This window comes from Prunus mume, linkage group LG1, assembly GCF_029339155.1.
Source record: "Prunus mume cultivar Tortuosa linkage group LG1, ASM2933915v1, whole genome shotgun sequence".
NCBI classification, from domain to species: Eukaryota; Viridiplantae; Streptophyta; class Magnoliopsida; order Rosales; family Rosaceae; genus Prunus; species Prunus mume.
The window spans coordinates 23,292,045-23,551,345 of record NC_142698.1 but is presented as its reverse complement, the minus strand read 5'-3'; the positions used below and the strand labels follow the sequence as shown (position 1 = coordinate 23,551,345).

The 259,301-nt window shown below is 36.8% G+C and overlaps 41 protein-coding genes, 3 non-coding genes and 7 pseudogenes across 78 annotated transcripts in view; 23 read left to right on the top strand and 28 right to left on the bottom strand.

Moving 5' to 3' along the window:
* The first annotated feature begins 818 nt into the window (after nucleotides 1-818).
* Nucleotides 819-2,730, top strand: LOC103329064 (cationic peroxidase 1-like). Its single transcript, XM_008231525.2, has 4 exons — nucleotides 819-1,067; nucleotides 1,474-1,665; nucleotides 1,769-1,934; nucleotides 2,076-2,730. Exons 1-4 carry the CDS (start codon nucleotides 855-857, stop codon nucleotides 2,462-2,464), a joined length of 960 nt encoding a protein of 319 aa, XP_008229747.2. The 5' UTR covers nucleotides 819-854; the 3' UTR covers nucleotides 2,465-2,730.
* Nucleotides 2,731-3,876: 1,146 nt separating this feature from the next.
* Nucleotides 3,877-5,636, bottom strand: LOC103334740 (peroxidase RIP1-like). The gene is made up of 3 exons (XM_008237741.3): nucleotides 5,385-5,636; nucleotides 4,797-4,991; nucleotides 3,877-4,575 (listed from the first exon to the last, which is right to left on the bottom strand). The coding sequence occupies exons 1-3, from the start codon at nucleotides 5,619-5,621 to the stop codon at nucleotides 4,015-4,017; spliced, it is 993 nt and encodes a 330-aa protein (XP_008235963.2). The 5' UTR covers nucleotides 5,622-5,636; the 3' UTR covers nucleotides 3,877-4,014.
* Nucleotides 5,637-6,304: 668 nt separating this feature from the next.
* LOC103328966 (peroxidase RIP1-like) lies at nucleotides 6,305-9,404 on the bottom strand (annotated as a pseudogene). The gene is made up of 3 exons (XR_016123318.1): nucleotides 9,121-9,404; nucleotides 8,533-8,727; nucleotides 6,305-6,980 (listed from the first exon to the last, which is right to left on the bottom strand). The product of XR_016123318.1 is annotated as a peroxidase RIP1-like (transcript).
* Nucleotides 9,405-11,404: 2,000 nt separating this feature from the next.
* LOC103342650 (peroxidase RIP1-like) lies at nucleotides 11,405-12,664 on the top strand. The gene is made up of 3 exons (XM_008246317.2): nucleotides 11,405-11,617; nucleotides 11,712-11,906; nucleotides 12,058-12,664. Exons 1-3 carry the CDS (start codon nucleotides 11,405-11,407, stop codon nucleotides 12,610-12,612), a joined length of 963 nt encoding a protein of 320 aa, XP_008244539.2. The 3' UTR covers nucleotides 12,613-12,664.
* A 2,483-nt stretch (nucleotides 12,665-15,147) lies between these two features.
* On the top strand, nucleotides 15,148-16,465 carry LOC103342743 (peroxidase RIP1-like). The gene is made up of 3 exons (XM_008246417.2): nucleotides 15,148-15,401; nucleotides 15,518-15,712; nucleotides 15,910-16,465. Exons 1-3 carry the CDS (start codon nucleotides 15,183-15,185, stop codon nucleotides 16,462-16,464), a joined length of 969 nt encoding a protein of 322 aa, XP_008244639.2. The 5' UTR covers nucleotides 15,148-15,182; the 3' UTR covers nucleotide 16,465.
* Nucleotides 16,466-18,215: 1,750 nt separating this feature from the next.
* LOC103343814 (biogenesis of lysosome-related organelles complex 1 subunit 1 pseudogene) lies at nucleotides 18,216-19,008 on the bottom strand (annotated as a pseudogene).
* Nucleotides 19,009-37,529: 18,521 nt separating this feature from the next.
* Nucleotides 37,530-40,145, top strand: LOC103342555 (peroxidase 4-like). The gene is made up of 4 exons (XM_008246222.3): nucleotides 37,530-37,903; nucleotides 38,857-39,048; nucleotides 39,212-39,377; nucleotides 39,536-40,145. Exons 1-4 carry the CDS (start codon nucleotides 37,682-37,684, stop codon nucleotides 39,922-39,924), a joined length of 969 nt encoding a protein of 322 aa, XP_008244444.2. The 5' UTR covers nucleotides 37,530-37,681; the 3' UTR covers nucleotides 39,925-40,145.
* A 426-nt stretch (nucleotides 40,146-40,571) lies between these two features.
* LOC103343718 (peroxidase RIP1-like) lies at nucleotides 40,572-43,379 on the top strand (annotated as a pseudogene).
* Nucleotides 43,380-44,630: 1,251 nt separating this feature from the next.
* LOC103342336 (biogenesis of lysosome-related organelles complex 1 subunit 1) lies at nucleotides 44,631-45,514 on the bottom strand. Its single transcript, XM_008245990.3, has 3 exons — nucleotides 45,286-45,514; nucleotides 44,941-45,146; nucleotides 44,631-44,834 (listed from the first exon to the last, which is right to left on the bottom strand). The coding sequence occupies exons 1-3, from the start codon at nucleotides 45,443-45,445 to the stop codon at nucleotides 44,745-44,747; spliced, it is 456 nt and encodes a 151-aa protein (XP_008244212.1). The 5' UTR covers nucleotides 45,446-45,514; the 3' UTR covers nucleotides 44,631-44,744.
* A 5,322-nt stretch (nucleotides 45,515-50,836) lies between these two features.
* Nucleotides 50,837-54,420, top strand: LOC103342243 (Peroxidase superfamily protein). The gene is made up of 4 exons (XM_008245886.3): nucleotides 50,837-51,233; nucleotides 53,080-53,271; nucleotides 53,422-53,590; nucleotides 53,748-54,420. Exons 1-4 carry the CDS (start codon nucleotides 51,012-51,014, stop codon nucleotides 54,140-54,142), a joined length of 978 nt encoding a protein of 325 aa, XP_008244108.2. The 5' UTR covers nucleotides 50,837-51,011; the 3' UTR covers nucleotides 54,143-54,420.
* Nucleotides 54,421-58,061: 3,641 nt separating this feature from the next.
* Nucleotides 58,062-59,351, bottom strand: LOC103342148 (LOB domain-containing protein 15). 2 transcript variants are annotated; one of them, XM_008245778.2, is made up of 3 exons: nucleotides 59,218-59,351; nucleotides 58,757-59,060; nucleotides 58,062-58,664 (listed from the first exon to the last, which is right to left on the bottom strand). In XM_008245778.2, exons 1-3 carry the CDS (start codon nucleotides 59,229-59,231, stop codon nucleotides 58,233-58,235), a joined length of 750 nt encoding a protein of 249 aa, XP_008244000.2. In that variant the 5' UTR covers nucleotides 59,232-59,351; the 3' UTR covers nucleotides 58,062-58,232. The 2 variants fall into 2 exon arrangements, with proteins under 2 accessions (XP_008244000.2, XP_088898669.1); XM_089042543.1 differs by having other exon boundaries at nucleotides 59,184-59,322.
* Nucleotides 59,352-66,749: 7,398 nt separating this feature from the next.
* On the top strand, nucleotides 66,750-68,371 carry LOC103342066 (CBL-interacting serine/threonine-protein kinase 10). The gene has a single exon (XM_089052910.1). The coding sequence runs from the start codon at nucleotides 66,750-66,752 to the stop codon at nucleotides 67,608-67,610; it is 861 nt and encodes a 286-aa protein (XP_088909036.1). The 3' UTR covers nucleotides 67,611-68,371.
* Nucleotides 67,823-68,371, top strand: LOC148921364 (CBL-interacting serine/threonine-protein kinase 10-like). Its single transcript, XM_089052904.1, has one exon. The coding sequence runs from the start codon at nucleotides 67,823-67,825 to the stop codon at nucleotides 68,141-68,143; it is 321 nt and encodes a 106-aa protein (XP_088909030.1). The 3' UTR covers nucleotides 68,144-68,371.
* Nucleotides 68,372-69,279: 908 nt separating this feature from the next.
* On the bottom strand, nucleotides 69,280-71,392 carry LOC103341969 (uncharacterized). Its single transcript, XM_008245559.3, has 4 exons — nucleotides 71,202-71,392; nucleotides 70,849-70,987; nucleotides 70,388-70,521; nucleotides 69,280-70,287 (listed from the first exon to the last, which is right to left on the bottom strand). Exons 1-4 carry the CDS (start codon nucleotides 71,339-71,341, stop codon nucleotides 69,468-69,470), a joined length of 1,233 nt encoding a protein of 410 aa, XP_008243781.2. The 5' UTR covers nucleotides 71,342-71,392; the 3' UTR covers nucleotides 69,280-69,467.
* A 3,462-nt stretch (nucleotides 71,393-74,854) lies between these two features.
* On the bottom strand, nucleotides 74,855-75,640 carry LOC103341870 (Methyltransferase-related protein). Its single transcript, XM_008245455.2, has 2 exons — nucleotides 75,268-75,640; nucleotides 74,855-75,167 (listed from the first exon to the last, which is right to left on the bottom strand). Exons 1-2 carry the CDS (start codon nucleotides 75,433-75,435, stop codon nucleotides 75,063-75,065), a joined length of 273 nt encoding a protein of 90 aa, XP_008243677.1. The 5' UTR covers nucleotides 75,436-75,640; the 3' UTR covers nucleotides 74,855-75,062.
* A 2,153-nt stretch (nucleotides 75,641-77,793) lies between these two features.
* LOC103341769 (P-loop containing nucleoside triphosphate hydrolases superfamily protein) lies at nucleotides 77,794-82,112 on the bottom strand. The gene is made up of 12 exons (XM_008245355.2): nucleotides 81,951-82,112; nucleotides 80,471-81,500; nucleotides 80,143-80,255; nucleotides 79,873-79,992; nucleotides 79,614-79,701; nucleotides 79,324-79,415; nucleotides 79,141-79,245; nucleotides 78,885-78,994; nucleotides 78,604-78,691; nucleotides 78,472-78,507; nucleotides 78,271-78,365; nucleotides 77,794-78,133 (listed from the first exon to the last, which is right to left on the bottom strand). Exons 2-11 carry the CDS (start codon nucleotides 81,360-81,362, stop codon nucleotides 78,282-78,284), a joined length of 1,728 nt encoding a protein of 575 aa, XP_008243577.2. The 5' UTR covers nucleotides 81,363-81,500; nucleotides 81,951-82,112; the 3' UTR covers nucleotides 77,794-78,133; nucleotides 78,271-78,281.
* A 1,417-nt stretch (nucleotides 82,113-83,529) lies between these two features.
* Nucleotides 83,530-85,746, bottom strand: SIP4 (SOS3-interacting protein 4). Its single transcript, XM_008245238.3, has one exon. It carries the CDS (start codon nucleotides 85,330-85,332, stop codon nucleotides 83,938-83,940), a length of 1,395 nt encoding a protein of 464 aa, XP_008243460.2. The 5' UTR covers nucleotides 85,333-85,746; the 3' UTR covers nucleotides 83,530-83,937.
* Nucleotides 85,747-89,551: 3,805 nt separating this feature from the next.
* Nucleotides 89,552-91,422, bottom strand: LOC103341567 (FAD/NAD(P)-binding oxidoreductase family protein). The gene has a single exon (XM_008245148.3). It carries the CDS (start codon nucleotides 91,116-91,118, stop codon nucleotides 89,673-89,675), a length of 1,446 nt encoding a protein of 481 aa, XP_008243370.2. The 5' UTR covers nucleotides 91,119-91,422; the 3' UTR covers nucleotides 89,552-89,672.
* Nucleotides 91,423-94,797: 3,375 nt separating this feature from the next.
* CHAL (allergen-like protein) lies at nucleotides 94,798-96,787 on the bottom strand. Its single transcript, XM_008244959.3, has 3 exons — nucleotides 96,164-96,787; nucleotides 95,984-96,027; nucleotides 94,798-95,303 (listed from the first exon to the last, which is right to left on the bottom strand). The coding sequence occupies exons 1-3, from the start codon at nucleotides 96,273-96,275 to the stop codon at nucleotides 95,046-95,048; spliced, it is 414 nt and encodes a 137-aa protein (XP_008243181.1). The 5' UTR covers nucleotides 96,276-96,787; the 3' UTR covers nucleotides 94,798-95,045.
* Nucleotides 96,788-101,102: 4,315 nt separating this feature from the next.
* Nucleotides 101,103-103,604, top strand: LOC103341309 (MYB family transcription factor). Of its 2 annotated transcripts, none has more exons than XM_089044018.1 (2): nucleotides 101,103-101,525; nucleotides 101,980-103,604. In XM_089044018.1, exon 2 carries the CDS (start codon nucleotides 101,989-101,991, stop codon nucleotides 103,315-103,317), a length of 1,329 nt encoding a protein of 442 aa, XP_088900144.1. In that variant the 5' UTR covers nucleotides 101,103-101,525; nucleotides 101,980-101,988; the 3' UTR covers nucleotides 103,318-103,604. The 2 variants fall into 2 exon arrangements, with proteins under 2 accessions (XP_088900144.1, XP_088900143.1); XM_089044017.1 differs by having other exon boundaries at nucleotides 101,103-101,529.
* A 237-nt stretch (nucleotides 103,605-103,841) lies between these two features.
* On the bottom strand, nucleotides 103,842-104,497 carry OFP17 (ovate family protein 17). The gene has a single exon (XM_008244743.2). The coding sequence runs from the start codon at nucleotides 104,495-104,497 to the stop codon at nucleotides 103,946-103,948; it is 552 nt and encodes a 183-aa protein (XP_008242965.2). The 3' UTR covers nucleotides 103,842-103,945.
* Nucleotides 104,498-105,749: 1,252 nt separating this feature from the next.
* LOC148921363 (uncharacterized) lies at nucleotides 105,750-108,309 on the top strand. The gene is made up of 5 exons (XM_089042083.1): nucleotides 105,750-105,955; nucleotides 106,046-106,248; nucleotides 106,538-106,636; nucleotides 107,137-107,230; nucleotides 107,345-108,309. Exons 1-5 carry the CDS (start codon nucleotides 105,763-105,765, stop codon nucleotides 107,353-107,355), a joined length of 600 nt encoding a protein of 199 aa, XP_088898209.1. The 5' UTR covers nucleotides 105,750-105,762; the 3' UTR covers nucleotides 107,356-108,309.
* A 2,922-nt stretch (nucleotides 108,310-111,231) lies between these two features.
* On the top strand, nucleotides 111,232-112,653 carry LOC103341126 (transcription repressor OFP4). Its single transcript, XM_016794140.2, has one exon. The coding sequence runs from the start codon at nucleotides 111,348-111,350 to the stop codon at nucleotides 112,602-112,604; it is 1,257 nt and encodes a 418-aa protein (XP_016649626.2). The 5' UTR covers nucleotides 111,232-111,347; the 3' UTR covers nucleotides 112,605-112,653.
* Nucleotides 112,654-115,780: 3,127 nt separating this feature from the next.
* Nucleotides 115,781-120,868, bottom strand: WNK4 (WNK family serine/threonine-protein kinase 4). 4 transcript variants are annotated; one of them, XM_016795462.2, is made up of 8 exons: nucleotides 120,096-120,868; nucleotides 119,745-119,847; nucleotides 118,679-118,944; nucleotides 118,172-118,395; nucleotides 117,933-118,090; nucleotides 117,545-117,854; nucleotides 117,132-117,452; nucleotides 115,781-116,549 (listed from the first exon to the last, which is right to left on the bottom strand). In XM_016795462.2, exons 3-8 carry the CDS (start codon nucleotides 118,915-118,917, stop codon nucleotides 116,128-116,130), a joined length of 1,674 nt encoding a protein of 557 aa, XP_016650948.2. In that variant the 5' UTR covers nucleotides 118,918-118,944; nucleotides 119,745-119,847; nucleotides 120,096-120,868; the 3' UTR covers nucleotides 115,781-116,127. The 4 variants fall into 4 exon arrangements, with proteins under 4 accessions (XP_016650948.2, XP_008242759.2, XP_016650950.2 ...); XM_008244537.3 differs by lacking the exon at nucleotides 119,745-119,847 and having other exon boundaries at nucleotides 120,096-120,866; XM_016795464.2 differs by lacking the exon at nucleotides 119,745-119,847 and having other exon boundaries at nucleotides 118,801-118,944; nucleotides 120,096-120,864.
* Nucleotides 120,869-123,607: 2,739 nt separating this feature from the next.
* On the bottom strand, nucleotides 123,608-123,678 carry TRNAG-GCC (transfer RNA glycine (anticodon GCC)). The gene has a single exon. It is a non-coding gene; the product is annotated as a tRNA-Gly (tRNA).
* A 392-nt stretch (nucleotides 123,679-124,070) lies between these two features.
* LOC103340921 (uncharacterized) lies at nucleotides 124,071-128,715 on the bottom strand. Of its 2 annotated transcripts, none has more exons than XM_089045668.1 (9): nucleotides 127,868-128,715; nucleotides 127,134-127,319; nucleotides 126,669-126,761; nucleotides 126,353-126,535; nucleotides 126,181-126,283; nucleotides 125,895-126,080; nucleotides 125,212-125,717; nucleotides 124,666-125,039; nucleotides 124,071-124,549 (listed from the first exon to the last, which is right to left on the bottom strand). In XM_089045668.1, exons 1-9 carry the CDS (start codon nucleotides 128,126-128,128, stop codon nucleotides 124,453-124,455), a joined length of 1,989 nt encoding a protein of 662 aa, XP_088901794.1. In that variant the 5' UTR covers nucleotides 128,129-128,715; the 3' UTR covers nucleotides 124,071-124,452. The 2 variants fall into 2 exon arrangements, with proteins under 2 accessions (XP_088901794.1, XP_088901801.1); XM_089045675.1 differs by lacking the exon at nucleotides 127,868-128,715 and adding an exon at nucleotides 126,835-126,877 and having other exon boundaries at nucleotides 127,134-127,294.
* Nucleotides 128,716-130,025: 1,310 nt separating this feature from the next.
* LOC103340825 (small ribosomal subunit protein eS26x-like) lies at nucleotides 130,026-132,340 on the bottom strand. The gene is made up of 5 exons (XM_008244315.3): nucleotides 132,183-132,340; nucleotides 131,987-132,079; nucleotides 131,733-131,817; nucleotides 131,450-131,580; nucleotides 130,026-130,393 (listed from the first exon to the last, which is right to left on the bottom strand). Exons 1-5 carry the CDS (start codon nucleotides 132,183-132,185, stop codon nucleotides 130,313-130,315), a joined length of 393 nt encoding a protein of 130 aa, XP_008242537.1. The 5' UTR covers nucleotides 132,186-132,340; the 3' UTR covers nucleotides 130,026-130,312.
* Nucleotides 132,341-132,929: 589 nt separating this feature from the next.
* On the bottom strand, nucleotides 132,930-134,984 carry LOC103340723 (superoxide dismutase [Mn], mitochondrial-like). Its single transcript, XM_008244201.3, has 6 exons — nucleotides 134,609-134,984; nucleotides 134,464-134,510; nucleotides 134,232-134,357; nucleotides 134,050-134,106; nucleotides 133,656-133,733; nucleotides 132,930-133,303 (listed from the first exon to the last, which is right to left on the bottom strand). The coding sequence occupies exons 1-6, from the start codon at nucleotides 134,916-134,918 to the stop codon at nucleotides 133,211-133,213; spliced, it is 711 nt and encodes a 236-aa protein (XP_008242423.2). The 5' UTR covers nucleotides 134,919-134,984; the 3' UTR covers nucleotides 132,930-133,210.
* Nucleotides 134,985-139,125: 4,141 nt separating this feature from the next.
* LOC103340565 (UDP-xylose transporter 3) lies at nucleotides 139,126-142,994 on the bottom strand. Of its 2 annotated transcripts, none has more exons than XM_008244026.3 (9): nucleotides 142,746-142,994; nucleotides 142,558-142,613; nucleotides 142,262-142,433; nucleotides 141,210-141,394; nucleotides 140,862-140,929; nucleotides 140,523-140,655; nucleotides 140,178-140,339; nucleotides 139,797-140,069; nucleotides 139,126-139,538 (listed from the first exon to the last, which is right to left on the bottom strand). In XM_008244026.3, the coding sequence occupies exons 3-9, from the start codon at nucleotides 142,380-142,382 to the stop codon at nucleotides 139,428-139,430; spliced, it is 1,053 nt and encodes a 350-aa protein (XP_008242248.1). In that variant the 5' UTR covers nucleotides 142,383-142,433; nucleotides 142,558-142,613; nucleotides 142,746-142,994; the 3' UTR covers nucleotides 139,126-139,427. The 2 variants fall into 2 exon arrangements, with proteins under 2 accessions (XP_008242248.1, XP_008242320.1); XM_008244098.3 differs by having other exon boundaries at nucleotides 142,751-142,994.
* A 4,061-nt stretch (nucleotides 142,995-147,055) lies between these two features.
* LOC103340464 (expansin-A8-like) lies at nucleotides 147,056-148,759 on the bottom strand. Its single transcript, XM_008243916.2, has 3 exons — nucleotides 148,511-148,759; nucleotides 148,041-148,353; nucleotides 147,056-147,609 (listed from the first exon to the last, which is right to left on the bottom strand). Exons 1-3 carry the CDS (start codon nucleotides 148,656-148,658, stop codon nucleotides 147,306-147,308), a joined length of 765 nt encoding a protein of 254 aa, XP_008242138.2. The 5' UTR covers nucleotides 148,659-148,759; the 3' UTR covers nucleotides 147,056-147,305.
* Nucleotides 148,760-152,782: 4,023 nt separating this feature from the next.
* On the bottom strand, nucleotides 152,783-161,277 carry LOC103340368 (nardilysin-like; annotated as a pseudogene). Its single transcript, XR_016123310.1, has 19 exons — nucleotides 160,231-161,277; nucleotides 159,673-159,748; nucleotides 159,538-159,584; nucleotides 159,197-159,271; nucleotides 158,845-158,957; nucleotides 158,219-158,291; nucleotides 157,994-158,089; nucleotides 157,734-157,853; nucleotides 156,927-157,160; nucleotides 156,388-156,535; nucleotides 155,965-156,121; nucleotides 155,645-155,797; nucleotides 155,075-155,456; nucleotides 154,328-154,477; nucleotides 154,081-154,263; nucleotides 153,566-153,769; nucleotides 153,361-153,458; nucleotides 153,085-153,238; nucleotides 152,783-152,940 (listed from the first exon to the last, which is right to left on the bottom strand). The product of XR_016123310.1 is annotated as a nardilysin-like (transcript).
* A 1,059-nt stretch (nucleotides 161,278-162,336) lies between these two features.
* LOC103343538 (nardilysin-like) lies at nucleotides 162,337-170,603 on the bottom strand (annotated as a pseudogene). Its single transcript, XR_016123312.1, has 19 exons — nucleotides 169,673-170,603; nucleotides 169,091-169,166; nucleotides 168,952-168,998; nucleotides 168,332-168,444; nucleotides 167,652-167,725; nucleotides 167,418-167,513; nucleotides 167,178-167,297; nucleotides 166,389-166,622; nucleotides 165,967-166,114; nucleotides 165,553-165,709; nucleotides 165,247-165,399; nucleotides 164,632-165,011; nucleotides 164,111-164,285; nucleotides 163,828-164,008; nucleotides 163,504-163,699; nucleotides 163,293-163,398; nucleotides 163,041-163,194; nucleotides 162,760-162,881; nucleotides 162,337-162,602 (listed from the first exon to the last, which is right to left on the bottom strand). The product of XR_016123312.1 is annotated as a nardilysin-like (transcript).
* Nucleotides 170,604-170,732: 129 nt separating this feature from the next.
* LOC103340273 (nardilysin-like) lies at nucleotides 170,733-179,335 on the bottom strand. The gene is made up of 19 exons (XM_089044156.1): nucleotides 178,934-179,335; nucleotides 178,354-178,429; nucleotides 178,215-178,261; nucleotides 177,498-177,610; nucleotides 176,849-176,922; nucleotides 176,628-176,723; nucleotides 176,413-176,532; nucleotides 175,629-175,861; nucleotides 175,115-175,264; nucleotides 174,677-174,833; nucleotides 174,413-174,565; nucleotides 173,778-174,157; nucleotides 173,068-173,217; nucleotides 172,764-172,946; nucleotides 172,239-172,442; nucleotides 172,036-172,142; nucleotides 171,751-171,904; nucleotides 171,362-171,483; nucleotides 170,733-171,195 (listed from the first exon to the last, which is right to left on the bottom strand). Exons 1-19 carry the CDS (start codon nucleotides 179,282-179,284, stop codon nucleotides 170,952-170,954), a joined length of 3,114 nt encoding a protein of 1,037 aa, XP_088900282.1. The 5' UTR covers nucleotides 179,285-179,335; the 3' UTR covers nucleotides 170,733-170,951.
* Nucleotides 179,336-181,485: 2,150 nt separating this feature from the next.
* LOC103340169 (uncharacterized) lies at nucleotides 181,486-185,228 on the top strand. Its single transcript, XM_008243593.2, has 5 exons — nucleotides 181,486-182,957; nucleotides 183,288-184,099; nucleotides 184,228-184,412; nucleotides 184,738-184,804; nucleotides 184,920-185,228. The coding sequence occupies exons 1-5, from the start codon at nucleotides 181,643-181,645 to the stop codon at nucleotides 184,956-184,958; spliced, it is 2,418 nt and encodes an 805-aa protein (XP_008241815.2). The 5' UTR covers nucleotides 181,486-181,642; the 3' UTR covers nucleotides 184,959-185,228.
* Nucleotides 184,962-188,352, top strand: LOC148921362 (non-specific lipid-transfer protein 1 pseudogene; annotated as a pseudogene). The gene is made up of 2 exons (XR_016123311.1): nucleotides 184,962-185,020; nucleotides 186,250-188,352. The product of XR_016123311.1 is annotated as a non-specific lipid-transfer protein 1 pseudogene (transcript).
* Nucleotides 188,353-189,097: 745 nt separating this feature from the next.
* On the top strand, nucleotides 189,098-189,853 carry LOC103340073 (non-specific lipid-transfer protein 1-like). The gene is made up of 2 exons (XM_008243477.3): nucleotides 189,098-189,514; nucleotides 189,615-189,853. The coding sequence occupies exons 1-2, from the start codon at nucleotides 189,162-189,164 to the stop codon at nucleotides 189,622-189,624; spliced, it is 363 nt and encodes a 120-aa protein (XP_008241699.1). The 5' UTR covers nucleotides 189,098-189,161; the 3' UTR covers nucleotides 189,625-189,853.
* A 1,332-nt stretch (nucleotides 189,854-191,185) lies between these two features.
* Nucleotides 191,186-194,329, bottom strand: LOC103339968 (transcription factor RF2b). The gene is made up of 4 exons (XM_008243366.3): nucleotides 193,267-194,329; nucleotides 192,532-192,664; nucleotides 192,094-192,178; nucleotides 191,186-191,958 (listed from the first exon to the last, which is right to left on the bottom strand). Exons 1-4 carry the CDS (start codon nucleotides 193,998-194,000, stop codon nucleotides 191,588-191,590), a joined length of 1,323 nt encoding a protein of 440 aa, XP_008241588.2. The 5' UTR covers nucleotides 194,001-194,329; the 3' UTR covers nucleotides 191,186-191,587.
* Nucleotides 194,330-196,515: 2,186 nt separating this feature from the next.
* LOC103339706 (taxane 9-alpha-hydroxylase 1-like) lies at nucleotides 196,516-198,740 on the top strand. Its single transcript, XM_008243079.2, has 4 exons — nucleotides 196,516-197,018; nucleotides 197,181-197,749; nucleotides 197,852-198,045; nucleotides 198,186-198,740. Exons 1-4 carry the CDS (start codon nucleotides 196,648-196,650, stop codon nucleotides 198,489-198,491), a joined length of 1,440 nt encoding a protein of 479 aa, XP_008241301.2. The 5' UTR covers nucleotides 196,516-196,647; the 3' UTR covers nucleotides 198,492-198,740.
* A 1,631-nt stretch (nucleotides 198,741-200,371) lies between these two features.
* On the top strand, nucleotides 200,372-202,768 carry LOC103339873 (taxane 9-alpha-hydroxylase 1-like). The gene is made up of 4 exons (XM_008243257.2): nucleotides 200,372-200,740; nucleotides 201,207-201,775; nucleotides 201,859-202,052; nucleotides 202,323-202,768. Exons 1-4 carry the CDS (start codon nucleotides 200,373-200,375, stop codon nucleotides 202,626-202,628), a joined length of 1,437 nt encoding a protein of 478 aa, XP_008241479.2. The 5' UTR covers nucleotide 200,372; the 3' UTR covers nucleotides 202,629-202,768.
* Nucleotides 202,769-203,247: 479 nt separating this feature from the next.
* On the bottom strand, nucleotides 203,248-205,343 carry LOC148921361 (uncharacterized). Its single transcript, XM_089043840.1, has 3 exons — nucleotides 204,604-205,343; nucleotides 204,303-204,406; nucleotides 203,248-203,611 (listed from the first exon to the last, which is right to left on the bottom strand). The coding sequence occupies exons 1-3, from the start codon at nucleotides 205,294-205,296 to the stop codon at nucleotides 203,335-203,337; spliced, it is 1,074 nt and encodes a 357-aa protein (XP_088899966.1). The 5' UTR covers nucleotides 205,297-205,343; the 3' UTR covers nucleotides 203,248-203,334.
* Nucleotides 205,344-207,403: 2,060 nt separating this feature from the next.
* LOC103339610 (B3 domain-containing transcription repressor VAL1) lies at nucleotides 207,404-214,361 on the bottom strand. 6 transcript variants are annotated; one of them, XM_016797083.2, is made up of 14 exons: nucleotides 214,216-214,288; nucleotides 213,895-213,970; nucleotides 213,579-213,717; nucleotides 212,379-212,460; nucleotides 212,147-212,248; nucleotides 210,800-211,656; nucleotides 210,567-210,663; nucleotides 210,238-210,412; nucleotides 209,996-210,072; nucleotides 209,455-209,880; nucleotides 209,262-209,311; nucleotides 208,890-209,003; nucleotides 208,751-208,818; nucleotides 207,404-208,269 (listed from the first exon to the last, which is right to left on the bottom strand). In XM_016797083.2, the coding sequence occupies exons 3-14, from the start codon at nucleotides 213,689-213,691 to the stop codon at nucleotides 207,545-207,547; spliced, it is 2,886 nt and encodes a 961-aa protein (XP_016652569.2). In that variant the 5' UTR covers nucleotides 213,692-213,717; nucleotides 213,895-213,970; nucleotides 214,216-214,288; the 3' UTR covers nucleotides 207,404-207,544. The 6 variants fall into 6 exon arrangements, with proteins under 6 accessions (XP_016652569.2, XP_088908476.1, XP_008241197.2 ...); XM_089052350.1 differs by having other exon boundaries at nucleotides 213,579-213,708; nucleotides 214,216-214,234; XM_008242975.2 differs by having other exon boundaries at nucleotides 213,895-214,361.
* Nucleotides 214,362-217,900: 3,539 nt separating this feature from the next.
* Nucleotides 217,901-219,075, top strand: LOC103343356 (two-component response regulator ARR17-like). Its single transcript, XM_008247047.3, has 5 exons — nucleotides 217,901-218,114; nucleotides 218,380-218,456; nucleotides 218,584-218,661; nucleotides 218,781-218,851; nucleotides 218,946-219,075. Exons 1-5 carry the CDS (start codon nucleotides 217,952-217,954, stop codon nucleotides 219,073-219,075), a joined length of 519 nt encoding a protein of 172 aa, XP_008245269.2. The 5' UTR covers nucleotides 217,901-217,951.
* Nucleotides 219,059-226,566, bottom strand: LOC103339364 (uncharacterized). 14 transcript variants are annotated; one of them, XM_089043881.1, is made up of 19 exons: nucleotides 226,348-226,566; nucleotides 226,031-226,139; nucleotides 225,836-225,858; nucleotides 225,531-225,718; nucleotides 225,168-225,284; nucleotides 224,972-225,032; nucleotides 224,606-224,682; nucleotides 224,295-224,390; nucleotides 223,762-223,816; nucleotides 223,436-223,532; nucleotides 222,325-222,520; nucleotides 221,685-221,841; nucleotides 221,561-221,598; nucleotides 221,246-221,315; nucleotides 221,062-221,163; nucleotides 220,934-220,959; nucleotides 219,914-220,820; nucleotides 219,774-219,823; nucleotides 219,059-219,638 (listed from the first exon to the last, which is right to left on the bottom strand). In XM_089043881.1, the coding sequence occupies exons 2-19, from the start codon at nucleotides 226,070-226,072 to the stop codon at nucleotides 219,475-219,477; spliced, it is 2,466 nt and encodes an 821-aa protein (XP_088900007.1). In that variant the 5' UTR covers nucleotides 226,073-226,139; nucleotides 226,348-226,566; the 3' UTR covers nucleotides 219,059-219,474. The 14 variants fall into 14 exon arrangements, with proteins under 14 accessions (XP_088900007.1, XP_088900006.1, XP_088900010.1 ...); XM_089043880.1 differs by having other exon boundaries at nucleotides 226,031-226,086; XM_089043884.1 differs by having other exon boundaries at nucleotides 219,935-220,820; nucleotides 226,031-226,086.
* Nucleotides 226,567-226,976: 410 nt separating this feature from the next.
* LOC107881175 (cellulose synthase-like protein E1) lies at nucleotides 226,977-229,976 on the top strand (annotated as a pseudogene). The gene is made up of 7 exons (XR_016125317.1): nucleotides 226,977-227,001; nucleotides 227,980-228,102; nucleotides 228,278-228,407; nucleotides 228,452-228,455; nucleotides 228,552-228,797; nucleotides 228,879-229,196; nucleotides 229,299-229,976. The product of XR_016125317.1 is annotated as a cellulose synthase-like protein E1 (transcript).
* Nucleotides 229,977-231,046: 1,070 nt separating this feature from the next.
* LOC103339277 (putative glutathione S-transferase parA) lies at nucleotides 231,047-232,171 on the top strand. The gene is made up of 2 exons (XM_008242570.3): nucleotides 231,047-231,449; nucleotides 231,698-232,171. Exons 1-2 carry the CDS (start codon nucleotides 231,135-231,137, stop codon nucleotides 232,034-232,036), a joined length of 654 nt encoding a protein of 217 aa, XP_008240792.2. The 5' UTR covers nucleotides 231,047-231,134; the 3' UTR covers nucleotides 232,037-232,171.
* A 743-nt stretch (nucleotides 232,172-232,914) lies between these two features.
* LOC148921360 (small nucleolar RNA snoR100) lies at nucleotides 232,915-233,021 on the top strand. The gene has a single exon (XR_016123446.1). It is a non-coding gene; the product is annotated as a small nucleolar RNA snoR100 (small nucleolar RNA).
* A 1,271-nt stretch (nucleotides 233,022-234,292) lies between these two features.
* On the bottom strand, nucleotides 234,293-237,317 carry C4H (cinnamate-4-hydroxylase). The gene is made up of 3 exons (XM_008242491.2): nucleotides 236,428-237,317; nucleotides 235,946-236,079; nucleotides 234,293-235,029 (listed from the first exon to the last, which is right to left on the bottom strand). Exons 1-3 carry the CDS (start codon nucleotides 237,210-237,212, stop codon nucleotides 234,434-234,436), a joined length of 1,515 nt encoding a protein of 504 aa, XP_008240713.2. The 5' UTR covers nucleotides 237,213-237,317; the 3' UTR covers nucleotides 234,293-234,433.
* A 6,407-nt stretch (nucleotides 237,318-243,724) lies between these two features.
* On the top strand, nucleotides 243,725-250,049 carry LOC103339003 (DEAD-box ATP-dependent RNA helicase 20-like). Of its 3 annotated transcripts, none has more exons than XM_008242309.3 (14): nucleotides 243,725-244,170; nucleotides 244,341-244,433; nucleotides 244,547-244,711; nucleotides 244,814-244,909; nucleotides 245,036-245,110; nucleotides 245,502-245,663; nucleotides 246,324-246,404; nucleotides 247,186-247,284; nucleotides 247,695-247,790; nucleotides 248,317-248,448; nucleotides 248,605-248,679; nucleotides 248,996-249,085; nucleotides 249,187-249,261; nucleotides 249,418-250,049. In XM_008242309.3, exons 1-14 carry the CDS (start codon nucleotides 243,868-243,870, stop codon nucleotides 249,592-249,594), a joined length of 1,719 nt encoding a protein of 572 aa, XP_008240531.1. In that variant the 5' UTR covers nucleotides 243,725-243,867; the 3' UTR covers nucleotides 249,595-250,049. The 3 variants fall into 3 exon arrangements, 1 of the variants encoding a protein (XP_008240531.1); XR_016123308.1 differs by having other exon boundaries at nucleotides 243,728-244,170; nucleotides 248,933-249,085; XR_016123309.1 differs by lacking the exon at nucleotides 249,418-250,049 and having other exon boundaries at nucleotides 243,728-244,170; nucleotides 248,959-249,085; nucleotides 249,187-249,260.
* Nucleotides 250,050-252,479: 2,430 nt separating this feature from the next.
* TRNAR-CCU (transfer RNA arginine (anticodon CCU)) lies at nucleotides 252,480-252,552 on the top strand. The gene has a single exon. It is a non-coding gene; the product is annotated as a tRNA-Arg (tRNA).
* Nucleotides 252,553-252,613: 61 nt separating this feature from the next.
* NET4A (Kinase interacting (KIP1-like) family protein) lies at nucleotides 252,614-257,917 on the bottom strand. Of its 3 annotated transcripts, none has more exons than XM_008242072.3 (4): nucleotides 257,540-257,917; nucleotides 256,075-256,135; nucleotides 255,444-255,555; nucleotides 252,614-254,715 (listed from the first exon to the last, which is right to left on the bottom strand). In XM_008242072.3, the coding sequence occupies exons 2-4, from the start codon at nucleotides 256,087-256,089 to the stop codon at nucleotides 252,950-252,952; spliced, it is 1,893 nt and encodes a 630-aa protein (XP_008240294.2). In that variant the 5' UTR covers nucleotides 256,090-256,135; nucleotides 257,540-257,917; the 3' UTR covers nucleotides 252,614-252,949. The 3 variants fall into 3 exon arrangements, with proteins under 3 accessions (XP_008240294.2, XP_008240364.2, XP_016651314.2); XM_008242142.3 differs by having other exon boundaries at nucleotides 255,444-255,549; nucleotides 257,540-257,797; XM_016795828.2 differs by lacking the exons at nucleotides 256,075-256,135; nucleotides 257,540-257,917 and having other exon boundaries at nucleotides 255,412-255,534.
* A 1,137-nt stretch (nucleotides 257,918-259,054) lies between these two features.
* The window catches only part of LOC103343267 (methylesterase 17), a 2,145-nt gene continuing 1,898 nt past the window's right edge, over nucleotides 259,055-259,301 (top strand). Inside the window, 1 exon segment of the mRNA XM_089044154.1 lies at nucleotides 259,055-259,301. This exon segment is cut by the window's right edge and continues 133 nt beyond it. Within this exon segment, the coding sequence (XP_088900280.1) occupies nucleotides 259,135-259,301 (167 nt within the window). The 5' untranslated portion in view covers nucleotides 259,055-259,134.

Genomic DNA, 259,301 nt, shown 5'->3' with positions numbered 1-259,301 from the left:
CTTGGCGGATTTTGAGGAAAATCATGGCCAAAAACAAAATGGGTACTAGAAGGTGGCAATTATATTAGATGTGGTATTAGGTCCACTGAGTCCATATTATCTCGTTTCCTTTCATGATTTCACTTTAGCTTATATGGAATTGTCAAACATGAAATAGCCATATTCAAAGGAAAAATGAAAGCTTTGAATTTAATCCTCCAGATACCCACTGAATTCGTATAACAAGTTTGGGGCATTTAGACTTTGCTTACCCTTCTGAAGCGCTTTATGGAATTTATGTTCTACAGATGTCGGAAGTTTCTAAAGTTTGGGGCAATTGCAAAAACATTTTTTTCCAATTTCAACCAGGTTCATGCAAAGGTGGTAGTAAAATAACATATGCAAGTTGCAATTTACCTTTTGTTGGTTTGACCAAATTTGATTCCTCCATGAAAAACATGTTCACACATGTAACATAACATCTAACGTAGTCTGATGGTCAAATCACTATTGTGTTTAGTTCTCCCTCTTTCTCCCCTTAACGCTGTAACACAGTAAAATTCAGCGAGACATCCTCTGCATTACAATGATAGGTCAGCCACTTTTTTTTTTATGAAGTGGAGTTTGGGTTGAAAAGTACTTTAGATACTAAAGAATAATAAAACTATTGAAATTTCAATGTTTGATTTTTAATAGTTAGACAATTTTGGTAGGTTTGGATAAAGTTTTAGTATTGACTTAGAACCATTAATAGTAAATTGGCAAACAGTTAAAAATCCACTAAAGCAATCCTCTATTTATACATGTTTTAAGCTCCATTCCGCTGGAGAAAGAAAAAAGTGAAACAAGTTTCTTGCCCTCTATTTTTTGGCATTATGGCTTCTATCTCACACTATAACAGATTCTGCTTCTTTGTGCTTTTGATGCTGCTTAGGATAGCATCCGCACAATTGTCCTCAGATTATTATGCAACAACGTGCCCCCGAGCCCTTTCTGTCGTTAAGAGTGCAGTTATTAATGCGGTGGTGAAGGAGCATCGGATGGGGGCGTCCTTGCTCCGTCTCCATTTCCATGATTGCTTTGTTAATGCATGTCCTTTCCCACCCTCCCTCCTTTCCCACCAAGTTTATATTTGATTGAGCTAGTACTTGTCACTGTGTTTTAATTTCATATATGTTAGGAATTGTGTGAAATGTTGTCCAGAACTAGCTGAAATGACCAGAGAGAGCACTCTTCTTGGTGCCTTCATGGCAGTATGACTCAACAACAGAAAGCAGCATACACAACTTTGTTCTTTGTAGTTATAATTTATACATATTTGGCTGCAACTTCATGTAATAAATATGCTTGTTGTAGAAAGAAACTAGGAAGCTTTGCCTGCATGCATATGAACAATTACAAAAGGATTAATTTATTGTGTATAACAAAAATCACAAACAAAATCCTTCTTGGTCATTATTAGTATTGATGAATTTTTCGTATGGTTTTCAACAGGGATGTGATGCATCTGTATTATTAGACGACACTTCAAATTTCACTGGGGAAAAGACAGCTTTACCAAATGTAGGATCATTGAGGGGATTCGAAGTGATAGATACTATAAAATCTCAGCTAGAAAGTATCTGCCCCGGTGTTGTTTCGTGTGCAGATATCCTTGCCATTGCAGCCCGCGATTCAGTTCTTTCAGTAAGTCACATTTTATGCCTAAAAGAAAGAGTAGAAGTCATGAAAGTTGAAAGGAATAAGTAATTGCTATATAGTTAGATGATGTTAATTTATGTTTATGCAGTTTGGTGGCCCTTCATGGACAGTTCAGTTGGGCAGAAGAGACTCAACCACAGCAAGTTTAAGTGATGCAAATACTGAACTCCCATCTCCAAGTCTAGATCTTAAAGACCTCATCTCTTCTTTCTCAACTAAAGGATTTAGTGCCGAAGAATTGGTGGCTCTCTCTGGTAAGTACATAATGTAAAAAGCAACAAAGTATTTGGGTACTTCTTGAAATTTCAATTACTTGACTTCCAAGAAATTATATTTGATTCACTTACTTGCATAATCTGTCTCCTCTAATGAAAACCATTCATGTGTACGACTAGGATCTCACACAATGGGTCAAGCCAGGTGTCGAATGTTCCGAAACAGAATATATAATGAGACTAACATCAATTCAGAATTTGCTACCTTCTTGAAATCAAACTGTACTCAGAGCTCTGGGACTGATGACAACCTTTCTCCACTGGATATTACAAGCCCGGTTTTCTTTGATAACGCTTATTTCAAGAACTTGGTGGATAGCAAGGGTCTCTTGCATTCTGATCAGCAACTTTTCAGTGGTGGTTCAACAGACTCTCTGGTTACCACTTATAGCACCAGCTCTGGAACTTTTTATACAGATTTTGCCAATGCCATGGTGAAAATGGGGAACCTTAGCCCGCTTACAGGAACCAGCGGTCAAATTCGTACCAACTGTCGCAAAACAAATTGATCCGAGGCGTTGAAATTGATCTAGTTCAGTACAAATCAAGTTATATATGAGATGAAGTAACTCTTTATTTTAATTTTTCCTAGTTCTTGCCTTGATTAGAATCGGTGTGAAATATAATTATGTTGTATGCCAATCTCAAAACAGAAATGTAGAATTACAACTACTATTTAATAAGATAGCTGATCTGAACTACAAATTCATATCTGTAAGTCAGAAGACAGCATAAACTATTGACCTCTGCTATTCATACAAGTATTTTGCACAAAGACATTGCTACTTTGTTCAGAATTATGTGGCCTTGTGCACAAATAAATTTTTTGTTTAAAATCAGAGAACAACTGAGTTGCAAAAAAGGTTGAAACAAAATCATACGACAGCCTTTTTTTTTAATGGTCACCAAACACAGCCTTACTATCCTGCAATTGAGTCTTGTATCCCCAAAATCTCGATCAGAAAAGGGCCAAAATCTGATAAAAGTGTATTATGTTAGCTTAAATCTATACCAAAATGGCAGATGTTCACTGTCACTGTTGAAAAATCTTTGCTTGGATAAGTGCCTAAGATTGCGAAAAATGGATACAAACCACATTGCATTTGTTGCTTTCTTTGATGTTTTTTGCTTCCACCAGTAATTTGATTATTGTGCCTGCACAATACATCTCTGCAGTTCTATTTATTATTTATGCAGAAAACAATTCAAGGAAAAAAAAAAACCTAAATAATATAGTAGACTGACTTTATGAGAATTTAAGAGTAGAGAATTCTGTGTTTAGAATGACAAAATAACTGGATCTATAATCTTTATGCCCATAAGTTGGTGTTGGATCCATATTACATATGTCACAAGAAAAAACACTTATCAAGTAATGATTTATTTTTTATTTTTTTATTTTATGTAGGTCAAAGCCTCTGTTCTAATTGTTCTAATAACCAAATGACAAATAATAATAATAATAATAAATAAATAAATAAAAGGGCCGAATTTTTTTTTTTTTAAGTAAAGATTTAAATTTAAAACGTCAAACTCAAATCCTTGTTATGTAATGTAGCAGTTGAATATTTTCCAAAAAGCATTTAGAAATATCCAATTCTGATATGTAATTAATGGCTTTGAAAATAATCTATAATATGTAATTAATGGTTGAACATCTATAATATGGAATTAATTGTTGAATCAGATTGATTGGTATGGCTAGAACAGTTCATTTGAAAATTTCAAAGGCTGTCTAGCCTTCAAGTTTATCGTCCTTTCTTTTCTGGGTTCTGTTATCAGCCTTCAAGACCAAAACTAGAACTGCATAGCTTGTTCAGATTTTGAGCAACTATTTTGGCCAGTCTTTGTCTGTTTGTTCAAATGTAGGCTGACAAACAGTGCCATTTGCTAATTAAATACACACCAAAATTAGGATCAATAACTAAATACCATAGACATATATTAATAAAAGGGTTCAGCAATTATTCAAACTAGATTTTTGGAATGTTTAACACAGTGGACATAACAACTCTCCAATGTTGCTTCACTCTGTTTTCAAGTAGACACATATTAAGTCTTAGTTGATTTTCCTGCAATTGAGCCTTATCTCACCATCAGATCCAGTGAGAGGCTTTATGTTACCCATCTTGACCATGGAAGCCCCAAAATCTTCTTTGAAATCCTGGGGGCTATTAGCGTAATGCTGCACCAGATTATCGCTATCACTGCCATCACTTTTAAAGAGCTCCTGATCAGAATGGAAGAGACCTTTTTTCTGCAGCAAAGACTTGAAGTACACAGTATCAAAATGCGTTGTAGTTGAGTCTATTGGCGCAGTGTTGTCGTCTCCACCATTTGCCGGACAACCTTTTTGCAAGGAGGCTGCAAACTCTGAGTCTATATTGGTGTCATTGTAAATCCTGGCTCTGAAAGTGGTGCACCTAGCTAGTCCAATGGTGTGGCCCCCTGAGAGGAGGATCAGATCTTGCAGGCCTAGACCATGAGATTGAAAGATGGAGAGAAGCTGAGAGAAGTCGAAAGTTGGAGCAGGAAGATTTCTGTTTGCATCATCCAAGACTGCAGTTGTTGCATCTCTTCTACCCAATTGTACTTCATAGGAATAGGAAGGGCCTCCCAGCTAAACACAAGCAGCACAAGAGTTGGAATAATTTATCCATTTTTAACTAGGCTAATTTGTTATTATGGGGCCAGGCTATGAAATTCTATGATTGATCAAGTGTATTATTAGTTAAATGCACGGTTCAAATTGAGAGTCCAGCAACATAACATGTCAAATATAAAATGGCTAAAAAGCCTTTTAGACAGTTTTGACATTGAAGACTTTTTTTTAGCACTTACAATCTCAACCGAGTCACGAGCTGCAACTGCTAAGATGTCTGCACATGATACCACATTGCCATGGCAATCTCTATTGAGGGCTGCTTTAATGTCATCAACCACATCAAAACCTCTAACCGAGTTCAGATTTGGACCAGCCGTCTTCTCACCAGTGAAGCTATCCGTATCGTCGAGCAAAATTGATCCATCACACCCCTGTCACCAAGATGGAAAAATTCAAACTAATCAATATATCTTAGTATTAAAAATCTTCACGATTTTTTAAACATAAGTATTAATACAAATAATCCAAGATGATTAATGTCAAACAACTATCTCCTTTTTTGTTAGGTAAAAACTGTACAGTTTCCAAATCTCAAGTGATCTTTTTTCCTTGTCCATACAGAGGTGAAACTTGACCACACACACTCTAAAAGTGTTTGGTTTTGTAACACTCATTCAAATAAGTATTCATATGATCAATGCTTTAGATTCACAGTCTGACAACAGACAGTATTTCGCTACCTTGTGGAAAAGTATGGCTCTGTTTGTATACAAGAAATAACAAAAAAAAGAAGATATTGAACACAGCCACAAAATGAAACCTACATTGACAAAGCAGTCATGGAAGTGCAAGCGTAGAAGCGACGCTCCCATGCGTGCCTCCCGGTTAATAGCTCTCTGGACTACTGATCTGATGATCTGCAATGCCTGAGGGCAGGACTGCTTATAGAAATCAGAAGTGAGTTGCGCAGTGCATGTAGTTGGGACCAACACAATAGCAGCTGCAACAAAAAAAGTAGTGACAAAAACATAGACAGATTGATGACAATTAATTGCTGCCATGGTATATACGTTAGTTGAGCTAACTACTCAGGCTAATTTGCATGCAACAAGTTGAAGAGGCTGAGTGTTCATATATAGAGGTGATAGAACACTGTTGGCTTCCTATGTTTCCATCATTAATTATAATATCCTATTATATTAGTGTAGCTGATGTCATAGATGATTAATTCAGAACATGTTAGTTGTCAAGAGATTACTAAGTCCATTAATTCTCTATCCCGGAAATAATATAATTGATTTTGTACCATGTTACACTCCATCGAATGTGGACTCGTTCCGACCTCCTTTGTTTTTGTATAAAAATGTTTGGGGCTTTGACTTCTTGTGTATGATCAAATTTGTTTTTGTTTACCACTATTTCTAAAAGCCTAAGTTATTGGATGTGAGCAAACAACTATCCTAGTATTCCATTTACTGCTTCATCCATTTGTTTTATGTCCATTTTTTTTCTTGCCTTGTGTGGAGTGTGCAATATAAACACAACCCAGTTCTCCTCCCCTTCTCTTCCACCTCACCGCCGGCCGCCAGCCATAACTAGAACTGCATAACCTGTACATATTTGACTTTTGAGCATCTATTTTGGCCAGTCTTCGTTTAAATGCAGGCTGACATTATATCTTGTATGCCATTGGCTAACTCAATACACTCCAAAATTAGATTAATAACTAAATACCATAGGCATATATTAATAAAAGAGTTCAGCAATTATTCAAACTAGATTTTAAATGTTTTACACAATGGACATAACAACTCTCCAATGTTGCTTTACTCTGTTACTTTGAGTGGACATATTTTAGTCCTAGTTGATTTTCCTGCAATTGAGCCTTATCTCACCAGCATATCCAGTGAGGGGTTTATGTTACCCATCTTGATCATGGAAGCCCCAAAATCTACTTTGAAATCCTCGGGGCTGTTAGCGTAATGCTGCACCAGATTATCGCTATCACTGCCATCACTTTTAAAGAGCTCCTGATCAGAATGGAAGAGACCTTTTTTCTGCAGCAAAGACTTGAAGTACACGGTATCAAACTGCGTTGTGGTTGAGTCTATTGGCGTCGTGTTGTCGTCTCCACCATTTACAGGACAACCCTCTTTCAAGGAGGCTGCAAACTCAGGGTCTATATTGGTGTCATTGTAAATCCTGTCCCTGAAGGTGGTGCATCTAGCTAGTCCAATGGTGTGGCCCCCTGAGAGGAGGATCAGATCTTGCAGGCCTAGACCATGAGATTGAAAGATGGAGAGAAGCTGAGAGAAGTCGAAAGTTGGAGCAGGAAGATTTCTGTTTGCATCATTCAAGACTGCAGTTGTTGCATCTCTTCTACCCAATTGTACTTCATAGGAATAGGAAGGGCCTCCCAGCTAAACACAAGCAGCACAAGAGTTGGACTAATTTATCCATTTTTAATTAGGCTAATTTGTTAGAGTGCTGTTAAACGAATCCTAAAATTAACTTAGTACACCCTATAATCTAAGTACACCATAATATTTAAATCAAAATGTAAAATTAACTAAGTACACCCTAAGAGCATGTCCACCCCAAAAGGCTAAGGCTAAGGCTAAGGCTAAGGCAAAGGCAAGGCAAGAGCTGCTACTATTCACGTGAATAGTGACAGCCTTGCCTTTTTTGGTTCCACTCCAAAAGGCTAGGGCAAGGGCAAGAAAAAAAAAAGATTTTATGCAACAAAATATAAACAATTTAGAAATGCAAGAAATAAAATGATTATGCAAGAAAAAAATAAATATGAAAGAAAATATAAACAATTTACAAATGCAAGAAAAAAAAATTACAATTTACAAATATTGGAAGGAGAAGAGTTTGTATGAGGATTTGGTGTGGAAAGTGAATAAAATTGTTATGTATTTATAGGGAAAACATCCATAATTTTTTGGTTTTTTTTTTTAAATTGAATTTTTTTCAAATTTTTTGAAATTTTTTTGCTTGATGACGTCTGCGCCTGGCTTGAGCCAGGCAGATCTTGCCCAGGTGCTTAGCGCTTGCTGGAGGTCCAAACCCCTGCAAAGGGGCCCCGCAAAAGGGTCTGCGTTGGAGGTGGCCTAATTAACTACCAAAATACCCCAGCTACACCCTAATACTTTTTGACCATTTTATATTAGGGTAAATTAGTATCACTGAAATAATAGCGTCACTCTCTCTGCCTTTGAAAATCTGCAACGGCCAACAGTAAGTACCCAGAACCCAAAAAATTTCCTTTGATAGTTCTCCTTTGAAATTTAAAGAAACAAATTCAAATCGGCCAATATTTTGTGCGAAAAATCTCAAATTTCTTTTAGCTAAGGCAATAACAATGTAAATATTGGGTTGTTTTTGGTCCAAGATGGAAACTCGTACTCCAAAACGCATTTTGTATTCAGTTGTTGACAGTAGGGCCTCACCATTGATGGACTCACGTAGCGAATTGATGTATGAATTTACGGTACTACGTAGATCAAGCAGAGGAGACAATAAATATATGTAGATCAAGCAGAGGAGACAATAAAAAAATCTACTTTTGACGTGTCAAAAACCAACCATTTTAAAATTTCCACAATTAATTATTTGAGGTTTGGTTGAGGATGGAGATAATCCTATTAATTTTGAACAACAATCATCTTTTCTTTCTAATTATATCTTGAATTTGCAAGAAATCATTAGGCAGAGGACATCAAGGGAAAAAAAGCTAAAAGAATATTAAAATTAACTGAGTACACCTTAATTTTATTTATCATTTTATATTATGATAAATTAGTAATTCAATAAATAGTTTGGTAGTATGGTGTACTCAGTTAATTTTAGAATTCGTTTAGCAACACTCATTTGTTATTAGTTAACAATATAACATGCAAAATATAAAATGGCTAGGAAAATCCTTTTTAGACAATTTAAACATCGAAGGCTTTTTTTAGCACTTACAATCTCAACCGAGTCACGAGCTGCAACTGCTAAGATATCAGCACATGAGACCACATTGCCATTGCAATATGTATTGAGGGTTGCTTTAATTTCATCAATTACATCAAAACCTCTAACAGAGTTCAGATTCGCACCCGCCGTCTTCTCACCTGTGAAGTTCACTGTGTCGTCCAGCAAAATCGATCCATCACACCCCTGTGCCACCAAGATGGAAAAATTGAAACTATAGTCAATGTTTTCAGTATTAAAATCTTCATTAAAGTTTTTTGAACGTATGTAATAATTCAAAAAACGCTCTATGTTAAACAACTATCTCCTTTCTTGTCAGGTAAAAAGTGTACAGTTTCTAAAGTGAGATTTATTCCTCAACCTTTCACGCTCTAAAGTTACTCAACCTTTGGTTTGGTTTTGTAACACTCATGCAAATAAGTATTCATATGATTAACGGTTCATATTCACAGTCTGTCAACATAATCAACAACAATATTGTGCTACCTCACGGAAAAGTATGATTTTGTCTGTACACAAGAAATAACAAAAAATTAAAATAAAATAAAATGTTGAACAAAGCCAAAAAACGAAACCTACATTGACAAAGCAGTCATGAAAGTGCAAGCGTAGGAGCGATGCTCCCATGCGCCTCTCCCGATTAATAGCTTCGTTGACAACTGATCTGATGGTTTGCAATGCCTGAGGGCAGGACTGCTGATAGAAATCACAAGTGAGTTGAGCAGTGCACGTAGTTGGGGCCAACACAATAGCAGCTGCAACAACAAAAGTAGTGAACAAAACCAAGACAGGTTGATGAGAATTAGCTGCTGCCATGGATATGTACTAGTTGAGATAGCTGCTTCTGATTAATTTGCACGCAACAAGTTGAAGAGGTTAAATGTTCATATATAGAGGGGATAAAACACTGTTATTAGCTTCCTACGCTTCCATCATTATAACTAACTCCTATATTAAATTAGTGTATCCTCCATTCAATAAGATGATCTCATAGAAGATTAATTCAAAACAAATTCAATAATCATCTTCTGCATAGACTAATTACGAGATTACTAAGTCCATTAATTCAATAATATGATTTCATACACTCTCCATTGGTAGTGGACTCGTTCCAGCTTCCATTGATTTTGTATAAAATGTTTGGGGCTGTGACTCCTATTTCTGAACGGGTAAGTTATTAGATGTGAACTAACAATTATCCTAATATTCTATTTACTTCTTCATGCATTTGTTTTATGTCCATTTTAATATTTCTTATTCTACAAAGACCTAGCCTTATCTTTTTTTTTTCCTAAAAAAGTATTATTCTATAAGCACACCTTTTCTACCACTCTATTGAAAATATAAAAGAAATTCTTGGCTGCAAACAAGAAAAAAATAATTATAATTATAATTATTACACACATGCATGCACTTTGTTTCAATTTTTGATTCAATGTGTTGTAGTTAGAGCTTTTCAGTTTGTGAATTTGTTTCTTTTTTTTTTTGTTTTTTTTTTGTTTTGCCAGAAGTTTATTCGTTTTAATATCGTCCCTAACATTTGAATCTATTTTCATGATTAATCTAATCTTAATTTTCTTTTTCTTATTACATAGAACAACTACTTAATTAGAGCATCTCCGAAGGAATAGTTAAAAGGAGCTGATTAGCTAAAATATAGAGAAATATGTCAACAATGTGCTTCAACCATACTATTACTTAAAGGAAAATGTTAAGCTTATTGCATTTTTATACCACATTGTGTATCACTTCTCTAATAGAGAGATGGGCCCCATTGAATCGATGGGCTCCACCTCTATTAGAGAGGTGGTAAGCCTAACATTACCCTTACTTAAAATAAGGAGCGTCATGGGAGTAACATGTATAAAATGTTTTTGTGCAATTTTAGCAAAATGAGGGGGGCCTTGGAGATCCTGTTAGCATGTGAAAGTTTGATTCTTAAGGAGTAGGAGGCCTAATAACTTTAGCTCAAGTGTCATTAGAAGAAATGATAGACCTTAATTAAATGCTTTAATATGCAAAAATAATGAAATTAAAAGAACTCTAGTCTTAGAAGAAATATTATTAGATTGAAATTTCATGAAATTTAAGGTTGAACAGCTAATTTTGTTTTCGGAGAGCTATATCCCGAGTTATATGCAAAGGTTTGACATTTGTGAAAAACAAGAAATATATACGACTTTCGGTGGTCAAACATATCCTCAACATCCCTTATTATTATTATTAACTGACCAACTCTTTTTTTAAAATCAATATTAAATGACCAACATGAGTTGGCAAGCCTTTATCATATACATTAAGCCACACGTCTTTGGATCATTTCGCGAATGACATACGTTCGAGGTTTTTTTTAGACAAGCGATACTGGGGAAGGGGAATTCAAACATAAGACTTGGGAAATTCAAACACAGATCTCGGATATAGGAGACTACTCTTAAATACTTAAGTTACAAGTCCCTTACTAGAGTAATGCAAGGTTAAAACTCATTATAGGTGTTAATGGTTTGAAATAGCTATAGGCACATATAATATTGTGTGGGAAATTTTAGCCATCTTTGCATGGGGATATGTTGTATGAAACAAATTAAAAACCCTTTGGGTCAAAGGATTTTAGGCACCCCACCAGAAATTACTCATATTGCGGAATTGGTCCATACATTAAAATAAATAAAAAATTAAACAAAAGCTTCATTATTCCATGAGGTCACATTAGCCGTATGTATTATTAATTTACATGGCAATTATTGGTTGATGAAAATAACCAGTGGGGAAATTCAAATTTCCTCTATATAAGCCCTCAAGCTCCTTGATCGTCATCACCCCTACTCAGCAATTTGAGAAGAAAAAGAACCTAACCTTTGTCATGGCTGGTCTTCGATCTTTGCTAGTGTGTATTGTAGTGGTAGCTGCCACTATTGTAATTCCAACCTCTGCACAACTAAGTGCTAGTTTCTACAACAGAGTGTGCCCTCAGGCTTTACCAGCCATCAGAAGAGTCGTCAAGCAGGCCATCTTTCGTGAGCCGAGAATCGGAGCCTCTCTGCTGCGCTTGCACTTCCATGACTGCTTTGTTAATGTAATAAAGCTATTAGTTGATTGTGTGCATGCATTGCACTTGCAATACATGTACATTAAAATGTAGATGATTTATTTGGCTGATTTGAATACAGGGCTGTGATGGATCGATTTTGCTTGATGACACTTCTAGCTTCACCGGTGAGAAGACTGCCTTCCCAAATGCGAATTCAGTCAGGGGATTCGATGTGATCGATGACATCAAAAATGCCGTCGACAAAGCTTGCAAAGGCAGCGTGGTCTCATGTGCGGACATATTGGCAGTTGCAGCTCGTGATTCTGTATTTCTTGTAAGTACAATGTTCACCAAATAATGTGTCAGTATGCGCATTTTTGTATCTTACTTAAAAATAAAGTACCCTACGATCACTTTTATCGTTGAACACATATGTCCAGATCAAAACCTAATGAAATTCTTGTTTTTGCTTATTTGTGTTTTAGCTGGAAGGGCCTCTTTATCAAGTACAGTTAGGTAGAAGGGATGCAAGAACTGCAAGCTTGAATGATGCAAACAGAAACCTTCCACCTCCAGTTTTCAGCTTCTCACAGCTACTCTCTAACTTCCAAGCTCATGGGCTGGACCTAACAGACCTAGTTGTGCTCTCAGCTGCCCACACCATTGGACTTGCTCGATGCGGCACCTTCCGAGCCAGGATCTACAATGACACCAACATAGACCCCAACTTTGCAGCCTCTGCCCGACAAAACTGCCCATCAAGTGGAGGCGATGACAACACAGAGCCACTGGATGCAACTACGAGGAGATTCGATACCATCTACTTTAAGTCCTTGCTGCAACAAAAGGGTCTCCTCCATTCCGATCAAGAGCTCTATAAAAATAATGGCACTGATAGTGATAAGCTGGTGCTGAAATACAGCAGGAACCCATTTGCTTTTGCAAGAGACTTTTCGGCATCCATGATCAAGATGGGTAGCATCAAGCCTCTTACTGGGAATGATGGAGAAGTGAGATTGAACTGCAGGAAAATCAATTAGTGTGTGGTCTCATGATCATTTAATGTTCATTATCTCGTTATGTACCCAAAAAAAAGGGACTATTTTAAAAGAATAAATATACAGATTCTCTTTGTCCAAGTTCTTTTCCACAATTGATACAGAACATGCAGGTGCATGGGAATTTAAAGTTTCAGATTCAACTGTTGATTATAAATATGCTTCGTGGTTACAGTGCTTCCGCATTTATATTAACCCTAAATGGGTATTTGTATTTTTTCTTGTACTAATCTTTATGGCTAATAGCCTTTGTACTTGATTTATAAATGTAATATATCGTTTCCTCTCAAAAAATTCCAAGAACAAGCTGATTAACATAAATGGAAAAGTTCATTAAGTAATTATTAATTAGTAGCTGTTTGAGATTACAATTAATACAACACGCATGGCATACTTTTCCGTCAAAAGTTCTTTTCCACATGAAATGCGTCCTTAATTCAAATTATTAGAGCCCTTAGCTAGTTATCTCAGAAAGGATCAGCAAACTGTTTGTCAATTCATTTCTACAACACTAGCTACTGATTTAAGTATCGGAGGGCAGTTTGCCAATGCCACACCATTGTTCTTCCCATTAGTTCTTGTGCTTTTGCAGGCAGTCCAATATTCTAACTAAACAAGTTTGCTTCCTGATGGAGTAGTGTTACACTTAAAAAAATTTGTTCACGAAATGATGTAAAAAGTGCCTCATTTGTTTAAATTTGAGTCAATTATGAATCTTATTTGTCACTAACAAATATCGAATCGTTATTTAACAAGCAAATGTGATGTCTCTAGCATTATTATTGATCGACCTAGTATAGGGATGGTTTAATGTTCACAATGCACACTCTCATATTGAATAATAAGTTTATTATATTTTTATGGAGGGGGTACTTGTTTGAAATAATGAAACGCGGGAATATCATGCTAACTTGTATGACACTTCTATTCATGTTGTGAATATTGAAGACAAAGATCATGGAGGAGAGGCAGAAAAGGCCAAGTCTCTCGATCGTCTTTTGACGTATGGCAATTAAACGGCAAAGCAAAACGTATATTATAATAAGCCAAAAGTAATTGACTTCTAGTATAAATCATGTACAAGAAATCATGGTTACCCATCATTTATATATAAAATTATAAAACTGTTTTTTTTTATATCCACCGTCGGCATACTTGCAAGGCTTTGATTCTGAAATTGGGAAAACCCTTCTGTTTTTGTTTGATTTAAAAAAGAATAGACGTTGCTTAGCTTGCACCAACTTTTGATGTCTAATAATTCTGGGGAAGAAGACAAAACGACAACATTGATCCACATCCACACACAATCTGAAAATGGCGATGGTTTCTCTCTCCCACGACCGTATCCAAGTTGCAGACTAAATAAGAAAACAAGTAAATGGTTAGGTGACCAATTAACTATATACTATAAGATTAAAGTTTTAATGGAATCTTAGGTTAGTTAATAGACCAAGTCTTAAGTCAAATGGTGAAGATAAAGAATGACTGGATTTTAACGGATATTTGAGAAACTTGTTTGATTGGTTAATCCATCGTAATTAGTAATTACCTACTACTAATTCATATGGAGTTGACATTCAATTTGGAAGCAGCCTTGGCAATTTCCAAATCCTGAGTTTCTGGTACAAGCAATGATTTACATTGACATTATTCTATTGTATCTTTTCATGTGGCCTCTTTTAAACTAAGCTACACTGAATTTCTTGTTGAATCTTAGATAGGTTACTCCATCCAATGTCAACTTTGAATGAAATGAAGCAGGTGATCCTAATACACTTGTTACGTATTCGTATCTGGATTGGGGCATGTCATCGTCAACAACAATTAAGTAACCTATATATGTACACATGCAAGCGTCGAACTCCAAGAACAATCGCTTCTACTTATTTTTCGTTCCACAACTGGATGATCTTCATCCAGTTCTCAATGCCTCCAATTTCCTGCCACTGCCACACATAAAACACACCCTTAAAAACCAGCATTTATAACTTGCAAGGAAATGAAAAACTACTTCAAAAATACATAATTAAAAAGAAAAGTGGCATGAAACCTTAATGGCACTTCCTATACTGTTCATAAAATAAGTGACAGAAAGCCATTAATCATTCTACTTAATCACGTCCTCTAATTAAATTAATTGCCCTTAATCTTCTGATCATCAGCTTGATGTACTCTCTATCAGCAAGTGCTGACTACTCTTTTTTGGTCAAATATTTGTTAATCAATCTTAATTATTCACTAATTAGTTCAGTATTAAAAGAGGTGTGGTATGTTTGCCTTAGCTTCTACATCTCTTGGCTCAGACGAAAAGACAGAGAAGAGGATTTAACGCTCCAAATTACGTGGAACAGGTCTATGCAATCATCAAATCATACTAGGCACCAAAAATTACTCGTATTAGAATTGGTCTATACATCCAATTTAACAAGCTTTCTATTATAATTGGAAATAACAAGTGGGCAACGCAAATTTTATATATATATATAAGCACTCAAACTCCTTGATCTTCACCATCACTATTCACCAATTCGACAAGATCAAAACCTTCTGCCATGGCTGCTCTTCGATCTTTTCTTGTGATCATCTGTTTTGTAGTGGTAGCTGCCACTAGTATGATGCCAACATCTGCAAAACTAAGTTCTGGTTTCTACAACAAAGTGTGCCCTGAGGCACTGCCAGCTATCAGAAAAGTCGTCAAACAGGCCATCAGCCATGAGCCACGCATCGGAGCCTCTCTACTTCGCCTTCATTTCCATGACTGCTTTGTTAATGTAATTAAGCTTGTATTGATTGTGCATGCATATAGTGCACTTGAAATAGTTGTTCATGTAAATGATCAGTTCTAAATTTTTTTTCCTGATATGTGTTCATGGTTGAATTGATACAGGGTTGCGATGGATCAGTTCTGCTTGATGATACTGCCAACTTCATCGGTGAGAAGACCGCCTTCCCAAATCTGAATTCGATCCGGGGATTCAACGTGATCGATGATATCAAAAAAGCTGTCGACAAAGCTTGCTACAAGAGTGTGGTCTCATGTGCAGATATATTAGCTGTTGCAGCTCGTGATTCTGTATCCATTGTGAGTATATACATGTTTGCTAATATTGCTAGGTTCATCAGATGTGTTCACCAAATATTGTCCCAGTATACGTTCCAATTTCATACTAAACCCTAATATTCATCTGGCGGACAAATTTGGTGATGCTGACAGTACTCATTTTCTTTAGACATGGAATGAAATGTTTTTATTAATGAAATTTTGTGTTTGTGTTTTAGTTGGGAGGACCTGATTACGAAGTACAATTAGGAAGAAGGGATGCAAGAAATGCAAGCGTGAACGATGCAAACAGAAATCTTCCACCCCCATTATTCAGCTTCTCACAGCTTCTCTCCAACTTCCAAGCTCATGGACTTAACCTGAAAGACTTGGTTGTGCTCTCAGCTGCCCACACCATTGGACTTGCTCGGTGCACCACCTTCCGTGCCAGGATTTACAATGATACCAACATAGACCCCAAGTTCGCAGCCTCTGCAAAATACAATTGTCCAACCACTGGAGGAGATAACAACACAAGGCCACTAGATTCAACTACAAGGCGATTCGATAACGTCTACTTTAAGGCTTTGTTACAACAAAAGGGTCTCCTCCATTCTGATCAAGAGCTCTATAAAAATAATGGTACAGATAGTGATAAGCTGGTGCTGAAGTACAGCAGGAACTCGGAATCTTTTGCAAAAGACTTTGCAAATTCTATGATCAACATGGGCAACATCAAGCCTCTCACTGGGAATAATGGAGAAGTAAGAGTCAACTGCCGGAAAATCAATTAGAATCGAATTTTTGATTCTATATGCTTGATAGACATTGTGACCATTTCCTAAAAGTTTAAGCTTTTAGGATTTAGTGATTATCCAACTTGTGCCGGAGCTTGGTTTGGAGGAGTTTAGGGTACGAATCCCCCAGTTTTCTTTCCTCACTTTTTGGTTGGTGTGCGAGGTGCACGGGTTTGGTTTGCATCTATATGTTTCTCTCTAGTTTGTATTTTTTTTTTTTTGGTCATTCCAAGCGTAGAAAGAAACTGCGTGTGAGAAACGGTGTTAACTTGATATACATTTGTTGGCCTATTCTGTAACAATTAAAGTTTTTGAAGTCCATTGACATGATTTGATGTTCATGATCATGGCTAAGTGTAATCTGTTATGTTGTTATGTACCCAAAAAATGAACTATCTTATTTAATAATAAAGATTTTCTTTGACATTATATTGCAAGACATGGCATACTTCTTGTCGTCCAAGTTTTTTTTCCCCAAATGTTTGATATCTTTGTTGAGGTGGTACCTGGTACTTGTTTGATATTGTCAAATTCGCATTGTCTTATGTAACGCTATGTATTTTTCATTTGACATATGGCAAGTTCCTTTCTAAAGTTTGCCGACTCAATTAATTAATTAATTAGCAGAGTATGTTATATATAAGCCAACTGTATTGACTTTAATTTTCCTTTTCAAAATGCTAAAGCAGCTTTGCTTACCACCCTAATCCGTGTCATCTCTTTAATTATGAAACCATTTTAATATCCACCGTTCATGTCTTGCGTTGCAAGGCATTGCGATCGGGAAACCCCCTGCTTAATTTTAAACACAGATGCTTAAACCCACATTGGTGTTTGTTTTTATCTCTATTTGATTATAGTTTTCTGTTCTTACATTAACAAAACACAGCTGCTTACAAAGACTTTGGTGTCTGTTTTGGGGGAAGTAAGATAAATGCAGAACCCAAAGTCGTTCCTCCAGCACACAATCTGCAAAAAAAATGATAGTTCTCTCCACGACCATAACCAAGTTGCAGCACTGAAGTAGAAAACAAGTAAATGGTTAGGTGGCCGACTCTATTCTTAAGATTAATTTTTAATGAAATCCAGGTTAACAATCACCGTTCAGACCAAGTCTTACTGGGAAGTCAACGGTGAAACAGAGGATTAGTACTAGATTAGAATACAAATCCCATCTAATTAAACCCTTTTCAGAATTAGCTGATGTAATGTGCTATTGGTTAGTCCACCCTAACCCTAATCCCTAAGATGTTGACACTCAACTCAGAGTCAGCCAAAAGCCAACCTGAGTTTTCTGTTTTCTGATACAAGTTGCTGCGTTTTGCATTTGACATTTTCCTTCTTCATCTCTTCATGTGACCTCTTCAAAATACAATTGTCATTTGATTTCTAGTTAAATTTTGGAAAGGCCATTACAATGTCAATTGTGACCAAAGTAAAGCAAGGGAGATATATACTTGCCTCCCTCTCATTCATAAAGAGGGATGCTAGGGACAGTTCACCCAGCACCTACCTGAGTGACTATCAATCGTTGATACATTATAACAGCCGTGTTGGCAGCCTTGTCCTAATTTCCCTAATAAATCCTACTAAATTCAGTTAGTTTTCAAGCAGATTTGCACATTGTGAAAAGTGAAATACCATATGGGACAAAAAGAAGCAAGGTTTATTATTCTATATTTGAGATGCTTCACAAATTATAGAGAAGATAATCAGAAATTACATGGAAATTGGTGAAGATTAACACCTTGCTGCTTGATCATGCTTGGTGAATGTTGTGAATAGCTGCAGTGATACTCTTACAATCAAACTCCATGATCTTCATCCAATTCTCAAAATCTCTAATTTCCTGCCGCACAAAGAAGAAAAACCCCATCTTTAAAAACCAACATTAATTAAATTTACAAAAGAAAAACTGAAAATCACCGAAAATGCATAATTGAAATTCTATCCACCTTAATGGCGGAGTTCATAGAATGAGTGACAGAGAGCCATTGATCGGTCTGTTTGGTGAAGCGAGTGATGGTGGTGGTCAAGGCCCTAATTTCATACTCAATTAGCTTCTCGCTCACAAACGACTCTTGAATGCTGCCGCTTCACTGCGTCCACCATCAGCTCCGCCAAGCCTCCGCCTTCTTAATCTCATCCTTCTTCGCCTTCTCTCGATACAACCAATCGCCTCTCATTACTCTTAATCACTCAATTAATTTCTCACTAATCCAATTTCAACAATCGCCTGCTTCACTTTAAAGTTAAGCAGTTTAAGGTGTTTGGTAAAATAAAATATCCTCGATTATTTTAAAAGCAAGGCCTTTTGACAAAGAGCTTTTAAAAGCAGGCTCAAGGTTACTTTTCAAAGCTACTTTCAAAAGAAGCAAAGATAAACCTTTAATGAATTTTTTTAATTTCCAAAATACCCGCATTCATTTTAAGAAATGACACCACCTCCACTTCCACATCTAACTCCACCATTTGCACCACCACATTCACTACCTCCACAACCACCGTCATTGCCACCACTACCACCACCATCATTGCCATCACTACCACCACTACCACCTCCTCCACCTCCACCTCCACCACCTCCATAACCACCTCCACAACCACCGCCACTGCCACCACTACCACCACCACCACCACCACATCCTTCTCCTCATCCTCCGCCACCACCACCACAACCACCACCTCCTCCACCACCACCATCACCACCACCAGCAGCACTACCACCACAACCACCTCGTCCTCCAAAACCTCCACACATCCACCACCATCTCCACAACCAACACCACCACCACCACCATGCTGCCATTACCACCACCATGTTGTCACTACTACCACCACCACCACCTCCACAACCATCATCCTCACCTCCACCACTACCACAACCACCAACTCCACCTTCATCACCACCACCATCTCCACTCCATCACTACCACTACCACCACATGATTAGTACATAACATTTTTAACATCATGTCTATTTTAGTTATTATTCACAGTTACAACAATTTTATATTAAACTTTACCAAACGGTTTTGACACTGCTTTTTATACTAACAACACTTTAAAAATATTGTTTACCAAACATGGAGTTGCTTTATTTTACAGCTAATTATTTTCAAAGCACAACAAAAACAACTTTTTAAAAAGTGACAGCAATCCCAAATTGGGCCTTTAACCACTAATTTGTTTGTTAAGGGTTAGTTGCATGACGTACTTTTGCTCAAAAATGATTTTGTTAGAAGCGCTTTTGTAAAAAGAACCTTGAAATTTTTGGTAGGGTTTAGGCCAGCCCAACATTATCATGGGCTAAGAAAATAGAAAGTACTAATTGCAGCCCATTGTTTTGGGTTGGGTTGAGGCGCAAATTGCACTTGCCTTTGTTGTTTGTTATTAGTTGAAGGTCAATAAGGTATGATAAATACGATTAGGAAAGGGCAGCATTAAATTTAAGTATATATATATATATATATATATTTGCTTTACTTTTATTTTTTTTATTTTTTTTATCAATATAGTGCTTGGTAGCTAATTCATTGGGTAGCTACAACATCAAAACAAGCTCTAGTCTATATTGACCCGAAAAAGAAAATGACGCAAAGAATTGCCATGTTTGCTTGTAAAATCTCAATTCATTTTTTTAAACACGTTTGATACACGTTTACTAGGGGCGGGCATATGACCCGAAAAATCGGAAAATCGAACCGCACTAGAAGGAAAAAAGGGGGAAACTGAGTTGACTAAAAATCAACACAATTGGATCAACCGGACCGGACCAAAACCGATTCTCGTTTCGGTTTTACATAAGACAAAACCGGACCGGTCCAGATTTAATATATATTATATAATATAAAATATAAAATATTATTTTATTAGGCGAGTTCTATTTTGTTAGAATAGAATCTGCCATATCTGATTAAATGTAAACAAACCCTTTTAGTTTAAGCGAATTAGGTTTTCCCTCACCCTGCTCTCTCTCTCTCTCTCTCTCCTTCTATTCTCTCAGATGCAGATCTCACCACTATCGCATGCAGCTCAAGTAACTCCCAAGATATCGCCAAGTCTGTCTCAGTATATATGTATTTATATTGCCCAAGAGCTCAAAGAGCCTCAAATTTCAGTTCTGTAGCAGAAGCAGTTGTAACTCTCTCTCTCTCTCTCTCTCTCTCTCTCTCTATGAAGATATGATCATGAATGAATATGTATATGCTTAGTTTAACTGTAAATGTTGATGAAAAGATGAAGTTTTGAACTTGAGGTGGTTGATTAAAAATCAAAAGTCTGTTGTACATGGATCACTCCGTTTCGGCTTTTTTTTTCTTCTCTCTATCGGATTTTTGATTGGGTAGATCCGGTAAAGGTCCACACCTTCACTTTCAGTTCTATTAGTCTTGCCTACTTGAACAATCTTTATAGACATTCATTGATCAAAGCTATTAAATTTGTGTTGTAATTTGTAAATCAAAGAACTCAGCTGCCTAGTTACAAGTATAGTCTGAAATATCGATAATATCGATGATATTTTGATTTTTTCGAATCACGGATATTTCGGAACATATCCATGTGCATATCGTATAAATATCGACAATATCGACGATAATATTGAAAAATATTGATATCGATAATTTCGCCCACCACTTCAGCAATATTTTATCAAAATATCGGTGTAATATCGCTAAAATATCAAAAATATCGATGTAAAGGAAAAAAAAAAAGGAAAAAGAAGAAGAAAAAAAGGGAACAAAGGGAGGAAAAAAAACACAAAGGGGGATTTGAACCCCTCCCATTTTACTCCTCCAACACCTTAACCACTATATATCACTTATGTTTTAGTGATAATATGCTAAAATATTTATATTTATATGAGTGACATGTTAACAATTATATGCAAAACTATTTTGGGGATTTATCATTTGATAAATACTCTTCACAATACACTTACTCTACACATAGAGATGATGAATATATTGAAAAATTTGAACCTCATAGGAATTCAATGTGGTACTAAGTCACTCATGTATCTTATCATGCAATGTATAAAGTGTAAAATATTGTAGTAAATCATTATATATAAATGATTATGGTGTGTTTAATCTTTTTTTCATTAATTACTACATATTTTCTACACTCACAGTGTTTGCCAACTCGCTGTATAATCAACTTAAATCAGTTAAATCCATCATGTAATGCATTTCCTTCTAATTTTTTTATAAACTAATAGATAATTGACTAAATAAACATTCTCCAAAGTTTCAATAAAAATTTCCAAGTTTTTCTTACAATTTCTGTGGTTTTTATTCAATTTTTATCGATATCGATAATATCCCGATATTTCCATAGAAATTTCCATGTTTTTGGACTACCGATATTTTCGATATCATCGATATTTTAGACCATGGTTACAAGTCACTGGTATCTTTCATCTGGATCATGCTTGTTTATGGGTTCTTCTAAAGGTTTTTTATCCAACTTGTCATCAGCCTACACCACAACAAAGAAGCGCTTCAAGGCGCTCATCTTATTCCTGAGTTTTAATGTTAAAGCCTGACTTATGCATCCATTTAAACGCCTGGGATCTCAATGTGTATTCTTTACTACATATGTTTTGATAATTCTCTATCATGTACTATTTTTTGTCCCTTTTTAGATGAGGTAATGTTTTTCATTTATGCCAAAATACCTTTAAAAGTTCTTAGTCTGTCATGTTATTTTGAAGGAATAGAATATGCTTGATATCTTGTTTAGTTTTTTAAATTACTGACTTTCCCTCATTAATTTCCTGTTATATGTTTGTTATTACTTGTTGGATAGACAATTATCAATGACTGATTAAAACAATTATATAAACAGAATTTATAACAAACTGAACACGAATACAAGTATATGAACAATAAATAAAACTGACTTGAATTTGAGATAGAGGCTTGCATGATTTGATGCAATGTCCTAAAGACAGTAATTTCACCCCTTCTCGGTGCTTGAAGTTCTACAGGTGACTGCCTCCCGTGATTCAACTATCGTATTCTAAGCCCTAGCACTCGGACTTAGAATCTGGCGAACGTTGTTTGTTTTCCTCTCAGACAATATGAAATGCTTGTAGAATGCTTTTTCTTTTTTTGAACGTATGAGGCCTTATTTGATTTAAATAAACTTCTGAAACCTTATCAGAAGAGTCACAACTGTTAGAAAACAGTTAATAAAACTAATCCGAATTAATAAAAAATTATTAATTCGAAACCAAAAAATAATTTTAAATCTGAAAGTGCCCCAAGGCCCAAGGCCCATCTTTTTGACTATTAAATATTATATATTTTTATATAATATTCAAAGCCCAAATCGATTTTGAAGCCCAAATTGCTTCCACTTGGCCTACTTCCATTTACTAAGTGTGGCACTTCCACACTTATAAGGACCTCACTCTTTCTACTTTCTATCAATGTGGGACAAAGGTTCTTGAATTTAATTCAAACTTCCAACAATACCCCACATTTGAATCGAAATTCTAGACCCCACATTTGAAATGTGATACTTTTACTGCTAAATGTATGTAATGCATTTGAGAGGAAACAGATGTTATATACATCAGGAAAAGTGTCTTTTGGACTTGAACTTACCCTAGTGAAAACATATCGGATTTACTTGATGACGCAGTGGATATAGTTGATCTTGAACTGTTCACCGTTATTGTAAACCTAGACAATATGTCTCACACATATAACATCTTAACAAACGTTAGTTCATACGTTTTTGTTCATTTTGGTCCTGAACATATCCCAGGTTTCATGAGAGCTTTAGAGAACTTAGCCTTTTAATTTTCCGTTCTCATAAATGCGACCCCACATTTACTCCCATATAGGTGACACCAATTAAGAGTTTTCTGCCTAAACTCCTCTTAATAAGATATTAGTGTCATTAAATGCAAAGCATAACCTTCACATCAACAGACAACACACTAATCATCATAGGAATGAGTTAAATTGTGTGTTCAACTTTTGAATCTTACCCAACCAGTTTGCCTATTGAACCTAGACCATGGGATCTCCAATCAACTAGGTTAGGTTTCCGTCAGGTTTGATTCATTGGATTGGCTTCAATCCCATTCCCCTCGATGTAAATTTTATTTGCTCTCTTGGTAGGCCTTTTGTCAAAGGATCTGCAATATTTTCCTTTGACTTCACATAGTCAATGGACATAATTCCATTTGAGAGCAATTGTCTAATTGTATTATGCCTACGCCTGATATGTCTTGACTTTCCATTGTATACACCACTCTTGGCTCTTGCTTGTGCTGCCATACTATCACAATGTATACAAATTGCTGTCACAGGCTTAGGCCACATTGGAATGTCCTCTAGGAAGTTTCTCAGCCATTCTGCTTCTTCAGCAGCTTTATCTAAGGCTACAAACTCTGATTCCATTGTAGAGCGTGCTATACACGTCTGTTTAGAGGATTTCCAAGATACTGCAGCTCCACCTAATGTAAATACATATCCACTAGTTGATTTGGTTTCTGTACTGTCAGAAATCCAATTTGCATCACTATAGCCTTCTAGAACTGGTGGATATCTAGTGTAGTGCAATCCATAGTCTTGGGTGTATTTCAAATATCTTAGCACCTTGATTAGTGCCTCCCAATGATCATGTCCAGGATTGCTTGTGTATCTACTAAGCCTGCTTACTGAATAAGCTAAGTCTGGCCTAGTAGAATTCATTAAATACATTAGGCTCCCAATTACTTGGGAATACTCCAATTGGGAAATTGCATCTCCACTATTCTTTTTTAACTTGCAGTTTACATCAAAAGGAGTCACAGCAGGTTTGCAGTCAAATTGACCAAACTTTCTTAAAAATTTTTCTGCATAATGGGATTGAGTAAGAATATACCCATCATTATTTCTTTTGATTTGAATTCCCAATATGACATCAGCTTGACCTAAGTCTTTCATGTCAAAACTTGAATTCAACATCTTCTTTGTAGAATTTATCGCATCCTTACTTGTTCCCATTATGAGCATGTCATCAACATATAAACATACAAGAACACAAGAATTCTTATTGTTTTTTATGTAAACACACTTGTCACATTCATTGATCTTAAATCCGTGTGACATCATTGTATGATCAAACTTTTGATGCCATTGTTTTGGTGCTTGTTTAAGTCCATATAAAGACTTAACAAGTTTACAGACTTTAGTTTCTTGACCTTTTACCACAAAACCTTCTGGTTGTTCCATGTATATTTCTTCATCTAATTCCCCATTCAAGAAAGCTGTTTTTACATCCATTTGATGTATATCCATATTGTGTATTGCAGCTATAGCAATTAACATCCTTATAGATGTAATTCTTGATACTGGAGAATAAGTGTCGAAATAATCCAACCCTTCTTTTGCCGATACCCTTTAGCAACTAAACGTGCCTTGTATTTATCAATAGTACCATCGGCTTTTAGCTTTCTTTTAAAAATCCATTTATATCCAATTGGTTTGTTACCAGGTGGCAAATCAACCAATTCCCACGTATGGTTCTGCATAATGGATTCTACTTCGCTATTAACAGCTTCCTTCCATAAATGGAGCCTCAGGTGAAGCCATAGCTTCCTTATAAGTTTGTGGTTCTTCTTCAATCAGGAAACTTACAAAATCTGGTCCAAAACTTTTTGGTGTTTTAGTCCTTTTCCTCTTCTAGGTTCCACTTCCTTTTCTTGGACACCTGAAGAGGATGGTTCATCAGGATTTCCATCATGTACTTTCCTTTTGTTTGAACTGACCTCTTTTCTTTATAAGGAAAAATTTCCTCAAAGAAATCAGCATCAACAGATTCTATAATTGTGTTAACATGTATATCAGAAATATCAGATTTAATAACTAAAAATCTATATGCAGCACTTGTGTTAGCAAAACCTATGAAAACACAATCAATAGTTTTAGGTCCAAGTTTTACCCTTTTTGGTAAGGGTACTTGTACTTTAGCTAGGCAACCCCACACTTTCAGTGTCTTGTATGTAGGAATCCGTTCTTTCCACATTTCATAAGGAGATTGTTTACTCTTCTTATGTGGAATTCTGTTCAAGATGTGATTTGCAGTAAGTAAGGCTTCACCCCACAGATTGTGTGGAAGCCCAGAACTATTCAACATGGAATTTATCATATCCTTGAAAGTTCTATTTTTCCTTTCTGCTACACCGTTTTGTTGCGGTGTATATGGTGCAGTGGTTTGATGTATAATTCCATGAGTTGCACAAAAATCAGAAAATGCAGTGGACTCATATTCTCCACCTCTATCTGATCTAAGTACTTTCACTTTCCTATCAAGTTGATTCTCAACTTCGCCTTGTATGTCTTAAACATCTGTAAGGCTTCATCCTTGCTATGTATTAAGTATACATAACAATACTTACTGCAATCATCTATAAAGGTTATATAATAATTTTTCCCACCACGAGTTGGTGTAGATTTAAAGTCACAAAGGTCACTATGAATTAATCCAAGTAATTCATTTGATCTTCCTTGAACAGATTTAAAGGTTTGCCTAGAAAACTTGGATTCTGTACAAGTTTCACACTTATTATCAAAGTCAATATCAATTTTAGGCAATAAACCTAGATGCATCATTCTATGCATAGATCGATAATTTACATGACCTAATCTAGCATGCCAAATATTAGAAGACTCAGCAAAGTAAACGGAAACCTTATTTATATTATTATTAAAAGCATCATTGCCAGTTACATTGAGTTTGAACAAACCATCAGCAAGGTAACCCTTTCCTACAAACAGCCCTCCTTTGGTTAGGATGAACTTGTCAGATTCAAATACAAGTTTGAAACCCTTCTTACTAAGAATAGGCCCAGACACTAAGTTCTTCCTAATTTCAGGAACATGCAGCACATCCAAAAGGGTTAAAACCTTCCCAGTGAACTTCAAGAAGACACTGCGCTTTGCCTTCAACTGCAGATGCAGAGGCATTTCCATGTCTGATTTCTCACCACTGAATTCTGTTCGTAATCGGTGAACAGATTTCACCACAAATGTGCCTAGTAGCACTGTATCAACCCACAGGTCCTTAGTGTCGAAACCAGATTGGTTTCGACACTACACCTAAAATGTTCATTGACTTCATCACATTGGCTTGAGGATTGGTTGGATTTTGATCTCTTCGGTGGCGGCAATCTTGTGCTTTATGCCCTGGTTTTCCACATACCCAGCAAGCACCTTTGATTTTCTTGAAATCCTTGCCTTTTGGTGCATGAGTTTTGCCATAGTTCTTTGCAACTTTCTTGCCCTTGTTATTCTGGAATTTTGGCTTTGATGTCTCAACGACATTGGCTTTGGCTTCCATGACAGGCACTTCACCCTTGTCACCTTTCCTGTGATCCTCCTCAACTCGAAGCCTCAAAATCAGATCCTCCATAGACATCTCTCTGCGCTTGTGCTTCAAATAAATTTTGAAGTCTTTCCATGATGGAGGCAGTTTCTCTATGATTGCTCCAACCTGGAAGTGTTCATTAATAGAGCACCCCTCTGCAAGCAAATCATGGATCAGAATTTGAAGTTCTTCAACCTGTTTAATAACAGTCTTCGAATCAACCATGGCATACTTGAGAAATTTGCCAATCACGAACTTTTTGGCACCAGCATCTTCTGTTTTGTATTTTTTCTCAAGTAATTCCCAAACTTCCTTTGCAGAATTGTATGACGAATAAATGTCATACAGAGTATCATCAAGCTTTATTAAGGATGTAGTTTCTGCACAGAAATCGATGTTTCAAGCCTCAATGGTCATCATCGCTTTCCTTAGACATTGGATTTTCTCCTGATTTGGGAGCCTCCTCTCGACAACATGTGCGATTCATGGTTGTGAGATAAAACAAGCATCTTCACCATCTCTTGAAGTCAATTCCTTGAACTTCTCAGGCTTCTCGTCATGAGGATTCTTAGTCACCCCGTGCTCACAGTCACTGATGATTGTGAATCCATATTACTGTCTTTAGATTGTTGGATAGACAATTATCAATGACTGATTAAAACAATTATATAAACAGAATTTATAACAAATCTGTAATACGAATACAGTATATGAACAATAAATAAAACTGACTTGAATTTGAGATAGAGGCTTGCAGATTTGATGCAATGTCCTAAAGACAGTAATTTCACCCCTTCTCGGTGCTTGAAGTTCTACAGGTGACTGCCTCCCAGGATTCAACTATCTGTATTCTAAGCCCTAGCACTCGGACTTAGAATCTGGCGAACGTTGTTTGTTTTCCTCTCAGACAATATGAAATGCTTGTAGAATGCTTTTTCTTTTTTTTTTTGAACGTATGAGGCCTTATTTGATTTAAATAAACTTCTGAAACCTTATCAGAAGAGTCACAACTGTTAGAAATCAGTTAATAAAACTAATCCGAATTAATAAAAAATTATTAATTCGAAACCAAAAAATAATTTTAAATCTGAAAGTGCCCCAAGGCCCAAGGCCCATCTTTTTGACTATTAAATATTATATATTTTTATATAATATTCAAAGCCCAAATCGATTTTGAAGCCCAAATTGCTTCCACTTGGCCTACTTCCATTTACTAAGTGTGGCACTTCCACACTTATAAGGACCTCACTCTTTCTACTTTCTATCAATGTGGGACAAAGGTTCTTGAATTTAATTCAAACTTCCAACATTACTTTGGAGGCTTAATGCTTGCAATCTTACAGGTACCCCGAAAGATATCTCGTAGTCCAAGAAGGTAATGATTTTTAGCAATTTTTTTTTAAAGTTTTGATCTGAATGAGTTTCACTCCATGTTCGTTCGAATCTATTTTAGGATCTCACCGCCATATAAATTTGCTTGTATTTGCCTACGTCCTTTCATCTTTATTGTATTTTATTTGTCGTGAATGCCTATAAATGTCTTATTCGTAATATGTTTACGTCTGAGCATTTTTCTATAGTTTCATTGGATACATGTTTATCTACGAAATTTGTGCTTACTACTTGTTTTTTAACTTAAAAAAATTCTCATGTTTCTATGGGACTGGTGGGTTGTTTGGTTTTAAAAGATCTGGTACTTGGCTTTAGCTTGTTCTGATGGCGGAGGGTGTTTTATGCAGATCTTTGAGGAGAAGAAGCAGTAGCAACAGCAAGAGCAGCAGCAGCAGTTCACCTCCTCATAAGCCATAGGTAAGCAGTTTAATAGTAGTATTGATAAATAATTAATTGCATTAATTGGATGGGTTTATCAGTTTATTAAAGCTGCTATGTTGAATCCATTGAGTCATGTATTTGTTTTTAGTTTGATGTGATTTAATGATGTATACTATCAATATATATATATATACACATATATATAGTTGCATGTTTGCCTAATGTTTTAATGTGTGTGTTTTTATTTGTAGATCTTACAATTTTACCGGCACCTACCAACTCAAGTCCTTCGTTCCAGTGATACTTTAATATGTGAAGCCTTCATTGGTGTTATGTTTTAATTTTTGGCTTATGTTTCAAATTTCAAATTTGGTTTGTAATTTAGTTATCAATTTTTCTATTGAGATATAATTCTTAAGATTGTATGTTTGGATTGGATGACCATGTTTTGTATTTGGAAGTTAAGATGGCATGTAGAAATTATTTTAGGCCAAATTTTTATAGGAATGTGAATAGGGTCTTATATGCTATACTAAAGCCCACAAAGAAACAAAGTAAACTGGCCCAAACCGGTTCAAATAAGAAAATCGGATCAGATTAGACAGTTCGGCTTGTTCTAGTTTTTCTTCTATTTTTTTTTAAAAAGGGACCGGATCGAATCGGATGAACAGTACCGGTTCTAGTTTGTTGCCTATTGCGAATCTCACGGCCTGGTGGTCTGGGCCGAGGGGATGTGCGTCAACACGTGATGTCCTTCTTTTGGTGGGGTGCAGTTGTGCGCGGGCGTGCCAACACGGTCTACCGTGCGTCGAGATGGTGATGAGGTTCGGGTAGAATATGGTTAAATGATGCCCCTGTTTCGCATTCGACTCTCAATCAAACGATTGTGGCCAAGAGAGGAACCGATCTTGGCCGTCAGGTTCACGGCCTGAGCTACAAGGCCGTTTTAGTGGTGGTGTTGGTGGCGGGTTTTAAGTAGTGCTCCGGCGCGTTACTCAGAGAGCGACGGTCGTATGATATATGGGGTGAGTGAGATGATAACAGAGATGGTGCTCCGGCGCCTTGAAAAATCAAGGGTCGTATGATATATTGATGAATGAATTTTCCTTACAATCTATCACTACTCCTAGAAAAGCAAGTAAATGTATTGAAAGTGCATTACAGGAAAATATAATTTGCTCCGTGGGAGGCTTTTGGTTTGGTGTTTGAACCCTTTGAATGTAGTCATGAGCTTAGTATTTATAGAAGGAGTCCTGGAGGGACAATCGAGGCTGAAAAGACCTGCGTGGTGGAGCCTGATCGGGGCAAGTGGGTAGTCAAATCGGCATTTGGGATCGTGAAGCATGGTGGTGTGACTCCCATAAATTCCGATAAATCTCGGCCACCGCCCTGATCGTAGGTTCTGCCCCATTGGTCGTGGGAACGCATTTAATGCCATGGTCTGGTGGTTGGTTATCTGACCTCAAGTCGTAAGATTACTTGTGAGAATGTCTGCGCCTAACCACCCTGATTTCCATTACCAAATCCTAACTTCAGGCACTTCCCTTCTTCCTTGTGCATTAAATGCTTCTTGGGACTAGTGGGTTTGCTGCGAAAGTCAGAGGCATTACTTCATTAAATGGGGTGTGGGACCTGAGGCTACGTGGCAATTTAACCACAGTTTCTTCGGCCGTGTCTTTACGGCACTCGCTTCGCCTTCAATATCGCAGATTGCAAGGCCGAGATGATTCTGCCTTTGTAGCTTTTCTTTTGTTTTCAGGAAGGTGAAATACTTAACGAAACGATAGGCGACAGGACCGAGAGGAAGTCCTTTCAATCAGTTTATGACCGTGATTTATTAGGCACAAACATAGTTTCAAGTTAAGTTCTGAACCGGACCAAACCGGACCGCGCCTAGCCCTAACGTTTACTTTTAATGATATCGTTTAATGACGGAAAGAAGTCATATCGATCCAGTGCACCCAACCAGCTCTATATAGTCAGTGATTCTCATGGCGGAAATGACAAACAGTCAATCATAGCAACTAATTAATAATAACCATCTCTAAAAAACTTTCAACGTACTGCATGTTTTGCATCACACGTTTCAAATGAGATAGAACTATTCTCTTTCCTTTTTGCTACTTATTTCAGCAGCCTATCACTATCTAACCTTCCAAACAAATCTTTTGATGAAATTACAACCAATGTGATTTTGACGTGTACATTTTTTTTAGTTTTCTTTTTTCTTTTTTGATGAAACTTTGTCAATTTTGTTAGAATACAACAAGTGATTTTAAGGAGAAGTTGTTGACGTGAGTCTCCTAATTAATCAAGGAGATTTACTTCCTTGATTAATTAAGGGATTTACTTTCCTATTTTTATAAAGTTGATAAATCATTGTTTAATTAGGAGATATTTTCCTAATTCTTTACTGTATCTAATTCCTTGTATAGCACCCTATAAACTCTTATATATACCTCCTTATGGAGAAGAATAAAGTGAACCCAAAGTATTCAAACCATATTCATATTTTAGCATAGTATCAGAGCAATCGATCCTCGGTTGTCTCTAAATTCTCATATCAAATTTTTTCTTCAAACACAAACCCTAAATCCTAATATCAAATTTCTCCAAACACAAACCCTACATCCTCATATCACATTTCTTCACACCCGAACCCTATATCAAATTCCTCATATTTACAACTTCATATTCAGATCTTCATACCCGAAACCTCATATCCTCTTATCACGAAACCCTAAACACAAATTTTTTCTCTTATCACAAAACCCTAAACACATCATTTTCCTCCTATTCTTAAATCCTTCAGCTGCCATGAATATCATCTCATCTTTCCAAACCACTGCCTCCACTTCCCCATCCTCCAAAATTGCCACAACAGGTTCCCACACTTATGTTTTGCATAGTTCTTCAAAGAAACACATCTGAGTCATTGACACCGGAGCCACTAATCACATGACCTTTGATCCTGGACAAATTACCTCTCATACACCGTCTTCTCAATCAGTGGTGTCTAATGTCAATGGTACCCCTCTCTAGTAATTTGGGGTTCCCTCTCTCTCTCTGACTCCCTCATTTTGGATTCTATATTGATTGTTCCATCCTTACATCATAATCTCTTGTCTGTTGCCCAAATTACTACGGCTTTGAATTGCATTGTAACCTTTTGCCTACTCATTGTGTTTTTCAAGACATTCTCAGCAGCAAGACGATTGGTTGTGGTACTAGGAGGGGCAAATTCTATTATCTGGACTGGGCATCTGACAGTGAAGCTAGACTCAGTCACACTTACAAAATTAGGGGTACGAGTGTTGAGAAGCAAACTTTCAAAGTATGGTTATGGCATTGCAGTCTTGGACATGCTTCGTTTGGATATTTACAGAAGTTATTTCCTTCCTTATGTTCCCAGTTAGATCTCTCCAGTTTTACGTGTGACATCTGTAAACTAGCCAAGAGCCATCGTGTTCTTTTTCCCTTAAGTTCCCATAAAAGTTTGGTTCCCTTTTCTCTTGTTCATTCTGATGTTTGGGGCCTGGCTAAAATTATCATTCCAAGGGGAGCTAGATGGTTTGTCACGTTTATCGATGATTGCACACGTATGACATGGGTTTCCCTTATCAAAAAAAAAGGAGAAGTTAGTTCCAAGTTTCAACAGTTCTATCAAATGGTGGAGACACAATTTCATACCCGAATTCAGGTTCTTCGGTCTGACAATGGCAGAGAATTTCTCAACCATGATCTTAATCAGTTCTTACAAGATCATGACATCATACATCAATGTTCATGCCCTTACACTCCCCAACAGAATGGTATGGCTGAACAAAAGAATAGACACTTATTGGAAGTGGTTCGTGCCTCTCTCTTTGGTGCCAATATGCCTCGGTCTTTTTGGGGAGAAGGTATCCTCTTTACAACATACCTTATCAATCGGATTCCCTCCAGTATCCTCAATTTCCAAACCCCCCTTCAAACACTCTACCACCATATCCAAATACCTCCTCCCAAAAACCTAGAACCACGGATTTTTGGCTGCGTGGGTTTTTCCACTTACATGATCACTAACGGAGCAAATTGGATCCCCACGCCGAAAAATGTGTTTTTATTGGTTACGCACCTCATCAGAAAGGTTACCGGTGTTATCATCCTCCTAGTCAGAAGGTGTATACTTCTATGGATGTTGTGTTCCGAGAACACGATATATATTTTTCAGCCGTACAAGAGGAGCATCGCGATGCCAACACTTCTCAAATTTCAAGACTTTTTCCTCTAGAATTGTCTTAGACTGAAAACGAACGGTCGCATACTGCAAGTGACCGGTCGCTAGAGCCTCCGCTTGAAAACGATCGGTTGTAGGAAGCAAGTGACCGGTCACCCGAGGCTCTACCTGAAAGCGACCGGTCGCTGGTTGAAAACGACCGGTGGCCCCCAAAAATCACAATTTGATTCAAAACGACTGGTCGCCAGAGGACCGTGACTAGTCGTCTCCCTGCTCTCAAACTCGAAAGAGAACATTGAAGAGTTTTTGCTGCTCAGAGAATTCTTCATCTTGATACCACACCAATCACTGCCGAGGACGTCATTCGGTAACATCTTTTCTTGAAACTGATAACAATAATGAAATATCCCTTGATGATTTAATTTCATAAGGCACAGAGCCTACATATCATATTCCAAAATGGAAGAACCGTGGAAAACCTCCAGTTCACTATGAAGCAGATCTTAATGCAAAAGGGAAATATCCCATCAACAATTATGTATCCATCAGCAGACTATCAGAGTCACGGGTACACTTTGTAAAGCAGTTGGCAGACATACCGATTCCCAACAGTGTCATTGAAGCATTAGAAGACTCAAAATGGAAAGAAGCCATGAATGAAGAAATGTGAGCTTTCTAGAAGAATGGCAAATGGGAACTCGTGCCATTACCTCATGGAAATAAGACAGTGGGATGTAGGTGGATTTATACTGTGAAACTCAAAGCAAATAGATCCATTAAAAGATATAAAGCTAGATTCGTGGCGAAGGGGTACACACAAAGATATGGGATAGACTACCAAGAGACCTTTGCTCCAGTAGCCAAGATTAAAACTATCAGAGTCCTTCTGTCTCTAGCAACAAATCTAGATTGGCCATTACATCAGTTTGGTGTCAAAAATGCTTTCTTACATGGAGACTTGGAAGAAGAAGTATATATGGATTTGCCACCAAGATGTAACTTAGCTCGTGACAAGGAAAATCAAGTTTGCAAGCTCAGAAAGTCATTGTATGGGTTAAAGCAATCCCCCAGGGCATGGTTTGGCACATTCACTAAATCCATGATGAATTTTGGATATATACAAAGTAATGCAGATCACACTTTGTTCTTAAAGCGTGATGGAAGAAGTCTTACTGCATTGATTGTTTATGTGGATGACATAGTCGTAACTGAAAATGACACAAGAGAGCAACTAAAACTACAGAAGTATTTGTCTTAAGAATTTGAGATGAAGGATTTAGGTGATCTGAAGTACTTTCTAGGAATTGAAGTAGCCAGGTCCACAAGTGATATATTTCTGTCTCAAAGGAAGTATGTATTAGATCTACTCACTGAAACAGGAATGCTTGGATGCAAACCTGCTGATACACCCATCGAGATGAATCATAAGTTATGTGAAGGCATGGATCAAGAACCAACCAACAAGGAACAGTACGAACGCTTTGTTGGAAGGTTGATATATCTAGCTCACACATGGTCAGACATTGCATATGCTGTGAGTGTGGTTAGTCAGTTTATGCATTCACCCAGTGTGTCCCACAGGAATGCAGTTGATCGAATCTAAAGATACTTAAAATTAGCACCTGAAAAAGGATTAATGTTCTCAAAAAATAAAGATCTCAAAATTGTTGGATATATAGATGCTGATTGGGCTGGCTCCATTCTGTGACGCTCTACTTCAGGTTATTTTACTTTTGTGGGAGGTAATCTAGTCACTTGGCGGAGTAAGAAACAAAATGTGGTTTCTCGATCGAGTGCTGAAGCAGAGTATCGAGGAATTGCTCACGGAGTTTGTAAATTACTATGGATCAGAAGACTATTGATAGATTGGGGTTCAAGCAAGAAAAGCCAATAGAGTTACATTGTGATAACGAGTCAGCCATCGATATTGCCCATAATCCAGTTCAACATGATCGAACTAAACATGTTGAGATGGATAGACATTTTATCAAAGAAAAACTTGAGAAGAAGATCATCCGCCTACCATTCGTAAAATCAGAAGATCAGTTGGCAGATATATTAACCAAAGCTGTTTGTGGAAGAGTATTTTAGACTCACTTACCAAGTTAGGCATTGGTGACATATATGCACCAACTTAAGGAGGAGTGTTGACGTAAGTCTCCTAATTAATCAATGAGATTTACTTCCTTGATTAATTAAGGAATTTACTTTCTTATTTTTATAAAGTTGATAAATCATTGTTTAATTATGAGATATTTTCTTAATTCTTTACTGTATTTAATTCCTTGTATAGCACCCTGTAAACTCTTATATATACCTCCTTATGGAGAAGAATAAAGTGAACCCAAAGTATTCAAACCATATTCATATTTTAGCATAAGCTCCTCCTTAATTTTAAGAAGTCAAGTCTTGCTCTTTGGCAAAATCTGAATCACTAACTCATTCAACTTGAATTCCTCTTAAATAAATAATTGAAAAAGACAGAGAATAGAAAGTCGGTCAACTTTGAACGAATAGAGAGAGATTAAGATGGTTTAACTTATCAAAATTTTAAGGTTTAAGGTTTGATTAATTACTGTATAAGAATGCATTATTGGACATATATATCATTGTATTAAAATAGATGCGTAGAAACAAGATATTATAAAATATTTACTATTAAAAAAAAAGTTTTAAAAAAATTAAGAATATTGTAGGATTAATTCTCGAATAATATTCCAAATGTTTGCAAATCAATTTACACCCCAATTAAATTTTATATTTATTTCCATTCACCAACAATTGGCATCCACAAAAGTTGTATTCAGACTTTCTTGTCAGAAAATAAATAAATAAAATGCTACGGAAAATAGATATATTAAAATAGGGGACGGATATGTGGCATTACGTTTTTGACATAATTTTTGGGCCATTAGATTACTCAACTTTCAATGGTTGAGATTAAATATTACTTGGCAAGTAGTTTTAATTTTTCAAATAGACAATCATTAATTTTATTTTCTCTCTCATAAAAATAAAAGAAATTTTTTTTTTATATCCAACCTTTTTGTTGGAAGACGTAATCCCTCTTGCCTCTTTAATCTCAAAAACGGGTGTCTAGTATCTCTAATATAGTAGTACATAAGAAAATCACATTACTTGAACTAGTATTATATACTTTCAGTATGGATATATATAAACACATTTCTCTATGTATTTGTAGAGCCATGACCATTTCAAGCCGAAATGTGACACCGTTAGTGTATTTATGGGTGGAGTCACATCCCGAAATATGACACCGCTACTAGCCTGAAATGGTCCACTACTAGTGTATTAATTGATGGAGTCACATACAAGCCTGAAACGGGTATGTATCCCTCCAAACTGATAACGAAAGTGATATTTGTAGAGAAAGATAAGGAGGAAGAAAGCTAGAGAGAGGACACAGAGATTTCTAAGAGATCTTTACTGTTTGTATTTTCTTAATGGACAATTACCGTACACACAAGATCTCTTAGAAATCTCTGTGTTCTCGTGATCAGTTAGGAATTGTTAAGCAATTGTATAAAGCTTTTGTGTGTACGGTAATTGTTTATTAAGAAAATACAAACAATAAAAATCTCTTAGAAATCTTTGTGTTCTCTCTTTAACTTTCTTCCTCCTTAACTTTCTCTGCAAATACTACTTTCGTTATCACAAACTTTCAATTGATAAATTCTAAAAATACATATACGAATACTAAATGATGTTATACTTGACGAATTCCTCGCTATAAAAAGTGGTCCAACAACTCTACATTACATTTATGGCAATGAAAGAAATCCCAATAATGAAACTGCATTCATAGGATTTTCCAGCTAAAGTCTAACCACACGCATATGGGTCCACTAAGTATAAAACTCACAATCTAATTATTCACGGTTTTACAAATCACTACGTACTCTGTAAAGAAAAAAAGGTTGAGATACGATTATCCATCCCTAACTAATTCATCAATAATCAAATCAACATCATTACTAAAATGACCCTATCTTTGCTTGGCTACAAATGTCATCTCGTCACGCTCAAAACTTAAAATTTATTGTCTAAAAGCCCTTGTCCATCTGTATACGATAGCTACAGACAACCTGCCAAAAATACTCCGTCACAGACTTTTTTTTATAATATACAGAAATGTTGATTTTGTCTGATAATATTTAAGTCCTTTTTCTATATTTTCTCGAAGAGCACTGTTTTTCTTTATTTATTTTGGTTTTACGTGCCTACATTTCTCAAGTTTGACCCTATCATCTCTTTGTATTATAATTGATGACCTAATATGAATATGAAGAATCCTAGTTACTTTCTCACTCTACTAGCTCTATTTATCTTTTAAACATGAAAATCACCCTCACTCAAGAATTTATAATGATTTGAAAAGAAAAATTAGGGTCTTCCCACACTCCTAGGCTCGATAAATTTAACATTATTAACCTTCGATCTAAGCTTACGAACACCAAGCCCTCCAATTATTTTCTGTGTGGTTGGAATTGTTCAATTATTTGCATGGTTCATTTCACTTAACGTGTTTTGGTGTTTACTTGGTCTATCATTTTCAATCCTTACAGTTGGCTAATTAATTATTATTAATGCATTTAATTAAATTCTAGACGTAGATATCCCATGCCATGCACTGCTTATACTTGGTCTTAGTCTTTCAGATTAGGTAACCATGCCAGCGCTAAACTCCCCCTCCCCTCATTTCTTCCTCTATAAATATAAACCCTTTTAATCTCCATGCATACACCAAAGGCTCTCTCAAGCTGCCAAAGCTAAACCACACTCCTAAACCCTTGTTAAACCCTTTGTTAATTTAATCAGCTTTTGAAATTACCAATGGCTTCTGGTAGGAGTTCTTCTCTGTGTTCCATATGGGTGATTGTCCTTCTTGTGGGTTTCACAGGGAGCTCTTCTGCTCAGCTCTCTACAAATTTCTATTCGAAGAGTTGCCCTAAGGTTTTTCATGCAGTCAAATCTGTTGTGCGGTCTGCTGTGAAAAAAGAAAAGCGCATTGGAGCTTCCCTCCTTCGCCTTCACTTTCATGACTGCTTTGTTAAGGTAATTATTTCTTATTCATTTTTTTTATATAAGCAATAGTTTAAACTATTTTACATTAATTCAATCTATAGGAAGGGGGGACTCGAATCTGGGTGCAAGAGGGCGACTCACTGTCTTGGCCAACTGACTTAACCCACGTTTAATTTGCCTATGTTACATATTAATTAAGTACAAGAATATGTGTGGTGCTATGCACAGGGCAGGCTGGGTGCCTGCCCAGCCCAATTTTTTTTTAAAAATTACCTACATGTGTTATAAGCCCATCCAAAAATTTAAAAAAATTAAAAACAAACCCTACACATATGTTGCCCATCCAGGTTGTCTCATATCTTCTCTCTCCTTCTCTTTCGACCTATTAGACTTCTTGTTTCCCTCTCTCTTTACTACCCGAAAGCAACAAGTTTCTCCCTTTTTTTGGGGGAGGGAGTGTGTCAAATTCTCCCTCTATTGTCAAAGTTCAATCATTGTGTCACATCTACAATAATGTATAGGGATGATGAAAAACAAATGAACTTCTGTTCGCATGAAAAAGAAAAACATGGTGCTCCTCACTTTTCTATGTTCTCCCTACGAAAATTCAAATATGCTGCACGCAGGTTGAAGACATGCATATATAGCAAAAGTCCAAGTCTTCGATGATGAAATCCCAAAGGCGCCCTTTACGGCAGTAAAATACTTTCAACATCATGAGGGCATGCACGCAGTGTTTCTTTATTCAAATTATGTTTATGTTTAATTAGTAAACATCGTAAACATGTTGACTTTACAGCTTCATGATTAGCAACGTTATATTTCTTGAATTTTGGTGTTTAATAGTAACTTAAAAACTATTAATAGTTGTGGGTTAAGTCACTTCACTAAGGTAGTCTGTTTACCTCTTTGTGTCCGAGCTCGATCTCTCTCTCAGTATCTAATCCTATAGTGTTTAATAATGTTTAATTGATCATAACCAGGGTTGTGATGGGTCTGTACTGCTGGACGACACTTCTTCCTTCACAGGAGAGAAGACTGCAGCTCCCAATAATAACTCTCTTAGGGGATTTAAGGTTGTGGATAAGATTAAGTCCAAAGTGGAAAAAAGATGTCCCGGCGTCGTTTCATGTGCTGATATCTTAGCCATTGCTGCTCGAGACTCCGTTAAAATTGTGAGTAACCAATACAAATCTTATACTTAATTTTACACATCACAACAAAAACACATGATACTAATTATGCTACATTAAACAAAACAGTTAATATCCAATATTTTTTAGGGATATTAATTTATCCTATTAACACTTTGAAACTTTGCTTTTTATTTTGTTGCAGCTTGGAGGACCAAGTTGGAAAGTTAAACTTGGAAGAAGGGATTCCAAGACAGCTAGCCTTGCTGCTGCCAACAGATCCCTCCCTGCTCCCACTTCTACCCTCAGCCAGCTCAAAACTGGATTCCGAGCTGTAGGTCTCAATGAAAGGGACTTGGTAGCCCTATCTGGTAACAATGACAGCACCCCCTTAATTGATTTGCCAGTATTTCATTTGGTTACATTCGATGACCTATGATTCTCATTTATATATAATAATAAAAACATCTGTATACAAAAAGCATTAATCTTGTCAGATAGTCTGACATGCTATGTTACGTGATGGCAGGAGCGCACACGATCGGGAAAGCAAAGTGCACATCTTTCAGAGTTCGCATATATAACGAGACCAACATTGATGCATCATTTGCCAAGGCCAGGCAAAGAAAATGCCCAAGGACCGCAGGAGACAACAACCTTGCACCTTTAGACGTCCAAACTCCCCACACTTTTGACACTGCTTACTTCAAGAACCTCATCAACCAAAAGGGCCTCCTCCACTCTGACCAAATTCTCTACAACAATGGTGGATCCACAAATTCATTGGTTAAAAAGTACAGCGGCAGTGCCCATACCTTCAATTCCGACTTTGCCAAGGCAATGATCAAGATGGGAGATAATAAGCCACTCACTGGATCCAACGGTGAGATTAGATTGAACTGTAGGAGGCCTAACTAGCTAGCTAAGCTAAGGAGGTACTTTCTCTGTCACAAGAATAAACCAGAATTGGAGGTTTCACCCAGATGTTGGGAGAATTATTGTTTTGTGTGAGATATAAGGTTATTGTTTGTTGAGTTGAGTGAGAATTTAATTAGCTGGTGTTTTTTATTCTTCCAACGCATAAAAGCATGTTTTTTATTTCAAGAAATTCATATTAGCTAAAGTTGTTTACCTATTAATTGTTGATGGAATCGAACAAAGTAAATTTGGCCCGTTGGTTTTGAACTCAATTCTATTGATTTGTTAAAACCCAATAGACTGGGTCAGGTCCAAATCCTGATAAAAGAATCAGGTCAGCCTGATTTGGACAGCCATTAATTCACTAATATGAATTCATACACTCTCCATTGATAGTGGACTCGTTCCAGCCTCCATTGATTTTGTATAAAATATTTGGCGCTGTGACTACTATTTCTGAACGGTAAGTTATTAGATGTGAACTAACAATTATCCTAATATTCAATTTATATAAAATTATAAAACTGTTTTTTTAATATCCACCGTCAACTTTGAATGAAATGAAGTAGGTGATCCTAATACACTTGTCACGTATTCGTATCTGGATTGGGGCATGTCATCGTCAACAACAATTAAGTAACCTATATATGTACACATCTGCAAAACTAAGTTCTGGTTTCTACAACAAAGTGTGCCCTCAGGCATAGCTACCAGAAAAGTGTTAAATATTTCATGAAAAGAAATCAATAGAACAACAACACCATGAATCACATTAGAATAAACCAATAAACCAATAACAAACTTAATAATAAATCAAGAACACTAACCTGGATTAGAAGAAGAAGACATGAAGGTCTGTTGGAACCGTCTTCTATTCTTTGCAATACCAAATGCTAATATCTCAATAGGGCAGATAATATCTTAGCGTGTAATTGTAAGAATAGGGACTAGTCCTTTTATATTGATAACAAAACTCTAACCTTCCTATTATATTTTAGGGATTGCTAATTTATGTCATAAATTCATGGATATCTTACAATATAAGAAGGCCCATATAGCTTTATATATATTGGACTCTAATACATTATGGTCCAACAAGCTATGTGAAATATATGTATTATAATTAATACTCAATTTTCTTCCAACAAAAAGTCGTCAAACGGGCCATCAGCCAGGAGCCACACATCGGAGCCTCTCTACTTCACCATCATTTCCAGGATTGTTTTGTTAATGTAATTAAGCTTATATTGATTGTGCATCTATGTTGCACCGATACGCCGGATTTTTGGGGTATGCTCGTATCCGATACGGCGCCGATACGATATGGCATCGATACATATCCGATATGCCATGTGGCGTATCGTAGACTTTTCTAGGATGTTGACTTTATGATACGGCTCCGATATTCCATTGATATGATCACGATACGCTAGCGATATTGTCCCGATATGTAAATGGGTAACTTTGACAGCAACTAAAAGAGAAGAAGAAGAAGAAGAAGAAGAAGAAGAAGAAGAAGAAGAAGAAGAAGAAGAAGAAGAAGAAGAAGAAGAAGAAGAAGAAGAAGAAGAAGAAGAAGAAGGAAGAAGGAAGAATGAAGAAGAAAAGAACTTACTTGCACTTGCAGCTGCTGCTAATCTGCAGTTGCAAACAATTGATGTGCAAAGAAGAGGCGGCTAACTAGTGAGGAAGATGATGTTGGGTGCCCCAATTACAATACGCACCGTTTTAGTTGCATATTTGGTGGCCTTTGTTAAAAAAATTGTTTTATACTTTTTAATTCTGATGCATTCATTTGGGCCAAACCCAAGAACTGAAACAAGTCATATATGGCCTAGAAAAACATAAGGAACTAGAAAAAAAAAGCCCAAATGCTAATTTTACACATATATATATATATATAATTTTACATATATATGTTTATATTTTTATATTATTTATATTTATATTATTTTAATCTCCGTATCGGTGCCGTACCCGTATCCTATTTTTAGAGATTTTCCGTATCGACGTATCGTATCGTATCGTATCGATCGTATCGCCGTATCCGTATTCGTATCGGTGCAACATAGTTGTGCATGCATGTAGTGCACTTGAAATAGTTGTTAATGTAAATGATCAGTTCTAAATTTTTTTTTCCTGATGTGTTCATGTTTGAATTGATACAGGGTTGCGATGGATCAATGCTGCTTGATGATACTGCCAACTTCATCGGTGAGATGACCGCCTTCCCAAATCTGAATTCGATCCGGGGATTCAACGTTGCAGCTCGTGATTCTGTATCCATTGTGAGTATATACATGTTTGCTAATATTGCTAGGTTCATCAAATGTATTCACCAAATATTGTCCCAGTATACGTTCCATTTTCATACTTAAACCCTAATGTTCATTTGGCGGACAAATTTGGTGACTCTAACAGTACTCATTTTCTTAAGACGTATGAAATGTTTTTATTAATGAAATTTTGTGTTTGTGTTTTAGTTGGGAGGCCCTGATTACAAAGTACAATTAGGAAGAAGGGATGCAAGAAATGCAAGCGTGAATGATGCAAACAGAAATCTTCCACCCCCATTATTCAGCTTCTCTCTAACTTCCAAGCTCATGGACTTAACCCGAAAGACTTGGTTGTGCTCTCAGCTGCCCACACCATTGGACTTGCTCGGTGTACAACCTTCCGTGCCAGGATTTACAATGATACCAACATAGACCCCAAGTTTGCAGCCTCTGCAAAATACAATTGTCCAACAACTGGAGGAGATAACAACACAAGGCCACTAGATTCAACTACAAGGCGATTCGATAACGTCTACTTTAAGGCTTTGTTACAACAAAAGGGTCTCCTCCATTCTGATCAAGAGCTCTATAAAAATAATGGTACAGATAGTGATAAGCTGGTGCTGAAGTACAGCAGGAACTCGGAATCTTTTGCAAAAGACTTTGCAAATTCTATGATCAACATGGGCAACATCAAGCCTCTCACTGGGAATAATGGAGAAGTAAGAGTCAACTGCCGGAAAATCAATTAGAATCGAATTTTCGATTCTATATGCTTGATAGACATTGTGACCATTTCCTAAAAGTTTAAGCTTTTAGGATTTAGTGATTGTCCAACATGTGCCGGAGCTTGGTTTGGAGGAGGTTTAGGGTACGAATCCTCCAGTTTTCTTTCCTCACTTTTTGGTTGGTGTGCGAGGTGCACGGGTTTGGTTTGCATCTATATGTTTCTCTCTAGTTTGTATATTTTTTTTTTGGTCATTCCATGCATAGAAAGAAACTGCGTGTGAGAAAAGGTGTTAACTTGATATACATTTGTTGGCCTATTCTGTAACAATTAAAGTTTTTGAAGTCCATTGACATGATTTGATGTTCATGATCATGGCTAAGTGTAATCTGTTATGTTGTTATGTACCCAAAAAATGAACTATCTTATTTAATAATAAAGATTTTCTTTGACATTATATTGCAAGACATGGCATACTTCTTGTCGTCCAAGTTTTTTTTCCCCAAATGTTTGATATCTTTGTTGAGGTGGTACCTGGTACTTGTTTGATATTGTCAAATTCGCATTGTCTGATGTAACGCTATGTATTTTTCATTTGACATATGGCAAGTTCCTTTCTAAAGTTTGCCGAACCCTCAATTAATTAATTAGCAGAGTATGTTATATATAAGCCAACTGTATTGACTTTAATTTTTCTTTTCAAAATGCTAAAGCAGCTTTGCTTACCACCCTAATCCGTGTCATCTCTTTAATTATGAAACCATTTTAATATCCACCGTTCATGTCTTGCGTTGCAAGGCATTGCGATCGGGAAACCCCCTGCTTAATTTTAAACACAGATGCTTAAACCCACATTGGTGTTTGTTTTTATCTCTATTTGATTATAGTTTTCTGTTTTTACATTAACAAAACACAGCTGCTTACAAAGACTTTGGTGTCTGTTTTGGGGGAAGTAAGATAAATGCAGAACCCAAAGTCGTTCCTCCAGCACACAATCTGCAAAAAAAAATGATAGTTCTCTCCACGACCAAAACCAAGTTGCAGCACTGAAGCAGAAAACAAGTAAATGGTTAGGTGGCCGACTCTATTCTTAAGATTAATTTTTAATGAAATCCAGGTTAACAATCACCGTTCAGACCAAGTCTTACTGGGAAGTCAATGGTGAAACAGAGGATTAGTACTAGATTAGAATACAAATCCCATCTAATTAAACCCTTTTCAGAATTAGCTGATGTAAGAAACTTGTGCTATTGGTTAATCCACCCTAACCCTAATCCCTAAGATGTTGACACTCAACTCAGAGTCAGCCAAAAGCCAACCTGAGTTTTCTGTTTTCTGATACAAGTTGCTGCGTTTTACATTTGACATTTTCCTTCTTCATCTCTTCATGTGACCTCTTCAAAATACAATTGTCATTTGATTTCTAGTTAAATTTTGGAAAGGCCATTACAATGTCAATTGTGACCAAAAATAAACAACGTAGATATATACTTGCCTCCCTCTCATTCATAAAGAGGGATGCTAGGGACAGTTCACGCGGCACCTGCCTGAGTGACTATCAGTTGTATCATGCCTGAGTGACTATCAGTCGTTGATACATTATAACGGCCGTGTTGGTGGCTTGTCATAATTTCCCTCATAAATCCTACTAAATTCAGCTACTTTCAAGCAGATTTGCACATTGTGAAAAGTGAAATACCATATGGGGCAAAAAGAACCAAGGTTTATTATTTTATAATTGAGATGCTTTAAAAATTATAGAGAAGATAATCAGAAATTACATGGAAATTGGTAAAGACAAACACCTTGCTGCTTGATCATGCTTGGTGAATGTTGTGAATAGCTGCAGTGATACTCTTACAATCAAACTCCATGATCTTCATCCAGTTCTCAAAATCTCCAAATTCCTGTCGCACAAAGAAGAAAAACCCCATCTTTAAAAACCAACATTAATTAAATTTACAAAAGAAAAACTGAAAATCGCCGAAAATGCATAATTGAAATTCTATCAACCTTAATGGCGGAGTTCATAGAATGAGTGACAGAGAGCCATTGATCGGTCTGTTTGGTGAAGCGAGTGATGGTGGCGGTCAAAGCCCTAATTTCATACTCAATTCGCTTCTCGTTCACAAACGACTCTTGAACGCCGCCGTTCACTGCGTCCACCATCAGCTCCGCCGCGCGCGCCGCCTTCTTAATCGCGTCCTTCTTCGCCTTCTCTGATACAACCAATCGCCTCTCATTACTCTTAATCACTCAATTAATTTCTCACTAATCCAATTTCAACAATCGAGCTTCATTTTTTCAAACCCTAGGTCGAATTCAAAATTCGATTTGGGGGGAACTGAGTCAACTCACCAGTGACTTCGCGGAGTCTGAGGGAGGTTTGGTGGTGGTCCTGAACCAGTTGGAGCAGAGCTTCTTCTACACCTCCTGGCTCTGGCTCCGACGAGAAGGAGAAGGAGGACGACGAGGCCACGCCGCCATGGGCGAGTGGAAGGGACGATTGCGAGTACATTCTTCAGTCGTTTAAGGTGTTCGAAACCAAACGGTAAGTCGTATTGAATAGACTTTAACCCCCATTTTGTTTGTTAAGGGCCAGTTGCATGAAGTACGTTTGCAAAACAACGATTTTGTTGGAATCGCTTTTGTAAAAAGAACCTTGAAATTTTTTGTAGGGTTTAGGCCAGCCCAACATTATCATGGGCAAAGAAAATAGAAAGTACTTATTGAGGCCCATTTTTTCGGGTTGGGTTGAGGCCCAACTGGCACCAGCCTTGTTATTTGTTATTAGTCAAAGGTCAATAAAGAAGAAGTTATCTTTGACTTGTGTTTAATTAAGGTACTAGTCTCTTCGCACGTGCTCCCGCGCTTTAAGAAAGGTCTTTTTAAAGTAAATTTAAATTTATTTTAGAATTAAAAAAAGATAATAGGTAATTGTGTTTCATAAATATATGATCCATTATCTTATTTTTCTTTTAATTTTAATTTTTTAAATATGAAAAAGTATGAATTTACCATATTATCCTCATTTAATTAATAATTTTAATTTTTAATGTTTGCATTAACCAATGATATTTTTTAGCATTTTGAATATTTTATCATTTTCTACCTCTTACTCTATATATAAAATAAATACGATTAGGAAAGGGCATCATTAAATTTAAGAAATTGAAGGGGCTTTGTCTGCTATGATTAGGAAAGGTGGCTGCAGATAAAAGTCAAGCTCACTATTTTATGCTTTTTAAGTAGGTCGATCAGTTAGGGTTTAGCCGTACCCAACCAATCTAATATTTCAAACATGTTGAATTCACTCAACAAATTATGTGTTCAAATTCTTATTCTATCATATATCTTGTTCATTTTCTCTAACTACTCAGGAATGAAACTTGAAAGGGTAAAAGTTGAATTTTAATACAACAATTATAGTGGATGATAATCGTCCCTCTATTATTAATCTTTTCAACTTCATGAGTTGATGAAGTTAATTCGATTTGTAGCAAATCACGGTGAAATGTAATTAAAATTTGAAGTATATATATTTGCTTTTCTTTTTATTATTATATATATAATCAATGTAGTGCTTGGTAGCTAATTCATTGGGTAGCTACAACATCAAAACAAGCTCTTGTCTACATTGACCCGGAAAAGAAAATGACATAAAGAACTTCGACTGCCTTCTGTCTGCTGCTATGTTTGTTTGTAAATTCTCAAACACGTTTGATATACGTTTACTTTTAATGATAACGTTCATTGATGCCAGCTCACTGAAAGGAGTCATATCGATCTAGTGCACCCAGCCATCACTATCTAGTCCTTGATTCTCATGGCGGAAATGACAAATAATCAGCAACTAATTAACAATAACCATCTCTGAAATACTTTCAATGTACTGCGTGTTTTGCATCACATGTTTCAAATGAGATAGAACTACTCTCTCTCCTTCTTGCTACTTATATCAGCAGCCTATCACTATTTAACCTTCCAAACAAATCTTTTGATGAAATTACAACCAATGTGATTTTGACGCGTACATTTTTTATAGTTTTCTTTTTTCTCTTTTGTTGAAACTTTGTCAATCTTGCTAAAATACAACAAGTGGTTTTAAGGAGAAGCTCTTCTTTAATTTTAAGAAACCAAGCCTTGCTCTTCAGCAAAATCTGAACTAACTCATTCAACTTGAATTCCTCTTAAATAAATAATTGAAAAAGATAGAGAATAGAAAGTTGGTCGACTTTGAACGAGTAGAGAAAGATTAAGATGGTTTAACTTATCAAAATTTTAAGGTTTAAGGTTTGATTAATGAGTTTTTCTATTTAAACCCCACATTTTCTTTGTTCACCCCAATAATTAAATCATTAAGATCTTAAGTTTTATTATTGTGTAAAAAGACAAAAAAATGTCATCAAACTTAGTACTTAACCCTAGTACATCTTTACACACACTACACACTTAGAATAAACATCTATGAGAGCACTGCCATCAATTACGTCCAAACAGTACCCATATTTGGTGACTAGGCCATGGATTTACTTGCTCAATTCCAAAGTAAATAAATCAGCTGAAACACCAAGAAGGTTGACAAATGTCAAGAGACTCGGGTGGAGCAATCTAAGCCTCATCTCATTGAAAAGATCCAGCTCTTCAGACATCTTAATTATCCTGTCTTCAGTAACCTTCAATCATTGCATTGTAAGATACCACATTATAATGCCTGCCTTTTGGTTTGGAGGTTTTGGTTTGGAAGACATGGGCCTTGCTCTGACTGAAGAACAGGGCACGCAAAGGTGGAGAAGTTGAGGGCCTGTGTCTTTGTAATGGTCTTCTTGCAATGTGTTAGGTGTAGTGCAAAGTTTCTCTCATACCAAGGGAGAGGATGATCTATTGAAATTGTGTGTGTCTTCTTTCTTTTATAATGCTGGTACATGACAGAGGGATGGCTGATTGTAGTTTGCACCCAAGTTATACTTTCATCTATATTATTCGCTGACAACATTGTGATTACTAGTTAGCTTGGTTTTGAACTCAACAACAAAAAAAATTATTTTTTTACTTTTTGTATATTTTTTTACAAGCAATATTGAGGAAGGGGAGATTCGAATATAGGACCTTGAGGGATAACTGCTTCTAACCATTTGAGCTATGCTGAAGGGCAAGATAGCGGGGTGTGGGGTGTGAGATTGATGAGTTTTTTATTTTTTTATTTTTTATGCTGGGTGTGTATTTAGAGGTAGTTTGGGAAGATAATGGGGTTTTCTTAGAAATTGTGAAAATTTGAATTAGAAGTTGGGGTGAACTTAGAATATGGGATAAACAAAGAAAAATGCGGAGTTTAAATAGAAAAACTCTTGATTAATTACTGGATAAGAATGCATTATTCGACATGTATATCATTGTATTAAAATAGATGTGCAAGAACAAGATATTATAAAATATTTACTATTAAAAAAATTAAAGAATATTGTAGGATTAATTCTCGAATAATTTTTCAAATGTTGCAAATCAATTTACACCTTAATTGAATTTTATATTTTCCATAGTCCTGATCTCTTGGATCATAGGAGTTCAAGAGATTGTGGTCACCCACTGTTGGATATTAATTCAATTGTTCAAATAAGTTTTTTGAAAATGAGTGCAAGAGTGAATGAACTGTTGAATTTACATCCAACGATAAATGACCACAAATCTCTTTGACCCCTGTAGTCTAAGAGATCATGACTGCTTATTTCCATTCACTAACAATTGGCATCCACAAAAGTTGTATTCAGACTTTCTTGTCAGAAAATAAATAAATAAAGAGCTACGGAAAATAGATATGTTAAAAGATGCACGCAAGCAATATTATACACTACAAATAATTGATACTTGTTTTCTGCAGACACGTGGAAAATTGTTGTTCCATGAAACGTGATCCAAAGCAGCCCCAGATAATTAATCTCTTTAATTTGAGAAAGCTACATTTGTAGTGGGTGGCGGTGGTGGCCATTGCCATCACTGAAGAGACGGGCATCTGGAATCTCTATATAGTAGTGCATAAGACAATCACATTGCTTCAACTAGTATTATATACCGTCAGTGTGGATATAAACACATTTCTCTATGTATCTGTATAGAGCCATGACCTCTTCATGCCAATGTGACATGACACCGCTAGTGTATTTTTTTGATGGAGTCACATACAAGCACGAAACGGGCATGTATCCTTCCAAACTGATAACGAAAGTGAGATTTGCAGAGAATGATAAAGAGGAAAAAAGGATATACGAATGCTATTATTCTCTGGCTTTCTTCCTCCTTATCTTTCTCTGCAAGTATCGCTTTCGTTATCACAAACTTCCAATTGATAAATTCCCAAAATATATATACGAATACTAAATGATGTCATACTTGACGAATTCCGTGGCTATAAAAAGTGGTCTAACAGCTCTACATTATATTCATGGCAATGAAAATAATCAAACTGCATTTATAGGATTTTCATGATTTGCATGGTGCCTAACTTTGAATTTTAGTCCCTTAATTTTGCTTTCGAACAGAAATTGGAAGTCAATAGAAATAAATGCGAGTCACATCATGAATCTTCCAGCTAAGGTCTAACCACACGCATATGGGTCCACTAAGTATAAAACTCACAATCTAATTATTAACGGTTTTACAAATCACTACATACTCTGTTAAGGAAAAAAAAGGTTGAGATATGATTATCCATACTTAACTAAATTCATCAATAATCAAATCGACATCATTACTAAAATGACCCTTATCTATGTTGGGTACAAATGTCACTCGTCAACTCAACTTAAAATTTCTTGTCTAAAAGCCCTTGTCCATATGTATACGATATCTACAGACGACCTGCCAAAAATACTCAGTCACAAGTCATTTGTAACCAAACATTTCAATCAATTTTCACTCAATTTTTCATGGCATATTTAATGCTTTTTTTTATTTCTAGAAGAGCACTGTTTTTCTTTATGTATTTTGGTTTTACGAAGATACGTTTCTCTGAGGAAGAAAGGATGGAAATTACATGAAGTTAGACAAGTCTTTGCAATTACTTTAATCTTATCTTTTGATTATTCAAGTTTCTTTTTTTAGTCAGAGATGATACAAAGTTAGTTGCTACTTGTCTTTTGATGTGTTCCTCTTTTTTGGCCGTTTCTAGTCTCTAGTGTTTGTATCTCGTTCAAAAAAGAACCACAGGGAATCTTGAAAATATGGAGAGTGAGATAAAAAGTGTTATTATTTTACAATTTCAATATATAGAGAGAGATAAGCAATTGAAAAAACGTTTAAATGTCTAGTCCAGTAAAAAATAATCTTGATTTTGTAGCCAGAAGTCTCAGATTTGAATCCATATTGACATCTCTTTGTATTATAATTGATGGCCTAAGATGAATATGAGGAATCCTAGTTACTTTCTCACTCTACTAGCTCTTCGTTCAACCCTTCTCTCTCTTTATCTTTTAAACATGAAAATCACCCTCACTTAGAACTAATCAAGATTATATAATGATTTGAAAAGAAAAATTAGGGTCCTCCCACACTCTTTACGCTCGATAAATTTAACATAATTAACCTTCGATTCGATCTAAGCTTACGAACACCAAGCCCTCCAATTATTTTCTGTGTGGTTGGAGTTGCTCAATTCTTTGCATGATATCTTCACGAAATCTCAAAAACGTTTTAAAGACAAAGTTAGTGGAGCCTCCAAAAGTACGATTTTGATCCATTCCCCGATTGACTGTTGCCTTTGGTTCATTTCACTAAACGTGTTTTGGTGTTTACTTGGTCTGTCATTTTCAATCCTTACAGTTGGCTAATCAATAATTATTAATAATGCATTTAATTAAGTTCTAGACGTAGAAATCCCATGCCATGCACTGCTTAGTCTTAGTCTTAGTCTTTCAGATTAGGTAACCTGCCAGTGCCAAACTCTCCCTCCTCTCATTTCTTCCTCTATAAATATAAACCCTTTAATCTCCATGCATACACCACAGGCTCTCTTAAGCTGCCAAAGCTAAACCACACTCCTAAACCCTTGTTAAACCCATTGTTAATTTAATCAGCTTTTGAAATTGCCAATGGCTTCTGGTAGGAGTTCTTCTCTGTGTTCCATATGGGTGATTGTCCTTCTTGTGGGTTTCACCGGGAGCTCTTCTGCTCAGCTCTCTACAAATTTCTATTCGAAGAGTTGCCCTAAGGTTTTTGATGCAGTCAAATCTGTTGTGCAGTCTGCTGTGAACAGAGAAAAGCGCATGGGAGCTTCCCTCCTTCGCCTTCACTTTCATGACTGCTTTGTTAATGTAATTATTTCTTATTCAAAATTTTTTTTTTTTATATAAGCGACAGTTTAAACTATTTTACGTTGATTCTATCCATAGGAAGGGGGGACTCAAATTTGGGTGCAAGAGGGTGGGCTCATTGTCTTGGCCAACTGACTTAACCTACATTTAATTTGTCTCTGTTACATATTCATTAAGTACATCTCATGGGTGGTGCTATGCACAGGGCATGCTGGGTGCCAGCCTACCCCAAATTTTTAAATTAAAAAAAATTACCTACATGTGTTATAAGCCCATCCAAAAATTTTAAAAAAATAAAAAACAAACCATACACATATGTTACCCATCCATGTGGTTCCATATCTTCTCTCTCCTTCTCTTTCAGCCTATTAGACTTCTTGTTTCTCTCTCTCTCTTTGCTACCCGACAGTAACAAGTTTCTCCTCCTCCTTTTTTTGGAGGTCAAATTCTTCCTCTATATTGGCTACATCTTCTATTATTTTGGGTGAATTATAAATTTTGGTTTGGTATTATTGATATGCTATTATGAAAATTTGTTTGATTAAAAAATTTCTACATATTATTCATATGCTATCTTTTAAGAGTTTCAAGCCTCGCAAGGTTAAATTTTAGATTAAATAGTGTTGTTTTGTATTGCATTGCATTTACTTTTGGTTTTAGTTTTAGCTTTGTTGAACTTTTATTTATGGATAGAAATGCATTTGAGGGTATGACTCATTATGTTTTCCTGACTAGATATATATTTTTATGTTTATTAATGAAATTAACTCGCATTATCTAGTTTAGTATGTAAGTTTTGTCCAACTGGCTTTTGAATTCGGAAACCACCATTGTAACGGGAGACTTTGGAAAAGACCAAAAGAGAGAGAAATTTTTTAAAAGAAGTCAAAATGAACAAAATTGCCCTTATTTATTTTTGGATTTCTTAAGGAATCTTTTACATTTGTATGTCTTTAGTTTAAAAGTTAAGAGGTTTTTTTATTTTTTTTGAAATAGTTTTGATTTTTTTTTAAAGTGATTTATTTATTTTTTTTACTAAACCCTAAATTTACTACATCAATAGTTGTGGTACGGTTTTGTTAAAATCAGTTTTCAAGTTGTCAGGACTTGTCGGCAGAAATAATCTCTACTTTAAACATGAACAGTCCTAATTTGTTTTTTTATGCTAAAAGTTTATGCTGAACTTTAACACATATCTCACATGCTGTCACGTCATACTACCTCTTAATAATGAAATGATAGCATGCATTATGTTTCTTGTTTTTATTTATATATCATGAAGAAAAACAGGTGATATTGTTTTTAATTACAAATTCTGTCTCCCCTGTTGTTGTCAAAGCTCAATCATTGTGTCATCTACAATAATGTGTAGGGATGATGAAAACAAATGAACTTGTATTTGCATGAAAAAGAAAAACATGGTGCTCCTCACTTTTATTTGTTCTCCCCTACGAAAATTCAAATATGCTGCACGCAGGTTGAAGACATGCATGTACGGCAAAAGTCCAAGTCTTCGATGATGAAATCCCAAAGGCGCCCTTTACGGCAGTAAAATATTTTCAACATCATGAGGGCATGAACATTACCTAATACCAATAATTAATCTTCTCAGTGTTTCTTTATCCAAATTATGTTGGTGTTTAATTAGTAAACATCGTATACATGTTGACTTTACAGCTTCATGTTTAAATAATTATATGTCTTAGTGTTTAATAGTAATTTAAAAATTATTAATAGTTGTGGGTTAGACCAGTAAACTAAAGTAGTGTGTCTATCTTCTCTTTGTACGCAAGTTTGATATTCCTTCCCGTACCTAATCATGTGGTGTTTAATTGATCATAACCAGGGTTGTGATGGGTCTATACTGCTGGACGACACTTCTTCCTTCAAAGGAGAGAAGACTGCAGGTCCCAATAATAACTCTGTAAGGGGATTTGAGGTTGTGGATAAGATTAAGTCCCAAGTGGAAAAAACATGTCCCGGCATCGTTTCATGTGCTGATATTTTAGCCATTGCTGCTCGAGACTCCGTTAAGATTGTGAGTAACTAATACAAATTTTACACTTAATTTTACACAACAAAAACACATGATACTAATATTAAACAAAACAGTTAATATCCAATATTTTTTAGGGATATTAATTTATTCTATTGACACTTAGAAACTTTGCTTTTTATTTTGTTGCAGCTTGGAGGATCAAGTTGGAATGTTAAACTTGGAAGAAGGGATTCCAAGACAGCTAGCTTCACTGCTGCCAACAGTGGAGTCCTCCCTCCTCCCACTTCTACCCTCAGCAACCTCAAAACTAGATTCCAAGCTGTAGGTCTCAATGAAAGGGACTTGGTAGCCCTATCTGGTAATAATCACATCACCCCCTTAATTGATGTACAGTATTTCATTTGTTTACATTCAATGATGTAAGATTCTCATTTATGTATAATAATAAAAACATTTGTATACAAAAAGCATTAAGCTTATCAGATAGTCTGACATGTTATGTTACGTGATGGCAGGAGCGCACACGATCGGGAAAGCAAGGTGCACATCTTTCAGAGTTCGCATATACAACGAGACCAACATTGATGCATCATTTGCCAAGGTCAGGCAAAGCAAATGCCCAAGTACCGCTGGCTCAGGAGACAACAACCTTGCACCTTTGGACGTCCAAACTCCCGACACTTTTGACACTGCTTACTTCAAGAACCTCATCAACCAAAAGGGCCTCCTCCACTCTGACCAAATTCTCTTCAACAATGGTGGATCCACAGATTCATTGGTTAAAACGTACAGCGGCAGTGCCAATACCTTCAATTCTGACTTTGCCAAGGCAATGATCAAGATGGGAGATAATAAGCCACTCACTGGATCCAACGGTGAGATTAGATTGAACTGTAGGAGGCCTAACTAGCTAGCTAAGCTAAGGAGGCACTTTCTCTGTCACAAGAATAAACCAGAATTGGAGGTTTCACCCTGAAGTTGGGAGAATTATTATTTTGTGTGTGATATAAGGTTATTGTTTGTTGACTTGAGTGAGAATTTAATTAGCTGGTGTTTTTTTATTCTTCCAACGAATAAAAGCAGTTTTTTATTTCAAGAAATTCATATTAGCTAAAGTTGTTTACCAATTAATTGTTGATGGAATGTTGTATTATTTTGTTTCAAATCGAACAAAGTAAATTTGGCCCATTGGTTTTGAACTCAATTCTATTGATTTGTTAAATCCCAATAGACTGGGTCAGGTCCAAATCCTGATAAAAGAATCAGGTCAGCCTGATTTGGTCAGCCTTGTTTTTTCCAACCCATTACCATATATAAGATAAGTCGTTCTCATATGACAATAGATGTGGATCTTCATATTAGTCACATGATTCATCTAAATCGTAATTTCACTTAAGTTTAATGAAATGATCATGTGACAAATATGAAGGTTCACATGAGAAGTCCATATATGACAACCTCACTGTAAAATCTCGTAGATAAACTGATTAAATGTTTTGGAATTTGGGTTTACTAAAGTGGTTTAATTTATTTTAATCTCCTCAGGATGAAATTGTGAATGCATGTGGACTGAGTAAAACTTGTGCAGCATGGTTTTTCTCAATTGTCACAAGCAATTAGTAGCTCCTCTCATTTTCAAATAAATCCCAATTAATGCAATGTTTGATTGACAATTTGACATGTTTCTTTGTCGAACCACCAAACTGATTGTTGAGACCCAAAAAATCTATGGTTCGGCCCAAATAAATTCTCGGCCCAATGCGATACCTTATCAAGAAGAAACCCGATTTGGGCACACGAAAGTTCATCATATATGCTTTGCACATATGCCATGCCAAGCAACACGCCACGCCAAGCAAGGAATTATTATCCTGCACCTAATCACGCAACAAGCTTAAGTAGGCCCAAGCCACGCAAGATACCTGGGACTTGCTTGAGTGGGTTATGGTATGGATGGTAATAAGTTGTCATGAGGCCCATTGATGAGCCGAGAAATGGAGGTTCCGGGTTGCTTGGGAGCCTCGAAACCCAAGCCCATTTCTTAAGCCCAAACATGTGGGTAAGCACAAGAGAGAAAAGAATATCTTATCACTCCAAATAAAAATAGCCCAACCAAAATAGCCTATTGAATCAACCAAAAAGCCCAACACCTCAAGCGAAACATTGGTGAAGTTGGCCCATTTATTTGATAAGTCAATCCATTGTTCCAGAATGCCCACATAAATAAAATAAAGACCTACAAAACCATCAGCACTTTGTTGGAAAACAGAAGCCATGAAGGAAAGTCTGAAAAGCTGTTGCAAAGCTCTAGCACATGGGAAGAAAAAGTTTCAAGCAAAAACTTCCAAATGACCAAGGGATATTGGAGCGTAGATCACCCTTTGAACCAACATGCACACCCATTCTCTTTCCCTCATCAGACCTATCCGTAAAAAAAAAAAAGAAATGGAAGGAAGGAAATAGCTGAAAATGGGAATTCTGACGCAGCTTCGGGAAATGGCTTTGAGCACCCAAAATCCCTGATTTTATGCAAATGGGCAGAGGAAATTTCATCAAAATAGGATGATTGAAAGGATGATGGGAGAAAGGAAGGGAAAGACTTGGCCAAATTGGATAGAAACCATTAGGGTTTCTTGGAAAATGTCAACTTCCATCGGCTATAAAAGGGGCCTCTTCCACCCAACAAGCATCAACTACATCAGAGAGCAAGCTTCCTCTCTTACTCTCAAAACCCAGCAATTTCATGCTCAGCTCATCATTTTCCCTTAGTTTTCCCTATTGGCAAGCTGTTCTGACACTTGACAGAGTCTCTCAAGCTGCCAAAAAAACACTCAAGCTACCTTTTTCTCCCTTTTTCCTCATGCTCAACCAAACCTCTCTGCAAAATCCTCTCTCCAACCTTAATACCCCATCTTTCCCTTAGGAACACTTAGTTTTCTCTTCAGTGCTAAACTCATGACAATTTTGCTTCCATGCCACAAGCTTCTCATGCTAAGCTAAGAATTTATCTGTAAGTTGCTGTTGCTTTGATTGGTGAAGAAAACCAAAATGTTTCCTATGGCTCTACTGCCTTTTCGAAGCATTTTAGGGCTTGATTTTCGAACTCAAATAAAGGGGACAATTTCATCAATCTGCCCTTTACGGCAGCCCATTTACTGACTTTGGAAGAAAAAGCCTCTACACTGATCATGTTGAATTATAATTATAATATCTAGGAAGCCTCGCACAGGATTGGTGTTCACATCCAACTAATTAGAAAGACTCAATGTGCAACATGTCAGTCAAAACAATTATTTATTCAATCACTGTTGAAGAAAATGTGAATCTGATTATATTATTTATTATTATTATTAAATCTGTGATAATTTAGTTGCTTAATTAGCTGTATACATAACTGTATATACACAGATGTTCTCTTCTTGGGGAGAAGGTAGTCTTTTATTTTATTTTTAAATATAAGAGATAGTTTAAGTAATTTAATCAATGAGAATGAGGATTCCAACTTTGATGTAACTAAGTTTTTGGCAATCTATCTGATGTGTCTTCACCCAATTTTTTGGTGCATATATAATATAACCAATTTTATGCCTCTCACCATATCAGTTTAAGTTCCACACGCAAAGGAAACTTAAGTCCAAATAAAATTAGAACGTGTAGGCATTGTCATGTATGTGCCTGGGATTATGTATTGTTATACATCACCCTAATCTTATACATCACCCTAATCTTACTAAGGGAAAGAGACACATACACATATACATATTATATACCTCTCTCTCTCTCTCTCTCTCTCTCTCTCTCTCTCTCTCTCTCTCTTATATGTCTCTTTGATTTTGTGGATGACCAGAAAAATCCAAATAACACAAGGTATTTGTTTGGCAGAATAATTAAAAAAACTCCAAGGCATGTCAAATCTACAGAGATTGTGTCACCAAATTGGTCTGCACCATGCCACCAATGGGTCAAAAAGCACACAGATTGATCACTATATTTGCCTCCCAGCATCAAGCATATATAATTATCTCTTGAAGAGAAATGTGCAAAGCAGAGCCCCCATAAAAATTAAAAAAAATCAAAGCTAGACCAGTAAAGAAGAAAATTTCAAACTACATTTTGGTCGAATAAAATTTCAAACTTTACAGGGGATTATACCTTTTGTCTCCCGGCCTGAAAGTAGTTTAATGGGGTTTCAGGTTCATCTTCACCGGCACAGATTAACATGACGCATGTGTACCATGTAGACCTAAATTAAAGCTAAAGTCAAATCCCCTCACACGCGCCAACCGTACTTCAAGATTGTCAGCACCTGCCAACCCTATTGGAAAATACATCTTCCTGGCATAACTCAAGCTAAATAGGTGTACAATATATATCGGGCGATGTGAGAGCATGTGGGTCATTGCGTTTAATATATGAATAGTTTGCTTTTATACTACATTAAAACATAAATATTTAACTCAAAACCAATTGAAAATAAATGAAGAGACTCAAGAATATCTTTTAAATTATTAGGCAAGAACTAATTTCCCGATATGTATTCACAGTCTCAACATTTTTGTCTAGCTTCAACCTACTGCATTTCAGATTTCACAATCTATTATCAATCTATTATTGTACCTTTAAGTTCTTTCAAAGTTTATTTTGTATTTAAAGAATAGTGTGTCAGTTAATGCCCTATAAGATGGAGAAAATTACAGTACAGGATATGAGCGTGAAATTAATGAGATCAAATATTCATAGCAAATGAACCCATTTGAAGAAGAAAAAACCCTTGTTAATTAAGGCATTAAAAAGAGATAACTTACAAAACTTGGAATAAATTGTTGAAATTAGACTCCGAGTTTATGTTTCTTTATAATATATATTCATGTGAATTCTCAATCATAAGGAAAAGGAAACTGTAACAAGCCCATATGTAGAGATAAGTTAAATTACTTTTCTACTCTATCAAACATGAAAGTTCCTAAATCAACAGAAATTAAACAAAGAAATATGGCATTTTAATCAAAATATGGAATATTGTCGCTTGACATGGAGCTATAGCCTGTGGTGTTTGTAGACGGATTGTATAAAGAAGAAGTCGAAGACGAAGAAGACGAAGAAAACACAACTGAAGAAGGCGGTGGTGGTGGTGGCGGCGGCGTTGGAATTGCTTGTGGTGGTCCAGCAATGGACACCATCCCAGAAGTAGAAACCAAAGAAGGATGGTGGTGCATAATATTCGTAGAAGAAACCATGTGATTAGTGGCCTCTTTATATTGGTATCTCAAGATTTCCGTTCTTACTGCATTAAGTTCTTGGTGGAGAGATTGAATCTGTTGCTGCAAGTTTGAAATTACACCCATGCAACCATACACTGGGTCTCTAAGCCTCAGGTTTGCCTCATAAACAAGGCTATTGGCTGCATCAGCTCTTTGGTTCTCAGCCACCTCCTACATAATTAAAACAAAAACATGATGAAATTAATTGTGGTGTATGGTAAAATCAAAGTAATTAATAAAAAATTAGTGGAGATAAATAGTACAATTAGCATCTTGGAAACATTGCTTGCACCGAAGACTTTGTGGACAGCTGAAAACTTTTGGGGCTCATGAGGGGAGAAGTAGGGAGAGAAAGGGCATTCTTCAGCACATCTTCTTCTCAAGAGCTTACATGCAGCACAAGGTGTGATTGTGTTCAAGGTTGTGTTGTTCATCATCATCATCCCTTGAGGAAGACCAAAGGAATTATTATGTCGAGCAGTGCTCATGGTTCCCATTTGATCATCACCAGATGGATCACTTTCCCTCCTGATCTTCTTTCCTATCTCAACCAATGTTATGATGTCCCTAGAAAATAACAAGAAATTAAAATTAGTCAGGAGAGCAAAAAAAATCATCTATATACAAAGATTTGAACAACACAAAATTTATAAATAAAAAAAAAGAAGAGAAATTATATCTTTTTCCCACCATCTTTAACAATCCTCTTGAGAAAAATAGGTACCTGTCTCTGGACATATATTCTGCTATTGTACTCTGGATGAGGTTGGGAAGCAAAGAGAGGAGAGAAGGAGAAAGAAGAAAGTTTGAGAATGGGGGAAGATAGTGCTTATAAGGCAAGGCAATTTGGGAAGTAGGTGAATGTTTATTATAAGAAAGAAACAAAAGGGTATGAGAAAATGGTTCAAGAATCTGATATTATATTCTCAAAGTCGGTGATATGGTTTTTATTTTTACTAATTTGTCAAGGGTGTAATGTCTCACTTTACACGAGCATTTTCATATCATCCTATCAATAAAATTATATTATATTTGAAATTGTTGTAAGAAATTTTGTAGTGCCCTCCAAAATAGTCACTGTGCCATTCTAATCAACCCAAATTATCATAAATAGGAAAACTTCTGATGAGGTCCATTACAGATATAACTTCCTTCCTTTTCTTGTGTTTGGGATTTTGGACCATTTACTTGGGCTCCAAAGTATAATTTTATCATCTGACTCTTTGTTAACACCACATAGCATTATTACAATGCCATAGAATAATTTGGGCCTTTTGAGGATATATTTGTTTTTGCAATTCAAATTGTATATCGTGTTAAGTTATTAGTCATTCTTTTGTGCCAATTTTTGTAATGTAAATTCATAATCTCAACTATTCAATTTTTAGGTTTTCATCGAAGGATCATAACTGTAAGTATGTTATAACAAATTCAAAATCGTCTAACCATTTAATTATTATATTAAATAACTTTATTATCTATCGTATCATTGCACTCGTCTTTTTTGTTTCAACATTGTTACATAAGTTCAATTTTAATGAACGTTTGCAATGATAATTTTTCAATGAGGACCTGAAAGATGAAAGGTTCTCGTCATGATATACATTGAAAAATGGGCTCAAATAAATGGTTAGGGTGTCGTATTAATTTTATAATCAATTAGCACTTGAGTACATGTATAGAATAACAGTGGTTAAATTATTTGAGGGATACTGTCAGGGTGATTAATTTCTATAATATTAATATGTTTCGAAGAGCATTGACTGTTTATCTATAATATTATAAGGCATTTGGTGTTGTTCTGGATAAATAGTATGATTAATTTTAGTACTTTCTTGAAGCACTGTGTTCATTGATTTTATATGACACAATTAAATGTCGAAACGGTTTCCGATTTGTCTAATGTTTTGCAAGGATGACTTATGAATGTATACTTAAAAATATATAATTTGGATCGTTGAAAAAATATTCATAAGGGATCCTAAAGAGTATCAAACAAAATTATTTGAGGAATCAATAAAAGGGGAAGCCGATCCCCTATCTAAAGCACAGTTCATATTTAGTAGGCACCAAAAGGACAAGCTGAAGTTGTATTTAGATCCTATCCCCCATGAACGCTCTAGCTCAAGTGATAATTCATATCTCTGTGGTGCAGGCCGACTCACCGTTAGTGTAAGCATCATGCATGGTGGTAGGTAAAGAAAAAGGGAAAACCCAAGAAAATGGAGAATTATACATTTTCATTCTGACATAAGAAAACAAGCTATATCTTTTCTTGTTTGACCCGTAGTTCAAGGCTATCAATTCGCACCCATGTTTACCCCAATCTTTAACAATCTTCTCTAATTGAATTTATTTTGTACAAAGAAAAGTACAGATTTTTCATAGGACAAATGATAGTATAAACTAAACGGGAGGGGGATTTCTCACACATACACAATTAAGATGTTATGAGAGTTTGAACTTGAGATCTCTTATTTGTAAATTAATGTCATTTTTTACTGAACTAAATCCCGTTGACAACAAAAACACAAATTTAATCTCACTTTTCATTCAAAAACCTCAATATATGAATAATAACCATAATATTAAAAAGTTTTTATAGGGCCGGCAACTCCTGTATTTTTTTTTTCTTTGTTAGCTATGAGAAAAACATGAATTTAGGCCGACATTGGTGGCCAATTTTAGGGCAGGAAATGGGCCTAAAAAATAAACCTAACAAGACATGCGGCAAGAAGCTGGGAGGTTGGCATTTTTTTTTTTTTACAAAACAAAGTTTAGGGGAGATTGACTGTTCTCACCACCAGTGCCAGGGCAAATCTGTAACCTCGAGCCAGAAGGACTTGCGTGTGGCATCCAACTTCCAGCTGCCACAAGTATGGATTTATGTAGGAAATTACAAATCGCACACCAATAAGGATTGTTAATAGCGGGAACTCAAATACTAATGGGTCTACACACAATGCAAGGACCTTACCAATTGGACCAACCCTCACACTATGCTATGCATGTCCAAATGTTTGAGCTGATTTAAATATGTCACGCATGCCTCTGAATTAGTTTATGAGGTAAAGCTCTCACTCACTCACACGCAGTTGAGTAATCAACGCATTTAAAGTATATGAAATAAAGCATACGCATTCTCTCTGCATTGAGAAGTTATATATGTTCATTCACGAATGGCATGCACAAGAGAAAAAAAAATTTGTTAACAGCTCAATAACGTGCATTAATTTCATTAATCCAAGTACCAATCTGATATAATTAAGCTAATTGGTGATCTTTTACGACTTGTTTACAAAGCATGTTTAATGCTAAAGCAAAACTACTATTATAAAAGCTTAATGAAATTCCCTAAGGAACACCTTAATTAAATTTAAATAGCAACCTGTTCTACTTGAAACTCTTGAGCCATAGTCTTCGTACCGATCATGGCAATGGATGTTCCTTGAATCAACCAGCACCTTTGGGCTTGACATCGACCTGCCTCGATTCCGGAATTTCGAAGGTGTTATAGGGGAAGATGGGACTGAATAATATGTTGTTGAGGATGCTGACGAAGACGAAGAAGAAGAAAGAGATGGTGAAGAAGAGACTGGGGATGATGATAGGGTTGATGTTTTTCTTGAAGTACTAGTACTACTACGCATCTTGGGGAAAATATTGTGAAAAAGAAGAGAGTTGGAGTGCTTTTTCCTCAAGGGTGTTTTGGTCTTTGTGTAAAAGTAGGAAGGTGGAGGTGTGAGAGGGGGGAGAGTAGGGTTTTGGAGGTACTTGGATTTTGGTGTGCCTGGTTGAGATTCCCAATCGAATGGAATTGAAACAGAAGCAGAGGCTCCTCCATGGTAGTGATCTTCAAGTGTGGAGGAGAAGCTAGCCATGGACAATTTTTTTTTTTCTCTTGTTGGGTTGCTTAGAGAAGTTGCTGTGGTGCTTGTGATTTGGAAGCGTTGAATTGAAGCATTGTTTTGCTTCAATAAATAAAAAGGGTCTGGCTAATTAACCGAAATATATATACACACACAGGTGGCAAGCCTCATGCATCTTTGCCACTTTGAAGGATCGGCTTGTGATTATTTAATTTTTTAGTAGAAAATAAAAATATATAATATCCTGATAACCGAGTGTTATAATTTAGTATATTAATTAATTTTCCAAAGTTTAGCTTTCTTTCATCACTGATTGTGAAGTTTCAAGGCAATTTGGATCAAAACCCAGTAAACCCAACCTTTGGGTTCAGCTAAGGTCCTTGGGTGTGAAACGCAGCCTTTCTTAAATTTAGACCTAATGTTTTGAGCCAACATGAAGACAAAGCACATTTTTTGCTGCATTTTTTATAATAGTTCATGTTGATCCTATTTGGATTATTCTTATTATAACTGTAAAAGTCAGCTACACTTACATACATATTCTATTCATTTTGCTGCATTCTCAATAGCTCTGCCTTTTGTTGAAGTTGTATTTTACTATTGTTGTTTTTGCCGTTTTACGATGGATTTGTATTGTAAATCTAAGTACAGGTGCTTTTGTATGCCGAACTGGAGTTTTGAGCCTTTTATGTTTTTGCGTAATTCTCTCTAGATCAAACCAAATTGTTTTTGCGTTTTCTCACTAAAAAATTTGTACTCATATTTGACATTATAATTGCTCTGTACTTTACTCTGTTTTATCAATAAATTACTATCGCTCTTTCTAAACAAACTCTGCATATTTGAGTTTACATCTAATTAAAATTTATAATTATATGTTGATAATATATGTGCATGTCCATTAAAAAATGGATTTGCAGTTATATCACTTCCACCAGCACACTAGTGCAAAATTAAAGCAGATGCAGCATGGCTTTGAGCCTGGAGGCAGGTGCCATGTGCCTCACTGAATTGCTTGAATTCTGAGTCTGTTATTATATAATTAGTTAAAGACCCCTGAAAATAATTGTTGTTTATATAAGCTGGGGGTGGCCTTTAACGAACCTTTGAGACAATTTTTCCTGTAATTGTTGCCTTAAGAGCGGCGATTAAGGGGATGTGAATCAAAATCTCAGTCTCAAGAATACCATTATTATTGAAAATGGATTAAAGAATAAACGTGTATTCATGTTACTAAGTCAACCTATTCTAAAACAACCTAATTCGAATTGACATGCATTTATAAAATGTCAAGTCATTGTTCATTTTATATCCTGGAACCTGGAAGGTGCTTGCAAATTGTTAAGAACATGATGTATGTGCTGGTTTTTTATTTTTTTTTAGGTCGAAGTTGTAATTCATTGCAAACCCCCAAAGGGGTAGAGAACAGTACAATCGTCATGTTTCTTTTGAGATGGTGGAAAAGACGGCCGAAATAAAAAGAGGCACTACTATAATTTTATTTTTTTTAAAAAAAATTAAAAAAGGGGCAAAAACACTCGAAAATTACTAAAATTTTAGTTAGGTTTGGACTGCTTTTTGAAAGGACCAAAGTGTTTTCTACTTGTTTGGTGAAAAAACTTAAAACAATCAATTCTAAGTGCCTTTTTTAGGAAGCACTTCACATTTAAATAAATTTTTTGACATTTAAGTACTTACTTCTAGAAAAAAATAAATACAAATTAACATAGTGTTCCGTTCAAGAAGCTTATTAGAGCATCTACAATGGGTTCCTTAAACCACCTCCTTAGACAAATTTTAGGGAGAAATCGTAAAAATACAACTCCAACCACATTCCCTATCCACCTCCTAAAATAGGGAGTCCTCTAGGAACTCCTAAATCTAAGGAGAGAGAAAGGACTCCTAGTGGCTCCCTATAATTTAATGCTGCTTTATTTAATGAGTATTTCAAATTTTTATTTAATGCTAACTATTTTTTATTTTATTTTTTAATAGAGATGGACCAATTAAAAAAGAGTTATAGCATTTATGACTCTCCAAATTATGGAGTATGGTTGGAGTTGAAATTTTTTAGAGAGCTCATAAAATAGTTTTTTTATATTCTTAGCCAAATTTTAGCTAAGAAATAGAGAACATCACTGTGGATGCTCTTAACTCGTATTGATGTCAATAGAGTCTAACTAGTGGAAATAAGTCTTTATTTACATACCAGTAGTCTCAGGTTTCATGATACTTAAACTGTGTGTGAGAAAAGTATCTTTCTTTTCCTGTCGCAAAAAATAAAAACCAACCAAGTTAGAATTGCAATTAAGGAGCCCTTGTCACATGGATTCTCTTATGCAGATTCAATATGTAATTGTAGATAAACGAGTCAATGATTTCAATTTTGCATTGTGGTATTGGGCTATTTTTGTTGATGCAACAGTGTTGGGCTTTGTGGTTCTATTAAACAATCAAAAAACTATGTCGACTGGACTTTTTTCTTGCTTGTAGTTGAGTTTGGTTGGTGAAGGAGCTAAAGCAAATCAAATGCCAAACCTAACAGTCACCAGGCTCATGAGGCAGCAGGTGGCCACGTTCTCTTTTTGCAGATGATATGAGCTTCAAGTGTCCAAATTGGAATTTGGCACTTTTTTTCTTTCCACCGCAAACCAATTTCTCTCCATGCTTTCTTTATATAGATGTTGTCAACCATTACAAGATATATCCTTAAAGTCCTTTCTTTTTCTCCATCAAATTATATAATAATAAGAAGCCGATCAACAAAACCAAATTGCATTATGATAATCTCCCAAGATAATGTGGACAAATGAGTAACTTTGAGTCATGGATTAGTATGAGATTAACTTTATGTCCATTTCAATAAACTGTAACTTGTAATATTCTTGGATCCGCCACTGACTGGTGAATTCATAAACTTTTTATATAAGAGTAAAATGAACAAACTCCCAAAAGTAAATGATATTTAAAATAATATCGAGCTATTTGTCATTTACATTTAAGAAAATATATTAATTTAGCGATAATATTTATTGATTTCTATATGAACAGATCAATCTCGTCTATTAGATAATTATATTAGCTGACTAGATTATATAGCCAGCTAATACAACCTAAAAATATGATATCTTTAGGCATTTCTCAAGAGTAGCTATGCTTGTTCTAAATTTAGATCCTAAACAAAAAAGCTTCCCAAAAAAACAAAAAACAAAGAACTATTATAGGAATGTTAACGTGAGCAGGCACACACTCGAACTTGTTTTTCTCGCATCGCATGGGTTCACACGTCAACGCTAGGCGCACAGATTCTGTTCCTGGTTTGTGGCCGTCCAGGTAATATACTTTTTATTTTTATGGTCAAACCGGGTAAATATATTATATAATGACCCAAAACTTTTAATTATAATAAAGTTAATTTTAACGTAAATTTTTAAATTTGAGCACCAACTTCAACTTTGCTCTCTCTCTCTCTCTCTCTCTCTCTCTCTCTCTCTGTTCGGCCTCCGGTTTTGGGTGTCCATACTCACAAGAGCTTCTTCGTCTACCAAAAGGTATGGTTTCCGACTTTTATTTTATTTTATTTTCGTTCCCTTTTAGATTTGTTGATGCTATTTATGAGTTGATTGAAACATCAAGGAATTGTAATTTTCAGTTAACAACCTTAACATTTGATACTGATTTTCGCAAATAGAAGAGTTAGCTAGTTTTTTCCATTAAGATCTGTTCCCTTGCACTTTTTTCTGGCTCCTCTGCTTAATCGGATGGGTTTTTTAATTTCTTGAAAACAAAAAATGGAATTAACTTTGAAGCTTTATGTGTTTTCAATTTTTTCCCCCTTAAATTAGAGCTTAATATGAGTCGCTACGTATAATTGTTCCAAAGGGTTGGTTTTAATTTAGGGAGAAGTGAGAAAGGTTTTTGCTTTTTTGTGTTTTGATGGCGGTGCTGTTTGTGCTTTTTCAGGGTTCGAAGGCTTTAAGCCGCAAATTTGTGCTAAATTTTCAGTATTTTGTTGATAGAGCATCGAGTTAGTGTTTTTGTGCATAATTTGAACATTCTTTTGGAAGTAAAAATCCTGGGAATGCTGAAAGATGTGCCTGAGCGCTCACGACTCTGCCTTCCGTGAAGTTGTGTCTATAATAGAACTGTCCTTGATTCTTGCTGGTGCTGGACCTCTAAATCACAATTGGTTTTCTCTTTGTTCCCAAAAGCGAGTTGGGCCAGCTAGTATGCATGCAGTGCCGGTTGTGTTAATGCATGACCATTGCGAGGACGGTTGAACTTCTTGTTTTATTATAAACTCCTGCTCTCTAGATTGTGGATCATTAGATCATATTAGCAGGGGGGAAGTTGTGTGTTTGTTGTTTATTAGCTTTTTTAGGTTGGAATGGAGAATAAATCGAATGTGCTGATGCAAAGATACGAGATAGGGAGAGTACTAGGTCAAGGCACTTTTGCCAAGGTTTACTATGCAAGGAGCTTGATAACTAATCAGGGTGTGGCCATTAAGGTTATTGACAAAGATAAGATTATGAAGGTTGGGCTGACTGATCAGATCAAGAGAGAAATATCTGTTATGAGATTGGTTAGGCACCCTAACATTATACACCTTTATGAGGTCATGGCCACCAAAACTAAGATATACTTTGTCATTGAATGTGCTAAAGGCGGTGAGCTGTTTAACAAGGTTGCTAAGGGAAAACTGAAGGAGGACGTTGCAAGGAAATATTTTCAGCAGCTAATCAATGCTCTTGATTTCTGTCACAGTAGGGGTGTCTATCATCGGGATATAAAGCCAGAGAACTTATTGCTAGATGAGAATGATAACTTAAAAATCTCTGATTTCGGGTTAAGTGCCCTCGCTGAAAGCAAGCGCCAAGATGGTCTGCTTCATACCACCTGTGGTACTCCTGCCTATGTTGCTCCTGAAGTTATTAACAGGAGAGGCTATGATGGTGTGAAAGCTGATATTTGGTCTTGTGGGGTGGTCTTGTATGTCTTATTGGCAGGTTATCTCCCGTTTCATGATCCAAATTTGATGGAGATGTACAGGAAGATTGGCAAAGCAGAATTCAGATGCCCTAATTGGTTCTCACCAGAAGCACGTAGGCTACTGTATAAGATGTTGGATCCAAATCCCAATACTAGGGTTTCCTTAGCCAAAGTTAAGGAGAGTTCTTGGTTCAGAAAGGGAACAAACTCCAAAAATATGAAATCTGAAATAGAAAACAAGGATGTGGCTCAATAAGTGCAGAAGCTTCTGGTCCCTCTGAGAATAGTAGTTTGGCTGCTGAGGCAAAGCAAGAACCAGTGAGACCTCCAAACTTGAATGCTTTTGATATTATCTCCCTTTCTGCTGGTTTTGATCTGTCTGGCTTGTTCGAAAAAGATTCTCTCAACAGGGAAGCAAGATTCACTTCCAGACAACCTGGCCCAGTCATCATCTCAAAGTTGGAAGAAATGGCTAAGCATCTGAAGCTCAAAGTGAAGAAAAAGGATGATGGATTGTTGAAAATGGATGCACTGAAGGAAGGTAGAATGGGGATTTTGTCCATAGATGCAGAGATATTTCAGATTACTCCAACTTTTCATCTGGTTGAGTTGAAGAAATCAAATGGAGATACATTGGAATACCAGAAGATGCTGGAGGACATAAGGCCTGCTCTGCAAGATATAGTCTGGGTTTGGCAAGGTGAGGAAGAGCAACAGCTGCAGGAGCAGCAGCAACAACTGCAACTGCAGCCACAAGAAGAACAACTACAACAGCATCAGCCACAATAGTAACAAATTGCCAGCTTTCCCATGGTATCTCACGTTTATTTGTACATTTCAGTCTGCAAAAGTTTCAACTTTGTGTTTGTCCTTGGGAGTGTCTTGACAATCTTAATAAATTTGTTGCTGTTCTTGTATGCACATGATCACAAAGATTCAAATTCCGAATGTCTTTTTCGATGTTATTATAGTCGTGTATTTTCTTGTCTATTTTTATTAAGGGAGCTTCTGCATTTATTTTTCGTATCTATTTTACATATATATTAAACTAGCTAATTATGAATATCTTGATACTGATCTTGATAAACGCAGCATTCTTTTTCTTTCTTTTTTTTCTTTCTGAGATTATACAATGATTTGGATCCTTTAAAAAAGATTAAAGAATTTGTAAGCGTTGTGGTAGATGAATGCTAACTATGAGAGGGACCCCTTTTCTGTCCTGCTCTCCAAGTGCTTATCATATCATATAGTTGAACTCAAAACACAAGTTGAAAACACATGCCCTCATGTCAAGGTTTAAGCTACATGCAATAAAAATAAGTGATTACCCTGTTCTTTTTTTACCAAAAAAAGGAAAAAAGGCGTGCAAGAACTTGAGAGATTCTTGTGAAATTATCAACTCAATCCAGAAACATGGGACTTCTGCACTGGTTAAACTTTTTTTTTTTTCCCCGATCTGACAAAAAAAGATTGACAAATCTTTTTTCCAAAGCTTTATTTTATTTTTTTCCAGACTCTTCTTATAGATTCCAAAATTTATTAGCAAAGGCTATTTGCTTTTCACAATTTCCATAGTTACTTCAAATTTGAAGTTAATGCCTACATTTTACCAATCAAAATATTTTGAGTTAAAATGAAAAAACATAGCAAAATAAAGGTGGGGGATATGCCTAGGCTTTTGATGTGCTCCCAAGTGGTCCTAAGTTTGCCTCCTTGGTACGTGTGTGTGACTTTCCCCCCCTACCCCTTCCAAACTTTGGCAAAAAAAAAAGAAGAGGTAAGTCATAACACTAAATAAGATAATAAGATAACCTTGCGGTTATAAGTGTAATTTAAGGCTTCGAAGTTCTTAAATTTTATTATGTCGTCCAGTCTCATAATTCATAGACCAGATGAAATGTGATATACAATAACAGAATGAAATGTAGCGAGTAAAAAAGATCTTTTATTTCATTCAAACTGTAAGACTTGAACCGGAAGGCTACTATTGTGATTACAATGTGCCATCAGGCAAAAAAGATGACAATAAATTCCTCTAAATTATTCTACCAAACCATAAAATCATCAAACATATATAAACTTGTTTGATTGTTGTAGTATACATGTCCAAGTCCTATAGTTGGATGACATTGGGAGACTTAGTCAAATCAATAATCTCAGGACAAACAGGAGCAACTCCACTCTTCTTGCCACATAAATGGCTTCTGCATAGGGGAGCTGGGGTTGTCAAATCTATTACCTCAGCTCCACAAGGCCGGAGATAGCTTCTGCTGGGCGACTGATGGTCTGCAACTATAGTTGTCAATTGTTCCATTGCAGGTCGGCCAAATTTAACACTAATGGCATCAGCAGATCCTATATCTTTAGTTACTTCTGTGCCAAATGAGGTGGTGACATTTGAAGATGTCGTTCTCACTGGCGATGCGATAAAACCAAATTGCTCTGTACAATCCTCTCCTACTTCTTGACTGCCTCGATGTGCTTTGTTAATTCTCTTGCAGGTAATATCCTGCTGATCATCTGCTGAACTTTGAACTATAAGATCAGATAATGTTTCTTCCTGTAATGTACCATCATTCATAGCTTCATCACATTCTCTTCCATTATACCACTCATCTTCTCCTACTTCTTTACTGCATCCATATACTTCATTCATTCTATTGCCACTATCACTCTGCTGATCATCTGCTGAATTATGACCCATGAAGTCCGATATTGTTTCATCGTGTAGTGTACTGGTATTCATATCTTCATCAAATTCCCTTTCATTACACCACTCATCTTCATTTATCAAAAGGTCATCAGATAGTTTAGTACATGAAGGAAGCTCATCCATGGAGCAGACTTTGACCTTCATCTGTTCTGGAAGGCGTGGACAACCAGCAGAATGTTTGGTGTACTGGGTTGAAAAGAAGTTTACAGTGATGTTCAAGCTGATGATACATACAAACAATATCACTTTCCATCAATAAGAGCAAAAGCATATGTATATTCACCCATTCACAACTCACAAGGAAGATAATAAGATGATACCTCTGCCAAGGAGGGAGGGTAAGCATGGTGTATGCAAGTTTGATCTTACTGACAAGCCCCCCCAGGGATTTAAAGCTTGCAGCAGCCTGCCTAACTGCCTTTGATACAGTTGGGTTCTGCCATGCCCATTCAAACTGCAAAGTTCCAAAGGGAATATTAGAAAGAAGGTCCCAAATTTCCAATTAATATCAATCCTAAAATAATAATAAAAACCTTCAATCCCAATTAATCAAATTTTAACCAGTTCCAAATTGATCCTAGAATTGGTGCCAACTCAAGATGGGTCCCAACCCAACCAAGCTGGAAATATCCTCAAATGACATAATTATCAGAATATAATTCTCAAGAAATTTGTATCTAATTTGGTCCCAATCAATCAAATTAAAAACATAGACAGATCATACAGAGCAATGCATAGACAAGTAATTGTAAAGAGACAAAAAGGAAAGAAATGAAGAGACCTGGAGAGCAGAAACGTTAGTTGGGAAACCATAGATGCACAAGACCATCTCCCATGGACGCTTCCGCTTCGTTCTCCAAGCACCTTGCCCTATTTCACCATTGTGCTGTCTTATACGACGCCGTGGGTTCACTGTGAATCTGTATCAGCATCACCCAAAGAAACACACACAAAGACACGGAGTTAAAGTGGGCTCTCTTATTAATCCAAGCTCTAAAAGAAAGTCTCAAACTTTAAAGAAGTTCAGATCGAAAATGATCAAATCAAGATTGATCTTATTATTCTGAACAGATTGAGAATTTATATATATAATAAAATAATAAATAAATAAAAATGGGGGAAGATGGAAGGTACCCAATATAGGTGTGGCCTTTGTAGCGGGGGCTGCGAGAGGTCAACAGATAGCATGCGAAGAATCGTCCTTCTTCTGCTTCTTTCTCCTCCGCGATTAGGTTTTCGGGGATTTCTGATACAATCTTTCTTCTCTGCCTCATTTCTCTCTTTCTCTCTCGCACACAGACAGACAGGCGTTTCCTATTAAAAAGGAGTGAATCCAATTCGACCGTTGGAATATATTTTAGGGAAAAAGTTACTTTTGATCTATGTGGTTTACTACTTTTACCATTAAGATCCTTGTGGTTTCAATTTCATCACTTTTGTCACTGTGGTTTCAATTTGATGCAATTTAAGGACAATTCTCAATTTGTGATACTTATTGAGGGGCATTTCAGTCAAAACTTGCAGCCCCTCCCAACCACCTCCACAGCCACTAGCCTCTCCAAAAACTCCTCCATGTTGTAAACATTGACAATCCCACTATCTAAACCAGCAACAAACAATGCTCCTTGGAGATGTACAAAGAGATGTACTATTTATACAACCTTCATCAACAATTTTTTTAGAGATTTTGTTGAGTTACATAATAAGAAATTATCAAAACTAGTGACACTGGCACAAGGTGCAGTAAGAGCTGCAATTGATGACGTTGTTGTAATCCTAGGCTACTTTTATGAAGCTTACAAAAGATCGAAGTAGACTTGCTCTGGCTACCTTGTTTTTCTTTTTTGGCTGGAGATTACCATCATCCCTTATGAAGAAATGAGATGGATTATGATTATAATTGTGAGTTTTTCTTTGGGTTCAGAAGAAAAAAATAAAGAAATGTATCTCCCTTGTATAATCCTAAGACCCGCTCGATTATGATTTTGTTAGTTGATGTTTATGTATGGATGGTTATAATTTTTATCAACAAAAACTCAAATGGAGTATTATTTGTCGTTAGTTTACAACAAAGATAAGTTTTTGGAGGGGTTGCTGGGTGGCTGTAGGGTGGTTGGGGAGAGGCTGCAAGTTTGGACCGAAATGCCCCTCAATAAGTATCAGAAATTAGGAATTATCCTTATATTGCTTCTAATTGAAATCACAGGGGCAAAAGTGACGAAATTGAAATCACATAGACCTTAGTGGTAAAAGTGATAAACCACAGGATCCAAAATCACTTTTTGCCTATATTTTATTTACCATTTTCACTGTTTGAACTCTGAGCCTCAGATTCGGTTTTCTACGGTCAGGATCTTGTGGTGGTACTAAAAGAGTACCCATGTTTTTGCCACGTGGCCAGTTGTTTCTTTATCCACCAAAAGATCGTGTCAAGTAAAATAATATTTTATTTTCGTTTTCTTATTTATCCCATATTTCTTGATCTGGGTTTGGAGGAGGTTTGAATTTCTTTCTATCAGATGATAGATTCTACAGGAACCCCCATATTTCTTGATCTTATTTACCTGACTTCTATTTTAAATCATGCATTACAAATAAGCATCATTTTGAATTTGTGAAGGGAGTTAATGGATGTCGATCAAACTGTGGATGGATCATTTGAATATGGAATGGTCCATAATTGATAACGGGTATAAATGCGTGTGAGTGATTTTTAACTGGAGATGCATACGGGTCCCATTGTCGATTCCTCGACATCCAACCAATCAAAGAATATCAGGTGAGTGATTCCATGTTGGTTGTAGCAGCCCAACATGCATTAAAGCTTCAATTACATTGCCAAATTATGGTGTTTGGAGCTTGAGTATTGAAGATCAGGTGAGTTACTACAGTCAGATGAGAATTATAAGGAAAGAAAAATAAGAAAGCACTTGAGTACCATATACATAGGCACTCAGCTACTCTTGGAATGTAAATACAAACATCAATATCAAGTCCATCGTGAGTTTGCTACGATGCCAGGATACAACTTTCAATTTGTTCATATGCTTTAGATTTACAGAAACTGAAATCCAGTTCATCCAAATCCAAAGACACCATATAGTAATTTCCAAGCTAACGTCATATTTAGTGGCTAGACTTCAAGAAGCAAAACACGACCCCATGTTAGTGGTTACGAATTCAAAGTTCATTCTCTATCGGTAAGCTTAAAGTAGGTTGAAAATTATCCTGAAGTTTGTTGTGTACACTTAGTTGTTCATGTTCTAAAACTTGTCAAAACAAATAAAAAGAATCGGAACTTTCACATGAAAGATGTCCAGTTTTGTAATGAAAATGAAGAAACATCAGATAACTACAACATTATATGATTGTAATGATGATGAAACAGAGATTACAAAAGAAGGAGCCGACTCTATTGATATGTGTGATAACTTATTGGCAAAACTCTATGAGAATATGAAACTCTTCAACTTTCAAATGATCTCAAATCAAATGCTCCTACCTCATGGAAACTTGAAGATTGAAAGAGCTCACTGGAAAAAGACATGAATTTTTCCTATTTTCAACAAAATAAATAAAACTCAACTGAGGGAACAACAGCTACAAATTTTGAGGTAAAGCAACATAGACACATAGGAGAGAAGCATTAATCCGGAGCAATTAACATGGAATAAAAGAGTCAATGCAATTCATATGATGGAACAAGATAACACATACAAGGACAGACTACAATCAGAAAACCAGAAATGTACAATCTTGGCCTAAATTTTCAAGCAAGGATGCACAAGAAACTACCATTACTAGAGACTAAGAATCCACACATGAATTACATCTCAAACAGAAGTAACATGAATGGCATCACAACAGTCCCTTGCAAATGTCCTAACACATGTCAACAACCAAGATGAAGTTTATAAAGTCCAGCACAACTAAGCAATACAATCACTTTGGTTCGCAGGATACGCAAGTGGCATTAGGCCATATAGGCTGCACATGCATGTGTGCGTGTATGAGAGAGATTCTCTATATTGGGTTTCAAATCCCAAACTTAACTAGCCAGAAACAAAGCACTAACATGAATGGCATCACAACACTCCCTTGTAGATGCCCTAACACATGTCAACAACCAAGAAGAAGTTTACGAAGTCCAGCACAAATAAGCAACACAATCACTTTGGTTCACAGGATACGACAGCAGCACTAGGCCGTATATGAGAGAGAGATTCTCTGGGTTTCAAATCCCAAACTCAATTAACCAGAAACGAAGCGGAGAAACAAAGCAGCCATGGCAAACAACAATACCATTACGCTTAACCAAGAAACAGATACAAAATCCCTCGCCACAGTCATAGAAACAATACTTACGTTTGTGCGTGCAACCATAGGTGTGAATACTGGTGGATCCCAACCTTTGGCATTGTAAATGTGCATTTCATAATATACCTTCCTTGGCCTTTTCATTAACATCAAGTGAAGTATCTGTTCTTACCGATTAATGTACATTCAAATGGTTTACACTGACAGCATTGTTGAAAGACAAAGGAGAATTTCTTATAGCATGGTCTTGTTATAAATAACATTAACAAGGAAACGTATAATGTATAAAAGCAGCCTAAGGTTGTGAGCCTTAGTTTATATAGCACATAAATACAGTGAGATGGGGAGGTGGATATTGACCTTGTGAAATATTTCCACAGTAAGATAACCACACCACACTTCAATACTTGATAGTTAATACAAAAACCAGATAACGGAAATAGCAATATTACAATACAATGGGATGGATATTGTTGCTGAATGGTAATTACAGCTACAGCGCCATTTTCAGAGAGCATACAACATTTGGGTCTAAAATTACAACATCTTGGATTCTTTTCTTACCAAAATGAACCTTCGTTACTAACAAGTAACAACATGATATGATACGCCACCATAGTCAATCTCAAACCTGGACGTGTGTGTTATTATAAGCGACAGCAAGTGCCCCAAAGAAGATCAATTTGATGGTTTTGGGGACGCTGAGACAAAATGCCTCCAGAGATAGCGTCCACTGCCCATGTCCACAATGGTCCAGAACCCTGATTCCATGGCTGACCGAACCTGCAAGCACATAAAACAGCCAAATTGTTCAAACAGAGAAAAACCCAGAAGACAAAAACGAAACTTGAATGAGAATTAAAGGTGAAAATGGATTGGGAACCTTGGAAAATCGGTTAGGAGAGTTGTTGGGGTTTTGGTGGTGGTGGTCGGTCTCATGTTCTTCATGGTGCGGAGTATCCAATTTGGCGTCGGATTTGAGGTTTCTGAGGACGAAGAAGCCAGCCAGAGTGGCTGAGAGGAAGATCAAAATCAGTCTCAGGGGACACATTTCTCTTTCTCAATCTCAGACATACACGGAGAAGAAAGAGAGAGAGAGAGAGAGAGAGAGAGAGAGAGAGAGAGAGAGATGATTGAGAAATGTGTAGTTTTTGTGGGAGAGATGAAAGAAGAGGGAGTGGGAAGGGTGCAGTTGAAGATTGGTCAATTTTGGTTATGGAAATGAGGTAATGTTCAAGTTTGATTGGGAATTTTGGATCCATGCCATGAGATAATTGCATTCGACCTAACTCTTCCACACACACATACACATGTCTCAATTTCATTTTTCAATTATTTTTTTAGCTCCACCAGTTTGCGTGGAGATGACTTTAAGGATAAAGATTCAAATTTAGAAATAAGGAGTATATACATTTGAGGGGACTTTTTTTTTTACATACTCTATAGTTAAGTTCATCATAAATGGTGATATTGTATCATTGTTTGATTGTATGGGATAAGTTTTCTTTATAAAAAATATATCTTTTATCACCGACAGACAATATTTTTTTAATCTTCTTTTAACATACCTTAAATATATTGAGTTATATAATTCAATCCAATTATAGGCACCAATCGAGCGTAAGACTTTCATGCCCTACACTACTTACCTACCCCACAACTCAGAATCCATCAACACAAGCCAACCACGCTTTCAAAAATTCTTTGTTTATGCATTTTGTTGTTAGTATAGTGCTTTGCCATATAATTGGATAAACTAGTTGAATTTATGTATATAAAGTTGCTTCTTAGAGCATTTCCAGCAAGGGGCCCAAGGGGAGGGCTGGGGTTTGGGGTAAAAACTCGTTTCCAGCAGTGGAGGCAGGCCGGCGCAATGGTGGGACCAATAAAACTGGTGGCGAGCTCCAGGGGTTGGCCCTTCTCGACGTCGTGACGCCTACAGTGTTCGCCAACAATTATGTGCCATGTGTCGTGTCATGGGCTCTCCGATCATAATTTTTGCTCCAATCCAACGGCAACCAATATTTTTGTAATAACAAATTGAAAAAAATCTGAAAAAATTACAAAAAATACCAAAAAATTACTTCTTTTTTTTTTTTTCTCTCTATACCTTATTTCCATTTTCAACATTTAAGTAAATGTCTTTGTCATTTTACTTTTATTTATTTTTATACTACTCCATTTACTTAAGTTTACAATGTAAATAAGGAAGTACCCCCCATTTGGATTCAAATAAAAATACTAGAAAATCAAATTCCCACCAAATCAAAATATGAAAAATTAGTTTTAGTGCAAAATACGATTTAGGCTAAAAATGATGGCTCATTAAGTCAATATATACTTCATATTAAAATCTCATAAAATCAAGTTTTCTTATTTGATGTGTAAGGAATAAAAGCCGCCAAAAATTATCTTGAGAAAATTATTATTCCGAAAAACCATTTTTCATACTTAGTCAATATTGCACCTCCGCTTTTAACACTTTTAACACCAAATCCTCATACTTTTTTTTTCTTCTATAAATACCAACCAATACAACTAATAAAATAAAATCTTATCCGAAAATCTTATCCAATAAAATAAAATCTTACCTTTCATTTCTTAGTTTGCTAGCCTTTTATTTCATTGTATTTTTTTGTTTTGTTTTAATAATTAGTGGTCATTCATGTATTTTATTTTATTAGTTGTATTGATTTATCTGAATTTTGAATTTTGAAATTTATATGAAATTTGAAACCAAAAATCTTATCCGATATGAATAGTATTGACACGTAGGAACCCAAAAATCTTATCCGAAAATATTATCCAAATCAAATGTTTAAGTAAACAAAGTTGTGAAAAAAAAAAAAATAAATAGTATTTATCACAAGTTCTAAAACTGCTGAAACACACTTTGTTGGGGAGTAGGCATTCTATTCACGTAAATAGTAGCCGCCCTAGGACTCCCCTTGCTCTTAGGCTGCGATTGTTAAACAAATGGTGTTAAGGCTTTTTATTTTTATTTATTTATTTATTCAGTATACATTGATTATCCCACGGATAGAAAGTCCACCATGGTGGATGTGTATTGGTACCCCACCATCATTCAGATTCTCTGGACCGAAGATAGTCTTTTTCTTTCAATTTTATGAACGAATGAATTTTCATCAATGTGAGACCAAGATGTCAGCAGATCAATTTCATGGTTAATCCTAATTGGGTTTACTCCAATCAACCTAAAACTCTTTTATCAGTCTCATGAATCTTATTTAACAAAAAAATTAATTTTTAAAAAAAAATAAATAAATAAATAAAGATAGCCATCGCAGAAAACGTACTCAAATTAGTGGTCCCTGCAATAGCCATTGAAATATTCTTCAGAATATCTCCATGCAGTTAGTTTGGTTTCTACTCAGAATGAACAGGTCAATTTCTATTTAAAAAAAAGGCCTTTATCACTATCATAAAAAAAAAGTTTGTGATGAAATGGTCCTATAATCCACAGGACCTTCAATTTAAATTTTTAAAAAAGAAATAAACTAGAATTTACAAAATCAATTACATTTCACTTGTCAACTTTCAACCATTATCATCCTGCCAACCGAGACAGGCAGGCTAAATTGCCAAATGATATTAGCACTGAGTCCTGGTCAATCTGTGCAGGCGAACAAATCTGCACCAAAGGCATCTCTAAGAATTTGAGACTTTCAGCTTGCAGATGAGCAGGCCATTTGCCAAGCAAAAACAATCTACTAGAAGTATGCCACAGCCTGCAAATACATAACCACCTATTACAGATTGATTCACATAGAAAAAGGAAAAAGAATTTAAATGCACCTTGCATTAAGAGTTATGGGTATGACAAAACAAAAGGTTCTGGAAACAAATTCCAAGAAGAAAAATTCACCCGACTACATATTAGACTTTGGCCACTCGAGCAATCTTTGCTAGCACTGTTCTTAAACTTCGTATGCCAGCTCCAGATTTCGAGCTCACCATCACCTGAAATAAGAACCACATTTGAAGTGATTGCGTCATTTTCAACAATGATGCAGATAAAGTGTGTGCTTTGGCCTATCAACTGATCAAATAAAAGTATATTCCATACCGCAGGTTGGACCAACGACTTATTTGCTTTCAGGCTCTGCAAAATCAAATATGTTGTATTAAAATGGTTAGTCTCGCTAAAGAAAATGCTACTTTTATATATCTATTAGCAGTATAAATAAGCCACATTCACCTCTTCTATTTGCATTGCACGACGTGCCACATCAATCGGGAAAACCGTATCTGTCTTCGTTAATAAAATCTGATATTTAGTCTGAGCTCTGTAAATCAAGCAATGAACATCATAAAACGTAGGCACAAGCCATATGGTTCCAGTATGCACATTTACAAAAGTGCGTGTGTGTGTGTGCGCGCTCAAATATACAACATGAAGATAATAAAGAGGTCTGTATTATCTTCTACCACATAAACTGTGCAACCAAATAGTAGTTTTACAAAAGTGTCTACTGGTACCTTTCCATCAAGTCAATGAGTTCATGATCCCTTGGCTTCATTCCCCATTTTGTATCAATAAGTAAACACACTCGTTTTAGACCAACTCTTGTGGAAACATACTCCTTTACCTATTAGAAGTGCCAAAGAAAGCAGTTATATCGGCATATTTAACAAAACTTACAGGAAAAGAAACACCAGTGATTTGCTAAAAATCTGATAAATTAACTAATTTCCACTCCAGAAAACAGAGGAGAACTTAAAGTTGTATACTCACAAGCTCCACCCAAGCATCCTTAACTTCTTCTTTAGCATAAGCAAAACCATATCCAGGCAAATCAACCAAGGAGAGCTTTGATCCTAGATTGAAGAAATTAATAGTCTGCAAAGAAGCAAAGTTGTCATCAGCAAACTGAACAGCTACTGAAATCAAAGAAAGGAACAAAGGCTATTTTATAACCTGAGTGAGACCAGGCTTGTCTGATGTTCGTACAACACCCCATTGTCTGGTAAGTGCATTAAGTAGTGATGATTTCCCAACATTTGACCTTCCTGAAAAGGCAATAGAAGTCAACAACATTACTTATTGTCTCATGTAAGAAGATTCCATCTGCAAATTTAAACAGTAAACTTTCTGAACACACTTAATATTATGAACTCATAAATCACATCAGAAGTAAAGTACTCAAAAAGGGAATTAAAAAAAAATCAATTGGATTGCATCAATGAAATAAAAGAAACTAAACACACCTGCAAATGCAATCTCTGGAAGGTCAGGAGGTGGAAATGATGATGAAACTTTTGCAGCAGCAAAAAATGTCAATTTATTCTTAAATATCTGTAAAAGGTAGTTAATGTCAATACTAATGTGATTTCGTATAAAACAGTAAGAGAGGTCCGCCCTCACACTAGATTAAATTAAGCTTATTCTGAAAATATAATTGACATCGAAAAAAAAAATTAATTATTAGAAACACAAAGATACTTATCTCGACATGTATACACATACATTTTCCTCAATACTCTCTCTTTCTGAGCTGGTAGAGGAAGGAATATTATCCAATGGGGCAGAAAGCTCAGTGTTGTATCCTGCCCTCCTCAGCTCTATCATGCGTCTACGACCCAACAACTGCAAATAAATGATAAACAAGAGTCATATTCCAAGAATTGAACAACTAGAAAATAGATATACCCAAAACATTTGAAGATCTGCATATATAGAAACCTACAATTGACAATCATATATCCCAAAATCAAAAGACCAGTGCATACAAATTACATTATCTTCCACATATTTGAGGATTGAGGGGCTTGGTTGTATTGCACGAAATTGTGCATTTTTTGAGATTTCAGCCTTTTCCTCCTCATCTTTTTCCTTCTCCTTTGTGCTTTCTGGGAAAAATGAAAAACACAAGGTGTAAGAAAAATGCAAAACTTCTACATTTGGTTGAAAAATTGCATTGCAAATTCCAACTATCTCAAAGAGAGATTTATATCACAAAAGACAGCATCTACATCCTTATTAAAGATGGAGAATACAAACTCATGGGACCAACAAAAGACAACACGTACATTTGACTAAACAGAAGTAATTGATAAAAACTGACCGTTAATAACAATGGTATCATCAAATCGTTTATTTGAGATATCATGTGGATCTAGTCGAATTCGCTTCCTCTTCTTTGGCTGACCATCTATCACCTGTGATTCTTCATCCAAGATTTTCTTGTCCCGCAGTTTCCTCTTGGCAGAATTTGAAAAAGAAATATGCAGGGAACTTTCACGACTTGGATCCAAACGATTGCTCAAGTCAGGCTTGAATTTGTTATGTTTCTTCAGTGCACTAGCCTGATTATCAACCTGTTTTGCACGTCTATCCTTGGAAGAAAAACGTTTAGTTTCAGAAGCAGCATTCTCTAATCCATTAGAACCCCAGATAGACCGATGATGCAAGGGAGATCTACTGTTGTTCTTTTCATTTACAAAATCATCCTTGATTTTGGTTTTGTTGGAAATTTTTGGACTTGTAGGAGAAAAACGTTTAGTTCCAAAAGCAGTTCTCTGCAATCCATTAGAACCCCACGTAGGCCGAGGACGCAACTTAGATCTACTGACATTGTTTTCATTGTCAAAAGAACCATCCTTTACTTGGTTCTTTCCTTTCCTAGATAAAGCCTTCCTATAAGGTGCCTCTGAATTACTAAAACGCATGGCCTCCCCAGCTGTATCCTGGTCACCATAGATTCTCTTCCTTCTCCTATCAGAATTCACAGAATTAAACTTTTCCCTTTTATCAAGAACTCCCCGACTCCCTTCTTCAGTAGCATGAAACTTTTTACCAGTTACACGTGGTTTAAGGTTCCCCTTCTTACCCTTCTCACTCTCATAGATAGTAGTACTGTCAGCCTTCTTTCTTCCATTATTGGAAAACTTAGAATTTCCAACAGGTATTTTGATTTTCTTATTGAGCTTATACCTTAGTTTTGCCTCTGCAGACATGCTTTAATCACTAAAACCCGGAATTCTGAAAAATAGCAACCCACCTGGCTATCACAAGGCAAATCTCCTTTTGGCATACACTTCAGACCAGACCACCACCTGGAGATATTGAAATTCAAGCTGATATTTGAAACCCACCTATAAAAACATATGGGAGAACAAACAATACATTGTATTTCCATTAGCATTTCAAACCAGAGGTATTTGATTGATATGATGAAAAATAAAAAACCGAAATACTAATTCTTCATATGCATATTTTAGAGTACACTGAAACCTCTTTTCAACTGAGCCTTATAAAACTACTGGGCACAGCAGAAATTGAAACTTAAGGATCAAAATGGATAAATTTCAGCATAAATTTTGACAAATTATCATCTTCAGAAAAGAAAAGCCCTTTGCAATAAAAACAGAGGCTCTGTTTGTTTCCAAGGATTTGGGACTGCATAGGGTCCTAACAATGCCAAATTCACAGTTCGGATATCCTTCAAGGAATTATATTCCAATACCAAATGTGCCCAGAAGCTCATTTGGCTAAGATGAAAGGAAATTCCAAATTCCAAACTCCAAATTTCATTTGGGACTCACCAGACTTCCTTCTTTCAACCCCACGTCGACGGCAAGCCTGAAGGCTCTGAAAATGGCACTGTTCTCACTGCAAGACCTAATTGTGAACTTGGGATTGGACCGCTACTTCAGAAATCAGCACCATCAACCCTTAAACCCTAAACCCTCTAGTAAGAAGTGAGTGACTATGTCTTCATTTATTCGAATTTTATTATGATAAAAATAATTACTGTATTTTTTATTTATTTTTACATATGATATCATAGACCCCAAAAAATAATATTACAACTTCTTCTTTTTTTCTTTTTCTTTTTTTGTTGGGAATATTACAACTTCAAGATGTTATAAATGTTAAGAATAAAGAAAATCAAAAGGAAAAAAAGATCCCTAGTTCACAAATTAAATTGTATGGATTTTATTTGTGATCATTAATAAACTTTGAAAATATAATATATCATAAATGTTGGTTAAGCTAGTTAGCCAAAATAGTGTGTCCTTCCTTTTGCACACGAGTTCGATTCCTCTCTCTATATATTAGAGCAGTTAGAATATTGCTCTGTTAAAAAACAAAAAACAAACAAACATTAGAAAGTAAATTCAAATTTAGCCTACTTTATATTTTTGTGTCTGAATTTCAATTTTAAATAAAATTTCCACATGTTTCTAATAAAAGTGATTATCAGCTTAAGTGTATCCTTCAACAACAGTTTCAAACGAATCCTTAATCTTTTAGACGAGCATTTGGACTGGACATCCTCCGGGTTTAATAGTATTAGATTAATGGACTGGATATCCTCTTTAGATAACTCGGCTTTAACCAAGGCCCAATTAGGTTGGAATTGGCTGGTCCTCAAACTGGACTAGTTGTTCTTTTCTGGGTTGGTGTGACTAGCAATTTGCTTCACAGGCCTCTAGCTTCCTCCCAACTCCACTGCCCCAAATGAACGAATCTTTTGATTGATTGATGCCTTTCGTTTTGCTTTGGCCTTGCTTGTATGATTACCTATAATTACTGCTTTCTGGCTTAATAATTAAAGTAATGGGCACAAAACAATGCATTGAAAACTGTACTGCAATACAATAATGCAGCAGATTAGTCTGTCGCAAAGCAATCTACAACATGTTTGCCGTTGGCAAATATTCCAACCACTCTAGTCTGGAACCAAATAATTGAATCAAATCATTGACTAGTATTACCTTTACCCTCACCTACTGGTGATTGGCTTGGCCTACGAATTTCCATTCCATGTGTATTTTAATCATTTTGCCTCTAAGAACACAGGTAAGCTAACCATTAAACCTATTTTTCTTTTTTTATTATTTATTATATGATTATGGTGCCTGCTGCTCAGACCAATTCAATGAAATTCTAGGTAGAAATCTGGCTGCTGGTCCATAATTGATATTACTCCATCATATCATCTCAATCCCTCTCATCCCTAATTCAGCTCAAACCGAAGATTCCTACTTGGAAATCTCCTGAGATTCGAACTTGAAATCTTTTCTTCATTGAAAAACGAAAATGCTACTAGACTAAGAACTAGTTACTAAACTCGTTTTGAGAAGAAAAAATAAATCAATATGAACAAAGACATGAATATTTTGAAAATATAAACAATGAATTAATACAATTATACAAGATGCATTGCAAAAAAGAGTCAGAGTAAGATTAGAGTTAAATCTAACCCTTCATTCTCTGTTGGTGTTGCCCTCCTCATCACTCACACACAGTCTTCTTCTGTACAACAACTTGTACAATTGTCTATTAACTGACTATTATAATCTTTTGATCTAATCCCATATATATCCCAGATTACAAAATCGTCTAGTAATCTCTTTTATTAATCCCTCCCCGTACAAAAAAACGCAAGCACGACAACACATCACCACCATAATTCCTTTTTCTTTTTCTTTTTTGTCTGTAAGTTGTAACCAACCCATTTCCATGGAATTAATTATTTATTTATTTACATCCAAAAAACGACCTGTCGTTTGGGATCACCGATGTTCAGTCAATCAACTGGGCAAGCGACGAGGACGAAGAAGCGGCAGACGAAGAAGAAGGAGTTGGTAATGGTGGTGATATCTCGTGATCATCTGGGCACATCAGATGAGGCCTGAGCTTGTTCTTCCACATCTCCCTGTAAGGTCCAGCGTCGCCACCTGTCCTCCTAGCCTCCACCACCACGAGATTCTCAGTCAATCTGTAAACCTCGACCCCGATTGCCAAATTACCATTCTGCCCCTCCATCTCCAAACCCCACTCCTTCTTCCTCCTCACCCTCAATTTCTCAGCCTTCGCGAACGCCTCCGCTCTCTCCACCACCTTCTCCACCGTCTCCTCCAACACGAAACGCTCACCGTCCTCCGCCGAGCCGTACGAATGGTCGTCGAACAGCCCGGACAGGTCCAGTCCGGCCGAGAACGATATCAAATCGAACGCGTTCAGGCTCGTGACGACCTTCTGGTCCTCCTCGCCTCCTCCAATTTTGCTGTCGTCCATGGAGCAATCTTCGTCGTAGAACTTGATCTCCTTGTACCCGCCTTTTCTGAACCATGGGTCCTTTAAGATCTCGTCGACCGTGATCCGGGTCGCCGGGTTCGTATCCATGAGGCGGCCCAAGAACCGCTTCAGATCAGACGACATCCATTTCGGGCACCGGAACTCGCCTTTGTAAATCTTCTTGTACATCGCCATCAGATTCGGGTCGTTGAACGGCAGATACCCAGCGTTCAGCACGTAGAGTATGACGCCGCATGACCACACATCCACCTTCGCTCCATCGTAGCCTTTCTTCGTCAAAATCTCCGGCGCCACATAAGCGGGAGTCCCGCAAAGCGTGTGGAGGAGCCCGTCGGGTCGGATCTGGTCCGTCACGGCGCTGAGCCCGAAATCCGAAACCTTCAAATTCCCGTTCTCGTCGACGAGCAAATTCTCGGGCTTCAAATCGCGGTGGTAGATCCCGCGGGAGTGACAGTAACCGACGGCGGAGATGAGCTGCTGGAAGTATTTACGGCTGAGATTCTCTGAGAATCGGCCTTTTGAGACCTTAGCGAAGAGCTCGCCGCCCTTGACGAACTCCATGACGAAGTAGATCTTGGTCTTGGAGGCGAGGACCTCGTAGAGCTTGACGATGTTGGGGTGGCGGAGGCGGCTCATGATAGTGATCTCGCGTTTGATGTTGGACATGAGGCTGGTGCCGGTAAGCTTCTTCTTGTTGATGACCTTGACGGCGACGCTCTGGCCGGTGCGGACATTGCGCGCGTGGTAGACTTTGGCGAAGGCGCCGCAGCCGAGGAGCTTGCCCAGCTCGTATTTCCCGAACAGGGCATTGTCAGGGACGCGCGGCGCTGGCGGAGGCCCCTGGGGAGGCTGCTGCTGCTGCTGTTCGATCTCTGGCATCGTGGGATGCCGGGGAGAGACCGAACCGGGTGTCGGGTCGGTCAGGGTTATGGGTTTTGATTGGTTGAAAGAGAGAGACAGAGACAGAGATATAGAGAGAAAGGGGGTTCGGAATTTAGGGATTTTCGTCGGAGGAGGATGGGAGTTTAAATTTAGAGGAAAAGGTGGAGGTTTTGAGAGGTTTCAAGAAATGGAGAGTTTTTCGGTAGAAGCTTCGGTAGAGGTTGAGTTTGTTGGCGTTTGGCTTTTAAAATGGGGAGGATATTATCATACGCGGGAGAGAATTAACTATGTGATTATTGCAAGCCCAAAAATAAATAAATAAATAAATAAGCAAAACACCCTTTTTTGTTTGAATTATTTTTATTTTTTTAAAACTAAAATATAAATACTGGTTTTTTAATTCTGTGGAGGGGCATGGAAGAGATTGGCTTCCACATGCTGCGGCTTTTGTCGTAGTTTGAAAGACGAAAGAGACGGGGTTGGTACGAGAGTTACCAACACGGCGGTGCCTAGAATATTGACACGTCGGTGCCGCCCGCGGTTATACGTTAACTACAGCGTGCACGTGAGTGTTTTCAGTAAAACTATACAAGCCTGTTTAATAATACTAGTAATGATGCAGGAGCATAGGGTGGATCAAGATAGATATTTATTATTTAATTAGTTATTTCATGATATATTGTTATTTTCTTATTCAGGTAATTTTAAGATATCTTTTATTATTTATGTGTGATTTTATAATTAATTAGTTTACTTTTGGATCAAGCAATCTTGGTGCCCAAGTCTTGTAAAGCCTATAAATAAGGCTATTGTAATAGTTGTAAAAGATGGGAATATTGATGATTAATGAAATAGTTTATTTGTGGCATGGATTTGCTACGATATATGTGAGTTTGCACTAGCCCTAGATTTTGGTGCTCGTGTATGTGGTTGGTGACCTGTGTCCTGACCTCGATTCCCATCAATTGGTATCGGAGCTATGACTCAAGATCTGCTTTATCGAGGAGGTTTTTGGATGGAGGGTCGTATTGACAACTACAACGACATGGAGAAAATTAGGAGGATGCTACAGCAACTTACGGAACACGTCGCTCGCATCGAAGCTCGAACCCAAATAGGTAAGAGTTACGGGGAGAGATCGTGAACCATTATCTGAACCGAGTAGCTCGCATCGACACTCTAAGCCGTAGGAGTCTCGGCAGAGTCTGAGGATAACCCTTTTCATTATTGCGCCGCTGTGTGAGTCAAGTGAAGAGGGCACGGTTATTCTCATTGTGTCTTTGAAGGTATAAATAGATTTGGTAATTTTGGTGCATCTTGTTATTCATCAAAGTTATTAAATTTGGATTTGCCTCCAATATTTGATCCTTGCAACTGTGAAAATTGCAATGAAAATTGTTTGGGTGTTCAAAGCAATTTTTATAAGCAATTTATTGATCAGAACAGTGAAGAGATGAGAATTGAGAAAACTTTCGAAGATATTATTGATTTTTTGGGTATTAATGTTTTCACTTGGAAGGTTGCCAAAACTCTAGTTGATTTTGTCAATCGGTTGAAAAGATTCTAGAGAGAAACATTTGCATTGTTAGAGGTTGTAAGAAGAAGCCAAGAATAACGAAATATTCTAAATATCTTTTTATTTGGAAAGGAAGGTTTCAATTGGATGCTAAAATATCCAGAATTAATATGAAGCAATTGAATATTCTACTCAAATTTTCCTTAATCAAATGCTTGAATTCGAGGAGGAATTCTTTCCAACTAGGGGAGTCTTATGTAGGAGCATAAGAGTGTATCAAGATAAATATTTACCATTTAATTAGTTATTTCTTGATCTATTGTTATTTTCTTATTTATGTAGTTTTATGATATCTTTTATTATTTATGTGTGATTTTATAATTAATTAGTTTACTTTTGGACCAAGCAGTTTTGGTGCCCAAGTCTTGTAAAGCCTATAAATAAGGCTATTGTAATAGTTGTAGAGATGGGAATATTGATGATTAATGAAATAGTTTATTTGTGGCATGGATTTGCTACGATATATGTGAGTTTGCACTAGCCCTAGATTTCGGTGCTCGTGTATGTGGTTGGTGACTGTATGTGGTCGGGATCAGGATACAGGTCACCAACCACATACACGAGCACCAAATCTAGGGTGCAAACTCACATATATCGTAGCAAATTCATGCCACAAATAAACTATTTCATTAATCATCAATATTCTCATCTCTACAACTATTACAATAGCCTTATTTATAGGCTTTACAAGACTTGGGCACCAAGACTGCTTGGTCAAAAGTAAACTAATTAATTATAAAATCACACATAAATAATAAAAGATATCCTAAAATTACCTAAATAAGAAAATAACAATATATCATGAAATAACTAATTAAATGGTAAATATTTATCTTGATCACTCTATGCTCATCCATCGAACTCCGGTTGAAAGAATTCATCCTCGAATTCAAGCCTTTGATTGAGGAAAATCGAGTAGAATCTTCAATTGCTTCATATTAATTCGGATCTTTAGCATCCAATTGAAACCTTCCTTTCAAATAAAAAGATATTTGGAATATTTCGTTATTCTTGGCTTCTTCTTACTCCATCTAACACTGCAAATGTTTCTCTCTAGAATCTTCAACCGATTGACAAAATCAACAAAGTTTTGGCGGCATTCCAAGTGAAAACATTAATGCCCAAAAAATCAATAATATCTTCGAAAGTTTTCTCAATTCTCATCTCTTCACTGTTTTGATCAATAAATTGCTTATCAAAATTGCTTTGGACACCCAAACAATTTTCATTGCAATTTTCACGTTGCACAGGATCAAATATTGGAGGCAAATCAAATTTAATAACATAACAAGATGCACCGAAATTACCAAATCTATTTATACCTTCAAAGACACAATGAGAATAACGTGCCCTCTTCACTCGACTCACACAGTGCAATAATGAAAGGGCTATCCTCAGATTCTCGAGACTCCCGGCTTAGAGTGTCGATGTGAGCTACTTTCAAATAAAGGTTCGCGATCTCTCCGTCGAACTCTTACCTATCGAGTTCGAGCCGATCGGCGGCGGCGCTTCGTAAGTTGTCAGAGCATCCTCCAATTTCCTCCATGTCGTTGTAGTTGTCAATCGACCCTCCATCCAAACCTCCCGATAAAGCAGATCTTGAGCCATAGCTCTGATACCAATTGATGGAGATCGAAGGTCAGGACACAGGTCACCAACCACATACACGAGCATCGAAATCTAGGACTAGTGCAAACTCACATATATCGTAGCAAATCCATGCCACAAATAAACTATTTCATTAATCATCAATATTCTCATCTCTACAACTATTACAATAGCCTTATTTATAAGCTTTACAAGACTTGGGCACCAAGACTGATTGGTCCAAAAGTAAACTAATTAATTATAAAATCACACATAAATAATAAAAGATATCCTAAAACTACATAAATAAGAAAATAACAATATATCAAGAAATAACTAATTAAATGGTAAATATTTATCTTGATCCACTCTTATGCTCCTGCATCAAGTAAGTAAAAACAGTAAAAGTAAAACTATTCATTTCTCTCTAAGGATTGTACTAGTATTAGTTGTTCACGATGTCGTGAGTTGTTGTGAGTCGTTGATATTCGTGTGGCTTGTAATGTATCAAAACAGGTGACAGGTCACCCATGACCATAACATAGATAACATTGAAATCTAGATTTTGAATGGGGTAAAGATTGGTAACCTACCTTGGTTTGTAAAGCAGCGACGCTGTTAAAATGAGGTAAGAGGTTGCCTAAACAAGAATAGCACCGCTATAATTATTGTATGTACCGTTTATGTAACCATATAGGCAGGCATAAGGACAAATCGTATCTGATAGTTGCAAGAAGGTATAATAAAATATCTATGATGAAGGCTTATTTTGTGTTCCCCATTTGCGATGAGAATTTTGAATGTTCACCACAATAATGGTTTCTGTAAAGGACTCCATTTTTGTTTTGTTTTGAAATCATGGAAGCGCGTAACAATATCAAACAACTTGTGAGCACAGTAATGCCATGATGTATTGATTTGCTCATGAAGTAATCACAACAGAAATGTTCACCAATATATATATATATAGCACGACTTAGGGGTGTGAGCGCAATCCCTTCTAACATTGATTTCTCCGCAAAAATAATAGGTATTTTGAGAATTTGAGCGTTACAATAGGTTTAGGGAGTGTAAATTAATAAAAGAGAAATTGGAATATACAATTTTCAACAAATGAAGTGTAATTGGAAAGAAAAAAAAAAGAAAAAAAGAAAAAAAGGAAGAAGTAATAAGCCTAATCAACCCGACTCAAGGCATTATCTCTAAGTAAAGTTTCCGCCGCTCTCCTTCCCGAAACCAAAGCGCCATCAAATGTGGCAGTGGTCCAATGGTCACCACACACATACACACCCAACCCGACTCGAGGGTCTCTCGTTGAATTGAGCGGCGGACATTGATTTGGTTGTGCAAATTTAATCCGATACGTTCTCAAGTGCCTCCATGATCTCACCATTGAATTCCCAAACCAATCTGAGAGCTCCCGAACAACTTGTGTCGTCAGATCATCATCATCCACGCCCTCAAAATCTCCGACAAGCGAAACCGATACCAAAGCCTTATCTGCTGGGCCATAAGAAGGAGCCACATTGGTTGCGAAAAACATATTATTCACAATACCCTTGCCCGATCCATTGAGAAACAGAACCGGGTCGCTGACTGGAATGTTGGCTCGGTCTGCAGTGAAATACAAACAAACAGTACTTCGAGCCGGTTTGATTCGAGCCGGTTCGTATACCTTTCCCGCTAAAAGCTTATTCGCCTCAGGTTGTTCAACTGCTACTATCACTCCGAGCTCGCTTTTCAAAACCTCTCCACTCTCCAGTCTCACGCTGGGCGACGACAAAGACTCGTCGTCGTCGTCGAAATCAATTGAAACGACGCGGGAATTGAAAACGAGGGAATCGGACGGCAATTTTGCCGCCAATTGTTGGGGGATCGCACCAATGCCGTTGGATGGGAGCGTGTTGTCGCCGAGGGCTAGACACTTGAAGATGAAATCGAACAACCTGGACGTCGTCCCAAGCTCTTTATCGAAGAAAATGCCGCCGAAAAACGGCTGAAAGAATCGGCCGATAACCGAATCGGAAAACCCGATTTTACTCAGCAGCTCCATCGTGGATACTTCTTCCCCGGAAGAGAAAATCTCCTCGTCCGATTTCGTCAAGACCCGAAATCTCGTCAATCCGATGAGCAATTTATCTGGAATTGATCCGATTGGGTTGGCGAGGGACTTGACGGAGGCCCAGAAATCGCGAAGCGGGTCGGCTACGGTGTGGAACCGACCATCGTAGTAAATGCGGGCGCCTGAGTAGAATTTGCGGAGATTCAGGGCATTGTAGTCGAGAAGGTTCTGGGCTTCCGGGTAGGCAGTGATGAATATTTGGAAGCCGCGGTCAAGGAGGAAGCCTTCGACGACGTCTGTTCGAACGCGGCCGCCGACGGCGTCGGAGGCTTCGAGGAGGAGGAAAGGAGTGTTTTGAGAGTTTAGGTGGGTGGCCGCGGCCAGTCCGGCGAGGCCGCCGCCTATGATTATAGCAGGGGATTTGGCGGGGTTTTGTGGGGATTGGGATTTGGGGAAATCGAGAGTTGGGTTTAGAGATGATTGGGGTTTGAATTTGAAGCGGAGGAGGGTGGGATTTGAGGAGCATGATAGCGGAAAAGGGAGAGTGATCAGTTTCATTTGGGAAAGATGAAGAAGTTTGTTTGGCTGATGGAAAAGTGGCTTATCTTCTCATACAATTGAAAAGATAATCTTGCGAGCACTTGCAGCCAGCCATTATTTTGATTTTCCATTTTGTTCTTTTCTTTTCCCCATTCTGTTTTTTTTTTTTTTTTTGGGAAAAATTTTGAAACATTATTTTGCGCCACCTTAACTCTGCTTTTTTAGGTCTTGAAAAATACTGCTTTCTAGGTGTTCAATTAAAGCCTTGTTCAAAGAAGTTTGAACATTACTCGAATATTAAAAAAATACTTACTAAAGTCATAAGCCAATGCAAATTAATTCACTATTTTCGTTCTTCGTTCATTATCAATTGATTCTCGGTTGAATGCTCACATTCTAATATGATATCAAGAATTAAGTTATTCACACAGTAAATCCAATAACCTCATATACTATCACATTATCCAATAAGATGAAAAAACACGTCACACGTAATGCTAGTCTACTCGAAAAATATTCGTCTTACTTGAGAATTTCTCCTCTTAGGGGTTGCTATAAATTGCGACTTCAACTATATAGTGAGGACCAGGAGCAACTGATGTGAGAATATATTTAATTAGATTAAATTAATCGAGTACCAAAATGGACTGCAAAGTCGGTACCAAAATGTCTGAAAATTAGTCATAGATTATTTGGGGGCGGTGTTTAAAGGTCAACAAGTTTTTAATTGTAATTTGTATGGACCAACATGTTAGGAATTTTGAATTTAAGCCTGACGACTTAAAAATACAGAGTATAAAGGAAATAAACAAGGGAGACGTATTGCATACGTATTTATGTGTACTTGATGCTTATACATGGCATGGGGGACGATTTAGTCGTAGCAATAACACACGGTAGTTAAATTGATTGGCGTGTTAGGTTTGGAACTATAGCTTTCTCATTAAGTTATTATTGAGACTTTTTCGAAAGTTTACTAGTCGATCTCGACACGCCACGCAGTTGGTTACTTTGAATATAGTCTGAATATTAAGATCGAATACTAGTTGATCTTGACATGCAACACCTGTTGGTGACTAGTAACAAGTTCAGTTTTGCGGATGAAAATTAGTCGAGACGCAGGCAAGTTAGCTCAAACACCTCTTGATTACAAAAAATATATATATATATATATTAATATAGAAAGTTGGAACTAGAAACACGACGAATTGGACATTTTACATAAACGTATCCTACTCATAAACTTTTTGGACCCAAATTTTGAAAGTTGAACATCTCCAATTCAAATGTTGCATTAAATAAATAATTAATTAAACACAGGAGCCACAAGCTTATTGTTCTTGTACTGTAACATCAACCATATATGTATATGAAGGCGTCAATGAATCGGGCCCCCAACAGTACAGTAATGAATGGCCAAGGGCCAAGCTTGAGTTTTGAAACGCAATCGCGATTCAATTGGAGAATAAAATATAAAGTCATGGATATACATGTGGTTTTGAAAAGGAACAAGGAACCACAGTGACTGATGTCAGAAAGGGATTATTTAAGCTACAAGAGCCAGGTGCTCGGTTGACATTGACATCTCACAAGTATAGTACAATTTAATTCAATCCCTTTCTTTTAGGTGGTGAGTGGTTAGCTTTTATCCTTTTCCTAGGAAACAAAACTCACATGCAATTTCTATCTCCTCATCCCTCAAACTTACAAGCAATTTTAGATTTTCTCAAGGAGATAGGGGAAGAAATCTTGTCTTATGTGCAATTTTTCAAGTGAATTATATGAAAACTGAAGAAAGTTTAGATTATCGTGTTTAAAATAACTTTTTATTTATTTATAAACTATTATTAATTTTGGTGTTAGATTAGATTTTGATTTTCAAGTGTTTCTTCAAAAAGCGTTTTTATAACCTAAAGTACTTGTATATTTTTCTGATAGTCAAAAAACGCTATTAGCTTTTTCAAAAACACTACTAAGCAGACTCAATTTATTAGTATTTCTTTTTCAATATTAAAATATGTTTTAAGTTGGAATTGTGCTTTTAATAACAAGTAAAAAACACGAGGCTTCACTACACGACATGGCGTCCTACGCAACAAATTTTCTTGTCCACGAGCTCTCTCATGGTAAAGAAAAGAATCCTCAAAAGTAAAAGGCGAGTGACTCTGAGTGTACCAAACCAACAAAGCTGGTGGTCGTCGTGGTTGATAGTCCATACGCGTGCCGCGTGCCCTCATTTCCAGACGAGTCACGTCACGTGAGCAAAATAGGGACTGCATGAACAGTGAAAACATTGCTTGAAACTTCGTGGTTCTTTCTTACTTCAACTTCACCATCAATCCAAGGGGTCCCTATGTATCCCGTCTATTGTCGTCTTCTTCGATCTCTTATTGCCCTAGTTTTGTCCATATCCCTTTTGTTTGGTCTTCTAACAACGCCACAAATTAAATATTGAGTCGCGCTACCGTTACACCAGAATAGTTGTATTCAAAATGTACTGTGAAACTCAATTGCATTAACAGTTTAAATGTTTGTATCAACAATCGTGCTAGCACAGTTCTAACTTTATATTATATTGAAGTAACAAATTTTGGGTAGACGGTAATTTCTCTTTAAAACATGGAAAATATGGGGTTTGTTTATCAATTATTGTATACCAAACATCTTGGTCTCCCTGTCAATGAAACCATTTTTGACCCAAATAAATAAACAAATAAAACCGCCACGTCAAGTAATGTGTATAGGTAGACTTTTTGACAACTACTATTTCTTATTATTATATATGATTACCCACCGCCCACATGTATATTTGGGATATTTACAAGTGGCAACTATGCTCTACATTTTTGTGCCGCTATAACACGCAATTGGCCCCTTTGAAATTTGAAAATCAAGTGGTGAGTAAAAGGATTATTATATACATATAAACAAGCACTTCCTTTTCAAACCCATGTCCAATTTCAGAGGAAAGGTGAGGTCCATACTCAAAAGTTAACGCTAATGATACGGTAAGCAACTGACTATTAGTCTAATGATATTTTTCTTTCAAATATTTAAAAGACGTTAAGCCTTTGTAACGTTTAGTAAAAAGAAAACATGTTAGATATAAAGAGCAAGGCCCATTAAAAACATTCAAATAAGAGCTTGTTCCTTCTTAACGGGGCCCATTTTGGCAAAGGAAAAGAAAACAAGGCCCACACCTTTCATTTTTCTTGACAATTAGATGGTTAAATGTTGGATTTGTGCTCAAAGCCAATTTCATGTTTCCATCAAAATTTAAAGCAGCAAAGCCTTTAAAAAGAAAAAGGTCTAGAAATTGATCTAGTTTGGCCTCAACAAGGAGAAAATATTACGGTAGTATGATGAGATTCCTAGCTGGGTTGAGGCTACCTTTGATGATGATTTGTTAAGAGTTTCTAGAACTCGTACTCTTTATCGTTTAATTTTTGTGTGTCTGGAGATTAATCCCCCTTATTTTACCAAAAAAAAGAAAAGAAAATATTACGGCATTATAACCACGTGAGGCATGAGTTGATATTAGGACTTGGAGGTCCATGTTCAAAGTGTTGTACAATAAAATTAACTTCTATTTGTTTGAAATATCAATTAACCCATTAACACAATTTGAGGCACTATCGCTTTAGGAGGTTTCAACCTGCAGAAAGAAGCAACAACCATTTCCTTCTCAAGCATCATGTAAATGAACTCAAAACACAGCCACAATAATGCTTGGCACAATATTTTCCATACCGATCATAATACAATATACTCGGTCAAATTGTTAACGTATATATATTTTTCTACACAAATTGAAGTCCTATAAATATTCCTTTTTTGATTAACAATAAGCATGATCAGGCTAGAAAGTAGAGACTTTAGTTGTAACACAAACAAAATAATATCATTAAGCATGAATCATGATATATGATCATTATTCATACATTTTCATGGCATGTACAGCCTGTTGCCACATTTGCACCTCCAAGCCTCCGGGTAATACTCTGTCGTCACCGGCGTCCCAGGTGGCACTGGCACGTGAACCGGCTTGCACGGGGTGCACCTGCCGCACTTGGATGTGCACCGAGGCGGCGACGATCCAGGTCCACTCAAGTACCTCCTTGCTATGCTCAGCGGAATGTTCAGCCTCTGCTCCCTCATATTGATCCTCCCCTCCATGTAATTGCCACTTTGCTTCCCAAATTCCTGTACCAAATTAGAATTAATCTCCCAATAATTAGCAATTATGGCACAATTAACACCAACCCTTTTGCGCACACAGTTTTTTAATTATGTGCACTGACCGCTGAGTGTGGTCACAATATCTCACATGTCATTGCAGCTTCATGAATGCTAACGTGCGCCCGGCCCCAAGAACAATTTGTTCACGGGAAGTCAGGCTATAGAGCATGGTTTGCAGGTTAGGCGCTGAGCACAGCAGGCGCAAGTTACCGAGATGCATTAGAATTTTCAGAAGAGGACAATAAACCAGAAGGAAAAAAACCTAAGTATTTTCTTCTAAGCTGTGTGCTAATTTGCGCCAGTGTGCAGTGTGCTTCTTATTAGCTGACTGAGCCTACTACTACTTGACCATTTTTCTGAGGATGGACCACAGCAAGAGGACCACTGCCCTCAGTGTGTGCTACTTATCACCCATCATGGTGGCTTGATCAAATATAAAAAGATATATAGTCTCTATTTTGTTGTATTTGTCTTTTGAATCTCATATGCAGTCTATATCAAACACAGATTGAGTCAAACTTGGTCAATGTTAGAGACTTGTTATTAATGTGATTCATATGGGAAAAAGAAATGACATAAAGAAGCAAAAATGCTCATTCATTTTGAAAGTAAAAGATAAGATTATAAATAATGGACCAACCCACCTGAAAATATGTACCAGCTCTAGCTTTCAAGGCACACCTGCTATCTGCATTTTAACACAAGGTAGATAAATGTGTTAAATTTCAGAGAGACAGACGAGCGACTTATTAAATGAGATTAGCTAGACAGAATAGTGGTAGCTGAAAGTAGGAGAAATTGAATTGGGAAATTTGATTGTTTACCTGGACATGTATTTGAGCTGATGGTGGTGAATAGGGCAGAAATTGAGAGTAAGAAGAAAAGACAGGGCTTGCTGATCATAAACCTTAGTCTGTGCAGTCTCTTCAACTCCATGAACAACAAGAGGGAAGCTCAGAAAACCCACCAATGGCACAAGAACACAACTTTTTCTGATATTAACTGAGCTCTAGCAAGCTCTCTTTTTTCGCTCTGAACCCTTTTTTGAGACTAACTAGGTTCCCATGTTGCCACTGTCATCTCAGCTCCTAAAGCCTCCCCTTTTCAACTCTCTCTCTCCCTCCCTCTCTGTTCTGTGAGTGGGATGGTTGTATAGGTGGAAAAAGTAGGGATGGTATATTTAACCAGATGGAATTGTGTGACAGAGAAAAGTGTTACTTGAGAGAGAGAGAGAGAGAGAGAGAAACTGAAAAAGAAAGGTGAATCTATGAGGATTGTCTCTTCCTAAGCTTTGCCATGTTTGGTTCTTTGATTCTCTTGCAGGCTTTCTCTACTGTCTTTCTACAATTACAAAACCCAGAAATGCAAAAACAACTGCTGCTCTGCACTCACTTTTCCACAGTCTACACTCTTCCCCCCCCCTGTTTTTTTTCCCCGACCTCTTCTCACAACCCCCACCTTTGTTTAATAACTGTATCTTCCTTTATTTTTTTATTTTTTTTATTTATATAAAAAAAATACTTCTGCCTCATCCTTTTTCATTTCTTTAATCTTTAATGTCTTGTATTAAAAACTCATTTTTCTTATAATTAATATTACCAAAATATCTTACTGCATTAACAAATAACATGTCTCTCCTAATTAAGTCATCTCAATCATCATTTTGGGTCTCACTCATGGGTGCAACGATGTTTAAACAATGAGGAAGGTACATAAATCTTCCTTTCGAATTCACATATATTAGATTGTGATTAATCAACACTCTAAAAGAGAAAGGTAAACCCGTTAATCTTACAGTACAACCGCGTTCCCATAACAAATTCGTAGTTTAGAAAAATCCCAATGGGGCATGCATCATATTTAGAAGCGGTTAACATAAAGAACTTGGTAATTAGGCACCTCTTTTTTCTTTTTGTTGTATATTTGTAAGTTGGCAACTTATAGAAATTGTTGCAGCATTATCATGCACACCAACCATCTTTCAGGACTTAGATGCCTCTGTTTAAAAACCCCAATTCCCTTTTTACCCTGTTTGCTTTGGACTTTTGGGAAAAACAAAAAGTACATACTGTCCTGTAATATGTAGCAGTGGACTTGAAAGACTTCCATGAAACAGTATGCTATCCCCGATTAATAACGTTATGATACGCGTGATAACACTTTCACGTGATATGACATTATTAGTGCTATCCTGTTGTAACCAAGTATTTTCTCCTGGGGATGAGAGAGGAAGGCATTTGCCATTTGGTCTATGATGAGATTAATGAGAGATTGCCTGGTTACTGTTTAGCATCTAATCAAAGCTGCTGTGATGAAACATCCCAAGCCGTTAACCTGTGACTCTTCTGGCAACAAAAGGATGGGATGGGATGGGATTGTCTTGGCTTACTGAATCTGATCAAAATTGGCTGGCCACTGGACCCTCCCCTATAATCAACGAAACCTGTAGATTCCAAAGGCAAATCAGGTGTGGACAAATCGTCCAAACAAACAAGCATGAAAATGGTGAATGTTTGGTGATGGGTTTTGGTAAGTGCCACCATGTAGGACAGTATATAATTCACAGTTTGCTTGTTCTTCTTTCACATGGTTTTCTAACTTTCTACACGTCTCTGATTCAACTCATGGTTTCAGAATGCCTTTTCTGATGTCCCCTCCTCTCCCTGGCTAAATTTCCAAGAATGAATAAATTAACCTAAAAAATTTATTGGCTTTGAATGCATAAGATCATTTAGAAGACAGAATTAATGGCAAACTTTCCCATCAAGTACAATACTTGAAAAAGAAAGAGCATGAATTTCAAACACAATAAGATAAAAGATATCTGAGGAAAAGTTACTTTTGCTTATCCATGATCCCATGAGACATTACAAAGTGATCATCACTGCAGCATTACAAAGTTAAGCTTATAAGGGAAAAAAGAAGAAGTTAAATTTGCTATTTGGAAGCTAAATCTCTTATCTTTCTCATGGAATTAATGATGGAATAAGCATATGTACTCTTTGGGGAGATAGTGAGATGACAGACCCCTGTGTTTTCCTTTTTCCTAACATGAATTGCCGAAAGACAACGACATAGACCTTGGACAAATTATTCAATATATATACAACCTTATCTGCAGCCACTCTTACCGAACTAACCTTCCATTCTGCAAACATTAACATTTCAAATAGATGGCTTGACCACTTGGCTCTTTGCTTTGGAAGTAGCCATTTCCACTTACCTGCCCATCACAGTTTGACATACATATAGAATTTCCTTTTGTTTATAATGAGTTATTTTTGCATACATATCAATCCGTGACTTACAGGAATGAGAAATCGAATTTCAAAGGGATTCTTGTGCCATGAAGTAAAGACACTCAAAAACCATATAGAACAACACATGTTTTAACTTTATTACTCTTATTGTCCCTAGCAATGAATAAGCTGTTTGGTGCAATCGTGGGCGTTGGTCAATGCAGATGTGGAGAGAAAAGGGAAATTAACTTATTAAGCCTCTCTGCAAAATTGCAAACCTGCTCTTGTTTCCATGCTTTTGTTTCTGCTCTATAGGCCTCTGATGCTCTTTGCTTTCTTAGGCTTCCTCTTTGCTAGTAGAAACCAAGTCCAACAGTCATTGTCTCACATATATACATGTGTATGAATATAATCCCACTTAGTCAAATGTGAATATAAATTTCAAACTTGAATTAAATTGGCCTTTGTCCCACCACAGCTTTGGCGTTTGATTGATAGAGAGATATGGGAAATGTATGGGTTAAATGCGTGGGCAAACAATCCTCTCCTGTCTGACAGGCCCTCTGCATTTCACATTTCTTTGAACAAAGCTGACAGCACTATTGTGTGATTTTGACATATGGGACTCACTATGAGCTTATTAATATCATACAATTTTTTTTTTCTTCAGGGCTTTCTTCTTGAAAAAGGACACTTTAGCGGGTATTAAATCTTTGGTCAGGATTCAATCCCTCTTGCGTGGTATACATCATACACATAGAATTTTGCTAGATTTCCTCAAATCTGAATGGTGTCATACTCATACATACTTTAATAAATGGTTGGTGCCCATGGTAGGGTATTGAATTCTTAGAAAGAGCTAAACTTGTGAACACTCTTTCGCATACGAGTGAGCTACTCTTAGTTGTGAATACATATATAAGACTTATTACTATATTGAACATCTAAAAAATCATGAGCGACTGCCTTTAGTATTTCTCTTTTGAAGAGTACTGAACAACAAATCGGACCTTCAAATTAATGGACGATATTCTCACTCCCTCAATGCGATGACTCCAATACATGTAGTGTAGAAGTGCAAATAATATCTGCATTTTCATATTTTATTTGTAGTTCTCCATCCAACATTACAAGGTTTTCATATATCTTTTTCTTGAAGGTGTTGTGTCTCCATTTGTCCAACCCCGTTCATGATCTTAGATTTAAAGAGGCCTACCATATCTTGTTCATTAGAAAATAGGACCACAAAAGAGGTCTACCAAAGCATAACTCACCGTCTTATCACAGACAAGAACCCCACCAAGCTAAATTGAGTATATTTCAAACTTGTTATTTGACCATGCAGTTGATACTTGTACTATTCCGGAAGAGTGCAAATAACACTCCCATAGTAACAAATATTATTTTTACTTCTTCGGTTCAGTGCAAGAATACAAGCGAAAAGAGCGTGTAACACTTTATTTTTCATAAGAAATTAAGAATCAAAATTGAAATCGCAAATTAATGGAATGTTATTCACACTATCTACCATCTATCTTATGATTTTGTATTGGTAATAATGTACCAAGACTAAGAACTATTAACTAATTAAGAGTTCCATATGTGAAAACAGGAAGAAGAAAAAAAAGAGAAGTGAAGGAGATGACTAGGATATAGAGGAATGCAGGTGGGAGAGAATAAAGACGGCCCCTCCACCCCTCTTCCTCATTTTTATATCGTTTTCATGAGCTTGGCTTCATGCAAACTCTCTCAATATTTAATGCTTTGAAGTTTTGGAGTTTGCTTGCATCTCTCTCCCACTTTCTAACATTGTACTCACTTCTTGTCCCTTTTAGGCATACATTTACCAACACATCCATTCAGCTCAGATTCTTCACGTGATCATGCATTTTAAGTTTAACCCATCTCGACAACAAGGCAAACTTCTCTTCTAAGTTCTAGTTACACTTTCCACTTTACAGTTTCTAAAACTAGGCCTTCATCCTATCCAAATTTGGTTTTCCTACTAAGAGGCCTTGCCCCTAAAAGCCTTTCGAAAAATCATATGCGTTACGGGTGTAAAAATAACTCATAAGCTCGAACTTTGATCCTAAATTAGGGGTATGAATCCAAACTTATCAAACTCAAACAAATTTGAATTTGAAATATTGTAGATAATATTAAATTTGACAATGTAATTTAGAAACGGATAACCATCTAGTTTAGTGACATTCTTAACATTGTTGGAAAAAAATGGTAATGAGCTAAACGGGAAATCCGACTATAAGCCCAAAACCGGACTATGAACCCAATATCACTCAATCCAGATCACCTTGCTGGTGATCAGCACTGAGCAGTTAGCTTTCCACACAGGTCCAGCTGAAACGACGTCGTCTCCTATTCAATTTCGATAAACGGCTGCGATTGAATCTGGAAATCCAAAGCAGCAGAAAATTGTCACAGCGGCATTGGGTTGCGTAACGCTCAGAGCCTCTGACACAGAAATTAAAAGAAACTCGCGTGCGGTCCCTAATTCTTATAACTTTTTGGTAACTACGTGCGCCTCTTTCTCTAAAAATCTAAAATTAAAAAAAGCAGGAAAAAAAAAATTTGAGAGAGAGAGAGAGCAAGAATTTCAAAATGGTGGCAGGCAGAGCAGGAGGGTTCTTCAGAAACACAAACAGTAAAGATTCCAAGTTGGGTTTAGCTCCCTTTCCCATAAAATAAATAAATATTATTTTAAAAAAAATCACCAAACTTTGAACCTCGCATCACATTTTTCCAAACACCGCGTATATGTGATTTGCAGTATGAATGCTTTGCTTAAAATATGATTTTATGGCATCTACTGCTGCTGCACTAAACCAAACCCCCTTCAAGCCTCAACCCATTTGTTCAGACTGGACAGTGGAGACCAACAACACGATATAGCTCTTGAAACGCCGTCGTTTAGCTCCTTCACTTGCTGGTTTGTAAGTTTTCGTTTTGTGAATCCCAAATGCTGTTGTTGTTGTGCATGTACTCTACTCTGCTACTGCTGCTGCTCTAGAATCGCTTCTCTTGCTGTCTGGCTTTTGGGTTTTGTAAAAGTCTGCTCCTTTTTGAGTTTTGTCCTCTGCCCTTTTTTGTATTTTTTGTGCTTTGCTGTTACTCAAGTTCTACATGGTTGGCTTTGTCCTTGTTGAAATTTTGGTCTCTGTTTCTAGTTTGATTTTGGGTCTTTGATCCTCAAAAGGGCTTTGCATTATTTTGGGGTTTTTGGTGTATATAATACTCGTGCAACTGTGCAAGTGTTATATTAGTGGGCTGTTTCTTAGCCGGGTTTCATGGATATGCTACGCCCATTTTGAGACAAAAGTGCTGTTAGTGCCATTGGTATTCAGATCTGCAGTATCAGTTCTCAGTGTTTTGACCTTTTATAGGAAGAAGGAATGGAGTTTGCTACTACCAAACCCCTTAAACCCTCCTCAAACATATCTGATATTGTCTCCAAGTTTGCCAAAGTTTGCAAGTTGAGATCCATTGGTGTGTTTACCTCTGAAAACCAAGATCACCATCACCAGCATCCCAACAACCCCAACAACGTTAGAGTCCCTTTTGGTGAAGATGGAAGTGATGTGACCGAGGATACAGAGCGTGATGGCGTAAAAATCCATCCCCAGCCCATGGAAGTTACGAGAACAAGCAGTATGTGTGGGGATGCCGAGTTATCCAAGTTGTTTGACATTGTGTCAGCTCTGAAATTAGCTTATATCCAGCTTCAGGAAGCTCATGTACCCTATAACCCGAAAAAGATTGTAGCTGCAGATGAACATTTTATGGCTGAGCTTGAATCTCTCTGCAAGATTAAGCGTGTGTATAAGGAGACGCAATGTGTGAAGCCCAAGTCTGATTCATCTCATTCCGCTATCCTGAGGAAGAAGGTTGAACTGAATGAGAAGCTGCTGGAAGAGTTGAAGTTTCAAACGGAAGTTAAGAACTCTGATATAATCTGCCTGCAACAAGAGCTCAGAGATTTGGACTTGGTGAATGTGACACTGGCTGAGAATGTAAGGCAGATAAGTTTGCAAAGGAAGAATGCTCGGGTTTTGAACATTACTACATTTCAGGATGCTTACAGAGCTGCGTCAAAATCCATTCATGATTTTGCAAAGCCTTTAATTAGCTTGATGAAAGCTTCAGGCTGGGATTTGGATCTTGCGGCAAAGGCAGTGGAAGTGGAAGCTGCATATTCAAAAAGGTCCCACAAGAAGTACGCATTTGAAGCCTACATTGCAAGGAGAATGTTTTATGGGATGTCATTGAAAGCTTATAATGTGGATGGTATTATGAGATATGATGACCCAATGGATGCCCTGATAGAGAACCCAGATTCAGATTTTGCCAGATTCTGCGGAGAAAAGTATCTACTAGTTGTTCATCCAATGATGGAATCATGGTTTTTTGGGCATCTGGATCACAGGACACTTGTATTGAGTGGCAAGCATCCAAGGACTTCATTCTATCAAATATTTGTGAGAATGGCAATGTTGGTTTGGGTTTTACGTGGCATTGCACCTTCGATAGATTCTGAAGCAAAAATATTTGCTGTCAAAAGAGGAAGCAAATTCTCAGATGCTTATATGGAATCTGTGGAGGAAGATGGCAAAGGTGCAGCTGTCTTGGATGAAGGACAAGTCGAGTTTATGGTCATGCCTGGATTTAGAATTGGAGAGACAATTGTGAGGTCTCGCGTGTATGTTTCAAAACCAAAAATGTAATCGTCCCTTGGTAATGTTTACAGTTCACTGACCAACTGGTAATTCAGCTGAACCTAACTTTTGTTATGAAATGTTAATATAGTTAGTTCAACTTAGCCGAGAGCAATTGTCGGAGTTTTCCAAACTACAGCTGGTAGAGTTAAATCGATTTAACTCTCAAATCTGAGTTTGTAATGTCCAGTTTTCAAGTTTTGACATATCTATATGGATGTGGTAGACTGCAAGAATCTGGTTAATCACTTTCTAAACTGTAAATAGACATCTATATGGATATTGTTCTTGATTTCCATGTGTCTTTTTATTTCTTTCCGGAATTTAGTCATAGCCACTTTCTTCAACTTTGGGAATGCATTGCTTGTTTCTTGATTCATTTGCAGAACTTCTAATGATGATTGCTTTGGAGTACAATACAATTTAATCAGATTGTGCGTTGAATTCTTTTGGATTTTGTTTGTATCACCTGCAAACGAAATCAATATTTTGCTTTTCTGAAATGGTATCCTTGAGAGGATTTGGTGCCTTGGTGAAGAATGAAGCAGCATGATAAAATATATCATTTCCGCATTTACATGCCATATTACAAAAAAATTATGCCTTTAAAAGAAAGAATTTGAATATTGAAGAATCACTATGAACTTTCATCACTGCTAGTGGAAAACAAGTCCTTGCACAGCTCTCCATAGAATCTACCAACCAAATCAATGAAAACAGGGCTTTTCAGGTTCTTCCAGCAGTAGAGAAGCTCTTCCACATCCATTAAGTCCCTCACTTTCCCTTCATCAATAATCATCTCCACCAAATAGTTCTCAAAACTCCTGCATGCATCTTGCACCTCTTCATGACCCGAAGCCACTGGTTCTCCAGCCATAGCCTTCAAATAAGCCGGTGTAATGGGTGATGGATAATGCCTTCCATCACCTCCTTTTTCAGAGAAGCTCTTGAGTGCTGCTAGTCTGTCCATCCCTTTTGGCTTCCGGGTTGAACAGAAAGCTGACAGGAACCCCGTTATCCGATTCTTCTTCGGAACCTTTTGAGCCTTTTCAACTTTGGTGTAATGAGGACGAGAGTGAAGGGCTCTTATAAAGAATGGTTTTTTGAGTTTGAATCTGAAAATTTGTAACAAGTTTCTGCATGGTTTGAGTAACTTGGATCTTAAGGCAATTGGTGCCTTCAACCTCATCTCTAATGATTGGAAGCAGAGTGAGATTGAAGGGATGGTGATTCTGTTGCCTTTTTGTTGCTTGTTTTGGGAGCACTGCACAAGTGGTGTGTGCTTTTGCTTTTGAGAAAATCTCTGTTGTAACAACAGTTGGTGTAACAAAAGGAGAGAGGGTTTGTGTTTTTGTTTTTGCTTGGTGGATTTACATAAAGATGGAGGGAGACTTTGTGCTTTGTTCATTGGGTGCTAATATTAATATTAATACTAAAAATTAATATTAATGGGGTTCACGTATTGGAAGTCAAGTAAGTGGCAAACCATGAAATGAAGTAAACCTCTCTCTCCTCTTGATTTTTTTTTTTGGGTTGAGAAAAGTCCTAATTTTCAGACTGGGTGTCATTAGCTGCGTTAACGCGGCTTTTGGACCTCTCTCCTCCAAAAAAGGTGTTGAGAATTTTAAAAAACATCTCCACCAATGTGCTCTAATGTCATGCTTCCTATATTTTAGGAAATCGTATTTGATTGTATAGCCTATATCCAATATAAAATGCATCTCCCACAATGTTTTCTATTGTAGTTAACCAGCAATGTTTTTATCATAATTCATAAAATAGAACAAAACACATCCTTAAGGTGTTCTTGCAATCATGCCTTTAAATTCCCGTCTAACGTTGCTTATTTGGGATCATAAGTTATTATATTGAAATAAGGACCAAGATATTAACTTTATATTTCTCTTAAGTTTGAATACTAGTGTTATTAGAAATTTAACTCATCTAACATATAATGTAGTTAAAATAAAAAGAATAGAGCTTAACCTTTAAAACATCTTTTCAAACCCACAAAAAATAATAATAATAATAATTTGCCTTAAAAAGAGAAAAGAGCTAATTTTAAAGTAATTTCCTTGTCGTGTTTATTATCAGAATACAAACATGAATGTATAATAGTTTGAAAGAAATACACGGACAGAACAGCCTAAATGAATATTTAAACCGTATTCCCGCACGGCTATACTGTTTATATATATTCGAATATTTATAGAGTATAGCCGCGCGGCTATAATCATATTGTATTGTCGTTGTCGTTGGTAAGGTAAACATGTCGTATTTTTAAAACGTATAGCCGGTCGGCTATACTGTTTAAATATATTCCAATATTTAAATAGTATAGCCGCTCGGCTATACTATTTAAACACACTTCCTCCCTCTGCCAACTCCGCCAATTCCAGCTCAAGATCGCTCACTTTGGTCTTGAAGCTTTATTTTTTCTTCAATTTTTTACCCATGATTCTCATTCTTAGCTTTCAGCTGAAATCAGTAGTCTTTTATAACAAGTTGTTTCTATGTCCATGTTTTCACCATGTTCAGTGCTTTAATAGTTGCAGTTCAGAAGAAGAAGCCGTTTCTAAAAGAAGGGAGCTTTCCAAAGAGAATGCAGATGGCGAGGAGGCTACTGTGAACTCTTGGGACGCTAATGGTATCGCTTTTAGTTTTACTTCGTATTCAATTAGATGCCGAGCTTCTGTTTTGTGACATCACTTGTTTGTAATCATAATGGCAATGACAGACGATCATCAAAATGGTCCTCCTTTGTCTCCTGCGAAGGTGGATGGGGAAGGAGACACAAGTCCTCTTCTTTCGCTGGTTAAGCTGACAAAGAGTGGTTTGCTTCTATTTACCTTCCCCAAAAGCACTTCTCCTGACGTTGTTGATAGATACTGTATCCAAAATTATTCATTCTGCGGAATCCGGGAGTTGTGTTTCACCCCTGTGAGTAGATAATTTGCCTGTTTCTCACACATCATATTTTCTTTTAGAAACAGTTTATACAAAGTTGTGATTAATTTGTTTGAAATTTTTTTTCTGTGTCTTTGACTAACATTAAACATTATGCATTTCAAGAAATGCATTTTTAATCAATATCCCACGGAAATCCCAAATGAAAGAGTAGCTACAGTATTCTCTCATCCAATTGTTCATGTTTCAATAGAATCCATCTCGTGCCTCCTACAAATTTTAGGTGAGACTAATTTTTCTATGCAATGATCCGCGCATGCAGGAAGCTTATAATACTGGAGATTACATCAATGCTGTTGTTTGTAGACAGAAAGCAGAAAATATAAGTAGTGTATTGTACCCCGATAACCGTTTGTTTCAGGTTTGCTTGTTTCTTCTTAATGCAGTTATTTATTGCTTATTTATAATATATTTTGAATATGCGTTGTATTGTATCAAAAGATGATATGTTCATGCAGAAACTGGCTACTTCAATGAGATTGAGGTTTTTATAGATGCTGGGACAGTTAGCATTCCTTGTTAAGAATTGTACAGATAGCTTGAACTCTCAAAACTTTAGGATTTTGGAGTATAATAATCATGCTGTGATTTCCCTGTCCAACCATGTAAACATTAAACATCTTTGAGGTCTTGGGTGCATGATAGTTTCTTTCTTTTCCACCATTATGTTGGAAATCATGTTCACTTATTTGAAGAAAGAAACATGGTTTTATCATTATTGTTCTTTTTTTCTTTATCTGCATGTTTCTGAAGCAAATGTACTCTCTTAGAAGTTTGGAGAAAAGTCATCAACTCGGTTACCTGGTTTCCATGTCTTTGTCTCAGCAATTTGACCATTAATTACCATTTGATTTGACACAGTATCCGATTGGCAAACCTGGCGATTGTATGCTCCCATACTGTGAATGGTGTTTCCGAAGTACATTCAGAATTGCTAAAAGCAAAATTATTCAAGGTACTATATGTTCCTTGCATAGTCATCTTTTCCCTCGGCTTATGACAAAGCTGAAGATCTCAAATTCTTATGATACCTTATATTAGGTCATCTGACACCTCTTCTCTTTCACAGGACCTCTATGAGCTGTGGCCTCAGAAACTTCAATGCAAGACAACTGGTGTTCCCCAGGTATAAAGTTCATAGCATCTTTTATAAAGTACTTGCTAGTTTCATTGACTATTCATTCTGTTCATAGCATCTTCCATATTTGTTCTTCTTTTTTTGTTGTTGTTGGATCAATTGAAGTGAAGCCACAAGACTCAGGTAAGATACACATTAGGTTTGTTTATTCTAAATTTCATTATTCCCTTTCGATTTAATTTCTAGGGTTTTAATTGATGCTTTGTGATGAATTTTATGCTTGTATCGGGTTAAGTAAGGTCAACATTCATCACAAATACAAAAGTACGAGTACTCTTAAATACGTATATAGATCCAATAGGCAAAAGTACAAGCTTTTCCATATGCCTTTCCCTTCCTAGCTCATCAGCTGTCACGCTCTGTCTTTTACTTTTATGATGAGGTTAGCTTGCCAATCTTTGACAGCTATTATGATTCCATTATACCCTCCATAAACATATCGTAAATACCTTACTCTAATTAACAAATTAATTAATAATTTGTCTAACCGTGGGATTCTTTTCTTATTCTCTTTGTTTTGTTATATATCCCAGTGTTCTGTCAAGGACTCACATCACAGCTAGAAGAATTAATCACCATTCACCATGTCTTTGTTTTATATAACAGTTTCTTGTTTTATACAGTGGCGTACATATCAAATGAAAATGCTTTGTGTGATTCTAGTGAGTGAAAATAGGAGGATGACGGTGTGCATGTCAAATGAAAATATTTTGTGTGATTTCAGTGAGTGAACATAGGAGGATGGTAGCTTGATTTTTTGCTATATTAGAGGTTGATGCACACCAAGAAGATGGTCTGGTAGCACAAAAAATGGAGGCATTGATAAATCATATAGCCGCCAATTTAATGAGCTCATTTACTAAGAAATTGTATATGATTCCTTGTTTATTGTTGTTAATACCATATTATTGACACTATATTTTTGCTATGATATTTTATTTATTTTATGATTAAAATAATGTTTAGGGTGTGATGGAAACATATTTAACACAAAAAATATGTAAAAGAAAGTGAAAGTACTTTTCTTTTTAAAAACACTTGAATAGAAAAAGTTATTTCAACATAGTGCCATTTTTAATCATTATACACAACTCACAATACTTTCACACAAAAATTTATCAAAAACTCATAAACTAATTATTGTATCAACATCACTTTTAACAAAAAGTTTATCAAACACCAAACTATTTTCGTTCACAGTTGATTTCTCTCACAAAAAATTTGACAACGATTATTTTCACAACACAACAATGACAAATTGACTCTAAACTTTGGTCGAATTAAAAAAGGAAGTTTGAAAGACTGAAGTTTTGAGAGAGAGAGAGAGAGAGAGAGAGAGAGAGAGAGAGAGGAGGAGGAGGATTGAGCTTTAATCTTCAAGGAAAATGGTGAGAAAAGGGAGAGAGTAAGGAGCCGAATCAATTTTAGAAGGTCTTGTAAGAGTATTACCACTTTGGTTTGCTAAAAAAAGGAAGAAGGAACTTTCTCTTATTTTTAATGAAATCTGAGTTCAAGATATCATTATGAGATTCTCTGAGTGACACTAGTGCAAATGACAAAGAGAAAGTGACTTATTTTAGACCAAGCTTTTTTAACCATAACCTCAGACCCACACGCAAGTCGAAGATTGATTAATATGTAATTCATCAAACATTACTTTCAAAACGTCTCGTCTCCTCATACATGAAATGTTCCAAATATTCCAGATTCATTGCTCCCACTAGATCCCAATGCATGAATCTCTCGTTTGGAGAAACACTTATATGAGACGGGAATAGCATTATTAGCCAATTATAATATGCCACGTCTAATAACTTTTTCACATAACAGATCATAATTGATCGAAAATAATAAAATAATACTATAATAATTACGGGCTAGCAATAATAGGGTACATTAATAGTAACATTTCATACAAGTTTTTCAGCTCGGTTTGAGATATAAAGATAAGAGGATTGATTGATTGAACGTTTCTCCTAAATTATCGAAAGTCTTTAAAATAATAATAATAATTACGGGCTAGCAATAATAGGGTGCTAGTGGTACCATCGTCCCAGTCTAGTCCAACTTGTTGAATGGGCTGAAATGACCTAAAGTCAGTTAAAATTTGGACCATGGACACTGAGAACTGAGATGGGTTATTCTGACCTATTTCACAGGCCTATACTAACCCTCAAAAGAAAAACAAATAAAAACAAAGGAAAATAATTGGAATGTATTGTTCAAGGAGTCTTAATCTTCAAGTTGGCTGGGACCAATTGTTGTGAAGGGATATTTTAGCAGTTGATGTTATTTCATATTTTAAGATGTTGTTAACAAGCAGTATGTTTATTTTTTCTCTGTGGGGACAACTCTTCTCTCCTTCCTTTCATTTTCTGATATTTACTTGGTTCTTAATGATGTTAAGATTTCTTTTGATGCCATCGCAATGCATTTAAACTCTTCACACAGGAGTCAATATCAACTCGGCTTGATGTCCCCTAGTTTCGAGCATTAGACAAGGGGACTTTTAGTCTAAAGAGAGGAGAAGAAAATTAAACATGCACATGATTTATAAGAGCATCTCCATCCACAATGGTTAAGTCTAGGATAAGAAGTAATGTCACTATTCACGTGAATAGTGACCTTGCCATTAATGGTCCAAATGGCAGTTTGTTAGCGTGTGTAATTCACGCGTCAGCGGTAAAAAATTTGAATTACCGTGTTGTGGCGTTAGCGTAACGTCGGTCTTGGCGTCCGACCCTCGAAGCCGGCAAAACTTGCCCTTGGGCTGCTCGGGCTGGTGGGACCCAACTCTTGCTCGGGCCTCTTCTCTCGCAGGAGCTGCTCTAAGTTATAATGTATCAAACTAGTTCCGTTACTGACGAATTTGTGCGATTTCTAATCAGTAGTTGATGCAATGTGAGTCTCATATAATAATAAAAAATTACCCATCCGTGAGTGAGGAACTGACCATAGTTGCGGTTTACTCTCCAAATTCCAATAAAATCCCTTAGCAGGGAAAATAGAATAACAAGAGCAACAACTTACAATACATGATAATGCCTAATAACAGTGGTGAAAATTGGTCAGCCATAGCTTTTCCAGCCATGGCTTTAGGAGCAGGTGGGCCTTGTGGAAATTAAGCACTTGGAAAAGATATGGAATATCATCATTTGTGAAGCATGAAATTATGGGAAGATATACAGCACTTAGTAGACAAATATCATCATTAGTGTTGGCTCCTTTAGGTAAACAAAAGGAGGAGGAGCCAGATAGGTTTTTTTTAAAAAAAAAAATTAGAAAAAAAAAAAAAAGGTTGCCAATCCTTCAAGAGACAACAACTCATTTGTGGTATGAAAGAGCCAGCACAATGCCTATAAAGCACCAATAAATCCAAGCTCTAATTTGCTTCTTTGTTTATATTATATATTATTTTATATTGTTAAATATAAAATAAAAAACAGAACCCTTCAAGCTTAAGTTGTACTAAATAAACACAAATATTTATTCCCTTAAAACAACTTGTACTATGTAGCTTTGGTTCTTTTCAACACTCATTTTACATTTATCATTTAAAAGGTCACTTGCAACCATTACAAATATTCTTCTTTTTGAAACAATAGAAAAGAAACAACTTAAAATAATAAGAAAATAAAAGAAAGGAGACAAGAGATATATTTACAATCTCTTTTATGCTTGTTTGGATAAGTAGAAAGGAAATGGTGAGAAAAATATTTAGTTGAGGGCAACTTTGGCATATTCAATTGAGCTTAATCCTTCTATTTAACCATATATTTTACTTGCTACCTGTTGCTTTCTCGCTAAACATTTGAGCTGTTTTAACTGTTTGCTATCTTCACTACTCCTGCAACCATAAGAGAGAGAGAGAGAGAGAGAGAGATACAAGTGAGTCAGTGAGACACAGAAAAGGAAGGGAGTCGTTTCATTCTTGATGGGTAATCACAGGTTCAAATTGTCAGATATGATACCAAATGCCTGGTTTTACAAGCTCAAAGACATGAGCAAAACCAAAAACCACAACCAAACCTCTCATCAGCATCATCATCACTCTACCAAGAAAAAACCAACCTCAACTTCTACACCACCCCAACAAAAACCCCACCTTTCTCAAACCAGAAGATACTCCTACTACTTCACAACAGAACCCAACAGAGCTGACAAGTTCTATAATTCACCTGTGAACCCCAAAGCCTCAGACACACATTTTCCTGAACACCCCAGAAGATTATCAACCAGAAGAGCCAAAAGAAAAGCTGTTTACAAGCCTTCTCCTAACAAGCATGTCTCAACAACATCCTCTGTCTCATCACCAGCCTATTGTAATTGTCATGCCACAATTGATTCAGTTTGGACTGATCTTGAGACCAACACAATTCAATCTCCAGATTACTTTGGCTCTTCTAGTGAAAGTTCCAGTGAGCCTGAATTTCATGAATTGATCCCATCTGAATATGAATGTCGCCAATTTGGTGGTCCTGACCCATTGGATGGGCTAGCCACATGGTCCAGCTCTTATAATTGCAGAGTTAGTTCTTCAACTTCTGATACCATCATTGACATGAAAGATGGAGCCTCTACGAAGAAAATTCACGATGAGAAGCTTGATGGCTTTGACATGATCTCAGAGCTAGAGCTTCCTCCAATTTTGACAAAGCCAATGAAATTTGATGATCATCATAAGTCCACTGAGGCAACCAAGTTCAAAAGAAGTTCATCTAAATTGAAGGAGATAAAAGGGCAGAGGTCTCTCACTGTCAAGATTGTCAAGGAGGAAAGCATAAGAACACAAAAGGGTAGCCAAAGAAAAGCCAACCGGAATTCAGTTCGAAAGTCCTCTGCCAACTCAACAACAGGTATAAGACTTAGAGGCAATTCTCCAAGACTTAAAAGTAAGAAAAATCAGCCATATGCTAGAAAGAGTGTGTCATCACCATCACCATCCTCATGCTTGAAGTCGAAGAATAGACGCCTTTCGGAGAGCTTTGCAGTTGTTAAGTCCTCAGTTGATCCGCAGAAAGACTTCAGAGACTCGATGGTGGAGATGATTGTGGAGAACAACATCAGGGAATCTAAAGATTTGGAAGACCTTCTTGCTTGTTATCTCTCACTCAACTCAAACGAATATCATGATCTCATTGTCAAGGCCTTTGAGCAAATCTGGTTTGATATGGCTGACATCAAAATGTAACATTCTTAGATTGTTAAATGTCAATGCAGATATAAATATTTTTAAGTTATGATGACCACTTTATTTTCAGTTCTGAATTCTGGGTTTCCAAGAAACTATCCATCTCTAAAAATGGCTGCACGTCTCATTTTTTATTGATTTTCAGTCAGGAAGAATAATCAACTTGCATGTTTTATCTAATTTTCTTTAACACAACATTACAAATTTTAGACTATTAATTTAATTGTTTCATTGAATTCTGTGTTTTTCACATTGAAAATGTTGAATGTGGCCTTCATGGAAAATGGCATGGGGTAACAAACACAATGTGCTTTACCATGTCAGAAAAGCATACATGCATATGTTCCTGTTTGAGGCTTCTGGCTTGGTTCTTGTCTGGATCATTTTGAGAAAATATTAGTGTTCTTCTCCCAGGTTTTGTTTCTGGAAACAAGCCCAACTAGTTAGTTCCAGAGATGAATTCTAGTACTGTTACACTGTACACCAAAAGAGAATCTGTTCCTGCAGAAGGATACAGAAGCCAAATCCATAAGCTTCGAAGTTAATTTGGAAAATTTTAATATTCTCTGCCATGGTAATTTGTGTTCAAAACGAGTACGCACAGAAAACATATACTATATTAGAATAAATTTGACCAGTCACCAGAGAATTGTTTCATTGTTACAAATAATAGTTGAGAAGAAGAGAATTTGAACTAAAGACGTCTTCTTTATTACTAATTTGGGACTCTTTCCCAACCACAACTCGACAATTGTTGACCATAATAGAAGTGAATGTTGCGTCTGGTCAATAACTTCTGGTTAGGTCCATCAAGTTAAGGGCATCACCTCTAACTACCACGTGACATGATTTTAGGTTGAAATTGAATAACCCATGAGAATGTACTTACCTCAAAAAATAATTGTAACATTTATATGTATAGCTGGAGCCTGGAGTGAGATAAAAGGTACATATAAGCCAAAGACCTTTTTGGGTTTACTAGCCAGCATCTCTCCTTCCCCTTATGAACAAAGGTGAAGGGTGACTTCAAAAACTCAATTAATGTGTTAGCTTGCCACTAGCTCCAAAAGTTTACGCTTGGTTTTACGTGCATGCGCCCATCCCTGCACTCAGTGAGCAGAAAAATGGAGGGAGAGAGGCAAGTGTATAGGTGCAAGATAGGAGGACACCTTGAAAATAAAGAAGATATGTAGATAATAGGGGTGCAAAAAAGGGATCCGATACTATATTAGACAACCACTAATTTAGCTGTTAAGGAATATACCAATAATGTATGTCAAGGTTGCTACATTTATATAAACGGTTTCGATTAATAGTTTAGATTAACGGTATAGCATGCATAATAATGTACTTACTATGTGATGCTTTAAGGAGCTTTTATCACATGGCTCCATCCATCGATATGGAGATACCAGTAGTTACGGCTCATTAAGTTGCAATTGTGTTGCCGGCTCTCTACGGTCTATGGAGGCTTTGATAAAAATGGCTAAAGGATTCATTTTTAAGCCAACTAGACTGGCTAAGGTTTAGAGTCTTGTACCAAAATTGTGCACACACTAAGTTGATATAAATCCTAGCTACCTAACTTTACTAGTTTTGGGCTCTACTGTACTGCTTTCTTGATGGCAGGCAGAGGACCATAGAACTTTGCCCTAAAATCTTACAAATCTCATTCCTTCATGATAGAGATAATACGGCTTTTGATTTTGAGGTGTACGACCAACTTTTGGTAATTACAGGACCACCAATGTTTCACGCTTGAAATAAATAGCTTCCTGGCCTGCAATAATATCGTAGTAGCTTGCAAACCAAATGGCAAAAGATTAAGGTGAACTTCTAGGATGGTCCCTGGTTACCTTTCAAGTTTACTTTTACTGCTTGCAAAACCTCTTACCATGAGAGAGAGAGAGAGAGAGAGAGAGAGATTAAAGGAGGACCACATTTGGAAATTGATGAAAGAAATCCAATCAGGACGACATCGAAAATTGAGGAAAGAAATCTAATTAGAGGACTGTCATAATCTTTTCTGGGAATGTATCCCATGATTACCCTTCAGCACTTGTTACTTTCAATCCTCAAACATTTAGTAGTAACTAATTGTTTGAAAGAAAACAGCCCGGCTTACAAATAGTGAAAATATCATAAGAGAGAGTAGTTATACCGAATCGAACCCTAAATCTAACCTAATAATTATATTGTAGTGCTTTAATATATAAGCCTATCTCCTATTACCCATCGGTTTTTCATTCAGTGGTTTAAAACATGCATTGTTTTTACCAACTAGCTCATTGTTTAGTGACACTTCTCTTTCAACCGATGAAAAATATCACAAGTTTTCCCTTCCTCTAATGATTAAAAAGAACATGGTATGTTTTAAGAAAACTCTCACCGGTAAGTTTACATACTTGATTAAAGAATCTTACAATTACAGCATGCTGCTTCATATTATGCAACATCAGTGATTTTGCTTCCAATCCTTTCATCATAACGACTCATTACCAACTCCAGATTTGTGTCCATAATTACAGTGTAATCAACACTTAAACATGTAGATGAAGGCTAATTTAATTTATCACTGCTTTAAAAATGCAAGGCCTTATTTTCCATGTGATCATCATCAAAATACATGAAACGTGGTGACGATTTGGTGAAGTCATGGAGTTGAACTAACATGGTCAACTCTCACTCACCAAACCCACAAGAAAGTGCGCATCCCAGGATTCCCGGCTGAGGGACTATTTGGATCTTGCATGCATTAACAAGACAATAGCTTTCCCATATCCAAAATTGGCAATACACATACATCAATGAATTTTGCCTCAAGCAGCAACCTTTCTAAACCCATCCTCAATAATTCAACATTATAGAAACAAGTCTTTTGTGTAAGATTCCATCAAAAAACAACCCCATACTTGAACACATCAGCGTCTGTGTTTCCTATGAAACATTGCAGTCAGGGACTGCTCATGCCTACAAGTGAAGACAAATGCATCTATCTTGTCTCAAAATGCTCATATATAATTACAAAGCTCATTCATATGTCATTGGATTCTCACTTTTTGATCATCTCATAATGCAAACGGCAGATATATTGACACTGCAGGGCCTGCTAGCTGTAAAAGGTCGCAGTGAGTCCTTTTGTTTTATGGCAAGCACTGAAAGAGGACATCAACACATTGATAAACTAGCCATTTATTCTGACAGAGAAATATTATTTAGACATAATTACAACCATTTGCACAGAAATTTTTACAATATAGAAGTCACCAGATTCTTGTAGTGGTCGACATGGATCCCCCTCATTCGGCCCCATTAGTACAAGCAGTCCTTGCTTTTGAGCTTCAAAACTGCCCCTGCCATTTCAGGAGGCAATCAAGCCAGTAAGTCGTCATTTCTTGCATCTCCAGATTGGGACTGAAACTCCCATTCCTCTCACCGACCTTACAATTGTTGAGAAATGTAAATTTTCTGAGGTCTCTCACTTCTTTTCATTCTTGTACAACAGAAAGTACCTAATGGCTTTTTACAATTTTTTTGAAACCTCACAAGGTGCTTGAAACCCGATATTTTCCACGGCTCCCACGGTCTTAAACAAGCGCCTCCTATTCACCTCTTCTACCAAAGATCGGTGTAGTAGGTGACTTCTTACGTCTACTAGCGACTTATTCCTCATCAATCTACGGCTATCCATGATCCTTTTATCTTTTGAACCAGATGCTAGAAAAGCTTTGCATCTCTCGTAGTATTTTTTAGCCATAGACTGCCCAGTATTACGGTTTTCTTCAGGACAAAACCTTGTGGACTTGTGACATTTTGATATGGGATGTTTGTCTCCTCCTGTGGGAATCGTATTAGTCCCATGCTCATTCCCACAAATGAAATTTAAGTTGGAATATGTTCCCGAGTGTGAAGAGCTTTGAGAGCTGGTCTCATCAAGAAAATCATCTGCACCAGCAATCATTTGCAATTGAAATTTATGCATGCTGAACAATGTTAGAAATGCATCATATATGCATGCAGATCATCAGGAACAGTGGTTAACTGGGCCGCATGCTACACACCCATCCCAATGTTCAAGTAACTTGGTCCACTGGCCACTTTCGAGGCCTAAAGTTGACTTTACTCAGGGTTTGGACATATGTACCCAAAACCAGCCTCAGCTGGAAAGGCATACATGCATGCTTGCTATATGTTATTACAAACGAACTGTCTTGATACTATTTTAAAATTTATAAAAAATAAAAATAAAAATAAAAATAAAAAAATTAGCAAAGGTGGGTCAGGGCATTGGGTATGAGCTCATAGTTAACAATTCTCATGTGATTCAAGGTTCTAGTTAGATTAAAGTTTCTTGACATATTTCTAGAGACTTGGGTTTAAACTCTTTCTTAACCAAGGATGAGTAATAAGCAATGGAACAAGGTTACAACTTACAACTAGCCCAATTGATCTCTAATGGATTTCAAAAAATAATAGGGGATAGTTACAGACATTGCAAATTAACTTAGTGAATTATATGAGCCATACCTTGGAGCCAATCACAGCCATTTGTCATTCCGTTAATCCCATGAGAGCTGATCAAGCCTGATAATGATGTGTGGGATGATGAACAGGAGGAGTGAGAGTGAGAAGGACGTTGAGGTCCATCATCATCATCTTGATAATTAATTGTGTGGTAGGCTTCAGTTTTCCAATTTGGTACCAAGGCAGATATCTCCCCTTCAATCATATTCGCAATTTCAAATGGCTCCCAATCAGTGATCTCCAATTCCTTCACCATTTCCGTAGCAACATCAAATGGTGTATCATTTAATATGTCAAAAGGAAAATATATGTTCCTAAAAGAACCTGCATGAGAAAACAGTAGAAGAAACTTTCACCGTTTGAATCTATTGAATTCACTTTAACTAGAACAACAGCCAGAGAAAGTTAAATAGTACCATCTTTATCAGCAATCTGAACTTTGAGAAAGATGGTGTCATCTTCAGGATTTAACTTCCCCGTGATTGTCATGTCAGTCCTGGTTTGATCATCACTCAATTGCAGTTTCTCCATTTCCTTGTCATTTAAAAATGGCTTTGGACGTCCAAGCTTTCCCAAAGGCAATGGTTCATCTTTACCACACTCAAGAAATGGATCAAGCAAAAGTTCTTTTGCCGGTAATCTCTTTGAAGCATTTACTAAGCATTTTCCAACAAATCGTTGTGCTTCCAAGTCTTGAATCCGGTAGAATGCTCCTGGAAGCTTCCCCTGAAGAATTATAATGGCAGGGGGTAAGGTTCTTGTTCACTGATATCTATTAATCTTGACATCGAAACTTCACCTTACCGAGGTAACTTTCTTGTATATTTGTGCAGGGTTGACACACTCACTATATGGATATTCAGATGTAAGCATCTCCAAGACACACATGCCGAATGAGTAGACATCAACTAGTTCATTGTAATTTTCGTCATATAGTTCTGGTGCCATGAACTCTGGGGTGCCTAAAAGTATAAGGACAAAAATACTTTTAGTGGAGGAAGTAAGTGCCAGCATTTATGTGCTAATAATGGATAAACAAGTACCTATAACACTGTGAGCAGATTGGGAACCACGGAGGATTGCTGCAAGCCCTAAATCACCAATTTTGACTTGCCCAAGATGCCCATTGACAAAGATGTTGTCACACTTAAGATCTCTATGAATTACTGGAGGATCATTGCCATGCAGATATACAAGACCGCGAAGGATCTGACGGGCCCAGTTCTTGATGGCTCGGATGTCTACATGCTTATATTTCTTCCTATACCTGCAATATGAAAGATATTGCAGTTTATCAATACATTTACCAAAAGTGAATTGAATGTATCATGCTTAAGAATTGATATCCATGATAACAGTTCCCACTTAATGCATGTGCAAGGTTCTGCTGATCACATTGACCTCATTAACCAAAATTGTAATTAAGATTACTTTTGAGGGGCAGAGGCTACAATTACGGTCTATTGCTACACTTTCTCCATTTGTCTATGATTTACCTAGTTCAAAAGATATGCAAGTTAAGGGGCTAGAGGAGTTGGAAAGGAAATTACTCTCTTAGCGTCCCCGAAGTGAACATTTCAGTAATGAAGTTAAAAGTTTTGTGATCAACATCGATCCAGGAGGTATAGAACCGAATTATGGAATCGTGATTGAGGGTGCTGAGGAGGTGAACCTCTGAGTAGAGCCGTTGCAAATCCTCTGGTGAGCGAAGGACTTCATTGAGTTTCACCTGATTCCATGCCACTTCCATCCCAAGAAGCTCATCAATTGCCTTGTACACTGTTTTCATTGCTCCTTTGCCAAGAACTTCTTCAAACTGTTCAAGACATGGAAAATGCACTTCAATAAATAACCAAATCTTTTATTTCTTTTTATTTGTTTGATTACATAAAGCAGAACAAATTAATTGACTCTCAACAATCAACTAAGGTGGTAACAAGATTCTTGATCATTCAGCATTAAAGTTCTCTGTAATAGTATTATTAGGGTGTCCCTTCAGAAATTATATAGCTATCCTCAACCATAACTTTACGATCATAGAAAACAACTGAATAAAATTGCGGTAGTGAAAATTAACTTTACAATCATACAGCACAATTAGAAATAGTTTATAGCTAGGTGCTTACATAAGCCAAGAAAGCCTTTTGCTTTTACTACTAACCTATTGAGGCATCACATTAAACAATCAACTCTATTCCCCAATTTTCTCAACTCCCAACAGGCACCATCAATCGAAGTCCAAAGGAGAGGGCTCAAAGCAAATGGAACAAATATTATAAGAGAAGAAATGGCATATTGTATCAAATTAACAATCTTTTTATACACCATTTGTCACCAAAACTAATGGCCAATGGTTAAATATAAAGGCCACAGGGATCTCCCAGATGACACCTACTGATGCATAAATTAGATACTTAATGGTGGATTAGACAGTGACTTACCTAATACACACGATTGACCAAATAAACTATGTGGATTAGACAGTGACTTACCCAATACACAAGATTGACCAAATAAACTATTTCATCCTTTAGAACTGTCTATAAATTAACCACATACTTAATTGTTAATTATACTAATATATACATACATAAATACACACACACACATACATACATGAACAGAATTTTGATCAGCTACTCATGGTGTGAACAAGAAATCCATTGGATTAAACTCCAACATCTGATACTCAAATCCTACCCAGGACAGAGTCTAATACCTGCTTCCAAAGTGTAAGATCATATCCATGGTTTCAGCTAGTATTCAAAACCCATTTATTTAAACAACTCAACTTAAAGAAACAAACAAAATCATCAACTTTGGTCAATAAAGAACTATAGCATCATCATTAATTTATGAAAAAAGCATAAGCAACTTGTGCACATTAAGAAACAACAGCACAGAGAAAACAAATTAATGGTAAAGACTGAATGAATGGATGAATGGTAGTAACATGCATGCACATACCCGGCCATAGCGAGCAGTAGGATCGGTTTCAACATAACCAGCCCTGTCAGTCTTGGACATGTTTGAGTGAGGCTTTCAAGCTTCAAGTAATGAAGGCCCAAAAGACTTCAAGATCAACCCCTTTTTTTTTTCTTTTTCTTTTTTTCTTTTTTTGCTTCGTGTTGCTTAAGAACTATGATGAGCAAAGCAGAAAGTGATGGTGCAAAGAAGAAGATTGTTGGGCAGAAAACTAAAGGGTAGCTAGAAATATAATCAAAGGTGGGAAAAATAAGTGAAAGTTGGAAACTTGAAAATCAAATCCGAGGCTTTCCCTCGTGGTTTTCGTAGAAGAAGACACCAAACAAGAGCCAGAAGAGCCTTGAGTAGTCAATCCTCAGCATAATCCAACCCATTCCCACAACCACAGCGCATGACACCCCCTCGTACTTGTTAGCAACCATTTGGTTTGGCTTCTTTTAAAATATATGTTGAAATTTCAGAGGCAAAGAATTGAAAGAGAGAAAATATTTTGGAAGGAATAATAAATTGGTGGGGTGGAGGCAGGGACAATTTGGGAAATTCAAAGTTGAGAGTAATTTGATCGGGTACGAAACTTGAAGAATCTGTGGCTACACTTTGTTGGTACCATTTGTTTGTGGGAAAGGAGGAGGAAATCCAAATCCCAAAAGGAAGTTTGCTTGCTGCTCTGTGGCTCTTGTGGTTGTGGGAAAACAAAATTGAGCTTTCAAGTGGAAGAAAGATGATGGTGAGAAGAACTAAACTCCACAATAAATAGAGAGTGACAGAGAGAGAAGCAACACAACTACACCAGTTAGTACTAGACTGAACAACAACAACAGATGTAACAGTGGTCCCTACTCGACATAGCTTAGGCCGTGTCTGGGTGGGTTGCTATTGCGTCAAATACTTTGGCTTTTTGCCCTTTGGGGGCTTAATATAGGTTTCCAATTTGGCTTACCATCATTAAACAGTTGACTAGGCTTATCCAACAACAACAACAGAGAGGAAGGGAAATTTGAATTTGAAACCTCTTCTGAGGTTGAAAGTTCTTCTATACACTCGGAAGGTAAATACCTTTTACACATACTCAAAAATATTTTCATGTATTTCATTTTAATTAACAATGAACATACTTTGATTAGCTAATAATCAAGTGTTTTAGTGACATATACTGAACAACAATAAAGATTTTTAGAAGAAAAAAAAATTGGTCAATTTTGATACATAAAATTTTGTTGATGCTTATTGAATAATGGGCTTGACTTTGGATGGATTGTGGATCTCTCCCAAGTGTTTAGTAGTAGTGGGTTGACAAATCAATCATCCTTTCAAATGATCTTTTCATGCACCTGTACATGGGGTCCCTCCACTCCACTTATTTTATTCTTATCCTCTCTGCTATTGATTTCTTCTTCTTCTTTATCTTAATATTTGGCTACCTTTATATAAAAGGCTTTTATTCAGCACATCTAAGAATGAAATGACCTCTAAACAAATCATTGCCTCTGTCCGTCTCAGATGAATCCATTAAGCTATTTCAAAGCCTTTTGAAGATTTATCACCAAATATTTTTATACCATAAAGAAAATAAAAGTTTATTTGGTTGACCAAACCAGGCATGCATTTATGCATACGCGCCACCCTCGCTCTGTTTGATTTGCTTTGGATTACAACAGAAAATACTTGTATTGATAGAACTATAATTAACAAGATAAAATCTGAAAACCCTAGCTAGTAAGTATGCATTAAGGTCAGCATTAAAACAAATAATTCATAATTAGGTGGTTTATAATGCAAGGTCAGCACACCTAATGGATAAATTTTGAAATGAAATTTAAATATAAAAAAACATGTGAAAATCATTTTGGAGCTATTTGCTTTTCTTTGTGCCGAATCTAATCATTAGAGTAAAATAATTACCATAAAATAAGTTACTGTTCATAGTCATCCAACTCAACAAGTTGCAATGTACATGCACTACGAATAACAAAATAGTCAACTCAGTGATTGTTTCAAATATGCAACTAGTGCAGATACATAGTTAGCTTATAGCTTACAAGATTAATTAGGCAACTTTGCCGATTAATTTTACAGACGTGCAAACAACACAAAGAAAAATTAGGATAACAAAAATACCGAAGATCTTGTTTTGATTACTTGACAAATACTTTTGTGATTTATCATACGTGATCAATGACGGTAGATCGACACGGATAAATTCTTGATAGTTTTATTTAAAGTAATTTATAACTTTAGAGTGATGTAAAGGCGGAAGGCAATTGAAATGAAATAGGCAAATAAAAGGAATTTAGACATTTTACTGAATTTGAAGTTTAACTGCGAGCAAAAATGTTTCTTTGAAATCCAAACCAATAATTAGGTATTCTTCTTAGAGCACTTCCACCCATTTGTCATGGCAAGGGGTAAGGCAAGGGTTATTACTATTCGCATAAATAGTGGCAGCCATTGCAAAAGGTTTGTTGTGTTTCTACTCATTGTCATGGCAAACTATTCACTTAAATTTTTTTTTAACAGAAAAAATTCAAGTTTTAAAATTTTGGTAGGTATTTATAGAAAAAAAATTTCAAAATTTGTTGTTTTTTTTTCCCACAAAAATTAGCAGCCGTTAGATTAAAGGAAAAAATTTTATCGAAGAAACCAGGACGTGACATGTGGCTTGTAGCCTTTGGCAAAAAGTAGGGATGACACCAGGTTGGCATTAGCGCACGCGAGTTTCAAACACGCGCAAACGATTAAGAAAATTTAAATCCCATGCGATGATGCCAGCTTGGTGTCAGCGCTGATGGCATCACCCTCGAGCAGGAGCTCAAGCTAGTTTTGTCTTTGGGCTTGCTCGGGTTGGTGGTCCCCATCATTTGCCCTTACCGTAGAAGCCCACTGAAACTGCTCTTGGGGGCTCAGGGCCTCTCTGCTCGGCCCAGCCTTCATTGCTGGAAATGCCCTTAGTGCCTCCCCAATTAAGACTAATTTTGTTTCTTTTCAATTTTCACCATTTTGTCATAATCTAGCAAGGGGTAGAGATAAATGGAGGCTCGCCAAATTGAAGAGAAAGAGAAAGAGAGAGAAAAAGAGGAAGAGAGATAAAGACATTTGAGAGGTTGGTGGGGTTGGATTTCTACTTTTATATTTGATTTGCATGAGAAAGAAAATAATAATAAAATATTTCAGAGTAACCAAATAGAGAACATTACTAAAGAAACATCCTTTTAAATGGTTTGCTATAATAGAATTTAGCTACTTTAGTTAGAATTTTGCTAAAATTTGAAAACTCTCATGGATATGCTCTTAGGTCACGGTCAGTACCGGCATTTATATGATGATGCATGTATTTCTTTTTTGTCTTATATTAAGCTTCAATCTCCACGTGGTATGGTTGGCGGCAGACGTGTGGTTGGAGTATGGAGTGGACAAACTATTATAAAACGTACTTACTTATTTAATTTATTAAAAAAAAAAAAATCAGATGTAATGAAGAAAAAAAAAAAATCAGATGCACCAGCCGGGAATCGAACCCGGGTCTGTACCGTGGCAGGGTACTATTCTACCACTAGACCACTGGTGCTTGTTAATGATTTGCCATGTCAAGTTCCATCTTATCTCTCTAACAAACCAACTGCCAGGGACCTAAGTCATCGGTGTTGCACTCTCTGTGGTCGGAACCAGCGTATTCACGTTCTTCAATCAGGTGCCTAAACCAGGAGACTCTCTCTCTCTCTCTCTCTCCTCACTCAGGAGACTTGCGGATTTACATCAATCTTGTTCATCGGGTGTCAATACGGGATAGAAACTCGCCTGTCGCGGGATCTATACCGGTTTATGATAGCCTAGGTAGGTTATTTCCCAAGCAGAGTTTCCTATATGGTTCACAGCCTGTGCCGCTGCTCAAGTTCAATAGACAGTACTCTATACCAAACGAAATTTTATGATATCCAACATAACCTTCGACCCAAAAAAGGAAAGAACAAAACAATCTAACATAAACAAAATTTTCATTGTTACATTTATAGATTTCATCATGTGTATACTAACCAGTATCTAACCGAAAATATACCTAACAGAGGCTTGTCAGTACTGTGTTTATAACTCTCCAAACTTTGGGAGGGAATGCGAAATGAGGGGCAAACTTCACCCCATATATACATCATCCACCCAACCCAATCAAAGCACACAAATGTGCGTGTCTATTCGGAAATGAAAAGCGAACCAGAATGTACAACATATGTATACTACATCGAACCAACAAACAACGCAGGACCCCAACAAGAGTTGAAGTCAGGGGAAGATGTCTCATCAGAAGCTCAGTCTAGTGTGTTAGCATCTACAATTATAAGTGTCTTCATTCTCCAACGCATAATCCTTCCTTCAAAGGCACTTGAGGGGTGAGGGGGGGAAAATCGTCATCATTTTTCAGATGATATGACTGCTCTTCAATCCTAAAGACACAAAAAAGCAAGCGAGATTTAGCTTTACAATAAGAGCTATTCCTTAACCATGTCCATTTTCAGTTGCCATTGTGCAGGAAAAATTTTAAATTACTAAATCCAAGTACCTCTCCTCATTGGCTCTGAATAACTCTGATTGACCGTCCACTTCTGGAATGTGTGATTCCCATGATGGAGGGGACAAGGATCTACACTCAGGTTTCTCTGGCAAGTTGGACAAACCAACGTCATGGAAAGACTCCCAGATTGAAAGGTGAGGTGGATGGTAATCTGATTTTGCAGAGTTTCCACGACCTAGAACTGGGTACTCTGCTTCTGAGAGCTGGCGGTTGTATTCTCTCGGTGAGATTGACTCTTGAGGGGCTGCAGCAAAGCCATAACTAAAAGCGTGTCTCTGCAATGGAAAACACGTTCCTGGTGCCTGCTTCCTTCCCCTTCCAGGCAAGAACCTATCCTTATAGGGACGATAACTCTGAAAAGACTGTAAGAAGATAACCATGAGATTATGAAAACCATAATAACTGGGACTGTAGTCCTCTACTGTGAATGACTCAGTATAAAAACAAACCCCAAAAATAAAAAGCCCATGAATATAAAGATTACAGGATTGCAGCCCAAAAAATTGATTCTATAGGAACCAGAAAAGCCACTACCGCATTGGGGATGTACGTCCCTGTCCCTCGTGGTTTCTTCTTCTCTCCTCTGAAAGCAGCAACAGATAAAGTGGAATCATTTGCATGGTACGCGTGTGCTCCCCAAGCAATGCCATTTATGTTAGTTTGGGAATTAATATTCTGGTGGAACTGAACAGCTTCAGAGGTAACTCCCCATTGATTCTCTTTCCATGGCTGAGGCGACAAAGGAGGACTTGGCAATAAAGGAGGTGATGTAGCAGACCCAGGGAAATAGGGACCATATTGCAGGTTCAAGCAGTGATTGTCAAAATCTCCACCAAGCTCCAACAAAATGTTCAGAGCTTCAAGACCTCCAGATAAGGCATCATTTTTATCATTAGTCTGACAGTTGCTTCCATGCCTATCTAAAGTGTTTGCAAAAAACTTGTTCAGCTCATTTGCTATTCTTTCTCCTGGTAACGAAAGAATCCAACCAAGCTTGCGAGCTCCATATTTAAAAGCACTGCATATCCGATAGAAGCTACCTGTAGAAAACCCATCAATCATTATCCAGTGACAACACATACACACTAGAAAGTAGAGAGCATATCTAGCTATTTGTTATGGTATTCCCCTAAAACTCCACAACAGCAAGAGAGAGAGAGAGAGAGATATATATATATATATATAGAGAGAGAGAGAGAGAGAGGGAAGATGCATACCTCTATTGACACTACGTCCAAGGTTGTTATTCTCTTTTAGTGGATCAATTATATTAAGATGCTTCAGGGGAAAAGATCGCAAGTTTGTCTCACTCAACTTTGATGGAACAGAGAACATTTCCACACAATTTCTAATAAATTCTTCGCTCAGCAGTAGATCATCTCCCCCATTTTCGGGAACCTCAGCTGCAGTGTAAGTGAGTGAGTATGTGAGAGAGTGAGAGAGAGAGAACACAAAAACAAATAGAGCCATTTAACATTACAAGGACACAAGTTTATCTCATACCCACTATATCAGGCAGGGACGATTTGCATACTGGTCCATTTAAACTTATACAGTAGTTCTCCCAATCAAATTTGCTGAAGTAATCCAAAAATCTATAAAGGACCTATAAAAATGAAACATAATTAAATGCTTGAACTTCTAGAACTCAAAGTTGATTTGTGCGAGGACTCACCGTTAAAGGGCCATCTAGAGAAGAATGAAAAATATGGAAAATATATAGGATTAATGTTTCCAAAGCATATGTTGAAATCAACCCATGATGAGCACCAAGAATACGACTCTCATAGTAGCACCAGGCTTTTATCAGAATAATGCTGCGTTTGAAAAGATGATGTTTGCCAATATAGTGATCGACCTGTGTAACAAGAAACATGAGAAATATGACCAAATGATCAAACTTGAGTGAACTTTCATACCAGTAATAGCGTACATAAATTATTAGAACAAGAATGGAGTCATCTGACTCAGTTATACAGTACCAATCATACCTGTTCAAGAAAGCGCAGTGTACAAAGTCCTCCTAACTGGTTGAAGGATATATCTACTACTATATTTTGTACAATGCATTTCACAAGCTTAACCTGCAATCAAAACCGCAAACTTCAAATAATTGAAAACATTTAGCAACACAACTACATTTGCGAACCGGCTTACAATATCTATTTTATTCTGCACTACAGGAAAGGTCACAGTAAGTCTGCAAAAAATTGGTCAGAACAAAAAACATCAATCTCAAAATTCTGCCAAATACACATTACCACTGACATTCTAGGAAACAAGAAATCACGAATAACAAAGAACAGAAACAAATAATAGTAGCATTGTATGGTGATGCAAACAAAAACAAAAAAAAAATTGCCACATAATACCTACATGCAAGACTCCAACTCTAGCCCTACATGGAATTGAACATGTTTCCAAAAACAAAATTAAGGCATCGAGGTGGGAAGAACCTCGGCATCAATGCAATGGACATCCTTCACAAGATACTGAGCAGCTTCATTATTCTCCTCTCCCTTCAGGATAGCATGAACATCAGTTACAAAGCTTTCCTCAATGTTTGCACTGCTGAATGCCGTCAAATCAATATCTCCATCAGGAAGATATGTTTTTAATGGAACTGACCCATACGGAAAAACCTGTGAGATTAACAATACAAAATTGCAAACTTAACTTATAAGAAAGTCAATGAAATGGAGAAGCTCAGAAACAACATTGGTAATGTCACTGGCTCCTCGAATAAAATGAACTAGAAAACAATATTGCATCATAGTTTTCCACAAGTACCAACATTACATCACTAAATGGCAATCAATATGGGGAATACAACTTTTAAGTTAATATCTTAAAAAACCCACCAGTAATGCTGAAGACAATATGGTTCATTTTAGCCATCAACAATGCAGACCTCTAAAACAATTATGATCCAAATAGAAACCCAATTATTTGTGCAAAGTATTAATACTTTGAGCTCCTAAGAAAAAGTCAATTTCCACTTCTTGAAATCATTATGTTAGAAAACTAAGGCCAATCACATCACAAGTAACAGCTCGGTTACCATACATGAAATGGGGCATTACCAGCTACACCCAAACAGCCATTAGAGCAAAAATGATACAAAAACCAACACTACCCAAGATTGAAAACTGCAAATGAAAGAAATGTAATTGGATACAATTGTAATTACCTGACATCCAACGTTAGATGTGATGAGGCTCTGTACATATTGAATAACCTCCTTCCTCGCCTGGTGGGTCACCAGAGTGGGCTGAATCTTTGAGACTATGTCGCGGGTTGCGTCCTCGCCTCTGGCCCAAGACTCGGGGCTGACGGAGGAGGGATCGGGATTGGAGGTCGGCAATGACGGGGATGGCGGCGAAGGGCAGGGTCGATCTTCACGAAAAACGTCACCGTTTGGCCGCGGCGAACAGACTTTAAGATGAGCCATGAAATTGAACAATGAAGACAAAATTGCAGGGGAGAGAGAAGAAAGAGAACAAGAAACGAAATTGAAGAGAAAGAACGAGGCAGGGCAGGAGAGGGAAAACGACGTCGTAAACGGAGTGATTAACGGAGGAAGAGAGAGAGAGAGAGAGAGAGAGAGAGAGAGTGTTTGGAAGGGAAGAACAGTTTCGTTTGTGTCTTGAGGAAAAACCTTTTAAAAACCCCCCAAACCCATAACGCAAAAGCGGCAAAAAGCCTCTCTCTTCTCTTGTTCTGTTTCGTTTTTTCTTTTTTTCTTCTTAATTTTTTTTTAATTCTGCCGCAAAGCGACGCGACGCAATGCAAGCGCAAGGCCGCGAGGGAAAACGCATTATTTCGCCGCGGCAACTCTACGCCAGACCGACACCGCAACACGCTGACGCAAAGAAACGTTCCTTCTCCTCTGTCCTCTACTTAAACGTCGTCGTTTTTGGCTGGCTTTCTAAACCTTGGGGATCCTTATCCCCTAGGGATTTATGAGTTATCCATTTCCTATTGTTTTTATTTTTTCACTGCTGATTTTGGTAATATTTCCATTCTTCCTAACTATGATTCGATAAGATTATATTCCTTTCACAACACCCACGATGCTTGCGGTAAGTGTTTACTATAACTATTTATGTGCGGCAAATGACCCACTAGTGTAGCGGTTTAGAGCAATTGCTCCTCTAAAGAAGGTCATAAGTTCGAGTTATAACATCTATATAGTGTGTGTGAATTTAGTTTATTATCGATCATTTCAATAGAAAATGTCATACAAAAAAAACTATTTATGTCCGTGACAACCACCTAAAATGATATGACAATAATAAAAAGGACTCCCAAATGGGCAAAAATGTAGATACATGGCAACAACTAACAAGTCTTATTTACCAAAAGAAAATAAGACACCAAGGCAAGGCACAAACATTAGGCAAGCAAGCAGTTTAAATAGACCACTTCTCCTATCCTAGCACAAAGAAAATAATGACATTATGTGTGGATTTGGAAGCAGTGCATACACTCCACATGGTTTCTTTGAATATTTAGCAGCTTTCGTTATCATTACTTTTGACCCTCTTTTTTAAAGTTTCATCATCCGATTACAGACGCAACAACAACACATGCATGTTTGCTCTGGCTCTTTGTAGACCTGGCATCCAATTCCTACACCCACGGTCCACCTATTCAAAAAAAAACATTGCATCCTTCTCTCCTTCAACTATCAATTGCCAGTCATCCTTATCCCATTTGACGTGCGTAGAATTAATTGGAATTAATTCATAAAATTCAAGGTCTCATTTGACCACGTTTGGTGCTTATAATTAAATTGGATAACTCCTGAAATTCAAGTAAGAAATCAATGCAGAGTTAAAGGATGTATCATTTTGTGAGATTAGAAAAATAAGTTATAAGATGTTGACATCCTGCACATATTAAGGTGAGTTTCAAGCCAAATATGGCGTTAGAAAAAAGGAAGTAGGATATTTGGCTTGCCTTCTTAACGGAATTTGAAGGACAAAGCAAAACCAGCTGAATTCAACAGCGCCCACCGAAAAATCTGCTGAAAAGCATGTTAACGCATCACATCTTCATTAGCATTAGCGTGCGGTAAACAATGCCAAAGCCACCTAAATTATGAAGTTAAAATAGGTAAGAACTGGGAAAATGAGATCATCTGCTTTACATCTAGTGCCAAACATTGTCCAATTACTTCCCACCCAGCATAACAGAAAATTGAAGCAAGTGAAATAATATGCGTTTCATTTATTTTCAAATCTTTTTTTAGCATTTCATGCATCAACCTTTTCAGGTAATCAAACCAGGCAGTCGCAGCGGATCAAGGATCATCCCAACCAGGTCAAGTTCTTTGCTAAAAGTCATAGCTCAAACGAATAAAATTGATGGAAACTTGTAAGAATATCACTTCATACTACAGCCATTGGAAAAAAAAAACTCAGGTTTTGAATCACCTGCTACCTTTTCCAATTACCTTAGCACATGATGATACTATGACATATAAGATTAAACTCAACATGATACTACACACTAGTCATAATCATCAAACACGCGTTCAACAATAAAATGGAAATAAGGCAAAGGGGGCAGCCAAAAGTAATAGCCTCAATGCACATCCTCAAAGCAATAGAGCAGCAGATGTGGTGTCTTTTCATGGACGAGCAGCTGGCGCTCCAGCTGGGCGTGGAGCCTGACCAGGTGCACCAGGAGCAGCAGGCCTAGGTGTATCCTCCTGATATGCACAAAGAGAAATAGAAACGTTAACTAAAAGAACATGAAAGAGATGAATCATATATGCAAATAAAAACCTAGACTTGCAAACAGCTGAATACAAAAATCAAAAGCAAATATTAGAAATTTATCAGGAGAAAATACTCTGCCAGTGAATATAGAGATAATACTATGATGGTAAATATAATCATGTACTAAGACGACAAATTCAAACCAAAATCATTTGCCATCTCAGCTCCTCAATGTCATTAACAAAGAAAGGACAACGATCACACAACCAAATAATGTGAAGCGCATATCATGCCAAGTTTGAACATTTACCCAACTTCTTCATGATAAAAATAAGAACCAGGAAGAAAACAGGCAAACTAAGTTTCACTCTAAGTGCTTAAAGCGTGCACCTAGACACTGGCGGACCAATAGCACAAGGGTCAACTTTCTAATGCATTGACAGATTTGATAACTCTCCTCTATCTCTCTCTCTCTCTCTCTCTCTCTCTCTCTCTCTCTCTCTTTATAACTTAAGAATTATTAACAAATGCTTTATTTCAGTCTAAAAATTAACTAACCAACTTTGTGTTATTAGATAAGTTTATTTTGTTTTGTGATGATTTTATTATTTGAGGTTGACCCTTTGATGAATTTTCTCTCCGCTATTTCACATAATGCTTGCAGAATAACCTCAATGCAAATAAGTCTAAAAATTAACAACCAACCTGCAAGTCCTGACTGTATCCTAAGAAAAAAGGCCTATAGAACAGAGTCTTTGACATTGGGCACATTTGAACCTCTTATTAAGAAATTCATCGTGGTATCAAGTATTTAGCTCCTACATTTATGAAGTTTGTACATATAGAGACTCATCCACTGAAATATAATGTACAATGTTCCAATTTAGACACCAAATTATGAAAAGATACAAGTATTGAACAAACAGAAATCATCGGATTTAAAGAAAGTGAACTTCACACTGAACCATAGACTAAAATACATAGAGGCAGAAACTAAAAGCAAATAACAGATATAAAATAAATGGCTGAAGAAAATTAGAACATACCCGACGCCTGAAACGCTGTGGGGGTTCACGGTTCCTTCTGTTTTCCCGCGATCGAACCCTCACAACATGAGAGTGGATGGCGCAAGAAACACAGTATTGCATCTTTGCATACAACTTAGGAAGAGTGTAAGCTTCAAATAGCATTCCCAGTAAAACATTATCAGCACAATAATCAATATCAAAATGCAAAAATTAAAACAAAAAACAAAATCAAATACGCAGATTACCCATTATGAAGAAGAAAAAAAAAAAACATCAAACAGAAAAGGAGCAAAAAAATTACCATCATAAACACAAGCCTCCTGGACATCCCTAACTGCAGCTTGCTCAACAATGTTCCTCACCAGAAACCTCTTGATAGCTTTGTCCTTTTTCACACAAACCCAATACCAAAGTCAGCCTAAAACTAATTAGAAAACCAAAACCCACCTGAAATTCCTAATAAACCTAGAAAATTCATATTGAACTTGGTTATTAAAGCTTATACTTTCTAAATATTTAAACTCCAATGACAAACGAAAGGGTGAGTGAAAACACCTTAGGGCAGCATTTGCCACAGTTAGAGCAACGGATGAACTTCACATGGCCACGGCCATGCTTGTTTCTCCCGCCGTTTCTTCTCTTGAAAGTCTGCAAACAGAGACATATACAGGGAAAGAGAGATGAGGATGAAGATGATGCAATGTGAAATTAACATTGAGTTAAACTGAAATTTGGGGGAGCTAAGCTTTACCATAGTGACTGACTTCCGAGAACTGAACCCTAAGCCGTCTCGATCTGAGCTTTCTGCTGCTAATGCTTCGGCGGCCTTTTAGAGTGAAAAATATACAAGAGGACGATATATATGCGCTTTGTGCACTAGGGTTTTGCGGGGTATTACAATCCAGTCGGGCCGGGTCCGCTAAAGTCCTTTTGTTGTCATTTTCTTTTTTTCCTATGGAGGTTTTTGTTGACTTTGGGATTTTGGGTGTGTTTCAAAATAGTTTTTTTTTTATTACATTCTAGGATTGAATTTATAAATTTGTATTTTCTTTTTTCATTTTTTGGGGGATCAATTTTTATTATTATTAAATATATTTATAATGATTTTTAATTACTATCTTCGTATCTTCAAGGTTAAAAAGATTTTGTTTTCTTTTGGTCAAAAGTTTCATTTTGGGTCTTCGTCTGTAATTCTTATTGACTGTTATTGACATTTTTCACTTTGTTCAATTCTTGGTTGCTAATATTTTGTCTATCATATTAGTATTGTTTCAAGAAATTTCGTTTCGCCATAATTTTATTTCAAGTATGATTTTGCTAAGGCAGATGTAATAATTTCTCCTTCCGAAATTGGGATTGCTTGAATGTCCCTCTTTCTTTTCAACTCGAAATTGCTCAAATCCAAACCCTAAACAGTTTTGTGCACATCCATCCACAAACCAAAATCATCAAACTGTTTCACAAGTGATCCATGGGCAAAGATAATTACAAACCAAAATAAGAAAAGTGATCTACAATATGGAACTCCATGCTTCACCATTGTCAACTTAAGTAAACACATAATTCATTTGTTATACAGGGTTTATTACACAGAAGAGGAAAATAGATTCTCAGAAAAAAGAAGAAAAAAAGAAACGAGTTTGCGAAAGCTGATACCCCACGCATCACCAAAAATGACGGGAAGTCTCATTACAAGTTTTGGACTCCCATCAACAGATGCCTATTATTCCTGTACAAACTGGACAGATAATTGCAACTTACCAGGGCTGTGGCTTTGCCTCAAGGACATTCTTTCTCATACACGTCACTTGCATATTTCCAGTTAATAACCTTCCATATGTTCTTAAGATAATCTGGCCTCACGTTTTTGTACTGCACAGATTTCAATAGTTGAAGTTGCTAAGGTATATTTCATAATGAAGAATCAAGACAGACAGTTCAAGGCCTAAATAGCTCAAAAGCATGAACTTGATAAAATCCCATCAAGGGTATATCAAAAATTCAGTTTCAGACATCACAGCAAAGTATAGATGAATTTCAGGTGTCATTCCACCATATATTTTACCTTTTTATCAAACTACTAGCACACCTTCAGTATCTCAAGTATTGGAACAAAGCAGAAAGTCTAAAAGACCTTATTGAATCAAGCACTTTTGTTCAGTGTCAACTAGTTATGAAACAGCCATATTCTGGTAGCAAAAGTAACAAAAAACAGCAAATTTACCTGCAAGTAGTAAGCATGTTCCCATACATCTATCCCCAGGAGAGGAACATAACTTGATCCTTTGGCAACAAGCGGATCCTACATAAAGTTTAAGTTAGGCAACACAATACGCCACATATCCTGAAAATTGTAATACTAATTTACCATCAAGAGAAGTAAATTCAATGGAACTAAAAGTGTGTGGCATCTGTGTATCAATTAGCTTCAGCACAATAACGCATTAAAAGTGCCCTTTAAATTATCGGCGGGAACCAATGAGTATGTAAAAAGCAATAGATATAAAACTTAAAAGCAGCACATAGCATCTCCACATCTAAAAAACTAAATGGTGTATATACCAAATGACTTCAATTGAATCAATTGAATTGCAACGCACAAGTGAAGTACACTATACCTGATTGAATGTTGTTTCAATAGAAAGCCTCTTCTGATCTTTGTCAAGAGCAAGCCACTATCAACAATTTAAATACACATAAAATCTTAATACTTGGGTTGGGTCTACTCACTTTCCCAAAATCCATTTAAAAACTTTGAATATAAGAAACAGCAAAGCAAAGTAGCAGCAAAAGGACCTACCACCCAACCAGAACCTTGCAAAGCAGCACCTTCAACATTCACTTTCTGAACCAGGGAATCTAAGGAACCAAACTGATTCTCAACTGCCCATGCTAAGGAACCCTTTGGAGGCTCACCACCTCCTTCCTGCCCATTACAATTTATTACACAATTTCAAAATAGGAAAAAGAAAGCCAAAATATTAAACCCAAATCAAATGAATACAAAATTGGGACTTGGAATATGAACGTACTCGAACAGGGGTCAGATTTTTCCAGAAAACAGAGTGGTTTATATGACCTTCCACATCAAAATACCCATAATTAATCAATTAATTAATTAATAAGTAAAAAATAAAAGAGATATCAAATACAAGGTTGAGTGAAATAAGAACGAACCTCCGCCGTTGAATTTGATGGCACTCTGTAATTTGACGATGGTGGGGGAGTGGCCTTTGTCCATGGCCTGGTCAAGGTGCTCGAGGGCTTTGTTGAAGTTGGTGACGTAGGTCTGGTGGTGCTTCTGGTGGTGGAGCTGCATGATCTCTCCGCTAATGTAGGGCTCCAGTGCCCCATAGTCGTAGGGCAGGTCGGGCAGCGTGAAGGTCTTCAATCCACGGACTGTCACAAGCCCTAACCCTAAGCCTAAGCCCCCGCCATTTCTGCTTAGACCTGCTAGACCTCTCCTGCTTACAGTTCTCAGCGCCATTTCAAAGATGAGCGTCGCAAGCTCTCAGTGGAAAAGTTGCACTGGTCACAGCCTCTAATCGGAAAAACTTGTGCACGACACGTAAGCCCGATAACGTGGCACATCTACATTTTATGATGGAAAATATATTTTCTTTAATCTTTTTGCTTACATGAAAATTAGAATTCTAATCATACCATACAAGATACGTTTTTAAATCTCTTTACATACAACACAAGATCCTTTAGCATAGAATTCATATCTTTTTGCTTAAAGGATCAAGTTAGCGGGGTCCTTTTTATTTATTTATAAAACATACATAGATATTGTGATATTTTTTTAAATTGTTTTTGCTCTATTTTTGTTTATCGATAGCTTAGAGGATTATCCTTTACTATTATGCTATTACCCGAGTCTCTATTGTCCCCTTTTAAGTTTTTACTTTTTCAAAGTTATTACACGTATAAAGAATTTAGCATTTTCAAGTTTAATACTCGTATTGTACTATTTTTCATGTTTAATACATTTAATTTTTTACAAAATTTTCAATAATATGCAAACAAAAAAAAAATATCAATTATTATACACATAATTCTGGCATAATAATATATATTAAAAAATTTACATCAATAAAGTATATATATCCAAACAAGCAAATTAGTATCCATAAAGTATAAATTAACGCAAATAGAAGGGTCCTTGTTGTATGACTTTTTTAAATAAATAGTATAGCCGTGCGGCTCTACTCGTTTTTATTATAAAAAATAGTATAGCCGAACGGCTGTACTATATTGCCACTTGTCGCCGAATCGGACAATAGGCGCTAGCCGGGTCCTCTGTTGTTTTTTTTGGGATCAAAAATAGTATAGCCGGCCTATACTGGATTTTATTTTTTTCAAATGAGTTCAATGATCGGCGCATTATGGGTTGTTTTTATTTATTTATGAAAATCGTATAGCCGGGCTCTTGTCTTGCCACTTGTCGCCAATCGCTATTTGGACAATGGGCGCTAGGAGGTCCTCTGTTTTTAAAAAATTAGTATCGCTGAGCGGCTAGACTTTGGAATTTTTTTAAAATTGAGTACACCATTCTTGGGGTTTTGTTTTTTAAAACAGTATAGCCGAACAGCTATACTCTTTACATAGATACTTTTAAAAAAAAAAAAAGTATTATCCATGACTATTAGGCCATTACCCAAGTTTCTATTGTCTCCTTTTTAGTTTTTACTTTTCAGAGTTATTACTCATATAAAGAATTTAGCATTTTCAAGTTTAATCTCGTATTGTACATATATGTATGTATTTTTCATGTTTAATATACTTGGTTTTTTACAAAATTTTCAATAATAGAGACAAAATTCATGTATTATACATATAATTTTTGCATAATATTGAATAAATATAATATATATATTAAAAAAATTAAAACTATACAATATATATATATCGGAACTAGTAAATTAATATCTATAAAGTATAAACTAATGCAAATATAATGATCCTTTTTTTATAATTTTTTTAAATAAATAGTATATCCGCTCAGCTATAATCTTTTTAAATATAATATACTAAAGCATATAGCCGCGCGGCTATACTACCCTTTTTTTTAATTAAAATACTATAGCCGGCTACACTGGTCACCGAATCGATAGTTGGGCGCTAGGCACTAGGCAGGTCCTTTTATTTATTTACAAATAGTATAGTCTTGCGGCTATACTCTCAATTTTTTTAAAAAAAAAAAGTACTATTTAAACATATAAACACACCCAAAACCTATCATTACACACACTCAAAACTCATTTATAAACACACCAAAAAAGTTGACTTTGGGGTTGATTTTGGGTGTGTTTCTATGTTTAAATAGTGCTTGGATTTTTTTATAAATACATGTCTAGGATTGGGTTTATTTATAAATTTGTATTTTTTTAATTAAAAAAATAGTATAGCCGAGGGGCTATACTCTTCACATAGATAGTTTAGAGCATTATCCATTACTAGTAAGCCATTACCCGAGTCTCTATTGTCATTTTTTGAGTTTTTACTTTTCCAAAGTTATTACCTGAATAAAGAATTTAGTATTTTCACGTTTAATACTCATATTGTCAACGTATGTACATATTTTTCAAGTTTAATACACTTGGTTTTTTACAAAATTTTCAATAATACACAAAAATTCACGTATTATACACATAATTTTCTCATAATATTGAATAAAAAGAATATATATTAAAAAATTAAATCTATAAAGTATATATATTGAAATTAGCAAATTAGTATCTATAAAGTATAAACTAATGCAAATAGAAGGGTCCTTTTTTTTTCTTCTTAATAAATAGTATAGCCGCCCGGCTATACTATATATATATATATATATATATATATAGTAGTCCTCAAATAGCCACTAATCCAAACATTTTGTAGATACATATTCAAAAATCATCTCTACAAAAATCACTTGAATTATCTTTGACCATGCAATTGAGTTATTGAAATTTTAGTATTTTCTTGAAGCACCGTGTTCATTGATTTTGTAGGACATAATTGGATGTCAAACGGTTTCCGATTTGTCTAATTTTTTGTAAGGATGATCTATGAATGAAGACCTAAAAAATAGATGGTTTTGATCATTGGAAAAAAATTGTAGGGTATCCTCTCCTCAAATAAAATTATTTGAGGATCATATATATATATATATATATATATATTTTAAATAGTATAGTTGATTTTTTTTGAAAAACAAAAGTGTACGCTTTATCGGTCTTTTGTTTTTAAATATAGTATAGCCGCCTGCTTTACTGTGATCTTTTTTTTATAAATTGTTTTTCCCATTTTTGCTTATCAATTGTTTAGAGTATTATTCATTACTACTAGGCCATTACCCAAGTCTCTATTGTCCCCTTTTGAGTTTTTACTTTTTCAGTTATTATCCGTATAAATTATTTAGCATTTTTATGTTTAATACTTGTATTGTACATGTACATACGTATTTGGCATATTTGCATAACCTTCTTCTAGTTAATCCCCTGAATAGATTATCCTTTTTCTTTCCTAAAAGAAAATATCAACATACGAGTATACGTTCTTAACCATTTAGATATCACATTACTTTTGTAGATTTGAATTCAAACATTTGCATTACTTTTGCAGATGTGAATTCAAACAGTGCAAAGAGTTTTTTGTAGTTCAAGTGATTAAGCATTCGCCCATGCACCGAGATTATGAGTTTGATTTCCACCTCTCCAATATCGAAGAATAAAATTATACTTTCATATAATTTAGAACGTCAAGGCTAGTTGACTGTCTTCACTAATGAAACTAGGGGTGGCATTGAAAAACCGTAATTTACCGCAATAAAATCGAGATCGCGTAAACCGAAGCAAACATTTACAATTATGATACTACATTTTATTGTCTGTATCCTTATGTCTGTTCTATAAAAAAAATTAAAAAAATTTAAAAAAAAAAATTTTAAAAAGAACTCTGGGAACTTCAGCCACTGTCTCGGTTGGCTTCTCTTCTTCTTCCACTTTGGCTTGTCTTCTTCTTCTTTGGGCTTCTCTTCTTCTTTAGCTTCCTCTTTGTTCTCTTCATCTTTGGCTTTTTCTGCTGCTTTTGGTTCTTCAGCAGCAGCAACTTCAGCTTTGGGTTCTTCTTCGGCCTTACCGCAAATTTTCAGAGAAACCGCAACATTTTTCTCAAAAAATCCCTGTACCGTACGCGCAATCAATGGCTCCGAATCATTGGTTGAGGCCTGAGGTAGGCTCAGATCCGCCCGTACCTTGTAATTTCCCTTTAATTTTGCACCAGATCGGCCTTGATTTTGTTTGTTAGGTCAGGCTGTAAATCTGATGTATGTCGTATTTGTACGTGTAGGTTTATCCACTGTTCGCGGCCGCAGGGGTTGCCATAGCGATGAGTGGGCGGAGCAGTGAACTCGTGCTTGTTGAGGGCATCCTGGATGAGTTGCTTGAGCTCCTCAAGAGCCTTCTTCTGCGGCTCGGGAATCTCACCAACAACATAGCTCTCTCCCCACCCCCGTTTGGTTTTTGCGGTTTTGCCGACACCGACCGCATTTCTCGGTCAACCGCATTGCGGTTAACCGCATTTTCTCGGACGGATGCGGTATCAAATATGTCAATACCGCAAAATCACGGTCGGTTTGCGGTTTCTCTGAAAATTTGCAGTATGGTAACCGCAACCACCCCTAAATGAAACTAATTGGTAGAAACTAACCAGAAACAACAATTATGAATACTTTTCAGTGTTTGTGTACAATAGTGTACATCTGGCTTACCAAATTCTGGTATGAATCCAATTGGCGAAGCCTGATTCCGACAAAATTAATAACCAAAACTGCTATATAGCAAAAGTCATTTCTTTGACTCTGAAGGATACTTCTACAATAGAAATTATAAAACCCATACAATGCCACATATAGAAACCCTTTGCCAGCAACATCTTCATCGCTGGAATAGCTCTTCCCTGCTAAATTCGATCTGGCACAAATGAACCACAACAAACTGAACAGGCTTTAAGCATGCAGGTCCTTGTTCGAATTCCATACAGGGACTTTTGAATCCTCCCCTAGCATCCCACTTCCGTTTTCGACACCTAATAGAGGATCAGCTTCGCTTTCTTTTGTCTGCAACCAATTTGTGGATAAGTAGTGTTAGCAGAGCATTTCCACATGATATATTCAAAAGTATTCCTGGATTAAAGGGATAAATTGAAGTAAAATATGAAAGACCAATTAAAGGATGAGTGGGAGTTAGAGAGGGAGAGAGAGAGAGAGAGAGAGATCTCCTACCATATTAATTTTGTGCAGACTAATATCTCAGATAACAATATGGAAATTATAAAAAAGAAACATGTGAACGAGACATGAAAAAACTAGAACCACCTGGGGCAACTGTTGGGATCCTTCATTAGCCTTCCGCTGGCTCTCGAGAGTGCAATAATAAGAATAGAATACCATCCCAACTACAGCAATCAATATCCCTAAAATGTTGCGCCAGCTAAATGGGTCGCGGAGTAGAATGTAGCCAAATGCCAAAACAAGGCACGTTTTCAAATGTCCAAGGACCTGATAAGTTACTGCAGATGTCTTTCCAATAACCAAAAATGTACTGAAGTTTACAGAGACAGATATCAGGCAGGACAGAACAATGAAGAACTGCAACATAGACAACGTTATGGTCACTATCAGAAGGATACCAGATAAAGAAATGTTTGGATAGGGGGGATCAGGGGAGGCAGCCCTGTGGAAATGTCGAATACTCACCAGCACTTGAGGGGTATACGCGAAAGCAAAAACATTTTGATTAGTCAAAAGTCCATCTAGAAATGGACCAACGATGAACAAGGTTATTGCTTGATAGGGACAAGACTGATACAGAAGTTGGGTTGAGGACACTTTGAACTTCTTCTGGATGGTATTGGTCATCTGAACAACTGTTAAGGTCTAAAACAATACATGCTATCTTAATGCCATACAGTAAGCAGCAAATTATGCAGATGTCTTCTTTGTCTATTTTGCTTGTTTTTCTTATTAAATGTGCTTTATTTAAACATGAAACATGTGATAATGCAACTGATGAAATAGAAAATTCAGTCCAGCTTAGGATACAATCTGAGCAACACAGGTTGTGAGAACTGCAAGCAGGGACAAAAAGGAGCCCAGGGCATTGAGCTGAAGATCAGTAACTGTTGCAACTCCAACTCCCAAAATAAGGATGGTGAGTGAAAACTGAACACTTCGACTGTTAAAGTGGTAAGGAGTGTCAGACCCAGTACACAGTTGTATTACATGAAAAAACATTTACAAAGTACATCAAACATAATATAGCCACAAAGGTAAAAAGTGAAATAGCATATAACATGCTTGCAGGATAGAAAAATTGCAGTTCAAACTGACCTATTATAATAATTTTATCAGATTACATATTGAACTATGACAAAGACTGACCTGAACTTCTTCCTAAAGAAAAGGGTCTCCAAAAGAACAGTACAAGGGATGATTGCCAGTTTTGTCATCTGAAGTAGATAATTAAGATAAAATTTATTCAGAAATGTTCATATAAAAAATTTAAACTGCTGAGACAGTAGTTTGATGGATTTAAGAATGAATATGTGATATCATTAGGTAAAGAAGTAAACAGTCAAAGCGCGAATGGGATCACGTTTATAAAATATGAAATTACAGATGCATGATAGCTAAAAACATTAATAGTTAAGCAAGTCATTCTGCATGATTGGGAAAGGTGGGGGAAAACCATAAGTTGAGGGAGGCAGGAAAAAACAAGAAGAAATTTACCTGGTAAAAACCAACGGAATTGAAACCCAAGCTCAGATTCAGAAGTCCAATAGAGATTCCATTTAGAATTCCAAATCCCATTACAGAACTAGCATCAAAAGGCTTGTGTTCAAAGAATTTCATCCATAACGCAATGTGAAGAGAACAAAATGTAACCAGAAGATGCCAGCTTGTCAAAGTTGTGGCTGTGTATCCCATAATGTGAATCAGTAAGTACATTAATATTTGAAAAAGTGTGTCATATATGATGATGATGATCAAGATATTAACGTAAAGAAACGTTACGATAAACAAATAACTTTAAAAACTTGAACCTTTCCAGATAAAGTTAATACAAGCAGATTGAGATTTCACCATTCTTTGAATTGCAATTTGTTGATAACATATGGTGGTTTTCACTGCTATATAATTTTTTTAACCGCAATGTATTTCCACTGATGACATTACCACAATGTGCGCATTATGGGGGGCACTTAAACGATTCAAAGAAAAGAAAAATCAAGCAAAAAGGGAAAGGGAGAAATAATTTCTAACCCACATACTATAGACATTTGGTGTCACATAATCCAAATAACAAGAATGAGATTTAATGATTTTAAAAGGTTTTAGAATTTCAGCTAGCAAGAAACAACAACAAGAAGCAAGCCCGTTCAATTTGGTAGACAATGTATCCATATGAACCTTGTATGCCCATCAATTGGACCTGTTTTCCATTGACATGGCTGTACTTGTCTATAGGTCCTTGGTCAAATACCGTCAACCCATTTCTGCATTCATCACCAACCATCCCTTCGGTCTCGCATCAAGGAAACCACATTCATACTTTTTAAGTTCACCAGCCAAACTTACTAGAATAGTTTCTTTTCTAAAACTGCATGAATTTAAAAAATAACATACTACTATTATTTAAGGTTATCTTGAAACCTACAATGTGCATAGAAAGAATTCCAACTACTCAAACAAAGCAGAGCACCAACATATACTGCAACACCTGAAAGAAAATTAAACCAACAACTTATGCCAAATTTCAATCAAACAGACGCCTTACTCACCAAAAGTGAAACCAAGTGTGCTAATAAGCGCCTTGTTGCAAATCACAATCGACACGGATGACACGACTGACAAACTCAAAGCCCCAATGGTCCCCAGGTGGAACTTCTGGCTGTCTCCCATTTTCACACTCTTGCAGTCTTGCTCTATTCACAGCGCAAGCTTTATATGGATCTAGCAAACCCAGACAGCAGAATTCAAACAATGTCCAGCCATTTCCAGCAACAACAGAAACAAAACATACCATATATGACCATATACAGAGGTGCACATACAAAATTATGCATTGAATTCTTACCTCATTGTAACATACTAATCCAAAATTTGAGGTAATTCGGGCGCAAAGCAGCTCAACTGCAACAATGGCAGACAAACACATAAAAAAAATCAAACCGAGATTCGCTCCAATCTACGATTACGAAACCCTAGATCTGCTACTTCGTAAAGAAACAGCAAATCAAAGAGAAAAAAGAAAGAGAGAGTTACCGTACAGAAACGAGAAGGTGAAAGCTGAAATCAACGAAAAACGATAGCTGAAACGATCAAACAATCGACTGCGGTTGAAGAAAGCGAGTGTTTGATTTTAAACCAACTGTAGCATTGATGGCGCGTATTATGAGCTTGTTCTTGGTTTAATTCTCGTGGCAATAATCAAATGCAAATTGCGATTTAATTTTTGTTTTTGTTTTTCCGGGTTTTGTTGACTTTTTTATTCGGATTCAGGGACGGCCTCTTGTTACGCCGCATCAGCACGTGTGTTTTGTAGTGGTGGAAATGTAGGCCCCATTTAATGCGATTTCTCTCTCTCTCTCTCTCTCTATTATGTTCTATGGCTCTCTCATTTTCAGTTGCTAAGTTGCCAAATTAAACGTAGCCCTCAAGTGATTTCCTACCAAATTTTAATATTATTTTGCTCCCTTGTCACGCTTCAACGGTGGTTGGTACAGATGAACTACCACCGACACTGTCTATATTTATTTACAAACATTTTTTATATAATAAAAATAATGTTATATTTCCGATTCTAGAATACTAGGTTCTATATTTGGTCCATCTTTTTATTTTTTTGGTAAAATATTTGGTCCACCTTTTTAAGTATAAAAAATAAATGTCATATTGATGATTTTTTAAAAAAATAGGATTTTAGAAAATTATTTTATGAGTGTGACATTTTTGTTTTCAATTCTAACTATTTTTGTGTTTGAGCATATGCTCTATAAAATAGAAACACCCTAAAAGAATACAAAAGATAGCAAGCAAATCATTCGAAACTCAAATGTGAGAGGCATGGACAATAGTGTAATCTTAAAAAGGATTCACAGCCTAAACCAAACACAAGGAACAAAAGAAGAGGAATCTTGGACACCTCTTCAATCAATGCACCAAAATAGCAGTCTAACAATCAAAATCAGTAGCCTACAAGAAAAGAAAATTAGAAAATCAAACAAAGAATAAGCCAACTAAATTAGAGAAATAAATTACTTTTGAAAAAACTCAAAATAACAATGAAAAAGAATAAAAAAAACTAGGTGATAACCAATTAGATATCTAAACAAGAAGAGTAAAATCTATATATATATATATATATATAAAGCAAAAGACAGAGAATGGTGAAACATTCAAAATACCAAAAAATGTCATTTGTTAATTCAAACATTAAGAATTAAAGTTATTAATTAAATTAGGATAATATGGTAAATTCATATTTTTTTCATATTATAAAAAATTAAAATTAAAAACAAAATCAAATAATAAATCCTACTTTTATGGAACATAACTACCTATATTATCTTTTCTTAATTCTTAAAAAAAAAAAAAGAAAACCAATTGAGACATACGTGAGCATGTGCCAAGAGGCTAGTAAAAAATAAATGTAAAGCAAAAGTTAAAAAAATAAATGAAACAACATAACATTGGCTAAACCGAAAGCATGGTTGATGTGGCTATGAAGCAGTTAATGGCAACAATTAAAAGTTATCTGGTGTTGTTGTAAGCACCAAACCACGGCTAAATGTAGACATCGGGAAACCATTAAAATTTCAACGGAGACTGATTGGAAATGTAAGGCTTGGCTGCCCAAAAAAAGACATTAAAAAATATTCACGTGATGTGTCTGAAAACATCGATAAAGCTCATGGATTCCAACCACAGTAGAGGTGGATTCCCCGCCCTCCATGGCAGAATCAAACTCAAGTGGAATTTCTTTCCTCCAATATATAAAATAGATTTAAAAAATCAATAAAAGACACCATCGAAAATGGAACTCATGAGACTGCCTTGTATGCGTACACCCAACAAGAGAGGGAGAAAAGAACCAAGAAAACAAGAGACTAAAAGAACAACAATGCAACCCCCGAACCTACAACATAGGTAATGTGAGGGACAAGCCAAGGCAAACACTAGGCCTTACTCTGCCCACAAAAACATGGTAGAGACGAACAATAATGGAAACAAAGAACAATACAAGCACATAAAATCAATGATTGAATCAATCCAAATGCAAAATAATGAAATTTCTTGACTAACAAACCTATTTTAATTCACATAAACGATTAAGGTAATATATGTACTCAAAAAAAGAAAATTACAAATTTGTCATCGACTCTTTGTACAACATCTTTTTTTCCTTAAATATCATGGGATTTTTAATGTACATTTCTGTGTTTTCATACAATTTATACTTTTGAAAAATATTTAATGATGAAACAATACAAAAAAATTGATGTTTACATGTACATTATTCTAGACCTCTAAAATTGATGTTTACGTGTACATTTACTATTTGCCCCAGCTGTGGATACTTTAGTACTTGTGTGACCTTGGCACACTGTGTCGGCAATTATTAGGAGAGTACAAAAGTTTTATTCACTATTCCAAGTGATATTTTGATCCAAGGACACTTTCTCCTCCTCGGTTTGAGTAATGTTACGTATATCATATTTAATTTTATTGATGATTTTGTAATGATGAAGAAACTTCCGAATATTTTTATCAAAGATAAATGTTAGCAACCTTCTCTCTAACCTTCTTCTTTGGACCTTCTCTCTTTTTTACTTGATATGTGTCATTTTTTTGCTTTCCAAGTTTACCCTTATTAAATGTATTCAATTTATCCAAAAACATTTCACAACCATCTTATTAATTTTTTTCTAACGTCAATTATTTTTTTTAAAGAACATATATGCTTTTTTTTCAAAAAGAGGAAATGTCCCTTTTTTAAAAAACACAAAGGACTTTTTTTTTTCCTCTATCTAAACCCTTTGTTTAAAAAAAAAAAAATTAAAAAGGGACATTTCCTCTTAAAAGCAAATATATTTTAAAAAAATAATTGACGTTTAAAAAAATATTAATAAGATGGTAAGAAAGTTGTGAAATGTTTTTGATAAATTGAATACATTTAATAAGGGTAAACTTGGAAAACAAAAGTTAATTTGAATAATATATTAAGGTTAGAGAGAAGGTTGCTAGCATTTTCCTTTATCAAATAAGGCAGTCATATTGCCCAACTCAGGCGCGGATTCAAGATTCAAAAATGATTAGGGCTAATTTTTAGGTAAAATTTTCCAATCGGAACATTTTTATTGAAATTTTGACAAAATCTACTTTATTTTTATGACATTTTCCAAACGGTATATAACAAGCATATTAACCACTAAATTATAGATACTAACAACTTAACAATAACACAAGTTCTATTAAAACAAAGAACTTACTAGATAGTATTAACCATTGATCTCTAGATTACATATCAATTTAAAAAAACATATAATATTTAAATCCCTGCATTAAAATCTAGAAACAATCACAAGAAAAACAAGAGTACAATAAGAAGAGAGAAGAGAAAGAAAAAGAAAAGAAGAGAGTTGAGCTGGAGAGTCACGAACATGCAAAGAGGGAGGAGGAGAGAATCTTCTTTTTGGGTTTTTATCTTTCGTCTTGGGTAATAAAACTGGACTGTGCAGCTTTTTTATTTCAGAAGTGCTGGGCTCCCCTAGGGTAGGCTACTTAGGTATCAGAAAATATTCTAACATTTGGGTCCATGCCTGGAGAAGCCCAACTACCAGCCAGTCTCTACGAGGCATTTTAAGAAGGCTAATTACATTTTTGGTCCCCGTAAATTGACTAATTTTCCATTTTGGTCCTTGTTATTTTGTTTTGGAAATAACCATGTTCCCCCATTTACATAGATGGATGCTATGTAGATTATATCTTTGTAAGAAATGCTTTTGTAAAGAATAGGATCAATGTGCATAAATCAACAAGTGTTTGCATATTAGATATTAATCTAGAGGTTATCTGAGTCACTTCCTTTCTTTTAGTCTAAGTTTCTTCCCTTTTGTCTACTATCCTTGGCAGCAGTTAGTTGCCACATAGCTTAATAGACTAGCCTTTGCTACAGCACATACCCATGTGCCCCATGTTCTGCTGCTGAAAAAGATACAACAACTTTCTAACTCCCTCCTGAATCTAATAAAAAAAAGTTACATCTTACTACCAAAAGCCAAAGAACTTGATGGAAGTGATTGTGTGGATAGGGTTGGTGCTTTCTTATATCATTTTGGACTCTGCAAGAAACCTATAAAAATTGGACTAAATTGGGTCATTTGGATAGAGGAATCATTTTTACGATTGGTTTAAATTCAAATGCATATGTGGATTAGGCCAGTTGGTCAAGGCAGTGTGTCATTCATCATATTGCACTCGAGTTCAATTCTCCTTCCCGTACATTAGAATAATTTAGAATACCATTTTGTCAAAAAAATAAAAAATAAAAAATTTGCAGCAAATAGTGCACATCTTATAAAGCTCCTTGATTTTATAAATATATATTATTAATGTTACAACTTAGAAATGGGTTGTAACCTAAAAGAGGTAAATTTCATTTCTCCTCCAGAAATCTCAAATGTGAAAGGCCCAGCGGGTGCTTTTAGCTCACCTCAGCAAACCCTCACTTCACAACTACTCTTGGCTTTTACACTCGGTAAAAAAGGAAAAAGGACAGCAGATAGATATACAAACTTTTACTAATAATCTAGTGGAATAACTCTAATATTGACCCCCTGAGAACGTCTGACCAAACTGCCAATTACCAGGGGCCACGTTGTAGCTTGTAACACTTCTTCCGTCACTGGTGGTCACTTGGAAGGAGAGGCTCTGGCCATTGAGGTAATTGTTGCTCTGCCAGTTTTGCCCCCAGTTTCTTGACATGGGTTGCCACCCTGTTCTGGACCCCTTGATTGAAACTGAATGGACGTCTCCTGCACCACCCACGTTGGTGATCAAAACCAGGTTGAAGTAGGAGTGGCCATTGATGGTGAATCTTATTCCTCCTTTCTTCATACAGGGCACTCTGCGCAACACCAACAGAAAAACACATCCCATTAGTTTTTGTAACACATAATTATAACCGGCTAATGTTCTCTTATCTGATATCTGATATGTTATTTCATTACTAACTCAGAACCGTTTATTATCATTCGAATTATTAATCCGAGTACATAACATGAATGCCGGACATAAACTCTCAGACAAAACAATATTTACGGATTATAACCTATGACAATTTTAATTTCACTATGGTTATTTACCCCATTTTATATAATCTAGAAAACAAGTGATAAGCAATGTTGTTACTAACTCTGAACCGTTCATTATCATTGATATTCTCGGTTTGACAATATTCACGGATTATAACCTGTGGCAATTGTAATTTCACCATGGTTTTTTACCCCATTCTGTATGACCTAGAAAACTATAAGCAAAGAAATGTTTTGTTTTTACCTTCTGAAGGTAACAGGCACAATCCCAGCGCGGTATTGGGCAATTTGCAAGAAAGCAGGCTCAGCCAAATCAAAGTGCTGGAGAGGAGGATTGCACCAGCCGCCATTGTCGTTGGACTGAGCAAAGTTAGGTGGGCAAAAGTTTGTAGCAGTAACAATGATGCTTCCAGGACGACACCATCTAGGGTCATTGTTGCATCTCATTTCATAACAAGAGCCACAGCTCAAGCCATTGTTAAACAAGGCTGTGCTTAAAGCTGCAGTGTTGGTTCCATACCCTTGGCTGTACAAGTTCCCATACCCACATGCTCCCCCTGCAAAAAAAACCCAAATCAAATATCAAACCCAACTCTTAATTTAGAAGAAACTTTTTTGAATTTTCAAGAAATGTTATTCGCACTTTCAGTTTGTCATTCTGCCAGTGTGTATAGCAACTGCCGATTTTTTTACCGTGGTAAAATTTAGACTTACCCATTGTTCCCGAGGCATCACCGCCACCATAAAAAGTGGCATGAGCGCCTTCCCAGCCACCATAATCAGCAAAAGCACCATGAAGATGAAGATTGAAGAGAACAAGAGAGAGGGCTAGGGGAGCAAAAGACAATGCCTGAGGTGCCATGTTTTGATATGATTTTTCAATAGGAGAAAGGAAGAGAGAGGAGGAGCTTCGGTTTTTATGCAGGGGAGGTGTTTGTTTTGGTTTGTGCTAAGAGTGCACGAGGGGGCCTCTATTTATAAGGAAACTTGAGATTACTTATGATTGAGTTTTGCACACATTTCATTGAATAGAAAGGCCACAGCAGCAAGTGATTGAGAAAATCAAGTGCACATGCGCTGGTTCTGGTTGGGGTTACCAACCGCTACGCCAGTGGGCCAAACTTCTCCACATGCAATTTCCCAGCCATCAACTTCATACAATTTTTATTTTGAATTTTATATTCAGATTTTCTTTGTTCACACTGATTGGTGCCAATTAGTTGTTATTCACACTCGCAGTTTGTCATTCTACACTCGTAATCATAACATGTGTCCGATCTCCGTTTTCAGTTGCTTAATTAAATTTAAGTACAGGGCATAATCTTTAGTTTGGGGCCCAAGAAAGTTGAAAATGCCCTTCTATTTGTTGAATCATTGGTAGGGTCTTAACAGATAATGGTATCCTTGCACATGGCTGAAAATTTTGTTAATGAAAGCATTGAATTCTGAAGTATTTTACTTTCTGATGCTTTCTTTTCTTCTGTTATACATCGTTCTCATCAAGTAATGAAGAACAAAAGGGCATCCTTGACAACGCACCAAAACCTTTAAGCATATTAGGTTTTTTTTTGGGTAAAACTAAAACACCCTTTGTGAGTTTGCATACAGAATTTTCCAAATCCCTGCACAATGTGATCTGCTTATAAGCAACTTTGCTCATGGTAGGAAGTGGCAACCAACCCATCATTTCATTTGCGTGTGTCAATTTGGGTACTGCATGTGTTATGTTTTATCATTGCCCCACACATCTCTTTCTCCCTTGAATGGTAATATAGCATTAACTAATTAAGACAATAAAAGTCTTCCTTCCAAGCTGGCTTTGCCTCCATTTTGTCTCTTTTGTTGACTGAATGATACTTTAAAACTCTTGAATTAATAAGTTTCGAGTTAAATTTTTCCTTTATAAAAATATAAACGGGCGAGAAATTGCACATTAAGGAGTGCATGATGACTTCCTCTAGCTATTACGATCAATTACCCCAAAAAGGGTTCATGTAGGGTAAGATCCATTGTACAATGTTTATGTATTATTTACAATACAAATTTGTATGTATGTGTATAATGGTATAAATTTCACAACCAAAAAAGGTATAAATTAATAATGATTCTGGTGTGTTACGTGGGCATAGGGTACATCAGAAATTATGTCTCCATTTTGTTGGGCGTTTGGTCACATGGGTGGCCGACCTACATTGAATAGCACAGAGGGCTCGTGCCTGAATTTTGGACCGCGAAATTAAGGCATGTAGCTGGGAACTTGAGGTTAAAGGGTTTAACGCCAAAACGATGACATACTCGACACAAATTTCAGTCATGAGCATGCGTTTTCTGTAACAAATATTTGGATAATGCTATTATCAATAAATTTTTATTATTTATTTATGAGTTCACATCTTGAGAGTCTGTTATCCTCATGATATAATTATCAGTCCAATTACGTGGAAATACCATACTTGTTAGGTCATTATAAGTCATTGAGTGACATATTTAACACATAATCATACATACATATTATTCAACAAACGATTATCGTATTTTGATGCGTTCGTCGAAAGTAGCATAAAAAAATCTCACTTCTTGTCATTTTGTTTTCAAGTTTTTATCTTGATGTAGGGAAAACAAGTCACTACCATACAAAAACCAATTACAGGTGACATGACAATCTTATCACTCTCTTTATTTTTGGTCGGTTATTATCATATTACTCTGTCAGTTGAGACATGATTTTATTTTCTAATTTGGTGTTAATTTAAACACTTAATTAAGAGATGGAACAAAAACAAGCCTGCTAACGAGCTTAATTGTGCATGAACCAAAATTAACAACATATGTACAAGTCGAATTAAACATCAATAAAGTAATGCATCTTGTCTTATATGCATGCACAAATTATTAACAATTTTCTGAATATTTTATAACAAAGTACAAAGAAATATCACTAAACCAATAACTATAATTACGTGATTTAATTGTGTCGGCCACGACAAATTAATCTTTGCTGTTTTCTTATTAACTGGTTTGCTAATCACTTTAATTCCAGAGGTAACATATGGACGAAATATATAATTCAGCAATTAGCAAATGTAACACGAACAGTCTTGTACAAATATTCTCATTGATTTTGCTCTTGTCCGGATCTGTTTTCTGCAGGCTTTTTCACTGTGGTTGGTTCATCTGGACTTGCACGATAAAGCTACTATTTCTGTTGGCCGGATGATTTGTTTATTTACGACAAATTTCTGAAAGGTTTGAGATATATCATATATAGATATATATATTTTTATATATACATGTCGGTCCTGCCATCTTAGGAGCACATGCAGAGTTCCATCTTTGCGGCCTTCACTGTTCATGCATCACTTTCATCATTCTTGAAAGTATTCATAAATTAATTAACAGTCTTTATTATTTTTTTAATAAAAAATTGTATTTCTTTTTTGTTTTGGGGTTACAAAAAATATTGTAATTCATGCAACAGTTACAACAACAATAATGTTTTTGTAATCTCCGAGAAATGAAGTTGAGGAAGCATCTTAAACCACCGTTTTTGTCCCATGTCAAAGCCCTGCTCCCTTTGGCTTTCGATATTGCAATTCTTGTCTTGTCCACCACACCTGAAAGAGAATATTTGAGTTGGGATTAAATTTTCTAGCAATCTTTACCGCAGATTGCATATATTTTTTGCAGGATTGTCTTAGGGATCTTGATTCTCAAGGCTTTAAGTCCATATTTTTCCTCTATGCCAATCAAATCATTTTGAAAAAAACAAAAGAGAGAAAATTTTTAAAAGAAGAAAAACTTTATTTATTTTTAGATTTGGGGTTAAAAACTTTTTCCAAAAGTGAAAATGTCTAAAACCTTTTATTTTTGCCATAGAACATTCCAGTTACGAGATGATACGTGATCTCAAAGATTTGAGATTTCTCAAATTTCCACCCCCCAAAATACATGGGTTGAGATGGTATTTGGAGGCTAAACTCAAAATTTGAGTTTCCACCCCCAGGGTTGGAGATGATCTAATGCTGACTGACAAAACATTCTAATTACAAGATGATACAGGTTCAAAATTGTGGTTAAATCTATTAGATTTATACCGTGTCTTCAATTGTAGAACAATTGATACACCAACACAACACGTGGCTGGGCCTCATTAGCCTAGTAACACCCCCACATAAGGAATCTGGCAGCAGAAATTTGAAGAATTTGAGCCATACAAAACATATTTTTCATTATTTCCTTTTTGTCACTTTTGTCATTTTCAAATATAATTTCTTAAGCAAATGTTGGGTTGTGACCAGAGCTCCAAGAGGTCCATGTCCACGACATTGGATAAACCAAATATCGACGAGGGGGGACGAGGATTGAATTATCTATTATGGTTAGGAGCCTTTGAAAGTGCCCTTCACAAGGACTTGTCTTTGAGTTTCTTGGTAAGAGGATATATAGGCTTCCATATCAGATTTTGGTAGGGCAAAATAAGAAAATTTGGACCCTCCTTGATGCATCTCAATCATATAACCTAAAACCCTACCATGTGCATTTCAAACCAAAACTTCAGAAAATTTTGATCAAATATACCCTCTTTAACTTTATTTTGCTTCATCCCATTTTTTGATATTGACCCTCATGCTGGGATGCTTTGAGGATTTACCAGAGAATAAAAAATTTTCACTAATCAAAGCTGGTCTATATTTTCAAAAGAGGCTGGGGTAGAACGTAGATGACATCTTGAAGGTTGCAGGGTCTTCGATGACTTTCATCGACTCAGATTGCGCTTCAGCCTCTTTCGGGTCAGTGTTGCAACCCCAAACCTGAGTCGCAAGTCTACGACACTTGGGCGATGATTGTTGTAGATATGTTCTGTACCATTTGATAACATCCTCCTTGTGAATGGTTTTGAGCTCTTCTGCTTCCTCTGCTGCAAAGTCAAACATATACCTGAAGGCCAGCAATTGTAGTTGGAAGATTGAGCTTTAACTCACGAGGATTAGAAATCCCAAAGAAGCAATTTATGATCTTTCTAAATGTAGTCTTTGGAATTACAAGGACGACGTCACCTTTTTCCAACAATCTCACACCAATATCTGTCGGTTTCACAAGTGAGGGATAGATCTTTCTCCAATAGGCCAGCCATTAGCCCACTTCTATAATTTTCAAACAAATCATCATCAATCCCTTGTTGCAAATGCCAACAGTTTCTCAATAACTAACTCCGACTCTCCAACGCAGAAACAACAATGATGTAACTTAAAGCATGAACTAGCGGCATCTAGAAGCTGACTGCTTACCAACAATTCTTCCAGACCATTTATAAAGTTGTCAATTCTCTCTTGTAAGTAGACTGGGCTGTACTCAGACGACTGAACATTGAAAATAAAGCCGAAAACACGGTATGTTATCCGTGGGCCACACTCAACAATATATCCAAGCTGCTCCTTCGTCCTATTTCAATAAATAGACAGCCGTCACAATTATATGAATGTGTATATACATGTATATTTTGAATGTATCATCTTGACCCAAATAATAGTTAGAAAGTTTAAGCAAGCATCAAATAGAATCACCTTAGCTGATTGAAAAGTGGTTCCCATATAATTGCAATCAAAAGATCTATCACTCCGTTCATTCTTGTCAACACATCCTGCTCAATTTGAAAATGCAGCTGCAAGATGAAACCAAAACCATGGGAAGAATATCAACATATATAAGATGAACAAAGTACATCTTTATACATGAAAAACCAAACAAAATTAGCCCATTTTGAGTTACCTCAGTTACAGAGTTTGTTTCCAACTTGTTCTTCACACTGGCATCTCTGACCAGGTTAGCACCAGGAGGAAGACAAAGAACACGTTATCTATGCCACAATTCGGTAGGAAGTGGTTGTATGGAAAAATTCATTTTGAATATATTAGAAAGGCTAATTGCTTCTTCTTCTAACATATTGCCATGGCAAAGGCCCTCAATGAATACCTGTACATATTAAGAAGGTAAGCTGTAAGCAAATGCCTGAATCAAACTAATTCTAAAAGCAATATAGAAAATATTGTTAAAGAACATTGCAAGATTAATTATTTGATTCACACTTGGAAGCCACCTCTCCGAGTCTTTCACAATGTCATACGACTCTCCACTTATCAAATTACATGTGAAGGCAGAAGAATAGGAGGTCAAGAAGCCTGAACGGCATGATTTTCTAATGGCTGGAGGACGATATTGAGTTTGATGAATGGACTGAAGTAAGCTATAACAAATATTCATCATAACATGTGTCCAGTGTGTACCTGGCACCAAAGCTCCGGAATAAATGAATTCAAATCAGAAATAGACAATTTGTCTAAAACATGCAACTTGTCATCTGGATCATAGAAAGTCTGCCACAGAACTTGCAGTCTCAAGTATGGTGTGTGCACCAGAGGATTCATATTCGTGTTCTTTATCCTTCGCTTCATATTTTCTTTAATAACCTGTTAAAGTGTACTTAGGGATGGACAAGCCGGAACTAGGAAGGCATAGAGTGGAGTGACATACCTTCAAGCGATCATCGGTTGGCAAAATTTTTTTGACTGTGGCCAAGATTTTTGATAAGAGAGCTGGAAGCTTATCATTGAAAGCACTGACCTTGATCTCCAGTTTTTCACCAACCGGACCTACATAAGCTTCCAGATTGGCAAGCAGTGCCTGCATCCACAGACCAAAGGTTCCGCTCATGTATGCTTTCCAAAAACATCTTTGCTATGAAGAACTAGGTCGCTAAGCCACTGAGAGAAAAATGATCTACATGGATGAATACAGCAGCATCAATTGAATAGGTCACTCTTAAAAGAAAGGCCTTGGTCAAATGGCTCCTTAGTGCTCAAAACTGAGCTAAGCAAGACAAGGGGTGCTTCTAGCATAACTTATAATCTTACAACTGAATTACTAAATATTGAGAAGATTAAAATGAAGGAAGTTTGTTAAGAAATTTAAAACTTTTGAGCAGAAAGACCGCCCACTCTTAAGAAGATTTGGATCAGAAAACACAATGTAGTTTCTGATTTACATAATGAGAAGTTAATAGAAGATATTTTGTTTGGACCATTACGTACATCCAATTGCTAGGCTGTACTATTGTAAGCCACTATAAAATCCAAGTCCTTACTAATGAACAAACTTGGACACAGACTGCAGAGAGATTCAGAACTGAACTAAATGCAAGTGGTGTTCCCCTAAAACGTATTTAAGTACAAAAGAGCCATCTAGCACAAACTAATTAGTTATGAAGGACATGACATGCACCTGATATATAATCTCATTCAGCTCATCTCTAAGAAGGCGACCATATAGTTCCATCAAAATAGAATTCCTCAGATTAGCACATCCACCCTTCAGACTGATGCGGAAGTATGTATTTACCCGCGGAAGCTTAAAAGTAGTATCAAGCTTGTCCAGAGCTTCATTAATGGTTCATCAATTATACATCTTGGGGAAGGCATATTTGCAGGATCATCATGACATGAGTTATCGGAACGGATGGAAAAATCACAAGGAATGAACTCGTTTTTAGAAGGGAGGTGCAATGAGACATCAATTTCTAGAGGATCCTTCCACAAATCCATCAAAGAAGGAGATATATCCTCCTCAGTATATTTTGACCCAAACCAAGGCTCGCACTGGAAATCTGAAACATTTAGAGACAACAAAACCTCCTCCGTATATTAGGGATGTCACCAGAAAACCTACTAGAGACACTTCCTATAATATTCCCTAAATAATAAGATGCAGTTAGATGGACAACAAGCATCCTTCCTCTCTTTTTTTCTTTTTTTCTTCCTCTCTTTTGGGCATAAAAGGGCATAGAAGATTTACCTTCTGACTTAATTGAGGACTTTGATACCAAATCAACCCTCATGTTATCTGGTGTGAAGAAACCAAGAACATGTTTTATCAATTCCTCATCCCAACTCTCGTATGCATAGCCACCATAAATTATATATTTTGCTGGATAAAATAGTAAACTTCCTGCAACATAGAAATTTTACAATAGTAAACAGGAGATGAATATGGTGATATCCTTTGGCCAAAAAAGAAATAGACATTCTAAAAAAGAAAACTCATGGAGCAAGATACTTTAAGTCAGGAAAAACACGACCAAGGAAAGATGTGCACTTTCGCTAACAAAAGAAAACCTGCAAGTCCTGAAGCATAAGAATCCTGGGCCGGTTCCTCTGAGAATTTAAATTCCATATTTCCAATATCCTGGAGTTCCCTAAATATCCATTCTTGTGGAGACACTTGACGCAGTAACTTAATGTATTGATACACAATGCCAATTACGTCAAACATCTACAAGATAAGAAGTTGTATGGGAAATGTGAAGTAATAAAGATAAAAGCAAACTTTGCTCCAAAGTTACTGATGCTTTCCAGTTTATACATGTGAAAAATATAGAGGTAAGAATCTATGAAATCGTCAAGTTCTCCCAAACTCTCTAGGAAAGGAAATCCAAAACTAAGGTAGGTTCCCAAGATGATAAAAAAAACTCATCAGTGGGACAATCAAAGTTATCTTATACCAAAATATTCTCTAGGAGGATAAAATAGAGATGACACCTTTTCCAATCCAGAATCAGTGAGGCGTATGGTCATGTTGAAGACATAAGCCACAGAAGTTTGGTAAATACATCCACCGCCAGCACCAGCAGCCAAATATGTTGCCCACCCTCTAGCTTTGAGGTAAAATGCAAACTTCCCCGGCCCTCTGGAAAACACATAACTTAATTAGTGCTCAAAATTAAGGTAAGTTTCTCACTGTGTAGCTGGAAAACAATCTAGGCAACTAAACCCGGTGTGAAATGTAATAATGTTTATGCAATGTGCATGACATACAAAAGCAACCAAATATGATGCATGAAAAGTAAGAACAGAGACCATTCCAAAGGAAAAAATAATCATTTAGAATGAAAGTGACAGAAGAACTGAAGCATTCAAGCTCTTTTCTTAAAATAAAACAAAACCGAATTGTAAAATCAAAGTCTCCAGATACCTCTACTTTAAGGAGTTATAACTGCTGCTTTTGCCTGTACTAACGATGCTTTGTGGTCTGCAGAGGAATAATAATTAACATAAATTAGCTAGTAATGAATTATTACCATGTCCAAGGAGATGAGCTAAATAATCTTCAGGTTTCTTCAAATACTCTTGATGAAGACATGGAAGTGTCCATGTCAAGTAGAGCATATGAAAATCTCTAACAGGCTCTAGCCTGTAAAGTTTTCCAGCTTTCCAGATAGGGCCTTCTGCCTTGAACTGCAGCTTTTCTTGGGGACCTTTTTCGACATTACTAAATAACTCCACAACCCAATCCTCGAGTATATCAAGAGATTCTGCAGGATCAATTACAACTATTACAATGAACATAGATTTGATAAATCAGCAGAATAAAAGATTCTTCTTGGTTTGTAGATTGTATGCATAAATGATTAAACATGAATGAATTTTTTTATTTGATACAGCAATCAAAACTACAAGATATCAACAATGGCACCACCAGACCACTTAATAGTTGATAGCAACAGTAATTCCTTCTCCATTGCCACTAGTCATTCTCACCAACAAATATTGCCAGAATATAACATCACAAATGACAAAATTCAAATGTGTAATTGTGTACACCAATATCAACCTCTACCAATTCAAAGAATCCGATATAATCATCCATAAAACAGAAACCCCGAAGGCCGAGTAGATAAGTAAATCCTTCTAAAACCAGCAATTGGATAGAAATCAAGTCAAACTGGAACTACTTCATTACTTCCATTCCAGCACGCTATGTGGTACAAGACATGTCCAATAATATTTATCAACATTCAACCCCTCAAAAACAACGCTTAAACAAAAAAGAAAGCAAAACCCAATAGAGAGCAAAACTGAAATGAAAGGAAAGAATAAAATTTCACCTCCACCAATGACAACTAGCTTCATCAGTCCACCATGGTAATAATCTCTGTACAATTTTAGTATTTGTTCACGCAAGTTGATCCCATTTTCCATTGCATCAACCAATCTCTTCTTATTTCCTTTCATGCATGCGTAAAACAAAATGTAGTTTCATATGAATAGAATCTTTTTTGTAACTGAGAGAGAGAGAGAGAGAGAGAGAGAGAGAGGAGGGAGGGAGGGAGAAGGACAAAAATACAACAATGGATTCAAGTTTTACCCCAAAAGAACTTATTAAATGGGTGACCAGGTGCAGCCGTATGGCAGTGAAATTGTTCAAGGCGGCAAGACTCATTCTGCAAAACCTGGTTAAATTCTGCATTCCAAAATTAGTTTTTTCAACAATAAAGAATACCGTTCAGTAATAAGAACTTGTAAGCAAAACTGGGAAAACTTTTAAAAGGAAAAACAGAAACTAATAAACTTGGTTAAGACTTGCAAGCACCTGAATCTACAGCCTGTACCTCTCGCTCCATGGCTTCAATTTTCACTAGGGGGGAAAAAAGAACTGAGAAAATCTGATAAGATAAAGAGCCGAAATGAATACAATTACAGAAATTTCATACAAAGGGAAACATACATGCTATTAGCTAAATATATTGCTCTAGAAATATATGGAGCACAGAGTGAATTCTAATTTCAAGCGATTTATATACCTTTGATCATAACTCAATGAAAAGTTTATGGCAAGCCAGATATTGAGGAACACAAAAGAAACACTTTGTTGGATCTTAAGGATCAAAAGAGGAAACCTAATTTCCATTCCAAGATACGGTTAGTGCACCAATAAGTATTATCCTTATCAAGTATTCAGCACGTAAATATAAGAAAAAATGTAAATGCAAAGTAACTTAATTTTTTAATCTGCAATATAGTCATATCACATTTGTTTCGGAACATAAGTAGGACGATCATAGATATTTTTTAACTACAAATGCCGAGACAATACAAAATTCAAAGCCAACGCAGGAAGAACCAATAAAACTACAGCCTTCCTTTATTAACCATAAAATATTCAATACCAAGGACTTCAGTTATTGATATTCAAAACATGTGGAGCTCAGACTTTACCTTCTCAACGCACCCTTAAGAAACTCCCGTTTCACTTCAAAATGGTAGCAGGTATGCACTGCTTCTGTGTATGCATTTGATGACCCTCCATGCTTGGACAAGTAACTATCGTACTAGCAAAGAAAAGAGTAAAAAACAAGTGGCCACATACACAGCATACCAAGGAAAACAAATTAATACTAGATATCATTTGACTATTAACCAATGAGCCGAAAACAAGATAACAGCTACCAGACACAATTACAAAGATAAAAGGTTGACATTTGATTTATCCAAAAGGGTTTCTGTTCCCATCAGGTATAGATCGAAGAAAAATGTAAATTAAAATCATTCACCAGTGACACTACCGTACAGTGTACACTGAGTTGTTCCACACAGCCCGACACATTTGCAAGCAGGTTGGCAGTAAAAGAACAAGCAAGTCCTCCTGGTCATATATAAATAGAAGACATGAGATGCAACGTAGTAAACGATGGGGACGCCATGTATAAGTCATCAGATGCCATGTAGTAATCTCTAGAGACGAAAAGTTCATTCGGGTTAAGTATTTCCATGTACGTACTCTCAGTAAACCTAATTTCTGATAAATGATGTAAAGGATCAATTGCATCTCCTAACGACTTACACATCAAACCCAAGTTAACTGGCACCAAAAAAAGAGGAAAAATGAAGATGCTTGATTGACAAACAGACCTCATTTTCATCTGGAAACTCTGTACTCCCCATGAAAAGCATGTGTTCTGCAAAACTTTCAATTTGTTAGTAATGTCTGCACATCAACATTCAGTACATTGTTTGATGAAGAATGTGTGCAGGCATAACACACACCAAGAAAATGCGCAAGTCCCTGTGCCTCAATCGGGTCAGAGAAGCTGCCTATTCTTATGGACATTGCTGCAGCAGCCTACAAAGATGATCAAGCATCTTTAGTTATCCAATTAAATCAACTTCTTGTAACTGAGCTGAGTAGACATGACTGTGATCATTAAGTAGACTGAAGATCAATGTCATTCTCAGTAAGTATGCTTGGAAATAGAATGACCAAAAACAACGCAAAAAGTTTATAAAAATACAACCAGCATACAGGAGAAGCTCCACTTGGAAATTGGAATCATGAGCCAATGAAACATTGTATGAAAGTAGAAATTATTCAATTGTAAGAAAAAGGATGATGCTGGAATCTTAAAGCAGTAATCTTGAAGCTCCTCTAATTGGGAATTAGTGATGCAAACACAAAGTAATATTATTTTCCCACCTAAAAGCAATTTTCATAAAATAAATGCATATTTTATCAAGTTTCTCCAACTGGGTTTTCAATAAATAAATACATAAACTTCAATGCGAATAATGAGCATTGCAGAATTTCAATGTAAATCATAGACCAACCTTCTTGGTTTGGGAAGCATCCCCCTTTCCCTTTCTCTTGGTCTGGGAAGCACCTCCCTTTCCCTTTCTCTTCCTTCTCAGTTTACCGTCTCCACCTTCCGGTTGTTCATCATCTTCATCTCCTACACCGTTCTCTTCAACCTTTCCTTCCCTGTGTTCCTCTGCCTCTCCATCCTCGCCGCCCTCATCTTCCTCTAATTCTTCTTCAGCTTGTTCAGGTGGCCCTTCTGGGTAAATTTCAGGATCGTGAACGAGCAATGCAGTGAGGCCATTCTCGAGCTCAATTAGTCTGTATGATCGTATATCATTCGGAGGAGTTATTACGATATTGTCCGACGAGAAAGTGCAACGGCCCATCAGGCTAATTCAATGCAATGCAATGCAATGTAACTCTAAGAGAAAATTTGAGTTGGTTTTTTTCAGGACGTTGAATATTGCATCCAGAAAAAGCACTTTCATGCGGATTGCAAATATTTTTTTCACGACGTCGATTCTCCAAGCTTTGGTGTGATTGGTGCACATTTGCCCGTCATCTTCTCAAACATACTATTTTTAGGTCTTATTTCAACCCAGCAAAGTTTGAAGTTTCCATTTCATCCGTTCAGACAAAAACTAGAGGGAAATAGGCCTCTGCTTTTAAAATTGGCAGCGCGTTCCAAAACCACCGCTAGCTTCAGCTCTTGCGAGCGGCCATCTCTCTCTTGCCCTTTTCGTTTCTCTCTCAGTCCCATCAGAACGGTGTGCCGAAGAGAGAGAAATAGAATTCCCGAGGCGGGAAGGTGCGGGCGTCAGAGGAGCCGCCCGCATGGAAAGCTCTGGCGGCGTTGTGATGTGGAGTCTTTGCTCTTGGTTTTTGTATTAAGGAGCAAAATGGGAACTTTATTTCCTTTTTGTTTCGAGTCCTTTACATTTCAGTTATAATTCTTGAGCTTCTAATGTTAGTAGGGATGGCAACCAGCCGATTCGGAGTCGGTACCTGTTTCCGTTCCCGGTTCCTGCCCCTATTTCCGGTAAGCACTTTTGAAGAATTCCTTTCCCGTCCTGGTCGGTGGCTATTTCCGGTTAGTATATATATGCACACAGTACACTTCAGTTATAATATATTGCAAAGGTGTCGCCGAGCGGCTATACTATTAAACTATTAGAATATAGTCAATAGCCGAGCGGCTATACTATAAAATATTAGAATCTATTCCAAGCGTTTAGCCGAGCGGCTATACTATTATGAGAATCTATTACAAGGGCATAGCCGCACGGCTGTACTATTATAATATTAGAATATATTGCCAGAGTTTAGCCGACCGGCTATACTATTAAATATTAAAATATATTACAAGAGCATAGCCGGGCAGCCATACTATTGTAATATTAGAATCTATTGCAAGCGTATAGCCGCGCGGCTATACAATTATACTATTAGAATCGTGTAGCCGCGCGGCTATACCATTAAAATATTAGAATATAATGCAAGTGTACAGCCGGGCGGCGATACTATTAAAATATAAGAATATACTACAAGAGTATGGCCGTCCGGCCATAATATTAAAATATTAGAATATATTATAGGAGTATAGCCGCGCGGTAATACTATTAAAATATTAAAATATATTGCAAGAGTATAGCCGCGCGGCTATTTCAAGGTAACTTAATATGGTTTTGTTCAGATTCAGATTATGAGTGTGTTGTGGTTTATGTTACTTAACTTTCGAGGTAAAAATTGTAACTAAAGCGCCTCAAGTAACTTTGATTGTTAGTTACATGTTCCTGGTACAGAGATTTCTGAATAATGTTAGTTACATGTTGTGAGTGATTCAAGCACATCATGCTGAGAGTGACTGGTTGGCATGCTTTGAAGGGTCAAGGATTTTACCTGAGGCCAGACGAACAAGGGTAACTAATCATTGTTACCACAAATTTCAATTTATTAATAATTTATGAAATATTCAGATGAATCTAATTTTACATGAATGCATGCATAATCCCTAATATATTGGTAAATGTATTTTTTTGGGTTTTATATATATTTTCACTTCCCTCTTTTCCCGCGTACAACCTGGTCAAAACTGAGGCCTTCAGTTCAGTGTTCTAACGGTTCAATTTTTATCTAGTAACCAAAGCTGGTTCGTGTTTTCAACAAATGCTAGGATAGAACCTCAATGACATCTTAAGGGTTGCAGGGTCTTCGATGATTTGCGTACTCTGATTGTGCTTCAGCCTCTTTCCGTTCAGTGTTGCAACCCCAAACGCGAATCGCCAGCCTACGACACTTAGGAGATGATTGTTGAAAGTACATTTTGTACCAGTTGATAACATCCTCCTTGTCAATGCTTCTGAGTTCTTTGACTTCCTTTTTTCGCAAGTCAAATATATACCTGTAGTCAACAATGAGCATCGAAACACAAGTATTAAAAATCCCAAAGAAGCAAATATTTATGGCAGAAAGAAGAAATCCATTCAATTGACAGAATCGTCTTGAAATGCACTATTTAGAATTGTCATCTTCTGGACCAACCACAGAGGACACAGCACCTTTTGTCAATAATGTGATTCCAATATCTATTGGTTTCATATGTGAGGGATGGAACTTTCTTTAATAGCTTAGCCATTAGCCTACTTTTATATCTCTCAAATGACTCACCATCAAGCCCTTCCTGCAAATGCCCAATATATTCTCAATAACTGAAATTCCCGAGCAGAAACAATAATCATGTAACTTAAATCACAGAAGTAGACATAACTAAAAGATATCAGATCCAAGAGAAGACCATAAACTAGCAGCATTTTACAAGGAACCTTGAGTGCTTGCTTACCAACAATTCTTCCAGACCATTGATAAAGTTGTCAACTCTCTCTTGTAAGTACATTGGGTTGTACTTAGATGACTGAACACAGAAACAAAAGCCAAAAACACAGTGTGTTATCCGGGGGCCACACTCAACAGCATACCCAAGCTGCTCCTTCGTCCTTTTTCCAGAAATAGACAGACACTTATATGAATATACCTTCTTGTCCCAAATAATATTTAGATAATCAGTATGTAAGTAAGCATCAAACAGAATCACCTTAGCTGATTGTGAAGTGGTTCCCATATAATTTCAACGAAAAGATCTGTCCCTGCATTCAATCTGATTCCCACTTCCTGCTCAATTTGAAAATGCAGCTGCAAGATGAAACCAAAAACAAGGCAAGAATATCACCATATAAGACGAAGAAAGTACATTTTTATATATGGAAAACCAAATAAAATGAGCTCGTTTGGAGTTATCTCAGTTACAGAGTTTGTTTCTGACTTATTTTTCACACTGGCATCTCTGATCAGGTTAGCACCAGGAGGAAAACAAACAACACATTCTTTATGCCTCAATTCGATAGGAAGTGGTTGTACTGAAAAGTTCATTTTAAATATATTTGAAAGACTAATTGCTTCTTCTTCCAACATATTGCCATGGCAAAGGCCCTCAATGTATACCTGTACGTATTGAACAGAATGGTTTTCTCATGGAAAAAGACCTGGCTGGAGGATGATGTTGAGTTTGAGGAATGGACTGAAGTAACCTATAATAAATATTCATGATGACATATATGTGTGCAGTGTACCTGGGAACAAAGCTCGGGAATAAATGATTTCAAATCAGAAATAGACAATTCGTCTAAAATATGCAACTTGCATCTGCATCATAGAAAGTCTGACACAGAACTTGCAGTCTCAAGTATGATGTGTGAGCCAGAGGATTGATATTCATGTTCTTTAACTTTGCTTCATATTTTCTTTAATAACCTGTTCAAGTGTCGCTTAGCAATGGACAAGCTGGAACGGGGAAGGTATTGTCAACTATATGCAAAAACAAACGTAAACCAGACATAGAGTGGACTGACAGACCTTAAAACGAACATCAGTTGGCAAAAAAAATTTGACTGTTGCCAAATTTTTTGATAAGAGAGCTGGAAGCTTATCATTGAAACCACAGACCTTGATCTCCAGTTTTTCATCAACCGGAGTTACAGAAGTTTCCAGCTTGGCAACAAGGGCCTGCATCCACAGAACAAAGGCTCCTCTCATATATACATTCCAAAAACATCTCTGCTATGAAGAACTAGGTCACTAAGTCACTGAGAGAAAAATGATCTACATGGATGAATACAGGATCAACTGAATAAGTCACTCTTAAGAGACAGCTCGTCATCAAATGGTTCTTCAGTGCTCAAAACTGACCTAAGAAAGACAAGGGGCAGTTCCAGCATAACTTATAATTTTACAACGGAATTACTAAATATTGACTTAGTGACCTTAATGAAACGTTAACAAAGATATTTTGTTTGGACAATTATTATGACAGTACACCTAATTTCTAGGCTGTACTGAAGCATAAACTAATTAGTTATGAAGGACATGATATGCACCTGATATATATCTCATTCAGCTCATCTCTAAGAAGGTGACCATATAGTTCCATCAAAACGGAATTCCTCAGATTAGCATATCCACCCTTCAGACTGATGTGGAAGTATGTATTTACCCGCGGAAGCTTAAAAGTAGTATCAAGCTTGTACCAGAGCTTCATAAATGGTTCATCAATTATACATCTTGTAGAAGATATATATTGCAGGATCATGACACGAGTTATCAGAACGGGTGGAAAAATCACAAGGAATGAACTCGTTTTTAGAAGGGAGATGCAATGAGACATCAATTTCTGAAGGATCCTTCCACAAATCCATCAAAGAAGGAGATATATAGTCCTCAGTATATTTTGACCCAAACCAAGGCTCGCACTTGAAATCTGAAACAGTTCAAGAGAATAGAGCTCAAGTCAGAATCATGGCTACATTATTGGAAATAATGAGAATATAAGGGATGTCACATGAAAACCTACTCGAGACAATTTCAATACTAAAAGAAGATTAAAACAAAAAAGACAATAAGATGAAGTCAAATGGAGAACAAGTATTCTTCCTCTCACTTTTTCTATCTTTCTTTTTCTTTTTTTAATGCATAAAAAAATATAGAAGATTTACCTTCCGACTTAATTGAGGACTTTGATACCACATCAACTCTTATGTTTTCTGGTGTGAAGAAACCAAGAACATATTCTATCAATTCCTCATCTCAAATCTCGTACGCAAAGCTGCCATAATTTATATATTCTGCTGGATAAAGTAGTAAATTTTCTGCAATAGTAAACACAAGATGAATATGGAGATAACCTTTTGGCCAAAAAAAATATAGATATTCTAAAAAAGAAAACTTATGGAGCAGGGATACTTTAGGTCAGGCAAAACATGACAATGGAAAGATGTGCAGTTACAATAACAAAAGATAACCTGAAAGTCGTGAAGCATAAACATTCTGGTGCTCTTCCTCTGTGAATTTAAATTCCATGTTTCCAATATCCTGGAGTTCCCTAAATATCCATTCTTGTGGAGATACTTGACGCAGTAACTTAATGTATTGGTAGACAATGCCAATTATGTCGAACATCTGCAAGATAAGCATTGCATATAGAAAATGAAATGTAATAAAGGTACTTTGCTCCAAAGTTACTGATGCTTTCCAGTAACTATGCCAGTAGAAAATATTAAGGTAAGAATCTATGAAATCATCAAGTTCTCCCAAACTCTCTAGGAAAGGAAATCCAAAAGTAAGGTAGGTTCTCAAGATATAAAAACTCATCAATGGGATAATAAAATTTATCTTATATCAAAATATTCTCTAAGAGGATAAAATACAGATGATACCTTTTCCAATCCAGAATCAGTGAGGCGTATGGACACCTCGAAGACATAAGCCACAGAAGTTCGGTAAATACATCCACTGCCAACACCAGCAGCCAAATATGTTGCCACCCTCTAGCTTTGAAGTAAAAATGCAAACTTCCCCAGCCCTACTTAGTGCTCAAAATTTAAGGAAAATTTCTCACCGTGTAGCTGGAAAACAATCTATATAATAATCATTCAGAAGGAAAGTGACAGAAGAACTGAAGCATTCAACCTCCCTTCTTAAAATCAAATAAACTAGATCTTACAATCAAAGTCTCCACTCAAAAAAGGGAAACTAGCAATTTAAGACTTAAAAATCATTTTCTCCCTGTAAAGGACACTTTCTGTTTTGTAGAGGATTAATAATTAACATAAAATTAGTTAGTGATGAATCATCTTACCATGCCCAAGGAGATGAGCTAAATACTCTGCTGGTTTCTTCAAATAGTGTTGATGAAGACATGGAAGTGTCCATGTTAAGTAGAGCATATGAAAATCTCCTACAGGCTCTAGCCTGTAAAGTTTTCCAGCTTTCCAGATAGGGCGTTCTGCCTTGAACTGCAGATTTTCTGGGGGGCCTTTTTTGACATTACTAAACAACTCCACAACCAAATCTTCTAGTATATTAAGAGATTCTGTAGCAATGACAACTACTACAATCAACATAACATAGATTTGATATATCAGCAGCAAAAAAGATTCTACTTGGTTTGTTGATTGTATGCATAAATGATAGAACATGAATGAATTTTTTATTTGATGCAGCAATCAATACTACAAGCTATCAACAATGGGACCACCACAGCACTCTAGCACCAGTAATTCAATCTCCATTGTTACTAGAGTCATTCTTACCAAAAAATATTGCGAAAACATCACTATCACCAACAGAACATCACAAATAGCAAAATTCAAATGTGTAATTGTGTACACCAATATCAACCTCTACCAATTCAAAGAATCCAATATAATCATCCATAAAACAGAAGGCCGAGTAGATAAGTAAATCCTTCTAAAACCTTCAATTTGACAGAAATCAAGTCAAACTGGAACTCTTTCATTACTTCCATTCAAGCACGCCCTATGTGATACAATACATAACCAAAAGTATTTATCAACATTTAGCCCTGAAAAACAATGCTTAACAAAAAAGAAAGCACAAATTAAAGGAAAGGATAGGATAAATTCACCTCCACCATTGACAACTAGCTTCATCAGCCCACCATGGTAATAATCTCTGTACCATTTTTGTATTTGTTCATGCAAGTTGATCCCATTTTCCATTGCATCAACCAAGCTCTTCTTATTTCCTTTCAAGCATACATAAAATGTAGTTTAATACAAATAGAACATATTTTTTTAACACACAGAGAGAGAGAGAGAGAGAGAGAGAGAGAGAGGGAAAAGTACACAATGGATTCAAGTTTTACCCCAAAAGAACTTATTAAATTGGTGACCAGGTGTGGCTGTATGGCATTGAAGTTGTTCAAGGCGACAGGAATCATTCTGCAAAACCAGGTTAAATTCTGCATTCCATTTTTTTATCCACAATAAAGAATACCATTCAGCAATAAGAACTTGTATGCTACTGTAAGCAAAAAGCTGGGACATCTTTTTTAAAGGAAAAACAGAAATTAATAAACTCGGTTAAGACTTGCAAGCACCTGAATCTATAGCCAGCACCTCTCGCTCCATGGCTTCAATTTTCAATAAGAGGGAAACAAAGAACTGCGAAAATCTAATAAATAAAGGGCCGAAATGAATATAAATCAAGTTGCTGAAATAGAGACTTAAAATGAGGAAAATACAACTACAGAATTTCATACAAAGAACCATAAACATGCTATTAGTTAAATATATTCCACTAAGAAGATATGGAGCACATAGCATTTTACCATGTATATTAATTTGAAGCGACTTATATACCTTTGATTATAATTTATAACTCAATGAAAAGATTATGGCAAGCTAGATGTTGAGGAACCCAAAAAGAACACTCTTATAGATCCGAAATGGAAACCTCATTTCTATTCCAAGAAACATTTAGTGTATCAATAAGTAATATCCTTATCAAGTATGCAGCATGTAAATATACGAAATAATGGAAATGACAAGTAATTTAATTTTTTAACTGTGCAATATAATCATATCACATTTATTTTGGAACATAAGTATGACAATCATAGATATTTTTCAACTACAAATGCTGAAGCAAATAAAAGATTCAAAGCCAATGCAGAAAGAACCAATAATACCTACAGCCTTACTTTATTGATAAAAAATATACATTCAATACCAATGACTTCAGTTATTAATATCCTAGCATGAAGGGCTCAGGGTTCACCTTCTCAAGGCACCCTTAAGAAACTCCCGTTTCACTTCAAAATGGTAGCAGGTATATTCTGTTTCTGTTATTGCATTTGATGACCCTCCCTGTTTGGACAAGTAACTATCAAACTAGCAAAGAGAAGAGTCAAAACAAGTGGCCACAAACAAAGCATACGGTGTTCTCCCATTTAATAACTTGCGTGGAAGTTCACAAAAATGTTTTACCAAGCAAATTAATTTTAAATCTCATTTTACTGTTAACCAATGAGCTGAGTTCACGATAAAACCTACGAGACACAAGTGACACTGCCATACACTGAGTTGTTCCATACAGCCCGACACATCTGCAAGCAGGTAGGCAGCAAAAGAACAAGCAAGTCTTCCCGCTCATATATATGTAGAACAAGAATGCTGGTGATGTTTAGCAACAACGGGTAAGTATAAGACACGAGATGTCATGTAGTAATATCTAGCTACGAAAAATTCAGGCGGTTTAATTAACATACTCTCAGTAACCCTCATTTCTGATAAATGACTTAAAGAATCAATTGCATCTCCTAATTACTTACGCATCAAACCCAATTTAACCGGCATAAAAAACAGAAGGTAAAAAAAAGCCTTGATGGATAAACAGACCTCATTTTCATCTGGAAACTCTGTACTCCCCATGAAGAGCATGTGTTCTGCAAAACATTCAATTTGTTAGTAATGCCCGCACATCAACATTCAATACATCCTTTGACGCAGAATGTGTGCATGTGTAACTAACACACACCAAGAAAATGTGCAAGCCCCTGTGCCTCAATCGGGTCAGAGAAGCTGCCTATTCCTACACACATTGCTGCTGCTACCTGCAAAGATGATCAAACATGTTTAGTTATCCAATTAAATCAAATTCTTGTGAGTGAGCTTAGTCAACGTCATTCTGATCACTAAGTAGATTAGCGATCAATGTCATTGTCAATAAGTATGCTTGGAGAAGAACAACAACGCAAAATACATTATAAGAAGACAAGTAGCATACATGAGAAGCTCCACTTGGAAATTGGAATCATGAATCTGTGAATGCTTGACAAACTTATAATTTTGTTTGAAAAGTTGTATGAAAGTACAAACTGTCTAATTGTAGGAAAAAGAATGATGCGGGAATCTTAAAGCAGTGATCTTGAAGTTCCTCTAATTGGGAATTAGTGATACAAACACAAAGTAATATTATTTTCCTCCCTAAAAGCCATTTTCATCAAATAAATGCTGATTTTATCAAGAGTGTTCAACTGGGTTTTCAATAAATAAATAAATAAAAGTTCAATGCAAGATGATGGGCATTGCAGATTTTCAATGTAAATCATAGGCTAACCATCTTGGTTTGGGAAGCACCTCCCTTTCCCTTTCTCTCCTTCTCAGTTCACTATCTCCACTTTCCACTTCTTCATCCTCTTCATCTCCTACACCGTTCTCTTCAATCTCCTCTTCTTCAGCTTCGCTGTGTTCAGGTGGCCCTTCTGGGTAAATCTCAGGATCGTGGGGATGAGCAATGCAGTGAGGCCATTCTCGAGCTCAATTAGTCTGTATAATCGTGTATCATTCAGTGGCATTATTACGATATCGTCCAACGAAGAGAAAGTACAACGGGCCATCTGGTTAAATCTCTCTCTCTCTCTCTCTCTCTCTCTCTCGCATTGGAGTAATTCAACGCAATCCCATGCAATGTATTTCACTGCAATCCCATGCAATGCAATGTAATTGGAAGAGAATATTGCAGGCAGGACTAGCAATCTTTCATGCAGATTGCACATAGTTTTTCAGGACGTTGATTCTCCAAACTTTGGTTTGATGAACTTTTTCCTGTCATCTTCTCAAACAAAATATTTTTAGGTGCTTCTATTCAATTCAGCCCAACAAAATCTGAAGTTACCATTTACCCATTCAGACAAAAACTCTTTTCAAATTGCCAGGAGCTTCCCAATACCATCACTGGCAAAGGCTCTCGAGCCGCTTTCCCGACACCTCCACCTCCTTCCCGGCCCCCTACCCTAGAAGTAACTCCATCTCTCTCACTCTTGCCCTTTTTGTTTCTCTCTTTCCCATCAGAATGGCGTGCTGAAGAGAGATAGAGAGAGAGAGAGAGTTCCAGAGGAGGGAAGGTGGGGGGTGGCTGTCGGAGGAGGCGCCAGCAGAGTGGCGCTGTTGTAAATTGGTGTCTTTTTTTCTTTGTTTTTGTAATAAGGGGCAAAATGGAACTTCTGTTCCTTTTTATTTTGAGTTCTTTTTTCAGTTATAACGCTTGAGCTTCTTATGTTAGTTACACGTTTTGAGGGGGAAAGGCAATGATTCAAACCCAACATTCTGGGAGTGACTTGTTGGTATGCTTTGAGGGCTCCAGGATTTACCAGAGGCCAGAAGAACCAGAGTAATGATTCTTACCACAAATTTCACTTTATTAATAATTAATTAATATTGAAATGAATGTAATTGTACATGAATGCATGTATAATCCCAGTATAATGGTAAATATTCTTGATTTTCATTTTCCTCTTCCAGGTGGTCATATTGACCTGCATACAGCCCGGTCAAAACTGAGGCCTCCGTTTCTAATGGTTCAATTTTTATCAAGTAATCAAAGCTGGTCCATATTTTCAACAAATGCTAGGATAGAACCTCGATGACATCTTAAAGGTAGCAGGGTCTTCAATGACTTGCACAGACTCCAATCGTGCTTCTGCCTCTTTCCGGTCAGTGTTGCAACCCCAAACACGAATCGCAAGCCTACGACACTTTGGAGATGATTGTTGCAAGTACATTTTGTACCAGTTGATAACATCCTCCTTGTCAACACTTCTGAGTTCTTCGGCTTCCCTTTTTGACAAGTCAAATATATACCTGTAGATCAAACAATTAGTAGAGTTAAAATGAGCACCAAGTCAAAAGTATTAGAAATCCCAAAGAACCAATATACAGAAAGAAGAAACCCATTCAAATAACAGAATTGTCTTTAAATGTAGTATTTGGAATTGTAATCTGGACCAACCACAGAGGACAACAGCACCTTTTATCAATAATCTGATTCCAATATCTATTTGTTTCATATGTGAGGGATGGATCTTTCTCCAATAGCTTAGCCATTAGCCCACTTCTATAATTCTCAAATGAATCACCATCAAGCCCTTCCTGCAAATGCCAATATATTCTCAATAATTATGTAACTTAAATCAATAACAGAAGTAGAAATAATGCAATGATATCAGATCCGAACCAAAGTTTTCCACAAACTAGAATTGCTTTATACATCTAACAATAAGGAACCTCAAATTGCAAGATCCCATATGCAAGTCATCTTGGTCACAAAAATTATAAAGCTTATGTAATTTTTATAAAATAAAAATTGTGGGGAAGACCATAAACTAGCAGCATTTAGAAAGAACCTTGACTGCTTACCAACAATTCTTCCAGACCATTTATAAAGTTGTCAACTCTCCCTTGTAAGTAGATTGGATTGTACTCAGACGACTGAACACAGAAACAAAAGCCAAAAACACGGTATGTTACCCGTGGGCTACACTCAACAACATATCCAAGCTGCTCCTTCGTCCTATTTCCAGAAATAGACAGAAAATTATATGAATATCTGTTCAAATATATATAATCTCGCCCCAAATAAAATTTATTATCAGTTTCATATTCTTTAGTGTAAGTAATAGTTTAAGCCACAAATAAAATCACCTTAGCTGATTGAAAAGTGGTTCCTCTACAATTTCATCAAAAAGATCTATCAATGCTTTCAATCTGGTGGACTCAATGCCCGCTTCCTGCTCAATTTGAAAATACAGCTGCAATAACCAAGGGAAGAATATCAACATATAAGACTGAAGAAATTACATCTTCATTTATGGAAAACCAAACAAAATTAATCCATTTTGAGTTACCTCAATCACAGAGTTCGTATCCGACTTATTCTTCACACTGGCATCTCTAGTCAGGTTAGCACCAGGAGGAAGACAAATAACATGTTCTTTATGCCTCAATTCAATCGGAAGTGGTTGGATGGAAAAATTCATTTTAAATATATTTGACAGGCTAATTGCTTCTTCTGCGAACAAATTGCCATGGCAAAGGCCCTCAATGTATAGCTGTACATAATGAGGAGAAGGTAAGCTGTAAGTGAATGGCTGAAGTAAACTAATTCTAAAAGTGACACAGAAAAACATTTTTGAAGGAAAGTCCAAAATTAACTATTTGATTCACATTTGCCAGGCAGACTCCAATTCTTTCACCATATCATACCACTCTCCACTTATCAAGTTATACACGAAAGTGGAAGAATAGGAGGTGAAGCCTGAACAGCATGGTTTTTTCTGGAAAAAAGACCTGGCCGGAGGATGATGTTGAGTTTGACAAATTGACTACAGTAACCTATAACAAATATCCATCATGACACGAGTGTAGTGTACCTGGGAACAAAGCTCGGGAATAAATGACTTCAAATCAGATATAGACAATTCCTTTAAAACATGCAACTTCTCCTCTACATCATAGAAACTCTGACACAGCACTTGTAGCCTCAAGTATGATGAGTGACTCAGAGGCTTCATATTGGTGTTCTTCAACGTTCGTTTCATATCTTCTTTAACAACCTGTTAAAGTATCACTTAGCAATAGACAAGCCAGAAACCAGCAAGGTATTCCATCTATACACAAATCAAACTTAAACCATACATAGAATGGAGTGATGAGAATTAAAGGCAACACAAATACCTTAAAACGATCATCAGTTGGCAAGAAACTTTTGGCTGTTGCCAAAACTTTGGACAAGAGAGCTGGAAGCTTATTATTGAAACCATAGACCTTAAGCTCCAGTTTGTCACTCAACAAAGATACAGAAGTTTCCAGCTTGGCAACACTGGCCTGCACACACAGAAAAAAAGTTCCTCAAGTGTATACATTAAAAAGCATCTTTGCTAGGAAAGGCAAGGTGATTAGTCACTGTGAACAAGATGACCTATTTTAATGAAAACAGCATCAACTAAATAAACACACCCTTAGAAAACAGGCCTTGGTCTCTTTAGTGCTAAAACTGAGGTAAGCAAGATGGGGACATTGGCAAGCATAAAATGGGGAAAATTTGTTAAGAAAATTAAAACTTTTGAAGAGTGAAGATTGAAAGGAAGCAGCCCTGTCCTAAAAGATTTGGATAAGAAAACACATTTGTGGCTTCTGATTAAGTAATGGAAAGTTATCAGAAAAATATTTTGTTTGGACAATTACGTACAACAATTTTCTATTCTGTACTCTAAGCCACTGTAACAACCAAGTCCCTCTACTGAACAAACTTGGACAGACTCCAGAGAGATTCAAAACTGAACTAAATGCAAGTACTGTTCTCCTAAAACGTATTTAAGTACAAAAGAGTCTCAGACATACAAACTGAAGCACAAATAATTAGTTATAAGGGACAAGACAGGAACCTGATATACAATCTCATTCAGCTCATCTTTAAGAAGGAGAACATATAATTCAGTCAAAACACAACTCTTCAAATTGGCATATCCACTCTTCAGATTGATGCGGAAGTATGTATTTGCCCGCGGAAGTTTAAAGGTGTTATCAAGCTTGTACCAGAACTTAATTAATGGTTCATCAATTATACACCTCGGAGAAGATATATTGGCAGGATCAAGACACGAGTTATCAGAACGGATAGAAAAATCACAAGGAATAAACTCGTTCTTTGAGGGGAGATGCAATGAGACATCAATTTCTGGAGGATCCTTCCACAAATCCATTAAAGATGGGGATATATCTTCCTCAGTATAATGTGAGCCAAACCAAGGCTCGCACTGGAAATCTGAAACAGTTAAAGAAAGTAGAGCTTAAGTCAAAATTCTCACATATAAAATGGACAAAGATGAATCATGGTTACATTACATTCTTACTCATAAATAATGAGTATATGATGGATAGCACTAAAAAAAACCTGCTAGATACTTCCTATAATTTTTCAATATTAAAATGAGATTAAGAACAACAATATAATAAGATGCAGTAGATACTTCCTCTTTTTTCTGCTTTTTCTTTGCATAAAAGCGCATATAAGATTTACCTTCTGACTTAATTGAGGACTTTGATACCACATCAACCCTCATGTTTTGTGGTGTGAAGAAACCAAGAACATATTTTATCAGTTCATCATCCCAAATCTTGTACACATAATCCCCATAAATAACATTTTCTGCTGGATAAAGTAGTAAATTTTCTGCAACAGAGAACATTTCACAATAGTAAACAAGACATGGATATGGGGATAATTTCAGTCAGGTAAAACGTGACCAAGGAAAGATGTGCATTTTTGCTAACAAAAGAAAACCTGCAAGTTCTGCAGCATAATCATCCTGGGGCTGCTCCTCCGCAAATCTGAATTCCATGTTCCCTATATCCTGGAGTTCCCTAAATATCCATTCTTGTGGAGACACTCTACGCAGTAACTTAATGTATTGATAGACAAAGCCAATTATTTCGAAAATCTGCAAGAGAAGGATCACATACAGAAAATGAGAAGTAATAAAGATAAAACAAACTTTGCTCCACAGTTACTGATGCTTTCCAGTAACTACACAAGTAGAAATATAAAATATTAAGGTGAGCATCTATGAAATCATACGTTTTCCCAAATTCCTTAGGATAGCAAACCAAAACTAGGCTAGGTTTGCAAGATGATAAAATATATATACTCAGATATGGGATGGGATAGTTAAAGTTATCTTATACCAAAATGTTCTCTAAAAATATGAAAGAGAGATGCTACCTTTTCCAATCCAGAGTCAGTGAGGTGTATGGACATGCGGAAGACATAGGCCACAGAAGATCGGTGCATCCCTTCATCCCCAACACCAGCAGACAGAGATGTTGCCCACCCTCTAGATTTGAGGTAAAAATGCAAACTTCCCCGGCCCCTCTAGAAAAACCATGACTTAGTGCTCAGAATTTAAGGTCAAGTTATCACTGTGCAGCCGGCTAAACCCATAGTGAAATGTAATAAATAATGTGCAATGTAGACATGGAAAATCAACAAAATCTAATGCAAGAAAATTAAGGACAGAGACCATTCAAAGGGTAAAAATAATAAGCATTCAGAAGAAATAAAACTGGATCTTACTATAAAAGTTTCCAGAGACCTCTACTTTAAGGAGTTATAACTGCTGTTTTCCCCCAAAAAAAGTAAACTAACAATTCAAGACCTAACTTCTGTATAATACATTTTGTACTCTGCAAAGGAACAATAATTAAAATAAATTTAGCAAATAATGAATCATTTTACCGTGCCCAAGAAGATGAGCTAAATAATCTTCTGGTTTCTTCAAATAGTCTTGATGAAGACAAGGAAATGTCCATGTTAAGTTGAGTATATGAACATCTTTAACAGCCTCTAGCCTATAAAGTTTTCCAGCTTTCCAGATAGGACCTTCCGTCTTGAACTCCAGATTTACTTGGGGACCTTTTTTGACATTACCATACAATTCCACAACCCAATCCTCAAGTACATCAAGAGATTCTGCAGCAAATAGAACTATTACAATTAATATCACTTAGATTTCATAAATCAGCAGCATAACTGATTCTACTTGGTTTGTTAATTGTATGCATAATTTTTGGGTACATCAATCAAACAAAAAGCTATCAACAATGGCACCACCGCACCACTGTATAGCTAACAGCACCAATAATTCCATCTTCATTGCTACAATAGTTCTTCTTCCAATAGAAATTGCCAAAACATTGCTAACACCAATAGAACATCACAAATGACAAAACTCTAACATGTAATTGTGCACGCTGATATCAACCTCTACCAATTCAAAGAATCCAACATAACCATCCACAAAACAGAAATCCCGTATAGATAAGTAATTACTTCAAAAAGCTACAATTTGATTGATATCAACTAAGTAAAATTGAACCTCTGTCATTACTTCCATTCAAACACCCTATGTGGCAATACAAAGAATGATATTTGTCAATCAAAACTCAACCCTCGACAAACGGTGGTATAAACAAAACAAAATGAAAATCAATAAGGGATGAAAAGGAAAGGGAAAATTTCACCTCCACCAATGACAACTAGCTTCATTAGTCCACCATGGTAATAATCTTTGTACAATTTTAGTATTTGTTCACGCAAGTTGATCCCTTTTTCCATTGCATCAACCAAGCTCTTCTTATTTCCTTTCATGCATACATAAAATAAAATGTAATTTCATACAAATTAATCATTCTTTTTCTAAAGAAGGAGAGTGAGAGAAGATTGGTTCAAGTTTTACCCCAAAAGAACCTATTAAATGGGTGACCAGGTGTGGATGTATGGCATTGGAGTTGTTCAAGGCGGCAAGAATCATTCTGCAAGGCCTGGTTAAACTCTGCATTCCATTTATTTCAGCAATACAAAGTACCATTCAGCAATAAGAACTTGTAAGCAAAAAGCTGGGAAAGCTTTTAAAAGGAGAAACAGAAACTAATAAACTCGGTTAAGACTTGAAAGCACCTGAATCTACAGCCTGTACCTCTCGCTCCATGGCTTCAATTTTCACTAACGGTGAAACAAAGAACTGAGAAAATCTGATAAAATAAAGGGCCGAAATGAATATAAACCAAGTTACCGAAACAGAAATTTAAAATGAATTTAGAACTAGAGAATTTCAGACAAAGCGCCACATACATGCTACTAGCTAAATATATTGCAATAGGAATATATGGAGCACAGAACATATTACCATGTATATTAATTTGAAAGGATTTGTATACATTTGATTATAATTCAATGAAAAGATTATGGCGAACCAGATGCCAAGGAACCAAAAGGAACACATTGTTGGATCTTAAAGATCCAAAAGGGAAACCTCAATCCCATTCCAACATTTTTTTGATATGGTTAGTGTACCAATAAGTAATCATTCTTATCATATATGCACAACATACATATAAAAATAACTAAACGAAAAGGTAATTTAATGTTTCAAACTACAGTTCCTACAGCGATACCACATTTTGAAACATTCATATGACAACCATAGATCTTTTCAACTGCAGGCAGCATCAATAACAACTACAGGCTCACTTCATAGACCAAAGAAGTATTCAATACCAAGGACTTCAACTATTGATATTCAAAACATGTAGAGCTCAGACTTTACCTTCTCAAAGCACCCTTAAGAAACTCCCGTTTCACTTCAAAATGGTAGCAGGTATGCTCTGCTTCTGTGTATGCATTTGATGACCCTCCATGCTTGGACAAATAACTATCATACTAGCAAAGAGAAGAGTCAAAGACAAGTGGCCACAAAGATAGCATACATTCTTCCCACTTAAGTGGAAGTTTACAAAAATGTCTAAACAAGTAAAAGAAATTAATTTTAAATGTCATTTTACTATGAGCCCCAAAAAAAAAAAAAAAAAGATGAGAACTACTACACACAATTACTATGATAAAGCTGACATTTGCTTTATCCAAAATGCCATCCATTCCCATCAGGTTTATGTTGAAGAAAAATGTAGACAAAGATAATTCACAAGTGACACGACCATACACTCGGTTGTCCCACACAGCCTGACAGATATGCAAGCAGGTGGGAAGCAAAAGAACTAACAAGTCCTCCCACTCATACATACGTAGAACAAGCAGGCTGATGATGCTGCAAAAGGATGGGTAAATATAATTCTTGAGATGCCATGTCGTAATCTATAGTATGGAAAAATTCATGCGGCTTTACTATTGCCATGTACATACTCTCAGTCTCTTAGTAAACCTCGTTTATCATAAATAATACAAAGGATCATGTGCATCTCCGGATGATAAAAACCAATTGAACTAGCACCAAAAATTGGAAAAGAACACTCATGTACAAACAGACCTCATTTTCATCTGGAAACTCTGTACTCCCCATGAAGAGCATATGTTCTGCAAAACATTCAGTATGTTACTTAGTAATTCCTGGACATCAACATTCAGTACATCTTTTGATGACCCATTTGTGCATGTGTAACACAAACCTAGAAAATGAGCAAGTCCCTGTGCCTCGAACGGGTCAGAGAAGCTGCCTATGCCTACGCACATTGCTGCTGCTGCCTGTAAAGACGATCAAATGTCGTTATTTATCCAATTAAATCAAATTTCTTGTAACTGAGCTGAGTAAACATTATATCATTAAGTAGATTAGAGATCAGTGTCATTCTCAGAAATTATACTTGGAAATAGAATTACCAAAAGCAACTCAAAGGTTCCACTTGGAATTAGGACTATGGAAGCTCGGCAAACTCATCCTTTTGTGTGAAAAAATTGTTTGAAAATGTGAACTATTTGATAACTATTATATTGCAGAAAAAGAAGGATGGTGGAATCTTAAAGCAGTAACCAAGTAAAAGTTCAAATCTTGGACAACCATGCAGTGATCTTGAAGTTCCAGTTATTTGGTATCAGTCATGCAGACAAAAAAGTCATATTGCTTTCCTATCTATAAGCAATTTTCATCAATGTATTGCGGATTATATCAACTGGGTTTTGAACATAAATATATTTATAAATCGATGCGAGATGGGCATTGCATATTTTCAATGTAAATCATAGACCAACCTTCTTAGTCTGAGAAGCACCACCCTTTCCCTTCTTTTTCAGTTCACCATCTCCGCCCTCTCCTTCTTCATCTTCTTCATCTTCTTCATCGTCCTCTTCATCATCATCCTCTCCTTCACTATCTTCCCCTTCCGCTCCATCCTCGTCATCATCCTCATCCTCATCGTCCTCTTCTTCAGCTTCGCTGTGTTCAAGGGACTTGGAGTGTTCAGGCGGCCCTTCTGGGTAAATCTCAGGATCGTGAACAAGCAATGCAGAGAGGCCATTCTCGAGCTTGATTAATCTGTATAATCGTCTATCATTCGGAGACTTGATTACGATATCGTCCGACGAAAAAGTGCAACGAGCCATGAGATATACAGAGAAGGAAGAGAGAGACAGAGTACAGAGTCGGCTATGTAGCTAAAGGAGCTGTCTCAGTTCTACTTCTATGGCTCTTTCTCTCTACTCAGAGGGGTCTTCCAACTCGAAGAACTTGTTGGAGCACAATATATATGCAGGACATTCTGGGAATTTAATCCTTTCTTGTGGGTGCTTTAAGGGATTTTAAATTGTTCGTTTGGCCCGCTTTAACCTAGGGATGTATTTTCCCCCAATCCCTTCTATTCCCGCGGGTGCCCTTTTCAGAGAGCCGCATCGCATCCTAGTTTAAAGTTTATTCGGATTCCGAAGGGTTTGTTGGTTACGCACATAAGAGCATCTCCAGCGCTCTTCGGGCTAGGGGGGAAAGGCTGCCCGACGCAGCCCGAGTGCACTCAGCGCAGGCCCGTAGCTTTGGTGGCGGTCCCACGAGCCCAGGGCAATCTTGAAGTCAAATTTTTACTAAAAATTTGAATTATCAGTCATGGAATTTTTCTCCTCGTTTTTAAAAAATTGCAAAAAATCTGAATTTTTTTTTAAAAAATACCCAAAAATTCTGTATTTTTCTCTATAAATACCTAACCATTTTATTTACTTTCCACACTAAAATCTTCATACAATTTCTTCTCCATCCCATATTTTTTACTCTTTACTCACATTATTTACTTTCCACACCAATTCTTCATACAAACTTTTCTCCTTCCAATTTTTTTGTTCATCTCCACTCACATTTTTCACTTCCACACCAATTCTCCATACAAACTCTTCTCCTTCAAATATTTTTTACTCTCTTTCTACTACTTTCCATTTGTATAAAATCTGAGATTAAATTTTTTTTTAAATATCTGAAAATGTTATCTAACATTTGACACGTGGCACAATTTTAAAAGGAATTTTCTTTGAATAATTTTTATTAAAATCTAAAATACTAAAAATTAACTACGAAACTTTAAATGCCGTTTTGGAAGGCCAAACGACCTCAAAATGCCAAAATCCATCATACATCACAGCAAAGCGGTGAGTTTGACTCGTGGCGTCGTTCCCTTTCCGAATGGTATTTTGCGTCCTAATCGGAGCTCGGACGACAAATCTGCAAATTCCCACTACGTCCTTTTTCTAACTCAAGCGATAAAATCTGACATTTGTTCTACATCGACGTGGCACAATTTTAGAGGTGAAAATCTTATCCAAAATTTAATTACAAAAGATTATCAAAATTAATGGTTTAAACTATAAAAAAATTGAAAATAAAGTACAATGAATAGTAATTGCCTTAGACTTGCCCTAGACTTTGCCCTTGTGGGTGGAACACAAATGCATGACACTATTCACGTGAATATTGCCCTTGCCCTAGACTTTGCCCTTGTGGGTGGAGATGCTCTAAAGAAATGTGATTAGATGAAAATAATAAAACAGTCTGTGACATGCAAGTTCTTCTTATTAGTCAAATGATCCAACTCGCATCTATAAAAATATGTATATTTTTTTAATTAATTAACATTTTTAATTTTTAATTTGTGTTTATAGGATTATATAATTGTATGAGCTATAGCATTTTTCCTGCACTATATTATGATATTTAATTGAGGAAAACAAAATTTAATCAAAAAGGTTGTAGAGGCCACAAATTATCCACGAAATTCACGTTAGGGCATCCTCATCCTCGCTCTGTTACTGTGCCATGACCGCATACTTATTATTGCAATTGCAATTTTAGTAGGTTTAACTTTCAAGCTAAACTTGTTGCAACCAAGCCATTAATTAATCTATATCGAAAATGTGAATCATGACATCCACAATAATAAGTTAAAACAAGAACAAGTGAAGATTGCGTTAACTTCCATCATTTTTAAAAAAATTGCTTTAACAATACAAGAAACTCTCGTTTATTTATCAATTGAATCTCAACCTAACAACTTAAAGTTCAATTTCTTCGAAAAATAAATCATGTTTGAATAGGTTTACTAACTCTGAATTTATAATACAAATTGATAACCTAGTTTGATAAACATAAACGATAGTTTCATCCTTTGTTCGACTATCAATTAGAATAATTTTTTACGTCAAATTAAGATTGAATGCATGGTCAAGAAAATATTCATTAAAGAAGCCCCAAATACGTTTAAAGGCCCAAAATTGAAGCCCAAATTCAGAGACTATAGACAGTAGTATTCGTCTACCATCCTCACAACTAGCCCCAAATTCAAAGAGTGGACTGTCGTTTGATGATCATCATCGGTCCATTAAACCCTAACGTCTTTCTGTTGCTCCCAATTCCGCTTAGAAAACCTAATATCCCAAACAAGCTAAATCAGCGCGCTTCAGATTAGGGTTTCAGTTGCCTCGTTCATGGACTCAGACGTCGACGTTTCCCGGTGGGTCCTCGAGCTCCTTATCCGAGACCGCGAGAAGGAGTGCATTGCCAAGAGAGTCCTCGCAGTTGCGCCATTCTCGGACCAAGACTATCGCTTGAAGAAGACCGTGCTCCTCCGAACCATCGAGTGCGATGTCTACGACGCTTTGGTCACTGAAACGATGCTAGAAACGCTTGAAATGATCGAGGATTTGGATATTAGCCAAGGCATTGCGACCACGGACTCCATGAAAGCCGCGTACTTGGCCGTCGCCACTGAGTGTACGGTCAAGTTCTTGGTGGGCCTCATGGGAAAGCCGAGCGGGAAGTACTTGGAGGCTGTTGATCGGATTTGGAGAGGAAGGGTTGGGGCTTTGGAGCGGTCAGAGACGAGCCAGCTGATATCTGCCGAGTTGAGGCAGAGAATGGACGAGGTCGAGGCGGGGGTTTGGGATTTGAGAGTGTCGAAGAAGTTGTCAAGGATGAACACGAGGAACGATGCGCTGAGATTGGTTGCGGTATATGTGAAGGAAGCATTGGCGTTAATGGGACCTCCGTTTATTACTTGGGCTGTAAGATTGAATGTGCCCAAGGAAGTTGCCGACTTGGAGGGTGATCAGATTGCAGTGGCGAAAGAGGCTAATGTGGGTGGTGGGCCTGAAGCGGAGGCGCAAACAAAGAATGGGGCTAATGTGGGTGATAGGTCTGAATTGGAGGCACAAACGGAGAATGGGGCTAATGCCGGTGATGGGTCTGAACTGGAGGCTCAAATGGCGAATGCGGCTGATGTTGGGGGTGAGTCTGAATTGGAGGCTCAAATGGAGACTGGGGCTAATGTTGGCGGTGAGTCTGAATTGGAAGCTCAAATGGAGAATGGGGGTAATGTGCAAATGGCTAGTGGAACTAATGCGGTTGATGGGTCTGAATTGGAGAAGGAAGTGGTTAATGAGACTAATGCAGGGGATGGGTCTCAGTTGGAGGTGCAAACTACAAATGGGACTAATGCGGCTGGTGAATCTGTACTGGAGGCACAACTAGTGAATGGGACTAATTTGGGTGATGGGTGTGAATTGCAGGCGCAAAGGGTGAATGAGGCTAATGGGAGTTGTGGGTTTGAATCGGGTCCACAACCGATGACTGGGGTCCAATTGCGGGAAGTCGGGGCAAGGCGCATGCCACCTACTATGAGCCGGGATTTAGTTTTGAATGAAAGGGATTCTGGATTCACGAACAGAGAAGTGCTCAGGTTCGGTGATGATCAGGTTCATGAGATAGGCGTGGGTTCATTAGATCCAACCACGAAAGATAAAGGTACATTGTTTTGCTAGCAGAGATAGAGGTAAAGTGACATTACTTTATGTGCATGGAGGCTGAGAGGTTGCTCTGTATTGTTTTATCTAAGCACCTTGATCATCTTAAGTATTGCTGAGTTTTTGTCCTTATTTCCAAGCTGGCTGCTATCTGTTGTTCTTTACCTGTTTCGGGGTTGTTTTACCAAATATACGGCCTTTTCTCTCTCATGCCAAGCTCTCAACCCCCTGTAACTGAAGATTTAAATGTATTATCCTGCTTAATATAGTTATTGCAGGGTTTGTGTTTCAAATGATTACATTTCGCTTTCTTCCTCTTTATTTCTTGTAGAAATTCAGAGGAGTGCGGGACTTAGATACAAGCACCTTGCTCATAGGCGCACTAGAGGACCGGTTAGGATTCGGGACGCTGAAGATTTGGGCACAGACTTATCAAATAGTAAATATGATTCCCTGTCTACCCCTGAGGTTAGCAATGCACAAGAAGCACTTAGATCCAGTATTTTGGAGCTACAAGCAGTAGTGACAGATCCACTTCCAGATGCTTTACGAGTGGCTGAAACCATAAGATTGGATTTGGCAATGAAATCTGTGAATGTAGGGGCAGAAAATCTCTCTGTTGAGAAGGGTGCTGGACCCGTTCAATCTCATAACGATAATCTTGGAAATATGTCTGTTCCCCAATCTAGTGGAAAAGAAAAGGATGTACCAACTCCTCCTGTCAACCAGGGAAAAGGAACTGAGTCTGTTCAAGCAGATGATGCCAATGTTGGAAATCCGTCTTCCAGCAATAAGAATAATGCTCCTCGACCAATGACAGATCCACTTCTGGATGCTTTACAAGTGGCTGAAACCATAAGATTGGATTTGGCAATGAAATCTGTGAATGTAGGGGCAGAAAATCTCTCTGTCGAGATAGGTGCTGGACCTGTTCAATCTCATAACGATAATCTTGGAAAGGTGTCCTTTCCCCAATCTAGTGGAAAAGAAAAGGATGTACCAAATCCTCCAGTCAACCAGGGAAAAGGAACTGAGTCTGTTCAAACTGATGATGTCAATCTTGGAAATCCGTCTTCCAGCAATAAGAATAATGCTCCTCGACCTAGCTTGATGGAACGTAATATTACTGCTCATACTTACGAGGTAGTTATGTTCATGTCCTTTTTGTGCTATTATAATAGCCTAAATTTGTGTGCACACTATTGTCCATAGGCCTGCAATTTTGTGGTTCTGGTTACTTATAATTTGTATTTCATGTTGAGTTTTTGCAGTGGGATGACTCAATAGATACTTCACAAGGAGCAATGAAAGATCCAGGCAGGCTTCACTTACCTAGCCCAAAGAGGAATGCTGTTTCTCCATTGAAGAAGTATGAGAATAAGAGATTTACTAAGAGAAGAAAAGCTAAGAGATGGAGCTTATTGGAAGAAGACACCTTAAGGACTGGTGTGCAGAAGTATGTTGCACCCTTTCTCTAGCTTTTGCCTCTAAAATGGGTCTTTTATTTCCCTTTTTTTCTAAAATAATAAGAATAATTTATTGGGTTGGGTTTAGATGGTCATTGGGTAGGTATTATTGGTAATAGGTTTGTTTGTATTTCCAATCTCTTTCAAACTTATTACTATGGTTACCTATTATGACTAATAATATGAAGATAATTATATGACCCTATAACTTACTTACTAGCTGTCCTGCTTCTATTGACTGAATACATCGTATCTAATATTAGCGAGTAGTATGTATTATTTCGAGTCTCATTATTGTGATCCTTTTCAATGAAGGTATGGCGCGGGAAACTGGAAATTTATCTTGAATAGCTACCGCGAGATATTTGAAGAGAGAACTGAGGTACGTGAGTTTTGTAATTTTCCAATGGCTCTGAACTTTGCACATAAATTTATTCTACAAACAATACACCATCAATGTGTATTATGTCTAAGACTTTTGAGGTTACTATGTCCAGGTTGATTTGAAGGACAAGTGGAGAAATATGACACGGTAGAGGCACATGTGAATAGTTTGCTACTCACGTGTATTTTGGTCATCTGGTACCTCATTAGCGCTGTATGTATTTTGTATGCTTTGTACAACTATAGGGATGTTGATGAGAGATGTTTTTTTGGTGTTGCGCCCTTATCAGCGTACAGTAGTTGGATGTTTCAGTATATACCTGTATAAATTTTCCCATGAATAATGGATGTACGCATGGCCAACTTAGACAAAATGGCCTAAATTGAAGCATGATGAAATGGTACTAACTGTTTATACCCTATACAATATTTTACAATGAACAGACGGCTTAGGCTAATATTTTGCAAGTGTATATTACTTTGGTGGAATTTTTATATCGTTAGTTATAAATCTGTTCAAACACTCACCACTCACCTGCCATTCTCCCATCCATCTCAACCCTGCCTCATAAATTTCTTTAGCCTTAGTCTTTCCTTCCATCACATCTTTTCTTCTTCACAAAAATGACGGAACCCAAAGGCAAAGGAAGCAAGGACAGCTCCAATCCTTTGAGATGAGGAAAAGTGAGTGAAATTTATTATTCATAATAATATTCATTATTATTGTTTGGGCTATATGGTGGGAAAGAAATCAACGGATTTTTGAAGATGCGAAGTGGGCGGACGTGGGAAAAGGAAAAGTACTGGGCAGCGATATGGGCTTTGTTTATCCTATTTTTAGGAATACATCCTTTTCAAACATTTTGCTTGAGTGGAAGGCTGCAGTGTTAGGATTGGTTTCCTCTCATAGTTGTAGATCTCTGTAGTAGTTTTCCTGTTTCTTTCTGTTATTGGTGGATTACCTGTCCACTTTTCTGTACGGTTTTTTTATGAAATAATATTTCTCTTTTTAAAAAAAACAGAGAAAAAGATTTGCAATCCTTAAATTGCTTTCTTATCTATGCATGTATACATATGCCTTCCTTGTTTATGCGAACAACTTGCTATAGGTAGCCCTGATTGTTACTTCATTAAAACTGGGATGATCTCTCAGTGTGGTAAGACTTAAGCTGCTTAGCATCTTGGTGTTCTGTGACTTAGATGGTGAGGAATAACTTACATCTAGTTTCTATGTGTAGAGTTGCTTCTGATTTCAATATATGCAAGTGGCGGTTGAAGATATTTTTTTCAACCATGTTGCCAGGAAAACATAATATTTGAGTTCTAGGTCTTTTTAATTGATATACTGTTGCGCAAGAGCCTCGTTATTCAATTATTTAGAAGTTCTGTAACTGTCTTCCCCAATACGTTTAACTTTTTTGCTTAATAAATTTCTTGCTACAGATGAACTTTATAAGTCGATGTACTTCTTGCTGATGCTGGTCCAAGCCATTCTATGAGGTTTGGTTCCCACAGCCACTGGTGGTATTCCTGAGGTAATAGTAGGTTGAGTTCTGGCTGCCCTGTGTTTCATTTAGAACTTGCTTTGTGAGAGGAGGCTTAGCATCTAGTTTACATCTTTTTTATTGGCGATGTCGATGTGGTGAGATGGGCATAATACCTCTAAAGAGAAAAATGCATTAGAACTCAATGAAATCGTAATCAGGCTGACATGGTCGATTTTTCTGCCCAGAATATACCAGTCTTTTTCCATCAGAAAAGTCAGAAGAGTCAGAAGGAAAGAACAAGGAAAATAAGTAACTTAAGGGGTAGAGCCAGCTCAGCTTATTTGCCAAATCCATAGAACAAAGCAGTCAAAGAAGTTCAGAAAAGTTGACAATACTGTTCTGCAATTGGAGCCTTGCATTGTTGAAGCCAGGAATCTGGAATTTTCTTTGGAACTGGAGACGTATGTAATTAGCGAAATGCCAACAAAACCAAGCTTGAATGTGTATAATTCACAATGGGCTCGGGACAAGTGGAGGTTGAAAGAGTACTTCAGTAGCAATAATGATTAGCTGCATATGCTGATATGAAAAGGCCTTGCATCTGGTTCTATAGTGATTATCAACTAATCTTTTCACTGCAGTTAAGAGAGAACCAAGAGGAAGAGATATGGAATCTTCATTGTGTGAAAAAGATTCTTCTGTCTTGTCCTTGGCTTGCATGTCTATAACAATGTTCACATCCCCAAGAAGGCTCGCTCAGGCCCCTTTGAATTTTTCTGCCCAGATTTTTCCGTGGGCCGTATAACAATGGTTCATTGTGTGGAAAAAATGCTTCTCTCTTGTCCTTTGGCTTGCATGTCTACAACAATGTTTACATCCACAAGAAGGCTCACTTGCTCAGGCCCCTTTGAATTTTTCTGCCCAGATTTTTCCGTAGGCCATATAACAATGGTTCATTGTCTGTAGAAAATTCCTTTCTTGTCCCTAGGGAGCTTCTACAATGAGAAGTTAAAGTGAGGAGGTTATTTGAGGAGACCGATCCGACCGTCAAAACATTTAAAATATTTAAGTCCCATGATTTCTTTACATTTGTTGATGGTGAGATTTGACCTCAAATAACCTCCTCACTTTAAGCCCTCGTTATAGACTTTTCGCTATAACAATGTCACATCCATGTTCCCAACTCAAGTTACTCACGGAACCCTCATCACAAGAAGGCCCAATTGCTCAGGCCCCTTTGAATATTTCTGCTCAGATTTTTCCGCGGGTCATTGTTGTATGGAAAGTTGAATTTTCTTCCAGCCTACTATGACCACTGGTAACACACAATTAGACTCTTTTTTATTGTATGGCCTTTGTCACATACTTGATGGTTAATTTGCAAAGAGGGAAGACCAACCAAGACCCGCTGCTGGCTCACAAATCACAATCTTCCTTGCCAGGTGCCACTTTATATAAAGGCAATAAACAAGTGTGCTTCTTACCAGATTACCTAAAGCAAAAGAGGAAAAGACTCACGGAAGGATAGCAGCTATGGCCGGGTCTGCAGTCTGTGGGGCGGCATTCATCGTGGTGCTATTATGCATGCTCATGACTACTCCTTACGTCATTAATGCAAAGGTAACTTGCGGTCAGGTTGTCACCTTACTCACTCCATGCATCCCCTTTGGAGTATTTGGAGGGACTGTGCCACCAGAATGTTGTGCAGGCATTAAAGGGCTCCATGATGCACAAAACACCGCAGAGGATCGCAGAACTGCATGCAGTTGCATTCAACAGGGGGCTGCAATGATCCCTGGGATTGACTATGACCGCATTAACACGCTGGGAGATCGATTCTCCTTGTCCGTACAAAGTTTATCCCTCTACTAATTGCTCCGAGTAAGCCTTCGATATACACACATACCAATTTTATTTATTTTTTCTGGTTGAAATCTGAGTGTGAAATTTGAGTGTTAGTGAGTTCTATCTAAGAGACTTGATATTCAGTGGTACTTGTCATACTATGATTATTTTATTTTTATGACATATTTGCCTCTTTCCCTCTTGGGCTATATAATAGACAGGTTCCCTTAGTTCATACAAAGTAATCTTTAACCCAAGTGATAATTTATCTTTCCGTTTTATTTTGATGAACTTTCATCAAATATAAAGATGAGTTGGATGAAAAAAAAAATTCCCTTCTTACTTGATTTGTTGAAAGTTAAATCTCAGAAAGCCATATGTTTCGAATCTAAATCGAGCTGACATGGAAGTGGATAAATAATTTAGACAAAGAAAAATGCTCATCACTCAATCCAAATCCAAATCGAGCTGACATGGTCGAATTTGCTGGATGTAACTATCAATCTACTAGCAAAGTTTGACGGTAGTGTACCCGTAAATTGGAACCTTGCATTGGTGACAGCGAGAATGTTGGATTTAACTAGCAAATGTCAACAAAACCAAGTTTGAATATGGATAATTCTCTTCAACTGGGCCCCAGCCAAGTACTAAGATTGATTAGACCTCATGAAAGTTAAGCCCTTGGTTCTGGTGTTTATGGTGATCATCATTCATCAACTGATCTTCCTCTCTTTTGGCAGCATTTCTGCAAACAAAAATGTGTCCCTTACGGAAATCTTTTCCTCAAGAAGGCTCAAAACCCTTTGAATTTTCCTTGTGACATTGATACACGAATAAAATTTGAATTTTCTAGCAGCAGCCCCATGACCTAACGCCCCTGTTCTGTTCTCTTATCTCTAGCCACCCTTGTCGCATATACTTGATATGCTTAAAATTACTCTATATAAACCCCATAAATAAACAATGTTTTTCTGCACAAGACCAAAAGAAAAAAAATAATAGCTCACTGAGAAAATAGCAGCTATGGCAAAGTTACTGTGCGGAGTTGCATTGCTGCCACTACTTATATGCATATTGGTGGCTGCTCCTTGTGTCATAAATGCAACCATAAATTGTGGTGAGGTTACAATTTTGCTCACTCCATGCATACCCTTTGGAATTTTTGGAGGCACAGTGCCACCAGATTGCTGCAAAGGGATCAAAGGGCTCAATGCTGCACAGAACGCCAGTGTGGCGGATCGAAGAACTGCATGCAGTTGCATTCAAGAAGGGGCTGCTAGGATCCCTGGGATTAATTATGACCGAATTAACACTCTTGGTGATCTTTGTGGCTCTCCCTGTCCTTACAAAGTTTACCCTTCTACTAATTGCTCTGAGTAAGCCTTCTACAATAAGTTTCATTGCTTATATTATGTATTGAAAATTAGATTAATTACGTGCTAATTAAATGCATGGATGTTTTTAATTTGTTTTCAGGGTAAGCTGAATCCGTTGAAGCCTTGAGCTTGAAGGCACTGTATTTTAGTGTTTAAGTAGGAGAGTAAGAATAAAAGCTTCTGGGAAAGCTGTCAAGAATAAAAGCTGTCAGCTGTTGTTTAAGCACACAATGTTTTTGTGGTACTTGTGGGGGTCATATATAGTTTGTATTGTATGGATCACGGGTAATCCAAATTATGATCTACTTAGCGATTAATAAAACGCTCCCCTTTTATATATACCACACTGATATTGAAGTCCGCATAATTACGAATTATGTTCAGATCACGAATTGCGATTAAAGAATGAGTTTAGCATTTCTAACCAATTAGTTCTTGATCTTTTGAAAGAGATTCAAGTTTGAATTCTCTTGCCTAATTGATTAAAGAAAAATGCATTTCTATACGTGTACATTAGTTTGAGTTAGGATTTCCCATGAATATCCATAATAAGGTGAAGAGGTGGTTAATAACAGTATTAGGTATAAGTTAATGGTAGATATTTTGATTTATCGGAATTCAGTACGGTTAACGAATTAGGCTCTCTCCCGTATCTTTTTTTTTTTTTTGGTCTGAATAATACTTCATTAAAAGCCAGAGAAGGCTCCAGCAGCACCAAACAGGAAGTTGCAAGAAGAAGCATACAAGGACAGGGGAGAACCCCAGAGCAATACAAACAAATCACAGGGAGGCCAAAGATACCTCCCAGGAGATAGAAACTGGAAATACAACAAGTAAACATATCCAATAACCAAAACTAATTACTAGGGGGGCACGGCAAACCGTCCTTAGCCAATACCCGAACCATAGAGGGAGGAGGCTGTGAGGCCCAACGCAAAGTTCGCACCCTCATATTTGACAGAGCTGCAGCAGCATGCGCAGCTTGATTTGCTTGGCGAGATACCCATTCCCATTTGACCGAGGTGAACCATGAAGAGAGTCTCCTGATCTCCAAGATAATAGGGATGATTCTCCAATTGCCGCGCAGATTTTCGTTCCTCATACAAGAGACAACATCCATTGAATCACTTTCAAGAATGATTTCCTGACAATTTCTCTCTCCCGTATCTAGAACAAACTAAAATGGGACAATTTCTCTCTCCCGTATCTAGAACAAACTAAAATGGATCAAATTGCCCAACGTACTAACATAACCAAACTACTATTAAAGATGGCCCAACTGATATTGGGTATCAGTTATAGATTCCACTGATTCGGATCCGGCCTTTCCCAACTGACACGGGAAAATAAAGTGCTTGCTAAACAACAGACTTCCCACATGAGTGGTTTATGCTTTAGAAATCGTAAGTCTGTATGTGTAAGGAACTGACTGTAGGACAATTCACAGATGAAAGGAAATTTTGAGAAATCATCAGATAATCACCTGATTAAAGGCGTGATTAATGCACTTCCTTTTCCTATATTCATACATACACCTCACGTGGTCAAAAGCAAAAGACAAAACTAGTCTCATGCGTTTAGGCCTAACATTATACCACATTGCCCAATCCGAAGAGGCTCTTGGAAAATAAAAACTAGATTCAACCTAAAGAGTTAATTGAGAACTGAAAAGGACAAAAAGGGCATTTGTATTTCATGAGATAGAACAATCACAGTAGTGCACAAAGTTTACAAGGTATTAAACAAAACAAGATACAAAGGAAAGAGAATGCTGCTGTCCTGATAGCATTCCCCATATGCCCATGGGAATCACATTCCATTCCCAGATTTTCTAGCACCCACCCATAAAACCAAAAATTCAAATATTGAACAGACTGATGAAAAGGGTGCTTCCCCTTTTTGGGGAACACAGCCCTAAGAATAAACAATTAAGAATGAATCCTCGACACAAATTTAATAAATAATAAAATAAATATAGGGTAGCCTCTCTAAATGATCGGATGTCAATCTATGAACAATCTACCAGATACCGTGCCATGGACAGGTCAGAAGGTCAGCAGCCAGCTTGTTGTGTCAAAAAGTGGTACTACTTTCACTTGCAGAAAGCGAGGGGCCTTCCGACTTCACGAGAGGTGCTCCTTTGGTACCGATGTCAAGCCCCTGTAACTGACCAACAGGTCCGTTCTGCATAATATCTGAAAAAGTATGAGAATTTGATTGATGCAGATGATGGGTTGGCATATTAGACTGGGAATGATTGAATTGTGGCATCTGCATGTTCTGGTGACCAGCAGGTCCGGGTTGTTGTTGAAGTGGAAAATAAGCTGATGGATGGTTGTATGGCATCTGGTGCATTCCCAAATTGAATGAGTCAGAAGGACTCATCATCTCCCCTGTGGCAATCTTGAGCCTCTCGACCTCCTTCTTCAGTGCTTCATTTAGTGCTGCATGACAAATTTCAAACAAAATCAGTATCTATTGGATAAAATGGAACATGGACCATTCTCTTTAGATGTAATTAAGATACAATATATTATGCAAGTATCAAGCATGATACAAGTTGGCATTTTGTTGCTTACCATCACGCAACTGAGCTTGTTGCTCCATAGCTTGTAACCGAAGCTTAAGCTCTGTGTTTTCAGTACTCAGACCTGTTGTATCCCTCTATACAAGACAGCAAATTAAAAAAAAAGTCATAATCCTTCAACAAATTAACAGACATTTGTGTGTATATATGCGTGCACTTCACACATGTGCAGAAAAACACTCTTAACAACCCGACGAAGGCTAAATAATAACAAAACACTGCAGCAGAGGGTGACTTAATGAAGTGACATTAGAATACTTGCTCCAGGCGATTGACAATGTTGTTACATATGGGATACTGGTAAGATTGGATGACCATAAATGGCCCAAGTGAGATCTATCATGTTCTAATTTAGTGCAGTGATGTCAAAACAGGTTGTGCATATGTTAAGTACAGTTAAAGAAAGCTGCTAAAATACACCAACACAAACCTGGAATAATGTGAGTTGGGCAGAGAGAGTGGTGGCTTCTGTTTGAAGGGTCTGAACTTTGCGTTCAAGTTCTTGTATATAGCGAGCCTTCCTTTCTTTTGAGCGAGCAGCAGACTGCCTATTCGCCAGTATCCTATATGTGACAATTAAAAAGTGAGACGGAGCTCCCGAAAATCACTAAAGAGGAAAGAACTAAAAGAACTTCATAGGCATACAAATCTTGCCATCATACATGCAAAACATATAACATGATTGAAGAGGACAACTAAGATGCACAAGAACGAATCTCACAGTAGGAAAATGGTGGAATTTCAGTTCAACAGATCCATATATTTCCAAATCGATCCAATTATTATTCTCCAAAAGTCCAAACACAACCTTAATGCAGTTGGATTCTACTCAACACTCGATCTCAATTCATCTACCCAAAGCAATTAGTTGAAAACCCAGAAACAACCAGATTCTACAAGTGAATACTAGCGAAGGTAACGCCTTTTATCAGAAAAATAGCGGGTTTGTGTTGTGGTAGCATCAATCACTCCTAGTGTTTTAGTGTTTATTAATAACAGCATAAATGCTTTCTAAATTCAATTTCATGCCAAATTCAGCATTATACGTTTGTGAGTTCCTTAGACCCAAAATCCAAATAAGATTCATTTTCACGTCCCGCATTTTCTCGGCAACCAGACACAGGAAAATGAAGCAACCCAGGAAAAAAGACAAAATTTTGCACACCTTTTGGCGCGTTTGGGATCAAGGTTCCAGAGCTCAGCGAGCTTATCAGGAGGCATGGCCTTCTTGGCCTCCATGACCTCCCCAAACACACCGGTTGACGTGGACGACCCATCCACCGAGCAGCTATGCCTGTGCCGGGACGATCTCTTCTCTTCTCCCTCACCACCACCATCATTTACATTGGGCCCACCAGACCCATCATCAGGCCCACCACTGGGCCCATTATTACCACCACCGCTCTGATCCGAGCAATTGCACCCACCGAGTTTGTCGAGGTCAATGTATGTGGAGAAGAGGTCCTCCTCCGATCCCATCTCCTCGAGACTCGCCGTAGACGATCCGCCCTTGGACTGATCCGGCGCGGACAGATCCATCATGTCCTCCGGCAACCGGAAGCTCACCTCCGAGTGGGCCCTCCTGTGGCTATTGTGATGGTGGGGTCCACCTTCCGCTGCTGCTGCTGCTGCGGCAGCTTCTTCTCGGATGAAAGGTCGAGGGGCGTTGGAATTGCCCAGCATTGTCAAACTCAAAGATGTGAGCGAGGAAGAAGACGATGACGTGGCAACTACTCCAGAAGCATTGGCATTGTTGGAAATGCCAATGCTTCTGGGGAGAGGGATTGGATTGGATTTGGGGTTGGGATTGTTGGAGCTGGCGTTGTTGATGGAGATGAATTTAGGGTTAGGGTTGGATTGATGTTGTGGATCTTGCATTGGTGTGGTTTCTGTGGACATTGTGGGTTTGTGTGTCCCTCCCTCCCATGTGTTTCGCTCCCTTTCTGTCACGAGGAATTATTCACTCTCTTTCTCTCTGTTTATTTTGTTTTCTTCCAATTTTACCTCGCTTGCAAGAAACATATAGTAAGATTACAAATATGTCTTCTCAATCTCAATCATTTTGTTTTACTTTAATTGAACATCATAGAAATCTTGCATATCATCATAATCTTATTTCCAATTTTAGATGGCATAACATTTGCCCGAGAGACAAATGAAAAACAAAACTCACCTTATTCTTCTTCTCCTAATCACCACTCAATCTTAACGTCAAAACAATATTACTTCATTCCTTACATGCCTCTTTTCTTTTCTCTTATGATAATAAATTATCTACTTAACTCAATGGTCGGATTATTTATTTTCATTTATCACTATAATTTCATGCGCTTAAAATACCACACATAATCTTAAATCCTCCCACCCCTTCGCATTAGTCAAAAATTGCATAGTTTCTTTACCTCTTGACTTTTGAGAAAAGGTGAAAATGTCCAACCATGGTGAGGTGACTAGTAGGTGAGTAATTGAAACCTACTTTAAATAGATTGACAATGTTGTTTGAGGAGGACACCTGCAAGTGTTAGTAAAGATTACATCTATTATTACATATGTGGGTTGGCAATGGTGAATTCACTCTGCCCCCACACTTACATTATCAAACGTAGATACCATATGCATTTCAAAATAACTTTTAGCATCCCACTCACATATAAGAAGTTATTCTTAGAAGCGCCAAGTTTGGGACAATTGCGAACACACATGTGGAGGACTGCTTAGTGAATTTGAATTTCACGATCTATACGATCAACAGTAACCCGCACGCTCATGTATAACTTATTTTAAGGCCATCTCCAATCATGAATTATGGCCAATATATAGTCTTAAAATAATACAAAACTCATAATGGGTTAAAAAAAATAGGACACATTTGGCCCTTTAGCCCTCCAATCAAGTTATTTGTAGTCCAATTTTGGCCTAGCCAAATTTTTTTGTGGGCTCAACGCATGTGCTTTTTAATAAGAGAAAACATCACTCGTAAGTAAGAGCACGAAACATCTCGTACAACTGCATATCTAAGCTAGCCGTTAGGTTTATTTATTAATTTTATATAGTAACTTTTTTAAATGTTTTCAAATACGTTTTGTTTAATATATATATATATATATATCATACATGTGTTATATATGGAATATTGTCTTTAAATAGTAGTTTAATTAAATTAAATAATACATAATTGTGCAATATATGAATGTTATACCATAGTTTTTCTCAAAATAATAAAATATGAAGGACTTTAAAATATATCACTTCATAGCTAGAGATGGAAACCCTACATTATTCTTTAAAAAATTAATATTTTGGAGAGCTAAATATATAGCCTTGAACTACATTACTACATTTAACCCTATTACTAAAGATCGCATAACTTTTTTAATTCTTAGATTCCAAGTAACAATTTCCTCAACGCGTTTAGAAACTAGACTCTCATCAACTTGGGTGACAAGGGAACCATGAACGAGAAGCCCATCAAATCAAATCAGACCGATCAAGAAGCCTTAATTTGAGGAAGGTGTTAATCCAAGCCTCTGCTACTGATCGTATATCATATGACCTAAAATTACAGTGGGGTCCAGTAATGGCGGGACCCACTTACCCAATAAACTTGTCCTTGTTCTAGGCAAGTCAGTAACCCATGGTTAGCGGAGCTGACTAGACAAGGACATGATTGGAATCTGGAAAAGCAAGCCAATGTGGCCATGGACATGGAGGGAGGGAGATGGGAGCTTTGACTGGACAACTGTCCATGGACATGGACCATGTGTATGGGTGGGCCACAGAGGGGTGACAGGCTCAAATTCCTGCTTAATGGCTCCCTTGGCAAACAGGGTGGAGTGATATTCAGTGGAACATAATTTCTTTTTCTTTTTATCATTTGGAGAGAAATTTATAGTTTTTATTTATATTTATATTTCAAAGTTGGTTTGGAGAGCTTATCTTAAGTTATATACTACCTACCTAGAAATCCAATGAACATTTCTGTACACACTTTTAATACAATAAATATCACTTTATGTTTGTGATGTTTACACCAAACTGTGATACCGCATTGATAAATTATAGACCACATTGTGTAATAGAGTTGATATGCAAATGTGGTATGTCTAACATTACTCTATTTACACATCTGTAATACGAAGAAAACAATTATTTTGGCCTCCTTTCTAACATGACACTACTCATGAGATATAACAAATTTGTTCAGAACATGCATAATCAATTAGATATTATTAATACTATCTTGTTGCTTGATGATGATCGATGTTTAAAATGGAACCCTCTTGTGTTTATCGATCATGCCATCATCCATGATTCGAAAAAAGAAAGAAGAAAGACACCGAGTCTTTTAAAATACATACAAGTTGTTGAGAAACTATAAGAAGGTTCCCAAATGAAGGAAGAATGAAGACAACTTTTGTGCTATCGTTTACTTTTTGTTGCTAGATTATAATATTTCCCATCGCTTTCAATCAAGTTTTCTGCCGGCCCTTGTTGAGCATACATATGTATTGACTTCAGCTTGACACTCTGCATCTTCTGTACAAACATGGCTTTCAATTTCATTCTAGTAATTGCAATCACTTTGATCGTAGCTTTCTTCCTTTCAAAATTTGTGTTCAAGGGTCAGACCAAAAATCTGCCAAAAGGGTCCCTCGGATATCCCCTAATAGGAGAGACATTTAGCTTTCTGCGAGCACAGAAACAAGATCGAGGCCCCGAATGGCTGGAAGAGAGAACATCAAAGCATGGACCAGTGTTCAAAACCTCCTTGATGGGTTCCCCAACTGTGGTTGCTGTAGGTCAAGCAGGCAACAAGTTTGTATTGGGCACTGAAGAAGATGTTCTTTCTGCCAAGAAACCAGTCGCCCTAGTAGCCATTGCTGGAAAACAAAATATATTTGAGCTCACTGGGTCAAGGTAATAATCCCCTCTTCAATTTGTACAGAAATGTTCTCCTGTCAAACAGTTTAGCACGATATATTGCAAGATGTTTGAATGTGCGGTCTAGATTGACAGTCTAATAGTCTAACATGCTAGATATCTGGTACGTACCCTCAATTCCGTATGTATGTAGTGCAGGTACAGATTGGTAAAGGGAGCAATGATGAGCTTCTTAAAGCCTGAAAGTCTTCAGAACTATATCAAACAGATGGATGAATTGACCAAGACCATGTTACTAAGAGAAACAGAAAACAAAGACACCATAAAAGCTGTGGTCACCATGAAGAAACTTACATTCAACATAGCATCCAGCATCCTTTTTGGCATCAAGGATGAGCACACTAGGGAGGTTTTGTTTGATGATTTTTCTTTAGCCTTCAAAGCAGGTTGGTCTGTTCCCATTAACTTCCCTGGCACTGTTTACTGGAGAGGCCTAAGAGCCAGATCAAGGATTGTCAGTAGGATTTTGCCAATACTCAAGGAAAGAAGGGAGGAGATTTTACAGGGGAAACTGAGCCCTACAAGCAATGTGTTCTCTTGCTTGCTAGCATTAAGAGATGAAAATGAACAGCCAATTTCTGATGATCTGATCTTGGACAATTATGTCACATTGATGATAGCTAGTCATGACACTTCTGCCACTCTTATGAGCCTTATGATATGGAAGCTGTCTACAGACTCTCAGATCTACAAGAAAGTTTTAGATGGTATAGTACTAATTGATTATAATATATTGCACTACATAAATATATATCCTTTTTGCTAATGCCACTTAAATTTCTCTCCCACTTAATTTCATTGCTTTGTAGAACAAATGGACATTTTAAGGAAGAGGGAGGAGGGAGCAGAAGATAGGCTAACATGGGCTGAGATACAAAAGATGAAATACACATGGAGAGTTGCACAAGAGTTGATGAGGATCATCCCTCCTGTGTTTGGCAGCTTCAGAAGAGCACTTAAAGACATTGAATATGGTGGCTATGACATTCCCAAAGGATGGCAGGTAACAATCAACATTTCTGATCATCATCCCAAGCACAACATAATTTGCTTCTAAATTTTCTGATGACAATTTGGTTTAAGGTAAGTCGTGAATTCAAATCTCATGGACGAGAATGTTAACATTTTGAGTCGGTTTCGCAGGTGTATTGTGTGTCTCATGGAACACACATGAACAAAGAGATATTTGAGAAGCCCACAGAGTTTGATCCATCAAGATTTGAGAACCCATCAAAGCCAATCCCTCCCTATGCTTATATTCCATTTGGAGGAGGCCTGCACACTTGCATAGGCAATGAGTTTGCAAGAGTCGAAGTACTCACCACCATCCACAACTTGGTGACAATGTTTGAGTGGTCTCAGGTGTTCCCTGATGAAATAATCACCAGGCAACCAATGCCTTATCCATCCATGGGCCTTCCAATCAAGATCAGACCAAGAAAGCTTTAATTAGTCAAAGGCTTGTTATGCTAATGCCATATGTGTTGGATGCTTCCTTTTTTAAATTAATGGGGAGGGAGGTTTCGAACTTGAAACCTCTTCCGACATTAAGAATAGAAGTATTTTAAACTAAGTACTAGTTGGTACATGTGTTGGTTGTTAATACCTTTTTTTTTTTTTTTTTTTTCCGCTTGAGTCATCGTTTTCTGTAATCATCATTAACTATAAGTCAAGCAGTCTATATATCTCATGAACTTATATTAAAGCTTTTGCTTTTTTTTTATTATTATTTTTTTGGATGGGTTTGTAGCTCAAATAGTTAAGAGTAGTTATTTTTGCACCCGATGTCTTGTGTCTAGTGGCGGATCCATGATTCTCGGGCCAAGGGGTCACAGTGTAAAAGTTTCGAAATTTGTTTGAAAGAAATAACACTAAAAAACAGAAAAATAGTACTTTCATCCAAACTTCAATCGACGAGTTTTCTTTTGAAAACATTGCATTATAGCTTCATAAATCATTTATTGTTCAATAATTTTAGACATTTTTGTTAATGTTTGATCTAAAAGAGAATATCTTTTTTTATATATAGAATAAAATTATAATGTATAGAGACGACAATTATCTTTATAAAAAATTCAAATGAAACAAGCCCAACCCCCACTTTGAAAAGGAAAAGAAAAAAAACAAAAACAATACCTCCCCATCTTCTTCTTCACAGTTTCATTCTCTGCAACATCCACCCCAATCCTCTCTCCCAAGGCCTTCTCAACTTTATTTATTTATTTATTTTTTAAACTATATATAAAATAACATGTTTGCTGTTGTTGGCGTGCCTACATTCCTTTTCCCATTCCCTGCCACTTAAACTTTTGCAACTGCTCGCCTGAGATCGCCACAGCCAAATGCCAGCATCCCAAGGGCTCAATTGACCCCTCTTGTCCGTCCCTCGGTGTGTCCGCCCTTACCTGTGTTTGAATCACCCTCCCCCTAACTTTGAGTGTATCAAAAAAACAAAGTTTTTAAATTTTTTTTTTAATTGAAGACCATATATTTTCTTTTGTATTGGGTTAAGAACTTAGAATCAAGCATTTACAAACCTTTCCTAATAAATACCAAAATTGCTAAGCAATTTTATATAAAGAAAAAGACATCTGTTATTTTAAAAAAATAAATAGTAAAATAAAAGAATTATTGTACTACCACATATTGGAGGGTCTTCTTGTATTTGGCTGCTAACAGTTTGTTAATAGAACCCATGTATGCCTAGGACCACAAACAAAATGCATTTTTAAATTTACATGTCACTATTGGTCCATAATTATTGGTGTGTACTACAACCTAATTATTGTCCTTTAATAATTTTTAACAAAGTTTTCTTTCATTTGTGTGGCTAATCTGAGCACTACTAGTGATTAAGAACGAGTATTATAACATCATATGATATGATAATTAATGTATTAATTAACAGTTAATCACAGTATAATAGATATAAAATGTAAGTGCATATCAGCTGCCACATTACGTAATTAATCAATCAACAATTGTGCGATCACAAAATTTGTTCGATTTAGCATTTATCATTGTCTTCTTGGTGACTACCTAATGAAGCCATTAGGCAATCTATCTTTTGAAAAATAAATTAAAAATAAAATTTTAATGTGTTTAAGCACTGAAGGGCTTGTGATACATCTAAGGATCATGGAATGAGCTCAGCATTTTGTAGTGTTTTGTTACCATTGTTGTAGATTATTATTCCCATCACCTTCAAATTCGTCATCCTCATCTCCCAAGTTTTGATTTCTTAACATTTTTAAGTTTGTGCTTGCCATGGTTGAGCATATGTATATATATTCATTCAGTTGGCTTTGCTTTGTCACTCTGTATACAAAAATGACCTTGATTTTGTTAATTGCAATCACTTTGATCATAGCCTTCTTCCTTTCAAAATTTCTGTTCAAGGGTCATCAGGCCAAAAATCTCCCAGGAGGGTCTTTAGGGTACCCCTTACTAGGAGAGTCCTTGAGCTTTCGCCAAGCACAGAAGCAAAATCGAGGGCCTCAGTGGTTCGAAGAAAGAGTATCAAAACATGGGCCAGTTTTCAAAACCTCCTTGATGGGTTCCCCAACTGTTGTTGTTACTGGTCAAGCTGGTAACAAGTTTGTGCTTGGTGCTCGAGATGATGTTCTTGCTACCAAGCAACCACCCACCCTTGCAACCATTGCCGGAAGGGAAAACATATTTGAACTTACTGGGTCGAGGTAATAGTCCCTCTTCAATTTGTTCGAAAATGTTCACTTGTCAAACAATTGGCACGATATATTACAGGATTATTAATTTAAATCATTAATTAAGGTATACGTTTTTATTTGAATGTTTGGAATGTTCTTTTGTCAAACAATTGTCACTTTATATTACAAGGTTTTTAATCTAGACCGTTAATTAAGGTAGGATTTTGTTTGAATGTTTGGCCGCCAAGGTAATAAGCACTTTTCAAGTTGTAGGACAATGTTCTCGTCATAAAGTATGGCACGTTAATTAAGTTACAAGATTGTCAATCTAGACCAAATTAATTAAGTTTTGTTTCAATATATAGTTGAGACAGTTTAAATTTACAGTGTAATAACATAATACATGTCCGGTATTGGAACACAACCCTTAAATTGTACATGACCCTTTCTAAATTTTTGGTTCAATATAGTGAGACTGTATATTTATGTAATGCAGGTACAAATTGGTAAAGGGAGCAATGATGAGCTTCTTGAAGCCTGAAAATCTTCAAAACATTGTCAAACATATGGATGAATTGATCAAGACCATATTGCTAAGAGAAACAGAGAACAAAGACACCATAAAAGGTGTGGCCACCATGAAGAAACTCACATTTGAAATAGCATCCAGCATCCTTTTTGGCATCAAGAATGAGCACACAACAGAGGCTTTGTCTGATGATTTTTCTTTAGCCTTCAAAGCAATTCCCACTCTTCCTTTCAATATCCCTGGCACAGTGTACTGGAGAGGCCTAAGAGCCAGGTCAAGAATTGTTAATAGGATTCTGCCAATTCTCAAGGAAAGAAGGGAGGAGCTCTCAAAGGGGAAGCTAAGCCCTACAAGTGATGTATTCACTTGCTTGCTAACATTGAGAGATGAAAATCAACACCCAATTTCTGACGATATGATCATAGATAATTATTTCACCTTGATTATTGCTAGTCATGACACCTCAGCCATTCTTCTCAGCCTAATGATATGGAAGCTGTCCAGAGACTCTGAGATCTACAACAAAGTTCTGGAAGGTATAATAGTAATTTCATTTTTTTTTTGCTTAGCAGCTTAATTATGCCAAATTATATATTTTCTTTACTTTCATTGGTTGTAGAACAAATGGACATTTTGAGAAAGAGGGAGGAGGGAATAGATGATAGGCTAACATGGGCTGAGATACACAAGATGAAATACACATGGAGAGTTGCACAAGAGCTGATGAGGATCATCCCTCCTGTGTTTGGCAGCTTCAGAACAGCAGTTAAAGACACTCAATATGAAGGCTATGACATTCCCAAAGGATGGCAGGTAACATTTTCTTTTATAATGTTTGTGACTATATATAATACCGTCACATTGTTATGTTATTAATCAACTTGTTATAATATAAATGAGCGATAATTTTGCACTTTGAATTCAGATTTCTCTCCTAAACGTTTAAATAAATTCACATGTGTTATAACACAAGCTGATTAATAACATCATTAATTAACAGCCTTACGATCACCCCGAAAGTTTTCTCATGAATATCTAATTAACACTTGATGAACTGGGTTTTGCTTATATGAGCATGAGCAGGTGTTTTGGATGGCACATGGAACTCACATGGACAAAGATATATTTGACAAGCCTACAGAGTTTGATCCATCACGTTTTGAGAACCCATCAAAACCAATCCCTCCCTACACTTATCTTCCATTTGGAGGAGGCCTTCACACTTGCATTGGGAATGAGTTTGCCAAGATAGAATTACTCATCACCATCCACAACTTGGTGACAAGGTTTGAATGGTCACAAGTTCACCCGGAGGAAGCAATAACCCGTAAACCAATGCCATATCCCTCCATGGGTCTTCCAATCAAGATCAAACCAAGAAAGCTTTAATTAGTACAAGGCTTGTTACGCCACATGCTTTGGTTGTTCATATTGTTCGTTTTGTGCTTGAATTTCTTGTCCTTCAAATGAAAATCATGGATGGAAACTTTTAATGCATTATAAATAAAGCTTCTCAGCGAGTATGCTATGATTTATTTTGTTGTGATGTTGTAATAAAATTTGCTATATATTGTTCGTATCAATTCGTAAATAAGGTTTTATAATACGTAAACGACGTATATAAATAAGCATGTAAAACTCGAATGTATATTATGAGTATGTTATGAAAATAATCAGTCTTCTACAGTCAAAAGATCTTTATAAGTCTTTTTATCTGCAAAGAATTTTTCATTTTGTATTGCCTAGATGCCATGAGAAGAAGATGTTTTGTAAGAGCATATGGCCTCACATTATTAGGCTTTGATTTCTCAAAGCTGGTTCTGTGGATTTTAACCTTAACATTGTATTGGGCTACAAGTTACAACCAAATCTGGCATTAGTTGGGTCTACAAATCCCAGCCTGCTGGGTGTAGAGCTTTTCGGCAATACCATAATACCATCATCATCCATGAAATATATATCATTTCCATAAGTTGTTATACAAAACTAAGATCCACAATAAATTAATTAAGCAAAATCCAAGATAAAACATCGGAAAAATTGTTTGGGAAATAAGTTGAGTAACATAAGAAACCCAGAGAGAGAGAGAGAGAGTCTAAAAGGGGAGGTGGTGACGGTGAGTTGGTGAATAAGGAGAATAGGATGAACTATTCATGACAAAAGAATTTGGGCTACTGCTAGTATTATGCGCTGTGTTTGGGGTCCGTGGAGTCACCGGGGTCATGGGACTTCGTGATCTCAGTGACATCATCGTGCTCCCATTGTTGCCGCCGCTCCTTCTTGGCCCTTTCTCAGCCCATTTCAGCTCAGCTTGCTTCACAATGAAGGGATACCTTGAAAAACATCCAACCTTTCCTGCTCTTTGTATGTACCTATGGGACAATAACATACACAAAATTAATATTATTTTTATAAAATAAACAATGAAATGAAAGCTTGGGGGCTCCAAAACCAAAACATCTTTGTTGTTTGTTGTGTTGTGGAGGTTGTTCTTGTATTTGGCCGCTATACCAACCAAAGGGACGGCAAAGCAAATGCTATTTTTTTTAATTTATGTTACAATATTTGGTCGGCCCCTTAGATATTTATTAGGGTATTTGCCGGCCTATTTATTTATTTTATCATTTCCTTGTTCTGTTTTTGTTTTTTGTTTTTGTTTTTGGGGGCTGGGTAGCTGGTTTGTGATTAGTATAGTTTATCAATAACCATTGCTACTAGTATGTAACAAGTAAATGTTAGAAGGATTGCAAATTTGTTTTCTTCTCATTATAATTGATCAACTAATGCGAAAGTTGATATGTTCAACATTCCTTGAACATAATAATTGTTATCGGTGTTCTTGAGTAACAGAGTAATATTCACCACACTGAATGATTAGATTAGCCGACAAATAATCCGTCTATTGACAACTAACCATAATTATTTACGTAATTAGCATAATCAGAAAATATAATCATTCAACATTTAGTCATATGATGGGTATATTATTGTTGACTTGAGTCAAAAAGTCTAACAATGGTATGATAGAATAAAATTAATCGGAGTTTGACTTGATCAGCATACCTTTGACTGAATCGCCTCCCTAAACATTCAACGCATTTTCTACCTTCTGTCATTTCTCCCATCCCGAACATCACACATTGTCTACAATACACTCTTCCACAGACCTGCACACAAAATTAATTACTATCATCTCTCATCCATCTTTTCCACGCATAATAATATTAAATGAAAAATATCAAAATGATCTATTTAGTATTCCCTACCAATTTCATATTTGATGCATAAATATTGTTCGGATGGTATGTATTTGATCACTTATTAACAATGATAGATATCGTAGATTTGTTCAAATAATACGTACCAAGCAACGGTGGCGGAAAATATAGATGTAGGTGCTGCAAAGAGTGCAGATATTCGAGTGGGGAATTCCAGGCCTCCTTCGTCCTCCTCTGTCTTTCTGCTGGTTATACACGCCGGAAGCCATGCTTATACCACTCACATCATGATCATAAGCCCCCAAGCTAGTCTCCAACCCATGCCTCAATCCGCCGCCGGCATGACATGTCGGGCCAGCTGGACTATTCATATGATGATTATTCATGGCATGGCCATCATTACCATGACCTTGATTATGGCTATGGCCATGACTCCCTCGCGATGCATGGCCATGGTGCGTGCCATGATCATGTCCGAGGTCATGATGGCTGTTCATCTGGTGATGATCAAGATGATGATTGACATGACCTCTATACGGACCTGCATGGTCAACATGGTGGTGGCTGAGGTTAATGCTGGATGCCTGCAGGGCTCTGTTGAAATCAAGGCTTGGGAGTTTGGTCAAAGGAGAGGGGGAGGAGGGTTGTGTGGTATATTTGAGCTCAGAAATGGATTCCGATAATATTGGGTTTGGTTTTTTCTTTTCGGATGATGCGATTCGGTTTAGTTTGAGCTCTGCAAAGTCTTGGAAAGTGAGGTTGACTGACTCATCTGGTATCCCTTGATACATGTCTTCAAGCTCCATTCTTGCCTTTGCCAATGTTGCCTTGTCCCCCATCGCTAGCTACGTACAACTTTTGAGAAAGATGTTGAAAGAGGGGCAGAAAATAGATGTGTTTTAAGAGGGAATTAATATTGAAATTAAGGAGGAAGAAAGAGGGTTTATTAATAGGTTGTATTGAGAACAAAAGACGGTAATAAAAAGACAAGTTAAAGGGCCGGTCGTAGACATTGAACATCATTCTTTTCTCCCATATTGAAACAAGGCAGGTCTTAAGGATTGTGATATTCATTAAACAAATGCATTTGCTTATGTACCCCTCAACTCTATCTATCTGACAGATATGTAATTGAGCTAATTAATAAACCTTGAAAGATGGATGGGAAAAGCCAATTGGTTTTTTTAGTGCACGGGAAAATTTTCAATCGTGATATAGTCACGTAGTATTATCAATTCATTCATGTTATAATACGTGTATTTATTGTATACCTTCGTACTAAAATTCTTTTTGTAGTACATGAATTGAAATTTATAAAACAACCAAGTAGAGGAGACATGACTAGCTAATTGGGTACATTACAACATACAATCATACATTGACCCTTGTCGTGTGGTATTCCTTAATTATAAACAGGAATTAAGTTTGATACTTAATGATCTGGCTTCTGTCCTAATTCATCTTTAAAATCCAATTTAACAAGTGCAACCTATAAGTTTGCCAATATTGATGAAAAATTGGAAAAGAATGCCATGTATATTTACGTGGATATGATCAACCCGGCCAAGGATAAAACAAACCTTCGGCCGGACAAATTCTTTTATATACTGCCAGACTGCGGGTAATAAAATTGTCTGCTGGTCTCAAAACATGGATCTAGACTCTTGACTCTTGCTTGGTGATTAGGACCCATAATTGGATGTTATCATAAACCCCGTCACATTAAGGTTTATGGATGAAACAAGGATGGCCGATTATTAACTGGATATCCTGGTTTTGTTAGGGTTCAAGGATGGAGCAGCATAAACAAGATGCCATATTTTATTTTTGGCTTATTTACTGTTTCACCTCCTGAAACGGACGCTCAATCTCACTTTACCTCCTTAAACTGAAATTTTCTCACTTAACCCGCTGAATATCTAAAAATTGCTAAAATTTTCTCAATTTACCACTTCCGTCCATTTTCATCCATAAAACCGATAAGTGTGCTAACGTGACATGGGCATTATAGTATTTTTAGCTCCTTATCTTTTCTCTCTCTTCTCTCTCTCCCTCTGTTCTCTCTTATCTCCACTCCCAGACCCAACCTCCATTTCACCCCACTCCCCTCCTCCCTCTTCTCTCTTCTCTCTGCCTCTCTCTTCTCTCCCCTCTCCTTGCCAGACCCAACCCCCACCCCAAACTAACCCTCCATGGATTACTCAATACACCCAAACCACCACCACTCAAAATTTAAATAATAATAAATAAATAAAACTCCTCAACAGCCACTCCCCATCTTCTTTCTTGGCAAAGATATTGAGAGTGAGAGTGAGAGAGAGACATATAGAAGAAAGAATAGGAGGGAGGGGGTGGGGTACGATGGAGGTTGGGTTCGAGATGGGAGAGAATAGAGGGGCAGAGGGACAAAGGGAGAGAGAAGAGAGAAGATAAGGAGCTAAAATTACTAGAATGCCCATGCCACATCAGCATACTTAACGGTTTTGTGGATGGAAATGGACGGAAGTGGTAAAGTGACAAAATTTCATCAATTTTTAAAGATTCAGGTGGTTAAGTGAGAACTTTTCAATTTAGGAGGGTAAAGTGAGACTGAACATCCGTTTCAAAGAGTGAAACAGTAAATAAACCTATATTTTATCATGTGGTATTTGGATTAAGTTGGATTTGAGATTCTTCAATCTTCCCGGATGCAAGTTGAGTTAATCAAAAATTTATTAGTGTTGCATACATGGGTTAAGCCAGCAACATTAACATGATATTGACAGGGTGCCTCCTAACGTCGGAGTTTGATTCCCCTCTTTTGTAAATTAGAGTAGTTTAAAATACTTTAGACTATCGTTTGTATTAAAAAGTTTTTAAATAAAAATTAGGCGTTCCAATTGCAAGACTAGGAAGGCGATCATGCACCGAGCAGACGGTAGTTTATAAACACCATGGACTCGTCTGTTTTGACTTAGAAGTAAAGGCATTCATTGACTCTATGGAACTGGTAGAGATGTATAACACTGCCCATTAAAAGTAAAAACAAAAAAAAGTTATCCTTTGACAACCAAAAAAACAAAGAACCAGGGCAACAGCCGGATTGTTTCAGTCTGCAGCACCTCTACCCTCACAGTCCCACGCCGCAACAGCTGAAAGGCAGCCTTCATTTGACAGGCGTCTTTCACTCTCATCAGTAGCTTGTGTAAGTAAAGAGGAACCAATACCTGCCTGTGGCTCACACATCATGTTTGCGAGGCAACTTTCCTTCATGTAGTTGTTTAATGGTTGGGAGACAGCGTCAGCAAGCCTCAACAAGGTCAATCCTGAAGACTGCACATACGGGTTGGGTTCACAATTCAGATCAATTTGTCCAGCGGTGGAACTTTCAGCCACATCAGCTTCAATTCTGCTCTGGCAGCCTCCATTCTCCGATGAGTGATTCATATGCAACCCAACCTCTGTTGATGTGCCATTTATTTCTGACTCATCCTTGTGGTTGTTATTATCCTTCTGAGCATTCTCTGCTTCACGTTCTGATTGGCGTTTCTTCTTGCGCATCATGAGGGTTTTGAAGCGCCGTCTAACTGTCAAGCACACATTGCATGTGCATGTTGGCTTGTGCTTGCCCTTCCCACTTGGTGGTTGAATGCATACTATGCAAGTGCAGCCTGGGCGGTGACGTGGATGCCTGGTGGTGGCTCCAACTGATTGCTCACCCGAGTCAACCACATTATCTCCCAGAATGGCAGCACTAGCCAGGGCATCCAAGCCAGAAGGTTCGTGTTCTTGGGTTTCCGAACAGTTCTCTATGATTCTTCGCTTCTTTAAATCTGGGAAAATTTTAAAGACAGCCAAAAAATCAGAGTAATAAATTTATTGATGTTACAGACAATATGTTTTTTTTTACAACTTAGTGAACAGAGACACCAAACAATCCAGTCGGTTATTGAGGTTTCTATCGCAGGCAACAAACTTCTTCTGTTCAGAGAAACTTCATCCCCTGAGCAGATAACAATGCAAGCAACCCAAAAATATGCACAACACTAAGTGAGCATGTAAAAACATGAGATGTCCATTTCAACAATTCTTATAGCAACGAACTCGGGCCTTCTACAACTCCAAGTAAAATATAGATCTGTATCAATGCTTGCTCTGACGGATGTTTTAGGACACAACATATGCATATGTTCGATAAATGTATTTCAAATATAATAAGAAAAAGATTTCAAAATAATAAAATGCTACTTTGTTATTCAAGGAACACCTCTTTAACATAGAGCTGTAGTAAAAAGACGAAGGTTTGAATTATACCTTTGCTTGCTCTTAGAAGACTATCGAAATCCTTCTGGCTCATCTCCTCTGGTGCAGAACATAAGCGCCTGTCAGGATACAAAAGAAACACAATCAATCTTACATCTCATGTACATAAGATAAAAGAAAAAAGTTGCACCTGCTTGTATCCCAAGAATTTTCTGAACACGTCCACTTTGGAGGGAGAAGAACATCGGCAGGCAACCTCCGCCACTTGGAGCAATCATCGCATTGAGCCCATTGTTCCTGTCTCCTGAAATATAGTGCCAGATATTCAGCAACAGAGGTGTTTTTCACATTGCACGCAAAACAATTAGTCCTCAATGTACAGCATACTGCCTACCCTATAAGGCATGTGTTCATGTGCCAACAAGTTCGATGGCTACATTACAAGGTTTAATAATGGATTCAAGAGGTTCGAATATGCTCTTTCAGGTGGCTGGGCAGAAATACAGTCCTCTTTCTCAATATGATAAAGTAACAGAACATAGTATATCTCACAAATACTTACTCAGATGATGAGGCAGTGAATAGAGATCTCTTCCCAAAAACTGGGGGCTCCTAGAAGAAATAAACAACATTGATCAAATAACTAACCAAAGAACCTAATGGAATTTGAACTTTTAAAAGATTGAATCTGTCTAAGCATCATTAGCATTCATGACTTCAGATAACAAGAGGGGCACTCACTGTAACATACTTACATCATACTCCTCAAATTCATGATCTTCAATAGTGACAATGCTTGGTTTGACACTCGGGGGTGGACGAAGCAAGTCCTGTGCTTCTTCCCATGTCAGCCTCAGCTCCAGAACATCTTCACTATGCATGAGCAACCTCTTGCTTTTTGGCCCAATATTTCGGGCCCTCTTCTTGTCAGAATTCGACACTGGCTGCTGCAGCAAATCCTCACTTGTTCTGTGACCATGATAATCATTTCTATGCAAGCTCATATCCCCATCAGTCAAATGCAAATGTTCCGATAGAGCATGTAGGTGAGGATCCTTGCTTCCTGTATTTGTTTGGAAAAGGCCCAGGTGACCACTTCCAGTTGCTGGATTCTCAACAACACTAGGACAGGAAGTTTCCCCAGGAGTGCTGCCGTTGGGAAGGATAGAAGTTTGGGGGTCCTAAGTATTTAACATTTGTATATAAATGTCAGGTTCCATCAGAACAATAAAACAAAAAACAAAAATGCAGTAAGATGATGCAGATTAGATGGAATATGCAACTATGAAACTTGACCTGCATATCTAGCGATTTGGATGCCTTCCGAAATCCCATTACAAGTCTGCCTCCAGGATCTATCCGACTGAATGTCACTGCAATAAATGAAATCAGATCAAAATTCAGATTTGTGCTGGGAGTTTTTTTTTTTTTTTCTTCTTTTCTTTTTCTTTGTGGGGAATGAGAAAGCTGGAGATTATCTGGAACAGTGGAAAATGTTCGGACTTTTTTATCTCTCTACCCAGAATATAGAAGCATACCAGTATCACCCGCTTGCAATTGCATAGACTGTATGCAAGGTGTTACACCTTCTAAAACATACATCCTGCTATTATTATTTGGCCAAAATCTGAACTGAAACATCCATTCATTCCCCTTCACATCTTGAATCTTTATAGGAAGGCCTTCTGATTGAGAAATAGGAGGAAAATACGCCTGCATTCAACTCCAGTTCATACAGATGTGCCAAGGGGGAAAGGATACATAAAGGACAGATGAGGAGAAAAGGAAAGGAATGAAAAATAATTTTCCCCACCCGTCCTTCCCAAAGTTGTAAATAACATAATATCGTTAACTTGTTAATTTTTACCTCAGCACATGCTTTTGGAAGAACCAGACGACCAATTCGACCTGCATCACTGGCACTCAACACTTTCTCAAACAGTGGCACAATAGTAGAATTCAAACTTAAAAACATAATTAAGGCAAACACTGCATTCAAATTGACATATAATCAAAAGCTTTAACCATACATTTACCAAGTAAGAAGTGTTTAAAAAATATATGAATTTCAAACAGAAATTCTGAATTAATCAAGGATACTCTCCAGATAATTTCTGCAGCTCTTGATCAGTAATCCTCGGCCAGTATCGAGGAAGTAACTGATTCTTCCCCCGCCCTTCAGCAGGTGGCCTTGCAACGCGCACATTAGGAAATCCACCTTTATTTGTCTCTGAACTCATAGTGACACCAGGTTTCAAGGGCTTAGGCAAAATAGGCCGAGATTTTTGCCCCTGTTGGAAGGAAGAAGGTGTCTTGCTCTGTTCTCTTCCATCCACAAGCCCTTGTTGGAAGGAAGAAGGTGTCTTGCTCTGTTCTCTACCATCCACAAGCCCTTGTTGGAAGGAAGAAGATGTCTTGCTCTGTTCTCTTCCATCCACAAGCCCCTGCTGGAAGGAAGGTGTCGTGCCCTGTTCTCTTCCATGCCCTTGTTGAAAGGAAGAAGGTGTCTTGCTCTGTTCTCTTCCATCCACAAGCCCCCCAGGAAAGGGTTGTACAAAACTTGGAGTTGCAGATGGGGATCCCAAAGTCATACTCAAAGACGGCTGAGAGGATGATTTATTCATATCTTCCATCATTGTTCTACCATTGTCTGATTTGGAAAATGTCAATGATCCAATAGATGGCTGAGTGGTACTTGAAAATCCCAAGCTAACTTCCCCCTTATGATTTATCACTTCTTCTTGTTTCTTTTGCACAAGGGATACATTTATGTCACCTCTCTGAGGTTGAGGCAAAAGGTTGGATTCATTTGCCTCCATGATTTTGCACAACTGCAAAAGTTTTCCTTCATCAACAGTATTACTAAATGCTCCATTCTGAACAACAGTAGATTGCCGATCACTATAGTTACTTATTTTCAATCCACCAAATCCATTCAGAACATCATCATTCTGGATCTGCACATAAGAAAATAAGAATCCATGAAAATCCTATAGGTCATCTGTGCATGTGCATGAGCGAGAGAGAGAGAGAGAGAGAGAGAGATATATATATATATATATATATATATATATTGTGACGGATAAAGACCAATTTCTCATATATTCGTTAATTAGCAATAGAGTATCTAAAATTACTAATGGGAGACAATGAGCATTGCAAAATATTTTGGATTGCCATCTATTTGCACAGGTTTGCCGTTGAGCAGATGAAAACAGAAGAATCAATGCTATGAATCAACAGAGAGTACAAACTATGATATATATAACTAGTTTATTTGTTTTCTTTAACTTCATAGATGCATAAATTTATGTTCTTATGACTGAAGTTAACTATCAACAATGGAAGCGAAAGAGAGAGTTTAATGCAAATGCATCATTCACTGGAGATCAAGATAGTGACTTTAAAATGGGAATATAATAACCAAAATCCTGAATTTGCTCATACCACACGAGGTTGAGAACTCTTTGCACAGCTAATACACCCTACACCCCCATAGTCCAGGCACTCATACAATGACTTCGAGACTATGCATCCACAGTGGAGAGGCTGCACAAAATTGAACAGATTTTAAAAGTAGGTCAGATAGAGTGAGGGAGGAGGTGAGAGAGAGAGAGAGAGAGAGAGAGAGAGAGATTGAATGGTTGTTTTTTCTAAGATGACCAAACTGCAAGCTAACCTTGCGGCACAAACTGCAGTCCCTCCAACCACTTTCCCCCGCATGGAATTTATCACAGTAAACTAATTTCTCATATGCAGCTCTGGAGTACACGCAGTGCCATGGTCCAGCATAAAATATATTAGAAACCATCAGGGAAATAGATAAGATGTTGTGTGTGTGTGTGTGTGTGTGTGTGAACAACTGAACAGCAGCATTAGAGATGACATTTTTACAACATAAAGTAGAAGTGCACCATTCCTTAGACAAGAGATCACAAATGAAACTCATTATCCAAAGCATGAAACACAAGGCAGAGTAGGTACACATTTCCACTAGCATGGGTACACATACAGAAGTTGAATTATTATGCATACATATAAAAATTCAACATACAACAAAACATAAAAGTATATCATATAGGCAATGAGATTCTAAATTGCTCAGCTATTAGTATGGGAGAAAACAAACAGATCAAATAAGGCTAAGTCTTTCCCCCATATTAACATCTGATATCAAGTGACTTCTGAAAGATTAATATACAGTTCAAAGAGATTGCAGTAAATCATTCCCATCAAACTTTGAAACCACAAAAAAAAATATAGAAGCTAATTGTAGATATTATAAAATGAATAATACTGTAACATCTGAAACAAAAGTACTTGATATGAAACATAAGCACCCCTACATTAAGATGAATATGCCACAGTTAGGTTCTCAAAAGGCTGGCTGATGTACTTTCAGCCCCAATTACTTGGCTAGTTTCATTATGGATATTCAGAAACTTGGGTATATGGGAAATATAAATTGGTCAAACTACATAGATAACAAAATTTCAGCACGGTTTATTGATCATTCTCAAAATGCTCTATGGTCATAAGTAATTCGGCAATTCTCTAATTCCTGTATTTCTCCTTTACATCAAATAAGTTGATTATCGACAATGTTGCTAATTCCTTCATGGCCCCCGCTAAAAATAGAAGCAGCTCATAAATAAACGCAATTAGCCAAAATTCAACCACGATAAAATCGCAACATAAATAAAAATCACAACATAAAATGGCTGCCTCCTCTAAACCCACAATACACATAAAACATAAAATCCCACGTGAACAAGTAAAACCCATAATCCCACAACGCCCTTCCACCACCGTATCAACCACACAACAGCTGAAAAATTAAAACTTGGTAAGCCAAAATCTAAAAGAGGACAAAAATTACCCGCACTTGAAGCATAGATGGGCAAATCCACCAGATCGTAGAGACCAACCTTTCTTCCATTCGTGCGTATTAGTCGTTCCACACAAAACATTCATGCAAATCTTGGACCCCATTATCCCAAATTCAACCCCTGCAAACCCTTATAAATCAAACAAACAGAGCAATCAAACTCAAATCCCTAAACCCCTTTTGACTAAAACCCAGAAATTTAAACAGCAAACCCAGCATCCAGCACAATCATGCACAACATTTGAGATTGGCAAATCACTAAACAAAAAAACAAAACAAAAACAGCAAAAGAAAATAAAAATCCAACCTTTTTTTGTCCAAATCTGCAAAACCCAAATCTTGAAAACGACTAGTCATTCAAATACTGAGCAGAATAGAGTGAGCTGCGGAAGAAGAAACGAGTCAAACTCAGTGGGTTTTTACCGTTTCACAAACGTAAGTTGTAACGGCGAGTTGGGGTGGGGGGTTTTGGGCTCTGTGGGTAAGACCAAGAAAGAAAGCGTGTATTTTGTATATGAAAGAGGGTAAGAGAGAGAAGGGGGGAGAGAGAGAGAGAGAGAATGGGAGAGAGAGAGTGCATGCAAAGCAACAGATGCATAAAATGCATGCACGACACTTGAAGACACACCGCTTAACAAGTCGTCTCCTTTTTTACTCGATCATTGACACACAGTGTACACTGTACACTCCCCTTGTATTTTCAGTTTTCCTATTAGGACACTGATACGCTCACCGACGGTATCGTTCTTCTTCCTTCCTCCTCGCTGTGGGCTTGGCTTGGTGAGCTATGACTTGTCACTTTGTTGATTTTTTTTTCTTTTTCTTTTTTCTTTTTTTTCCAAGGAGAAGAAAAGGGGCTGCGCTCTAATCACCGCACATTGCACCCACTTTGCATGATGCCTTGGGTTGTGTTGTGCCCATTATGATCTTATCTGTGCAGTAATTAATTATGGGCTTAAAAGGTAATTTCATCTTTGTGTTTTGTTGGGATTTCAATTTTTAGTTTTGTGTTTTTAATTTTGAAATTTTGAAACACATACAATCAAAAAAGTGTAATTTATTTTGTTTTCACAAACGATGAGATATTTACAAAAATAGTTTTTGACTTTCAACACACTTACCGCTTCTATTACGGATGGTCATAATTACGTTCACAAATATACTCAATTGAATTTATATGAGCTGAATTTGAAATCTTCCTCAATAAAATAGAGATAAAAAGTTAAATTAACTCTTGAGACGTAACATATTATACACATATTTTTTCATATAAAATATCATCCTTTTCTTTCTTTCTTTCTTTTTTCTTTTTATCTTTTTGTTTTTCTTATAGCAAAAATGCGTGAATAAGGAAGAAACCAGTTAGGCCTCTCTCCACGTGACAACGCATACCTTGGCTAGTTATGACTCCATCCATGAGCCACTATATTGAATCTCTTCCAACAAGAATTGACTACCTCCCTCGTAAATCTTTATCACATTTTGCCCCTTTGAATCATTGAAAGACTATTTGGTGAACAAAACGTATTAAATTCTCCATCAACGTATCATGTAAGGATTCAATCATAATTAGTGGCAGATTTAAGGGTTTAATTCATCACAATAGTTATAAATTTATACAACTTGAATTGCAAGTTCTTTTATACAAACAATATTTTAGGAGAACGAAAAACGTTAAGTGCAACAGTAACTGCACTTAACCATTTAAGAAACAAACTCTTTGTTAAGCATGCATCAAAGCGATATATCCAATTGAAACATAGTAAAATTTCAATCAGAAAATATGTAGTTGTGTGCAAGTATCATATTTGGCACTAAAGACAACAAAGTTGCCCCAATAAAATGTGAAGCATGCCTAATAATTTGGTTGATATGACTTCATGAATCAAAGTAAAAGGAGTGTTTATCTATACACCATAACTGATTGTCAAACTAAACTAAAAGGAGTGTTTATCTATACACCATAAAATTCTACTTTTTAATATATCGATTGGATCCAGACCCCTGAAAAGGAAACTGCATACCATTTACAGCCTCAAATGTCTTAAAGTGAATGAACATAAGAACACCTTAGCTACAGAAAGTAATTCTCAATAAAATCAAAGTGAAAATTTTGTAGTAGGGACATGACATGGTGGAGGAGATGGGTTTGCTTTGTTTCTGGGTCAACTCTTTGACTTTGAGTTCATGTTGGGTTTGGGTCAACCTTAGTAGGCTCAGTTCAACTATGGCCCATAAAAATGGGCTCACCTCAAGTGTGCAGCCCAACCACATTTCACTCCAGTTCGGCCCAGTATGATTTCTTTGTTTTCTGGTTTTTTTAAAAAAAAAAAAAAAAAAATCGGTGATTTGTTTTCTGGTTTGTTTGAATAAAACTAAATTATATGACTTGTTTGCCTTATAATATTTAACACATTTATTTGAAAAATACGATGAAAATTTTGAAAGATTCTTAGACACCTATTATGTATCAATTATCATATATATATATATATATATATATATATATACGGATTCCAGAAAAAAAAAAATTGTGAATAATCAAATGTACTCAACCCGATTCTGGGATTTATAGGCCCAAATTAGCGAGATTCTTACTACAGATATTACGTGTCAATCATATGTAATTTCTTGTACATAATCCTATATATTTTTTATATCAAATATGTTTTATGAGGAAAAGTATAATTATATATATATACACAGTATCTTTCCAGTAGTTGAACAAGATTAGAATCCATATAATCCAATTAACCTAATTTGTTGCTTTCTAAGGACTTCTCCAACCTATTTGGTCATAAACCCAAATTTTTCTCTTTCGAAAAGTATCAATTTGGGTTTTGCCCAAACTCAAACTGTTTTTCCCCCAACCTTTTATACTCAAATTTTAAGTCCGTAACTTTATTAAATTGTTTAAGAATAGCTTAAGTCTTTTTTTTTTTATGGATAACTTTTCTTCATTTAATCTCTTTAAATAACTTCATAATTTATTTTATTTTTTTAACAATTTTACCTAAAAAAATTGAAATTCCATAAATATAATTTTATTCGAGAAATAGGGGTATTTATAGAGTTTGGAGTAAGTTTTGGGATTTGATATAATTTAGATTAATTTAAAATATTATTTTAGCCATTGGATTTTTATTTTACCGTCAAAATAGCATGGATATAATATGGATCTTTGATTTGGGTTATTGTTGGATTTTAAATATATAAAATAAGTGTGGCGACACTAGCAAGCAACACATGGTGCTCCATTGATTCCTCCTTACACATGGATTGCGTTAGCCTTACCAAAAAGGTTTCCAGTCGAGGCAATAGCTGGATTGGTATTTGGCCTTTTGGGTTTTCCCAAATTTTAGACCCTTACTTTTTTTTTTTTTTAATTTGAGAGATATATTGGGCTAAAGTTTTGGATATTTTAAGTTTAGCCACATGGGTTGGAGATGGCCTAATGTATTTCTCAGAACTAGTCACATGTGATATTTGTCTAAATTGAACAGGACTAAGTCATTGCTAATTCTTATCGACTAGTGGGGTAATTTCATGGATTATTTTGTGCACATAAGTAAAAAAATTGGGTGTAAATCGTCACAATACCACATTATATGTTATTAATCCATGTGCTATAAATATAGGTGGACGACGTGAGGTTGTTACACTATGCTGACACTATCAATCATGTATTAATTGTTGACAACTTAAGTGATCAGATGATTTGAGTTCATCATATGCCACTTAACATCAATGACTATCCTTTTACACTCAAATAGACTCTGCTGAAAATTGATTAAGGAGCATCAATATTGCAAATGGAAATGCTATTTATCTATCTATATATATATATATATTGTATAAAATTAAATTGAAAAACCCAATGTGACTGGCATGTAATTATGAAAACTCACAAGTTCGTGTTAATATATAAATAAATAATTAGTACGTGTGTATGATGAGATACTAGCTAGGATTATATATGATGGATCTTTGAGTATCCTTGTAGATCCCATGATTATTTTAAGGATCGAATTAGATAAATATAATCCCATAATTTTACCTTTTAGTTACTATTATTAGACGAACCAAATCTTGATGACCTGGAGAGGATTATCGTGAATCTCTAAGGAGTGATCAGAAAAGATCAGAAAAAAATAAAAAGAAAAGAAAGAATCAATATTAGAATCAAAAATCAAAAGACAAGAATGTTCCTGGTAGCCAATATCATTATCATATCGTATATATATATCACAAATACCTAAAAAGATGACGAAATATCTGTGAACAAATTGATTTTTTCCTGATTTCCCTTCACTTGTTTGCTCATATATATTGTATAGGGTTTGCGGGTTTTGAGAGATTTGAGAATGGTTACTGCCTCTGCTACTGCTTCTGCTTCTGCTTCTTCTTCAGCAGCACCAATATTAATGGGGTGGGATGGTGATGAAAAGCCACATGTTTTGGCTGTTGATGATAGTTTTGTGGACCGCAGAGTCATTGAAAAGTTACTCACCAACTCTGCATGCAAAGGTGACATATACATATAATATGCATGTATAAAATGTTCTTTCTTTTTCATATTTACCTTCCGGTGGTGCAGTGAGTGAGTTTAGTATATTATCGCATTTTCAATAAGAAATGTTCTTTCTTTTTCTTCTTGACCTTTTCTCCTCCAAACTATTTTATTATATATGTTCTTTGCAAGTTTGAAAAAAAATGTGCATAACTTTGTATCGAGTTTATGAGTAATTATAGGGGTCATAATAATAATAATATTTGGATTCCTCTCTGGCAGTGACCACCGCAGAGAACGCACAAGGAGCATTGGAGCTGTTGGGTCTGGCAGACGGCCAACAAAACTTCGGCAACACCGTAAGAACAAGAAGCTTCTTCTACTGTGCTTCATTTTTACTCTAAAAATGATATATATATATATATATTATATAAAAATATAAAGAAATTCTTATTAATCTCATCTGCTTTTATTTTTGTGTTTCAGGTTTCAAAGGTAAACCTGATAATCACTGATTACAGTATGCCAGGAATGACAGGGTATGAGCTTCTAAAAAAGATTAAGGTAATTATGCAATTGTTTCAACACAAATATTGCATAAATGGCAGCTTATTTAATTATGAAATTCATGATTAAGTGAATTAACTAATCTAACCCAGCCAACCTAATCTCCCTCTAAGCAGGAATCACCAACCGGGAAGGAGATACCAGTAGTTGTTGTATCATCTGAGCACATACCTACTCGAATTGAGAAGTAACCCACTTGCACAAGAAATCTCAATTTTTCTTCTTCTTCTGTTTTCTAATCATAGTTATTGATGCCTGAAATTTCTTCATCCGATTGATAGGTGCCTCGAGGAAGGAGCGAAAGAGTTCTTGCTGAAGCCTCTCCGGCAATCAGATGTTAATCAACTGAGAAGTCATTTGATGAAGTTGGGAAACCCTAGTGATGAAGGGATGGTTTGCATGGGAAGATAATCTCCACTATAAAAGACAAGGATTTATACAAGAAAAGAATCACAAAGGCTAACAGCAATATACCTATCGATACTTCAAACCTGTTTGATGCATCAGACACTTAGATACATTGTAACCTTGTTAATCTCTTCAAACCCTATTATAATCAGCTTATGATCATGTTTTTTTTATGTAATTGTTCTCACGTACAAGAGATTTAAATTTAAGCATAGTTTGTGCTTCTGCTCCTTTTTGCTGCTGTAATCTATATCTACCAGACTAGTATGATATGCAGGCAGTTGCAAAATCACCTCCTGAACCATATATGGAAGGGCAGGGTGCAAAATCCATGACACAGCTGAAAACGATGTTAACGACGAAATCCCCACATCTATTTAGACTTGAGTCGTGACAAACGTGCTATTTCTTCTTTATGCTAGTCTGGGCAGCTGCCTTCAGCACCTTCTGCACACAAAGAAACTGAACATAGCTCTGAAGCATCATCACCCGACAAGATGAGTCAACAAAATCACCTTGTTGTTTAGTTTCTTTCTTTCTTTCCTGAGGCTCAGCATGTTCCATTTCTGCATTAATAAGTGAATGAAGCAATTAGTCTGCGGAAAAAAGGAAAATTAAAAAAAAAATTGCCCAACCTAACCACTGCATAATGAGAAACAAAAAAGAAGTTAAAAAGACAACTAAGAAAAATAATTACACACCTTTGTTCCGATGTTGACATGGAAGAGGAATTTCATAACCATGGTGATCTCTGGAAACAATGAAAACCTCTAAGTACAAATACAATAGGCTTAAAGACAGTTGGGGAACCAAACATAAAAACTTGAGGGAGAGAAAATACTTAAATGTTTGTGCAACATACTCCTTGCCATCTGTTTTGGTTTCAAATTTGCCTGGAGTCTTCAGAGATGATGATGCCTTCTCTGCATGGTCAGGAAAATAGGTTGACTTCACACTTGCCTTTAGTCCTGGAGCTCCATCTTTTGCTTCCTTAAATTCACTGTTCTTGCTCTTCGATGTTAAAGCACCCATTTCATCATTGTTTTCTGTGAACAAACCGTTGTTCATAATACAATTTTCTTCCTCAAGCTTAAATTCTTCGCTGGGCTGGGATTCTGCTTTTCTTCCCTCAACTTTGCTGACACTTTCCTGCGCTGATAAATCAGGAGATGGTGTGTTTCCAGGAGAATAGGGAAACAACTCTGTTTTTGTTGATCCAACCCCTATCTTAGAAGTTGTAGGAGAATCATGAAATTCAAATTTCTCAGTAACAAAACTGCCAGAAGGTGAACTTGCAACAGGTTCAGAGTGTTTAGAAGGAGATCTAGGATCAAGATGTAATTCTGGGACAGGACTTGCACTAAAAGGATCTCCAAACAAGAGCTTCGAGCCTGCAGATGGACAGTTTGTATCTGAATTTTGATGGAAAGAACTGGAAACTGAATTTATATTAACCGACATATATCGCTCCTCAGCAAACCAATTGCTGTTTGGGGTTAACTTTCCATCGAAAGGAGAGTTTGAGTAGTGGGATGGTTTTAACTTTGATGAATTTGACGTCCTTGTACATTTTCCTGACCCGTGTGCAATATTCTCTGGGTGAACAACATGTCTGCTTTTGTCATGTGTCTTTCCTGTAGAAGTTACATTTGCATGATATTCTGGTCCAGCATATGCATTGTCATGTCTTCTCTTGCTCCGATTCCTAGTTGACTTTGACAGTGAATTATCAATTGCATTGACTCTCACTGACATCAAAGGTTGGAAAAAGAACAATTTTAGTTTATGAAAATAAGATAATTGCATTGGCAATAACAGAAACTTTATTCCAAATCATCATATTTTCAGTTGATAGATATACCTGCACTTGATGAGCATGATTCTTCGCTGCCAAAAAAGACACAGTAGGTAATGACACATAAGACTGTATGAGTCAGAGTAAGAGGTCAGAAAGAAATCAATGTGAAACAAAAGAAAGCCACTAATTACCTTAGCAAGCTCAAATTATCCCTTTCATCAGTCACAAAGCAAGACCAATCTGGTTGGTTGGTTACACCTCCAAAATCAAAACTCCTTCCTACTGTAGGGTGTCTGTATACCGTCACAACAAAACACAACTCTTGAGTTTATATCTACATTACTAACAGAAATTTAGCTCATACAGTAGGCGTACCTTGCCCCATTGGAAATCATAAAATCATGATCATATTCTGATCTTTGGTGCTTGGAATATGAAGGTGCCTCTGATTAGATAGAAGTGATCAAAGCATCAGAAAAAAAAAAAAAAAAAAACCATAGATGAAAGCAAACAATTCCATTCTGTATAAAACTAATATATCAAAAGTTTAGCATGGCATTTCCATGTTAGTCATTACATGGTCTAAGAAATGGTCACAACTTACGAGTTAATAGAATTCTACAGACATAGTTCTAGTGTTTATAGAATTCTACAGGCATAGTTCAAATGAGAGTTTAAGACATAGAGCACCTAAGATGTCAAACTTGTCTGTTATATCTGTTGCAGACCTGTACAGATGCCACAACTCTATCAAGAAGATATAGTATAATTTCTCAAAACAAGAAAAAGAAAAAAGTAGAGATTAATTAAACACCTCAACGGTGAAAAGGGACCTTCAAAAGTAAAATCTGGCATCTTATACGTTCCGTGCATCAAATTATCAACAGAATCACAGTTCATTTCACTTGGCCTCTTCCATGATAAATCATGTTCCCATTCATTAAAAGAGGTTTCATCTTGGCAAAGCCTACCTGGTAGACATATAACAAGTCATATCATACCTATATTTGACCCCTATTAGAAGGAAATCACCATAAGTAAAAACAATCAATCTAGTGAGCAATCATTATGTAAATAACAGAAAGCTGACAAATAACTGGTCTCACCCTGGACTCATTAACTTGATACGGAATAAGAAAAAGCATATCTCAGGAAACACTATTCGAAAATTTCATATCATGTTGAATATAATATACACATATACTATTCCCATAACTGAAAGATCATATTTCCACAGTAAAATTTCACCAGAGTTTCACGCACTTGAACCTAGAGACCTAGAATAGATCGTTACATGCAGCATTGTCAGATAACTGTTAGGGAATGATTTGCCCAAAAAAAAAAAAAAGGATAACTGTTAGGGAATGGGTCAACACTGCTTATCAAGCTAACAGAAATGATGGTATGTTAGATATCACATTCTGTTGCACTGTGCCATAAGAAGAAGTATTTACCATCCCATTTATCTTTGCTGCAATTTTCAGCATGGTCAAAGATTCTCCTGGATCCATAATAACTATCTAGTTTACCACTGTGACCATCTTGTCTTAATAATTTCTGCTTTGAATAACCAAATGAATCCATTGAATTGATAGAAAACTCTAAACCACTGCTACATAGGGGCATATTGATATCTTGTATCATTGCATCCTGCATAGCATCAAACTAATCAGCCTCTAAAGTCTCAAACATTGATAACACAAAAAACTTAAAGCCTTGCACCTTTACAGTTCACGACAGATTTAGTTTAGTTAACGGAAGAGAATCAACAAGTACTTGGACTGATAAAAACAAGAAGTTTTGTCTAGACTAATGTGTACCATTCCGACATATAATCAAATATAATTGAAGCAGCATAAACTATTTCATATACCAAAAGATTCTTCGTGAACAAGATGCTCAAGACCTCTGCTAGCATCTCTCATTGAAGTTTCCATGTTAGGGTGTTAATGAAATTTTCTCCATTACATTTTCTATAATGTGTCTTTCGTCGCAGCCTTTTGCCACTTGTACTTAGAAAGTTAGCCTACTATGTAGTCACTTTTGTGGCTCAAGTTAACAAAGAAAACCCTGTAAACATCTTCCTCACAGCTAAAGATTATTACAGTAGAATCTTACCCTACCTCCTACTGCAGGCAGTTCAAATTGCATTGCAACATTTTATATAAAGCATTGTGTGTGGCTAACAATCCATAATCAAAGAGAACCAGGATTCTAAACTTAAGGAGCATTAGTACTTTGGATGCATTAAACCAGCGGCTGCTTTCTCATCAATCACATTTTAGGGAAGAAGCACAAATGCACTGATACCCACAGTAATCAAATGACGTATTACGACCCAATATATTCCTAGAAATACCAATTAATGCCCACATACATTAGGAGGGAGCATGGTAGCTCTTTCAACATGAAAGATTTAGAAGGATCATGTACAAAAAGATTCTAAACAAGGGTGAATATATCAAGGAGAAAGGTAATAATCCTTCTACCAATAAGTTATTTAGAGTTACAATTCATGGACTTGTTGAAATACACTATATTAACTCAATTAATAATGCCTCTCACCATTTCAGTTTCAAAATCATCCAGATTCTTATGGTTCTTGAATGATTTTGGTTGCCTTGCAGCATTCAACGGCGAGGAGCAATCATAGGTGAATGTTCTATAATCACACAAGTTTAAGCCATTGTGCAGATATAGTTAGAATCTTCTTGTTAAAACCTCACTTTGCACAGCATTGCTATAAGATTTTTTGTTGGTATTTAAGTAAAAGGTTTTTATGAAATTGGTGAATGCCATTTCATGGGAAATAAAAATACTTGAGTTCTGCAAGAAATGTTGTCCTAGGTTGTAACAAAATAGCTGACAGAACAGTAGTTAAGGATAGTTACCTTGCCGGCTGTTTTGGTGAATGGACTGGTGTTTCCATTCCCACTTTACCCAAACCTGATAAGTAAGAATGACAGTGACGAAATTTATAAAAGTCAGGAAAAAATTGGTCGATAATAATTACCATAGCCCAAAAGGTTCATTAAGAAGGGTTAGAAATTACATCATGTCAATTGTTTGGCAAAACAAATTTAAGAAACATCTATTTTTCATTTCTTTTCTTAAATGGCAAGTAAAGAAGGAACTGTAAGCTATGACAACTTCTGAGATAGCAACAATCATGAGAAGGCATAACATGTAAGCTAACATCAGAAAACAAAACAGATGCCTTGAAATTTGTCTCCAAGATAAGATATGCTAATTTCCTGACCAAATTAAGAGTTTCTTTATCCTCTAGCTTAGTAATTGTCCGTTTTACTTCCAGAGACTTGGACAGAACCTTATGAAGAAACTCTACCATTTAAATTGAGCTTTTACTGATGCATTATAAAGGAAACCGCAAACTATGAGCAACTCAATGGTGGAACAGAATTACCTTCAACTGAAAATGCAACATGAGCTTCATGTACTGGGCTGCCTTCTACATAGTCATTCAACCCATCATCGCCAAAAAAATCAACTACAGAAAACTCTGAAACATAAGAAGGAAAAAAGTTCATAAAGAAGAAACTTCAATACTCAGAGGTGTATATAATGAACTATAACAACAAGGAAGGAAGTGACTTTCAAGGCACCATAACCAAAGTTCTACCAACAACCAACTTATAAGCTCATTTAGCAAGCTAAATCCGTAAGGAAAGATACATGGAAAGTGTTCAAGGCTGTATTGGATGCTTTTCTACTTACGCTGCTCAGGACCTGTCCTGCAGTTATCTGGTTGAGAATTAATTTCATTGAAAGACTTGTTATGATTAGGTATAACCCTGAAATGAAGAAGGTATATCAAATCTCCACAAGACAGGATGCACTATGGCAAAACAATCACTGCTAGAAGCAACTATGCACCCATTTGTGAAGATTTATAATCAATTTACCAGCAAACAGACCGGAGTCTATATGTGCAAAGTGAATTGACTGTATAATGAAATCACTTTGACCTAAGTGGCTTGCATTCATTTAGTCCGTTACAAGTAAAAATATGGCTTTTCAATGAGTGTGAGGCAAGGATGATATTCCACAAAAAGTACAAGCATGCACAGACACATCACTCACTTTTTTGGTGATGCAATCTCCTCTCGGAAGCCTGATTCAGCTCCTGTATCATCATATATCACTAATTCATTAAAACATATTTTATCAATTTTATAAGCACAGAAAGATAGGTTCAGGTAAAAAATCTGGGTGGGGGAAAGTGGGGATGGGGAAGAAAAAGGCCCCAAAAGTTAATAAGATGAAATAGAAAGCATACTTGCTTGGTTAAATTCAACAGAGTTGAGAGGAGCAACCATCTTTGGAGGTATTGTTGGTGGATCCTTTGTGATATCATATTTAATTCTTGAAGCATTGACTTCTACATCTTCCCTTCCTTATATGGTAGGAAAAGTAGAAAAAGAGGGAAAGATAACATAGTTTATTATTTCAGAAGAACCCCTTGGAAGAAAGATTATAGCCGAAAAAGGAAGATAAAAGAATCTGTCTCATACATTCAACAACCACTTCAATGGCAAAAAATTGTGATTTACATCATAGCTTAATTTCAATTTTCAACAACTGCCGACATAACAGGAGAGAACTAGTGACTATCTGAATTTTCTAGATATTAGAAACTTACGACTGGGGCAAGCAGATTTATGTTCTTGAGCAGTCGTTGACAAGTTCAGAAAACTGAGAATATCCAACGACCGATGTTCTTTGTGATGTTGCCCAGATATGTTTATTCCATCTGCATAGCTCTCTAACCCCGTTGTTTGCCCCTGATGCTGTTGTTGTCGTCTTCTTTGTTCAAAGTATTGCTTTTGCCTTGACAATTAAAGAATGGTCAGAACATGTTGATACTAATTATGCATCTGATGCTATAAATTTCTTTTTAACTACATGAGTTGAAAATTTGTATTGGTAAAGAAAATTCTTTTGTACCTCTGCTGTGTAGACTTCCTCGACTGAAGTTTCCCCAGTGCAACCAAGAGGTACCATGTATGAAACAAACGCCAACATGTCAGAACAAACTTTCAACATCGCGTTCTCTAAATCCAGGATAGCAATTCAATGTAGCAAAGCCTATAACATATGCACTTTACTAATATACCAGTATAAACTATAACTCATACTTACAGTTGCTACTTTCCGCCTCGATCCTCCCATCCATTGCAACATTTTGAAGATGCAATCTGAAATTTCACTCCCAGGGATTAAAGTGGAACATTCAGCAATATCAGAAGCGCTATTTGGGGAAAATACACAGAGTCTCAAAATTCAAAAACAGCGAGGAAAACATAAAACCTGAAATTGAGCCCATCGACGATTAAAAAAATGGACACAAAACATGCAGATAGAGAGAGAGAGAGAGAGAGGTTGAAATAGAGCTGCAATCACACAATCGCACACTCAAGCAACCATTTATTTTGCTGTATTTGCAACAAAAGGTATACCTGTAGAACTCGGAATTGGTTGAAGAGAAAGCAAGCAACAACTCAGTAGTTTGGAGATTTTGCTTTTGATTTTGAACGAAAATGAAGGTGATGACGATGGTGGTAGACTAGTGGGTTGAAGCAAGCGGACTGTAAATTTGTCTTCAGCTTCGCTGTAGGCTTTGTTTTTCTTTCACCCGATTTTTCGTATAAAGTTCAAGAGAGTTATTTTTGGCGCGTCATCAATGAAATGCACGATCGCCTTTTGTGAATCTCATATGGGCTGGGCTGGGCTTTTTTTATTCACATACCTGAGACCAACACTGTTTTCTTTGTAATATAATTAAGGGACATTTTAAAAAAAGCAAAAGAAGAGAAAAAAATTTTAAAAGAAGCAAAAATGGACAAAAATGCCCTTATTTATTTTTAGATTTCCTAAGAAATCCAATACATTTGCATGTCTTTGATTTGAAAGTTGAGCGATTTTTTTGTCTTTTTTGAAAAAGCTTTGGCTTTTTCCAAAAGTGAAATTTTTTTTATGTCTAAAACCTAAAAAACCTTATAAGGGGAAATCGTATAGCCGAGCGGCTATGCTATGGATTTTTTTATCATCGTATAGCCGCGCGGCTATACTATTTTTAAAATATAATATGGCCACCAAGGGGCCCGCCAGTGGTAGGCAGATCTCTTTTTAGTTGGTTGTATTCACCGATTTTTGCAATAATAGCTTGTGCCACGGCAGGATTAACTGCATTTTATATGTTTCATATCTATTTACTTACTTTTGAATGACATTTAAATGTTTATTTTCAAAATTACAACTAGTAGAGCCGGGCGGCTATACTTGGCAATACTGTGGTTTTTTTTTCTGATGAATAGTATAGCCAGGCGGCGATACTATTTTAAGGGGGGCCCCAAGAGGATATTTTTCATAATAAATAGTATAGCCGCCCGCCTATACAATTTTTTATATATATATAAAGATCACCCCGAGGCGGCTGCCTAGAGCTAGGCGGGTCGGTTATTTTTGTAATAAATAGTATAGCCGCACGGCTATACAGTTTTAATATATTATATTTAAATCATATAGCCATTCGGCTATATGATAAATAGTATAGCCACTCGGCCCTACTGGTTTCCTTTTTAAAAAAATAATAATAAATCGTATAGCCACTAAAAATGAATAGTATAGTCGCTAGGCTATACTGTGATCTTTTTTTTAAAAAAAAAAATAGTATAGCCGCCGGCTATAATGGGTTCCTTATTTTTTAATAAATAGTATAGCCGATCGGCTATAATCTTTAAATATACACTGGTTCCTTCCAAGATTATAGACAACCGGTCATCTGAATTTTGGACCACTAAATTAGGCCTGGAGAGGGTGCCTTTTTTCTGTAAGTTATCTTTTCTCCAAGGGAACTGAACCTAGAAACCTTAAGCTAAAACTTAACCCAAATTAGGCCTGGAGAGATTTGATCTAGTTTTGTTAATTGCTTCATTTTCAAACATTGGAACAGGTGAAAGTGCAGAAGGTGCAGTCATTCCGAAGATGGCCTCAGATCTTCTTAATTTGAGCTATTGACACACATAAACACACATTAATCAACACAATAAATGCATAATATATATCATTACCTTCCTTTTCTCATATAGTAATTGATGGGAGAGATCTAAATGCAACAGAAGGGTGTGTGTTGCAAAGTCTGGTGTATTTGGCTCGAGAAAAGAGACCCCATATATCACCAGAACTTCAAAGCTGTCGCTATGAATGCATCGGTAAACTAGTAGAAAGAAACTTAGTTTCATTCCGAGCTATATTTTTGGTAATCTTTTCTTTGCTAGAGAGACCAAAAAGGTGCTTCCAAAACGATCAAGAATTCGTGTTTTTGTTGATACTGCAGAAATCTCCATCATTCAACGTTATTTTTTTATGTGATCCTTTGTGCTGCAGATAAGGGTATCTTCAAACATTAGCAATGGGCAGGTCCTTCTTAATCTAGACTGTGATATGTATTCAAACAACTCTCAGGCCACAAGGGATGCACTTTGCTTCTTAATGGATGAACCACAATTTCGAAAACGTTACTAAGAATGAATTATATAGCAGTTCATTAGGAGTAATCAGTGAGGTGAGCAGGCATTCGTGAAGTCATATGATGGTGGAGTTGAACTTATTTAAGTGAAGTTTCATGCTGTTTAAAAATTTATGGCTGACATGTTGGGAGTTCTCTGTTTGTGGGAATTGAAGGTGGAATTCCGTGGTTTGGTTTGGATGGTTCTCTATATATTGGAAGTGGCTGCTTTCACAGAGGAGATACTCTTTGTGGGAGGAAGTTCATAAAGGGATGTAAGAATGAAATGAAGTGGGAGATTAGTAGAAAAAGAGAAGAAAATGGCATTCATGAATTAAAAGAAAATTGAAAAGTCTTGCATGCTGTGCAATTGAAGAGAACACTGAATTGGGAAAGGAGGTCTTTATTTCTCTCTCTATTGTACACACACACACACAAGTGTACAATAGTTTGAGCTTGATGAATCTCTATAATTTGCAGATAGGTTTGAAATATGGCTGTCCAATTGAAGATGTGATCACTGGGCTATCAATCCAATGCCGCGGATGGAGATCAGTGTATTGCAATCCGACAAGGCAAGCTTTCTTAGGAATAGCTCCAACCGCACTGTCTCAGACACTTGTGCAGGTTTTGCTTTCTAAATACAGCCCTGCATTGTATGCACATGGAAAGATTGGTTTAGATCTTCAACTTGGATGCTGTTGCTACTGCCCCTGGGCTCCAAATTCCTTGGCAACCTTATTTTACTCAATTATCCCTTCGCTTTACCTCCTTAGAGGCGTTTCATTATTTCTGCAGGTATGGTTCCTCTGTCATTCTTATTAATTTGTGTGTCAACCTCACATAATATTTTCTCTTTTTTCAATGTCTGCAATAATAAGTTTTGTTTAGTCAATGTAGGTCTCAAGCCCTTGGCTCATACCATTTGCATATGTAATATTTGCCAAGTACACTTGGAGCTGTGTGGAGTTTCTGTGGTCTGGTGGTACAATCTCAGGTTGGTGGAATGACCAACGTATATGGCTTTACAAGAGAACAAGTTCCGTATGCGGCTTTACAAGAGAACAAGTTCCTACCTGTTTGCCTTCATTGATACCATTTTAAACTCCCTCGGATATTCTGATGAAGATGTTTCACATAATTACGAGAAAGAGGTAATGGAATTTGGAGCCTTGTCTCCAAAGTTTACCATACTGGCAACACTTGCATTGCTCAATTTGTTCTGCTTTCTTGGTGTTGTAAAGGAAGCAATCATGGGAGAAGGCATGACAAAAGTTTATGAGACAACGCCTTTGCAAATTCTTCTGTGTGGGGTTTTGATTCTCATCAACCTACCATTGTACCAAGCCCTTTACCTAAGGAAGGACAAGGGAAAGATGCCGAGCTCCATAGCCTTCAAATCAATGGCATTTTCTGTATTTGCATGTATATGCTTTAGATATTTGTATTGAAAAAGGTTTCTTTATTGACCATGATATAAAATGTCATTGCCATAAAATAGAATCTTTTTTCAGGGTGCATTGCTACTAACTTGGGTTCCCAAATGAGATATAGTCTCTACCTTTTGTCTGCTTCGAATTCCTTTTTCAAATTTGTATTATGTCTTTGTTCTTCCTCTTTGCTTGCTCCATGGCATTCCCTTGTTAAGCAAATTGTGTCATGCAGTATGGCACCCTACTGTTTCATCCCACAATTACCAATCAATAAGAAGGAAGAAGATACATCATTATTAGGCTAACATTCAATCATTAAGAAGGTTATTCATTACTGTTCATGTGTCAAGCCTTGTTCCTTGCATTTGCTTACGCTTTTGTTACCAAGTATGCTTTCAGCACAATTGAAGCCTTGAGATGACGGACTGCATTCAAATGATGGCGGAACGTATAAGGAATGAAGCAATTAAGGCTATGTCAAACAGATTTTTCATCACTAATAAGGTGGTCACCAAGGATATGTCAAAGGGGCATGAGCTAGAGGTTATCCAGATTGTGTTGCTAAATTGCCTGCTGCTGATGCTTCACTTCTTCTGTCTTGGGTTCCTGCTGTGTGCGCGCCTTGTACTTGTTTTGTCATCCTTGCCGAATCAAGTTTATTTTAGGTTGGTTTGATTAGGTCTCTGTTGCTATGTTGCTGCTAGAACTATCTTCTTTTTTTGTCTGAGCTGCTAGAACTATCTTGGTTCTTCTTCTTCCTGTGTTTCTGCAGAATTTTCTTATTGCTGATTATATTGGTTTTTAACTTGTTTGGCTAGTAACCTTTTCACACTTTGTTTTTAAGTTGCTAGTATAGCCGCGCGGCTATACATTTTAAAATAATAAATTTAAATAGTATAGCCGTGCGGCTAGACGGTTTAAATATATGAGGAAGGAGTCCTGATCCCTTGCGTCCACATTTGAATCATTTGAGTTCTGATCTCTGTCGAGGAGTCCTTGAAGTTTCAAAATCAATTGTAATGAATATATTTATAATATCTCTTAGGGTGACAATACGTGCAAGACTGGTACTCTATTTATTTTCATTTTGTCCTGCTTCATTTCTTACAAGACTGAAAAACCAAAACTAGTCCAAATACTATTTGTCCATTTGGAAGCATGCAAATCCACTTTGACTATCTTTTCCTCACATATTCCATTCACATTGGACGGAGCCGCTGACTTTGCCATGACATCATTAATCTTAACATCGACAAGCAGCTATAAATATTTCTGCAGTTTGATTTGAAGCATTGTTATTAAGATGGAGGACAAAGTGGTGCTTTTGGATTTTTGGCCAAGCTCTTATGGGATGAGAGTGAGGATCGCTTTGGCTGAGAAAGGGATCAAATATGAGGCCAGGGAGGAGAACTTGGCAGACAAAAGCCCTCTGCTTCTAGAGATGAACCCCCTTCACAAGATGATCCCTGTTTTGATTCACAATGGAAAACCCATTTCTGAATCCCTCATCCTTCTCCAGTATATTGATGAGGTTTGGCATCACACGTCTCCCTTGCTCCCCTCTGACCCTTATCAAAGATCCCAAGCAAGGTTTTGGGCTGACTATATTGACAAAAAGGTTAGTCAAATATATCACATTAATTGTCGTCAATATTAATGTTTTTAAGCAGTGCTAGCATAAGTCGCATATGAGCACGCAGACTCACTGTAAAATGCGTCACGCGCGATTGACGCTAGCATTTTCCATGATATTTTACGTTTTCAGATTGCCATTATTACACTTCAAATAAAAATCTACCATGTTATTGGGCATGAAGTAGTACATATTTCTAATGCAATATTGCGGATGGGATGTGCAAAACGCAGATATACAGCCTGGGCAAGAGAGTGTGGAAGGAAAAAGGGGAAAAGCAAGAGGCAACAAAGAAGGAATTCATAGAAGGTTTGAGAACCATAGAAGGTGAGCTTGGAGACAAGCCTTATTTTGGCGAAGACTTTGGGTTTGTGGATGTGGTGCTTGTTCCCCTCACCAGCTGGTTTTATTCCTTTGAGATCTGTGGGAATTTCAGCATAGAGGCTGAATGTCCCAAGCTTGTTGGTTGGGCCAGAAGGTGCATGGAGAGGGACAGTGTGTCCAAGTCACTTCCTCACCCTCAGAAAATCTATGCTTTTGTCTTGGAACTCAAGCAGAAATATGGGTTGTGAATTACACATACCAATCAATCAGAATAAGAATTTGTCACAGAGAGTTGATTGGGTTGTTTGTGTGGTTGCACTTCACTATATTTTTCACATGGTGTACTATTACAATTGCAATAAAACATAAATAAGTTCCCTAAATCATTGTTTTCTTTTTATTTGGGCTCAATAAAACACACAATTGATTGAATGGAGTTAGCTATAACATAAATATATTTACAAAGAGACCAATTTTATGACCGATAAATTAACCTCTTAAACTTACATGTGACGTATAAGTTAGCCTCTTTCGGTCTTCATTAGGAACTACACCCTAAACTAACTTTTGTTCAAAGATATTTGTATGTACAGTCTCCATACCTCATGATTCAATTCAACCATATTTTCCATAAACATAGAAATTGTGAATATTGAGGGAAAAGAAAGAAAAAAAAAGGAAAGAAAATATAAATAGAAAACCTGTAGTGTATCTCTCACCCCAAAAAGTTCCAGTATTGGGCCCTGCATATGTAATCCAAAATGTCCAGAGGGCCAACAAACAAACATCAAACCGAACCCGAGGGCAGTCTCGTTAATTCACAGGAAACACTCGTGGTGTTTTCGTAATTTTGGGACCTTCAAGAGCGCAGAAACCCTAACTGACTGGCCTCTCCAAATCACCTATAAATAGCGGAAGAAGAGCAACCCATTCACCGCGGCTGAGCCGAGCGTAGTTCTTTCATTTTGTGATTCTTATATTTTCTGTGTTCAATGTTTGATTGAATCTCTGGAGAGCCTTCTTCTGCTTTTGATTTTTTTATTTAAATTTTCGAGGTGTTTTTTTATATATTTATTGTTTTGATATTGGATCCGTGCACAATAAGCCGATGCTCTGGATGAAAAAGTAATGAAGGAAGCATGGTGATGTGCACGGAAATTGAACAACTTTGGGTCCGCATGTCTGCTCTCTCTGATTCTCTCTGATTTGAGGGCCTGGTTACGACCCACATCATCTCTTCTTTTTCTCAATCTCTTATTTCAATCTGTTTTTTTGTATTGAATCTCGAAATTTCTGGTTTTTATAATTTCCTTGGGTTAAAATCGTCAATATCTGTCGAATAATGTGGTTTGAAGAATGCCAGAACCACGCAGCACGCTGCAAATGTTTGTTGGAACAAAAATATGATGAGATGTTTGAATTTTCCAGTGGTGGTTGATCAACAAAAATATGATATAAAGAACTGCCAGGAACAAAAACCTGAGAGGAATCCTGTAGTTTCCACTTGCAGTGTAAAACGTCAGTTCACAGAACATGGAAGAGAAACAACAAAATGCGGTTCCATGTTAATGGATTGGAAAAAAAATACAATAAAAACTTGCGGCAGGACGCAACAAGTTGGGCAACTACAGGGTTTTATAAATAAAAAAAATTAATAGTAAGGAAAAGAATTGTCCAATGAAGACTTTTTCAATACTAGCCCAAAAGGTTGGGACAATTTAAATCCGCGACATGACTTATTCCAGCGCTTGAAAATGGATCATCTTACATGATTGGAATCACTTCTGATTATAAGCGTTTCTGTTATAAATATGACAAACTTGTTACTAAAAATTCACAAGTGATTCTTGAAAAACTATTTAGAAGTGCTTTTGAAAAAAGTTAAGATGATGCGGGTAAAAATGGAGAAATCATCTGAACAATAGGGCCGTTATGTTTATTACTAAACTTGTTGAAAAGAGGAAAGGTAAAGGGTCATTGAAAGAAGAATTAGGCAAAAAATTAGGAGGTACTTGGGGTTGACCAATGGTTGGGTGATGGGCATGATCTATGCCAATGCCAAATTCAAGCTAGAGTGGCTGATTGGACTTGATCAAGATTGATCATGTGCATTCCTACTAGTTTTGAGGGGTTGGTGGAGGGAGCAATCGTGCATTTGATGGCTGATCACCAATGTCGACTTCAAATTTAAGTCAGGTTGTGTGACATATGGAATGTGCCAGTTGGATTTGATGCAACACTAAAAATATGGCAACTATGAACTCAAATTTGTTAGGTGAGGCATCAATTTAGTTGAGTTAATCTCCATGAATCATACTGCGTGGTGTCTGCTCAATGTAGGTTAGGTTGAGCTAATAAATTGTGGCATAGCCAGCCACATGTCCTGTCATATGGTTCAAAATTAAGCACATGGATGGAGGAGGTTGGTAGCACAGAAACTCTTCAAACCTTGAAAAAGAGGTTTATAAAAATAAAAAATAAATGCATAAAACTTCAAGCCATGATGAAAGAAAATGAAAATACTTTATTGAAAAGTCTTAAAAGTTCCACTAAATTTACATTGTCACACAAACCCCACATTTTAATTATCATATTAATCCATCCACTTATGACATAATCAAAATCATCATCCTCACCAATTACATCTATGCCCTTGGCTTCAACACAATGGTAGAGTGCTTCAAAATGTGCAAGCTGAACTGCCCACCTTTCTCTGTGGTGTCAAGCTTGGACTGTCCTGGAGGAGGCAAGAGCTCAAAGTTCTGGACTAAACGTCCCAAAGTGATCCCAAGGATTGGCAGGGCCAAAATAATCCCTGGACAGCTTCTTCTCCCAACACCAAATGGAAGGTACCTAAAGTCATTGCCATTGGCCTCAACCTTGGCCTCTTCCTCCAAAAACCTCTCTGGCCTAAACTCCTCAGGCTTCTTCCAGAGGGCAGGGTTGTTTGCCAGCCACCATGCATTCACCAGGATCTTGCTCTCCGCTGGAATGTCGTAGCTGCCCAGCTTTGCATCGTTGAGGTTCATGTGTGGGACAAGCAATGGGATTGCCATGCGAAGCCTGAGAGTCTCTTTGATCACAGCTTGAAGGTAGGGAAGCTTCTGGGTGTCTGGCTCTGTGATTTGAACACCAGGGCCAAGCACTGAGTCAAGCTCATCCCTCAGCTTCTTTTGGATCTCAGGGTGGTTCACAAGCTCTGCAATCCCCCACTCAATTGACCATAGTGTTGTTTCAATTGCTGTTGATCAAAAAAATATATTAGACTCTGATTTATCTGTAACAAGTTAGATAAGTCATTAAAATTACAGAGAGTAAAGTTTCTGCACATATATCAGACTGTGATTAATCTGTAGTGTCCAAATGGAAAGTGAGTTGGCAGGTCAATGTCACAGGGGTTGGCAGGAAGAAAGTGGATTGTACATGAAATGAAGTTTAACTAATGTAGAGGATAAGATGTGTATGTTTCCATCATTATAAGGAAACCCAAGAAAGTTGCTGGGTTATATGTATTAACATTGAAGCCACATGTTTTGTTCACCTAGACGCACCTAATAAAGTGGATTTGACATATTCAGATTTAAACAAATATTTATCACCTAACCTGAAAAGGAATCATGTCACGATGCAGGACAACCAATGGTTTGGGTTAAACTAGAGTTGAAAATAACTTAAATACTTAAAATGAATTCTAAGTTGGTGTTGAAATAATCAATTTTGTCTTATAACTAAGATATTATGGGGTTCGAACTTAAGACTTCTAATCTGCATGTCAATTCACTTTTTCACTCGACTAGACCCGTTAATGTTTTAACTTTGATTTAAATAAAACCTAGGATTAATTATTGATATATGTAATATTATTTGTAAGAAAATATAAAATAAAAGAGTGTGGAAGAACAGGTCAAAAAATTTATCCTCACAATAAACACCGGCGACAAGGGCACCGAATTTCGCAGGCTTGCAATTATGAACGGTAAGTTTTATAGGATTTATTTTTTGTTTGTTCTGCATAAATCATGTGAAAATTTTAAGAGAAGCGCCATTGGCATTTCCCATAATAACCTCTCGAAAAAATTGGGTAAAGCAGTAAAATGCATGGCACTGTGTTGCTGCGGTAAAAATTAGGAGACTAGGAAAGTGAGGGCCCCACTTACCAGCAACGTTGATATTCTCGACGATGTAAAGGACGTTGTCCTCGTTGATCTCTCCCTTCTGCTGAGCGTCCAGGATATGGTCGATGGCGCACTTCAGTCCTTCATTTGTTGTCGTTTTTGTGCTTGAAAGTTTCCTGCTCAACAATTAAAATCAAATTTCATTTTAGATCTAATCAAATATTCTATAAAAATAGAAAACTTCACATATTTTGAAAGTCGAACAACGAAATTTCCATTAGACCCAAAAAAGGAAACCATTCATAATAGTCATGCTACTACCGTGGTATATTTGACTATCTAATTACGTCACGTATTATAATGTCATCTACGCTATCAGTTTGTCATTCTTATTCGTTTTCTTTTCAATGCAGGACGACAAATTGGAGTTCCAGTAGCAGTTTTCTTTTTATCTTTTACTAATTAGACACTAATGTTTTTCAACATAAATAATAAAAATGAATTAAGTAAAAAAAAAATCTTACTTCCGTTCATCAACAAAGTAGTCCTTGAACAGCCGAATTCTCTTCTCCTTGACCTCTTTGCAGATCTTCAAGTAGCCTCTCAAGAAGGGTCTCAAAATGGGGATAAAATCTCCATAATTGTAATCGAAGCTCTGAGCCAATCGGCTTCTCTCCCCATTCAACCCCTTGAGCTTCATAAACAGAGGATCCTCCTCGCTCTCGAACCTCCGATCGAACATAATCCGGTACATGTTGTTGTACATCATCAGCTGCAACCGCCTCCGCAGCACCATCCCATTGGTCGCAGACCCCGGGTACTTCTTCACGTCCTCAACCACCGCCGCTGCCTCCGATTCCCAGCCGTGCCTATACTGCTGGACGACTTTGTTAGTGAAGAAAGGAACGGTCATGATCCGCCTCATCTTCCTCCAGTGCTCACCGTAGACCGTGAACACCATATCCTGGCCCTCCCCGGTGAAAATATCGAACACGACGTTTCGTGTTCTCGACCCGAATTCGACGCCCTGGGTGTGGAGGACCTCCTTGGCCAGGTCAGGGGACGAGACCACCACCAAATTGCGCTGCCCCATGCGGAGGAGGAAGATGTCGCCGAACTTTTTAGCGAGGTCGGTGAGGTTCCGGTGGTTGAGGTCGTCGCCCACCTGGAGCCAGTTTCCGAAAACTGGTACGGGTATCGGACCGGGCGGGAGCTTGAACCGCTTGCCACGGAGCTTCGAAATAGTGATTGCGACGATGACGGCGATGAAGAGACCCAGGAGGGTCTTTTCCAGGAGGAGTAGGTCCATTTCGGGTTGTGTGGGTGTGGCGACTGATTTGGCGGGTGGGCAGATGAAAAATGCGGATGAGAGAAATGAGTTATGGGTGGGAAAGTGAACGAGTGTTGAACTGGCGTTTGTGGGTTTGGCGGGGGGGATTTATAGAAAGAAGTAACGGGCGAGCGGCCGTTAGGTGGGTTACGTGGTCATGTGGCTGTGGCTGTGGGGTGGGGGGTGGGTGAAGCCGTGAGTGAAGGCGAGGAAATGGAAATTAACGTCGTTAGATTTAACGGAAGTAAGGAGGTTGGAGAACTCTGGGCGTGTGGGGGGTAGGTGAACGAGCGGGTAGGTCGACGAAGATGTCAAATGTTTTTGTTTTGAATCGGGTGTGGAGCCCTCTCAACTGTCCTCGTGGGGCTCACCACTGGTATTTCGATACCTCACCGGCTTCGGCTGTGATGGCCTACAAGGGCGCAACTTGCAGGTGTACGTTTTTTTTTCATGTGTCGTGGTTGCTTCAGGATCACAATGCTATGATGTTGCTGCCCTCACCAGCGACCGCCACAATTTGATTCATTCAGAAGTTTTTTTTTGGTCCGAATCTTCCTTCAAAAACATTAAGAGTTTTCTATTCAAAACTCTACATTTTTTTTTTCACCATAATACTTAAATTATTTACAAATTTATAAATAAACCCAATCCTAGACATGTATTTATAAAAAAATCCAAACACTATTTAAACATAGAAACATATCCAAAATCAACAATTGTATATTTTTTGGGTGTGTTTATAAATGAGTTTTGAGTGTGTGTAATGATAAGTTTTAGGTGTGTTTATAAATTGTTTTGGGTGTTGGGTTTTTTTAAAATTTCAGCCCCCATTTTTGGTGTTTTAGTGAAACTCCATAAATTATTTAACTTTTAAGTTTTATTATTATGTAAAAAGACAAAAACGGTCATCCAACTTAATACTAAATCCTAGTACATCTATGCACATGCTCCACCATTTTTCATATTAAGTTTTAGAAAAACACAAACTTCTCTACATCCTATTGCCAAATTACTCTTCTCTTTCAATCCAATAAGCCAATTACACTCTCATTTTTTCTTCACAAACCCTAAATATGATATGCAAATAGTGGCTTGTAGGTTGCCAATTGAGTTTGACAACAGTGTTTTTATCTCTTTAAGTAATGTGAGATTGAGGTAAATTTAGAGTGATTAGGGGTAAGATAGCAGGATGTGGGGTGTGAGGTTGATGAGTTTTTAAATAATAAAAAACTTCCTGCTATGTGTGTATTTAGGGGTAGTTTGGGAAGATAGTGGAATTTTCTTAGAAATTGTGAATATTTGAATTAAAAGTTGGGGTAAATTTAGAATATAAGGTGAACAAAGAAAAGTGTGAGTTTTAAATAGAAAAACTCAAAATTAAACCATGAAATTTATTGATTTTATATAATTTATATTCCTTATTCCCATATGTCCTTATCGCAACATGTTTATAAAAAAAAAACAGGGATATTTGGCCACCAAGTTGGGGTTGGGTCCCACCAGAATCTGTTTTGAAAAAAATTGGTGTGAGCAGCGATTAGGTGAATTGTATGCGTTTTTCTTTGTCCATGGTTGAATTGTACATACTTCTGGATGAAGCACGCCACCAAGTTCAACTTTTCTTGTTACCTGCTAATTTTGATTTGTTCATTACCATTTTAGAGTATAATATAATGTGTCCCATGGAGACATATTACCTTTCCTCATTAGATTTGACAAAAACAAGACAAATTAAAAAAATTAATAGAACCTAACCTATTATTTTATGATAGGTTTTCACACAATTATTATTGTTATGTTATGTATTAACCAAAATTACAATGGAAGTGAAAGAATAACCATTCCATTTTAGGCCCCGTTTGATAACTATTTCATTTCAATTTTCATTTTAATTGATTTAAAATTGGTTATCAAAACAAGTTTTGTTTTTAGTGTTTTAAAAAACTGAAAACTAAAAGGGTTATCAAACAGTTCCTTAGATTAATGATTGATACATATAAATGCGCCATGCTAAATAGAGAAGCGCATTTTCCCTAGTTAGAAGACAATTATACATAAGGTCATTACCCTTAATGAATTTAAGGGGACAAGCAATTGCTTAGACATAGGATTTTCAATGTGTTGTCTCTGTTGTTTTTAATGTAAAGTCGTATTGGCTCTCCCATTTATTAATATCCAACAAAGGATGTTGAACATGTGCATAAATTAATATCTTACACCTTCGTCAAATCCAACTACCTAACTTATCCCTTAACCTCATAAAATTAAAGTCAACTTCGCAAAAATATTTTTTTCTCAATCATGAGAATCCGTTTGAGTTTCGTAAATAAAAATCTAAGACAATTTACACATATAATCTAGAAGTAAAAATAATAATAATAATTTGTCAATGTCGAGTTGTAAATGGAGGTGGTAGTGGAACGGCACCTTCCATAATTGAATGTCATGTGCTGCCTACCACACCGTACCACCACCACCCAATTCCCCATTTTTCAGGATATTGTGAAGAGTAGATTTGCTCTTCATAAAGAAAAATTCTCAAATATGACAAAATGCATACCTCTTAATGTCATAATCACTTTATTATATATAAGTTGCGTGTGATGGATTATATATTAGGAGGGATATCTAGAGGACGGCTATACTTTAGAATTACTGCTTATAGATCTAGACATAAAAAGCTCTGCCTCCTCGTTCATTATTTGATTTCTATTTAATTACATTGTTATATGCGAAGAATAACTATAGCGGATTGCCACTAAATTAAATACAAAATGCGTGTGCAGAGGGACTTACTAGTGTAGTTATTTGAAACAATTACTTTCTCGTAAAAGATTCTGAATTCGAGTATTAGTATTCATGTATTGTCTATAAATTCAGTATGTTAATCTCTTCGAAAATAAATTTAAAAGACAAAAGTTTAATTAAAGAAATTGGAAGAAAATAATATTAAATTCAAAGACAGAAAAGAAGATATATACAAACTGGGGACTTTGTGAGGACCAGTTCCAAGGCTCACCTACTACCATTGAAAAGGATGTTGAACGAATGGCACACCCACATTCCAACAAAGTCGTCTCACGAGCTACTAGTGCCTCCCACCATTCTCCATTTTTACACGTCACCTATATGTCAACCACATCTATTTCCAACATCATCATGACCAATTATAAATCTTAATATTATAAAAGCTTTTTATCATAAATGATCTTTGACGTTTGCGAAATTATCACTTTTTATCTCTAACTTTTTTTTGTGACACAATAGTTCTTAAGCCTTCTACACATCAAAATGGTACCTGTCATTAGCTTCTATCAAATTTTCTGTTAAGTTGTTGACGTGGCACGCATGTGTAGCTAACATATCCAATAGTATAAAGCCCCATGGCTTAAAATAAAATAAAATATATTTTAAATATTTTAAAACTTAAATCCATTAAAAAAAAATATATACCTACACCTTGCATTCTCACTCTGCATGCGTGCTTCCCCCCTCGCAAACCCACCTTTTGCCTCTCTCTCCCTACTCTTCCTCCTAAACCCTTAAATCCATAAAAAAATAAAAAATGCACCATAACCTATGTTGCATCAATATGCCGAATTTTTGGGGTATGCTCGTATCCGATACGGCGCCGATACGATACGTCATCGATACATATCCGATACGCCGTGTGGTGTATCATAGACTTTTCTAGGATGTTGGCTTTATGATATGGCTCCTATACTCCATTGACACGTCACGATATGCTAACGATACGGTCCTGATACGTAAGTGGGTAACTTTGACAGCAACTAAAAGAGAATAAGAAGAAGGAAGAATGAAGAAGAAAAGAACTTGCGCTTGCAGCTACTGCTAATCTGCAGTTGCAGACAGTTGCTGTGCGAAGAAGAGACGGCTAACTAATGAAGAAGAGATGTTGGGTGCCCTAATTACAATACGCAAATGCTAATTTTACATATATATATATATATATAATTTTACATATATATGTTTATATTTTTATAATATTTATATTTATATTATTTTAATTGCTGTATCGGTGCTGTACCCATATCCTACTTTTTAGAGATTTGCCGTATCGACGTATCGTATTGTATCATCGTACCCGTATCCGTATCGGTGCAACATAGACCATGACCATCCCCACTCTGTCTTCCCTTTGCCATCGCTGCACCTCCCCCCTCGCAAACACACTATTTGCCTCTCTCTCCCTCTTCATTTTTCCAGTCTAATCCAACCAAACATTGCCCCTCCTTTGGGTTCTGCTTGTGATTGGACATAGGCAGTAAAAGATTGGAGCCTTAGCCAAAGCAAAAGTCAAAGCCCTTGGCTTTGTAGAATTATAAATTAAAAAAAAACAGAGAGAGAGGGAGAGAGAGAGAAAGAGACACAGGGAGAAGGAGAGGGAGAGAGAGAGAAAGAGAGGCAAAAGGTGGGTCTGTGATGGGGGAAGCGCGCAGGCAGAGTGAGAATGCAGGGGCATGTATTTTTCTTTTTATTTTTTATGGATTTAAGTTTTAAAATATTTAAAATATATTTTATTTTATTTAAAGCCACGTGGCTTTATACTATTGGATGTGACACACATGTCACGTCAGCAACTTAACAGTAAATTTGATTGAAGCTAACGACAAGGACAATTTTGATGTGTAGATGGTAACCTTAAGGACCATTAGTGTCATAAAAAAACATTATGGACAAAAGGTGATAATTTTGCAAACGTCAGGGACCATTTGTGATAAAAAGCCTATTATAAATCATTATTAGTCTATTTTTCTTCAAAACCAATTTCATGGATTACGACTCCAAGGCTCATATTTTTACAACCTCATTTCGACTCGTTTGGTAGCTCAATCTAAAATGGTTATTTCGATTAAGTTGTGGAGTATGTTTGTCTAATGTCTTCGACACTATTTGTTGAACTTATAAATGTTAAGTATGAATTTATTAAAGGCCAGTCCACGCGTTTTTAGTTTTAGATGTAGGTCCTTTAACTTTTATTACTCTTTTTATTGTGTTGATTTTACCCTTAAGGAAAACATTGAAAATCTAAATTTAATGAATTATTTACCTGTAATTAAATTGCAGAATTTAAATTTGGAATTCTTTCATTGATAATATTTACCTAATATATGGGTAAAATACAAATTAATCAATGAAAGTAAAGGCCCACATATTATACTAATCAATTAGCCAAGTACCCACATTGTACTTAACATACAAGTAAATAGTGTTCTTATTAGCAACGAAAAAAACTTAGTGATATATCGTATTATCTATAAGTCATGAATATAAATTAGAATACTACCCATAAGTTAGGAACATATAGGTGAAGACTACCTATAAGTCAAATACAAAAATAGACAAATAAAACTGTATGTTATCTATAAAAAAAATGTACATAAAATACTATTATTCATTGTCTAAAATATGAACACACACACACACACACACACACACACACACACACACATGTATATATACCTATGCAATAGGCAATATGACAATATACTTACACCATATGATAATTTAGCTACAAAAGTATATACTATACCTCTACCATAGGGTGAACAAAAATAAAAATAATTACCTACAACTTTTCAAAGAAAACGAAAGGGGAAAGGAATCTTGTAATATGGAATTCCATGATCTTGGGTCACATTCAAAATCATCAGCATGAAAAGGCTTTAGAATTATATGTGGCAATGTACAGATTGTCAATTAACCGTACAAGATCAACATTCTTTACCATAGGATATATATATATATATATATGAAGAAAAGAAGAAGATGGAGAACGAAGAAGAAATGGAGAAAGAAGAAAGAAAAACATGCATATGGTTAATAAGCTAAATTCGAGGAGAAATTGTATCTCCAAAAGAGTAAATAATCTTACTCATTAATGGCATATAAATTCTCATCTTATTCATTTTAGACAATAAGGCTATAATAGGAAGAAAAAATTTAAATAGAAAAGTTTGAATAAACCTGTCAAAAATGGAATGTAATCTACATGGTAAACTAGTCAAAGGACTTGTATCAACAAACAATAATTTGAGGACTCGACCCAACTATTGATTGGATTTTTGAAATTCTTTCAACTTTTCTTTAAATTTGATTTAAAGTTGACAGTGTGTTTTTTTGTTTTTTTTTGGGTCAAATTAAAGTTGACAGTGTTAGGTTAGAGGGTCATAGGTAACAGAGTAGGCACAGGAAAATTGGACTCGCGTATACATTCCGGTTGTCTCAGATTGCATCTTGCCGTGTGGGGGCCTAGTACAATATATATTGGGCTAGGTAGTGGCTAGAAAGAGTAATACGCTTATATTGGTGGTCCAAATGACCACTCTCCTCTTGGGGCGAAGTAGAGAGAACGAAGCGACGCTGTCTTATTGGGCCCAAAACATGCACCAAAATATAAGCCCGCAAAGACCCAAGTGGGCCCAAAACCCCGACAGGCGCAAGTTAGCGAGAGTTTGAAAACAAAGACTGGGGAGATAGATTGGTTGGCCAAAGCACGCACGAACCTCTCGTTTTTCTCGAACTGTTTTTTAACACTCACTCACTCTACTCACAGTCGTCGCATAAATCAAACTCTCGCCGATTCTGAGAAACCTTTCGCGAAAGCTAAACGATGTCGTATGTGCCTCCACACCTAAGGTCAAGCTCAACGACCACCACCACCACAACCACCACCACCACCGAAACCTCATCTGTAACCCTAGACGATCAGAGCAAGCTCTCGTACCCCTCCTCCAACTCTCACTTCAACAACGACAAGTCGTCCGCCGCTTCCTTCTCCAGCTTCTCGCACTCCAATGCCTCTCGCTGGAGCTCCGGCGCTATCTCCACCGCCAACAGAGCTCTCGCCCGGCCTGACGCCGTCATCCCTCAGTGGAAGCCCTCCGAACGCGTCCTCCGCATGAAGCCTGAACTGGTTCGACGCTTCACCAGTTTTCAATTGCATTTTGGGAATTTGTGAAATTCTTGGCCTTGTATTTGAATTCGTTTACTTAGGGTTCTTGCTACAGCTAATCTCATATTTTCAATGACATTTATGTTTTATTAATGTTATCAGTCTATTTACAAAATTATACATGCCTGCAGATTGAAGAGGTTTGTTTGCGGCTTAATTTGGATGTTTCTGTTAGTCCAGACTCTGCTCCTGCTCCTGCACCAATTGAGTCTTTTGCAGATATGGTGAATCATCTTTGTGTCTTATCAAAATTGGATTTTTGCTTCTATTTTTACTAGCGTATTTTGTTTTTGTTTCTCTACGGTGTAACAAAATCATTTGGATTCGCTATTCTCAGTGTTTGCACCCTAGCATCATGAAAGATATTGCATACCATGGATACACCACGCCAACATCCATTCAGGCTCAAGCCATGCCAGTTGCCCTCAGTGGGAGGGACCTATTAGGTTGTGCTGAAACTGGCAGCGGGAAAACGGCTGCATTCGCCATCCCAATGATCCAGGTCCGAGTCTGCGCTATTTGATATTCTTATGCAGTCTGGACGTTATGCCTGCTAAGTGGGTTTGTTTTACTTAAGGTTTTAATTTTAAATTTCAATGTGTAGCATTGCTTGGCTCAACCTCCTGTTCAACGTGGTGATGGGCCACTAGCTTTGGTATTGGCCCCGACTAGAGAGCTTGCCCAACAAATAGAAAAAGAGGTACGATACCTGTGCTTAGGCTGCAAAAGATAACATTGTGATTACAAGGTTTTTTTTTTGGGTTGGCTTGGAATTTGTTTCGTAATAGTTTTCCTTAGGTGCTAAGTTATGATTGTGTTTTTACAGGTCAAAGCTTTTAGTAAATCTATTGAATCCTTCAGAACTGCCATAGTTGTGGGTGGAACCAACATAGCTGAGCAGGTGATAGATTTGGCTCAATAATTTTACATTTTACTATTCAAATAATTGTTTTAATCTTCGTAGAAAATTCATTATTTCTTATCCTGTGTTATTGCTTTCGATATTGCCTAGGTTGGTGTGGGCTAGGATTCTGAATTATTGCTTCTCTGGTATTATAGATTTTGTGAACATTTGTTTCTGCCTAATGCCCTCCTCCCTCGCTCTCTTACCTGTGGTTAAAAAATAAAACACTTAACCCGTACCTCCCTTGTTTCGCATGTAGTAAGAGTGAGATATTCCTTTAGTGCAATGATTTTCTGAACTCTTATAGCATTCTACGGAATATATTATTTCCTGTTAGTTTTTGCTAATACTTGTTTGGTTGTGGCTTTGCTACTGGATGAAATGACAGAGGTCTGAGCTACGAGCAGGAGTTGATGTGGTGGTTGCTACTCCTGGACGATTTATAGATCATTTACAACAAGGGAATACTTCCGTCACTAGAATTTCATTTGTCGTTCTGGACGAGGCTGACAGGATGCTTGACATGGGTTTTGAACCGCAGATAAGAGAGGTATATTTTGTCTCACCTTTTGATGTGATTGTGTCTGAAAAAAAGAATCTTTTTGCCTTTTGCTTTTGAAATTATGTCATAACATCGTCCCTGTGGCTTGTTTTGGCCTGCGTTTTTAAGTTCTTGAGCCAAAGTTTTTGTGTCCAACCGTTTATTCCTTCCAATGCTTCCATGGGTATTCCTTTCATTTATAATTTCCAAACCTATAGCATCAAGTATCAGGCTGAACGTGAATGCCTATTTTTGAGAAATGAAACTTTGTAAAGAATAGGGCAACAATGAAAGGGAACATAGAAAGAGAGAAAATATTCCTTGGAAAAAAGCCTGCAGTTGGAGGAAACCAAGTGGAATCACAAATTCAAGGAGACATATAGAACGTCCTGGGGGATTTATACTTATACATGATGTTCACCTCACTTTTAGGTTCCGTTTTGAATAGCGTTTAGGTTTTGTACAACTTTGTGTCCCTTCTATATTTCTGAACCTTGTAAAGCATTTTCAATGTTTAAATAATTGTTTGACTTAAACCCGTTATTTGCAAGCATTTCCGTAACATTGAAAGGGGTTATCTGATACATATATTAGAACACATAATATAATCATCTGATTCCCTGTTTACTTCTGGACGGATATGTCACATCTCTTTTGGTGATATTTTAGGTGATGCGGAACCTTTCTGAAAAGCATCAAACTTTGCTATTTAGTGCAACTATGCCTGAAGAGATTGAAGAATTAGCCCAGGTATGGTTTTCCAAGAAGTTACCTTATTAAACGAGCTTTTATGTGTTATACAACTATAATGTTTTTTTTGGAAATGCAGTCTATGGCTGGATTTATTTTTGTAATAAGTTACCAATCACCCAAATTCCCTCCCTGCCCTTGAAATTTAAACACCAACTGATAGTATTACAAATCTTGTGCCAATATGCGGATAATGGATTCCTTTGATCAAGCTGGTTATATTTGTGATTTCCTAATTTTAATAATATGATACATGATCAAAAATTTTGACATTTATTATTAAATAAGTCAAAAGCATGGTTCAATGTAAACAGAATAAGAGAAAAGTGTCATTGTGGTTCATTTGTCTAATCAAATCAACCTTCTCATTTCACAATCTCATGTTTCTACGGCAAATTTTGTCCTGTATCTTTTAAGTTTCTGATAATTTTATTGTATTTACTGAGAGACACATGAGACATCATCCCTTTGTTTGATGGTAACTTCATATTATTTGTTGCTTTGCAACATGCAGAAAGGTATTTAGGCCTATTTATCATGTTCCTTGTTAGAGGAGATACTAAAACTGTGCAGTCTTGACCATATCAATAGCCACTAATGCATTCTACCCTTTACTGCAGAGTAATTTTATCCCAAGTTTGGAATGAACTTTTAGTTTGTCATTTTCCAATATACAAAATCTAATTATTAGAATAACATTATGATCATTATGCTCTCTCTCTCTCTCTCTCTCTCGACTTTCAGAAAAACACTTATTCTAGCTTCTGCTGTCCAATTTCAGGAATACTTAACTAACCCAGTGCAAGTGAAGGTGGGAAAAGTGAGTAGCCCCACAGCAAATGTAACTCAGACTTTGGAGAAGGTTTCTGAGAGTGAGAAGGTTGGTTCACCCAGAACAATCATTGTTGATTTCTCTTTAATTTTTCTTTGCAATGTTTGAGAATTTAATTTAATTTCTTTTTCTTTCGTTTGAGGGTGGGGATGGTGTTTTTGTGGATTATGTTAGCTTTTTAACTCCACTTATTGTTCAGTCACTTCTTGTCTGATTTGCATTTGTACTGAAAATTTTATGCTAGACGTGTGCTGTGGAGAGTTTTTCTATGTATTACTTGGTTGGAAATCTCTGTTCCCTGTGTATTTTATGTGCTTGATACTGATCTTATTATCTTTGACAAGCATATTCCTCAGCTTATCTTTTGCTTACCTATGTAGTTTGAAATGCGTCTGACCCTTTAACTGGGAGAGTTGTTGGCCTGGTTTTAACTCAATAATGGTGCTTTGTTTGTGTAGACTGATAGGCTTTTGGCTTTGCTCGTAGAGGAGGCATCTCGGGTTGAAAGATCTGGCCATCCCTTTCCCTTAACTATTGTATTTGTTGAAAGGAAGGTACATTTTGCTCCATATTGTATCTTCACTTGATTATGACTGTCATCATTTCAACCTTATAATTAAAAGTGTCATGGGTATAAATGTTGATGGACAAGTTTGCCTGCATCTCCTCTTAATCTCTATGCTTGTGGACAACTCACTCATTTATGATTTGGTTTAAAGGTGAGCATCATGCCTAACAATGCATCGGCATTCCAATATTGTGATACATTTTGTAGTGTACTGAATAATGGAAAGAAGTTTAAATTAGGGCTTGGTGATGAAATGTTCTTCTTAAAAGCTTGAATTGTGAAACCTTTGTACATTGATACAAATTTAGCGCAACCTCTTTCCTACTTCTGAGTGCATGTTGCCATCGGAGTGCTTTATATGCTTGCTATGTGGCAAAAATACTTTTCAATCTGGCGTGACTTAATTTTCTCTTCTTACTATCTACTTTCTCAGACAAAGGCTTTAATGATTAATCTTGTATGGCTTATTCATGAAATTTGACACTGGATTCTGAATTTGGGCGTGCATGCAGACGAGATGTGACGAAGTTGCTGATGCCTTGGTAGCACAAGGGTTGCATGCAGTTGCTCTTCATGGTGGTCGTACTCAGGGTGAAAGAGAGGCTGCTCTACGTGAATTTAGAAAAGGCACTACCAATATTTTGGTACATCCTCAATGTTGCTGGAGAGAATTGATGCTACTTGTCCTCTATTGATTTCACATTTTCATTTTTGTCTGTTTATACTTGTCTGATTCTGCTTGAATATAAGGAAGCTTTTAAGATTGCCATCCATGTACCTTATTGAGGCCTTGTGTGCAGGTCGCCACTGATGTTGCATCTCGTGGTTTGGATGTCTCAGGAGTTGCTCATGTTATTAATTTGGATCTTCCAAAGGTATACCTGGTTGCAATTAAAAGGCCTGTTGGTTGGGTTATATCTGGAATCCACTTATCCAACCTAGAAGATTATCTGAAAAATGGCAATAAATTTGGCAATTCTTCTGAATGAGTCAACTTGTGATATTTGGAATAGGTGATCTAATAGGTGGTGATCTTTGGAATTTGAATAGCATAAAATCAATCTCAACTATGATCATTAAGTCTTTCTGCTATCATGTGATAGCATCTCATTAGCTTGGTCTTTTCAGTTGCTATTAATTTTGTTGTGAAATAGCAAACCTGAAGCTTCAGTTATGGCTACCTCAATATAGAGCATGGAAGATTATGTACACCGGATTGGAAGGACAGGAAGAGCAGGATCAATGGGACAAGCTACTTCCTTTTACACTGATCGTGATATGGTACCTTATTTTCCACCTTCTCTTACTGCTTCTTTTACTTATGAGCTCTTCCATTGGCAGAATATAACTCTTCATTCTTGATTCTTGATGGCACACTGTAGTTCCTTGTGGCAAATATAAAGAAAGCAATTGCAGATGTTGGATCTGGAAATGCTGTGGCTTTTGCAACTGGAAAGGTACAGATTCTTAGATAACCTATCAGCGGTCAATTCTTTGGCGTCGTACTAGCGCCTAGCCTTTCTTGATCATTTCTAGATAATCTTGGGAGAAAGAAGAGATTAATTTATTTCTTGCATTTGTAAACCTTGACAATTTCTGCTATTAACTATCAGACTGCAAGAAGGAAAGAGAGAGAAGCAGCAGCTGCTCAAAAGCAAGCTAGGGTTGCTCTATCAAAGTGCTCAATAACGGGACCCACATCCGTAAACATTGAGGACAAGTATAGGTTCATGATTGCTGATTCCAACAGTAAAAGAGAAGGTGCTGCAGATAGTGCTTGGGACGACTAATGACCTTCAGTGCCTCTTTAATTAGAAGCAGCGAGTCGTGCTTGGGGCTTCAAGATCGTGAGGTTGGTAAGATGTACGCTGTGTGGAAGCCAGAGTAGAAGTCCCCCACCTCTCTCTCTCCCTTCCTCTGTCCCACCCGCACCTTGTGGCCTGTGTCAGCTGTAAATGTGCCTGTGCTGTTTATGCATGCTTGTCTTGCAAGTTTGGTAAAGTTCATCTATAGGCATGTTACTTCTGACTTGAGGCTTGGACTGCAAAGGTGTTGAATACAATTAGTTCCTTGTAAGTTGTCCACTTTTCAGGTCTGTCGTTTTATATCGTTAATGTACCTAGAATCTGTACCAAGGACTAAGGATTTGATGCTTAGGGTTGGCTCATAGGTTTTGCATTGTACATCTTAAAAATGAAGTTGACTTGAGAAGTTTGTAGTGGAATGAAATACTTTGGACTGATAATGGCTTCCGAAAGGCATATATAACTTGACACTCTTTTACTCCTATCCTGTGCCTAACATTCACAGGTGCAATATGTGCCTCCCTGCGGCAATAATTTGCAAATTCGAGACGCTTCATCGTTATGCCTTGGTTTTGCTTTTTAGACCCAGACGTATGTTCAGAAAATGTCATTTCTAAGGTTAAGCATCAAATGCCATTGCAAGACCAAACTCAATGTTTCAGGCAAAAGGAGAAAAGGGACCAACTTAATTTTTCAAAATCCTCTACTGTGGTGGCTCGGCTTGGATTGTATTTGAATTGGGTCCACCCGTCCTTATGAGTCTCACCTTTTTAAACGAGACTTGTAAGATGTTAGAGTGGTGCCACGAAGGTTCGAACTTGAAACTACTAATCCGGAAGTCGAGGCATTTTGCCTATTGGGTTAGACCCTGTTAGCCTAGGTCTCAATATTAAAAAGTCCACTAAATAATGATCATGACACTTGTCCAATTTAATTGAAAAATCCGTTGGAACTCATACCTTTTACAATGACCCTTATAAACGAAAACAGCTGCATTCTTGATTGCCAATTTGTGATTATACACCATAATCACAAAAGAGAATTTAACATTCTGGTTGGTTTGTAATATTTTTAAAATTTTGTTCTTGTAATTTCCTAACTGGGAGAAAAGGAAAAAGAATGTAAGAAAAAAAGAAGAAAGAGAAAAAAGAGGTGCAATTTTATATTATATTTGAGAAACGAATAAACGAGAGTTGCGTTAAGACACTCCCAATAAAATTCAAAGTGACCTCAAACGCAGCTGCCAAATTTTGTTGAAAGTCAAAGTTGCTATTGACTTGATTGGGTTGAGGTTTTGAGCTCTCTGCCTTTTTGCAAATTGAGATCTGAAAATGGCAGGGGGAATCGCAGCGCAATCGTCACGTTTCTCGAAGCTTCCGAGGCCTCAATCCTCCGATGTAAAAGCGGTCGCTATGTGGGGCGTCGCCGCCGGCACCGGCGCTCTTTGGTTCATCCAGGTTCCCCCTTTCTCTTTCAGTTTTTACTTCAGATTTTACCATCCCTGTAATTATTTATCAATTTTTTTTCGACAAGCCATAGGTTGATTGATTGCAATAAATATGAAAATTTGAAGTAAAAATTATGCGGAAATGAAGAAATATTGAAAGCTGCTTTATTTTATTGTATAATTCTAATGCTTTCCTTTTTCTTCATACAAAACATGAAACAGCCATTTGATTGGATAAAGAAGACATTTTTGGAGAAGCCTGTGACAAATGAAGGCCAGTAATTTGAAGAAGCTGGATCTGGGGAGGATTCACACAACAAAAGCATTTTTCATCTTCAATTTAAGGAGATTCTAATTTCCATCTGTTTCAATAATTGCTTGTTTTGTAAGCTAACAGAACAGATTATGAATCTGTTTTGTTGAAACATTTTCTTTCCCATTTGCCTTGTGATATTAATGCAAGTCCCAGTTTAGCTCTTCAGTTTCTTCACATCGTTGTGCTCAAGATTTCTACAGCTTGTTCAAACCAGCTAGAACTCTACGAAAAATCAAAGGCGTTAAATTTGGTGAAGTCTTGGAAGGTTTCATGGGAGAATTTTTACCTTCAACTTATCCCATCTTGTGTTATTGATTTGGGTTTGGTTAATTATCTTGAAATGAGATATACCAGCTTCATCATAGTATTATTATTAGCCCAGGGTCAAATGTGCTTTCAATCTATATTGAATTTCCTGGGTTCAGCTCTTTGGTAGTAGAAAGACTACCAAAGAGAGATCCACATGAAGAGAAGGATTTTCATGAGATGGGAATAGCACTATTTTGCTATTCCCAGTCTATAACGCTATGACACATGTGATAACACTTCTACGTGCACTACTTAGAAAAATAATGTTATCCCCGTTGCAATTTCAACTAAGTATTTTTTCCCACATGAGACGGAGAGTATTAGAATTTAAACGGAAATATATAGAAGAAATATTATAAGAGAATCATATTGTTCTCTACAATCTTTTTTATTTTTGTGTGGGTATAAACATGATTTTATACACCTAGTCATGTAAACAAAATGGAGAAAAATATGTGACTAAATTATGATGTCTTCTGTACTTTGAACTCAACTTCCTTTACAGACATACCCTTGGATATTTTGTTGGCAACTGAGGAGAAATGTTTGCACATATTTTCACTATTTTTTATTATTTCATTTCTAAACAAAGGAAAGAGAAATTAATATATTAGTCTTCCTCATGGGAAATACACAAAAGAATCTTTGTGGGATTATTTGATTTTCTAGTTTTCTATATATATAAGAATATCAGGAATGTCTGGACATTTTCTCTCTTGCCTCGGAAAGGGTGACATTATCCTCAAAATAGGCAATAGAAGCATATTTAAATAATTTTAGGTTTATGTATAACAACAAGCGCCTGTAGCTCAGTGGATAGAGCGTCTGTTTCCTAAGCAGAAAGTCGAAGGTTCGACCCCTTCCTGGCGCGGAAATGTCTTTCATTTTTTATTTTCACTTCGCTAAACGGCAATAGTTAATGAAGGCCAACATTTTGAATGAGCAACACTTTGGAATATATGTGTCAGAAAAAGTTTGCAAAACACAAAGTTCAATTGCGCCAATCCAACCCAAAACACCAAACTCACATACTTTTTTGCCCTCTCTCCACCCACCTTTTGAGAGCAAGCCAGTGACTCAAATGGCCCTTAGATAGGACTCTCCTGCATCTATATCTGCATACTCTACGCAAACCATCAATATAACCATGGGAGCATGGTCTACAGCACAACATTAGGCTGGGGGATTTAATTTCCAACCTACATAGAGAAACAGGCACTCAAATAACATGTATTTTACAAACTATGATCACATAATTTATATCTAGCTTAAGATGCCAAAACTGGAACTCGCTGCTTGTTCCCCATGCAAGCCTGTCGGAGTCTATGGTATCCATTTCTATAATGTTCAAGAGAGAAGCACAGCTGCCTTATAACTTCTCTTTTTTCTTCTGCTCCTTCCATAATCGTAACCCTTTGCCTCTGAATCTCCTCCTCGAGTTCTTTCGCTCTTGCTGTCAGCTCCTCCACCAGTTTACGTGCCCCTTCAGCCCCGTCGAGCAGTTCTTGATGTTCTGTTTGTATTTGTTGCAAATTCTTGTCCATCTCATTGATCTGATCATCTCGAGAACTCGCCTCTGCTTTAAGTGTTACTACTTTGGTATTAAGCTCATCTCTTTCTATTTTCATAGCATCAAGGGTTGTGTTTAAATTCTCCATTTGATTGCTTCTCTCAAGGATGTCTTCCTTTAACTGCTCGATTTTTCCATTAAGTCTCTCCTCCATTTCTGTTTTTCCAGACTTCATCTGTCTGATTTCATCCTCCAACAACCGGCCACGAGATTCCCAGTCTCTAAGCTGGTCCTCTAAGCGTGTCCGTTCTGATTGCAATCGGGATATTTCAGCCTTAACCTGTGACTTTTCTGGGAAAATCTTCTCCTCAGCATCAGATACTGCTATTTTCAAATCCATGACCTCATGATCCCGGTCTGATAAACTACTTTTTAACCTTGTAATTCGTTCCTGCAGCTTGGACACCTCTCTTTTCTCTGTGTTGAGCTTTGCTCTCCACATGGAAATATCCTTGTTAGCGGATTCAAGCTGACCTTGCAACCGCTGGATTTCCTCAGAGGCTTTATTACTCTCAAGTTGATGTCTCAAACTTGCAATCTCTTTCTCTGATATCTGAAGTCTATCTTTCGTGATTTTAAGCTCTTTCATCAATGCCTCCATCTTGCTATCTGGGTCTTTAACTTCTTCCTGCCCACCAACACTTTTATGAACCTCTGACATTTCATTTATCTTGATGTCTTGCTCACCCTCATCCCTCTTGGCCTCTTTCTGTTTTGATGTTTCAAGTGCAGCATCAAAACCATTATTAAGTTCTGAGGACTCGTACCTTTTGAGCTTGATGTTCAACCTGGTAATCTCTGCTTCTGAGTTCCGTAATTTTTCATTTGCAGTTGTCAGCTCTTGCTCATATTCTGCAATTTTTGCAGAAAATCCTTCAGAATGATCAGTTTTTGAACCCGTGAATGAACTATCTGTATTATCTTCCTGTTGCATCCGGAGCTTCTCCTTCACTTCACGAAGGTCAATTTCCAATTCAATTATTTTTCTCATCTGCCCATGATCACCACCATTTCCTAAGGGAGTTGAATAATTATTGACTGAAGAATCATCAGATTCTGGCTCGGAATCGGTTAATGAAGATGATTCGTCTCCCTCTTTCTGGTAATTATCCGAGCTGTTTACACCAGGGCCAAGGAAGAAATCAAAGCCAGCAGCACGAGGGCCAGATCTCCGACGACCCAGCCTTTGGGGTTGTATGTCAGGAGACGGCCATGCAGATGGCAGTTCTGAACCAATGTCAGAAAGGCATGAACTCTGTGATTGGAGATCCAAGGTCACATTCTTCCGCAGCTCTCCTGTCACATGATCATAGCGTTCAGCCAGGGACCGGTACAAGCGATAAAATTCTTCAACATGAGCAATCAATTCAGGCCTCTTTTGATAATACATTTCGGCTTTTTTCGCAAATGAATCCCCATCCTCTTCAATCAGCTTCAACATCCGCTTGATGCTCCGATCCATCTCTGTGGTGAAGGATCGTTTTGTCATTTTCTTGATAGGCATTTTGGTGAAAAATTGACTACAGCATTCAACATTTTAGAACTTTGACCAAAATAAAAATCAACTTTTTAGATATTTAAACATGCATAATTTTGGAAAACCAACTGCCTCCACAAGTTGGCAGGCCATTAGATCAGGAGAAGCATCTAAAATTATATAACCGCTGTCCACTTTACCCATTTTAAGTTTGCCCTCATTTAGAATGTGGAACAAGAAACCTTTGCTACTGAAATTTTATCCCACATCTCCGGTTTAAGGCACCAGATATTGTTGAAGAACATAACAAAAGATGTTTCTTCTCAACAATTAACTTCTAACTCATACTTTTGCATACCGGACAAGAAGATGAAAAATGAGAAAGAAACAAAATTAGGCCAAAATAGTAAAACAAATCTGACTAACCCAGAATTTCTTGTAAATAAGTCAAAAGAACCAAATAATGCTTGAATGTAGCTAGGTCAAACTGAATAAAATCTTATAAACGGATTACTGCTATGTAATCTAGGCAAGATATTTTTCCTTTTCTATGAGAAGCAGCAACTAGATATATACAAAGATGATCCAGGAAGAAAGTCCTCACTGGACCATCTCTTTCCTAAGCCTTTGCAACATGCAACTTTTTTTTCTTCTTCTTTTCTATTTATAATAAAGACACTTACAAATAAGACCGAAAGAGGTGTTTGTTGCTCACCCTCGAGATTCTCTGGAAGCCATTTAGAGTTTTTGGGACTAATGTGACTATCCCACCACCAGGAATGAGACTTTCTTGATTCTGTCCTTTTCATAGTCTTATTATACTGTACCTGACAGGAAAGCAAGACCAGCAGTTACTTAAGAGTTTCAATGCAAACCAGACAATGCAGGAAGAAATACCCTAAAGAAGCAACTTATTCATTCAACACTGAACTTTAGTGATGCTAGAATATCTTGTCTAAAATTTGACCACTCCATTGAGTTTCCATATATTATTGATGAAAATCACCACAATGACATGTACAGCTAATATTATCCTTTCCTACACCACAATCCCTATCTCCTTTTATATTTCTGCACGTACCATTATCCGACTCACCATTATAATTTGACCAAACTCAAATTCAGGAGCCAACAAAAATAATAGACAAAAAATTTATAGCAAAAAATGTAAAAAACATAAAAAAACAGTATTTTTGGAGTGAAGCTCGTGACACAGTAGTTCCTTAACAATCTTTATAAACAAAATTGGACTCAAAATTACCAAAGTAACAGATATTAGAAACTGATAAATTAGCAAAACTATTTACTCATGTACCCAAGGTGTTTGCTGGAGTTTCGTTTCTTACCAAGGAAGTAGCCATTTGCTAGTATGGTTGAAACTTCAAGTTGATACCTTTGATAGATAACCTGTGTCCAAAGCAGACAAACAGATTAGTTTTCTGATAACATATTTGTTCAGATTTATTATGTCCAATACATCATTCAATAATAGTAATATAAAAAAAAAAACAATTTTACAGGCTTTTACAGATTTTATAGTATGATCATGATATTTTTGTTATAGAAATTTATCTTGAAATTTGATATTTTTCTTGGGAATTGCTCTGTTGAAACTAGAAAACAGGTAGCAGAAAATGATGATTTATCGTTTTCGGAAACACCCTGTTTTTGAGATAGTTTCCGGATATCTGATGTTCAAAATAGGCTACCAAACACTATTCCAGTGTTTGAAAATGATTCTTTCTTTCTGGGAATGAAAAACGGTTTCTCAATCCTAATACCAAAGGGCCCTTAGTTTATCTAATAAAATGTGGATGAATAATAATCTCACTTTCCAACTACTAACAACCACAGGTCCACAACAAGGTCTCAAGAATCTCAACATTATAGTATTCACATTGATTGCATAACACTGTAATCTAATAATCATTTCTAATAACGTTCCTGCTCTAACAAATAATCTTTACCATTATAAATCAGCATTTACACACTTCACAAACATAGATATTTCTCTGAAAAGTAAGTTGAAGAATAAAATGAAATAACAATGACAAATGATTATAAACTCTGACTCATAAAAAAAATAAAATTATTAAGCATTGCTGCCCATAGTCCAGTTGGGCCTACAGAGTTAGAAACTGGGCCAATCAGTTTGGGAACTGTGGGTTGCCAAATTGTTTTATGGGCCCAAATTGTCCAAGATTAACTAGCCCACATTCTAGAATCTAGAGAGTGCGTGAAGGCACGCACATGAAAAGCTGGGAGGATATAATTAACCTCAAAAACAAGAAAAGGTATGAAAAAAAATCTGAATCTGAACCCGCGGGAATTGAGTGTAGTACATCTGTCGGAACAAAGACTTTCCAGGCTAATTACCCCACACCACACCACAGCCCTCACCTCACCTTCCATTCCAAAGGGAGTGAATTTGGTAGATGGAAGAGTGAGAGAGTAAGCGAGTGAGCCATTATTACATTCATACAATAATTACTCAATTATAAAATTCTTTATTTACGCAAAAAGAATTTACAAAAATCTTATGTCCAGCAATAGAAAATTTTCTTGTTTCTGAAAAGTACAAGGGAATTTGAAATCCAAACTAAGAAGGGGGTAGTTTTATTGCTTGATTATCAGTCTATATGAGCATGAAGATTTCAAAAATTTCAAGAAATGAAGATATGCTAATTACGCTAGCATCGCATGTACACACAGTCATCCACAAATCATCAAACCAGCAGCAGAATCACATAAAGCAGTCATCTTTATGAACAAAATCAAAAACCCAAATGGAAAAGTCATTGAAAAGCTTACCTTTGATCTTTGCTATTGCAGACTGAAGAGAGAGAGGGAGAGAAGACAGATCCCTGTGGTGATAACTGCACCCACCTGAAGGCTGAGAGAGAGAGAGAGAGAGAGCGGTGGGTGTTTGGGAATTGGGAAATGGGCCTTGAGGCTCCACTCGACAAAGTTCAGAAATGGGAAAGAAAGACAACTTTTTTGCCTTGATCTTGTTTGCTTCTGAGCTCTCAAATGGAGCCGAGATTAGGAATAGTATAGAAATAGAAATTCAACAAAGTCAAAAATACTCATTTTCATATTTAATTTCATTGATTTGAAAATTTCGTATTTGACAACAAAATCATGGGTGGATGTCAATCTCAGCACTCTTCCAATCAATTGACCAAGTTTCAAGAGGCAGGCACAAGCATGTGAGCTTGTAACGTTTGTGCATATAGTTGGGCTATATCTGCCGTCCATTTTCATTATTATTATTATTATTATATTTATTTATTTAGGTCAATAATTTTCTAGTCGACATAGACTCATCAAAATATCACTCCTATCTTTACTGTTTTTTGTGATAAATGATTTCACCGCCAAAGAAATTCATTTCCCCTACATTAACATCCAAAATTAAATTTTTTGGTCCATATCGACGTGTACTCACTTGTCATCTCCATCTTTACTCAATGGCTGACTTTACTTATCTATGCTATTACCTTCATCATTGTAAATTGCAACTTTGATTTATGAATTGATGGGACAAATCTTCTTGTGTTTGTATCTGATTTCACTTACTTCGAAGATATTATCATGTTGTTAGAGTAAAACCTACAGATTTTACTTACTCTTGAGAGCTTTTGTCATCCTATTAACAATTCAATAATACTACAAGCACCAATTTTGACACATCAATTGATATGACATCTTTTTTTATTTGTTGTGAAAAAGAGGAAGATCTAGAGTGGGCTCGCAATGAAAATAAACCAACTACTAGTACTACCACATTAGTTAGTTTTCAAAATTGATGTAATAAGTTGGTGTTTTCAGTGTTACGTTTAATTTTTATGATATGATTAGTGTTTGTCATGAACAAAAACATGATAAGCGTATTAACACGATTAAGACATACAATACTTAACTTAGTCCACAAGTGTTGATCACTAGGTCAATGGTAAGAAGAACAAGAAAAATAACCTTCTCAAATAACATTTAGAGTGCCTTAATTACTTATAAGTCATAATGTGATTGTGGGTAGTTAGGTCGGGTCGATTTTGTTGCTATCCTCTTTGCTCAAAGAAGAAAAAAGGGAAAACCTTATCTTCTGCTCTCACATTTTGGTTTGATTGGAAATGTCTCTAACTATCTTAGGTATGTAATGTATGCATCAAACGAAGAGACATATCAGAAAGAAAGACACACGAATTAGTAAGAAACATTATCCACAGGCCTGTCTCCAACGTAGGACATTTTTGTTGCATAGCTACTTGGTGACGCAACTCAGTTGGAGAGCAACTAGTTAACTTCCTACGTAAGTAAATCACCTCAAATCACATGTACGTTATCATCACATATGATAAGGTAAGGCCAGAGGAAACTAAAACAAAACTGAAGTTCTATCCTCTATGTCAGGAGGAAGAGTGGAAGAAGAGAAAGAGCATACAAAGAGTGAAATGTTACCAAAATACCCTCATCATCATCATCATCGGCAGCAGCATCACTTGGTTCTGATCCATGGCATAGGGCATGGAGCTTGGTGCTGGTACAAGATCAGATGTCTCTTGGAAGCATC

Coding starts and splice junctions, on each gene's coding strand:
- LOC103339277 (XM_008242570.3), top strand. CDS start 231,135: ATGGAGGACAAAGTGGTGCTTTTGGATTTTTGGCCAAGCTCTTATGGG. Junction 231,450..231,697: donor CTGACTATATTGACAAAAAG/GTTAGTCAAATA, acceptor TGCAAAACGCAG/ATATACAGCCTGGGCAAGAG.
- LOC103339706 (XM_008243079.2), top strand. CDS start 196,648: ATGGCTTTCAATTTCATTCTAGTAATTGCAATCACTTTGATCGTAGCT. Junction 197,019..197,180: donor TTTGAGCTCACTGGGTCAAG/GTAATAATCCCC, acceptor TATGTAGTGCAG/GTACAGATTGGTAAAGGGAG. Junction 198,046..198,185: donor ACATTCCCAAAGGATGGCAG/GTAACAATCAAC, acceptor TCGGTTTCGCAG/GTGTATTGTGTGTCTCATGG.
- LOC103342243 (XM_008245886.3), top strand. CDS start 51,012: ATGGCTTCTGGTAGGAGTTCTTCTCTGTGTTCCATATGGGTGATTGTC. Junction 51,234..53,079: donor TTCATGACTGCTTTGTTAAT/GTAATTATTTCT, acceptor GATCATAACCAG/GGTTGTGATGGGTCTATACT. Junction 53,591..53,747: donor GGACTTGGTAGCCCTATCTG/GTAATAATCACA, acceptor ACGTGATGGCAG/GAGCGCACACGATCGGGAAA.
- LOC148921363 (XM_089042083.1), top strand. CDS start 105,763: ATGATTCTCATTCTTAGCTTTCAGCTGAAATCAGTAGTCTTTTATAAC. Junction 105,956..106,045: donor GAACTCTTGGGACGCTAATG/GTATCGCTTTTA, acceptor TGGCAATGACAG/ACGATCATCAAAATGGTCCT. Junction 106,249..106,537: donor GGGAGTTGTGTTTCACCCCT/GTGAGTAGATAA, acceptor CCGCGCATGCAG/GAAGCTTATAATACTGGAGA.
- LOC103342650 (XM_008246317.2), top strand. CDS start 11,405: ATGGCTGGTCTTCGATCTTTGCTAGTGTGTATTGTAGTGGTAGCTGCC. Junction 11,618..11,711: donor TCCATGACTGCTTTGTTAAT/GTAATAAAGCTA, acceptor ATTTGAATACAG/GGCTGTGATGGATCGATTTT. Junction 11,907..12,057: donor CTCGTGATTCTGTATTTCTT/GTAAGTACAATG, acceptor TTTGTGTTTTAG/CTGGAAGGGCCTCTTTATCA.
- LOC103340073 (XM_008243477.3), top strand. CDS start 189,162: ATGGCAAAGTTACTGTGCGGAGTTGCATTGCTGCCACTACTTATATGC.
- LOC103342555 (XM_008246222.3), top strand. CDS start 37,682: ATGGCTTCTGGTAGGAGTTCTTCTCTGTGTTCCATATGGGTGATTGTC. Junction 37,904..38,856: donor TTCATGACTGCTTTGTTAAG/GTAATTATTTCT, acceptor GATCATAACCAG/GGTTGTGATGGGTCTGTACT. Junction 39,378..39,535: donor GGACTTGGTAGCCCTATCTG/GTAACAATGACA, acceptor ACGTGATGGCAG/GAGCGCACACGATCGGGAAA.
- WNK4 (XM_008244537.3), bottom strand. CDS start 120,155: ATGTCCAAGACTGACAGGGCTGGTTATGTTGAAACCGATCCTACTGCT. Junction 118,396..118,678: donor ACTTCGGGGACGCTAAGAGA/GTAATTTCCTTT, acceptor TTCATATTGCAG/GTATAGGAAGAAATATAAGC. Junction 117,453..117,544: donor TCAGATTGCTGATAAAGATG/GTACTATTTAAC, acceptor TTTCTCATGCAG/GTTCTTTTAGGAACATATAT.
- LOC103329064 (XM_008231525.2), top strand. CDS start 855: ATGGCTTCTATCTCACACTATAACAGATTCTGCTTCTTTGTGCTTTTG. Junction 1,068..1,473: donor TCCATGATTGCTTTGTTAAT/GCATGTCCTTTC, acceptor GGTTTTCAACAG/GGATGTGATGCATCTGTATT. Junction 1,935..2,075: donor AGAATTGGTGGCTCTCTCTG/GTAAGTACATAA, acceptor GTGTACGACTAG/GATCTCACACAATGGGTCAA.
- SIP4 (XM_008245238.3), bottom strand. CDS start 85,332: ATGCCAGAGATCGAACAGCAGCAGCAGCAGCCTCCCCAGGGGCCTCCG.
- LOC148921361 (XM_089043840.1), bottom strand. CDS start 205,296: ATGGGGGACAAGGCAACATTGGCAAAGGCAAGAATGGAGCTTGAAGAC. Junction 204,407..204,603: donor TTTTCCGCCACCGTTGCTTG/GTACGTATTATT, acceptor TTTTGTGTGCAG/GTCTGTGGAAGAGTGTATTG. Junction 203,612..204,302: donor GGGAGGCGATTCAGTCAAAG/GTATGCTGATCA, acceptor ATTGTCCCATAG/GTACATACAAAGAGCAGGAA.
- LOC103339610 (XM_008242975.2), bottom strand. CDS start 213,691: ATGGGGTCCAAGATTTGCATGAATGTTTTGTGTGGAACGACTAATACG. Junction 212,249..212,378: donor ACTGCAGTTTGTGCCGCAAG/GTTAGCTTGCAG, acceptor AATTTTGTGCAG/CCTCTCCACTGTGGATGCAT. Junction 209,312..209,454: donor ATGAATTTGAGGAGTATGAT/GTAAGTATGTTA, acceptor TATTTCTTCTAG/GAGCCCCCAGTTTTTGGGAA.
- LOC103340273 (XM_089044156.1), bottom strand. CDS start 179,284: ATGGCTCGTTGCACTTTTTCGTCGGACGATATCGTAATCAAGTCTCCG. Junction 171,905..172,035: donor CCACTTTTCAATCAGCTAAG/GTGATTTTATTT, acceptor TTCTGGAAATAG/GACGAAGGAGCAGCTTGGAT. Junction 171,196..171,361: donor AATCAGATTATTGATAAAAG/GTGCTGTTGTCC, acceptor TTTGATCTACAG/GTATATATTTGACTTGTCAA.
- LOC103342148 (XM_008245778.2), bottom strand. Junction 58,665..58,756: donor ATGTTTCCAAGATGCTAATT/GTACTATTTATC, acceptor TTAATTATGTAG/GAGGTGGCTGAGAACCAAAG.
- CHAL (XM_008244959.3), bottom strand. CDS start 96,275: ATGGAGTTGAAGAGACTGCACAGACTAAGGTTTATGATCAGCAAGCCC. Junction 96,028..96,163: donor CAGCTCAAATACATGTCCAG/GTAAACAATCAA, acceptor GTTAAAATGCAG/ATAGCAGGTGTGCCTTGAAA. Junction 95,304..95,983: donor GAGCTGGTACATATTTTCAG/GTGGGTTGGTCC, acceptor AATTTGGTACAG/GAATTTGGGAAGCAAAGTGG.
- LOC103340723 (XM_008244201.3), bottom strand. CDS start 134,918: ATGGCGCTGAGAACTGTAAGCAGGAGAGGTCTAGCAGGTCTAAGCAGA. Junction 134,511..134,608: donor CATCAAATTCAACGGCGGAG/GTTCGTTCTTAT, acceptor TTGATGTGGAAG/GTCATATAAACCACTCTGTT. Junction 134,358..134,463: donor AAAATCTGACCCCTGTTCGA/GTACGTTCATAT, acceptor TGTAATGGGCAG/GAAGGAGGTGGTGAGCCTCC.
- LOC103341969 (XM_008245559.3), bottom strand. CDS start 71,341: ATGAGGCAGAGAAGAAAGATTGTATCAGAAATCCCCGAAAACCTAATC. Junction 70,988..71,201: donor AAAGGCCACACCTATATTGG/GTACCTTCCATC, acceptor ATGCTGATACAG/ATTCACAGTGAACCCACGGC. Junction 70,288..70,387: donor ACCCTCCCTCCTTGGCAGAG/GTATCATCTTAT, acceptor ATGTATCATCAG/CTTGAACATCACTGTAAACT.
- LOC103339003 (XM_008242309.3), top strand. CDS start 243,868: ATGTCGTATGTGCCTCCACACCTAAGGTCAAGCTCAACGACCACCACC. Junction 248,449..248,604: donor AAGGCACTACCAATATTTTG/GTACATCCTCAA, acceptor CCTTGTGTGCAG/GTCGCCACTGATGTTGCATC. Junction 249,262..249,417: donor TGGCTTTTGCAACTGGAAAG/GTACAGATTCTT, acceptor ATTAACTATCAG/ACTGCAAGAAGGAAAGAGAG.
- OFP17 (XM_008244743.2), bottom strand. CDS start 104,497: ATGAGGTTGAAGGCACCAATTGCCTTAAGATCCAAGTTACTCAAACCA.
- LOC103334740 (XM_008237741.3), bottom strand. CDS start 5,621: ATGGCAGCAATTAATTGTCATCAATCTGTCTATGTTTTTGTCACTACT. Junction 4,992..5,384: donor TCCATGACTGCTTTGTCAAT/GTAGGTTTCATT, acceptor TCTTGGTGACAG/GGGTGTGATGGATCAATTTT. Junction 4,576..4,796: donor CTCGTGACTCGGTTGAGATT/GTAAGTGCTAAA, acceptor GCTTGTGTTTAG/CTGGGAGGCCCTTCCTATTC.
- LOC103340464 (XM_008243916.2), bottom strand. CDS start 148,658: ATGGCACCTCAGGCATTGTCTTTTGCTCCCCTAGCCCTCTCTCTTGTT. Junction 148,354..148,510: donor TGATGCCTCGGGAACAATGG/GTAAGTCTAAAT, acceptor TTTTTTTTGCAG/GGGGAGCATGTGGGTATGGG. Junction 147,610..148,040: donor GTGCCTGTTACCTTCAGAAG/GTAAAAACAAAA, acceptor GGTGTTGCGCAG/AGTGCCCTGTATGAAGAAAG.
- LOC103342066 (XM_089052910.1), top strand. CDS start 66,750: ATGGAGAATAAATCGAATGTGCTGATGCAAAGATACGAGATAGGGAGA.
- LOC103342336 (XM_008245990.3), bottom strand. CDS start 45,445: ATGTACTCGCAATCGTCCCTTCCACTCGCCCATGGCGGCGTGGCCTCG. Junction 45,147..45,285: donor CAGACTCCGCGAAGTCACTG/GTGAGTTGACTC, acceptor TGGTTGTATCAG/AGAAGGCGAAGAAGGACGCG. Junction 44,835..44,940: donor CTATGAACTCCGCCATTAAG/GTTGATAGAATT, acceptor TTTGTGCGACAG/GAATTTGGAGATTTTGAGAA.
- LOC103341769 (XM_008245355.2), bottom strand. CDS start 81,362: ATGTCTGCAGAGGCAAAACTAAGGTATAAGCTCAATAAGAAAATCAAA. Junction 80,256..80,470: donor TGATACCATTGTTATTAACG/GTCAGTTTTTAT, acceptor CATTTTTCCCAG/AAAGCACAAAGGAGAAGGAA. Junction 78,366..78,471: donor AGTCGTTGGTCCAACCTGCG/GTATGGAATATA, acceptor TTCTTATTTCAG/GTGATGGTGAGCTCGAAATC.
- LOC103340921 (XM_089045668.1), bottom strand. CDS start 128,128: ATGGCTCATCTTAAAGTCTGTTCGCCGCGGCCAAACGGTGACGTTTTT. Junction 126,284..126,352: donor CTCTAGATGGCCCTTTAACG/GTGAGTCCTCGC, acceptor TCATTTTTATAG/GTCCTTTATAGATTTTTGGA. Junction 124,550..124,665: donor TTCAGAGCCAATGAGGAGAG/GTACTTGGATTT, acceptor TTGTGTCTTTAG/GATTGAAGAGCAGTCATATC.
- LOC103343356 (XM_008247047.3), top strand. CDS start 217,952: ATGGTTACTGCCTCTGCTACTGCTTCTGCTTCTGCTTCTTCTTCAGCA. Junction 218,662..218,780: donor AGCTTCTAAAAAAGATTAAG/GTAATTATGCAA, acceptor CCCTCTAAGCAG/GAATCACCAACCGGGAAGGA. Junction 218,852..218,945: donor ATACCTACTCGAATTGAGAA/GTAACCCACTTG, acceptor TCCGATTGATAG/GTGCCTCGAGGAAGGAGCGA.
- LOC103339873 (XM_008243257.2), top strand. CDS start 200,373: ATGACCTTGATTTTGTTAATTGCAATCACTTTGATCATAGCCTTCTTC. Junction 200,741..201,206: donor TTTGAACTTACTGGGTCGAG/GTAATAGTCCCT, acceptor TATGTAATGCAG/GTACAAATTGGTAAAGGGAG. Junction 202,053..202,322: donor ACATTCCCAAAGGATGGCAG/GTAACATTTTCT, acceptor GAGCATGAGCAG/GTGTTTTGGATGGCACATGG.
- LOC103340825 (XM_008244315.3), bottom strand. Junction 131,818..131,986: donor GTGGCAAATGCTGCCCTAAG/GTGTTTTCACTC, acceptor TGTGTGAAAAAG/GACAAAGCTATCAAGAGGTT. Junction 131,581..131,732: donor GGAGGCTTGTGTTTATGATG/GTAATTTTTTTG, acceptor TGCTATTTGAAG/CTTACACTCTTCCTAAGTTG.
- LOC103341309 (XM_089044018.1), top strand. CDS start 101,989: ATGGAGTTTGCTACTACCAAACCCCTTAAACCCTCCTCAAACATATCT.
- LOC103342743 (XM_008246417.2), top strand. CDS start 15,183: ATGGCTGCTCTTCGATCTTTTCTTGTGATCATCTGTTTTGTAGTGGTA. Junction 15,402..15,517: donor TCCATGACTGCTTTGTTAAT/GTAATTAAGCTT, acceptor GAATTGATACAG/GGTTGCGATGGATCAGTTCT. Junction 15,713..15,909: donor CTCGTGATTCTGTATCCATT/GTGAGTATATAC, acceptor TTTGTGTTTTAG/TTGGGAGGACCTGATTACGA.
- LOC103341126 (XM_016794140.2), top strand. CDS start 111,348: ATGGGTAATCACAGGTTCAAATTGTCAGATATGATACCAAATGCCTGG.
- LOC103339968 (XM_008243366.3), bottom strand. CDS start 194,000: ATGTCCACAGAAACCACACCAATGCAAGATCCACAACATCAATCCAAC. Junction 192,665..193,266: donor GATCCCAAACGCGCCAAAAG/GTGTGCAAAATT, acceptor TGTCACATATAG/GATACTGGCGAATAGGCAGT. Junction 191,959..192,093: donor ACAAGCTCAGTTGCGTGATG/GTAAGCAACAAA, acceptor TTTGTCATGCAG/CACTAAATGAAGCACTGAAG.
- LOC103341870 (XM_008245455.2), bottom strand. CDS start 75,435: ATGTGTCCCCTGAGACTGATTTTGATCTTCCTCTCAGCCACTCTGGCT. Junction 75,168..75,267: donor CTCCTAACCGATTTTCCAAG/GTTCCCAATCCA, acceptor ATGTGCTTGCAG/GTTCGGTCAGCCATGGAATC.
- LOC148921364 (XM_089052904.1), top strand. CDS start 67,823: ATGGCTAAGCATCTGAAGCTCAAAGTGAAGAAAAAGGATGATGGATTG.
- C4H (XM_008242491.2), bottom strand. CDS start 237,212: ATGGACCTACTCCTCCTGGAAAAGACCCTCCTGGGTCTCTTCATCGCC. Junction 236,080..236,427: donor TACTTTGTTGATGAACGGAA/GTAAGATTTTTT, acceptor ATTGTTGAGCAG/GAAACTTTCAAGCACAAAAA. Junction 235,030..235,945: donor CGAGAATATCAACGTTGCTG/GTAAGTGGGGCC, acceptor TTTGATCAACAG/CAATTGAAACAACACTATGG.
- LOC103341567 (XM_008245148.3), bottom strand. CDS start 91,118: ATGAAACTGATCACTCTCCCTTTTCCGCTATCATGCTCCTCAAATCCC.
- NET4A (XM_008242072.3), bottom strand. Junction 254,716..255,443: donor GCTTCCAGAGAATCTCGAGG/GTGAGCAACAAA, acceptor CCTTCACCACAG/AGATGGATCGGAGCATCAAG.
- LOC103340565 (XM_008244026.3), bottom strand. CDS start 142,382: ATGGGAGACAGCCAGAAGTTCCACCTGGGGACCATTGGGGCTTTGAGT. Junction 140,340..140,522: donor CAACCTGTGTTGCTCAGATT/GTATCCTAAGCT, acceptor ACAGTTGTTCAG/ATGACCAATACCATCCAGAA. Junction 140,070..140,177: donor CGTATACCCCTCAAGTGCTG/GTGAGTATTCGA, acceptor TCTATGTTGCAG/TTCTTCATTGTTCTGTCCTG.
- LOC103339364 (XM_089043881.1), bottom strand. CDS start 226,072: ATGTTGCAATGGATGGGAGGATCGAGGCGGAAAGTAGCAACT. Junction 222,521..223,435: donor ATGATTTTGAAACTGAAATG/GTGAGAGGCATT, acceptor GATGCTATGCAG/GATGCAATGATACAAGATAT. Junction 220,960..221,061: donor GATAATTTGAGCTTGCTAAG/GTAATTAGTGGC, acceptor CTTTTTTGGCAG/CGAAGAATCATGCTCATCAA.
- LOC103340169 (XM_008243593.2), top strand. CDS start 181,643: ATGGACTCAGACGTCGACGTTTCCCGGTGGGTCCTCGAGCTCCTTATC. Junction 182,958..183,287: donor TCCAACCACGAAAGATAAAG/GTACATTGTTTT, acceptor TATTTCTTGTAG/AAATTCAGAGGAGTGCGGGA. Junction 184,100..184,227: donor TTACTGCTCATACTTACGAG/GTAGTTATGTTC, acceptor GAGTTTTTGCAG/TGGGATGACTCAATAGATAC.